General features: G+C 41.9%; 1 protein-coding gene across 1 annotated transcript; it reads right to left on the bottom strand.

The window, feature by feature from the left end:
• Positions 1 to 39,750: 39,750 nt before the first annotated feature.
• Positions 39,751 to 55,623, bottom strand: LOC131140695 (uncharacterized). Its single transcript, XM_058091362.1, has 22 exons — positions 55,542 to 55,623; positions 55,375 to 55,410; positions 53,657 to 54,113; positions 53,487 to 53,546; positions 53,325 to 53,408; positions 53,023 to 53,056; positions 52,745 to 52,848; positions 52,407 to 52,673; positions 52,222 to 52,315; positions 51,996 to 52,063; positions 51,771 to 51,950; positions 50,739 to 50,771; positions 50,522 to 50,668; positions 50,395 to 50,457; positions 50,168 to 50,302; positions 49,980 to 50,042; positions 49,340 to 49,405; positions 49,106 to 49,246; positions 48,840 to 48,986; positions 48,628 to 48,695; positions 40,471 to 40,531; positions 39,751 to 40,377 (listed from the first exon to the last, which is right to left on the bottom strand). Exons 3-21 carry the CDS (start codon positions 53,753 to 53,755, stop codon positions 40,498 to 40,500), a joined length of 1,887 nt encoding a protein of 628 aa, XP_057947345.1. The 5' UTR covers positions 53,756 to 54,113; positions 55,375 to 55,410; positions 55,542 to 55,623; the 3' UTR covers positions 39,751 to 40,377; positions 40,471 to 40,497.
• Between the last annotated feature and the right edge of the window lie 232,735 nt (positions 55,624 to 288,358).

The following is a 288,358-nucleotide window of genomic DNA, read 5'->3' as shown; positions in this document are numbered from 1 at the left end:
AGTAAATTAGCTTAAATGCTAACATGCTAACATGCTAGCAATTAGCATTTAGCCACAGAGAGAGTTCAGAAGTTTATCTAAAAAATGAGCCATCAACCACGTTTCTACGTGGCCGTATGGCTGAGCTACAAGGCTGTGAAAAGTCTGTAAATTCTCGTTTTCTCTGGAATGCGGCTGTTCTAAAAATAGAATGGTGTACCTAATCTAGTGGCCGATTTTTTTTTCTATCGCGAATAACGTCGCCATGGTTACACGAAATGTTCCAAAAAATAAATACCGCTGTAGTCCCGAGCGTCACGATTCCGATGGTGTAACATGTGTGGGGGTCCTTCTTGCGGTTTTGGCCGCATTACGCGCACAAAAAGTGGAAGATTAAGATATAAGAATAATAAAAATTGGTAAACACCACAAGGAATAACAATATGGGCTGGCTCAGTAGCCAGCCCATAGACTGCTACTGCAAGTAGCAGTCTATGGGCTGGCTACTGAGCCAGTCCATAACTAGAAAATTCCCGCGGAAATTTTGATGGACTGGCCACCTGTGCTGTGAACCTCGGGCCCGGTGCGCCAACGGCTACCGCGGTAGCACCTAGCAAGAAAGCCTCAAGTACGGAAAAGGTTGATGCAGTCCCATAGTGTCCCCACATCATGCCAAGTGTGTATTTGCCTTTAAACGTGAGTAAATTAGCTTAAATGCTAACATGCTCACAATCATTATGCTAGCACCTAGCAAGACAGCCTCAAGTTTAGAAAGTACCAAGGTTGTCCTATAACCTCCCTACACCATGCCATATGTGTATTTGCCTGAAGACATGAGTAAATTAGCTTAAATGCTAACATGCTAACGGCTAACATTTTAGCACCTAGCAAGAGAGCATCAAGTTGAGAAAGTGCCAAGGTTGTCCTATAACCTCCCTACATCATGCCATGTGTGTATTTGCCTTTAGACATGAGTAAATTAGCTTAAATGCTAACACGCTAACGGCTACCATGTTAGCACCTAGCAAGAGGGTTTCAAATTTAGAAAGTGCCAAGGTTGTCCTATAACCTCCCTACATCATGCCATGTGTGTATTTGCCTTTAAACGTGAGTAAATTAGCTTAAATGCTAACATGCTAAACGTTATCATGCTAGCACCTAGCAAGAGACCCTCAAGTTTAGAAAGTGCCAAGGTTGTCCTATAACCTCCCTACATCATGCCATGTGTGTATTTGCCTTTAGACATGAGTAAATTAGCTTAAATGCTAACATGCTAACGGCTAACATACTAGCACCTAGCAAGACAGCCTCAAGTTTAGAAACTGCCAAGGATGTCCTATAACGTCCCTGCATCATGCATGTGTTAATTTGCCTTTAAACATGAGCAAATTAGCTTAAATGCTAACATGCTAGCAGTCATCATGCTAGCACCTAGCAAGAGAGTCCCAAGTTTAGAAAGTGCCAAGGTTGTCCTATAACCTCCCTACATCATGCCATGTGTGTATTTGCCTTTAGACATGAGTAAATTAGGTTAAATGCTAACATGCTAACGGCTAATATGCTAGCACCTAGCAAGAGGGTTTCAAGTTTAGAAAGTGTCAAGGTTGTCCTATAACCTCCCTATATCTTGCCATGTGTGTATTTACCTTTAAACGTGAGTAAATTAGCTTAAATGCTAACATGCTAACAATCATTATGCTAGCACCTAGCAAGAGAGCCTCAAGTTTAGAAAGTGCCAAGGTTGTCCTATAACCTCCCTACACCATGCCATATGTGTTTTTGCCTGAAGATATAAGTAAATTAGCTAAAATGCTAACATGCTAACGGCTACCATGCTAGCACCTAGCAAGACAGCATCAAGTTTAGAAAGTGCCAAGGTTGTCCTATAACCTCCCTACATCATGCCATGTGTGTATTTGCCTTTAGACATGAGTAAATTAGCTTAAATGCAAACATGCTAACGGCTACCATGCTAGCACCTAGCAAGAGAGCCTCAAGTTTAGAAAGTGCCAAGGTTGTCCTATAACCTCCCTATATCATGCCATGTGTGTATTTGCCTTTAAACGTGAGTAAATTAGCTTAAATGCTAACATGCTAACAGTTATCATGCTAGCACCTAGCAAGAGAGCCTCAAGTTTAGAAAGTGCCAAGGTTGCCCTATAACCTCCCTACATCATGCCATGTGTGTATTTGCCTTTAGACATGAGTAAATTAGCTTAAATGCTAACATGCTAGCACCTAGCAAGACAGCCTTAAGTTTAGAAACTGCCAAGAATGTCCTATGACGTCCCTGCATCATGCATGTGTGTATTTGCCTTTAAACGTGAGCAAATTAGCTTAAATGCTAACATGCTAACAGTCATCATGCTAGCACCTAGCAAGAGAGTCCCAAGTTTAGAATGTGCCAAGGTTGTCCTATCACCTCCCTACATCATGCCATGTGTGTATTTGCCTTTAAACGTGAGTAAATTAGCTTAAATGCTAACATGCTAACAATCATTATGCTAGCACCTAGCAAGAGAGCCTCAAGTTTAGAAAGTGCCAAGGTTGTCCTATAACCTACCTACATCATGCCATGTGTGTATTTGCCTTTAGACATGAGTAAATTAGCTTAAATGTTAACATGCTAACGGCTACCACGCTAGCACCTAGCAAGAGAGCATCAAGTTGAGAAAGTGCCAAGGTTGTCCTATAGCCTCCCTACATCATGCCATGTGTGTATTTGCCTTTAGACATGAGTAAATTAGCTTAAATGCTAACATGCTAACGGCTACCATGCTAGCACCTAGCAAGAGGGTTTCAAGTTTACAAAGTGCCAAGGTTGTCCTATAACCTCCCTATATCATGCCATGTGTTTATTTGCCTTTAAACGTGAGTAAATTAGCTTAGATGCTAACATGCTAACAGTTATCATGCTAGCAGCTAGCAAGAGAGCCTCAAGTTTAGAAAGCGCCAAGGTTGTCCTATAACCTCCCTACACCATGCCATGTGTGTATTTGTCTGAAGACATGAGTAAATTAGCTTAAATGCTAACATGCTAACGGCTAACATGCTATCACCTAGCAAGAGAGTTTCAAGTTTACAAAGTGCCAAGGTTGTCCTTCAACCTCCCTATATAATGCCATGTGTGTATATGCCTTTAAACGTGAGTAAATTAGCTTAAATGCTAACATGCTAACAGTTATCATGCTAGCACCTAGCAAGAGACCCTCAAGTTTAGAAAGTGCCAAGGTTGTCCTATAACCTCCCTACATCATGCCATGTGTGTATTTGCTTTTAGACATGAGTAAATTAGCTTAAATGCTAACATGCTAACGGCTAACATGCTAGCACCTAGCAAGACAGCCTCAAGTTTAGAAACTGCCAAGGATGTCCTATAACGTCCCTGCATCATGCATATGTGTATTTGCCTTTAAACATGAGCAAATTAGCTTAAATGCTAACAGTCATCATGCTAGCACCTAGCAAGAGAGTCCCAAGTTTAGAAAGTGCCAAGGTTGTCCTATAACCTCCCTACATCATGCCATGTGTGTATTTGCCTTTAGACATGAGTAAATTAGCTTAAATGCTAACATGCTAATGGCTAACATGCTAGCACCTAGCAAGAGAGCATCAAGTTGAGAAAGTGCCAAGGTTGTCCTATAACCTCCCTACATCATGCCATGTGTGTATTTGCCTTTAGACATGAGTAAATTAGCTTAAATGCTAACATGCTAACGGCTACCATGCTAGCACCTAGCAAGAGGGTTTCAAGTTTACAAAGTGCCAAGGTTGTCCTATAACCTCCCTATATCATGCCATGTGTGTATTTGCCTTTAAACGTGAGTAAATTAGCTTAGATGCTAACATGCTAACAGTTATCATGCTAGCACCTAGCAAGAGAGCCTCAAGTTTAGAAAGTGCCAAGGTTGTCCTATAACCTCCCTACATCATGCCATGTGTATATTTGCCTGAAGACATGAGTAAATTAGCTTAAATGCTAACATGCTAACGGCTACCATGCTAGCACCTAGCAAGAGAGCATCAAGTTGAGAAAGTGCCAAGGTTGTCCTATAACCTCCCTACATCATGCCATGTGTGTATTTGCCTTTAGACATGAGTAAATTAGCTTAAATGCTAACATGCTAACGGCTACCATGCTAGCACCTAGCAAGAGGGTTTCAAGTTTACAAAGTGCCAAGGTTGTCCTATAACCTCCCTACATCATGCCATGTGTGTATTTGCCTTTAAACGTGAGTAAATTAGCTTAGATGCTAACATGCTAAAAGTTATCATGCTAGCACCTAGCAAGAGAGCCTCAAGTTTAGAAAGCGCCAAGGTTGTCCTATAACCTCCCGACATCATGCCATGTGTGTATTTGCCTTTAGACATGAGTAAATTAGCTTAAATGCTAAAATGCTAACATGCTAACGGCTGCCATGCTAGCACCTAGCAAGAGGGTTTCAAGTTCAGAAAGTGCCAAGGTTGTCCTCTCACCTCCCTATATCATGCCATGTGTGTATTTGCCTTTAGACATGAATAAATTAGCTTAAATGCTAACATGCTAACGGCTACCATGCTAGCACCTAGCAAGAGGGTTTCAAGTTTACAAAGTGCCAAGGTTGTCCTAAAACCTCCCCATATCATGCCATGTGTGTATTTGCCTTTAAACGTGAGTAAAATAGCTTAAATGCTAACATGCTAACAGTCATCATGCTAGCACCTAGCAAGAGAGTCCCAAGTTTAGAAAGTGCCAAGGTTGTCCTATAACCTCCCTACATCATGCCATGTGTGTATTTGCCTTTAGACATGAGTAAATTAGCTTAAATGCTAACATGCTAATGGCTAACATGCTAGCACCTAGCAAGAGAGCATCAAGTTGAGAAAGTGCCAAGGTTGTCCTATAACCTCCCTACATCATGCCATGTGTGTATTTGCCTTTAAACGTGAGTAAAATAGCTTAAATGCTAACATGCTAACAGTCATCATGCTAGCACCTAGCAAGAGAGTCCCAAGTTTAGAAAGTGCCAAGGTTGTCCTATAACCTCCCTACATCATGCCATGTGTGTATTTGCCTTTAGACATGAGTAAATTAGCTTAAATGCTAACATGCTAATGGCTAACATGCTAGCACCTAGCAAGAGAGCATCAAGTTGAGAAAGTGCCAAGGTTGTCCTATAACCTCCCTACATCATGCCATGTGTGTATTTGCCTTTAGACATGAGTAAATTAGCTTAAATGCTAACATGCTAACGGCTACCATGCTAGCACCTAGCAAGAGGGTTTCAAGTTTACAAAGTGCCAAGGTTGTCCTATAACCTCCCTATATCATGCCATGTGTGTATTTGCCTTTAAACGTGAGTAAATTAGCTTAGATGCTAACATGCTAACAGTTATCATGCTAGCACCTAGCAAGAGAGCCTCAAGTTTAGAAAGTGCCAAGGTTGTCCTATAACCTCCCTACATCATGCCATGTGTATATTTGCCTGAAGACATGAGTAAATTAGCTTAAATGCTAACATGCTAACGGCTACCATGCTAGCACCTAGCAAGAGAGCATCAAGTTGAGAAAGTGCCAAGGTTGTCCTATAACCTCCCTACATCATGCCATGTGTGTATTTGCCTTTAGACATGAGTAAATTAGCTTAAATGCTAACATGCTAACGGCTACCATGCTAGCACCTAGCAAGAGGGTTTCAAGTTTACAAAGTGCCAAGGTTGTCCTATAACCTCCCTACATCATGCCATGTGTGTATTTGCCTTTAAACATGAGCAAATTAGCTTAAATGCTAACATGCTAACAGTCATCATGCTAGCACCTAGCAAGAGAGTCCCAAGTTTAGAAAGTGCCAAGGTTGTCCTATAACCTCCCTACATCATGCCATGTGTGTATTTGCCTTTAGACATGAGTAAATTAGCTTAAATGCTAACATGCTAACGGCTAACATGCTAGCACCTAGCAAGACAGCCTCAAGTTTAGAAACTACCAAGGTTGTACTATAACCTCCCCACATCATGTCATGTGTATATTTACCTTTAAACGTGAGTAAATTAGCTTAAATGCTAACATGCTAACAATCATTATGCTAGCACCTAGCAAGACAGCCTCAAGTTTAGAAAGTGCCAAGGTTGTCCTATAACCTCCCTACACCATGCCATATGTGTATTTGCCTGAAGACATGAGTAAATTAGCTTAAATGCTAACATGCTAACGGCTACCATGTTAGCACCTAGCAAGAGGGTTTCAAGTTTAGAAAGTGCCAAGGTTGTCCTATAACCTCCCTATATCATGCCATGTGTGTATTTGCCTTTAAACGTGAGTAAATTAGCTTAAAGGCTAACATGCTAACAGTTATCATGCTAGCACCTAGCAAGAGAGCCTCAAGTTTAGAAAGTGCCAAGGTTGTCCTATAACCTCCCTACATCATGCCATGTGTGTATTTGCCTTTAGACATGAGTAAATTAGCTTAAATGCTAACATGCTAACATGCTAGCAATTAGCATTTAGCCACAGAGAGAGTTCAGACGTTTATCTCAAAAATGAGCCATCAATCACGTTTCTACGTGGCCGTATGGCTGAGCTACAAGGCTGTGAAAAGTCTGTAAATTCTCGTTTCCTATGTGCTGTTCTAAAAATAGAACAAGAAATTCCCTAATCAAGTGGCCCATTTTTTAACGTTTTCGTTAATAGCGTCGCCATGGTTACACAAAACTTTCCAAAAATTAAATACCGCTGTAGTCCCGAGCGCCACGTTTCCGGCGGTGTAACATGTGTGGGGGTCCTTCTTGCGGTTTTGGCCGCATTACGCGCGCAAAAAGTGGAAGATTAAGATATACGGAATAATAACTAAACAGCAATAACAATATGGGCTGGCTCAGTAGCCAGCCCATAGACTGCTACTGCAAGTAGCAGTCTATGGGCTGGCTACTGGGCCAGTCCATAACTAGAAAATTCCCGCGGAAATTTTGATGGACTGGCCACCTGTGCTGTGAACCTCGGGCCCGGTGGGCCAACGGCTACCGCGGTAGCACCTAGCAAGAAAGCCTCAAGTACGGAAAAAGTTGATGCAGTCCCATAGTGTCCCCACATCATGCCAAGTGTGTAATTGCCTTTAAACTTGAGTAAATTAGCTTAAATGCTAACATGCTAACAATCGTTATGCTAGCACCTAGCAAGAGAGCCTCAAGTTTAGAAAGTGCCAAGGTTGTCCTATAACCTCCCTACATCATGCCATGTGTGTATTTGCCTTTAAATGTGAGTAAATTAGCTTAAATGCTAACATGCTAACAGTTATCATGCTAGCACCTAGCAAGAGAGCCTCAAGTTTAGAAAGTGCCAAGGTTGTCCTATAACCTCCCTATATCATGCCATGTGTGTATTTGCCTTTAGACATGAGTAAATTAGTTTAAATGCTAACATGCTAGCACCTAGCAAGACAGCCTTAAGTTTAGAAACTGCCAAGGATGTCCTATGACGTCCCTGCATCATGCATGTGTGTATTTGCCTTTAAACGTGAGCAAATTAGCTTAAATGCTAACATGCTAACAGTCATCATGCTAGCACCTAGCAAGAGAGTCCCAAGTTTAGAAAGTGCCAAGGTTGTCCTATAACCTCCCCACATCATGTCATGTGTATATTTGCCTTTAAACATGAGTAAATTAGCTTAAATGCTAACATGCTCACAATCATTATGCTAGCACCTAGCAAAAGAGCCTCAAGTTTAGAAAGTGCCAAGGTTGTCCTATAACCTCCCTACACCATGCCATATGTGTATTTGCTGAAGACATGAGTAAATTAGCTTAAATGCTAACATGCTAACGGCTACCATGCTAGCACCTAGCAAGAGAGCATCAAGTTGAGAAAGTGCCAAGGTTGTCCTATAACCTCCCTACATCATACCATGTGTGTATTTGCCTTTAGACATGAGTAAATTAGCTTAAATGCTAACATGCTAACGGCTACCATGCTAGCACCTAGCAAGAGGGTTTCAAGTTTACAAAGTGCCAAGGTTTTCCTATAACCTCCCTATATCATGCCATGTGTGTATTTGCCTTTAAATGTGAGTAAATTAGCTTAGATGCTAACATGCTAACAGTTATCATGCTAGCACCTAGCAAGAGAGCCTCAAGTTTAGAAAGCGCCAGGGTTGTCCTATAACCTCCCTACACCATGCCATGTGTGTATTTGCCTGAAGACATGAGTAAATTAGCTTAAATGCTAACATGCTAACGGCTAACATACTAGCACCTAGCAAGACAGCCTCAAGTTTAGAAACTACCAAGGTTGTCCTATAGCCTCCCCACATCATGTCATGTGTGTATTTGCCTTTAAACGTGAGTAAATTAGCTTAAATGCTAACATGCTAACAATCATTATGCTAGCACCTAGCAAGAGAGCCTCAAGTTTAGAAAGTGCCAAGGTTGTCCTATAACTTCCCTACATCATGCCATGTGTGTATTTGCCTTTAGACATGAGTAAATTAGCTTAAATGCTAACATGCTAACGGCTAACATGCTAGCACCTAGCAAGAGAGCATCAAGTTGAGAAAGTGCCAAGGTTGTCCTATAACCTCCCCACATCATGTCATGTGTATATTTGCCTTCAAACATGAGTAAATTAGCTTAAATGCTAACATGCTAACAATCATTATGCTAGCACCTAGCAAAAGATCCTCAAGTTTAGAAAGTGCCAAGGTTGTCCTATAACCTCCCTACACCATGCCATGTGTGTATTTGCCTTTAGAAATGAGTAAATTAGCTTAAATGCTAACATGCTAACGGCTACCATGTTAGCACCTAGCAAGAGGGTTTCAAGTTTAGAAAGTGCCAAGGTTGTCCTATAACCTCCCTATATCATACCATGTGTGTATTTGCCTTTAAACGTGAGTAAATTAGCTTAAATGCTAACATGCTAACAGGTATCATGCTAGCACCTAGCAAGAGAGCCTCAAGTTTAGAAAGTGCAGAGGTTGTCCTATAACCTCCCTACATCATGCCATGTGTGTATTTGCCTTTAGACATGAGTAAATTAGCTTAAATGCTAACATGCTAACGGCTAACATGCTAGCACCTAGCAAGAGAGCCTCAAGTTTAGAAACTGCCAAGGTTGTCCTATAACCTCCCTACATCATGCCATGTGTGTATTTGCCTTTAAACGTGAGTAAATTAGCTTAGATGCTAACATGCTAACAGTTATCATGCTAGCACCTAGCAAGAGAGCCTCAAGTTTAGAAAGCGCCAAGGTTGTCCTATAACCTCCCGACATCATGCCATGTGTGTATTTGCCTTTAGACATGAGTAAATTAGCTTAATTGCTAACATGCTAACGGCTACCATGCTAGCACCTAGCAAGAGAGCATCAAGTTTAGAAAGTGCCAAGGTTGTCCTATAACCTCCCCACACCATGCCATATGTGTATTTGCCTGAAGACATGAGTAAATTAGCTTAAATGCTAACATGCTAACGGCTACCATGCTAGCACCTAGCAAGAGAGCATCAAGTTGAGAAAGTGCCAAGGTTGTCCTATAACCTCCCTACATCATGCCATGTGTGTATTTGCCTTTAGACATGAGTAAATTAGCTTAAATGCTAACATGCTAACATGCTAGCAATTAGCATTTAGCCACAGAGAGAGTTCAGACGTTTATCTCAAAAATGAGCCATCAATCACGTTTCTACGTTGCCGTATGGCTGAGCTACAAGGCTGTGAAAAGTCTGTAAATTCTCGTTTCCTATGTGCTGTTCTAAAAATAGAACAAGAAATTCCCTAATCAAGTGGCCCATTTTTTAACGTTTTCGTTAATAGCGTCGCCATGGTTACACAAAACTTTCCAAAAATGAAATACCGCTGTAGTCCCGAGCGCCACGTTTCCGGCGGTGTAACATGTGTGGGGGTCCTTCTTGCGGTTTTGGCCGCATTACGCGCGCAAAAAGTGGAAGATTAAGATATAAGAATAAAAAAAATAACTAGAAAATTCCCGCGGAAATTTTGATGGACTGGCCACCTGTGCTGTGAACCTCGGGCCCGGTGGGCCAACGGCTACCGCGGTAGCACCTAGCAAGAAAGCCTCAAGTACGGAAAAAGTTGATGCAGTCCCATAGTGTCCCCACATCATGCCAAGTGTGTAATTGCCTTTAAACTTGAGTAAATTAGCTTAAATGCTAACATGCTAACAATCGTTATGCTAGCACCTAGCAAGACAGCCTCAACTTTAGAAACTGCCAAGGATGTCCTATAACGTCCCTGCATCATGCATATGTGTATTTGCCTTTAAACATGAGCAAATTAGCTTAAATGCTAACATGCTAACGGCTAACATACTAGCACCTAGCAAGACAGCCTCAAGTTTAGAAACTGCCAAGGATGTCCTATAACGTCCCTGCATCATGCATGTGTAAATTTGCCTTTAAACATGAGCAAATTAGCTTAAATGCTAACATGCTAACAGTCATCATGCTAGCACCTAGCAAGAGAGTCCCAAGTTTAGAAAGTGCCAAGGTTGTCCTGTAACCTCCCTACATCATGCCATGTGTGTATTTGCCTTTAGACATGAGTAAATTAGCTTAAATGCTAACATGCTAACGGCTACCATGCTAACACCTAGCAAGAGGGTTTCAAGTTTAGAAAGTGCCAAGGTTGTCCTATAACCTCCCTGCATCATGCCATGTGTGTATTTGCCTTTAAACGTGAGCAAATTAGCTTAAATAATAACATGCTAACAATCATTATGCTAGCACCTAGCAAGAGAGCCTCAAGTTTAGAAAGTGGCAAGGTTGTCCTATAACCTCCCTACATCATGCCATGTGTGTATTTGCCTTTAAATGTGAGTAAATAAGCTTAAATGCTAACATGCTAACAGTTATCATGCTAGCACCTAGCAAGAGAGCCTCAAGTTTAGAAAGTGCCAAGGTTGTCCTATAACCTCCCTACATCATGCCATGTGTGTATTTGCCTTTAAATGTGAGTAAATTAGCATAAATGCTAACATGCTAACAGTTATCATGCTAGCACCTAGCAAGAGAGCCTCAAGTTTAGAAAGTGCCAAGGTTGTCCTATAACCTCCCTATATCATGCCATGTGTGTATTTGCCTTTAGACATGAGTAAATTAGCTTAAATGCTAACATGCTAGCACCTAGCAAGACAGCCTTAAGTTTAGAAACTGCCAAGGATGTCCTATGACGTCCCTGCATCATGCATGTGTGTATTTGCCTTTAAACGTGAGCAAATTAGCTTAAATGCTAACATGCTAACGGCTACCATGCTAGCACCTAGCAAGAGAGCATCAAGTTGAGAAAGTGCCAAGGTTGTCCTACAACATCCCCACATCATGTCATGTGTGTATTTGCCTTTAAACATGAGTAAATTAGCTTAAATGCTAATATGCTAACGGCTACCATGCTAGCACCTAGCAAGAGAGCCTCAAGTTTAGAAAGTGCCAAGGTTGTCCTATAACCTCCCTACATCATGCCATGTGTGTATTTGCCTTTAAATGTGAGTAAATTAGCTTAAATGCTAACATGCTAACAGTCGTCATGCTAGCACTTAGCAAGAGAGCCTCAAGTTTAGAAAGTGCCAAGGTTGTCCTATAACCTCCCTACATCATGCCATGTGTGTATTTGCCTTTAGACATGAGTAAATTAGCTTAAATGCTAACGTGCTAACGGCTACCATGCTAGCACCTAGCAAGAGGGCCTCAAGTTTAGAAAGCGCCAAGGTTGTCCTATAACCTCCCTACACCATGCCATGTGTGTATTTGCCTTTAGACATGAGTAAATTAGCGTAAATGCTAACATGCTAACGGCTACCATGCTAGCACCTAGCAAGAGGGTTTCAAGTTTAGAAAGTGCCAAGGTTGTCCTATAACCTCCCTATATCATGCCATGTGTGTATTTGCCTTTAAACGTGAGTAAATTAGCTTAGATGCTAAAATGCTAACAGTTATCATGCTAGCACCTAGCAAGAGAGCCTCAAGTTTAGAAAGCGCCAAGGTTGTCCTATAACCTCCCTACACCATGCCATGTGTGTATTTGCCTTTAAACATGAGTAAATTAGCTTAAATGCTAACATGCTAACGGCTACCATGCTAGCACCTAGCAAGAGAGCATCAAGTTTAGAAAGTGCCAAGGTTGTCCTATAACCTCCCTACATCATGCCATGTGTGTATTTGCCTTTAGACATGAGTAAATTAGCGTAAATGCTAACATGCTAACAGCTACCATGCTAGCACCTAGCAAGAGTGTTTCAAGTTTACAAAGTGCCAAGGTTGTTCTATAACCTCCCTATATCATGCCGTGTGTGTATTTGCCTTTAAACGTTAGTAAATTAGCTTAGATGCTAACATGCTAACAGTTATCATGCTAGCACCTAGCAAGAGAGCCTCAAGTTTAGAAAGCGCCAAGGTTGTCCTATAACCTCCAGACATCATGCCATGTGTGTATTTGCCTTTAGACATGAGTAAATTAGCTTAAATGCTAACATGCTAACGGCTACCATGCTAGCACCTAGCAAGAGGGTTTCAAGTTCAGAAAGTGCCAAGGTTGTCCTATAACCTCCCTATATCATGCCATGTGTGTATTTGCCTTTAAATGTGAGTAATTTAGCTTAAATGCTAACATGCTAACAGTTATCATGCTAGCACCTAGCAAGAGAGCCTCAAGTTTAGAAAGTGCCAAGGTTGTCCTATAACCTCCCTACATCATGTCATGTGTGCATTTGTCTGTAGACATGAGTATATTAGCTTAAATGCTAACATGCTAACGGCTACCATGCTAGCACCTAGCAAGAGGGCCTTAAGTTTAGAAACTGCCAAGGTTGTCCTATAACCTCCCCACATCATGCCATTTGTGTATTTGCCTTTAAACGTGAGTAAATTAGCTTAAATGCTAACACGCTAACAGTCATTATGCTAGCACCTAGCAAGAGAGCCTCAAGTTTAGAAAGTGCCAAGGAGGTCCTATAACGTCCCTGCATCATGCATGTGTGTATTTGCTTTTAAACATGAGCAAATTAGCTTAAATGCTAACATGCTAACAGTCATCATGCTAGCACCTAGCAAGAGACCCTCAAGTTTAGAAAGTGCCAAGGTTGTGCTATAACCTCCCTACATCATGTCATGTGTGTATTTGCATTTAGACATGAGTAAATTAGCTTAAATGCTAACATGCTAACGGCTAACATGCTAGCACCTAGCAAGAGAGTTTCAAGTTTACAAAGTGCCAAGGTTGTCCTTCAACCTCCCTATATCATGCCATGTGTGTATTTGCCTTTAAACGTGAGTAAATTAGCTTAAATGCTAACATGCTAACAGTTATCATGCTAGCACCTAGCAAGAGACCCTCAAGTTTAGAAAGTGCCAAGGTTGTCCTATAACCTCCCTACATCATGCCATGTGTGTATTTGCCTTTAGACATGAGTAAATTAGCTTAAATGCTAACATGCTAACGGCTAACATGCTAGCACCTAGCAAGACAGCCTCAAGTTTAGAAACTACCAAGGTTGTCCTATAACCTCCCCACATCATGTCATGTGTGTATTTCCCTTTAAACGTGAGTAAATTAGCTTAAATGCTAACATGCTAACAATCATTATGCTAGCACCTAGCAAGAGAGCCTCAAGTTTAGAAAGTGCCAAGATTGTCCTATAACCTCCCTACACCATGCCATATGTGTATTTGCCTTTAGACATGAGTAAATTAGCTTAAATGCTAACATGCTAACGGCTACCATGCTAGCACCTAGCAAGAGAGCCTCAAGTTTAGAAACTGCTAAGGTTGTCCTATAACCTCCCTACATCATGCCATGTGTGCAATTGCCTTTAAACGTGAGAAAATTAGCTTAAATGCTAACATGCTAACGGGTCCATGCTAGCACCTAGCAAGAGAGCCTCAAGTTTAGAAACTGCCAAGGTTGTCCTAGAACCTCCCTGCATCATGCCATGGGTGTATTTGCCTTTAAACATGAGTAAATTAGCTTAAATGCTAACATGCTAACATGCTAACAATTAGCATTTAGCCACAGAGAGAGTTCAGAAGTTTATCTAAAAAATGAGCCATCAACCACGTTTCTACGTGGCCGTATGGCTGAGCTACAAGGCTGTGAAATGTCTGTAAATTCTCGTTTTCTCTGGAATGCGGCTGTTCTAAAAATAGAATTCTGTACCTAATCAACTGGCCCATTTTTGAACGTTTCGGTTAATAGCGTTGCCATGGTTACACAAAACGTTCCAAAAAATAAATACCGCTGTAGTCCCGAGCGTCACGATTCCGACGGTGTAACATGTGTGGGGGTCCTTCTTGCGGTTTTGGCCGCATTACGCGCGCAAAAAGTGGAAGATTAAGATATAATAATAACTAGAAAATTCCCGCGGAAATTTTGATGGACTGGCCACCTGTGCTGTGAACCTCGGGCCCGGTGGGCCAACGGCTACCGCGGTAGCACCTAGCAAGAAAGCCTCAAGTACGGAAAAGGTTGATGCAGTCCCATAGTGTCCCCACATCATGCCAAGTGTGTATTTCCCTTTAAACATGAGAAAATTAGCTAAAATGCTAACATGCTAACGGCTACCGTGCTAACATGTAACAAAACAGCCTCAGGTCCTAAAACGTTTGGGGCAGTCCTACAGTGTCCCCACATCATGCCATGTGTGTATTTTCCTTTAGACATGAGTAAATTAGCTAAAATGCTAACATGCTAACAGTTATCATGCTCGCACCTAGCAAGAGGGCCTCAAGTTTAGAAAGTACCAAGGTTGTCCTATAACCTCCCCACATCATGACATGTGCTTAGTAGCCTTTAGTAATGAGTAAATTAGCTTAAATCTTAACATGCTAACAGTTATCATGCTAGCACCTAGCAAGAGAGCCTCAAGTTTAAAAAGTGCCAAGGTTGTCCTATAACCTCCCTACATCATGCCATGTGTGTATTTGCCTTTAGACATGAGTAAATTAGCTTAAATGCTAACATGCTAACGGCTACCATGCTAGCACCTAGCAAGAGGGTTTCAAGTTTAGAAAGTGCCAAGGTTGTCCTATAACCTCCCTATATCATGCCATGTGTGTACTTGCCTTTAAACGTGAGTAAATTAGCTTAAATGCTAACATGCTAACAGTTATCATGCTAGCATCTAGTCTGAGAGCCTCAAGTTAAGAAAGTGCCTGGGTTGTCCTGTAACCTCCCTAAATCATGCCATGTGTGTATTATCCTTTAAACGTGAGTAAATTAGCTTAAATGCTAACATGCTAACGGCTACCCTGCTAGCACCTAGCAAGAGGGCCTGAAGTTTAGAAACTGCCAAGGTTGTCTTATAACCTCCCTGCATCATGCCATTAGTGTATTTGCCTTTAAACATGAGTAAATTAGCTTAAATGCTAACATGCTAACAGTTATCATGCTAGCACCTAGCAAGAGAGCCTCAAGTTTAGAAAGTGCCAAGGTTGTCCTGTAACCTCCCTACATCATGCCATGTGTGTATTTGCCTTTAGACATGAGTAAATTATCTTAAATGCTAACATGCTAACGGCTACCTTGCTAACACCTAGCAAGACAGCCTCAAGTTTAGAAACTGCCAAGGTTGTCCTATAACCTCCCTACATCATGCCATGTGTGTATTTGCCTTTAGACATGAGTAAATTAGCTTAAATGCTAACACGCTAACAGTCATTATGCTAGCACCTAGCAAGAGAGCCTCAAGTTTAGAAAGTGCCAAGGTTGTCCTATAACCTCCCTACATCATGTCATGTGTGCATTTGCCTGTAGACATGAGTAAATTAGCTTAAATGCTAACATGCTAACGGCTACCATGCTAGCACCTAGCAAGAGGGCCTTAAGTTTAGAAACTGCCAAGGTTGTCCTATAACCTCCCCACATCATGACATTTGTGTATTTGCCTTTAAACGTGAGTAAATTAGCTTATATGCTAACACGCTAACAGTCATTATGCTAGCACCTAGCAAGAGAGCCTCAAGTTTAGAAAGTGCCAAGGATGTCCTATAACGTCCCTGCATCATGCATGTGTGTATTTGCCTTTAAACATGAGCAAATTAGCTTAAATGCTAACATGCTAAAAGTCATCATGCTAGCACCTAGCAAGAGACCCTCAAGTTTAGAAACTGCCAAGGTTGTCCTATAACCTCCCTACATCATGCCATGTGTGTATTTGCCTTTAGACATGAGTAAATTAGCTTAAATGCTAACACGCTAACAGTCATTATGCTAGCACCTAGCAAGAGAGCCTCAAGTTTAGAAAGTGCCAAGGTTGTCCTATAACCTCCCTACATCATGTCATGTGTGCATTTGCCTGTAGACATGAGTAAATTAGCTTAAATGCTAACATGCTAACGGCTACCATGCTAGCACCTAGCAAGAGGGCCTTAAGTTTAGAAACTGCCAAGGTTGTCCTATAACCTCCCCACATCATGACATTTGTGTATTTGCCTTTAAACGTGAGTAAATTAGCTTATATGCTAACACGCTAACAGTCATTATGCTAGCACCTAGCAAGAGAGCCTCAAGTTTAGAAAGTGCCAAGGATGTCCTATAACGTCCCTGCATCATGCATGTGTGTATTTGCCTTTAAACATGAGCAAATTAGCTTAAATGCTAACATGCTAAAAGTCATCATGCTAGCACCTAGCAAGAGACCCTCAAGTTTAGAAAGTGCCAAGGTTGTCCTATAACCTCCCTACATCATGTCATGTGTGTATTTGCATTTAGACATGAGTAAATTAGCTTAAATGCTAACACGCTAACGGCTAACATGCTAGCACCTAGCAAGAGAGTTTCAAGTTTACAAAGTGCCAAGGTTGTCCTTCAACCTCCCTATATCATGCCATGTGTGTATTTGCCTTTAAACGTGAGTAAATTAGCTTAAATGCTAACATGCTAACGGCTAACATGCTAGCACCTAGCAAGACAGCCTCAAGTTTAGAAACTACCAAGGTTGTCCTATAACCTCCCCATATCATGTCATGTGTGTATTTGCCTTTAAACGTGAGTAAATTAGCTTAAATGCTAACATGCTAACAATCATTATGCTAGCACCTAGCAAGAGAGCCTCAAGTTTAGAAAGTGCCAAGGTTGTCCTATAACCTCCCTACACCATTTCATATGTGTATTTGCCTTTAGACATGAGTAAATTAGCTTAAATGCTAACATGCTAACGGCTACCATGCTAGCACCTACCAAGAGAGCCTCAAGTTTAGAAACTGCTAAGGTTGTCCTATAACCTCCCTACATCATGCCATGTGTGCAATTGCCTTTAAACGTGAGAAAATTAGCTTAAATGCTAACATGCTAACGGGTCCATGCTAGCACCTAGCAAGAGAGCCTCAAGTTTAGAAACTGCCAAGGTTGTCCTAGAACCTCCCTGCATCATGCCATGGGTGTATTTGCCTTTAAACATGAGTAAATTAGCTTAAATGCTAACATGCTAACATGCTAACAATTAGCATTTAGCCACAGAGAGAGTTCAGAAGTTTATCTAAAAAATGAGCCATCAACCACGTTTCTACGTGGCCGTATGGCTGAGCTACAAGGCTGTGAAAAGTCTGTAAATTCTCGTTTTCTCTGGAATGCGGCTGTTCTAAAAATAGAATTCTGTACCTAATCAACTGGCCCATTTTTGAACGTTTCGGTTAATAGCGTCGCCATGGTTATACAAAACGTTCCAAAAAATAAATACCGCTGTAGTCCCGAGCGTCACGATTCCGACGGTGTAACATGTGTGCGGGTCCTTCTTGCGGTTTTGGCCGCATTACGCGCGCAAAAAAGGGAAGATTAAGATATAATAATAACTAAACGCACAAGGAATAACAATATGGGCTGGCTCAGTAGCCAGCCCATAGACTGCTACTGCAAGTAGCAGTCTATGGGCTGGCTACTGAGCCAGTCCATAACTAGAAAATTCCCGCGGAAATTTTGATGGACTGGCCACCTGTGCTGTGAACCTCGGGCCCGGTGTGCCAACGGCTAGCGCTGTAGCACCTAGCAAGAAAGCCTCAAGTGCGGAAAAGGTTGATGCAGTCCCATAGTGTCCCCACATCATGCCAAGTGTGTATTTGCCTTTAAACTTGAGTAAATTAGCTAAAATGCTAACATGCTAACGGCTACCGTGCTAACATAGCAAAACAGCCTCAGGTCCTGAAAAGTTTGGGGCAGTCCTACAGTGTCCCCACATCATGCCATGTGTGTATTTTCCTCTAGACATGAGTAAATTAGCTAAAATGCTAACATGCTAACAGTCATCATGCTAGCACCTAGCAAGAGGGCCTCAAGTTTAGAAAGTACCAAGGTTGTCCTATAACCTCCCCACATCATGACATGTGCTTAGTAGCCTTTAGGCATGAGTAAATTAGCTTAAATGCTAACATGCTAACAGTTATCATGCTAGCACCTAGCAAGAGAACCTCAACTTTAGAAAGTGCCAAGGTTGTCCTGTAACATCCCTACACCATGCCATGTGTGTATTTGCCTGTAGACAAGAGTAAATTAGCTTAAATGCTAACATGCTAACAGGCATTATGCTAGCACCTAGCAAGAGAGCCTCAAGTTTAGAAAGTGCCAAGGATGTCCTATAACGTCCCTGCATCATGCATGTGTTAATTTGCCTTTAAACATGAGCAAATTAGCTTAAATGCTAACATGCTAACAGTCATCATGCTAGCACCTAGCAAGAGAGCCTCAAGTTTAGAAAGTGCCAAGGTTGTCCTATAACCTCCCTACATCATGCCATGTGTGTATTTGCCTTTAGACATGAGTAAATTAGCTTAAATGCTAACATGCTAACGGCTAACATGCTAGCAACTAGCAAGAGGGCCTCAAGTTTAGAAAGTGCCAAGGTTGTCCTATAACCTCCCTACATCATGCCATGTGTGAAATTGCCTGTAGACATAAGTAAATTAGCTTAAATGCTAACATGCTAACGGCTACCATGCTAGCAACTAGCAAGAGAGTCCCAAGTTTAGAAAGTGCCAAGGTTGTCCTATAACCTCCCTACATCATGCCATGTGTGTATTTGCCTTTAAACGTGAGTAAATTAGCTTAAATGTTAACATGCTAAAAGTCGTCATGCTAGCACCTAGCAAGAGAGCCTCAAGTTTAGAAAGTGCCAAGGTTGTCCTATAACCTCCCTACATCATGCCATGTGTGTATTTGCCTTTAGACATGAGTCAATTAGCTTAAATGCTAACATGCTAACGGCTAACATGCTAACACCTAGCAAGACAGCCTCAAGTTTAGAAACTGTCAACGGATGTCCTATAACGTCCCTGCATCATGCACGTGTGTATTTGCCTTTAAACAAAAGCAAATTAGCTTAAATGCTAACATGCTAACAGTTATCATGCTAGCACCTAGCAAGAGAGTCCCAAGTTTAGAAAGTGCCAAGGTTGTCCTATAACCTCCCTACATCATGCCATGTGTGTATTTGCCTTTAAATGTGAGTAAACTAGCTTAAATGTTAACATGCTAAAAGTCATCATGCTAGCACCTAGCAAGAGAGCCTCAAGTTTAGAAAGTGCCAAGGTTGTCCTATAACCTCCCTACATCATGCCATGTGTGTATTTGCCTTTAGACATGAGTAAATTTGGTTAAATGCTAACATGCTAACGGCTAACATGCTAGCAACTAGCAAGACAGCCTCAAGTTTAGAAACTACCAAGGTTGTCCTATAACCTCCCCACATCATGTCATGTGTGTATTTGCCTTTAAACATGAGTAAATTAGCTTAAATGCTAGCATGCTAACAATCATTATGCTAGCACCTAGCAAGAGAGCCTCAAGTTTAGACAGTGCCAAGGTTGTCCTATAACCTCCCTACACCATGCCATATGTGTATTTGCCTTTAGACATGAGTAAATTAGCTTAAATGCTAACATGCTAACGGCTACCATGCTAGCACCTAGCAAGAGAGCCTCAAGTTTAGAAACTGCTAAGGTTGTCCTATAACCTCCCTACATCATGCCATGTGTGCAATTGCCTTTAAACGTGAGAAAATTAGCTTAAATGCTAACATGCTAACGGCTAACATGCTAGCACCTAGCAAGAGAGCCTCAAGTTTAGAAAGTGCCAAGGTTGTCCTAGAACCTCCCTGCATCATGCCATGGGTGTATTTGCCTTTAAACATGAGTAAATTAGCTTAAATGCTAACATGCTAACATGCTAACAATTAGCATTTAGCCACAGAGAGAGTTCAGAAGTTTATCTAAAAAATGAGCCATCAACCACGTTTCTACGTGGCCGTATGGCTGAGCTACAAGGCTGTGAAAAGTCTGTAAATTTTCGTTTCTTTCACTGGCATGAGCTGTTCTAAAAATAGAACTGGGGTGTCCCTAATATAGTGGCCGATTTTTTTTTCTATCGCGAATACCGTCGCCATGGTTACACGAAACGTTCCAAAAAATAAATACCGCTGTAGTCCCGAGCGTCACGATTCCGGCGGTGTACCATGTGTGGGGGTCCTTCATGTGGTTTCGGCCGCATTACGCGCGCAAAAAGTGGAAGATTAAGATATAAGAATAAAAATAATTATAACTAAACAGCAATAACAATATGGGCTGGCTCAGTAGCCAGCCCATAGACTGCTACTGCAAGTAGCAGTCTATGGGCTGGCTACTGAGCCAGTCCATAACTAGAAAATTCCCGCGGAAATTTTGATGGACTGGCCACCTGTGCTGTGAACCTCGGGCCCGGTGCGCCAACGGCTACCGCGGTAGCACCTAGCAAGAAAGCCTCAAGTACGGAAAAAGTTGATGCAGTCCCATAGTGTCCCCACATCATGCCAAGTGTGTAATTGCCTTTAAACTTGAGTAAATTAGCTTAAATGCTAACATGCTAACAATCATTATGCTAGCACCTAGCAAGAGAGCCTCAAGTTTAGAAAGTGCCAAGGTTGTCCTATAACCTCCCTACATCATGCCATGTGTGTATTTGCCTTTAAACGTGAGTAAATTAGCTTAAATGCTAACATGCTAACAGTTATCATGCTAGCACCTAGCAAGAGAGCCTCAAGTTTAGAAAGTGCCAAGGTTGTCCTATAACCTCCCTACATCATGCCATGTGTGTATTTGCCTTTAGACATGAGTAAATTAGCTTAAATGCTAACATTCTAGCACCTAGCAAGACAGCCTTAAGTTTAGAAACTGCCAAGGATGTCCTATGACGTCCCTGCATCATGCATGTGTGTATTTGCCTTTAAACGTGAGCAAATTAGCTTAAATGCTAACATGCTAACAGTCATCATGCTAGCACCTAGCAAGAGAGCCTCAAGTTTAGAAAGTGCCAAGGTTGTCCTATAACCTCCCTACATCATGCCATGTGTGTATTTGCCTTTAAACGTGAGTAAATTAGCTTAAATGCTAACATGCTAACAGTTATCATGCTAGCACCTAGCAAGAGAGCCTCAAGTTTAGAAAGTGCCAAGGTTGTCCTATAACCTCCCTACATCATGCCATGTGTGTATTTGCCTTTAGACATGAGTAAATTAGCTTAAATGCTAACATGCTAGCACCTAGCAAGACAGTCTTAAGTTTAGAAACTGCCAAGGATGTCCTATGACGTCCCTGCATCATGCATGTGTGTATTTGCCTTTAAACGTGAGCAAATTAGCTTAAATGCTAACATGCTAACAGTCATCATGCTAGCACCTCGCAAGAGAGTCCCAAGTTTAGAAAGTGCCAAGGTTGTCCTATCACCTCCCTACATCATGCCATGTGTGTATTTGCCTTTAAACGTGAGTAAATTAGCTTAAATGCTAACATGCTAACAATCATTATGCTACCACCTAGCAAGAGAGCCTCAAGTTTAGAAAGTGCCAAGGTTATCCTATAACCTCCCTACATCATGCCATGTGTGTATTTGCCTTTAGACATGAGTAAATTAGCTTAAATGCTAACATGCTAACGGCTACCATGCTAGCACCTAGCAAGAGAGCATCAAGTTGAGAAAGTGCCAAGGTTGTCCTATAACCTCCCCACATCATGTCATGTGTGTATTTGCCTTTAAACGTGAGTAAATTAGCTTAAATGCTAACATGCTAACAATCATTATGCTAGCACCTAGCAAGAGAGCCTCAAGTTTAGAAAGTGCCAAGGTTGTCCTATAACCTCCCTACACCATGCCATATGTGTATTTGCCTTTAAACATAAGCAAATTAGCTTAAATGCTAACATGCTAACGGCTAACATGCTAGCACCTAGCAAGAGAGCATCAAGTTGAGAAAGTGCCAAGGTTGTCCTATAACCTCCCCACATCATGTCATGTGTGTATTTGCCTTTAAACGTGAGTAAATTAGCTTAAATGCTAACATGCTAACAATCATTATGCTAGCACCTAGCAAGAGAGCCTCAAGTTTAGAAAGTGCCAAGGTTGTCCTATAACCTCCCTACACCATGCCATATGTGTATTTGCCTTTAAACATAAGCAAATTAGCTTAAATGCTAACATGCTAACGGCTAACATGCTAGCACCTAGCAAGAGAGCCTCAAGTTTAGAAAGTGCCAAGGTTGTCCTATAACCTACCTACATCATGCCATGTGTGTATTTGCCTTTAAATGTGAGTAAATTAGCTTAAATGCTAAAATGCTAACAGTTATCATGCTAGCACCTAGCAAGTGAGCTTCAAGTTTAGAAAGATCCAAGGTTGTCCTATAACCTCCCAACATCATGCCATGTGTGTATTTGCCTTTAGACATGAGTAATTTAGCTTAAATTCTAACATGCTAACGGCTACCATGCTAGTACCTAGCAAGAGAGCCTCAAGTTTAGAAAGTGCCAAGGTTGTCCTATAGCCTCCCTACATCATGCCATGTGTGTATTTGCCTTTAAATGTGAGTAAATTAGCTTAAATGCTAACATGCTAACAGTCGTCATGCTAGCACCTAGCAAGAGAGCCTCAAGTTTAGAAAGTGCCAAGGTTGTCCTATAACCTCCCTACATCATGCCATGTGTGTATTTGCCTTTAAACATGAGTAAATTAGCTTAAATGCTGACATGCTAACGGCTACCATGCTAGCACCTAGCAAGAGAGCCTCAAGTTTAGAAAGTGCCAAGGTTGTCCTATAACCTCCCTACACCATGCCATATGTGTATTTGCCTTTAAACATAAGCAAATTAGCTTAAATGCTAACATGCTAACGGCTAACATGCTAGCACCTAGCAAGAGAGCATCAAGTTGAGAAAGTGCCAAGGTTGTCCTATAACCTCCCCACATCATGTCATGTGTGTATTTGCCTTTAAACGTGAGTAAATTAGCTTAAATGCTAACATGCTAACAATCATTATGCTAGCACCTAGCAAGAGAGCCTCAAGTTTAGAAAGTGCCAAGGTTGTCCTATAACCTCCCTACACCATGCCATATGTGTATTTGCCTTTAAACATAAGCAAATTAGCTTAAATGCTAACATGCTAACGGCTAACATGCTAGCACCTAGCAAGAGAGCCTCAAGTTTAGAAAGTGCCAAGGTTGTCCTATAACCTACCTACATCATGCCATGTGTGTATTTGCCTTTAAATGTGAGTAAATTAGCTTAAATGCTAACATGCTAACAGTTATCATGCTAGCACCTAGCAAGTGAGCTTCAAGTTTAGAAAGATCCAAGGTTGTCCTATAACCTCCCAACATCATGCCATGTGTGTATTTGCCTTTAGACATGAGTAATTTAGCTTAAATTCTAACATGCTAACGGCTACCATGCTAGTACCTAGCAAGAGAGCCTCAAGTTTAGAAAGTGCCAAGGTTGTCCTATAGCCTCCCTACATCATGCCATGTGTGTATTTGCCTTTAAATGTGAGTAAATTAGCTTAAATGCTAACATGCTAACAGTCGTCATGCTAGCACCTAGCAAGAGAGCCTCAAGTTTAGAAAGTGCCAAGGTTGTCCTATAACCTCCCTACATCATGCCATGTGTGTATTTGCCTTTAAACATGAGTAAATTAGCTTAAATGCTGACATGCTAACGGCTACCATGCTAGCACCTAGCAAGAGAGCCTCAAGTTTAGAAAGTGCCAAGGTTGTCCTATAACCTCCCTACATCATGCCATGTGTGTATTTGCCTTTAAATATTAGTAAATTAGCTTAAATGCTAACATGCTAACAGTCGTCATGCTAGCACCTAGCAAGAGAGCCTCAAGTTTAGAAAGTGTCAAGGTTGTCCTATAACATCCCTACATCATGCCATGTGTGTATTTACCTTTAGACATGAGTAAATTAGCTTAAATGCTAACATGCTAACGGCTACAATGCTAGCACCTAGCAAGAGAGCCTCAAGTTTAGAAACTGCCAAGGTTGTCCTATAACTTCCCTACATCATGCCATGTGTGTATTTGCCTTTAAATGTGAGTAAATTAGCTTAAATGCTAACATGCTAACAATCATTATGCTAGCACCTAGCAAGAGAGCCTCAAGTTTAGAAAGTGCCAAGGTTGTCCTATAACCTCCCTACATCATGCCATGTGTGTATTTGCCTGAAGACATGAGTAAATTAGCTTAAATGGTAAAATGCTAACGGCTACCATGCTAGCACCTAGCAAGAGAGCATCGAGTTGAGAAACAGCCAAGGTTGTCCTATAACCTCCCTACATCATGCCATGTGTGTATTTGCCTTTAAATTTAAGTAAATTAGCTTAAATGCTAACATGCTAACAGTCATCATGCTAGCACCTAGCAAGAGGGCCTCAACTTTAGAAAGTGCCAAGGGTGTCCTATAACCTCCCTACATCATGCCATGTGTGTATTTGCCTTTAGACATGAGTAAATTAGCTTAAATGCTAACATGCTAACATGCTAGCAATTAGCATTTAGCCACAGAGAGAGTTCAGACATTTATCTCAAAAATGAGCCATCAATCACGTTTCTACGTGGCCGTATGGCTGAGCTAAAAGGCTGTGAAAAGTCTGTAAATTCTCGTTTTGTATGTGCTGTTCTAAAAATAGAACAGCGATTCCCTAATCAAGTGGCCCATTTTTTAACGTTTTCGTTAATAGCGTCGCCATGGTTACACAAAACTTTCCAAAAATTAAATACCGCTGTAGTCCCGAGCGCCACGTTTCCGGCGGTGTAACATGTGTGGGGGTCCTTCTTGCGGTTTTGGCCGCATTACGCGCGCAAAAAGTGGAAGATTAAGATATACGGAATAATAATAACTAAACAGCAATAACAATATGGGCTGGCTCAGTAGCCAGCCCATAGACTGCTACTGCAAGTAGCAGTCTATGGGCTGGCTACTGGGCCAGTCCATAACTAGAAAATTCCCGCGGAAATTTTGATGGACTGGCCACCTGTGCTGTGAACCTCGGGCCCGGTGTGCCAACGGCTACCGCGGTAGCACCTAGCAAGAAAGCCTCAAGTACGGAAAAAGTTGATGCAGTCCCATAGTGTCCCCACATCATGCCAAGTGTGTAATTGCCTTTAAACTTGAGTAAATTAGCTTAAATGCTAACATGCTAACAATCATTATGCTAGCACCTAGCAAGAGAGCCTCAAGTTTAGAAAGTGCCAAGGTTGTCCTATAACCTCCCTACATCATGCCATGTGTGTATTTGCTTTTAAACATGAGTAAATTAGCTTAAATGCTAACATGCTAAAAGTTATCATGCTAGCACCTAGCAAGAGAGCCTCAAGTTTAGAAAGTGCCAAGGTTGTCCTATAACCTCCCTACATCATGCCATTTGTGTATTTGCCTTTAGATATGAGTAAATTAGCTTAATTGCTAACATGCTAGCACCTAGCAAGACAGCCTTAAGTTTAGAAACTGCCAAGGATGTCCTATGACGTCCCTGCATCATGCCATGTGTGTATTTGCCTTTAAACGTGAATGAATTAGCTTAAATGCTAACATGCTAACAATCATTATGCTAGCACCTAGCAAGAGAGCCTCAAGTTTAGAAAGTGCCAAGGTTGTCCTATAACCTCCCTACATCATGCCATGTGTGTATTTGCCTTTAAACGTGAATAAATTAGCTTAAATGCTAACATGCTAACAATCATTATGCTAGCACCTAGCAAGAGAGCCTCAAGTTTAGAAAGTGCCAAGGTTGTCCTATAACCTCCCTACATCATGCCATGTGTGTATTTGCCTTTAGACATGAGTAAATTAGCTTAAATGCTAACGTGCTAACGGCTACCATGCTAGCACCTAGCAAGAGGGCCTCAAGTTTAGAAAGTGCCAAGGTTGTCCTATAACCTCCCTACATCATGTCATGTGTGCATTTGCCTGTAGACATGAGTAAAGTAGCTTAAATGCTAACATGCTAACGGCTACCATGCTAGCACCTAGCAAGAGGGCCTTAAGTTTAGAAACTGCCAAGGTTGTCCTATAACCTCCCCACATCATGCCATGTGTGTATTTGCCTTTAAACGTGAGTAAATTAGCTTATATGCTAACACGCTAACAGTCATTATGCTAGCACCTAGCAAGAGAGCCTCAAGTTTAGAAAGTGCCAAGGATGTCCTATAACGTCCCTGCATCATGCATGTGTGTATTTGCCTTTAAACATGAGAAAATTAGCTTAAATGTTAACATGCTAAGAGTCATCATGCTAGCACCTAGCAAGAGAGTCCCAAGTTTAGAAAGTGCCAAGGGTGTCCTATAACCTCCCTACATCATGCCATGTGTGTATTTGCCTTTAGACATGAGTAAATTAGCTTAAATGCTAACATGCTAATGGCTAACATGCTATCACCTAGCAAGAGAGTTTCAAGTTTACAAAGTGCCAAGGTTGTCCTTCAACCTCCCTATATCATGCCATGTGTGTATATGCCTTTAAACGTGAGTAAATTAGCTTAAATGCTAACATGCTAACAGTTATCATGCTAGCACCTAGCAAGAGACCCTCAAGTTTAGAAAGTGCCAAGGTTGTCCTATAACCTCCCTACATCATGCCATGTGTGTATTTGCCTTTAGACATGAGTAAATTAGCTTAAATGCTAACATGCTAACGGCTAACATGCTAGCACCTAGCAAGACAGCCTCAAGTTTAGAAACTGCCAAGGATGTCCTATAACGTCCCTGCATCATGCATATGTGTATTTGCCTTTAAACATGAGCAAATTAGCTTAAATGCTAACATGCTAACAGTCATCATGCTAGCACCTAGCAAGAGAGTCCCAAGTTTAGAAAGTGCCAAGGTTGTCCTATAACATCCCTACATCATGCCATGTGTGTATTTGCCTTTAGACATGAGTAAATTAGCTTAAATGCTAACATGCTAACGGCTAACATGCTAGCACCTAGCAAGACAGCCTCAAGTTTAGAAACTACCAAGGTTGTCCTATAACCTCCCCACATCATGTCATGTGTATATTTGCCTTTAAACGTGAGTAAATTAGCTTAAATGCTAACATGCTAACAATCATTATGCTAGCACCTAGCAAGACAGCCTCAAGTTTAGAAAGTGCCAAGGTTGTCCTATAACCTCCCTACATCATGCCATGTGTGTATTTGCCTTTAGACATGAGTAAATTAGCTTAAATGCTAACATGCTAACGGCTAACATGCTAACACCTAGCAAAACAGCCTCAGGTCCTGAAAAGTTTGGGGCAGTCCTACAGTGTCCCCACATCATGCCAAGTGTGTATTTGCCTTTAAACTTTAGAAAATTAGCGAAAATGCTAACATGCTAACGGCTACCATGCTAACACCTAGCAAAACAGCCTCAGGTCCTGAAAAGTTTGGGGCAGTCCTACAGTGTCCCCACATCATGCCATGTGTGTATTTGCCCTTAGACATGAGTAAATTAGCTAAAATGCTAACATGCTAACAGTCATCATGCTAGCACCTAGCAAGAGAGCCTCAAGTTTAGAAAGTGCCAAGGTTGTCCTATAACCTCCCTACATCATGCCATGTGTGTATTATCCTTTAGACATGAGTAAATTGGCTTAAATGCTAACATGCTAACAGCTACCATGCTAGCACCTAGCAAGAGGGCATCAAGTTTAGAAACTGCCAAGGTTGTCCGATAACCTCCCTGCATCATGCCATGGGTGTATTTGCCTGTAAACATGAGTAAATTAGCTTAAATGCTAACATGCTAACGGCTACCATGCTAGCACCTACCAAGAGAGCCTCAAGTTTAGAAAGTGCCAAGGTTGTCCTATAACCTCCCTACATCATGCCATGTGTGTATTTGCCTTTAGACATGAGTAAATTAGCTTAAATGCTAATATGCTAACGGCTAACATGCTAGCACCTAGCAAGACAGCCTCAAGTTTAGAAACTACCAAGGTTGTCCTATAACCTTTCCACATCATGTCATGTGTGTATTTGCCTTTAAACGTGAGTAAATTAGCTTAAATGCTAACATGCTAATAATCATTATGCTAGCACCTAGCAAGAGAGCCTCAAGTTTAGAAAGTGCCAAGGTTGTCCTATAACCTCCCTACACCATGCCATATGTGTATTCTCCTTTAGACATGAGTAAATTAGCTTAAATGCTAACATGCTAACGGCTACCATGCTAGCACCTAGCAAGAGAGCCTCAAGTTTAGAAACTGCTAAGGTTGTCCTATAACCTCCCTACATCATGCCATGTGTGCAATTGCCTTTAAACGTGAGTAAATTAGCTTAAATGCTAACATGCTAACGGCTACCATGCTAGCACCTAGCAAGAGAGCCTCAAGTTTAGAAACTGCCAAGGTTGTCCTATGACCTCCCTACATCATGCCATGTGTGTATTTGCCTTTAGACATGAGTAAATTAGCTTAAATGCTAACATGCTAACATGCTAGCAATTAGCATTTAGCCACAGAGAGAGTTCAGAAGTTTATCTAAAAAATGAGCCATCAATCACGTTTCTACGTGGCCGTATGGCTGAGCTACAAGGCTGTGAAAAGTCTGTAAATTCTCGTTTTCTCTGGAATGCGGCTGTTCTAAAAATAGAATGGTGTACCTAATCTAGTGGCCGATTTTTTTTTCTATCGCGAATAGCGTCGCCATGGTTACACGAAACGTTCCAAAAAATAAATACCGCTGTAGTCCCGAGCGTCACGATTCCGACGGTGTAACATGTGTGGGGGTCCTTCTTGCGGTTTTGGCCGCATTACGCGCGCAAAAATTGGAAGATTAAGATATAATAAGAAGAAAAATAACTAGAAAATTCCCGCGGAAATTTTGATGGACTGGCCACCTGTGCTGTGAACCTCGGGCCCGGTGGGCCAACGGCTACCGCGGTAGCACCTAGCAAGAAAGCCTCAAGTACGGAAAAAGTTGTCGCAGTCCCATAGTGTCCCCACATCATGCCAAGTGTGTAATTGCCTTTAAACTTGAGTAAATTAGCTTAAATGCTAACATGCTAACAATCATTATGCTAGCACCTAGCAAGAGAGCCTCAAGTTTAGAAAGTGCCAAGGTTGTCCTATAAACACCCTACATCATGCCATGTGTGTATTTGCCTTTAAACGTGAGTAAATTGGCTTAAATGCTAACATGCTAACAGTTATCATGCTAGCACCTAGCAAGAGAGCCTCAAGTTTAGAAAGTGCCAAGGTTGTCCTATAACCTCCCTACATCATGCCATGTGTGTATTTGCCTTTAGACATGAGTAAATTAGCTTTAATGCTAACATGCTAACAATCATTATGCTAGCACCTAGCAAGAAAGCCTCAAGTACGGAAAAAGTTGATGCAGTCCCATAGTGTCCCCACATCATGCCAAGTGTGTAATTGCCTTTAAACTTGAGTAAATTAGCTTAAATGCTAACATGCTAACAATCATTATGCTAGCACCTAGCAAGAGAGCCTCAAGTTTAGAAAGTGCCAAGGTTGTCCTATAACCTCCCTACATCATGCCATGTGTGTATTTGCCTTTAAACGTGAGTAAATTGGCTTAAATGCTAACATGCCAACAGTTATCATGCTAGCACCTAGCAAGAGAGCCTCAAGTTTAGAAAGTGCCAAGGTTGTCCTATAACCTCCCTACATCATGCCATGTGTGTATTTGCCTTTAGACATGAGTAAATTAGCTTTAATGCTAACATGCTAACAATCATTATGCTAGCACCTAGCAAGAGAGCCTCAAGTTTAGAAAGTGCCAAGGTTGTCCTATAACCTCCCTACACCATGCCATATGTGTATTTGCCTGAAGACATGAGTAAATTAGCTTAAATGCTAACATGCTAACGGCTACCATGCTAGCACCTAGCAAGAGAGCATCAAGTTGAGAAAGTGCCAAGGTTGTCCTATAACCTCCCTACATCATGCCATGTGTGTATTTGCCTTTAGACATGAGTAAATTAGCTTAAATGTTAACATGGTAACGACTAACATGCTAGCACCTAGCAAGACAGCCTCAAGTTTAGAAAGTGCCAAGGTTGTCCTATAACCTCCCTACACCATGCCATATGTGTATTTGCCTTTAGACATGAGTAAATTAGCTTAAATGCTCACATGCTAACAGTCATCATGCTAGCACCTAGCAAGAGAGCATCAAGTTGAGAAAGTGCCAAGGTTGTCCTATAACCTCCCTATATCATGCCATGTGTGTATATGCCTTTAAACGTGAGTAAATTAGCTTAAATGCTAACATGCTAACAGTTATCATGCTAGCACCTAGCAAGAGACCCTCAAGTTTAGAAAGTGCCAAGGTTGTCCTATAACCTCCCTACATCATGCCATGTGTGTATTTGCCTTTAGACATGAGTAAATTAGCTTAAATGCTAACATGCTAACGGCTAACATGCTAGCACCTAGCAAGACAGCCTCAAGTTTAGAAACTGCCAAGGATGTCCTATAACGTCCCTGCATCATGCATATGTGTATTTGCCTTTAAACATGAGCAAATTAGCTTAAATGCTAACATGCTAACAGTCATCATGCTAGCACCTAGCAAGAGAGTCCCAAGTTTAGAAAGTGCCAAGGTTGTCCTATAACATCCCTACATCATGCCATGTGTGTATTTGCCTTTAGACATGAGTAAATTAGCTTAAATGCTAACATGCTAACGGCTAACATGCTAGCACCTAGCAAGACAGCCTCAAGTTTAGAAACTACCAAGGTTGTCCTATAACCTCCCCACATCATGTCATGTGTATATTTGCCTTTAAACGTGAGTAAATTAGCTTAAATGCTAACATGCTAACAATCATTATGCTAGCACCTAGCAAGACAGCCTCAAGTTTAGAAAGTGCCAAGGTTGTCCTATAACCTCCCTACATCATGCCATGTGTGTATTTGCCTTTAGACATGAGTAAATTAGCTTAAATGCTAACATGCTAACGGCTAACATGCTAACACCTAGCAAAACAGCCTCAGGTCCTGAAAAGTTTGGGGCAGTCCTACAGTGTCCCCACATCATGCCAAGTGTGTATTTGCCTTTAAACTTTAGAAAATTAGCGAAAATGCTAACATGCTAACGGCTACCATGCTAACACCTAGCAAAACAGCCTCAGGTCCTGAAAAGTTTGGGGCAGTCCTACAGTGTCCCCACATCATGCCATGTGTGTATTTGCCCTTAGACATGAGTAAATTAGCTAAAATGCTAACATGCTAACAGTCATCATGCTAGCACCTAGCAAGAGAGCCTCAAGTTTAGAAAGTGCCAAGGTTGTCCTATAACCTCCCTACATCATGCCATGTGTGTATTATCCTTTAGACATGAGTAAATTGGCTTAAATGCTAACATGCTAACAGCTACCATGCTAGCACCTAGCAAGAGGGCATCAAGTTTAGAAACTGCCAAGGTTGTCCGATAACCTCCCTGCATCATGCCATGGGTGTATTTGCCTGTAAACATGAGTAAATTAGCTTAAATGCTAACATGCTAACGGCTACCATGCTAGCACCTACCAAGAGAGCCTCAAGTTTAGAAAGTGCCAAGGTTGTCCTATAACCTCCCTACATCATGCCATGTGTGTATTTGCCTTTAGACATGAGTAAATTAGCTTAAATGCTAATATGCTAACGGCTAACATGCTAGCACCTAGCAAGACAGCCTCAAGTTTAGAAACTACCAAGGTTGTCCTATAACCTTTCCACATCATGTCATGTGTGTATTTGCCTTTAAACGTGAGTAAATTAGCTTAAATGCTAACATGCTAATAATCATTATGCTAGCACCTAGCAAGAGAGCCTCAAGTTTAGAAAGTGCCAAGGTTGTCCTATAACCTCCCTACACCATGCCATATGTGTATTCTCCTTTAGACATGAGTAAATTAGCTTAAATGCTAACATGCTAACGGCTACCATGCTAGCACCTAGCAAGAGAGCCTCAAGTTTAGAAACTGCTAAGGTTGTCCTATAACCTCCCTACATCATGCCATGTGTGCAATTGCCTTTAAACGTGAGTAAATTAGCTTAAATGCTAACATGCTAACGGCTACCATGCTAGCACCTAGCAAGAGAGCCTCAAGTTTAGAAACTGCCAAGGTTGTCCTATGACCTCCCTACATCATGCCATGTGTGTATTTGCCTTTAGACATGAGTAAATTAGCTTAAATGCTAACATGCTAACATGCTAGCAATTAGCATTTAGCCACAGAGAGAGTTCAGAAGTTTATCTAAAAAATGAGCCATCAATCACGTTTCTACGTGGCCGTATGGCTGAGCTACAAGGCTGTGAAAAGTCTGTAAATTCTCGTTTTCTCTGGAATGCGGCTGTTCTAAAAATAGAATGGTGTACCTAATCTAGTGGCCGATTTTTTTTTCTATCGCGAATAGCGTCGCCATGGTTACACGAAACGTTCCAAAAAATAAATACCGCTGTAGTCCCGAGCGTCACGATTCCGACGGTGTAACATGTGTGGGGGTCCTTCTTGCGGTTTTGGCCGCATTACGCGCGCAAAAATTGGAAGATTAAGATATAATAAGAAGAAAAATAACTAGAAAATTCCCGCGGAAATTTTGATGGACTGGCCACCTGTGCTGTGAACCTCGGGCCTGGTGGGCCAACGGCTACCGCGGTAGCACCTAGCAAGAAAGCCTCAAGTACGGAAAAAGTTGTCGCAGTCCCATAGTGTCCCCACATCATGCCAAGTGTGTAATTGCCTTTAAACTTGAGTAAATTAGCTTAAATGCTAACATGCTAACAATCATTATGCTAGCACCTAGCAAGAGAGCCTCAAGTTTAGAAAGTGCCAAGGTTGTCCTATAAACACCCTACATCATGCCATGTGTGTATTTGCCTTTAAACGTGAGTAAATTGGCTTAAATGCTAACATGCTAACAGTTATCATGCTAGCACCTAGCAAGAGAGCCTCAAGTTTAGAAAGTGCCAAGGTTGTCCTATAACCTCCCTACATCATGCCATGTGTGTATTTGCCTTTAGACATGAGTAAATTAGCTTTAATGCTAACATGCTAACAATCATTATGCTAGCACCTAGCAAGAAAGCCTCAAGTACGGAAAAAGTTGATGCAGTCCCATAGTGTCCCCACATCATGCCAAGTGTGTAATTGCCTTTAAACTTGAGTAAATTAGCTTAAATGCTAACATGCTAACAATCATTATGCTAGCACCTAGCAAGAGAGCCTCAAGTTTAGAAAGTGCCAAGGTTGTCCTATAACCTCCCTACATCATGCCATGTGTGTATTTGCCTTTAAACGTGAGTAAATTGGCTTAAATGCTAACATGCCAACAGTTATCATGCTAGCACCTAGCAAGAGAGCCTCAAGTTTAGAAAGTGCCAAGGTTGTCCTATAACCTCCCTACATCATGCCATGTGTGTATTTGCCTTTAGACATGAGTAAATTAGCTTTAATGCTAACATGCTAACAATCATTATGCTAGCACCTAGCAAGAGAGCCTCAAGTTTAGAAAGTGCCAAGGTTGTCCTATAACCTCCCTACACCATGCCATATGTGTATTTGCCTGAAGACATGAGTAAATTAGCTTAAATGCTAACATGCTAACGGCTACCATGCTAGCACCTAGCAAGAGAGCATCAAGTTGAGAAAGTGCCAAGGTTGTCCTATAACCTCCCTACATCATGCCATGTGTGTATTTGCCTTTAGACATGAGTAAATTAGCTTAAATGCTAACATGCTAACGGCTACCATGTTAGCACCTAGCAAGAGGGTTTCAAGTTTAGAAAGTGCCAAGGTTGTCCTATAACCTCCCTATATCATGCCATGTGTGTATTTGCCTTTAAACTTGAGTAAATTAGCTTAAATGCTAACATGCTAACAATCATTATGCTAGCACCTAGCAAGAGAGCCTCAAGTTTAGAAAGTGCCAAGGTTGTCCTATAACCTCCCTACATCATGCCATGTGTGTATTTGCCTTTAAACGTGAGTAAATTGGCTTAAATGCTAACATGCTAACAGTTATCATGCTAGCACCTAGCAAGACAGCCTCAAGTTTAGAAACTGCCAAGGATGTCCTATAACGTCCCTGCAACATGTCATGTGTGTATTTGCCTTTAAACATGAGCAAATTAGCTTAAATGCTAACATGCTAACAGTCATCATGCTAGCACCTAGCAAGAGAGTCCCAAGTTTAGAAAGTGCCAAGGTTGTCCTATAACCTCCCGACATCATGCCATGTGTGTATTTGCCTTTAGACATGAGTAAATTAGCTTAAATGCTAACATGCTAACGGCTACCATGCTAGCACCTAGCAAGAGGGCCTGAAGTTTAGAAACTGCCAAGGTTGTCCTATAACCTCCCCACATCATGCCATGTGTGTATTTGCCTTTAAACGTGAGTAAATTGGCTTATATGCTAACACGCTAACAGTCATTATGCTAGCACCTAGCAAGAGAGCCTCAAGTTTAGAAAGTGCCAAGGATGTCCTATAACGTCCCTGCATCATGCATGTGTGTATTTGCCTTTAAACATGAGCAAATTAGCTTAAATGCTAACATGCTAACAGTCATCATGCTAGCACCTAGCAAGAGACCCTCAGGTTTAGAAAGTGCCAAGGTTGTCCTATAACCTCCCTACATCATGTCATGTGTGTATTTGACTTTAGACATGAGTAAATTAGCTTAAATGCTAACATGCTAACGGCTAACATGCTAGCACCTAGCAAGAGAGTTTCAAGTTTACAAAGTGCCAAGGTTGTCCTTCAACCTCCCTATATCATGCCATGTGTGTATTTGCCTTTAAACGTGGGTAAATTAGCTTAAATGCTAACATGCTAACAGTTATCATGCTAGCACCTAGCAAGAGACCCTCAAGTTTAAAAAGTGCCAAGGTTGTCCTATAACCTCCCTATATCATGCCGTGTGTATTTGCCTTTAAACGTGAGTAAATTAGCTTAAATGCTAACACGCTAACAGTCATTATGCTAGCACCTAGCAAGACAGCCTCAAGTTTAGAAACTGCCAAGGATGTCCTATAACGTCCCTGCATCATGCATGTGTGTATTTGCCTTTAAACATGAGCAAATTAGCTTAAATGCTAACATGCTAACAGTCATCATGCTAGCACCTAGCAAGAGAGTCCCAAGTTTAGAAAGTGCCAAGGTTGTCCTATAACATCCCTACATCATGCCATGTGTGTATTTGCCTTTAGACATGAGTAAATTACCTTAAATGCTAACATGCTAACGGCTAACATGCTAGCACCGAGCAAGACAGCCTCACGTTTAGAAACTGGCAAGGATGTCCTATAACGTCCCTGCATCATGTCATGTGTGTATTTGCCTTTAAACATGAGCAAATTAGCTTAAATGCTAACATGCTAACAGTCATCATGCTAGCACCTAGCAAGAGAGTCCCAAGTTTAGAAAGTGCCAAGGTTGTCCTATAACCTCCCGACATCATGCCATGTGTGTATTTGCCTTTAGACATGAGTAAATTAGCTTAAATGCTAACATGCTAACGGATAACATGCTAGCACCTAGCAAGACAGCCTCAAGTTTAGAAACTGCCAAGGTTGTCCTATAACCTCTCCACATCATGTCATGTGTGTATTTGCCTTTTAACGTGAGTAAATTAGCTTGAATGCTAACATGCTAACAATCATTATGCTAGCACCTAGCAAGAGAGCCTCAAGTTTAGAAAGTGCCAAGGTTGTCCTATAACCTCCCTACATCATGCCATGTGTGTATTTGCCTTTAGATGTGAGTAAATTAGCTTAAATGCTAACATGCTAACATGCTAACATGCTAGCAATTAGCATTTAGCCACAGAGAGACTTCAGAAGTTTATCTCAAAAATTAGCCATCAATCACGTTTCTACGTGGCCGTATGGCTGAGCTACAAGGCTGTGAAAAGTCTGTAAATTCTCATTCTTTTCACTGGCATGAGCTGTTCTAAAAATAGCCCAAATGTCCCTAATTTTTTGAACCATTGATTTTTGCGTTTTTCAAACGCGAATAGCGTCGCCATGGTTACACAAAACGTTCCAAAAAATAAATACCGCTGTAGTCCCGAGTGCCACGTTTCCGGCGGTGTAACATGTGTGGGGATCCTTCCTGCGGTTTTGGCCGCATTACGCGCACAAAAGTGGGAAGATTAAGATATAAGAATAACTAGAAAATTCCCGCGGAAATTTTGATGGACTGGCCACCTGTGCTGTGAACCTCGGGCCCGGTGGGCCAACGGCTACCGCGGTAGCACCTAGCAAGAAAGCCTCAAGTACGGAAAAAGTTGATGCAGTCCCATAGTGTCCCCACATCATGCCAAGTGTGTAATTGCCTTTAAACTTGAGTAAATTAGCTTAAATGCTAACATGCTAACAATCATTATGCTAGCACCTAGCAAGAGAGCCTCAAGTTTAGAAACTGCCAAGGTTGTCCTATAACCTCCCTACATCATGCCATGTGTGTATTTGCCTTTAGACATGAGTAAATTAGCTTAAATGCTAACATGCTAGCACCTAGCAAGACAGCCTTAAGTTTAGAAACTGCCAAGGATGTCCTATGACGTCCCTGCATCATGCATGTGTGTATTTGCCTTTAAACGTGAGCAAATTAGCTTAAATGCTAACATGCTAACAGTCATCATGCTAGCACCTAGCAAGAGAGTCCCAAGTTTAGAAAGTGTCAAGGTTGTCCTATCACCTCCCTACATCATACCATGTGTGTATTTGCCTTTAAACGTGAGTAAATTAGCTTAAATGCTAACATGCTAACAATCATTACGCTAGCACCTAGCAAGAGAGCCTCAGGTTTAGAAAGTGCCAAGGTTGTCCTATAACCTCCCTACATCATGCCATGTGTGTATTTGCCATTAGACATGAGTAAATTAGCTTAAATGCTAACATGCTAACGGCTACCATGCTAGCACCTAGCAAGAGAGCATCAAGTTGAGAAAGTGCCAAGGTTGTCCTATAACCTCCCCACATCATGTCATGTGTGTATTTGCATTTAAACATGAGTAAATTAGCTTAAAAGCTAACATGCTAACAATCATTATGCTAGCACCTAGCAAGAGAGCCTCAAGTTTAGAAAGTGCCAAGGTTGTCCTATAACCTCCCTACACCATGCCATATGTGTATTTGCCTGAAGACATGAGTAAATTAGCTTAAATGCTAACATGCTAACGGCTACCATGCTAGCACCTAGCAAGAGAGCATCAAGTTGAGAAAGTGCCAAGGTTGTCCTATAACCTCCCTACATCATGCCATGTGTGTATTTGCCTTTAGACATGAGTAAATTAGCTTAAATGCTAACATGCTAACGGCTACCATGCTAGCACCTAGCAAGAGAGCCTCAAGTTTAGAAAGTGCCAAGGTTGTCCTATAACCTCCCTACATCATGCCATGTGTGTATTTGCCTTTAAACGTGAGTAAATTAGCTTAGATGCTAACATGCTAACAGTTATCATGCTAGCACCTAGCAAGAGAGCCTCAAGTTTAGAAAGCGCCAAGGTTGTCCTATAACCTCCCTACACCATGCCATGTGTGTATTTGCCTGAAGACATGAGCAAATTAGCTTAAATGCTAACATGCTAACGGCTACCATGCTAGCACCTAGCAAGAGAGCATCAAGTTTATAAAGTGCCAAGGTTGTCCTATAACCTCCCTACATCATGCCATGTGTGTATTTGCCTTTAGACATGAGTAAATTAGCTTTAATGCTAACATGCTAACAATCATTATGCTAGCACCTAGCAAGAGAGCCTCAAGTTTAGTAAGTGCCAAGGTTGTCCTATAACCTCCCTACATCATGTCATGTGTGTATTTGCATTTAGACATGAGTAAATTAGCTTAAATGCTAACACGCTAACGGCTAACATGCTAGCACCTAGCAAGAGAGTTTCAAGTTTACAAAGTGGAAAGGTTGTCCTTCAACCTCCCTATATCATGCCATGTGTGTATTTGCCTTTAAACGTGAGTAAATTAGCTTAAATGCTAACATGCTAACAGTTATCATGCTAGCACCTAGCAAGAGACCCTCAAGTTTAGAAAGTGCCAAGGTTGTCCTATAACCTCCCTACATCATGCCATGTGTGTATTTTCCTTTAGACATGAGTAAATTAGCTTAAATGCTAACATGCTAACGGCTAACATGCTAGCACCTAGCAAGACAGCCTCAAGTTTAGAAACTACCAAGGTTGTCCTATAACCTCCCCACATCATGTCATGTGTGTATTTGCCTTTAAACGTGAGTAAATTAGCTTAAATGCTAACATGCTAACAATCATTATGCTAGCACCTAGCAAGAGAGCCTCAAGTTTAGAAAGTGCCAAGGTTGTCCTATAACCTCCCTACACCATGCCATATGTGTATTTGCCTTTAGACATGACTAAATTAGCTTAAATGCTAACATGCTAACGGCTACCATGCTAGCACCTAGCAAGAGAGCCTCAAGTTTAGAAACTGCTAAGGTTGTCCTATAACCTCCCTACATCATGCCATGTGTGCAATTGCCTTTAAACGTGAGAAAATTAGCTTAAATGCTAACATGCTAACGGGTCCATGCTAGCACCTAGCAAGAGAGCCTCAAGTTTAGAAACTGCCAAGGTTGTCCTAGAACCTCCCTGCATCATGCCATGGGTGTATTTGCCTTTAAACATGAGTAAATTAGCTTAAATGCTAACATGCTAACATGCTAACAATTAGCATTTAGCCACAGAGAGAGTTCAGAAGTTTATCTAAAAAATGAGCCATCAACCACGTTTCTACGTGGCCGTATGGCTGAGCTACAAGGCTGTGAAATGTCTGTAAATTCTCGTTTTCTCTGGAATGTGGCTGTTCTAAAAATAGAATTCTGTACCTAATCAACTGGCCCATTTTTGAACGTTTCGGTTAATAGCGTCGCCATGGTTACACAAAACGTTCCAAAAAATAAATACCGCTGTAGTCCCGAGCGTCACGATTCCGACGGTGTAACATGTGTGGGGGTCCTTCTTGCGGTTTTGGCCGCATTACGCGCAAAAAAAGTGGAAGATTAAGATATAAGAATAACTAGAAAATTCCCGCGGAAATTTTGATGGACTGGCCACCTGTGCTGTGAACCTCGGGCCCGGTGTCTGCCGTGCCGTGCCGCCGGGCATTATGCATTGCATATTGCAGGAATTATTTTGTACAAAACTATTTGTAAAAGGCATCTAGTGGCATCACATTGAAAGTGAAAGCTTAAATGTGTTCATTCATGTGACCTAACATCAGCAGTTATTTCCAAAGTTGGGGTTTCTCAACTTACTGTCACCTCAAAAGCCAAAATAGAACCAAACAGTAGATTTCAAGGCATGTGCAGCTGGATGAAGGAGCCAGGAGACTGAAGTCGGGGTTTCCCTGCTGAGGCTGCCGCCCTTGACCCAACCTCGGAAAAGCAGTAGATGGGTAGAATGCAGTGGAATATTAGCACATTTTTCAGTTTAAAAAGACCATGGAAGCAAAACCTGTACTTAAGTTCATATATAAAACCAGACAATTTCTGAATAAATCATTTGACAGTTTATTTAAAAAGGAACCACAAGATGCAACAAAGCCTTAAATTCTTGAAGTCAAAATGTCAACAATTACACCAGTTATGAACAGTATTGTGATGTATAATATAGAAAGATAAAACCAATGACCTACACTTCATGTAGCAAGGCAACATGTCCCGTATGTAACTCAACAGTTTAGGTCAGCGGCCCAAGTCACATCAAATAATTCAGAAAAAAAACAGCAGTAATTTTACAAGAAGTGTTCAATGACATTATATCGCACCAACTCACAACAAAACAAGTGATCGAGGCACTTTGGTTCACATTATTATTATCATTAGTTTGGTCTATCAAGTTTGTCATAAATGAACAACAGAAACCCACATGAGCAAGCACCTGGCAACGGAGGCAAGGAAAAACTCCCACTTGGGAAGAAACCTTGGACAGAACCCAGGCTCAGTGGGGCAGCCGTCTGTCTCGACCATTTAGGTTACAATACAAAAATGTTTGGTACAGCATGATTATGCATAATAATGGTCTTTATACATAAAGGTGCAAACGCTTGAGAACAAAAAGGCATAGTGAACATATGTATGTGGTAGGTAACTACGTATTACAACAGGAATGAAGTATTAACACGTCCGGGAAATGTTTCTGTAAAGGATTGTCTTTTCCCTAAACAGACACACACACACACACAAACACAGTAAAAATTGTATCAAGACTGAATTCTTAATTGTCAATTCAGAAAACAAATTGTCAACACACCTTTTCTGTCATGTCCTGCAGTTGGTATCAGAATGCGAGTTGAACCTGTTCTCCTCTGTAGCTGTAAAACACACAAATCACAAATCTGACACTCTATCAGCTTTTTATCCTTAGCATCCTTCTGTTTTGCTAGGCTTAGTCCTCACACAGGAAGTCAGTTGGGATACTCATATGCCGAGCATCCCCAATATATAGACTCCACGTGACATATTGCGGAAAAGTACTGCGACTACTACAAATCTATGAGCTTTGCTTTTCACGCAGCAGTGCCTACTACAGGGGAGAGAAAGAGAGACAAGTTAGTCAAATGTTATCAGTAACTGTCATATACATATACACTTTATACATGTTATATATTGCGTAAAATGTACTGCCACTAATACAAATCTTTGAGCTTTGCTGTTCTCAGCTCTTTGTGCAGCAGTGCCTACTACAGGGGAGAGAAAGAGAGACAAGTTAGTCAAATAAATCAGTCATATACATACTGTATATACACACACACACACCCAAACACACTATATACTTTATCAATATTATATATTGCAGAAAAAAAAAGAGGTCCGATGACTACATATCAGCAACGCTGATACCGATAACCGTTCTCATGTCTTCATGCAGCAGTGCCTACTACAGGGGAGAGAAAGAGAGACAGGTTAGTAACAAGTCAGTAATTGAAAAAGCTGAAAGTAATGCTATGACCGAGTATAACATAACAGCCTCGAACAGGCTATTCATGCAATAGTGCCTACTACAGGGGAGAGAGAGAGAGAGAGAGACAAGTTATTAGAATGTTCCATCATATAAGTGACATGAAGTTTCAGGAATAGGGAGAACATTGAGAACATGGAGAACATGACTATGCCAACACTGCCCGTTCAGAGATGATAATACAGTAATTCTGACTCGAGTATGTATCTACTACATATAATAAAGCGACATCTTCCGGTTGGGGCTAAAGCGTGTGCAGCTGCATTTCTGAAAGGCAGCCCATGAGCAGAGGTACAGCATACCTAGCCTTCAGGTCACAAGCACGGAGTACTGACGTATGTGAGACGGCGTGGATGGATGGAGGGGAAGAAATGGCCACATGGTCATTGCAAGCAAATGTTCATTGGGGACAAGACAGCATGTGTAGACCAGACCAGGGCCTACAAAGATGTTAAGATACAGTACACCGGACTGTGGTAACTGTAGTAAGAATGCAGAACACCTGACTGAATGCAAGACTGCGGTTGAGAAATGTAAATGTGATCAATCAGTGTCTGCTTGCCAGTTGTTGCCTTGCCGATGAGCTGAGTATAGCCTCTGGACTCAAACAACTCCAGTATAGGCTTCTTACGTTTCGAAAGCAGGTCCTCGTTGAAGTCGCCACAAACAACAATGGGGTGGCTTTCCATCATTGCCAAGGTGTCCAAGAGGTTTGTCAAATTAGGTAGAAATGTGCCCAGACTCAAGTTTGGTGGTCGATAAACAGTAGCCACCACAGCCGTGATCGGCACCATGACTTTAACCACCAAGAATTCAAGGTCTGGCACATTCTGGACAAACCGAAGGGGCTGGCCTTGAAGTTCCCTCCGACAGTAGGCTGCAACTCCGCCTCCCTCTTTCGCAGCCATGTCTGGCCTGTTTAAGTAGGAGACACGTCTGTTCCGTACAAAAACAGCGTAGTCCTCCAGCTGCAAGTGTGGCGAGATGGAACCAGACAAATGGGTTTCCGTCAAACAAAGCACATCAGCCAGTCTCAGCTCATGATGAGATTTGATGTCCTCCATGTGACACGCGAGGCCCTCTGTGTTATGGTGGACAATCTTCAAAGTCGGAGAAGGCCCTTGTGCAAAGTGCAACAGCGGTCTGACAGACAAGAAAGAAGCGTGCAACATGCTGTCCATTGCCAAAGCAATGTTGGGATCAGCATATATTTTCTTCTCATCCAAGTCCATGATCTTCAGTCCCTGGAGCGAGGTCGTGCGACTTAGAGCGACGTAGGCCATTCCAGGTTCAAACACGCGCTTCAGAGATACGACCGCAGAAGATAGCGTCATGCCTTGCACTTTGTGCGCCGTGCATCCAAAGGCCAGTTTTGCCGGGAATTGCCGCCTCACCAGTCCTTTGATGCTTAAACTTTCCTCTGACTTTTCTATGTAGGCCAAATCGTCCCCGGATCCCTGAAGTTTCTTCCGAAATTTCAGGCCTGCTCCAGGATTGTCCAAAGAAATGCCAAGAAAAGTAACAGCGGCCTGTGGTCCACGGACAATGTTCATGATGGTCCCGAAGGTGCCGTTCACGAGACCATCCTCAATGTCCAAGTTCCGGATGATCATGACTCGCGCTCCTACAGCGGCTTGCAGGTTGTCGGGCAGATCTCTTTTCCTCCCGGTTATCATGTTGGACACGATGACCAATTGTCCGGTCCGGGGGTCTTTTCTGTAGTTTTCTGCCGGAATGTCGACCACATTCAGTTTCAAAGCTGCCACAGTTGCACGGTTGTGTTCGTCAACCTCCTTATTGGTTGCAAAAATGTGGAGCGTACTGGTGTGACACTGTGATGTTTCGACAGTAGCCTGCTGCAGTAAAGCCCGGTCACTTTCATACAAGGGCTCCTCCTTCCTCTTTTCCCTTACCCTGTTCAAAAGCTGGGCAAAGGTCAGGTCCTCCTTCTGTCGCATGATCTCCGTAAGTCGGACCAACTGAAAGTTGGTCCAGAGGTCAAGGACATTATCCTCATACACACAGAGGGGTTTGGCCCTTCCAAGAGGTGGCAGCTGGTAAAAGTCCCCAACTACAAGCACAGAGATCCCTCCAAAGGTCTTCCGGTTGCCCTTGACTTGCTGGAACCGCCAGTGGACATACGCAAAAAGATCCTTGGAGACCATTGATATTTCATCAATGATTAAAATCTGCACGTTGGAAAGACTCGCCCGCAAGGTGTCCAGCGCGTTGCCGAGTCCTTGATATGGAGGCCTCAAACTTCTTGGGAGCTTCAAGACCGAGTGCAAGGTTTTCCCAGAAATGTTGAACGCAGCTGTGCCGGTAAATGACGTCAACAGAACCGTGGGTTGAGACAAATCCGCATCGGTACGAATGCCAGGAAGCTGCCGAAAAATCTTGGTGGCCTCCTGGTAAATGCACTTGATGACATGTGACTTGCCACATCCAGCTCCCCCTGAGATGAAATAATGAAAGGGCTCAAGGTCGCGATCAGAAACGCGCTGCAAACACCAGTCGCGTACGGCATAGAAGACGGAAGCCTGCATGATGTTAAGACTGCGGTACATCCTCCTCACAAAGTCCGGACTCAACTGGGGTGCTTCAAAGGCCGGCAGTGCTGGGGCGCCAGAAAGGTCAGCCTGATAGGCAGGAACATCATCCTGCTCATCCCGCTCGTCCGCTGCGTTTGGCATCATGGCCTTCAGCGCAGCAAGACATTCCAGGCGCTCTGCTTCCACCTCTGGCGCAAAAGAGTTCCACGCATTAACAGCTGGACCTTCCTGTTGGAGTCGCTCCAAAGCCTTGTCCAGTTTCTTCGCTTGGCCCTCAAACCGCTTCATTTTCTCATCAACGATGGCCTTTGCAGGACCTAGCCTTGACCATCCGTCCAGGTAGAATGACTCATAAGTTGGGTGGGAGTCGCTGGTCAACTCACGGTCCGTCCTGTGGGGCAAGTAGAGTTTGAGAAGGGCCCTGAAATATTTTTCAGGAAACTTTGTCATGGAAAACCGCGTGTATCTTATGACGGCAGGTTTTCCCCTGGTCCTCTTCTGAATGCAACCCATGTCGTTCAAAAGGGGAATGACATTTGGCCCTTCTCTCTCGTAACCGTAGACCACCCTGTAATCAGACGCAAACTCTGCCAGACACATAGACTCAAACGCCTGCGTACGTGGTCTGTTGGCGTACTTTTCCGGCAAACTTGACATCCACACTTCAGCTGAATCTGGGTGCATGGTCATAAGCCGACTCATGGGCAGACTCATTCGGAAACCGTCCTCGTCGGTTTGGAGGAACACCACATTGCGTGAGGACTTCTTCAGGGGCAAACTGCATGTTCGTGCCACTGCTTCCTGAGCACTTACCTCTCTGTGCTTTGAATACGCCTGCATGATCTTTTGCATCTCCTCCTTCTGGTTGGCGTCAGACTTTTGCACGTCCTTGATGACAGATTTGAGGAACTCTGTCATCTCGTGCTCCGGCTTGGAGATGTAAGACATCATGTACATGATGCAGCTGATATCATCCAGAATATACTGGATGTCCATGTTGGCGTTCCACGCACGCAGCAGATGGGGGTTGTAGGCATTAGTCCAACTTTCTTGCGGTGTACGCTTCAAGTGGACAGCCATCCCAGTGCTGAGGTTCTCAACATAGTGCTTATACCGACCCAGGGTCAGCTGGCACGAATTGAGCAGGTCCGTCAAGTCCTCCGGAACCTGTGTGTCCATAAGACGCTCTCTTAGCTGTTTCAGCTTTTCCTTGGACTCCCTCTGTTTCTTCGCCAACTTGGTCCTTTTGGCACGGGCGTCTTCCTCCTTCCGTCTCTTCTTCTTGGGGTCATCGTTTTCCTCTTCGTCATCACTGGTCGGGTCCTCAAAGGGAAAGGTAATTGTGGTGACATCCATGGGCAGTTTAGGGAATCCAAAGCGACAGGAGACATTTCCTTTTCGGCAAGATTTGGTGTGACTGCGGCTGTGAGTTTGAACACTCGTAACCACTTCATGGAGTTCCGGATCCTTGGTTTGATCGGGGATGTGGCAGGTGATATAACGGTCGATGAATTCGACCACTTCGCCACAGTAGATGGGATCTGGTTCCTCGATCACCGGTGCGTCCTTTATCCACACCACCATGTGTATATGAGGACTTCCTCGTGCTTGAAACTCAACACGATAAAAGTAGTCCTCGACTGGGCCGATGGGCTGCGCAGGAGACAGAATAAGCTCTAAGAGAGCATCTACCCTTTTCTCAAACATGCGCATGACCGTGACTGGATTGCTGCGGAGAATCTCGCATTTAGCGTTCCAGTCCAGATCTGAAAAGTGATCCTCCTGTTGGCCTTGCTGCGCTTTTATCACAGCAGTGACTTCAGGCCATCTCATTTCCGCCGCAGAAAAGGTAAGAAAAAATGTTGGCTTCCCCAACTGCCTGGCCATTGCGTGGAGCTCCCGGTGAGCTTTCTCCCAGTATGCTGGTGTTCCTCGGAGTGGCTGCATAAATCTGGTCGCTTCCCTGTTCTGTATGAGCCGCTCCAACGCCGCCTTGTCCTGGATCATCCGGTTCAGAATTTTCCTCCCATCCGCAGTGTGAGGTTTTCCTTTCCGCGACTGAATCGACATGCTGTTATTGGCCATGTAAGTTTCAATAACAAATTGGGCAAAGAAAAGGTAGCCCTGATCTTCAGCAAAGCGTGGATCCACGGAAAACAATCTGGTGTTGAAGTAAGAACTTGGTGATACTTTAACGATCCTCTCCTCATCCATTGTGTTCTTTCCCGTTGGGAACAGAACAGGAAAGGCCATGGCCTCCAGCTGCGGCACAGCAAAAAATCCAACAGGCTTGTTTTGTTGGGCAGGAGCAATGCTGAATATCCCATCCCCAAATGAAAGACTTTCCTGTGCAATGTCAAGCGGCTGCATGCATGTATCGAGCATGAGGCCCGGCCGAAGTTCCTCCTGATCACGTTCAACATGCTGTGCCTGCGTAACTTGGGCGTTGCTGGCCTCTTGCTGCAAGGATGATGACGGCAGGGCGGATGGCTCCTCTTCCCCTTCAAGGACACTTTCAGCTGCTGCACTCTCATTGATGCACACATCCCTGTACTGTGGATGAGTGTGTATCAGCGTCCTGAGCCCAGCTATAACATTCGCCATATTTACTGTATAAAAATGCTGATGTCCTTTATACCGAAGGCGTCTCTTCAGCTTTACCTGCAGCAGTTGAGCTTCACTACGTGGCCTAGGTAGTGAGTTCACTGCTGCTTCCATTTCCGACGGTACGCACACTACTGAGCCATGAACAGCTCGTTGCCGTCCTTTGGGCAATGCTACAATTTTTGCAAAAGGTATAATTTTTGCTATCAGCTGTCTCTCGAGTACATTTAAATCGGACAGTTCTTGGGGAATGGGTGCCAGATCCAACTTATTTGCAACTGCCAGAGGTGGCATTGCACATCTCCTGAGGTGGGAGTCACAGGAGTGACATATCCATTCCTGCTTTCTCTCTTGCGGGGCAGTGCATGGGGCAGAACAACTGTTGTTGCAGACGTGAACATATTTACCTGTCAAGCTGGCGGCCACTATGTCATGGTTGTCGCTATATTTTCCTCGATTGCATTTCTGTACCTGATTTAGGAAAAGAGCACGGTGGCATACAGTACAAACATATGTGGGCCCATGTGCGACTCTTTCGCGGAACGACGATATTGCTGCTTTCATTACAGCGCTTGCTGGATCCTGCACATTGTTGGCTGAATGTTGAGTTCTAGTCATGTATTTAGTCTTTATTTGAAGCGCGCATTGTAATTTGTGCCGAATACGCTGCCCGTTAAGACGGTTCTTTTCACAACGCTGAACATGTAGCCTTACATTAGAATGTCTATTACTATCTCGCACATATTTGTTATTTTGAAAATAAGGATTGTTTCTATACTTCTGCATCCATGTTTTCATGAAAACAGCCCACCTTTGCTTAAAACCTGGATGGTTGCGATATTTATCTCTTAGATACACCCTATATCTCGCCTGAAAAGCTGGATCCCGATGATACCGCTCCCTCAGATATAACCTTTGTCTCGCCTGAAAAGCTGGATCCCCGTGATACCTCTCTCTCACATATAACTTTTGTCTCGCCTGAAAAGCTGGATCCCCGTGATACCTCTCTCTCACATATAACTTTTGTCTCGCCTGAAAAGCTGGATCCCGTTGATACCGCTCCCTCAGATATAACTTTTGTCTCGCCTGAAAAGCTGGATCCCTGTGATACCTCTGTCTCACATATAACTTTTGTCTCGCCTGAAAAGCTGGATCCCGTTGATACCGCTCCCTCTGATATAACTTTTTTCTCACCTGAATATCTGAATCCAGGTGATACCCTTCCCTGAGATTCAGCTTCTGTCGTTCAACAAAAGCCAGATCAGATTGATACCTTCTCCTAACATATGCTGACATTAAAGTCTTTTTGGTCGTCGGACTTCTGTGGTATTTTTCAGCTACGTGCGTCTTCTGTTTATTCTTAAAGGCACTATCACACCTGTATCGCGTGGTAAAGCCGTTTAATTTTTGTTGGCGGTAATTAGTGTCTGATACATACTTGACCTTCATTTGTAGACGTTTTTTTTGACGGGGATCGGGTTTGTTTGAAGCTTCAAACGGTCTACATTGTTGGCACTTTAGTGCCCTTTTCATAGCGGTCCGTCGCCTCGTTTTACTCACTTTGGAAAAATCTATTTGAACATGGACGCATGGTGGTACTATCAGCTCCTCCTGATCTGTCTCAACACATTCTCTTATTGCTGCGTCTGTTTCTTTGGTGGGCTCTGAAGTGATTACGACATCCAACTGTACCTGTCTGTCACTTGCTATCTGTTCTAATCCAAAGGAAACCGGTACCAACTCGTAGTTCGCATCGGGGCTGCGATCCGAAAGGAGCTCATGCACATGGTCGACTAAGTCATCTAAGTGTGAAAATGTCATCATAATCGCAGTTCCGTTTGGGACTGGCAAACCTACTGAAGATCGACTGTGCGAATCAAAAAAACCATAGCATCCTGACCTATCACGAAAAACCGCAAAGCACTCTGGAGCCACAATCAGAAAAGCATGAGTGACATCTTGTGAGAGGCACTCAAGTTGTCTGGCAAGTGGCAACAAATAAGGATCTATTAGGGAATTGCTGCGATCCCTCACCAAACCAAATTTCGGCTCCAACTGTGTAACTGTGTATGCATTGTTGTCGGTGTGAACTATCTTTGGCATTTCCTCTTTGGTTAAATGATTGCTGATTAAACGTAGTCCTAGCCCACATACTGTCCACGCATAGAGTGAGTCTCCATTTTCAAGAACTCTGTCAAGAACGTCTGAATCAAAATGAAACCCCTCAGCATGGTAGGCCAAGAACGTCAGTGCCATACACGTGCACTGATTATTGCGAGTGCAATCGTCATACCTCAAATCCATCTGGGAGTGAGTGGCCCGGACGGTACGAATGCGTCGACCAGCTTCTGTGCCACAATCCTGAAATGTAGTATTTGTCGTGTTAACATACATTTGTGTAATCAGGTTAGTTTTTACCATAGAAAAGCTTACATTAGCCTTGTTTTATCAATGCAACTTTACAGTAGATCTAGTAGGCGTATTCATTTCCTGTGTTAAAATTACCTGGCTGGTCCCATCCATGACAATGTGCAGTAGTGGCATTGAGGACTTTGCACAAATGTCTCTCTGAACCACTGTCTCTGGACTACAAGGCGGTGATGATGGTGTTGACGGCAGCTCTACAGTATGCAGTGTCGCCTTCGCCTCAGTCTAAATGAGAAACACAAAACTAACTTAAAAATGGCACACAAATCCAACAGAATACCACCTTTAACATAGTAACAAATATAGCGTGTGTATATGATAAACATAGAAAATGTTTGTTTTACCCAGCTGGTCCCATCCATGACAATGTGCTGTGGTGGTGTGGAGGATGGCGCACACGTCTCCTCTGTGACGACCACTGGCCCGGGACTGCAAGGTGGCGTTGGGGTGGAAGGCAGCTCCACACGATGTGGTGTTTCCTCCATCTACACACACACACACACATTTCTGTCATGCCATTTTTCTACACCAACAAATGCAGGCTGCATATACTATAAAAAGAAAAAAGTGCATTTTACCCAGCTGGCCTCATCCTGTACAATGTGCTGCAGTGGCGTGGAGGAAGGTGGCGATGTTGCCTCCATCTAAAAATGTACACACACCACTTTACTAACAATGCACACACACACTTTTACAACCAGAACAACATTTTATTTTCCTCCTATGACATATTTTGTTCATTCATTCGTTTTCTATCACTTGTCTTCATGAGGATCGTGGAGGTGCTGGAGCCTATCCCAGCTGTCTTCGGGCGAGAGGCGGGGTAAACCCTGGACTGGTGGCCAGCCAATCACAGGGCACATATAGACAAACAACCATTCACACTCACATTCATACCTAGGGACAATTTGGAGTGGCCAATTAACCTAGCATGTTTTTGGAAGGGGGAAGGAAGAAAAAACCCACACATCCATGGGAAGAACATGCAAACTCCACACAGAGACACACTCACCCATCGTGCAGCCAATATGACATAGTTAAATATGCATATGCATAGTTGCATATGCATAGTTGCATAGCATATGCATAGTTGCATATGCATACTTCTTGCCAAGTTATATTTTCCTAAACAATCTTTGCAGAAAGTTGCTTATCGTGGTCCTGTGTGGAACCAATGAACCAAGATGAAAAAGGGATGACTGTACATGGACTACAAACCTGCAGCTCTCCCACTCTCCTCTTGGAGGCTGGACGACGCGGTTGGCACTCTGCAGTCACCGCCTGACGTGGCACAGGAAAAAAGGAAATATTTCACATGCATAGCTTTTACAAAATAGAAAGTGCTGTACTTACAAGATTTAGATGTATTTGTGAATAACATACTTTCTATGAAGCGGATAAAGTACCTTCTTGCCCTTGGGGATAACTGTGGAGGTCTCAGGGCTTGGAAGATGCGATGGAGCCAGCTTGTCCATTGCAACCAGCATGGGCGGGCTGAACCACACAGGGTTCACAGGGATGTTGCACTGCAACAGGTCCTCCTGTCAAAAAGTACCAAAATACATATACTGAGACTTGAAACTATCACCATCCTAACATCCATGCTCGTCTCCATCAACTGTGACAAACAAACCTGCTGCTTGCACATCCCTTTGCTGGAGTCACGGGGCACCTTGGACTTGACACGTCGACTCCTCTGTTGCGATAAGTCACATTATGGCTACATACATATTCTTGTCCATTTTTCCAATTTTTTTTACCCCCTCTGCGCTGCCAATGAGTGTCCAGTCAAAAGGGTTGGAAGGATGCTGCACGGTGACCTCACCCTTCACGACCACTTTCGGCAGGAACACTCGCATCGGTGGGGACGTCTGAAGAGAAGGTGCTGGTGGTGCAGTCGTCTCCAGCTGATGGGGCACAGAAAAGGCAATCATAACGTGGCATCCATTACACAATGAGATGCCTTTTTTAAAGTACCTTCTGGAACAGGGATGACCAAGGACGATGGGGCTGATGGGGAACACAGGCAAAAATTATTTGTGACACATAGGTTTGATAAACCAACACAATGAGTCACATGCATGTGTTTTAGGGCTGGGACAACGCGTCAACATCAATGACGTCGACACAAAATATAAAAATCATAAATAATAGTTTAAGTAGAACTTTAATCCACGTCTGGTGCGATTTACAATTTAAATGTGCAGTTGTTAAACTATAGGAATAGGCCTCTACGCGGAGGCGTTGAGACTTAACAAAATAAGAGCCGATTCTCAAACAAAATAGCCTACAGTTTGCCTCTTTTAAACAAAATAAATCATATTATTAACTAATAGTATTTAATCAAAGAACAAAGACTTGTAGCTGACCTTTTGTTCCTTTTTGCCAAAAGGCACGGATGAGAGGGAGAGATCCCACATAACAACAACACAAAAGCTTATAGGTTTATATCAAGGCTACGGTGGTAACTGTCCTGGGCTATAGCTTAACCTTATGGTTTTTGTTGAGAAAAATGAGCATGTTGACATGCTCAGGGGTGAATGCAGCCGAGTGACTGCTTTCTCGAAGCATTGCTACATGAACATGTTTAACACTGTCGAAAAAAAATTATCAATAATCGATCATCTATTAATTGTGCCCATCCCTAATTCAGATTGTGTTAAAAACAATAGTTTTATTTATTTAAAGAAAGTTTATTACTTTTGTTGTTTTCGGATTCCATTGTGCACTTTGTTGTATTGTTCAAAACAATTCATTTTTGAACTTGTTAATAAAAATATATTTGTTTGATTCATGATAAATTTGCTTTAATTGCTATATATGTCAAATTATTAAACGATAGTCTAATCAAAATCGAATCAAATCGGTTTTAAAAATGAATTGTTAGATTAATCGATGCATCGAAAAACTATTTTCTAAATTACATAATTACAAAAATAATCATTTAACCCAGCCCTAATGTGTTTGTGATTAAAATGTAGTGTGAATGAAGGTGCAACCCAAAAGTACCTCGCCCGGCGGTGACATAGGAGGAGCTGGTGGCGGAGGTGGAGGGGGTGGGGTGGGTGCGGTACTCTCCAGCTGACGGCGGGCAGCAACCCACAACAACCTGGCAAGCACAGGCATCCCATCGCTGTCACTGAGGTGTACCTGCCACACATAACCCAAAATGATTAGTAAACCTGGAAATATTCTACTTGTACATATCCTTGCTATAGGACATCATCTACTTGCGCCATCCCTACACCACATCTCAAGGCGTGACAGCGGGAAGTGGTCAGCTGAGGATAGGTAGGGAATACCTGCGGTACAGAAAGGAAAAAACAAATCCCTTATTAGTTTCTATAAACTTTTGTTTACCAGGTCAAGTCAATGAAATGACACTGGCATTTCACATCGTTGAGGTTTCCTACTTATGTTAAGCGTTGATAACAGTATGCCTTTATTTCAATTTGCATACCCATGCTAGCTGCCACCCGACGGTACTCCCGGCGCAGACGATCCTGCTGGGCCACCACGACGTTCAGACGTGGAGGAAAGTCCACGACGACGACCTGAATAAATGAACATATCATCATAACAATATAAATTCCACTTCATGTAAATCATTATTTGTAACAAGAATATAGATCACAAGGTATTTACGTTAGGCCAGCGGCTGCAGGTGGCGGTCAGGAGCTGCCCGAAGTCAGTGGCTGCCTCGCCAACGGGACGACCCAAGTTGTTGCTGGGTGCCAAAACACAGACCGCCTCAGGAGAACGAGACAGAACCGCATTCTGCACCTCAGCCCACAACTGAGCCGCCGTGGCACCCGGGGTGGACATCACTCCAAAAGACAAGGGTCCCTCCGGCATCTTCACAAATCCATCTGCAATGGCTCGCAGATGGGAGTCTCCAACGATCAGGACAAACTACAAACATACATGAGGGCATATTCAATGTCGGTCTTCAATGTACTCTTGTATTCAGACGTTCTACATACCCGCTTGCCCTGAGCCACGGCTGGAATGACCAGCTTGTGGTTCTTCCCAGTCACTGCAGAAACTGGCCATTTCCGCACGGTGTGGCGCCGCCCAGTGCCTCGGACTAATCACAATTACAGACACAATTAAAAAGGTAAATCCTCCAACCTTAAACAAATTAGATACCGTGGCAATGTTTTGCACAGTACAAGACTATAGACAATACATTTGACACAGTGAAAGAAAATAGACATTAAAACGATAAAAAAATGTGTATTCAAGTCACAGGAGGGCTGACCGTGTCTCGGAGGCTGGTGTCTGGCCAGAGACTCCTAAGGAAGTAGCACAAACATTTAAAAAACGTGAGTACGAGTAAAACCAACCAGTACCAATATATCTTTGGCAAAATCAGTCAGCAACTACAGTATGTCTATACAGTAACATACACGTCTTACATGTAAACACCAGCAATTTATCTGTTATATTCACATTTCTCATCAAACAGTCACCAGACCAGTCAGTGAATATCTACAAAACTTTAGGTGCAGCACGAATGACAATTATCCCATACATTTTCCAAAAGGCTGACGAAATTCTTACCTGGGCAACCACAGAAGAAGTGGCGGAGCAGGCATCCACCACACGGGGCTGGTCGGCCAGAGGGGAGGTCTGGAACCTGGCTCTCTGATTACACATTAGAGGATGTTAAGTTTATGACAATGAAGACAAATTCATATTCAAAATGAAAAGTGAAACCAATACCTTCTTCGTGGGAGACTGCAGGGTGGTCCCATCGCTGGTCGTCGAGGGTGGGGACCCAGGCTGTGAACAATGTCAATGTAGTACATATTGGTCCCAAAGGAATATTCTCTTTAATCATTTAGTACAGCTACAACACTGTAGTAAGAAATCAGTCATAAGAGGAAAAGTACCTGCTGGGGTGCGCTGGTCTGGCCCGTCTGTGGATCAGCAAGGTCCAGCTTCCTCCATCGGCGCTTCGCTGCTTCGGAACGCTTCCCCTTCCGTGGCATCCTGTTCACAGCAAAGACAAAAGCACAAAAACACTTCCCAACACTTGAATGTTGAAAATACAGCAGTAGTACACTGCAAAGTACTAGGATAGTACTTTTTCCCAGTGTGTGTGTGCGTGGATGGATGTGTGGATGGATGGATGGATGGATGGATGGATGGTGTGTAGTGTTTTCAGTGACTCTAGTTTAGCAATATATGGTGTGTGTTGTTTATGCACTGATGTCTTCTCTGGTGTATAGATATGAATGTAGTGATTAGCTAATGGTGGTAGGGGCTGATGATGATGATGATGCTTTCAGTCGCCTTCAGCTGCCAACAGATTTCCAAATCTCGCAATGTGCAATGCTCAGGGAGATGCTGGAAAGAACAGAAAATATTTTAATTCATTAAACAAATCAGGATTAATATTTGCTAAACAACCCTGAGACCTCTGCTGATTAGAACAATAGCAAATTTGAAATGAGCTAATTTCCCCACTGAGGGATGAATAATTGCATATCTTATCAATATAGCATCAATGTGTTGCGATACAATTGTAAATAGTTCTCAAAACGTCAATTCCACTTTGAACAAACACATCAGTCTGAGCACATGGGACCACAGCACCTGCAGCTAGCATGCTCCATACTCAACCCACACTACATACACATGCAAAGAACCCCTCTCTTTAGTATACGTTTTCTCATTTTTACCTTTAAAAGGCAACAAAAGCAAGCAGTGTGAGCACATGGTACCACCGAGCACATGCACATAACTTATTTTGCATCCATAAGCAATCCAAACTACAAAAACATGTTAGAAAAAACATATTTTAAATATGTTGTATTATAGTAACGTTTAAAGGTAAAGAGAGCATTATTGCTGTCAAAAAGCATCAATCGTCACATTAATCATGCACACATAGGACCATGGACCAAGCTAGCTTAAAACATGCACATAGCTTATTTTGCATCCATAAGCAATCCACACTATTAAAACATGCTAGAAAAACATCTTTTAAATATGTTGTATTATTTTAATGTTTAAAGGTAAAGAGAGCATTATTGCTGGCAAAAAGCATCAATCGTCACAATCATGCACACATAGGACCATGGACCAAGCTAGCTTAAACATGCACATAGCTTATTTTGCATCCATAAGCAATCCACACTATTAAAACATGCTAGAAAAACATCTTTTAAATATGTTGTATTATTTTAATGTTTAAAAGGTAAAGAGAGCATTATTGCTGGCAAAAAGCATCAATCATCACATTAATCATGCACACATAGGACCGCATGGACCAAACTAGCTTAAAACATGCAGACAACAGCTATCAAACAACAGCTAAAAGAACTTTTAAAACATGATAGAAATATTCTTAAAGTAAATGTATGCACTTTTGTACTTTCACCAAGCGTGTATTTTAGCTGTACAACCAACAGGTTGAATCAACCAATTGCAAGTTGGGTGTGGCACTGAACTTTAGCAAAAGAGATCACCAAGGCAAACAAACATACTTTCTACATCTATCAACGTTCATATCTAACTTCATATTTGTCCATAAACTACAATTGACAAGTAACAAAAACAACAGTACTCTTAATATAAAGGAGCATAATTGGATGCGTCTACTTACCTCAGTCGCAAGGAAGGAGTGAACTCGCTGATTGATCTGGTTGCGCATGCGTTGGTTGATCAGCCAACCAGGAGATCCAGATGGCGATATTGTATATGATGATATTTTATGGATCGATACCAAGTCGAAATTGATATCAGATACTGCTAAGGTATAGGTCCAATTACCGGGATCGGCGCTGTTCATACTGGATCGGCAAAATCCACCCCTCCCCCTTGTCTTTGGAAGCCATTAACACCACACACTCAACCTCAACGAAACGTTATGTGATAAATGAATTAAAAATAATATACAACCTGTAAAATGATTGTTAGTTTTATTTTTTTAAACGAGATTGAATTTGTGTTAAATAAAAACAACTACAAATACAATAAATACAACAGAGGCAGTTCTGCTTCAATGATGCATTAAGCAACCCACGCTGTGGCCCCTCCCCCACCCCACCGTCATTTCATTACATAGATTTTCACTATTTAAACTACCAATACTATCAGTGATGTGGTATATGTGATCAGATAATGTACTCATAATAATAATAATAATAGTCCAACACAATTAAATCCAAAACAAATAGAGAAATGACAAAAGTATATTTTATTTTAAAATCTTATTTTAATATTATTTACTAGTATATTGTTATTTTAATATTAATTTGAAATATATATATTTAAAAATATTTTATATTCAGTGTACAACTCCCACCCCCACAACTGTTGTATTTATATCCCTGTTAATACAATTTCAACTGTAAGTCAAGAAAATACGGCAGCGAGTGGTTAGCGCACAGGCCTCACAGCAAGAAGACCCGAGTTCAATTCCACCCTTGGCCATCTCTGTGCATGCGTGCGTGCATGCACGCATGCATTCCGGGTATTCCGGTGTCATCCCACATTTCCCAAAACATGCGTGGTAGCTTCATAGGCTACTCCAAATTGCCCATAGGTATGAATGTGAGTGTGAATGGTTGTTTGTCTATATGTGCCCTGGGATTGGCTGGCCACCAGTCCAGGGTGGACCCCGCCTCTTGCCCTAGACACAACGAGACACAGCATACCCCCATCCGAGTGAAGATAAGCTGCATAGAAAAAGGATGAATGGACGAACAGTTAGCATAGTAGCACCTATAGCATGAACTACCCAATGTGCCAGGGCAGTTCAATAGTAATTTTTTTTACTATTATACTAGTATATACCATGCCATGGGTTTATTTACATTTAAACATGAATCAGCATGCTAGCACCGAATAACATAGCATGAAGTGGTGAAAGTGCCAAGTCACTCCTGTAATGTCTGTACATGATGTCATGCGTGGTTTTACAATTATCCATACAGTAATGACAGGTGTTGATATGATAGGTGTTGATAATGGGAATATGTATTTCATACTCCAGTCATATGAAGTGACTGCAGTCACTGTGCTTACTTTTAAAGAGACAAGTTTTAAAATCTACCAGATACATGAGATATCTAAGATCATGTAAGGAGTTAGCATTGTCGCATCTAGCAAGTAAACACCAAGTCCATAAAGTAGTCAGGCATTCCCATAGTGTCCCTACATCATGCCACATTTGTAATTATATTTAGACATGAGTAAATAACCTAAATGCATATTAACATATTAAAAACATATTAACGGCTACCATGCTAGCACCCAGCAACATAGCATCAAGTCGTGAAAGTTGCCAGGCACTGCTGTGGTGTCTGTACATGTCATGTGTTGTTTTCCAATTGAAAGCAGCACTTGCATTGCCATGGAGTACTAAAGAGCAGAGAGTGTGTGACATGCGGGTCGATACTCAACTATCGATTCCTGACATGATGATAACACTTGATAAGTCATGATAAGTTTATTGCTGTATCATGGATTCTATAAAAATGTTGATATTTTGATACTCTGGTCTTTGAGGTGCCTGGAGTCACTGTGCTTAATTAGAAAAATCTAACTTTTAAAATCTACACACATACAATACATGAGCTGTATGGTATCAGCTGGGAAGGAAATCATTGTAATCACACAATGTCAACAGAAGGTGGTTTTTGAAGGGAGGGGCTGTGAGGAGGAGGAGGTGGCGGCCATGACAGTAAATCGAGGGTCAGGGCTTTGCATAGATCTGCTCGTTTTGCATATCGGTTGAGAAACGACCGCAAGATGACGAGTTGAAAACACAGAAAATTAAAGATTTGGAGAAAGAAAAGACGGCGTCTTTAACATGGGAGTGAATGGGAGTGAATGGGAGACATGTCGGCGCTGTTCTCGCTTCTGAGGGCCCAGAAGGCAATCCGTCCTCAGACGTAAGAGTGACATTTTTGGAAAGGGGACAAGATTTCCTACGTTTTCACCAAATTAAATCGAGCTGGCTAAAACGGTGTGGCCAGGAAGATGAGTTGTTTGCAAATCCAAAAAAGTTATCTTTTCGTCTCCCCTGCCACAGTGGAGTCAGAGTGGGAGACGCTGGAACTGCGCACACCTCCTTCTGACGAAGATAGAGCGAAAACTAAACATCCTACGATCATGATGTCCCCACATCATACCATGTGTGTATTATCCTTTAAACATGAGTAAATTAGCTGAAATGCTAACATGTTAACGGCGACCATGCTAGCACCTAGCAAGACGGCCTCAAGTTTAGAAACTGCCAAGGTTGTCCTATAACCTCCCTGCATCATGACATATGTGTATTTGCCTTTAAACATGAGTAAATTAGCATAAATGCTAACATGCTAACGGCTACCATGCTAACACCTAGCAAAACAGCCTCAGGTCCTGAAAAGTTTGGGGCAGTTCTACAGTGTCACCACAACATGCCATGTGTGTATTTGCCCTTAGACATGAGTAAATTGGCTTAAATGCTAACATGCTAACAGTCATCATGCTAGCACCTAGCAAGAGAACCTCAAGTTTAGAAAGTGCCAAGGTTGTCCTATAACCTCCCTACATCATGCCATGTGTGTATTTGCCTTTAGGCATGAGTAAATTAGCTTAAATGCTAACATGCTAACAGCTACCATGCTAGCACCTAGCAAGAGGGCCTCAAGTTTAGAAACTGCCAAGGTTGTCCTATAACCTCCCTGCATCATGCCATGGGTGTATTTGCCTTTAAACATGAGTATATTAGCTTAAATGCTAACATGCTAACAGTCATCATGCTAGCACCTAGCAAGAGAAACTCAAGTTTAGAAAGTGCCAAGGTTGTCCTATAACCTCCCTACATCATGCCATGTGTGTATTTGCTTTTAGACATGAGTAAATTAGCTTAAATGCTAACATGCTAGCACCTAGCAAGACAGCCTTAAGTTTAGAAACTGCCAAGGATGTCCTATGACGTCCCTGCATCATGCATGTGTGTATTTGCCTTTAAACGTGAGCAAATTTGCTTAAATGCTAACATGCTAACAGTCATCATGCTAGCACCTAGCAAGAGAGTCTCAAGTTTAGAAAGTGCCAAGGTTGTCCTATCACCTCCCTACATCATGCCATGTGTGTATTTGCCTTTAAACGTGAGTAAATTAGCTTAAATGCTAACATGCTAACAATCATTATGCTGGCACCTAGCAAGAGAGCCTCAAGTTTAGAAAGTGCCAAGGTTGTCCTATAACCTCCCTACACCATGCCATATGTGTATTTGCCTGAAGACATGAGTAAATTAGCTTAAATGCTAACATGCTAACGGCTACCATGCTAGCACCTAGCAAGAAAGCATCAAGTTGAGAAAGTGCCAAGGTTGTCCTATAACCTCCCTACATCATGCCATGTGTGTATATACCTTTAGACATGAGTAAATTAGCTTAAATGCTAACATGCTAACGGCTACCATGTTAGCACCTAGCAAGAGGGTTTCAAGTTTACAAAGTGCCAAGGTTGTCCTATAACCTCCCTATATCATGCCATGTGTGTATTTGCCTTTAAACGTGAGTAAATTAGCTTAGATGCTAACATGCTAACAGTTATCATGCTAGCACCTAGCAAGAGAGCCTCAAGTTTAGAAAGTGCCAAGGTTGTCCTATAATCTCCTTACATCATGCCATGTGTGTATTTGCCTTTAGTCATGAGTAAATTAGCTTAAATGCTAACATGCTAACGGGTCCATGCTAGCACCTAGCAAGAGAGCCTCAAGTTTAGAAACTGCCAAGGTTGTCCTAGAACCTCCCTGCATCATGTCATTGGTGTATTTGCCTTTAAACATGAGTAAATTAGCTTAAATGCTAACATGCTAACAGTCATCATGCTAGCACCTAGCAAGAGGGCCTCAACTTTAGAAAGTACCAAGGTTGTCCTAAACCCTCCCCACATCATAACATGTGCTTAGTAGCCTTTAGGCATGAGTAAATTGGCTTTAATGCTAACATGCTAACAGTTATCATGCTAGCACCTAGCAAGAGAACCTCAACTTTAGGAAGTGCCAAGGTTGTCCTGTAACATCCCTACACCATGCCATGTGTGTATTTGCCTGTAGACATGAGTAAATTAGCCTAAATGCTAACATGCTAACGGCTACCATGCTAGCACCTAGCAAGAGGGCCTCAAGTTTAGAAACTGCCAAGGTTGTCCTATAACCTCCCCACATCATGCCATGTTTGTATTTGCCTTTGAACGTGAGCAAATTAGCTTAAATGCTAACATGCTAACGGCTAACATGCTAGCACATAGCAAGAGAGTTTCAAGTTTACAAAGTGCCAAGGTTGTCCTTCAACCTCCCTATATCATGCCATGTGTGTATTTGCCTTTAAACATGATCAAATTAGCTTAAATGCTAACATGCTAACAGTCATCATGCTAGCACCTAGCAAGACAGCCTCAAGTTTAGAAACTACCAAGGTTGTCCTATAGCCTCCCCACATCATGTCATGTGTGTATTTGCCTTTAAACGTGAGTAAATTAGCTTAAATGCTAACATGCTAACAATCATTATGCTAGCACCTAGCAAGAGAGCCTCAAGTTTAGAAAGTGCCAAGGTTGTCCTATAACCTCCCTACACCATGCCATATGCGTATTTGCCTGAAGACATGAGTAAATTAGCTTAAATGCTAACATGCTAACGGCTACCATGCTAGCACCTAGCAAGAGAGCATCAAGTTGAGAAAGTGCCAAGGTTGTCCTATAACCTCCCTACATCATGCCATGTGTGTATTTGCCTTTAGACATGAGTAAATTAGCTTAAATGCTAACATGCTAACGGCTACCACGCTAGCACCTAGCAAGAGAGCATCAAGTTGAGAAAGTGCCAAGGTTGTCCTATAACCTCCCTACATCATGCCATGTGTGTATTTGCCTTTAAACGTGAGTAAATTAGCTTAAATGCTAACATGCTAACAGTTATCATGCTAGCACCTAGGAAGAGAGCCTCAAGTATAGAAAGTGCCAAGGTTGTCCTATAACCTCCCTACATCATGCCATGTGTGTATTTGCCTTTAGACATGAGTAAATTAGCTTAAATGCTAACATGCTAGCACCTAGCAAGACAGCCTTCAGTTTAGAAACTGCCAAGGATGTCCTATGACGTCCCTGCATCATGCATGTGTGTATTTGCCTTTAAACGTGAGCAAATTAGCTTAAATGCTAACATGCTAACAGTCATCATGCTAGCACCTAGCAAGAGAGTCCCAAGTTTAGAAAGTGCCAAGGTTGTCCTATCACCTCCCTACATCATGCCATGTGTGTATTTGCCTTTAAACGTGAGTAAATTAGCTTGAATGCAAACATGCTAACAATCATTATGCTAGCACCTAGCAAGAGAGCCTCAAGTTTAGAAAGTGCCAAGGTTGTCCTATAACCTCCCTACATCATGCGTTGTGTGTATTTGCCTTTAGACATGAGTAAATTAGCTTAAATGCTAACATGCTAACGGCTACCACGCTAGCACCTAGCAAGAGAGCATCAAGTTGAGAAAGTGCCAAGGTTGTCCTATAACCTCCCCACATCATGTCATGTGTGTATTTGCCTTTAAACGTGAGTAAATTAGCTTAAATGCTAACATGCTAACAATCATTGTGCTAGCACCTAGCAAGAGAGCCTCAAGTTTAGAAAGTGCCAAGGTTGTCCTATCACCTCCCTACACCATGCCATATGTGTATTTGCCTGAAGACATGAGTAAATTAGCTTAAATGCTAACATGCTAATGGCTACCATGCTAGCACCTAGCAAGAGAGCATCAAGTTGAGAAAGTGCCAAGGTTGTCCTATAACCTCCCTACATCATGCCATGTGTGTATATACCTTTAGACATGAGTAATTTAGCTTAAATGCTAACATGCTAACGGCTACCATGTTAGCACCTAGCAGGAGGGTTTCAAGTTTACAAAGTGCCAAGGTTGTCCTATAACCTCCCTATATCATGCCATGTGTGTATTTGCCTTTAAACGTGAGTAAATTAGCTTAGATGCTAACATGCTAACAGTTATCATGCTAGCACCTAGCAAGAGAGCCTCAAGTTTAGAAAGTGCCAAGGTTGTCCTATAATCTCTCTACATCATGCCATGTGTGTATTTGCCTTTAGTCATGAGTAAATTAGCTTAAATGCTAACATGCTAACGGCTAACATTCTAGCACCTAGCAAGAGAGCCTCAAGTTTAGAAACTGCCAAGGTTGTCCTATGACCTCCCTCCATCATGCCATGTGTGTATTTGCCTTTAGACATGAGTAAATTAGCTTAAATGCTAACATGCTAACATGCTAGCAATTAGCATTTAGCCACAGAGAGAGTTCAGACGTTTATCTCAAAAATGAGCCATCAATCACGTTTCTACGTGGCCGTATGGCTGAGCTACAAGGCTGTGAAAAGTCTGTAAATTCTCGTTTCCTATGTGCTGTTCTAAAAATAGAACAAGAAATTCCCTAATCAAGTGGCCCATTTTTTAACGTTTTCGTTAATAGCGTCACCATGGTTACACAAAACTTTCCAAAAATTAAATACCGCTGTAGTCCCGAGCGCCACGTTTCCGGCGGTGTAACATGTGTGGGGGTCCTTCTTGCGGTTTTGGCCGCATTACGCGCGCAAAAAGTGGAAGATTAAGATATAAGAATAAAAAAAATAATAATAACTAAACAGCAATAACAATATGGGCTGGCTCAGTAGCCAGCCCATAGACTGCTACTGCAAGTAGCAGTCTATGGGCTGGCTACTGGGCCAGTCCATAATAATAATAGCTAAACAACAATAACAATATGGGCTGGCTCAGTAGCCAGCCCATAGACTGCTACTGCAAGTAGCAGTCTATGGGCTGGCTACTGGGCCAGTCCATAACTAGAAAATTCCCGCGGAAATTTTGATGGACTGGCCACCTGTGCTGTGAACCTCGGGCCCGGTGTGCCAACGGCTACCGCGGTAGCACCTAGCAAGAAAGCCTCAAGTGCGGAAAAGGTTGATGCAGTCCCATAGTGTCCCCACATCATGCCAAGTGTGTATTTGCCTTTAAACTTGAGTAAATTAGCTAAAATGCTAACATGCTAACGGCTACCGTGCTAACACATAGCAAAACAGCCTCAGGTCCTGAAAAGTTTGGGGCAGTCCTACAGTGTCCCCACATCATGCCATGTGTGTATTTTCCTGTAGACATGAGTAAATTAGCTAAAATGCTAACATGCTAACAGTCATCATGCTAGCACCTAGCAAGAGGGCCTCAAGTTTAGAAAGTACCAAGGTTGTCCTATAACCTCCCCACATCATGACATGTGCTTAGTAGCCTTTAGGCATGAGTAAATTAGCTTAAATGCTAACATGCTAACAGTTATCATGCTAGCACCTAGCAAGAGAACCTCAACTTTAGAAAGTGCCAAGGTTGTCCTATAACCTCCCTACATCATGCCATGTGTGTATTTGCCTTTAGACATGAGCAAATTAGCTTAAATGCTAACATGCTACCGGCTAACATGCTAGCACCTAGCAAGAGAGCCTCAAGTTTAGAAACTGCCAAGGTTGTCCTATAACGTCCCTGCATCATGCCATGTGTGTATTTGCCTTTAAACATAAGCAAATTAGCTTAAATGCTAACATGCTAACAGTCATCATGCTAGCACCTAGCAAGAGAGTCCCAAGCTTAGAGAGTGCCAAGGTTGTCCTATAACCTCCCTACATCATGCCATGTGTGTATTTGCCTTTAGACATGAGTAAATTAGCTTAAATTCTAACATGCTAACGGCTAACATGCTAGCACCTAGCAAGACAGCCTCAAGTTTAGAAACTGCCAAGGTTGTCCTATAACCTCCCTACATCATGCCATGTGTGTATTTGCCTTTAGACATGAGTAAATTAGCTTAAATGATAATATGCTAACAGCTACCATGCTAGCACCTAGCAAGAGAGCCTCAAGTTTAGAAAGTGCCAAGGTTGTCCTATAACCTCCCTACATCATGCCATGTGTGTATTTGCCTTTAAATGTGAGTAAATTAGCTTAAATGCTAACATGCTAACAGTCATCATGCTAGCACCTAGCAAGAGAGCCTCAAGTTTAGAAAGTGCCAAGGTTGTCCTATAACCTCCCTATATCATGCCATGTGTGTATTTGCCTTCAATGTGAGTAAATTAGCTTAAATGCTAACATGCTAACAGTCGTCATGCTAGCACCTAGCAAGAGAGCCTCAAGTTTAGAAAGTGCCAAGGTTGTCCTATAACCTCCCTACATCATGCCATGTGTGTATTTGCCTTTAGACATGAGTAAATTAGCTTAAATGCTAACATGCTAACATGCTACCATGCTAGCACCTAGCAAGACAGCCTCAAGTTTAGAAACTGCCAAGGATGCCCTATAACGTCCCAGCATCATGCATGTGTGTATTTACCTTTAAACATGAGCAAAGTAGCTTAAATGCTAACATGCTAACAGTCATCATGCTAGCACCTAGCAAGAGAGTCCCAAGTTTAGAAAGTGCCAAGGTTGTCCTATAACATCCCTACATCATGCCATGTGTGTATTTGCCTTTAGACATGAGTAAATTAGCTTAAATGTTAACATGGTAACGACTAACATGCTAGCACCTAGCAAGACAGCCTCAAGTTTAGAAAGTGCCAAGGTTGTCCTATAACCTCCCTACACCATGCCATATGTGTATTTGCCTTTAGACATGAGTAAATTAGCTTAAATGCTCACATGCTAACAGTCATCATGCTAGCACCTAGCAAGAGAGCATCAAGTTGAGAAAGTGCCAAGGTTGTCCTATAACCTCCCTACATCATGCCATGTGTGTATTTGCCTTTAGACATGAGTAAATTAGCTTCAATGCTAACATGCTAACGGCTACCATGCTAGCACCTAGCAAGAGGGTTTCAAGTTTAGAAAGTTCCAAGGTTGTCCTATAACCTCCCTATATCATGCATGTGTGTATTTGCCTTTAAACGTGAGTAAATTAGCTTAAATGCTAACATGCTAACAGTTATCATGCTAGCACCTAGCAAGAGAGCCTCAAGTTTAGAAAGTGCCAAGGTCGTCCTATAACCTCCCTATATCATGCCATGTGTGTATTTGCCTTTAAACGTGAGTAAATTAGCTTAAATGCTAACATGCTAACATGCTAGCAACTAGCATTTAGCCACAGAGAGAGTTCAGAAGTTTATCTAAAAAATGAGCCATCAATCACGTTTCTACGTGGCCGTATGGCTGAGCTACAAGGCTGTGAAAAGTCTGTAAATTCTCGTTTTCTCTGGAATGCGGCTGTTCTAAAAATAGAATGGTGTACCTAATCTAGTGGCCGATTTTTTTTTCTATCGCGAATAGCGTCGCCATGGTTACACGAAACGTTCCAAAAAATAAATACCGCTGTAGTCCCGAGCGTCACGATTCCGACGGTGTAACATGTGTGGGGGTCCTTCTTGCGGTTTTGGCCGCATTACGCGCGCAAAAATGGGAAGATTAAGATATAATAAGAAGAAAAACTAGAAAATTCCCGCGGAAATTTTGATGGACTGGCCACCTGTGCTGTGAACCTCGGGCCCGGTGGGCCAACGGCTACCGCGGTAGCACCTAGCAAGAAAGCCTCAAGTACGGAAAAAGTTGATGCAGTCCCATAGTGTCCCCACATCATGCCAAGTGTGTAATTGCCTTTAAACTTGAGTAAATTAGCTAAAATGCTAACATGCTAACATGATAACGGCTACCGTGCTAACACGTAGCAAAACAGCCTCAGGTCCTGAAAAGTTTGGGGCAGTCCTACAGTGTCCCCACATCATGCTGTATGTATTTTCCTTTAGACATGAGTAAATTAGGTAAAATGCTAACATGCTAACTGTCATCATGCTAGCACCTAGCAAGAGGCCCTCAAGTTTAGAAAGTACCAAGGTTGTCCTATAACCTCCCTACATCATGCCATGTGTGTATTTGCCTTTAAATGTAATTAAATTAGCTTGAATGCTAACATGCTAACAGTCGTCATGCTAGCACCTAGCAAGAGAGCCTCAAGTTTAGTAAATGCCAAGGTTGTCCTATAACCTCCCTACATCATGCCATGTGTGTATTTGCTTTTAAATGTGAGTAAATTAGCTTAAATGGTAACATGCTAACAGTCGTCATGCTAGCACCTAGCAAGAGAGCCTCAAGTTTAGAAAGTGTCAAGGTTGTCCTATAACATCCCTACATCATGTCATGTGTGTATTTGCCTGAAGACATGAGTAAATTAGCTTAAATGCTAACATGCTAACGGCTACCATGCTAGCACCTAGCAAGAGAGCATCAAGTTGAGAAAGTGCCAAGGTTGTCCTATAACCTCCCTACACCATGCCATGTGTGTATTTGCCTGAAGACATGAGTAAATTAGCTTAGATGCTAACATGCTAACAGTTATCATGCTAGCACCTAGCAAGAGAGTCTCAAGTTTAGAAAGCGCCAAGGTTGTCCTATAACCTCCCTACACCATGCCATGTGTGTATTTGCCTGAAGACATGAGTAAATTAGCTTAAATGCTAACATGCTAACGGCTACCATGCTAGCACCTAGTAAGAAAGCATCAAGTTTAGAAAGTGCCAAGGTTGTCCTATAACCTCCCTACATCATGCCATGTGTGTATTTGCCTTTAGACATGAGTAAATTAGCTTAAATGCTAACATGCTAACGGCTACCATGCTAGCACCTAGCAAGAGAGCATCAAGTTTAGAAAGTGCCAAGGTTGTCCTATAACCTCCCTACATCATGCCATGTGTGTATTTGCCTTTAGACATGAGTAAATTAGCTTAAATGCTAACATGCTAACGGCTAACATGCTAGCACCTAGCAAGAGAGCCTCAAGTTTAGAAACTGCCAAGGTTGTCCTATAACCTCACTATATCATGCCGTGTGTATATGCCTTTAAACGTGAGTAAATTAGCTTAGATGCTAACATGCTAACAGTTATCATGCTAGCACCTAGCAAGAGGGTTTCAAGTTTACAAAGTGCCAAGGTTGTCCAATAACCTCCCTATATCATGCCATGTGTGTATTTGCCTTTAAACGTGAGTAAATTAGCTTAGATGCTAACATGCTAACAGTTATCATGCTAGCACCTAGCAAGAGAGCCTCAAGTTTAGAAAGCGCCAAGGTTGTCCTATAACCTCCCTACATCATGCCATGTGTGTATTTGCCTTTAGACATGAGTAAATTAGCTTAAATGCTAACATGCTAACGGCTACCATGCTAGCACCTAGCAAGAGAGCATCAAGTTTAGAAAGTGCCAAGGTTGTCCTATAACCTCCCTACATCATGCCATGTGTGTATTTGCCTTTAGACATGAGTAAGTTAGCTTAAATGCTAACATGCTAACGGATAACATGCTAGCACCTAGCAAGACAGCCTCAAGTTTAGAAACTGCCAAGGTTGTCCTATAACCTCCCCACATCATGTCATGTGTGTATTTGCCTTTTAACGTGAGTAAATTAGCTTGAATGCTAACATGCTAACAATCATTATGCTAGCACCTAGCAAGAGAGCCTCAAGTTTAGAAAGTGCCAGGGTTGTCCTATAACCTCCCTACATCATGCCATGTGTGTATTTGCCTTTAGACATGAGTAAATTAGCTTAAATGCTAACGTGCTAACGGCTACCATGCTAGCACCTAGCAAGAGGGCCTCAAGTTTAGAAAGTGCCAAGGTTGTCCTATAACCTCCCTACATCATGTCATGTGTGCATTTGCCTGTAGACATGAGTAAAGTAGCTTAAATGCTAACATGCTAACGGCTACCATGCTAGCACCTAGCAAGAGGGCCTTAAGTTTAGAAACTGCCAAGGTTGTCCTATAACCTCCCCACATCATGCCATGTGTGTATTTGCCTTTAAACGTGAGTAAATTAGCTTATATGCTAACACGCTAACAGTCATTATGCTAGCACCTAGCAAGAGAGCCTCAAGTTTAGAAAATGCCAAGGATGTCCTATAACGTCCCTGCATCATGCATGTGTGTATTTGCCTTTAAACATGAGCAAATTAGCTTAAATGCTAACATGCTAACAGTCATCATGCTAGCACCTAGCAAGAGAGTCCCAAGTTTAGAAAGTGCCAAGGGTGTCCTATAACCTCCCTACATCATGCCATGTGTGTATTTGCCTTTAGACATGAGTAAATTAGCTTAAATGCTAACATGCTAACGGCTAACATGCTATCACCTAGCAAGAGAGTTTCAAGTTTACAAAGTGCCAAGGTTGTCCTTCAACCTCCCTATATCATGCCATGTGTGTATATGCCTTTAAACGTGAGTAAATTAGCTGAAATGCTAACATGCTAACAGTTATCATGCTAGCACCTAGCAAGAGACCCTCAAGTTTAGAAAGTGCCAAGGTTGTCCTATAACCTCCCTACATCATGCCATGTGTGTATTTTCCTTTAGACATGAGTAAATTAGCTTAAATGCTAACATGCTAACGGCTAACATGCTAGCACCTAGCAAGACAGCCTCAAGTTTAGAAACTACCAAGGTTGTCCTATAACCTCCCCACATCATGTCATGTGTGTATTTGCCTTTAAACGTGAGTAAATTAGCTTAAATGCTAACATGCTAACAATCATTATGCTAGCACCTAGCAAGAGAGCCTCAAGTTTAGAAAGTGCCAAGGTTGTCCTATAACCTCCCTACACCATGCCATATGTGTATTTGCCTTTAGACATGAGTAAATTAGCTTAAATGCTAACATGCTAACGGCTACCATGCTAGCACCTAGCAAGAGAGCCTCAAGTTTAGAAACTGCTAAGGTTGTCCTATAACCTCCCTACATCATGCCATGTGTGCAATTGCCTTTAAACGTGAGAAAATTAGCTTAAATGCTAACATGCTAACGGGTCCATGCTAGCACCTAGCAAGAGAGCCTCAAGTTTAGAAACTGCCAAGGTTGTCCTAGAACCTCCCTGCATCATGCCATGGGTGTATTTGCCTTTAAACATGAGTAAATTAGCTTAAATGCTAACATGCTAACATGCTAACAATTAGCATTTAGCCACAGAGAGAGTTCAGAAGTTTATCTAAAAAATGAGCCATCAACCACGTTTCTACGTGGCCGTATGGCTGAGCTACAAGGCTGTGAAATGTCTGTAAATTCTCGTTTTCTCTGGAATGCGGCTGTTCTAAAAATAGAATTCTGTACCTAATCAACTGGCCCATTTTTGAACGTTTCGGTTAATAGCGTCGCCATGGTTACACAAAACGTTCCAAAAAATAAATACCGCTGTAGTCCCGAGCGTCACGATTCCGACGGTGTAACATGTGTGGGGGTCCTTCTTGCGGTTTTGGCCGCATTACGCGCAAAAAAAGTGGAAGATTAAGATATAAGAATAACTAGAAAATTCCCGCGGAAATTTTGATGGACTGGCCACCTGTGCTGTGAACCTCGGGCCCGGTGGGCCAACGGCTACCGAGGTAGCACCTAGCAAGAAAGCCTCAAGTACGGAAAAAGTTGATGCAGTCCCATAGTGTCCCCACATCATGCCAAGTGTGTAATTGCCTTTAAACTTGAGTAAATTAGCTTAAATGCTAACATGCTAACAATCATTATGCTAGCACCTAGCAAGAGAGCCTCAAGTTTAGAAAGTGCCAAGGTTATCCTATAACCTCCCTACATCATGCCATGTGTGTATTTGCCTTTAAACGTGAGTAAATTAGCTTAAATGCTAACATGCTAACAGTCATTATGCTAGCACCTAGCAAGAGAGCCTCAAGTTTAGAAAGTGCCAAGGTTGTCCTATAACCTCCCTACATCATGCATTGTGTGTATTTGCCTTTAGACATGAGTAAATTAGCTTAAATGCTAACATGCTAACGGCTACCACGCTACCACCTAGCAAGAGAGCATCAAGTTGAGAAAGTGCCAAGGTTGTCCTATAACCTCCCCACATCATGTCATGTGTGTATTTGCCTTTAAACGTGAGTAAATTAGCTTAAATGCTAACATGCTAACAATCATTATGCTAGTACCTAGCAAGAGAGCCTCAAGTTTAGAAAGTGCCAAGGTTGTCCTATAACCTCCCTACACCATGCCATATGTGCATTTGCCTGAAGACATGAGTAAATTAGCTTAAATGCTAACATGCTAACGGCTACCATGCTAGCACCTAGCAAGAGAGCATCAAGTTGAGAAAGTGCCAAGGTTGTCCTATAACCTCCCTACATCATGCCATGTGTATATTTTCCTTTAGACATGAGTAAATTAGCTTAAATGCTAACATGCTAACGGCTACCATGCTAGCACCTAGCAAGAGGGTTTCAAGTTTACAAAGTGCCAAGGTTGTCCTATAACCTCCCTATATCAAGCCATGTGTGTATTTGCCTTTAAACGTGAGTAAATTAGCTTAGATGCTAACATGCTAACAGTTATCATGCTAGAACCTAGCAAGAGAGCCTCAAGTTTAGAAAGCGCCAAGGTTGTCCTATAACCTCCCTACACCATGCCATGTGTGTATTTGCCTGAAGACATGAGTAAATTAGCTTAAATGCTAACATGCTAACGGCTACCATGCTAGCACCTAGCAAGAGGGTTTCAAGTTTACAAAGTGCCAAGGTTGTCCTATAACCTCCCTATATCATGCCATGTGTGTATTTGCCTTTAAACGTGAGTAAATTAGCTTAGATGCTAACATGCTAACAGTTATCATGCTAGCACCTAGCAAGAGAGCCTCAAGTTTAGAAAGCGCCAATGTTGTCCTATAACCTCCCGACATCATGCCATGTGTGTATTTGCCTTTAGACATGAGTAAATTAGCTTAAATGCTAACATGCTAACGGCTACCATGCTAGCACCTAGCAAGAGAGCATCAAGTTTAGAAAGTGCCAAGGTTGTCCTATAACCTCCCTACATCATGCCATGTGTGTATTTGCCTTTAGACATGAGTAAATTAGCTTAAATGCTAACATGCTAACGGCTACCATGCTAGCACCTAGCAAGAGGGTTTCAAGTTTACAAAGTGCCAAGGTTGTCCTATAACCTCCCTATATCATGCCATGTGTGTATTTGCCTTTAAACGTGAGTAAATTAGCTTAGATGCTAACATGCTAACAGTTATCATGCTAGCACCTAGCAAGAGAGCCTCAAGTTTAGAAAGCGCCAATGTTGTCCTATAACCTCCCGACATCATGCCATGTGTGTATTTGCCTTTAGACATGAGTAAATTAGCTTAAATGCTAAAATGCTAACATGCTAACGGCTGCCATGCTAGCACCTAGCAAGAGGGTTTCAAGTTCAGAAAGTGCCAAGGTTGTCCTATAACCTCCCTATATTATGCCATGTGTGTATTTGCCTTTAAATGTGAGTAATTTAGCTTAAATGCTAACATGCTAACAGTTATCATGCTAGCACCTAGCAAGACAGCCTCAAGTTTAGAAACTGCCAAGGATGTCCTATGACGTCCCTGCATCATGCATGTGTGTATTTGCCTTTAAACGTGAGCAAATTAGCTTAAATGCTAACATGCTAACAGTCATCATGCTAGCACCTAGCAAGAGAGTCCCAAGTTTAGAAAGTGCCAAGGTTGTCCTATCACCTCCTTACATCATGCCATGTGTGTATTTGCCTTTAAACGTGAGTAAATTAGCTTAAATGCAAACATGCTAACAATCATTATGCTAGCACCTAGCAAGAGAGCCTCAAGTTTAGAAAGTGCCAAGGTTGTCCTATAACCTCCCTACATCATGCGTTGTGTGTATTTGCCTTTAGAAATGAGTAAATTAGCTTAAATGTTAACATGCTAACGGCTACCACGCTAGCACCTAGCAAGAGAGCATCAAGTTGAGAAAGTGCCAAGGTTGTCCTATAACCTCCCCACATCATGTCATGTGTGTATTTGCCTTTAAACGTGAGTAAATTAGCTTAAATGCTAACATGCTAACAATCATTATGCTAGCACCTAGCAAGAGAGCCTCAAGTTTAGAAAGTGCCAAGGTTGTCCTATAACCTCCCTACACCATGCCATATGTGTATTTGCCTGAAGACATGAGTAAATTAGCTTAAATGCTAACATGCTAACGGCTACCATGCTAGCACCTAGCAAGAGAGCATCAAGTTGAGAAAGTGCCAAGGTTGTCCCATGACCTCCCTACATCATGCCATGTGTGTATTTGCCTTTAGACATGAGTAAATTAGCTTAAATGCTAACATGCTAACATGCTAGCAATTAGCATTTAGCCACAGAGAGAGTTCAGACGTTTATCTCAAAAATGAGCCATCAATCACGTTTCTACGTGGCCGTATGGCTGAGCTACAAGGCTGTGAAAAGTCTGTAAATTCTCGTTTCCTATGTGCTGTTCTAAAAATAGAACAAGAAATTCCCTAATCAAGTGGCCCATTTTTTAACGTTTTCGTTAATAGCGTCACCATGGTTACACAAAACTTTCCAAAAATTAAATACCGCTGTAGTCCCGAGCGCCACGTTTCCGGCGGTGTAACATGTGTGGGGGTCCTTCTTGCGGTTTTGGCCGCATTACGCGCGCAAAAAGTGGAAGATTAAGATATAAGAATAAAAAAAATAACTAGAAAATTCCCGCGGAAATTTTGATGGACTGGCCACCTGTGCTGTGAACCTCGGGCCCGGTGGGCCAACGGCTACCGCGGTAGCACCTAGCAAGAAAGCCTCAAGTACGGAAAAAGTTGATGCAGTCCCATAGTGTCCCCACATCATGCCAAGTGTGTAATTGCCTTTAAACTTGAGTAAATTAGCTTAAATGCTAACATGCTAACAATCATTATGCTAGCACCTAGCAAGAGAGCCTCAAGTTTAGAAAGTGCCAAGGTTGTCCTATAACCTCCCTACATCATGCCATGTGTGTATTTGCCTTTAAATGTGAGTAAATTAGCTTAAATGCTAACATGCTAACAGTTATCATGCTAGCACCTAGCAAGAGAGCCTCAAGTTTAGAAAGTGCCAAGGTTGTCGTATAACCTCCCTATATCATGCCATGTGTGTATTTGCCTTTAGACATGAGTAAATTAGCTTAAATGCTAACATGCTAGCACCTAGCAAGACAGCCTTAAGTTTAGAAACTGCCAAGGATGTCCTATGACGTCCCTGCATCAAGCATGTGTGTATTTGCCTTTAATCGTGAGCAAATTAGCTTAAATGCTAACATGCTAACAGTCATCATGCTAGCACCTAGCAAGAGAGTCCCAAGTTTAGAAAGTGCCAAGGTTGTCCTATCACCTCCCTACATCATGCCATGTGTGTATTTGCCTTTAAACATGAGTAAATTAGCTTAAATGCTAACATGCTAACAATCATTATGCTAGCACCTAGCAAGAGAGCCTCAAGTTTAGAAAGTGCCATCGTTGTCATATAACCTCCCTACATCATGCCATGTGTGTATTTGCCTTTAAACATGAGTAAATTAGCTTAAATGCTAACATGCTAACAATCATTATGCTAGCACCTAGCAAGAGAGCCTCAAGTTTAGAAAGTGCCAAGGTTGTCCTATAACCTCCCTACATCATGCCATGTGTGTATTTGCCTTTAGACATGATTAAATTAGCTTAAATGTTAACATGCTAACGGCTACCATGCTAGCACCTAGCAAGAGAGCATCAAGTTGAGAAAGTGCCAAGGTTGTCCTACAACCTCCCTATATCATGCCATGTGTGTATTTGCCTTTAAATGTGAGTAAATTAGCTTAAATGTTAACATGCTAACAGTTATCATGCTAGCACCTAGCAAGAGGGCCTCAAGTTTAGAAAGTGCCAAGGTTGTCCTAAAACCTCCCTACATCATGTCATGTGTGCATTTGCCTGTAGACATGAGTAAATTAGCTTAAATGTTAACATGCTAATGACTACCATGCTAGCACCTAGCAAGAGGGCCTGAAGTTTAGAAACTGCCAAGGTTGTCCTATAACCTCCCCACATCATGCCATGTGTGTATTTGCCTTTAAACGTGAGTAAATTAGCTTATATGCTAACACGCTAACAGTCATTATGCTAGCACCTAGCAAGAGAGCCTCAAGTTTAGAAAGTGCCAAGGATGTCCTATAACGTCCCTGCATCATGCATGTGTGTATTTGCCTTTAAACATGAGCAAATTAGCTTAAATGCTAACATGCTAACAGTCATCATGCTAGCACCTAGCAAGAGACCCTCAAGTTTAGAAAGTGCCAAGGTTGTCCTATAACCTCCCTACATCATGTCATGTGTGTATTTGCCTTTAGACATGAGTAAATTAGCTTAAATGCTAACATGCTAACGGCTAACATGCTAGCACCTAGCAAGAGAGTTTCAAGTTTACAAAGTGCCAAGGTTGTCCTTCAACCTCCCTATATCATGCCATGTGTGTATTTGCCTTTAAACGTGGGTAAATTAGCTTAAATGCTAACATGCTAACAGTTATCATGCTAGCACCTAGCAAGAGACCCTCAAGTTTAAAAAGTGCCAAGGTTGTCCTATAACCTCCCTATATCATGCCATGTGTGTATTTGCCTTTAGAAATGAGTAAATTAGCTTAAATGCTAACATGCAAACGGCTAACATGCTAGCACCTAGCAAGACAGCCTCAAGTTTAGAAACTGCCAAGGATGTCCTATAACGTCCCTGCATCATGCATGTGTGTATTTGCCTTTAAACATGAGCAAATTAGCTTAAATGCTAACATGCTAACAGTCATCATGCTAGCACCTAGCAAGAGAGTCCCAAGTTTAGAAAGTGCCAAGGTTGTCCTATAACATCCCTACATCATGCCATGTGTGTATTTGCCTTTAGACATGAGTAAATTACCTTAAATGCTAACATGCTAACGGCTAACATGCTAGCACCTAGCAAGACAGCCTTAAGTTTAGAAACTACCAAGGTTGTCCTATAACCTCCCCACATCATGCCATGTGTGTATTTGCCTTTAAACGTGAGTAAATTAGCTTATATGCTAACACGCTAACAGTCATTATGCTAGCACCTAGCAAGAGAGCCTCAAGTTTAGAAAGTGCCAAGGATGTCCTATAACGTCCCTGCATCATGCATGTGTGTATTTGCCTTTAAACATGAGCAAATTAGCTTAAATGCTAACATGCTAACAGTCATCATGCTAGCACCTAGCAAGACAGCCTCAGGTTTAGAAACTGCCAAGGTTGTCCTATAACCTCCCTACATCATGCCATGTGTGTATTTGCCTTTAGACATGAGTAAATTAGCTTAAATGCTAACATGCTAACGGCTAACATGCTAGCACCGAGCAAGACAGCCTCAAGTTTAGAAACTGCCAAGGATGTCCTATAACGTCCCTGCATCATGTCATGTGTGTATTTGCCTTTAAACGTGAGTGAATTAGCTTAAATGCTAACATGCTAACAATCACTATGCTAGCACCTAGCACGAGAGCCTCAAGTTTAGAAATTGCCAAGGTTGTCCTATAACCTCCCTACACCATGCCATATGTGTATTTGCCTTTAGACATGAGTAAATTAGCTTAAATGCTAACATGCTAACGGCTACCATGCTAGCACCTAGCAAGAGAGCCTCAAGTTTAAAAACTGCTAAGGTTGTCCTATAACCTCCCTGCATCATGCCATGGGTGTATTTGCCTTTAAACATGAGTAAATTAGCTTAAATGCTAACATGCTAACATGCTAGCAATTAGCATTTAGCCACAGAGAGAGTTCAGAAGTTTATCTAAAAAATGAGCCATCAACCACGTTTCTACGTGGCCGTATGGCTGAGCTACAAGGCTGTGAAAAGTCTGTAAATTCTCGTTTTCTCTGGAATGCGGCTGTTCTAAAAATAGAATGGTGTACCTAATCTAGTGGCCGATTTTTTTTTCTATCGCAAATAGCGTCGCCATGGTTACACGAAACGTTCCAAAAAATAAATACCGCTGTAGTCCCGAGCGTCACGATTCCGACGGTGTAACATGTGTGGGGGTCCTTCTTGCGGTTTTGGCCGCATTACGCGCACAAAAAGTGGAAGATTAAGATATAAGAATAACTAGAAAATTCCCGCGGAAATTTTGATGGACTGGCCACCTGTGCTGTGAACCTCGGGCCCGGTGTGCCAACGGCTACCGCGGTAGCACCTAGCAAGAAAGCCTCAAGTACGGAAAAAGTTGATGCAGTCCCATAGTGTCCCCACATCATGCCAAGTGTGTAATTGCCTTTAAACTTGAGTAAATTAGCTTAAATGCTAACATGCTAACAATCGTTATGCTAGCACCTAGCAAGAGAGCCTCAAGTTTAGAAAGTGCCAAGGTTGTCCTATAACCTCCCTACATCATGCCATGTGTGTATTTGCCTTTAAATGTGAGTAAATTAGCTTAAATGCTAACATGCTAACAGTTATCATGCTAGCACCTAGCAAGAGAGCCTCAAGTTTAGAAAGTGCCAAGGTTGTCCTATAACCTCCCTATATCATGCCATGTGTGTATTTGCCTTTAGACATGAGTAAATTAGCTTAAATGCTAACATGCTAGCACCTAGCAAGACAGCCTTAAGTTTAGAAACTGCCAAGGATGTCCTATGACGTCCCTGCATCATGCATGTGTGTATTTGCCTTTAAACGTGAGCAAATTAGCTTAAATGCTAACATGCTAACAGTCATCATGCTAGCACCTAGCAAGAGAGTCCCAAGTTTAGAAAGTGCCAAGGTTGTCCTATCACCTCCCTACATCATGCCATGTGTGTATTTGCCTTTAGACATGATTAAATTAGCTTAAATGCTAACATGCTAACGGCTACCATGCTAGCACCTAGCAAGAGACCCTCAAGTTTAGAAAGTGCCAAGGTTGTCCTATAACCTCCCTAAATCATGCCATGTGTGTATTTGCCTTTAAATTTGAGTAAATTAGCTTAAATGCTAACATGCTAACAGTCGTCATGCTAGCACCTAGCAAGAGAGCCTCAAGTTTAGAAAGTGCCAAGGTTGTCCTATAACATCCCTACATCATGCCATGTGTGTATTTGCCTTTAGACATGAATAAATTAGCTTAAATGCTAACGTGCTAACGGCTACCATGCTAGCACCTAGCAAGAGGGCCTCAAGTTTAGAAAGTGCCAAGGTTGTCCTATAACCTCCCTACAGCATGCCATGTGTGTATTTGCCTTTAAATGTGAGTAAATTAGCTTAAATGCTAACATGCTAACAGTCGTCATGCTAGCACCTAGCAAGAGAGCCTCAAGTTTAGAAAGTGCCAAGGTTGTCCTATAACCTCCCTACATCATGTCATGTGTGCATTTGCCTGTAGACATGAGTAAATTAGCTTAAATGCTAACATGCCAACGGCTACCATGCTAGCACCTAGCAAGAGGGCCTGAAGTTTAGAAACTGCCAAGGTTGTCCTATAACCTCCCCACATCATGCCATGTGTGTATTTGCCTTTAAACGTGAGTAAATTAGCTTATATGCTAACACGCTAACAGTCATTATGCTAGCACCTAGCAAGAGAGCCTCAAGTTTAGAAAGTGCCAAGGATGTCCTATAACGTCCCTGCATCATGCATGTGTGTATTTGCCTTTAAACATGAGTAAATTAGCTTAAATGCTAACATGCTAACGGCTAACATGCTAGCACCTAGCAAGAGAGTTTCAAGTTTACAAAGTGCCAAGGTTGTCCTTCAACCTCCCTATATCATGCCATGTGTGTATTTGCCTTTAAACGTGGGTAAATTAGCTTAAATGCTAACATGCTAACAGTTATCATGCTAGCACCTAGCAAGAGACCCTCAAGTTTAAAAAGTGCCAAGGTTGTCCTATAACCTCCCTACATCATGCCATGTGTGTATTTGCCTTTAGACATGAGTAAATTAGCTTAAATGCTAACGTGCTAACGGCTACCATGCTAGCACCTAGCAAGAGGGCCTCAAGTTTAGAAAGTGCCAAGGTTGTCCTATAACCTCCCTACATCATGCCATGTGTGTATTTGCCTTTAAATGTGAGTAAATTAGCTTAAATGCTAACATGCTAACAGTCGTCATGCTAGCACCTAGCAAGAGAGCCTCAAGTTTAGAAAGTGCCAAGGTTGTCCTATAACCTCCCTACATCATGCCATATGTGTATTTGCCTTTAAACTTGAGTAAATTAGCTTAAATGCTAACATGCTAACGGCTACCCTGCTAGCACCTAGCAAGATGGCCTCAAGTTTAGAAACTACAAAAGTTGTCCTATAACCTCTCTATATCATGCCATGTGTGTATTTGCCTTTAAACGTGAGTAAATTAGCTTAAATGTTAACATGCTAACAGTTATCATGCTAGCACCTAGCAAGAGAGCCTCAAGTTTAGAAAGTGCCAAGGTTGTCCTATAACCTCCCGACATCATGCCATGTGTGTATTTGCCTTTAAATGTGAGTAAATTAGCTTAAATGCTAACATGCTAACAGTCATCATGCTAGCACCTAGCAAGAGAGCCTCAAGTTTAGAAAGTGCCAAGGTTGTCCTATAACCTCCCTATATCATGCCATGTGTGTATTTGCCTTCAAATGTGAGTAAACTAGCTTAAATGCTAACATGCTAACAGTCGTCATGCTAGCACCTAGCAAGAGAGCCTCAAGTTTAGAAAGTGCCAAGGTTGTCCTATAACCTCCCTACATCATGCCATGTGTGTATTTGCCTTTAGACATGAGTAAATTAGCTTAAATGCTAACACGCTAACAGTCATTATGCTAGCACCTAGCAAGAGAGCCTCAAGTTTAGAAAGTGCCAAGGTTGTCCTATAACCTCCCTACATCATGTCATGTGTGCATTTGCCTGTAGACATGAGTAAATTAGCTTAAATGCTAACATGCTAACGGCTACCATGCTAGCACCTAGCAAGAGGGCCTTAAGTTTAGAAACTGCCAAGGTTGTCCTATAACCTCCCCACATCATGCCATTTGTGTATTTGCCTTTAAACGTGAGTAAATTAGCTTATATGCTAAAACGCTAACAGTCATTATGCTAGCACCTAGCAAGAGAGCCTCAAGTTTAGAAAGTGCCAAGGATGTCCTATAACGTCCCTGCATCATGCATGTGTGTATTTGCCTTTAAACATGAGCAAATTAGCTTAAATGCTAACATGCTAAAAGTCATCATGCTAGCACCTAGCAAGAGACCCTCAAGTTTAGAAAGTGCCAAGGTTGTCCTATAACCTCCCTACATCATGTCATGTGTGTATTTGCATTTAGACATGAGTAAATTAGCTTAAATGCTAACACGCTAACGGCGAACATGCTAGCACCTAGCAAGAGAGTTTCAAGTTTACAAAGTGCCAAGGTTGTCCTATAACCTCCCTACACCATGCCATATGTGTATTTGTCTGAAGACATGAGTAAATTAGCTTAAATGCTAACATGCTAACGGCTACCATGTTAGCACCTAGCAAGAGGGTTTCAAGTTTAGAAAGTGCCAAGGTTGTCCTATAACCTCCCTATATCATGCCATGTGTGTATTTGCCTTTAAACGTGAGTAAATTAGCTTAAAGGCTAACATGCTAACAGTTATCATGCTAGCACCTAGCAAGAGAGCCTCAAGTTTAGAAACTGCCAAGGTTGTCCTATGACCTCCCTACATCATGCCATGTGTGTATTTGCCTTTAGACATGAGTAAATTAGCTTAAATGCTAACATGCTAACATGCTAGCAATTAGCATTTAGCCACAGAGAGAGTTCAGACGTTTATCTCAAAAATGAGCCATCAATCACGTTTCTACGTGGCCGTATGGCTGAGCTAAAAGGCTGTGAAAAGTCTGTAAATTCTCGTTTTCTATGTGCTGTTCTAAAAATAGAACAAGAAATTCCCTAATCAAGTGGCCCATTTTTTAACGTTTTCGTTAATAGCGTCACCATGGTTACACAAAACTTTCCAAAAATTAAATACCGCTGTAGTCCCGAGCGCCACGTTTCCGGCGGTGTAACATGTGTTGGGGTCCTTCTTGCGGTTTTGGCCGCATTACGCGCGCAAAAAGTGGAAGATTAAGATATAAGAATAAAAAAAATAATAATAACTAAACAGCAATAACAATATGGGCTGGCTCAGTAGCCAGCCCATAGACTGCTACTGCAAGTAGCAGTCTATGGGCTGGCTACTGGGCCAGTCCATAACTAGAAAATTCCCGCGGAAATTTTGATGGACTGGCCACCTGTGCTGTGAACCTCGGGCCCGGTGGGCCAACGGCTACCGCGGTAGCACCTAGCAAGAAAGCCTCAAGTACGGAAAAAGTTGATGCAGTCGCATAGTGTCCCCACATCATGCCAAGTGTGTAATTGCCTTTAAACTTGAGTAAATTAGCTTAAATGCTAACATGCTAACAATCATTATGCTAGCACCTAGCAAGAGAGCCTCAAGTTTAGAAAGTGCCAATGTTGTCCTATAACCTCCCTACATCATGCGTTGTGTGTATTTGCCTTTAGACATGAGTAAATTAGCTTAAATGCTAACATGCTAACGGCTACCACGCTAGCACCTAGCAAGAGAGCATCAAGTTGAGAAAGTGCCAAGGTTGTCCTATAACCTCCCCACATCATGTCATGTGTGTATTTGCCTTTAAACGTGAGTAAATTAGCTTAAATGCTAACATGCTTACAATCATTATGCTAGCACCTAGCAAGAGAGCCTCAAGTTTAGAAAGTGCCAAGGTTGTCCTATAACCTCCCTACACCATGCCATATGTGTATTTGACTGAAGACATGAGTAAATTAGCTTAAATGCTAACATGCTAACGGCTACCATGCTAACACCTAGCAAAACAACCTCAGGTCCTGAAAAGTTTGGGGCAATCCTACAGTGTCCCCACATCATGCCAAGTGTGTATTTGCCTTTAAATGTGATTAAATTAGTTAACATGCCAACGGCTACCATGCTAACACCTAGCAAAACAGCCTCAGGTCCTGAAAAGTTTGGGGCAGTCCTACAGTGTCCCCACATCATGCCAAGTGTGTATTTGCCTTTAAACTTTAGAAAATTAGCGAAAATGCTAACATGCTAACGGCTACCATGCTAACACCTAGCAAAACAGCCTCAGGTCCTGAAAAGTTTGGGGCAGTCCTACAGTGTCCCCACATCATGCCATGTGTGTATTTGCCCTTAGACATGAGTAAATTAGCTAAAATGCTAACATGCTAACAGTCATCATGCTAGCACCTAGCAAGAGAGCCTCAAGTTTAGAAAGTGCCAAGGTTGTCCTATAACCTCCCTACATCATGCCATGTGTGTATTTGCCTTTAGACATGAGTAAATTAGCTCAAATGCTAACATGCTAGCACCTAGCGAGACAGCCTTAAGTTTAGAAACTGCCAAGGATGTCCTATGACGTCCCTGCATCATGCATGTGTGTATTTGCCTTTAAACGTGAGCAAATTAGCTTAAATGCTAACATGCTAACAGTCATCATGCTAGCACCTAGCAAGAGAGTCCCAAGTTTAGAAAGTGCCAAGGTTGTCCTATCACCTCCCTACATCATGCCATGTGTGTATTTGCCTTTAAACGTGAGCAAATTAGCTTAAATGCTAACATGCTAACAGTCATCATGCTAGCACCTAGCAAGAGGGTTTCAAGTTTACAAAGTGCCAAGGTTGTCCTATAACCTCCCTACATCATGTCATGTGTATATTTTCCTTTAGACATGAGTAAATTAGCTTAAATGCTAACATGCTAACGGCTACCATGCTAGCACCTAGCAAGAGGACCTGAAGTTTAGAAAGTGCCAAGGTTGTCCTATAACCTCCCTACATCATGCCATGTGTGTATTTGCCTTTAGACATGAGTAAATTAGCTTAAATGCTAACATGCTAATGGCTACCATGCTAGCACCTAGCAAGAGGGCCTAGCAACATAGCATCAAGTCTTGAAAGTTGCCAGGCACTGCTGTGGTGTCTCTACATGTCATGTGTTGTTTTCCAATTGACAGCAGCACTTGCATTGCCATGGAGGACTAAAGAGCAGAGAGTTTATGGCATGCGGGTCGATACTGAACTATCGATTCCTGACATGATGATAACACAGCTTATTGCTGTATCATGGATTCTATAAAGATGTTGATATTTTGATACTTTGGTCTTTGAGGTGCCTGGAGTCACTGTGCTTAATTAGAAAAATCTAACTTTTAAAATCTACACAATAAATGAGCTGTATGGTATCAGCTGGGAAGGGAATCATTGGAATCGCACATGTCAAGAAAAGGGGGTTTTTGAAGGGAGGGGCTGTGAGGAGGAGGAGGTGGTGGCCATGGCAGTGAATGAGCTCAGAGGGCTGAATCGCTCATGTCGAACAGAAGCTTCTTACGGCCAAACGATTCGAGATATCGACACCACGAGACGACCGTGACCGGCCCGAGGGTCGGGGCTTCGCATAGATCTGCTCGTTTTGCATATCGGTTGAGAAACGACCGCAAGATGACGAGTTGAAAACACAGAAAATTAAAGGTTTGGAGAAAGAAAAGACGGCGTCTTTAACATGGGAGTGAATGGGAGACATGCCGGCGCTCTTCTCGCTTCTGAGGGCCCAGAAGGCAATCCGTACATCTCTCAGACATAAGAGTGACATTTTTGGAAAGGGGACAAGATTTCCTACGTTTTCACCAAATTAAATCGAGCTGGCTAAAACGGTATGGCCAGGAAGAGCAGTTGTTTGCAAAGCCAAAAAGTTTTCTCTTCGTCTCCCCTGCCACAGTGGAGTCAGAGTGGGAGACGCTGCAACTGCGCACACCTCCTTCTGACGAAGATAGAGGGAAAACTAAACATCCTACGACAAAACTAATTAGCCACAGAGAGAGTAGAGAAGTTTATCTCAAAAATGAGCCGTCAATCACGTTTCTACGTGGCCGTATGGCTGAGCTACAAGGCTGTGAAAAAGTCTGTAAATTCTCGCTTTTTCACTGGCATGAGCTGTTCTAAAAATAGAACAAGAATTTCCCTAATCAAGTGGCCCATTTTTTAACGTTTTCGTTATTAGCGTCGCCATGGTTACACAAAACTTTCCAAAAATTAAATACCGCTGTAGTCCCGAGCGCCACGTTTCCGGCGGTGTAACATGTGTGGGGGTCCTTCTTGCGGTTTTGGCCGCATTACGCGCGCAAAAAGTGGAAGATTAAGATATAAGAATAAAAAAAATAATAATAACTAAACAGCAATAACAATATGGGCTGGCTCAGTAGCCAGCCCATAGACTGCTACTGCAAGTAGCAGTCTATGGGCTGGCTACTGGGCCAGTCCATAATAAAAATTGGTAAACACCACAAGGAATAACAATATGGGCTGGCTCAGTAGCCAGCCCATAGACTGCTACTGCAAGTAGCAGTCTATGGGCTGGCTACTGAGCCAGTCCATAATAAAAATTGGTAAACACCACAAGGAATAACAATATGGGCTGGCTCAGTAGCCAGCCCATAGACTGCTACTGCAAGTAGCAGTCTATGGGCTGGCTACTGGGCCAGTCCATAATAACTAAACACCACAAGCAATAACAATATGGGCTGGCTCAGTAGCCAGCCCATAGACTGCTACTGCAAGTAGCAGTCTATGGGCTGGCTACTGAGCCAGTCCATAACTAGAAAATTCCCGCGGAAATTTTGATGGACTGGCCACCTGTGCTGTGAACCTCGGGCCCGGTGCGCCAACGGCTACCGCGGTAGCACCTAGCAAAAAAGCCTCAAGTACGGAAAAAGTTGATGCAGTCCCATAGTGTCCCCACATCATGCCAAGTGTGTAATTGCCTTTAAACTTGAGTAAATTAGCTTAAATGCTAACATGCTAACAATCGTTATGCTAGCACCTAGCAAGAGAGCCTCAAGTTTAGAAAGTGCCAAGGTTGTCCTATAACCTCCCTACATCATGCCATGTGTGTATTTGCCTTTAAATGTGAGTAAATTAGCTTAAATGCTAACATGCTAACAGTTATCATGCTAGCACCTAGCAAGAGAGCCTCAAGTTTAGAAAGCGCCAAGGTTGTCCTATAACCTCCAGACATCATGCCATGTGTGTATTTGCCTTTAGACATGAGTAAATTAGCTTAAATGCTAAAATGCTAACGGCTACCATGCTAGCACCTAGCAAGAGGGTTTCAAGTTCAGAAAGTGCCAAGGTTGTCCTATAACCTCCCTATATCATGCCATGTGTGTATTTGCCTTTATATGTGAGTAATTTAGCTTAAATGCTAACATGCTAACAGTTATCATGCTAGCACCGAGCAAGAGAGCCTCAAGTTTAGAAAGTGCCAAGGTTGTCCTATAACCTCCCTACATCATGTCATGTGTGCATTTGCCTGTAGACATGAGTAAATTAGCTTAAATGCTAACATGCTAACGGCTACCATGCTAGCACCTAGCAAGAGGGCCTTAAGTTTAGAAACTGCCAAGGTTGTCCTATAACCTCCCCACATCATGCCATTTGTGTATTTGCCTTTAAACGTGAGTAAATTAGCTTAAATGCTAACACGCTAACAGTCATTATGCTAGCACCTAGCAAGAGAGCCTCAAGTTTAGAAAGTGCCAAGGATGTCCTATAACGTCCCTGCATCATGCATGTGTGTATTTGCCTTTAAACATGAGCAAATTAGCTTAAATGCTAACATGCTAACAGTCATCATGCTAGCACCTAGCAAGAGACCCTCAAGTTTAGAAAGTGCCAAGGTTGTCCTATAACCTCCCTACATCATGTCATGTGTGTATTTGCATTCAGACATGAGTAAATTAGCTTAAATGCTAACACGCTAACGGCTAACATGCTAGCACCTAGCAAGAGAGTTTCAAGTTTACAAAGTGCCAAGGTTGTCCTTCAACCTCCCTATATCATGCCATGTGTGTATTTGCCTTTAGACATGAGTAAATTAGCTTAAATGCTAACATGCTAACGGCTAACATGCTAGCACCTAGCAAGACAGCCTCAAGTTTAGAAACTGCCAAGGATGCCCTATAACGTCCCAGCATCATGCATGTGTGTATTTGCCTTTAAACATGAGCAATGTAGCTTAAATGCTAACATGCTAACAGTCATCATGCTAGCACCTAGCAAGAGAGTCCCAAGTTTAGAAAGTGCCAAGGTTGTCCTATAACCTCCCTACATCATGCCATGTGTGTATTTGCCTTTAGACATGAGTAAATTAGCTTAAATGCTAACATGCTAACGGCTAACATGCTAGCACCTAGCAAGACAGCCTCAAGTTTAGAAACTGCCAAGGATGCCCTATAACGTCCCAGCATCATGCATGTGTGTATTTGCCTTTAAACATGAGCAAAGTAGCTTAAATGCTAACATGCTAACAGTTATCATGCTAGCACCTAGCAAGAGAGCCTCAAGTTTAGAAAGTGCCAAGGTTGCCCTATAACCTCCCTACATCATGCCATGTGTGTATTTGCCTTTAGACATGAGTAAATTAGCTTAAATGCTAACATGCTAGCACCTAGCAAGACAGCCTTAAGTTTAGAAACTGCCAAGGATGTCCTATGACGTCCCTGCATCATGCATGTGTGTATTTGCCTTTAAACGTGAGCAAATTAGCTTAAATGCTAACATGCTAACAGTCATCATGCTAGCACCTAGCAAGAGAGTCCCAAGTTTAGAAAGTGCCAAGGTTGTCCTATCACCTCCCTACATCATGCCATGTGTGTATTTGCCTTTAAACGTGAGTAAATTAGCTTAAATGCTAACATGCTAACAATCATTATGCTAGCACCTAGCAAGAGAGCCTCAAGTTGAGAAAGTGCCAAGGTTGTCCTATAGCCTCCCTACATCATGCCATGTGTGTATTTGCCTTTAGACATGAGTAAATTAGCTTAAATGCTAACATGCTAACGGCTACCATGCTAGCACCTAGCAAGAGGGTTTCAAGTTTACAAAGTGCCAAGGTTGTCCTATAACCTCCCTATATCATGCCATGTGTGTATTTGCCTTTAAACGTGAGTAAATTAGCTTAGATGCTAACATGCTAACAGTTATCATGCTAGCACCTAGCAAGAGAGCCTCAAGTTTAGAAAGCGCCAAGGTTGTCCTATAACCTCCCTACACCATGCCATGTGTGTATTTGTCTGAAGACATGAGTAAATTAGCTTAAATGCTAACATGCTAACGGTTAACATGCTATCACCTAGCAAGAGAGTTTCAAGTTTACAAAGTGCCAAGGTTGTCCTTCAACCTCCCTATATCATGCCATGTGTGTATATGCCTTTAAACGTGAGTAAATTAGCTTAAATGCTAACATGCTAACAGTTATCATGCTAGCACCTAGCAAGAGACCCTCAAGTTTAGAAAGTGCCAAGGTTGTCCTATAACCTCCCTACATCATGCCATGTGTGTATTTGCCTTTAGACATGAGTAAATTAGCTTAAATGCTAACATGCTAACGGCTAACATGCTAGCACCTAGCAAGACAGCCTCAAGTTTAGAAACTGCCAAGGATGTCCTATAACGTCCCTGCATCATGCATATGTGTATTTGCCTTTAAACATGAGCAAATTAGCTTAAATGCTAACATGCTAACAGTCATCATGCTAGCACCTAGCAAGAGAGTCCCAAGTTTAGAAAGTGCCAAGGTTGTCCTATAACATCCCTACATCATGCCATGTGTGTATTTGCCTTTAGACATGAGTAAATTAGCTGAAATGCTAACATGCTAACGGCTAACATGCTATCACCTAGCAAGAGAGTTTCAAGTTTACAAAGTGCCAAGGTTGTCCTATAACCTCCCTATATCATGCCATGTGTGTATTTGCCTTTAAACGTGAGTAAATTAGCTTAAAGGCTAACATGCTAACAGTTATCATGCTAGCACCTAGCAAGAGAGCCTCAAGTTTAGAAAGTGCCAAGGTTGTCCTATAACCTCCCTACATCATGCCATGTGTGTATTTGCCTTTAGACATGAGTAAATTAGCTTAAATGCTAACATGCTAACGGCTAACATGCTAGCACCTAGCAAGAGAGCCTCAAGTTTAGAAACTGCCAAGGTTGTCCTATGACCTCCCTACATCATGCCATGTGTGTATTTGCCTTTAGACATGAGTAAATTAGCTTAAATGCTAACATGCTAACATGCTAGCAATTAGCATTTAGCCACAGAGAGAGTTCAGACATTTATCTAAAAAATGAGCCATCAATCACGTTTCTACGTGGCCGTATGGCTGAGCTACAAGGCTGTGAAAAGTCTGTAAATTCTCGTTTTCTATGTGCTGTTCTAAAAATAGAACAGCGATTCCCTAATCAAGTGGCCCATTTTTTAACATTTTGGTTAATAGCGTCGCTATGGTTACACAAAACTTTCCAAAAATTAAATACCGCTGTAGTCCCGAGCGCCACGTTTCCGGCGGTGTAACATGTGTGGGGGTCCTTATTGCGGTTTTGGCCGCATTACGCGCGCAAAAAGTGGAAGATTAAGATATACGGAATAATAACTAAACAGCAATAACAATATGGGCTGGCTCAGTAGCCAGCCCATAGACTGCTACTGCAAGTAGCAGTCTATGGGCTGGCTACTGAGCCAGTCCATAACTAAACGCACAAGGAATAACAATATGGGCTGGCTCAGTAGCCAGCCCATAGACTGCTACTGCAAGTAGCAGTCTATGGGCTGGCTACTGGGCCAGTCCATAATAATAACTAAACAGCAATAACAATATGGGCTGGCTCAGTAGCCAGCCCATAGACTGCTACTGCAAGTAGCAGTCTATGGGCTGGCTACTGGGCCAGTCCATAACTAGAAAATTCCCGCGGAAATTTTGATGGACTGGCCATCTGTGCTGTGAACCTCGGGCCCGGTGGGCCAACGGCTACTGCGGTAGCACCTAGCAAGAACGCCTCAAGTACGGAAAAAGTTGATGCAGTCCCATAGTGTCCCCACATCATGCCAAGTGTGTAATTGCCTTTAAACTTGAGTAAATTAGCTTAAATGCTAACATGCTAACAATCAGTATGCTAGCACCTAGCAAGAGAGCCTCAAGTTTAGAAAGTGCCAAGTTTGTCCTATAACCTCCCTACATCATGCCATGTGTGTATTTGCCTTTAAACATTAGTAAATTAGCTTAAATGCTAACATGCTAGCACCTAGCAAGACAGCCTTAAGTTTAGAAACTGCCAAGGATGTCCTATGACGTCCCTGCATCATGCATGTGTGTATTTGCCTTTAAACGTGAGCAAATTAGCTTAAATGCTAACATGCTAACAGTCATCATGCTAGCACCTAGCAAGAGAGTCCCAAGTTTAGAAAGTGTCAAGGTTGTCCTATCACCTCCCTACATCATACCATGTGTGTATTTGCCTTTAAACGTGAGTAAATTAGCTTAAATGCTAACATGCTAACAATCATTATGCTAGCACCTAGCAAGAGAGCCTCAAGTTTAGAAAGTGCCAAGGTTGTCCTATAACCTCCCTACATCATGCCATGTGTGTATTTGCCTTTAGACATGAGTAAATTAGCTTAAATGCTAACATGCTAACGGCTACCATGCCAGCACCTAGCAAGAGAGCATCAAGTTGAGAAAGTGCCAAGGTTGTCCTATAACCTCCCCACATCATGTCATGTGTGTATTTGCATTTAAACATGAGTAAATTAGCTTAAATGCTAACAGGCTAACAATCATTATGCTAGCACCTAGCAAGAGAGCCTCAAGTTTAGAAAGTGCCAAGGTTGTCCTATAACCTCCCTACACCATGCCATATGTGTATTTGACTGAAGACATGAGTAAATTAGCTTAAATGCTAACATGCTAACGGCTACCATGCTAGCACCTAGCAAGAGAGCATCAAGTTGAGAAAGTGCCAAGGTTGTCCTATAACCTCCCTACATCATGCCATGTGTGTATTTGCCTTTAGACATGAGTAAATTAGCTTAAATGCTAACATGCTAACGGCTACCATGCTAGCACCGAGCAAGAGGGTTTCAAGTTTACAAAGTGCCAAGGTTGTCCTATAACCTCCCTACATCATGCCATGTGTGTATTTGCCTTTAAACGTGAGTAAATTAGCTTAGATGCTAACATGATAACAGTTATCATGCTAGCACCTAGCAAGAGAGCCTCAAGTTTAGAAAGCGCCAAGGTTGTCCTATAACCTCCCTACACCATGCCATGTGTGTATTTGCCTGAAGACATGAGTAAATTAGCTTAAATGCTAACATGCTAACGGCTACCATGCTAGCACCTAGCAAGAGAGCATCAAGTTTAGAAAGTGCCAAGGTTGTCCTATAACCTCCCTACATCATGCCATGTGTGTATTTGCCTTTAGACATGAGTAAATTAGCGTAAATGCTAACATGCTAACGGCTACCATGCTAGCACCTAGCAAGAGGGTTTCAAGTTTACAAAGTGCCAAGGTTGTCCTATAACCTCCCTATATCATGCCGTGTGTGTATTTGCCTTTAAACATGAGTAAATTAGCTTAGATGCTAACATGCTAACAGTTATCATGCTAGCACCTAGCAAGAGAGCCTCAAGTTTAGAAAGCGCCAAGGTTGTCCTATAACCTCCAGACATCATGCCATGTGTGTATTTGCCTTTAGACATGAGTAAATTAGCTTAAATGCTAACATGCTAACGGCTACCATGCTAGCACCTAGCAAGAGGGTTTCAAGTTCAGAAAGTGCCAAGGTTGTCCTATAACCTCCCTACATCATGCCATGTGTGTATTTGCCTTTAAACGTGAGTAAATTAGCTTAAATGCTAACATGCTAATAGTCATCATGCTAGCACCTAGCAAGAGAGCCTCAAGTTTAGAAACTGCCAAGGTTGTCCTATGACCTCCCTACATCATGCCATGTGTGTATTTGCCTTTAGACATGAGTAAATTAGTTTAAATGCTAACATGCTAACATGCTAGCAATTAGCATTTAGCCACAGAGAGAGTTCAGAAGTTTATCTAAAAAATGAGCCATCAATCACGTTTCTACGTGGCCGTATGGCTGAGCTACAAGGCTGTGAAATGTCTGTAAATTCTCGTTTTCTCTGGAATGCGGCTGTTCTAAAAATAGAATGGTGTACCTAATCTAGTGGCCGATTTTTTTTTCTATCGCGAATAGCGTCGCCATGGTTACACGAAACGTTCCCAAAAATAAATACCGCTGTAGTCCCGAGCATCACGATTCCGATGGTGTAACATGTGTGGGGGTCCTTCTTGCGGTTTTGGCCGCATTACGCGCGCAAAAATGGGAAGATTAAGATATAATAAGAAGAAAAATAACTAAACACCACAAGCAATAACAATATGGGCTGGCTCAGTAGCCAGCCCATAGACTGCTACTGCAAGTAGCAGTCTATGGGCTGGCTACTGAGCCAGTCCATAACTAGAAAATTCCCGCGGAAATTTTGATGGACTGGCCACCTGTGCTGTGAACCTCGGGCCCGGTGGGCCAACGGCTACCGCGGTAGCACCTAGCAAGAAAGCCTCAAGTAAGGAAAAAGTTGATGCAGTCCCATAGTGTCCCCACATCATGCCAAGTGTGTAATTGCCTTTAAACTTGAGTAAATTAGCTTAAATGCTAACATGCTAACAATCATTATGCTAGCACCTAGCAAGAGAGCCTCAAGTTTAGAAAGTGCCAAGGTTGTCCTATAACCTCCCTACACCATGCCATATGTGTATTTGCCTGAAGACATAAGTAAATTAGCTTAAATGCTAACATGCTAACGGCTACCATGCTAGCACCTAGCAAGAGAGCATCAAGTTGAGAAAGTGCCAAGGTTGTCCTATAACCTCCCTATATCATGCCATGTGTGTATTTGCCTGAAGACATAAGTAAATTAGCTTAAATGCTAACATGCTAACGGCTACCATGCTAGCACCTAGCAAGAGAGCCTCAAGTTTAGAAAGTGCCAAGGTTGTCCTATAACCTCCCTACATCATGCCATGTGTGTATTTGCCTTTAGACATGAGTAAATTAGCTTAAATGCTAACATGCTAACGGCTACCATGTTAGCACCTAGCAAGAGGGTTTCAAGTTTAGAAAGTGCCAAGGTTGTCCTATAACCTCCCTATATCATGCCATGTGTGTATTTGCCTTTAAACGTGAGTAAATTAGCTTAAAGGCTAACATGCTAACAGCTATCATGCTAGCACCTAGCAAGACAGCCTCAAGTTTAGAAACTACCAAGGTTGTCCTATAACCTCCCCACATCATGTCATGTGTGTATTTGCCTTTAAACGTGAGTAAATTAGCTTAAATGCTAACATGCTAACAATCGTCATGCTAGCACCTAGCAAGAGAGCCTCAAGTTGAGAAAGTGCCAAGGTTGTCCTATAACCTCCCTACATCATGCCATGTGTGTATTTGCCTTTAGACATGAGTAAATTAGCTTAAATGCTAACGTGCTAACGGCTACCATGCTAGCACCTAGCAAGAGGGCCTCAAGTTTAGAAAGTGCCAAGGTTGTCCTATAACCTCCCTACATCATGTCATGTGTGCATTTGCCTGTAGACATGAGTAAATTAGCTTAAATGCTAACATGCTAACGGCTACCATGCTAGCACCTAGCAAGAGGGCCTTAAGTTTAGAAACTGCCAAGGTTGTCCTATAACCTCCCCACATCATGCCATGTGTGTATTTGCCTTTAAACGTGAGTAAATTAGCGTAAATGCTAACATGCTAACAGTCATGCTAGCCCCTAGCAAGAGAGCCTCGAGGTTAGAAAGTGCCAAGGTTGTCCAATAACCTCCCTACACCATGCCATGTGTGTATTATCATTTAGACATGAGTAAATTAGCTTAAATGCTAACATGCTAACAGCTACCATGCTAGCACCTAGAAAGAGGGCCTCAAGTTCAGAAACTGCCAAGGTTGTCCTATAACCTTCCTGCATCATGCCATGTGTGTATTTGCCTTTAGACATGAATAAATTAGCTTAAATGCTAACATGCTAACAGTCATCATAATAGCACCTAGCAAAAGAGTCCCAAGTTTAGAAAGTGCCAAGGTTGTCCTATAACCTCCCTACATCATGCCATGTGTGTATTTGCCTTTAGACATGAGTAAATTAGCTTAAATGCTAACTTGCTAACGGCTAACATGCTAGCACCTAGCAAGACAGCCTCAAGTTTAGAAACCACCAAGGTTGTCCTATAGCCTCCCCACATCATGTCATGTGTGTATTTGCCTTTAAACGTGATTAAATTAGCTTAAATGCTAACATGCTAACAGTTATCATGCTAGCACCTAGCAAGAGAGCCTCAAGTTTAGAAAGCGCCAAGGTTGTCCTATAACCTCCCTACACCATGCCATGTGTGTATTTGCCTGAAGACATGAGTAAATTAGCTTAAATGCTAACATGCTAACGGCTAACATACTAGCACCAAGCAAGACAGCCTCAAGTTTAGAAACTACCAAGGTTGTCCTATAGCCTCCCCACATCATGTCATGTGTGTATTTGCCTTTAAACGTGAGTAAATTAGCTTAAATGCTAACATGCTAACAATCATTATGCTAGCACCTAGCAAGAGAGCCTCAAGTTTAGAAAGTGCCAAGGTTGTCCTATAACTTCCCTACATCATGCCATGTGTGTATTTGCCTTTAGACATGAGTAAATTAGCTTAAATGCTAACATGCTAACGGCTAACATGCTAGCACCTAGCAAGAGAGCATCAAGTTGAGAAAGTGCCAAGGTTGTCCTATAACCTCCCCACATCATGTCATGTGTATATTTGCCTTCAAACATGAGTAAATTTGCTTAAATGCTAACATGCTAACAATCATTATGCTAGCACCTAGCAAAAGAGCCTCAAGTTTAGAAAGTGCCAAGGTTGTCCTATAACCTCCCTACATCATGCCATGTGTGTATTTGCCTTTAGACATGAGTAAATTAGCTTCAATGCTAACATGCTAACGGCTACCATGCTAGCACCTAGCAAGAGGGTTTCAAGTTTAGAAAGTTCCAAGGTTGTCCTATAACCTCCCTATATCATGCATGTGTGTATTTGCCTTTAAACATGAGTAAATTAGCTTAAATGCTAACATGCTAACAGTTATCATGCTAGCACCTAGCAAGAGAGCCTCAAGTTTAGAAAGTGCCAAGGTCGTCCTATAACCTCCCTATATCATGCCATGTGTGTATTTGCCTTTAAACGTGAGTAAATTAGCTTAAATGCTAACATGCTAACATGCTAGCAACTAGCATTTAGCCACAGAGAGAGTTCAGAAGTTTATCTAAAAAATGAGCCATCAATCACGTTTCTACGTGGCCGTATGGCTGAGCTACAAGGCTGTGAAAAGTCTGTAAATTCTCGTTTTCTCTGGAATGCGGCTGTTCTAAAAATAGAATGGTGTACCTAATCTAGTGGCCGATTTTTTTTTCTATCGCGAATAGCGTCGCCATGGTTACACGAAACGTTCCAAAAAATAAATACCGCTGTAGTCCCGAGCGTCACGATTCCGACGGTGTAACATGTGTGGGGGTCCTTCTTGCGGTTTTGGCCGCATTACGCGCGCAAAAATGGGAAGATTAAGATATAATAAGAAGAAAAATAACTAAACACCACAAGCAATAACAATATGGGCTGGCTCAGTAGCCAGCCCATAGACTGCTACTGCAAGTAGCAGTCTATGGGCTGGCTACTGGGCCAGTCCATAACTAGAAAATTCCCGCGGAAATTTTGATGGACTGGCCACCTGTGCTGTGAACCTCGGGCCCGGTGGGCCAACGGCTACCGCGGTAGCACCTAGCAAGAACGCCTCAAGTACGGAAAAAGTTGATGCAGTCCCATAGTGTCCCCACATCATGCCAAGTGTGTAATTGACTTTAAACTTGAGTAAATTAGCTTAAATGCTAACATGCTAACAATCAATATGCTAGCACCTAGCAAGAGAGCCTCAAGTTTAGAAACTGCCAAGGTTGTCCTATAACCTCCCTACATCATGCCATGTGTGTATTTGCCTTTAGACATGAGTAAATTAGCTTAAATGCAAACATGCAAACGGCTACCATGCTAGCACCTAGCAAGAGGGTTTCAAGTTTACAAAGTGCCAAGGTTGTCCTATAACCTCCCTATATCATGCCATGTGTGTATTTGCCTTTAAACGTGAGTAAATTAGCTTAAATGCTAACATGCTAACAGTCATCATGCTAGCACCTAGCAAGAGAGTCCCAAGTTTAGAAAGTGCCAAGGTTGTCCTATCACCTCCCTACATCATGCCATGTGTGTATTTGCCTTTAAACGTGAGTAAATTAGCTTAAATGCTAACATGCTAACGGGTCCATGCTAGCACCTAGCAAGAGAGCCTCAAGTTTAGAAAGTGCCAAGGTTGTCCTATAACCTACCTACATCATGCCATGTGTGTATTTGCCTTTAGACATGAGTAAATTAGCTTAAATGTTAACATGCTAACGGCTACCACGCTAGCACCTAGCAAGAGAGCATCAAGTTGAGAAAGTGCCAAGGTTGTCCTATAGCCTCCCTACATCATGCCATGTGTGTATTTGCCTTTAGACATGAGTAAATTAGCTTAAATGCTAACATGCTAACGGCTACCATGCTAGCACCTAGCAAGAGGGTTTCAAGTTTACAAAGTGCCAAGGTTGTCCTATAACCTCCCTATATCATGCCATGTGTGTATTTGCCTTTAAACGTGAGTAAATTAGCTTAGATGCTAACATGCTAACAGTTATCATGCTAGCACCTAGCAAGAGAGCCTCAAGTTTAGAAAGCGCCAAGGTTGTCCTATAACCTCCCTACACCATGCCATGTGTGTATTTGTCTGAAGACATGAGTAAATTAGCTTAAATGCTAACATGCTAACGGCTAACATGCTATCACCTAGCAAGAGAGTTTCAAGTTTACAAAGTGCCAAGGTTGTCCTTCAACCTCCCTATATCATGCCATGTGTGTATATGCCTTTAAACGTGAGTAAATTAGCTTAAATGCTAACATGCTAACAGTTATCATGCTAGCACCTAGCAAGAGACCCTCAAGTTTAGAAAGTGCCAAGGTTGTCCTATAACCTCCCTACATCATGCCATGTGTGTATTTGCCTTTAGACATGAGTAAATTAGCTTAAATGCTAACATGCTAACGGCTAACATGCTAGCACCTAGCAAGACAGCCTCAAGTTTAGAAACTGCCAAGGATGTCCTATAACGTCCCTGCATCATGCATATGTGTATTTGCCTTTAAACATGAGCAAATTAGCTTAAATGCTAACATGCTAACAGTCATCATGCTAGCACCTAGCAAGAGAGTCCCAAGTTTAGAAAGTGCCAACGTTGTCCTATAACATCCCTACATCATGCCATGTGTGTATTTGCCTGAAGACATGAGTAAATTAGCTTAAATGCTAACATGCTAACGGCTACCATGCTAGCACCTAGCAAGAGAGCATCAAGTTTAGAAAGTGCCAAGGTTGTCCTATAACCTCCCTACATCATGCCATGTGTGTATTTGCCTTTAGACATGAGTAAATTAGCTTAAATGCTAACATGCTAACGGCTACCATGCTAGCACCTAGAAAGAGGGTTTCAAGTTTACAAAGTGCCAAGGTTGTCCTATAACCTCCCTATATCATGCCGTGTGTGTATTTGCCTTTAAACGTGAGTAAATTAGCTTAGATGCTAACATGCTAACAGTTATCATGCTAGCACCTAGCAAGAGAGCCTCAAGTTTAGAAAGCGCCAAGGTTGTCCTATAACCTCCAGACATCATGCCATGTGTGTATTTGCCTTTAGACATGAGTAAATTAGCTTAAATGCTAACATGCTAATGGCTAACATGCTAGCACCTAGCAAGAGAGCCTCAAGTTTAGAAACTGCCAAGGTTGTCCTATGACCTCCCTACATCATGCCATGTGTGTATTTGCCTTTAGAGATGAGTAAATTAGCTTACATGCTAACATGCTAACATGCTAGCAATTAGCATTTAGCCACAGAGAGAGTTCAGAAGTTTATCTAAAAAATGAGCCATCAATCACGTTTCTACGTGGCCGTATGGCTGAGCTACAAGGCTGTGAAAAGTCTGTAAATTCTCGTTTCTTTCACTGGCATGAGCTGTTCTAAAAATAGAATAGGGTGTCCCTAATAAAGTGGCGGATTGTTTTTTCTATCGCGAATACCGTCGCCATGGTTACACAAACCGTTCCAAAAAATAAATACCGCTGTAGTCCCGAGCGCCACGTTTCCGGCGGTGTAACATGTGTGGGGGTCCTTCTTGTGGTTTCAGCCGCATTACGCGCGCAAAAAGTGGAAGATTAAGATATAAGAATAAAAATAATTATAACTAAACAGCAATAACAATATGGGCTGGCTCAGTAGCCAGCCCATAGACTGCTACTGCAAGTAGCAGTCTATGGGCTGGCTACTGGGCCAGTCCATAACTAGAAAATTCCCGCGGAAATTTTGATGGACTGGCCACCTGTGCTGTGAACCTCGGGCCCAGTGGGCCAACGGCTACCGCGGTAGCACCTAGCAAGAAAGCCTCAAGTACGGAAAAGGTTGATGCAGTCCCATAGTGTCCCCACATCATGCCAAGTGTGTAATTGCCTTTAAACTTGAGTAAATTAGCTTAAATGCTAACATGCTAACAATTATTATGCTAGCACCTAGCAAGAGAGCCTCAAGTTTAGAAAGTGCCAAGGTTGTCCGATAACCTCCCTACATCATGCCATGTGTGTATTTGCCTTTAAACGTGAGTAAATTAGCTTAAATGCTAACATGCTAACAGTTATCATGCTAGCACCTAGCAAGAGAGCCTCAAGTTTAGAAAGTGCCAAGGTTGTCCTATAACCTCCCTACATCATGCCATGTGTGTATTTGCCTTTAGACATGAGTAAATTAGCTTAAATGCTAACATGCTAACAATCATTATGCTAGCACCTAGCAAGAGAGCCTCAAGTTTAAAAAGTGCCAAGGTTGTCCTATAACCTCCCTACATCATGCCATGTGTGTATTTGCCTTTAAATATGAGTAAATTAGCTTAAATGTTAACATGCTAACAGTCGTCATGCTAGCACCTAGCAAGAGAGCCTCAAGTTTAGAAAGTGCCAAGGTTGTCCTATAACCTCCCTACAACATGCCATATGTGTATTTGCCTGAAGACATGAGTAAATTAGCTTAAATGCTAACATGCTAACGGCTACCATGCTAGCACCTAGCAAGAGAGCATCAAATTGAGAAAGTGCCAAGGTTGTCCTATAACCTCCCCACATCATGTCATGTGTGTATTTGCCTTTAAACGTGAGTAAATTAGCTTAAATGCTAACATGCTAACAATCATTAAGCTAGCACCTAGCAAGAGAGCCTCAAGTTTAGAAAGTGCCAAGGTTGTCCTATAACCTCCCTACATCATGCCATATGTGTATTTGCCTGAAGACATGAGTAAATTAGCTTAAATGCTAACATGCTAACGGCTACCATGCTAGCACCTAGCAAGATAGCATCAAGATGAGAAAGTGCCAAGGTTGTCCTATAACCTCCCCACATCATGTCATGTGTGTATTTGCCTTTAAACGTGAGTAAATTAGCTTAAATGTTAACATGCTAACAATCATTATGCTAGCACCTAGCAAGAGAGCCTCAAGTTTAGAAAGTGCCAAGGTTGTCCTATAACCTCCCTACACCATGCCATATGTGTATTTGCCTGAAGACATGAGTAAATTAGCTTAAATGCTAACATGCTAACGGCTACCATGCTAGCACCTAGCAAGAGAGCATCAAGTTGAGAAAGTGCCTAGTTTTTTCTTTAACCTCCCTACATCATGCCATGTGTGTATTTGCCTTTAGACATGAGTAAATTAGCTTAAATGCTAACATGCTAACGGCTAACATGCTAGCACCTAGCAAGACAGCCTCAAGTTTAGAAACTGCCAAGGATGTCCTATAACGTCCCTGCATCATGCATATGTGTATTTGCCTTTAAACATGAGCAAATTAGCTTAAATGCTAACATGCTAACAGTCATCATGCTAGTACCTAGCAAGAGAGTCCCAAGTTTAGAAAGTGCCAAGGTTGTCCTATAACATCCCTACATCATGCCATGTGTGTATTTGCCTTTAGACATGAGTAAATTAGCTTAAATGCTAACATGCTAACGGCTAACATGCTAGCACCTAGCAAGACAGCCTCAAGTTTAGAAACTACCAAGGTTGTCCTATAACCTCCCCACATCATGTCATGTGTATATTTGCCTTTAAACGTGAGTAAATTAGCTTAAATGCTAACATGCTAACAATCATTATGCTAGCACCTAGCAAGACAGCCTCAAGTTTAGAAAGTGCCAAGGTTGTCCTATAACCTCCCTACACCATGCCATATGTGTATTTGCCTGAAGACATGAGTAAATTAGCTTAAATGCTAACATGCTAACGGCTACCATGTTAGCACCTAGCAAGAGGGTTTCAAGTTTAGAAAGTGCCAAGGTTGTCCTATAACCTCCCTATATCATGCCATGTGTGTATTTGCCTTTAAACGTGAGTAAATTAGCTTAAAGGCTAACATGCTAACAGTTATCATGCTAGCACCTAGCAAGAGAGCCTCAAGTTTGGAAAGTGCCAAGGTTGTCCTATAACCTCCCTACATCATGCCATGTGTGTATTTGCCTTTAGACATGAGTAAATTAGCTTAAATGCTAACATGCTAACGGCTAACATGCTAGCACCTAGCAAGAGAGCCTCAAGTTTAGAAACTGCCAAGGTTGTCCTATGACCTCCCTACATCATGCCATGTGTGTATTTGCCTTTAGATGTGAGTAAATTAGCTTAAATGCTAACATGCTAACATGCTAGCAATTAGCATTTAGCCACAAAGAGACTTCAGAAGTTTATCTCAAAAATTAGCCATCAATCACGTTTCTACGTGGCCGTATGGCTGAGCTACAAGGCTGTGAAAAGTCTGTAAATTCTCATTCTTTTCACTGGCATGAGCTGTTCTAAAAATAGCCCAAATGTCCCTAATTTTTTGAACCATTGATTTTTGCGTTTTTCAAACGCGAATAGCGTCGCCATGGTTACACAAAACGTTCCAAAAAATAAATACCGCTGTAGTCCCGAGTGCCACGTTTCCGGCGGTGTAACATGTGTGGGGATCCTTCCTGCGGTTTTGGCCGCATTACGCGCACAAAAGTGGGAAGATTAAGATATAAGAATAACTAGAAAATTCCCGCGGAAATTTTGATGGACTGGCCACCTGTGCTGTGAACCTCGGGCCCGGTGGGCCAACGGCTACCGCGGTAGCACCTAGCAAGAAAGCCTCAAGTACGGAAAAAGTTGATGCAGTCCCATAGTGTCCCCACATCATGCCAAGTGTGTAATTGCCTTTAAACTTGAGGAAATTAGCTTAAATGCTAACATGCTAACAATCATTATGCTAGCACCTAGCAAGAGAGCCTCAAGTTTAGAAAGTGCCAAGGTTGTCCTATAACCTCCCTACATCATGCCATGTGTGTATTTGCCTTTAAACATGAGTAAATTAGCTTAAATGCTAACATGCTAACAGTTATCATGCTAGCACCTAGCAAGAGAGCCTCAAGTTTAGAAAGTGGCAAGGGTGTCCTATAACCTCCCTACATCATGCCATGTGTGTATTTGCCTTTAGACATGAGTAAATTAGCTTAATTGCTAACATGCTAGCACCTAGCAAGACAGCCTTAAGTTTAGAAACTCCCAAGGATGTCCTGTGACGTCCCTGCATCATGCATGTGTGTATTTGCCTTTAAACATGAGCAAATTAGCTTAAATGCTAACATGCTAACAGTCATCATGCTAGCACCTAGCAAGAGAGTCCCAAGTTTAGAAAGTGCCAAGGTTGTCCTATCACCTCCCTACATCATGCCATGTGTGTATTTGCCTTTAAACGTGAGTAAATTAGCTTAAATGCTAACATGCTAACGGCTAACATGCTAGCACCTAGCAAGAGAGTTTCAAGTTTACAAAGTGCCAAGGTTGTCCTTCAACCTCCCTATATCATGCCATGTGTGTATTTGCCTTTAAACGTGAGTAAATTAGCTTAAATGCTAACATGCTAACAGTTATCATGCTAGCACCTAGCAAGAGACCCTCAAGTTTAGAAAGTGCCAAGGTTGTCCTATAACCTCCCTACATCATGCCATGTGTGTATTTGCCTTTAGACATGAGTAAATTAGCTTAAATGCTAACATGCTAACGGCTAACATGCTAGCACCTAGCAAGACGGCCTCAAGTTTAGAAACTGCCAAGGTTGTCCTATAACCTCCCTACATCATGCCATGTGTGTATTTGCCTTTAGACCTGAGTAAATTAGCTTAAATGCTAACATGCTAACAGTTATCATGCTAGCACCTAGCAAGAGAGCCTCAAGTTTAGAAAGTGCCAAGGTTGTCCTATAACCTCCCTACATCATGCCATGTGTGTATTTGCCTTTAGACATGAGTAAATTAGCTTAAATGTTAACATGCTAACGGCTAACATGCTAGCACCTAGCAAGAGAGCCTCAAGTTTAGAAACTGCCAAGGATGTCCTATAACGTCCCTGCATCATGCATGTGTGTATTTGCCTTTAAACATGAGCGAATTAGCTTAAATGCTAACATGCTAACAGTCATCATGCTAGCACCTAGCAAGAGAGTCCCAAGTTTAGAAAGTGCCAAGGTTGTCCTATAACATCCCTACATCATGCCATGTGTGTATTTGCCTTTAGACATGAGTAAATTAGCTTAAATGCTAACATGCTAACGGCTAACATGCTAGCACCTAGCAAGACAGCCTCAAGTTTAGAAACTACCAAGGTTGTCCTATAACCTCCCCACATCATGTCATGTGTATATTTGCCTTTAAACGTGAGTAAATTAGCTTAAATGCTAACATGCTAACAATCATTATGCTAGCACCTAGCAAGCCAGCCTCAAGTTTAGAAAGTGCCAAGGTTGTCCTATAACCTCCCTACACCATACCATATGTGTATTTGCCTGAAGACATGAGTAAATTAGCTTAAATGCTAACATGCTAACGGCTACAATGCTAGCACCTAGCAAGAGAGTCCCAAGTTTAGAAAGTGCCAAGGTTGTCCTATAACCTCCTTACATCATGCCATGTGTGTATTTGCCTTTAGACATGAGTAAATTAGCTTAAATGCTAACATGCTAACATGCTAGCAATTAGCATTTAGCCACAGAGAGAGTTCAGACGTTTATCTCAAAAATGAGCCATCAATCACGTTTCTACGTGGCCGTATGGCTGAGCTAAAAGGCTGTGAAAAGTCTGTAAATTCTCGTTTTCTATGTGCTGTTCTAAAAATAGAACAGCGATTCCCTAATCAAGTGGCCCATTTTTTAACGTTTTCGTTAATAGCGTCGCCATGGTTACACAAAACTTTCCAAAAATGAAATACCGCTGTAGTCCCGAGCGCCACGTTTCCGGCGGTGTAACATGTGTGGGGGTCCTTCTTGCGGTTTTGGCCGCATTACGCGCGCAAAAAGTGGAAGATTAAGATATAAGAATAAAAAAAATAATAATAACTAAACAGCAATAACAATATGGGCTGGCTCAGTAGCCAGCCCATAGACTGCTACTGCAAGTAGCAGTCTATGGGCTGGCTACTGAGCCAGTCCATAACTAGAAAATTCCCGCGGAAATTTTGATGGACTGGCCACCTGTGCTGTGAACCTCGGGCCCGGTGCGCCAACGGCTACCGCGGTAGCACCTAGCAAGAAAGCCTCAAGTACGGAAAAAGTTGATGCAGTCCCATAGTGTCCCCACATCATGCCAAGTGTGTAATTGCCTTTAAACTTGAGTAAATTAGCTTAAATGCTAACATGCTAACAATCATTATGCTAGCACCTAGCAAGAGAGCCTCAAGTTTAGAAAGTGCCAAGGTTGTCCTATAACCTCCCTACATCATGCCATGTGTGTATTTGCCTTTAAATGTGAGTAAATTAGCTTAAATGCTAACATGCTAACAGTTATCATGCTAGCACCTAGCAAGAGAGCCTCAAGTTTAGAAAGTGCCAAGGTTGTCCTATAACCTCCCTATATCATGCCATGTGTGTATTTGCCTTTAGACATGCGTAAATTAGCTTAAATGCTAACATGCTAGCACCTAGCAAGACAGCCTTAAGTTTAGAAACTGCCAAGGCTGTCCTATGACGTCCCTGCATCATGCATGTGTGTATTTGCCTTTAAACGTGAGCAAATTAGCTTAAATGCTAACATGCTAACAGTCATCATGCTCGCACCTAGCAAGAGAGTCCCAAGTTTAGAAAGTGCCAAGGTTGTCCTATCACCTCCCTACATCATGCCATGTGTGTATTTGCCTTTAAACGTGAGTAAATTAGCTTAAATGCTAACATGCTAACAATCATTATGCTAGCACCTAGCAAGAGAGCCTAAAGTTTAGAAAGTGCCAAGGTTGTCCTATAACCTCCCTACATCATGCCATGTGTGTATTTGCCTTTAGACATGAGTAAATTAGCTTAAATGCTAACATACTAACGGCTACCATGCTAGCACCTAGCAAGAGAGCATCAAGTTGAGAAAGTGCCAAGGTTGTCCTATAACCTCCCCACATCATGTCATGTGTGTATTTGCCTTTAAACATGAGTAAATTAGCTTAAATGCTAACATGCTAACAATCATTATGCTAGCACCTAGCAAGAGAACCTCAAGTTTAGAAAGAGCCAAGGTTGTCCTATAACCTCCCTATACCATGCCATATGTGTATTTACCTGAAGACATGAGTAAATTAGCTTAAATGCTAACATGCTAACGGCTACCATGCTAGCACCTAGCAAGAGAGCATCAAGTTGAGAAAGTGCCAAGGTTGTCCTATAACCTCCCTACATCATGCCATGTGTGTATTTGCCTTTAGACATGAGTAAATTACCTTAAATGCTAACATGCTAACGGCTACCATGCTAGCACCTAGCAAGAGGGTTTCAAGTTTACAAAGTGCCAAGGTTGTCCTATAACCTCCCTATATCATGCCATGTGTGTATTTGCCTTTAAACGTGAGTAAATTAGCTTAGATGCTAACATGCTAACAGTTATCATGCTAGCACCTAGCAAGAGAGCCTCAAGTTTAGAAAGCGCCAAGGTAGTCCTATAACCTACCTACACCATGCCATGTGTGTATTTGCCTTTAAACTTGAGTAAATTAGCTAAAATGCTAACATGCTAATGGCTACCGTGCTAACACGTAGCAAAACAGCCTCAGGTCCTGAAAAGTTTGGGGCAGTCCTACAGTGTCCCCACATCATGCCATGTGTGTATTTTCCTTTAGACATGACTAAATTAGCTTAAATGCTAACATGCTAACGGCTACCCTGCTAGCACCTAGCAAGATGGTCTCAAGTTTAGAAACTACAAAGGTTGTCCTATAACCTCTCTATATCATGCCATGTGTGTATTTGCCTTTAAACGTGAGTAAATTAGCTTAAATGTTAACATGCTAACAGTTATCATGCTAGCACCTAGCAAGAGAGCCTCAAGTTTAGAAAGTGCCAAGGTTGTCCTATAACCTCCCGACATCATGCCATGTGTGTATTTGCTTTTAATTTGTGAGTAAATTAGCTTAAATGCTAACATGCTAACAGTCATCATGCAAGCACCTAGCAAGAGAGCCTCAAGTTTAGAAAGTGCCAAGGTTGTCCTATAACCTCCCTATATCATGCCATGTGTGTATTTGCCTTCAAATGTGAGTAAATTAGCTTAAATGCTAACATGCTAACAGTCGTCATGCTAGCACCTAGCAAGAGAGCCTCAAGTTTAGAAACTGCCAAGGTTGTCCTATAACCTCCCCACATCATGCCATTTGTGTATTTGCCTTTAAATGTGAGTAAATTAGCTTATATGCTAACACGCTAACAGTCATTATGCTAGCACCTAGCAAAAGAGCCTCAAGTTTAGAAAGTGCCAAGGATGTCCTATAACGTCCCTGCATCATGCATGTGTGTATTTGCCTTTAAACATGAACAAATTAGCTTAAATGCTAACATGCTAACAGTCATCATGCTAGCACCTAGCAAGAGACCCTCAAGTTTAGAAAGTGCCAAGGTTGTCCTATAACCTCCCTACATCATGTCATGTGTGTATTTGCATTTAGACATGAGTAAATTAGCTTAAATGCTAACACGCTAACGGCTAACATGCTAGCACCTAGCAAAAGAGTTTCAAGTTTAGAAAGTGCCAAGGTTGTCCTATAACCTCCCTACATCATGCCATGTGTGTATTTGCCTTTAGACATGAGTAAATTAGCTTAAATGCTAACATGCTAACGGCTAACATGCTAGCACCTAGCAAGACAGCCTCAAGTTTAGAAACTACCAAGGTTGTCCTATAACCTCCCCACATCTTGTCATATGTGTATTTGCCTTTAAACGTGAGTAAATTAGCTTAAATGCTAACATGCTAACAATCATTATGCTAGCACCTAGCAAGAGAGCCTCAAGTTTAGAAAGTGCCAAGGTTGTCCTATAACCTCCCTACACCATGCCATATGTGTTTTTTCCTTTAGACATGAGTAAATTAGCTTAAATGCTAACATGCTAACGGCTACCATGCTAGCACCTAGCAAGAGAGCCTCAAGTTTAGAAAGTGCCAAGGTTGTCCTATAACCTCCCTACATCATGCCATGTGTGCAATTGCCTTTAAACGTGAGAAAATTAGCTTAAATGCTAACATGCTAACGGGTCCATGCTAGCACCTAGCAAGAGAGCCTCAAGTTTAGAAACTGCCAAGGTTGTCCTAGAACCTCCCTGCATCATGCCATGGGTGTATTTGCCTTTAAACATGAGTAAATTAGCTTAAATGCTAACATGCTAACATGCTAACAATTAGCATTTAGCCACAGAGAGAGTTCAGAAGTTTATCTAAAAAATGAGCCATCAATCACGTTTCTACGTGGCCGTATGGCTGAGCTACAAGGCTGTGAAATGTCTGTAAATTCTCGTTTTCTCTGGAATGCGGCTGTTCTAAAAATAGAATTCTGTACCTAATCAACTGGCCCATTTTTGAACGTTTCGGTTAATAGCGTCGCCATGGTTACACAAAACGTTCCAAAAAATAAATACCGCTGTAGTCCCGAGCGTCACGATTCCGACGGTGTAACATGTGTGGGGGTCCTTCTTGCGGTTTTGGCCGCATTACGCGCAAAAAAAGTGGAAGATTAAGATATAAGAATAATAAAAATTGGTAAACACCACAAGGAATAACAATATGGGCTGGCTCAGTAGCCAGCCCATAGACTGCTACTGCAAGTAGCAGTCTATGGGCTGGCTACTGGGCCAGTCCATAACTAGAAAATTCCCGCGGAAATTTTGATGGACTGGCCACCTGTGCTGTGAACCTCGGGCCCGGTGCGCCAACGGCTACTGCGGTAGCACCTAGCAAGAAAGCCTCAAGTACGGAAAAGGTTGATGCAGTCCCACAGTGTCCCCACATCATGCCAAGTGTGTATTTGCCTTTAAACTTGAGTAAATTAGCTAAAATGCTAACGTGCTAACGGCTACCGTGCTAACATGTAGCAAAATAGCCTCAGTTCCTGACAAGTTTGGGGCAGTCCTACAGTGTCCCCATATCATGCCATGTGTGTATTTTCCTTTAGACATGAGTAAATTAGCTAAAATGCTAACATGCTAACAGTTATCATGCTAGCACCTAGCAAGAGGGCCTCAAGTTTAGAAAGTACCAAGGTTGTCCTGTAACATCCCTACACCATGCCATGTGTGTATTTGCCTTTAGACATAAGTAAATTTGCTTAAATGCTAACATGCTAACGGCTACCCTGCTAGCACCTAGCAAGAGGGCCTAAAGTTTAGAAACTTCCAAGGTTGTCTTATAACCTCCCTGCATCATGCCATTAGTGTATTTGCCTTTAAACATGGGTAAATTAGCTTAAATGCTAACATGCTAACAGTTATCATGCTAGCACCTAGCAAGAGAGCCTCAAGTTTAGAAAGTGCCAAGGTTGTCCTATAACCTCCCTACATCATGCCATGTGTGTATTTACCTTTAGACATGAGTAAATTAGCTTAAATGCTAACATGCTAACGGCTACCATGCTAACACCTAGCAAAACAGCCTCAGGTCCTGAAAAGTTTAGGGCAGTCCTACAGTGTCCCCACATCATGCCAAGTGTGTATTTGCCTTTAAACTTTAGAAAATGAGCGAAAATGCTAACATGCTAACGGCTACCATGCTAACACCTAGCAAAACAGCCTCAGGTCCTGAAAAGTTTGGGGCAGTCCTACAGTGTCCCCACATCATGCCATGTGTGTATTTGCCCTTAGACATGAGTAAATTAGCTAAAATGCTAACATGCTAACAGTCATCATGCTAGTACCTAGCAAGAGAGCCTCAAGTTTAGAAAGTGCCAAGGTTGTCCTATAACCTCCCTACATCATGCCATGTGTGTATTATCCTTTAGACATGAGTAAATTAGCTTAAATGCTAACATGCTAACAGCTACCATGCTAGCACCTAGCAAGAGGGCATCAAGTTTAGAAACTGCCAAGGTTGTCCGATAACCTCCCTGCATCATGCCATGGGTGTATTTGCCTTTAAACATGAGTAAATTAGCTTAAATGCTAACATGCTAACAGTTATCATGCTAGCACCTAGCAAGAGAGCCTCAAGTTTAGAAAGTGCCAAGGTTGTCCTGTAACCTTCCTAAATCATGCCATGTGTGTATTATCCTTTAGACATGAGTAAATTAGCTTAAATGCTAACATGCTAACAGTCATCATGCTAGCACCTAGCAAGAGAGCCTCAAGTTAAGAAAGTGCCTGGGTTGTCCTATAACCTCCCTAAATCATGCCATGTGTGTAATTTCCTTTAGACATGAGTAAATTAGCTTAAATCCTAACATGCTAACGGCTACCCTGCTAGCACCTAGCAAGAGGGCCTGAAGTTTAGAAACTTCCAAGGTTGTCTTTTAACCTCCCTGCATCATGCCATTAGTGTATTTGCCTTTAAACATGGGTAAATTAGCTTAAATGCTAACATGCTAACAGTTATCATGCTAGCACCTAGCAAGAGAGCCTCAAGTTTAGAAAGTGCCAAGGTTGTCCTATAACCTCCCTACATCATGCCATGTGTGTATTTGCCTTTAGACATGAGTATATTAGCTTAAATGCTAACATGCTAACGGCTACCATGCTAACACCTAGCAAAACAGCCTCAGGTCCTGAAAAGTTTGGGGCAGTCCTACAGTGTCCCCACATCATGCCAAGTGTGTATTTGCCTTTAAACTTTAGAAAATTAGCGAAAATGCTAACATGCTAACGGCTACCATGCTAACACCTAGCAAAACAGCCTCAGGTCCTGAAAAGTTTGGGGCAGCCCTACAGTGTCCCCACATCATGCCATGTGTGTATTTGCCCTTAGACATGAGTAAATTAGCTAAAATGCTAACATGCTAACAGTCATCATGCTAGCACCTAGCAAGAGAGCCTCAAGTTTAGAAAGTGCCAAGGTTGTCCTATAACCTCACTACATCATGCCATGTGTGTATTATCCTTTAGACATGAGTAAATTGGCTTACATGCTAACATGCTAACAGCTACCATGCTAGCACCTAGCAAGAGGGCATCAAGTTTAGAAACTGCCAAGGTTGTCCGATAACCTCCCTGCATCATGCCATGGGTGTATTTGCCTTTAAACATGAGTAAATTAGCTTAAATGCTAACATGCTAACGGCTACCATGCTAGCACCTAGCAAGAGAGCCTCAAGTTTAGAAAGTGCCAAGGTTGTCCTATAACCTACCTACATCATGCCATGTGTGTATTTGCCTTTAAATGTGAGTAAATTAGCTTAAATGTTAACATGCTAACAGTCGTCATGCTAGCACCTAGCAAGAGAGCCTCAAGTTTAGAAAGTGTCAAGGTTGTCCTATAACATCCATACATCATGCCATGTGTGTATTTACCTTTAGACATGAGTAAATTAGCTTATATGCTAACATGCTAACGGCTACCATGCTAGCACCTAGCAAGAGAGCCTCAAGTTTAGAAACTGCCAAGGTTGTCCTATAACTTCCCTACATCATGCCATGTGTGTATTTGCCTTTAAATGTGAGTAAATTAGCTTAAATGTTAACATGCTAACAGTTATCATGCTAGCACCTAGCAAGTGAGCTTCAAGTTTAGAAAGATCCAAGGTTGTCCTATAACCTCCCAACATCATGCCATGTGTGTATGTGCCTTTAGACATGAGTAATTTAGCTTAAATTCTAACATGCTAACGGCTACCATGCTAGTACCTAGCAAGAGAGCCTCAAGTTTAGAAAGTGCCAAGGTTGTCCTATAGCCTCCCTACATCATGCCATGTGTGTATTTGCCTTTAAATGTGAGTAAATTAGCTTAAATGCTAACATGCTAACAGTCGTCACGCTAGCACCTAGCAAGAGAGCCTCAAGTTTAGAAAGTGCCAAGGTTTTCCTATAACCTCCCTACATCATGCCATGTGTGTATTTGCCTTTAAATGTGAGTAAATTAGCTTGAATGGTAACATGCTAACAGTCGTCATGCTAGCACCTAGCAAGAGAGCCTCAAGTTTAGAAAGTGCCAAGGTTGTCCTATAACCTCCCTACATCATGCCATGTGTGTATTTGCCTTTAAACATGAGTAAATTAGCTTAAATGCTGACATGCTAACGGCTACCATGCTAGCACCTAGCAAGAGAGCCTCAAGTTTAGAAAGTGCCAAGGTTGTCCTATAACCTCCCTACATCATGCCGTGTGTGTTTGCCTTTAAATATTAGTAAATTAGCTTAAATGCTAACATGCTAACAGTCGTCATGCTAGCACCTAGCAAGAGAGCCTCAAGTTTAGAAAGTGTCAAGGTTGTCCTATAACATCCCTACATCATGCCATGTGTGTATTTACCTTTAGACATGAGTAAATTAGCTTAAATGCTAACATGCTAACGGCTACAATGCTAGCACCTAGCAAGAGAGCCTCAAGTTTAGAAACTGCCAAGGTTGTCCTATAACTTCCCTACATCATGCCATGTGTGTATTTGCCTTTAAATGTGAGTAAATTAGCTTAAATGCTAACATGCTAACAATCATTATGCTAGCACCTAGCAAGAGAGCCTCAAGTTTAGAAAGTGCCAAGGTTGTCCTATAACCTCCCTACATCATGCCATGTGTGTATTTGCCTTTAAATGTGAGTAAATTAGCTTAAATGTTAACATGCTAACAGTCGTCATGCTAGCACCTAGCAAGAGAGCCTCAAGTTTAGAAAGTGTCAAGGTTGTCCTATAACATCCATACATCATGCCATGTGTGTATTTACCTTTAGACATGAGTAAATTAGCTTATATGCTAACATGCTAACGGCTACCATGCTAGCACCTAGCAAGAGAGCCTCAAGTTTAGAAACTGCCAAGGTTGTCCTATAACTTCCCTACATCATGCCATGTGTGTATTTGCCTTTAAATGTGAGTAAATTAGCTTAAATGCTAACATGCTAACAGTTATCATGCTAGCACCTAGCAAGTGAGCTTCAAGTTTAGAAAGATCCAAGGTTGTCCTATAACCTCCCAACATCATGCCATGTGTGTATTTGCCTTTAGACATGAGTAATTTAGCTTAAATTCTAACATGCTAACGGCTACCATGCTAGTACCTAGCAAGAGAGCCTCAAGTTTAGAAAGTGCCAAGGTTGTCCTATAGCCTCCCTACATCATGCCATGTGTGTATTTGCCTTTAAATGTGAGTAAATTAGCTTAAATGCAAACATGCTAACAGTCGTCATGCTAGCACCTAGCAAGAGAGCCTCAAGTTTAGAAAGTGCCAAGGTTTTCCTATAACCTCCCTACATCATGCCATGTGTGTATTTGCCTTTAAATGTGAGTAAATTAGCTTGAATGGTAACATGCTAACAGTCGTCATGCTAGCACCTAGCAAGAGAGCCTCAAGTTTAGAAAGTGCCAAGGTTGTCCTATAACCTCCCTACATCATGCCATGTGTGTATTTGCCTTTAAACATGAGTAAATTAGCTTAAATGCTGACATGCTAACGGCTACCATGCTAGCACCTAGCAAGAGAGCCTCAAGTTTAGAAAGTGCCAAGGTTGTCCTATAACCTCCCTACATCATGCCATGTGTGTATTTGCCTTTAAATATTAGTAAATTAGCTTAAATGCTAACATGCTAACAGTCGTCATGCTAGCACCTAGCAAGAGAGCCTCAAGTTTAGAAAGTGTCAAGGTTGTCCTATAACATCCCTACATCATGCCATGTGTGTATTTACCTTTAGACATGAGTAAATTAGCTTAAATGCTAACATGCTAACGGCTACAATGCTAGCACCTAGCAAGAGAGCCTCAAGTTTAGAAACTGCCAAGGTTGTCCTATAACTTCCCTACATCATGCCATGTGTGTATTTGCCTTTAAATGTGAGTAAATTAGCTTAAATGCTAACATGCTAACAATCATTATGCTAGCACCTAGCAAGAGAGCCTCAAGTTTAGAAAGTGCCAAGGTTGTCCTATAACCTCCCTACATCATGCCATGTGTGTATTTGCCTGAAGACATGAGTAAATTAGCTTAAATGGTAAAATGCTAACGGCTACCATGCTAGCACCTAGCAAGAGAGCATCGAGTTGAGAAACAGCCAAGGTTGTCCTATAACCTCCCTACATCATGCCATGTGTGTATTTGCCTTTAAATTTAAGTAAATTAGCTTAAATGCTAACATGCTAACAGTCATCATGCTAGCACCTAGCAAGAGGGCCTCAACTTTAGAAAGTGCCAAGGGTGTCCTATAACCTCCCTACATCATGCCATGTGTGTATTTGCCTTTAGACATGAGTAGATTAGCTTAAATGCTAACATGCTAACATGCTAGCAATTAGCATTTAGCCACAGAGAGAGTTCAGACGTTTATCTCAAAAATGAGCCATCAATCACGTTTCTACGTGGCCGTATGGCTGAGCTAAAAGGCTGTGAAAAGTCTGTAAATTCTCGTTTTCTATGTGCTGTTCTAAAGATAGAACAGCGATTCCCTAATCAAGTGGCCCATTTTTTAACGTTTTCGTTAATAGCGTCGCCATGGTTACACAAAACTTTCCAAAAATTAAATACCGCTGTAGTCCCGAGCGCCACGTTTCCGGCGGTGTAACATGTGTGGGGGTCCTTCTTGCGGTTTTGGCCGCATTACGCGCACAAAAAGTGGAAGATTAAGATATACGGAATAATAACTAAACAGCAATAACAATATGGGCTGGCTCAGTAGCCAGCCCATAGACTGCTACTGCAAGTAGCAGTCTATGGGCTGGCTACTGAGCCAGTCCATAACTAGAAAATTCCCGCGGAAATTTTGATGGACTGGCCACCTGTGCTGTGAACCTCGGGCCCGGTGGGCCAACGGCTACCGCGGTAGCACCTAGCAAGAACGCCTCAAGTACGGAAAAAGTTGATGCAGTCCCATAGTGTCCCCACATCATGCCAAGTGTGTAATTGCCTTTAAACTTGAGTAAATTAGCTTAAATGCTAACATGCTAACAATCATTATGCTAGCACCTAGCAAGAGAGCCTCAAGTTTAGAAACTGCCAAGGTTGTCCTATAACCTCCCTACATCATGCCATGTGTGTATTTGCCTTTAGACATGAGTAAATTAGCTTAAATGCTAACATGCTAGCACCTAGCAAGACAGCCTTAAGTTTAGAAACTGCCAAGGATGTCCTATGACGTCCCTGCATCATGCATGTGTGTATTTGCCTTTAAACGTGAGCAAATTAGCTTAAATGCTAACATGCTAACAGTCATCATGCTAGCACCTAGCAAGAGAGTCCCAAGTTTAGAAAGTGTCAAGGTTGTCCTATCACCTCCCTACATCATACCATGTGTGTATTTGCCTTTAAACGTGAGTAAATTAGCTTAAATGCTAACATGCTAACAATCATTACGCTAGCACCTAGCAAGAGAGCCTCAGGTTTAGAAAGTGCCAAGGTTGTCCTATAACCTCCCTACATCATGCCATGTGTGTATTTGCCATTAGACATGAGTAAATTAGCTTAAATGCTAACATGCTAACGGCTACCATGCTAGCACCTAGCAAGAGAGCATCAAGTTGAGAAAGTGCCAAGGTTGTCCTATAACCTCCCCACATCATGTCATGTGTGTATTTGCATTTAAACATGAGTAAATTAGCTTAAAAGCTAACATGCTAACAATCATTATGCTAGCACCTAGCAAGAGAGCCTCAAGTTTAGAAAGTGCCAAGGTTGTCCTATAACCTCCCTACACCATGCCATATGTGTATTTGCCTGAAGACATGAGTAAATTAGCTTAAATGCTAACATGCTAACGGCTACCATGCTAGCACCTAGCAAGAGAGCATCAAGTTGAGAAAGTGCCAAGGTTGTCCTATAACCTCCCTACATCATGCCATGTGTGTATTTGCCTTTAGACATGAGTAAATTAGCTTAAATGCTAACATGCTAACGGCTACCATGCTAGCACCTAGCAAGAGAGCCTCAAGTTTAGAAAGTGCCAAGGTTGTCCTATAACCTCCCTACATCATGCCATGTGTGTATTTGCCTTTAAACGTGAGTAAATTAGCTTAGATGCTAACATGCTAACAGTTATCATGCTAGCACCTAGCAAGAGAGCCTCAAGTTTAGAAAGCGCCAAGGTTGTCCTATAACCTCCCTACACCATGCCATGTGTGTATTTGCCTGAAGACATGAGCAAATTAGCTTAAATGCTAACATGCTAACGGCTACCATGCTAGCACCTAGCAAGAGAGCATCAAGTTTATAAAGTGCCAAGGTTGTCCTATAACCTCCCTACATCATGCCATGTGTGTATTTGCCTTTAGACATGAGTAAATTAGCTTTAATGCTAACATGCTAACAATCATTATGCTAGCACCTAGCAAGAGAGCCTCAAGTTTAGAAAGTGCCAAGGTTGTCCTATAACCTCCCTACATCATGTCATGTGTGTATTTGCATTTAGACATGAGTAAATTAGCTTAAATGCTAACACGCTAACGGCTAACATGCTAGCACCTAGCAAGAGAGTTTCAAGTTTACAAAGTGGAAAGGTTGTCCTTCAACCTCCCTATATCATGCCATGTGTGTATTTGCCTTTAAACGTGAGTAAATTAGCTTAAATGCTAACATGCTAACAGTTATCATGCTAGCACCTAGCAAGAGACCCTCAAGTTTAGAAAGTGCCAAGGTTGTCCTATAACCTCCCTACATCATGCCATGTGTGTATTTTCCTTTAGACATGAGTAAATTAGCTTAAATGCTAACATGCTAACGGCTAACATGCTAGCACCTAGCAAGACAGCCTCAAGTTTAGAAACTACCAAGGTTGTCCTATAACCTCCCCACATCATGTCATGTGTGTATTTGCCTTTAAACGTGAGTAAATTAGCTTAAATGCTAACATGCTAACAATCATTATGCTAGCACCTAGCAAGAGAGCCTCAAGTTTAGAAAGTGCCAAGGTTGTCCTATAACCTCCCTACACCATGCCATATGTGTATTTGCCTTTAGACATGACTAAATTAGCTTAAATGCTAACATGCTAACGGCTACCATGCTAGCACCTAGCAAGAGAGCCTCAAGTTTAGAAACTGCTAAGGTTGTCCTATAACCTCCTTACATCATGCCATGTGTGCAATTGCCTTTAAACGTGAGAAAATTAGCTTAAATGCTAACATGCTAACGGCTAACATGCTAGCACCTAGCAAGAGAGCCTCAAGTTTAGAAACTGCCAAGGTTGTCCTAGAACCTCCCTGCATCATAACATGGGTGTATTTGCCTTTAAACATGAGTAAATTAGCTTAAATGCTAACATGCTAACATGCTAACATGCTAACAATTAGCATTTAGCCACAGAGAGAGTTCAGAAGTTTATCTAAAAAATGAGCCATCAACCACGTTTCTACGTGGCCGTATGGCTGAGCTACAAGGCTGTGAAATGTCTGTAAATTCTCGTTTTCTCTGGAATGTGGCTGTTCTAAAAATAGAATTCTGTACCTAATCAACTGGCCCATTTTTGAACGTTTCGGTTAATAGCGTCGCCATGGTTACACAAAACGTTCCAAAAAATAAATACCGCTGTAGTCCCGAGCGTCACGATTCCGACGGTGTAACATGTGTGGGGGTCCTTCTTGCGGTTTTGGCCGCATTACGCGCAAAAAAAGTGGAAGATTAAGATATAAGAATAACTAGAAAATTCCCGCGGAAATTTTGATGGACTGGCCACCTGTGCTGTGAACCTCGGGCCCGGTGGGCCAACGGCTACCGCGGTAGCACCTAGCAAGAAAGCCTCAAGTACGGAAAAAGTTGATGCAGTCCCATAGTGTCCCCACATCATGCCAAGTGTGTAATTGCCTTTAAACTTGAGTAAATTAGCTTAAATGCTAACATGCTAACAATCATTATGCTAGCACCTAGCAAGAGAGCCTCAAGTTTAGAAAGTGCCAAGGTTGTCCTATAACCTCCCTACATCATGCCATGTGTGTATTTGCCTTTAAACGTGAGTAAATTAGCTTAAATGCTAACATGCTAACAGTTATCATGCTAGCACCTAGCAAGAGAGCCTCAAGTTTAGAAAGTGCCAAGGTTGTCCTATAACCTCCCTACATCATGCCATGTGTGTATTTGCCTTTAGACATGAGTAAATTAGCTTAAATGCTAACATGCTAGCACCTAGCAAGACAGCCTTAAGTTTAAAAACTGCCAAGGATGTCCTATGACGTCCCTGCATCATGCATGTGTGTATTTGCCTTGAAACGTGAGCAAATTAGCTTAAATACTAACATGCTAACAGTCATCATGCTAGCACCTAGCAAGAGAGTCCCAAGTTTAGAAAGTGCCAAGGTTGTCCTATCACCTCCCTACATCATGCCATGTGTGTATTTGCCTTTAAACGTGAGTAAATTAGCTTAAATGCTAACATGCTAACAATCATTATGCTAGCACCTAGCAAGAGAGCCTAAAGTTTAGAAAGTGCCAAGGTTGTCCTATAACCTCCCTACACCATGCCATATGTGTATTTGCCTGAAGACATGAGTAAATTAGCTTAAATGCTAACATGCTAACGGCTACCATGCTAGCACCTAGCAAGAGAGCATCAAGTTGAGAAAGTGCCAAGGTTGTCCTATAACCTCCCTACATCATGCCATGTGTGTATTTGCCTTTAGACATGAGTAAATTAGCTTAAATGCTAACATGCTAACGGCTACCATGCTAGCACCTAGCAAGAGGGTTTCAAGTTCAGAAAGTGCCAAGGTTGTCCTATAACCTCCCTATATCATGCCATGTGTGTATTTGCCTTTAAATGTGAGTAATTTAGCTTAAATGCTAACATGCCAACAGTCATCATGCTAGCACCTAGCAAGAGAGTCCCAAGTTTAGAAAGTGCCAAGGTTGTCCTATAACACCCCTACATCGTGCCATGTGTGTATTTGCCTTTAGACATGAGTAAATTAGCTTAAATGCTAACATGCTAGCACCTAGCAAGACAGCCTTAAGTTTAGAAACTGCCAAGGATGTCCTATGACGTCCCTGCATCATGCATGTGTGTATTTGCCTTTAAACGTGAGCAAATTAGCTTAAATGTTAACATGCTAACAGTCATCATGCTAGCACCTAGCAAGAGAGTCCCAAGTTTAGAAAGTGCCAAGGTTGTCCTATCACCTCCCTACGTCATGCCATGTGTGTATTTGCCTTTAAACGTGAGTAAATTAGCCTAAATGCTAACATGCTAACAATCATTATGCTAGCACCTAGCAAGAGAGCCTCAAGTTTAGAATGTGCCAAGGTTGTCCTATAACCTCCCTACATCATGCCATTTGTGTATTTTGCCTGAAAACATGAGTAAATTAGCTTAAATGCTAACATGCTAACGGCTACCAAGCTAGCACCTAGCAAGAGAGCATCAAGTTGAGAAAGTGCCAAGGTTGTCCTATAACCTCCCTACACCATGCCATATGTGTATTTTGCCTGAAGACATGAGTAAATTAGTTTAAATGCTAACATGCTAACGGCTTACATGCTAGCACCTAGCAAGAGAGCATCAAGTTGAGAAAGTGCCAAGGTTGTCCTATAACCTCCCTACATCATGCCATGTGTGTATTTGCCTTTAGACATGAGTAAATTAGCTTAAATGCTAACATGCTAACGGCTACCATGCTAGCACCTAGCAAGAGGGTTTCAAGTTTACAAAGTGCCAAGGTTGTCCTATAACCTCCCTATATCATGCCATGTGTGTATTTGCCTTTAAACGTGAGTAAATTAGCTTAGATGCTAACATGCTAACAGTTATCATGCTAGCACCTAGCAAGAGAGCCTCAAGTTTAGAAAGCGCCAAGGTTGTCCTATAACCTCCCGACATCATGCCATGTGTGTATTTGCCTTTAGACATGAGTAAATTAGCTTAATTGCTAACATGCTAACGGCTACCATGCTAGCACCTAGCAAGAGAGCATTAAGTTTAGAAAGTGCCAAGGTTGTCCTGTAACCTCCCTACACCATGCCATATGTGTATTTGCCTGAAGACATGAGTAAATTAGCTTAAATGCTAACATGCTAACGGCTACCATGCTAGCACCTAGCAAGAGAGCATCAAGTTGAGAAAGTGCCAAGGTTGTCCTATGACCTCCCTACATCATGCCATGTGTGTATTTGCCTTTAGACATGAGTAAATTAGCTTAAATGCTAACATGCTAACATGCTAGCAATTAGCATTTAGCCACAGAGAGAGTTCAGACGTTTATCTCAAAGATGAGCCATCAATCACGTTTCTACGTGGCCGTATGGCTGAGCTACAAGGCTGTGAAAAGTCTGTAAATTCTCGTTTCCTATGTGCTGTTCTAAAAATAGAACAAGAAATTCCCTAATCAAGTGGCCCATTTTTTAACGTTTTCGTTAATAGCGTCACCATGGTTACACAAAACTTTCCAAAAACTAAATACCGCTGTAGTCCCGAGCGCCACGTTTCCGGCGGTGTAACATGTGTGGGGGTCCTTCTTGCGGTTTTGGCCGCATTACGCGCGCAAAAAGTGGAAGATTAAGATATAAGAATAAAAAAAATAATAATAACTAAACAGCAATAACAATATGGGCTGGCTCAGTAGCCAGCCCATAGACTGCTACTGCAAGTAGCAGTCTATGGGCTGGCTACTGGGCCAGTCCATAATAAAAATTGGTAAACACCACAAGGAATAACAATATGGGCTGGCTCAGTAGCCAGCCCATAGACTGCTACTGCAAGTAGCAGTCTATGGGCTGGCTACTGGGCCAGTCCATAACTAGAAAATTCCCGCGGAAATTTTGATGGACTGGCCACCTGTGCTGTGAACCTCGGGCCCGGTGGGCCAACGGCTACCGCGGTAGCACCTAGCAAGAAAGCCTCAAGTACGGAAAAAGTTGATGCAGTCGCATAGTGTCCCCACATCATGCCAAGTGTGTAATTGCCTTTAAACTTGAGTAAATTAGCTTAAATGCTAACATGCTAACAATCATTATGCTAGCACCTAGCAAGAGAGCCTCAAGTTTAGAAAGTGCCAATGTTGTCCTATAACCTCCCTACATCATGCGTTGTGTGTATTTGCCTTTAGACATGAGTAAATTAGCTTAAATGCTAACATGCTAACGGCTACCACGCTAGCACCTAGCAAGAGAGCATCAAGTTGAGAAAGTGCCAAGGTTGTCCTATAACCTCCCCACATCATGTCATGTGTGTATTTGCCTTTAAACGTGAGTAAATTAGCTTAAATGCTAACATGCTTACAATCATTATGCTAGCACCTAGCAAGAGAGCCTCAAGTTTAGAAAGTGCCAAGGTTGTCCTATAACCTCCCTACACCATGCCATATGTGTATTTGACTGAAGACATGAGTAAATTAGCTTAAATGCTAACATGCTAACGGCTACCATGCTAACACCTAGCAAAACAACCTCAGGTCCTGAAAAGTTTGGGGCAATCCTACAGTGTCCCCACATCATGCCAAGTGTGTATTTGCCTTTAAATGTGATTAAATTAGTTAACATGCCAACGGCTACCATGCTAACACCTAGCAAAACAGCCTCAGGTCCTGAAAAGTTTGGGGCAGTCCTACAGTGTCCCCACATCATGCCAAGTGTGTATTTGCCTTTAAACTTTAGAAAATTAGCGAAAATGCTAACATGCTAACGGCTACCATGCTAACACCTAGCAAAACAGCCTCAGGTCCTGAAAAGTTTGGGGCAGTCCTACAGTGTCCCCACATCATGCCATGTGTGTATTTGCCCTTAGACATGAGTAAATTAGCTAAAATGCTAACATGCTAACAGTCATCATGCTAGCACCTAGCAAGAGAGCCTCAAGTTTAGAAAGTGCCAAGGTTGTCCTATAACCTCCCTACATCATGCCATGTGTGTATTTGCCTTTAGACATGAGTAAATTAGCTCAAATGCTAACATGCTAGCACCTAGCGAGACAGCCTTAAGTTTAGAAACTGCCAAGGATGTCCTATGACGTCCCTGCATCATGCATGTGTGTATTTGCCTTTAAACGTGAGCAAATTAGCTTAAATGCTAACATGCTAACAGTCATCATGCTAGCACCTAGCAAGAGAGTCCCAAGTTTAGAAAGTGCCAAGGTTGTCCTATCACCTCCCTACATCATGCCATGTGTGTATTTGCCTTTAAACGTGAGCAAATTAGCTTAAATGCTAACATGCTAACAGTCATCATGCTAGCACCTAGCAAGAGGGTTTCAAGTTTACAAAGTGCCAAGGTTGTCCTATAACCTCCCTACATCATGTCATGTGTATATTTTCCTTTAGACATGAGTAAATTAGCTTAAATGCTAACATGCTAACGGCTACCATGCTAGCACCTAGCAAGAGGACCTGAAGTTTAGAAAGTGCCAAGGTTGTCCTATAACCTCCCTACATCATGCCATGTGTGTATTTGCCTTTAGACATGAGTAAATTAGCTTAAATGCTAACATGCTAATGGCTACCATGCTAGCACCTAGCAAGAGGGCCTAGCAACATAGCATCAAGTCTTGAAAGTTGCCAGGCACTGCTGTGGTGTCTCTACATGTCATGTGTTGTTTTCCAATTGACAGCAGCACTTGCATTGCCATGGAGGACTAAAGAGCAGAGAGTTTATGGCATGCGGGTCGATACTGAACTATCGATTCCTGACATGATGATAACACAGCTTATTGCTGTATCATGGATTCTATAAAGATGTTGATATTTTGATACTTTGGTCTTTGAGGTGCCTGGAGTCACTGTGCTTAATTAGAAAAATCTAACTTTTAAAATCTACACAATAAATGAGCTGTATGGTATCAGCTGGGAAGGGAATCATTGGAATCGCACATGTCAAGAAAAGGGGGTTTTTGAAGGGAGGGGCTGTGAGGAGGAGGAGGTGGTGGCCATGGCAGTGAATGAGCTCAGAGGGCTGAATCGCTCATGTCGAACAGAAGCTTCTTACGGCCAAACGATTCGAGATATCGACACCACGAGACGACCGTGACCGGCCCGAGGGTCGGGGCTTCGCATAGATCTGCTCGTTTTGCATATCGGTTGAGAAACGACCGCAAGATGACGAGTTGAAAACACAGAAAATTAAAGGTTTGGAGAAAGAAAAGACGGCGTCTTTAACATGGGAGTGAATGGGAGACATGCCGGCGCTCTTCTCGCTTCTGAGGGCCCAGAAGGCAATCCGTACATCTCTCAGACATAAGAGTGACATTTTTGGAAAGGGGACAAGATTTCCTACGTTTTCACCAAATTAAATCGAGCTGGCTAAAACGGTATGGCCAGGAAGAGCAGTTGTTTGCAAAGCCAAAAAGTTTTCTCTTCGTCTCCCCTGCCACAGTGGAGTCAGAGTGGGAGACGCTGCAACTGCGCACACCTCCTTCTGACGAAGATAGAGGGAAAACTAAACATCCTACGACAAAACTAATTAGCCACAGAGAGAGTAGAGAAGTTTATCTCAAAAATGAGCCGTCAATCACGTTTCTACGTGGCCGTATGGCTGAGCTACAAGGCTGTGAAAAAGTCTGTAAATTCTCGCTTTTTCACTGGCATGAGCTGTTCTAAAAATAGAACAAGAATTTCCCTAATCAAGTGGCCCATTTTTTAACGTTTTCGTTATTAGCGTCGCCATGGTTACACAAAACTTTCCAAAAATTAAATACCGCTGTAGTCCCGAGCGCCACGTTTCCGGCGGTGTAACATGTGTGGGGGTCCTTCTTGCGGTTTTGGCCGCATTACGCGCGCAAAAAGTGGAAGATTAAGATATAAGAATAAAAAAAATAATAATAACTAAACAGCAATAACAATATGGGCTGGCTCAGTAGCCAGCCCATAGACTGCTACTGCAAGTAGCAGTCTATGGGCTGGCTACTGGGCCAGTCCATAACTAGAAAATTCCCGCGGAAATTTTGATGGACTGGCCACCTGTGCTGTGAACCTCGGGCCCGGTGCGCCAACGGCTACCGCGGTAGCACCTAGCAAGAAAGCCTCAAGTACGGAAAAAGTTGATGCAGTCCCATAGTGTCCCCACATCATGCCAAGTGTGTAATTGCCTTTAAACTTGAGTAAATTAGCTTAAATGCTAACATGCTAACAATCATTATGCTAGCACCTAGCAAGAGAGCCTCAAGTTTAGAAAGTGCCAAGGTTGTCCTATAACCTCCCTACATCATGCCATGTGTGTATTTGCCTTTAAACATGAGTAAATTAGCTTAAATGCTAACATGCTAACAGTTATCATGCTAGCACCTAGCAAGAGAGCCTCAAGTTTAGAAAGTGCCAAGGATGTCCTATAACGTCCCTGCATCATGCATGTGTGTATATGCCTTTAAACGTGAGTAAATTAGCTTAAATGCTAACATGCTAACAGTCATCATTTTAGCACCTAGCAAGAGAGTCCCAAGTTTAGAAAGTGCCAAGGTTGTCCTATAACCTCCCTACACCATGCCATATGTGTATTTGCCTGAAGACATGAGTAAATTAGCTTAAATGCTAACATGCTAACGGCTACCATGCTAGCACCTAGCAAGAGAGTTTCAAGTTTACAAAGTGCCAAGGTTGTCCTTCAACCTCCCTTTATCATGCCATGTGTGTATTTGCCTTTAAACGTGAGTAAATTAGCTTCAATGCTAACATGCTAACAGTTATCATGCTAGCACCTAGCAAGAGACCCTCAAGTTTAGAAAGTGCCAAGGTTGTCCTATAACCTCCCTACATCATGCCATGTGTGTATTTGCCTTTAGACATGAGTAAATTAGCTTAAATGCTAACATGCTAACGGCTAACATACTAGCACCTAGCAAGACAGCCTCAAGTTTAGAAACTGCCAAGGATGTCCTATAACGTCCCTGCATCATGCATGTGTAAATTTGCCTTTAAACATGAGCAAATTAGCTTAAATGCTAACATGCTAACAGTCATCATGCTAGCACCTAGCTAGAGAGTCCCAAGTTTAGAAAGTGACAAGGTTGTCCTGTAACCTCCCTACATCATGCCATGTGTGTATTTGCCTTTAGACATGAGTAAATTAGCTTAAATGCTAACATGCTAACGGCTAACATGCTAACACCTAGCAAGACAGCCTCAAGTTTAGAAACTACCAAGGTTGTCCTATAGCCTCCCCACATCATGTCATGTGTGTATTTGCCTTTAAACGTGAGTAAATTAGCTTAAATGCTAACATGCTAACAATCATTATGCTAGCACCTAGCAAGAGAGCCTCAAGTTTAGAAAGTGCCAAGGTTGTCCTATAACCTCCCTACACCATGCCATATGTGTATTTGCCTGAAGACATGAGTAAATTAGCTTAAATGCTAACATGCTAACGGCTACCATGCTAGCACCTAGCAAGAGAGCATCAAGTTGAGAAAGTGCCAAGGTTGTCCTATAACCTCCCTACATCATGCCATGTGTGTATTTGCCTTTAGACATGAGTAAATTAGCTTAAATGCTAACATGCTAACGGCTACCATGTTAGCACCTAGCAAGAGGGTTTCAAGTTTAGAAAGTGCCAAGGTTGTCCTATAACCTCCCTATATCATGCCATGTGTGTATTTGCCTTTAAACGTGAGTAAATTAGCTTAAAGGCTAACATGCTAACAGTTATCATGCTAGCACCTAGCAAGAGAGCCTCAAGTTTAGAAAGTGCCAAGGTTGTCCTATAACCTCCCTACATCATGCCATGTGTGTATTTGCCTTTAAACATGAGTAAATTAGCTTAAATGCTAACATGCTAACAGTTATCATGCTAGCACCTAGCAAGAGAGCCTCAAGTTTAGAAAGTGCCAAGGTTGTCCTATAACCTCCCTACATCATGCCATTTGTGTATTTGCCTTTAGACATGAGTAAATTAGCTTAATTGCTAACATGCTAGCACCTAGCAAGACAGCCTTAAGTTTAGAAACTGCCAAGGATGTCCTATGACGTCCCTGCATCATGCATGTGTGTATTTGCCTTTAAATGTGAATAAATTAGCTTAAATGCTAACATGCTAACAATCATTATGCTAGCACCTAGCAAGAGAGCCTCAAGTTTAGAAAGTGCCAAGGTTGTCCTATAACCTCCCTACATCATGCCATGTTTGTATTTGCCTTTAGACATGAGTAAATTAGCTTAAATGCTAACGTGCTAACGGCTACCATGCTAGCACCTAGCAAGAGGGCCTCAAGTTTAGAAAGTGCCAAGGTTGTCCTATAACCTCCCTACATCATGTCATGTGTGCATTTGCCTGTAGACATGAGTAAAGTAGCTTAAATGCTAACATGCTAACGGCTACCATGCTAGCACCTAGCAAGAGGGCCTTAAGTTTAGAAACTGCCAAGGTTGTCCTATAACCTCCCCACATCATGCCATGTGTGTATTTGCCTTTAAACGTAAGTAAATTAGCTTATATGCTAACACGCTAACAGTCATTATGCTAGCACCTAGCAAGAGAGCCTCAAGTTTAGAAAGTGCCAAGGATGTCCTATAACGTCCCTGCATCATGCATGTGTGTATTTGCCTTTAAACATGAGCAAATTAGCTTAAATGCTAACATGCTAACAGTCATCATGCTAGCACCTAGCAAGAGAGTCCCAAGTTTAGAAAGTGCCAAGGGTGTCCTATAACCTCCCTACATCATGCCATGTGTGTATTTGCCTTTAGACATGAGTAAATTAGCTTAAATGCTAACATGCTAACGGCTAACATGCTATCACCTAGCAAGAGAGTTTCAAGTTAAGAAAGTGCCAAGGTTGTCCTATAACCTCCCTATATCATGCCATGTGTGTATTTGCCTTTAAACGTGAGTAAATTAGCTTAAATGCTAACATGCTAACAAGCTAACAGTCATCATGCTAGCACCTAGCAAGAGAGTCCCAAGTTTAGAAAGTGCCAAGGGTGTCCTATAACCTCCCTACATCATGTCATGTGTGCATTTGCCTGTAGACATGCGTAAAGTAGCTTAAATGCTAACATGCTAACGGCTACCATGCTAGCACCTAGCAAGAGGGCCTTAAGTTTAGAAACTGCCAAGGTTGTCCTATAACCTCCCCACATCATGCCATGTGTGTATTTGCCTTTAAACGTGAGTAAATTAGCTTATATGCTAACACGCTAACAGTCATTATGCTAGCACCTAGCAAGAGAGCCTCAAGTTTAGAAAGTGCCAAGGATGTCCTATAACGTCCCTGCATCATGCATGTGTGTATTTGCCTTTAAACATGAGCAAATTAGCTTAAATGCTAACATGCTAACAGTCATCATGCTAGCACCTAGCAAGAGAGTCCCAAGTTTAGAAAGTGCCAAGGGTGTCCTATAACCTCCCTACATCATGCCATGTGTGTATTTGCCTTTAGACATGAGTAAATTAGCTTAAATGCTAACATGCTAACGGCTAACATGCTATTACCTAGCAAGAGAGTTTCAAGTTAAGAAAGTGCCAAGGTTGTCCTATAACCTCCCTACACCATGCCATATGTGTATTTGCCTGAAGACATGAGTAAATTAGCTTAAATGTTAACATGCTAACGGCTACCACGCTAGCACCTAGCACGAGAGCATCAAGTTGAGAAAGTGCCAAGGTTGTCCTATAGCCTCCCTACATCATGCCATGTGTGTATTTGCCTTTAGACATGAGTAAATTAGCTTAAATGCTAACATGCTAACGGCTACCATGCTAGCACCTAGCAAGAGGGTTTCAAGTTTACAAAGTGCCAAGGTTGTCCTATAACCTCCCTATATCATGCCATGTGTGTATTTGCCTTTAAACGTGAGTAAATTAGCTTAGATGCTAACATGCTAACAGTTATCATGCTAGCACCTAGCAAGAGAGCCTCAAGTTTAGAAAGCGCCAAGGTTGTCCTATAACCTCCCTACACCATGCCATGTGTGTATTTGTCTGAAGACATGAGTAAATTAGCTTAAATGCTAACATGCTAACGGCTAACATGCTATCACCTAGCAAGAGAGTTTCAAGTTTACAAAGTGCCAAGGTTGTCCTTCAACCTCCCTATATCATGCCATGTGTGTATATGCCTTTAAACGTGAGTAAATTAGCTTAAATGCTAACATGCTAACAGTTATCATGCTAGCACCTAGCAAGAGACCCTCAAGTTTAGAAAGTGCCAAGGTTGTCCTATAACCTCCCTACATCATGCCATGTGTGTATTTGCCTTTAGACATGAGTGAATTAGCTTAAATGCTAACATGCTAACGGCTAACATGCTAGCACCTAGCAAGACAGCCTCAAGTTTAGAAACTGCCAAGGATGTCCTATAACGTCCCTGCATCATGCATATGTGTATTTGCCTTTAAACATGAGCAAATTAGCTTAAATGCTAACATGCTAACAGTCATCATGCTAGCACCTAGCAAGAGAGTCCCAAGTTTAGAAAGTGCCAAGGTTGTCCTATAACATCCCTACATCATGCCATGTGTGTATTTGCCTTTAGACATGAGTAAATTAGCTTAAATGCTAACATGCTAACGGCTAACATGCTAGCACCTAGCAAGAGAGCCTCAAGTTTAGAAACTACCAAGGTTGTCCTATAACCTCCCCACATCATGTCATGTGTAAATTTGCCTTTAAACGTGAGTAAATTAGCTTAAATGCTAACATGCTAACAATCATTATGCTAGCACCTAGCAAGACAGCCTCAAGTTTAGAAAGTGCCAAGGTTGTCCTATAACCTCCCTACACCATGCCATATGTGTATTTGCCTGAAGACATGAGTAAATTAGCTTAAATGCTAACATGCTAACGGCTACCATGTTAGCACCTAGCAAGAGGGTTTCAAGTTTAGAAAGTGCCAAGGTTGTCCTACAACCTCCCTATATCATGCCATGTGTGTATTTGCCTTTAAACGTGAGTAAATTAGCTTAAAGGCTAACATGCTAACAGTTATCATGCTAGCACCTAGCAAGAGAGCCTCAAGTTTAGAAAGTGACAAGGTTGTCCTATAACCTCCCTACATCATGCCATGTGTGTATTTGCCTTTAGACATGAGTAAATTAGCTTAAATGCTAACATGCTAACGGCTAACATGCTAGCACCTAGCAAGAGAGCCTCAAGTTTAGAAACTGCCAAGGTTGTCCTATAACCTCCCTACATCATGCCATGTGTGTATTTGCCTTTAGAGATGAGTAAATTAGCTTAAATGCTAACATGCTAACATGCTAGCAATTACCATTTAGCCACAGAGAGAGTTCAGACATTTATCTCAAAAATGAGCCATCAATCACGTTTCTACGTGGCCGTATGGCTGAGCTACAAGGCTGTGAAAAGTCTGTAAATTCTCGTTTCTTTCACTGGCATGAGCTGTTCTAAAAATAGAACAGCGATTCCCTAATCAAGTGGCCCATTTTTTAACGTTTTCGTTAATAGCGTCGCCATGGTTACACAAAACTTTCCAAAAATTAAATACCGCTGTAGTCCCGAGCGCCACGTTTCCGGCGGTGTAACATGTGTGGGGGTCCTTCTTGCGGTTTTGGCCGCATTACGCGCGCAAAAAGTGGAAGATTAAGATATACGGAATAATAATAACTAGAAAATTCCCGCGGAAATTTTGATGGACTGGCCACCTGTGCTGTGAACCTCGGGCCCGGTGAGCCAACGGCTACCGCGGTAGCACCTAGCAAGAAAGCCTCAAGTACGGAAAAGGTTGATGCAGTCCCCTAGTGTCCCCACATCATGCCAAGTGTGTATTTGCCTTTAAACTTGAGTAAATTAGCTAAAATGCTAACATGCTAACGGCTACCCTGCTAGCACCTAGCAAGATGGCCTCAAGTTTAGAAACTACAAAGGTTGTCCTATAACCTCCCTTTATCATGCCATGTGTGTATTTGCCTGTAAACGTGAGTAAATTAGCTTAAATGTTAACATGCTAACAGTTTTCATGCTAGCACCTAGCAAGAGAGCCTCAAGTTTAGAAAGTGCCAAGGTTGTCCTATAACCTCCCTATATCATGCATTGTGTGTATTTGCCTTTAAATGTGAGTAAATTAGCTTAAATGCTAACATGCTAACAGTCGTCATGCTAGCACCTAGCAAGAGAGCCTCAAGTTTAGAAAGTGCCAAGGTTGTCCTATAACCTCCCTACATCATGCCATGTGTGTATTTGCCTTTAGACATGAGTAAATTAGCTTAAATGCTAACGTGCTAACGGCTACCATGCTAGCACCTAGCAAGAGGGCCTCAAGTTTAGAAAGTGCCAAGGTTGTCCTATAACCTCCCTACATCATGTCATGTGTGCATTTGCCTGTAGACATGAGTAAATTAGCTTAAATGCTAACATGCTAACGGCTACCATGCTAGCACCTAGCAAGAGGGCCTTATTTTAGAAACTGGCAAGGTTGTCCTATAACGTCCCTGCATCATGCATGTGGGTATTTGCCTTTAAACATGAGCAAATTAGCTTAAATGCTAACATGCTAACAGTCATCATGCTAGCACCTAGCAAGAGAGTCCCAAGTTTAGAAAGTGCCAAGGTTGTCCTATAACCTCCCTACATCATGCCATGTGTGTATTTGCCTTTAGACATGAGTAAATTAGCTTAAATGCTAACATGCTAACGGCTAACATGCTAGCACCTAGCAAGACAGCCTCAAGTTTAGAAACTACCAAGGTTGTCGTATAGCCTCCCCACATCATGTCATGTGTGTTTTTGCCTTTAAACGTGAGTAAATTAGCTTAAATGTTAACATGCTAACAATCATTATGCTAGCACCTAGCAAGAGAGCCTCAAGTTTAGAAAGTGTCAAGGTTGTCCTATAACCTCCCTACACCATGCCATATGTGTATTTGCCTGAAGACATGAGTAAATTAGCTTAAATGCTAACATGCTAACGGCTACCATGCTAGCTAGTTTCAACTTTAGAAACTGCCAAGGTTGTCCTATAACCTCCCTACATCATGCCATGTGTGAATTTGCCTGTAGACATAAGTAAATTAGCTTAAATGCTAACATGCTAACGGCTACCATGCTAGCAACTAGCAAGAGGCCCTCAAGTTTAGAAAGTGCCAAGGTTGTCGTATAGCCTCCCCACATCATGTCATGTGTGTATTTGCCTTTAAACGTGAGTAAATTAGCTTAAATGCTAACATGCTAACAATCATTATGCTAGCACCTAGCAAGAGAGCCTCAAGTTTAGAAAGTGTCAAGGTTGTCCTATAACCTCCCTACACCATGCCATATGTGTATTTGCCTGAAGACATGAGTAAATTAGCTTAAATGCTAACATGCTAACGGCTACCATGCTAGCTAGTTTCAAGTTTAGAAACTGCCAAGGTTGTCCTATAACCTCCCTACATCATGCCATGTGTGAATTTGCCTGTAGACATAAGTAAATTAGCTTAAATGCTAACATGCTAACGGCTACCATGCTAGCAACTAGCAAGAGGCCCTCGAGTTTAGAAAGTGCCAAGGTTGTCCTATAACCTCCCTACATCATGCCATGAGTCTATTTGCCTGTAGACATAAGTAAATTAGCTTAAATGCTAACATGCTAACGGCTACCATGTTAGCACCTAGCAAGAGGGCCTCAAGTTTAGAAACTGCCAAGGTTGTCCTATAACCTCCCTACATCATGCCATGTGTGTATATACCTTTAGACATGAGTAAATTAGCTTAAATGCTAACATGCTAACGGCTACCATGTTAGCACCTAGCAAGAGCGTTTCAAGTTTAGAAAGTGCCAAGGTTGTCCTATAACCTCCCCACATCATGCCATGTGTGTATTTGCCTTTAAACGTTAGTAAATTAGCTTATATGCTAACACACTAACAGTCATTATGCTAGCACCTAGCAAGAGAGCCTCAAGTTTTGAAAGTGCCAAGGATGTCCTATAACGTCCCTGCATCATGCATGTGTGTATTTGCCTTTAAACATGAGCAAATTAGCTTAAATGCTAACATGCTAACAGTCATCATGCTAGCACCTAGCAAGACAGCCTCAAGTTTAGAAACTGCCAAGGTTGTCCTATAACCTCCCTACATCATGCCATGTGTGTATTTGCCTTTAGACATGAGTAAATTAGCTTAAATGCTAACATGCTAACGGCTAACATGCTAGCACCGAGCAAGACAGCCTCAAGTTTAGAAACTGCCAAGGATGTCCTATAACGTCCCTGCATCATGTCATGTGTGTATTTGCCTTTAAACGTGAATAAATTAGCTTAAATGCTAACATGCTAACAATCATTATGCTAGCACCTAGCAAGAGAGCCTCAAGTTTAGAAAGTGCCAAGGTTGTCCTATAACCTCCCTACATCATGTCATGTGTGCAATTGCCTTTAAACGTGAGTAAATTAGCTTAAATGCTAACATGCTAACGGGTCCATGCTAGCACCTAGCAAGAGAGCCTCAAGTTTAGAAACTGCCAAGGTTGTCCTCGAACCTCCCTGCATCATGCCATGGGTGTATTTGCCTTTAAACATGAGTAAATTAGCTTAAATGCTAACATGCTAACATGCTAGCAATTAGCATTTAGCCACAGAAAGAGTTCAGAAGTTTATCTAAAAAATGAGCCATCAACCACGTTTCTCCGTGGCCGTATGGCTGAGCTACAAGGCTGTGAAAAGTCTGTAAATTCTCGTTTTCTCTGGAATGCGGCTGTTCTAAAAATAGAATGGTGTACCTAATCTAGTGGCCGATTTTTTTTTCTATCGCAAATAGCGTCGTCATGGTTACACGAAACGTTCCTAAAAATAAATACCGCTGTAGTCCCGAGCGTCACGATTCCGACGGTGTAACATGTGTGGGGGTCCTTCTTGCGGTTTTGGCCGCATTACGCGCACAAAAAGTGGAAGATTAAGATATAAGAATAACTAGAAAATTCCCGCGGAAATTTTGATGGACTGGCCACCTGTGCTGTGAACCTCGGGCCCGGTGTGCCAAGGGCTACCGCGGTAGCACCTAGCAAGAAAGCCTCAAGTACGGAAAAGGTTGATGCAGTCCCATGGTGTCCCCACATCATGCCATGTGTGTATTTGCCTTTAGACATGAGTAAATTAGCTTAAATGCTAACATGCTAATGGCTACCATGCTAGCACCTAGCAAGAGGGTTTCAAGTTTACAAAGTGCCAAGGTTTTCCTATAACCTCCCTATATCATGCCATGTGTGTATTTGCCTTTAAACGTGAGTAAATTAGCTTAGATGCTAACATGCTAACAGTTATCATGCTAGCACCTAGCAAGAGAGCCTCAAGTTTAGAAAGCGCCAAAGTTGTCCTATAACTTCCTTACACCATGCTATGTGTGTATTTGCCTGAAGACATGAGTAAATTAGCTTAAATGCTAACATGCTAACGGCTACCATGCTAGCACCTAGCAAGAGAGCATCAAGTTTAGAAAGTGCCAAGGTTGTCCTATAACCTCCCTACATCATGCCATGTGTGAATTTGCCTTTAGACATGAGTAAATTAGCTTAAATGCTAACATGCTAACGGCTACCATGCTAGCACCTAGCAAGAGGGTTTCAAGTTTACAAAGTGCCAAGGTTGTCCTATAACCTCCCTCTATCATGCCATGTGTGTATTTGCCTTTAAACGTGAGTAAATTAGCTTAGATGCTAACATGCTAACAGTTATCATGCTAGCACCTAGCAAGAGAGCCTCAAGTTTAGAAAGCGCCAAGGTTGTCCTATAACCTCCCGACATCATGTCATGTGTGTATTTGCCTTTAGAATGAGTAAATTAGCCTAAATGCTAACATGCTAACGGCTACCATGCTAGCACCTAGCAAGAGAGCATCAAGTTGAGAAAGTGCCAAGGTTGTCCTATAACCTCCCCACATCATGTCATGTGTATATTTGCCTTTAAACATGAGTAAATTAGCTTAAATGCTAACATGCTAACAATCATTATGCTAGCACCTAGCAAAAGAGCCTCAAGTTTAGAAAGTGCCAAGGTTGTCCTATAACCTCCCTACACCATGCCATATGTGTATTTGCTGAAGACATGAGTAAATTAGCTTAAATGCTAACATGCTAACGGCTATCATGCTAGCACCTAGCAAGAGAGCCTCAAGTTTAGAAAGCGCCAAGGTTGTCCTATAACCTCCCGACATCATGTCATGTGTGTATTTGCATTTAGAATGAGTAAATTAGCTTAAATGCTAACATGCTAACGGCTAACATGCTAGCACCTAGCAAGACAGCCTCAAGTTTAGAAACTGCCAAGGATGTCCTATAACGTCCCTGCATCATGTCATGTGTGTATTTGCCTTTAAACGTGAGTAAATTAGCTTAAATGCTAACATGCTAACAATCATTATGCTAGCACCTAGCAAGAGAGCCTCAAGTTTAGAAAGTGCCAAGGTTGTCCTATAACCTCCCTACACCATGCCATATGTGTATTTGCCTTTAGACATGAGTAAATTAGCTTAAATGCTAACATGCTAACGGCTACCATGCTAGCACCTAGCAAGAGAGCCTCAAGTTTAGAAACTGCTAAGGTTGTCCTATAACCTCCCTACATCATGTCATGTGTATAATTTCCTTTAAACGTGAGTAAATTAGCTTAAATGCTAACATGCTAACGGCTACCCTGCTAGCACCTAGCAAGAGGGCCTAAAGTTTAGAAACTTCCAAGGTTGTCTTATAACCTCCCTGCATCATGCCATTAGTGTATTTGCCTTTAAACATGGGTAAATTAGCTTAAATGCTAACATGCTAACAGTTATCATGCTAGCACCTAGCAAGAGAGCCTCAAGTTTAGAAAGTGCCAAGGTTGTCCTATAACCTCCCTACATCATGCCATGTGTGTATTTACCTTTAGACATGAGTAAATTAGCTTAAATGCTAACATGCTAACGGCTACCATGCTAACACCTAGCAAAACAGCCTCAGGTCCTGAAAAGTTTGGGGCAGTCCTACAGTGTCCCCACATCATGCCAAGTGTGTATTTGCCTTTAAACTTTAGAAAATTAGCAAAAATGCTAACATGCTAACGGCTACCATGCTAACACCTAGCAAAACAGCCTCAGGTCCTGAAAAGTTTGGGGCAGTCCTACAGTGTCCCCACATCATGCCATGTGTGTATTTGCCCTTAGACATGAGTAAATTAGCTAAAATGCTAACATGCTAACAGTCATCATGCTAGTACCTAGCAAGAGAGCCTCAAGTTTAGAAAGTGCCAAGGTTGTCCTATAACCTCCCTACATCATGCCATGTGTGTATTATCCTTTAGACATGAGTAAATTAGCTTAAATGCTAACATGCTAACAGCTACCATGCTAGCACCTAGCAAGAGGGCATCAAGTTTAGAAACTGCCAAGGTTGTCCGATAACCTCCCTGCATCATGCCATGGGTGTATTTGCCTTTAAACATGAGTAAATTAGCTTAAATGCTAACATGCTAACAGTTATCATGCTAGCACCTAGCAAGAGAGCCTCAAGTTTAGAAAGTGCCAAGGTTGTCCTGTAACCTTCCTAAATCATGCCATGTGTGTATTATCCTTTAGACATGAGTAAATTAGCTTAAATGCTAACATGCTAACAGTCATCATGCTAGCACCTAGCAAGAGAGTCCCAAGTTTAGAAAGTGCCAAGGTTTCCTATAACCTCCCTACATCATGTCATGTGTGCATTTGCCTGTAGACATGAGTAAATTAGCTTAAATGCTAACATGCTAACGGCTACCATGCTAGCACCTAGCAAGAGGGCCTTAAGTTTAGAAACTGCCAAGGTTGTCCTATAACCTCCCCACATCATGCCATGTGTGTATTTGCCTTTAAACGTGAGTAAATTAGCTTATATGCTAACACGCTAACAGTCATTATGCTAGCACCTAGCAAGAGAGCCTCAAGTTTAGAAAGTGCCAAGGATGTCCTATAACGTCACTGCATCATGCATGTGTGTATTTGCCTTTAAACATGAGCAAATTAGCTTAAATGCTAACATGCTAACAGTCATGATGCTAGCACCTAGCAAGAGAGTCCCAAGTTTAGAAAGTGCCAAGGTTGTCCTATAACCCCCCTACATCATGCCATGTGTGTATTTGCCTTTAAATGTGAGTAAATTAGCTTAAATGCTAACATGCTAACAGTCGTCATGCTAGCACCTAGCAAGAGAGCCTCAAGTTTAGAAAGTGCCAAGGTTGTCCTATAACCTCCCTATATCAAGCCATGTGTGTATTTGCCTTTAGAGATGAGTAAATTAGCTTAAATGCTAACATGCTAACGGCTACCATGCTAGCACCTAGCAAGAGGGCTTCAAGTTTACAAAGTGCCAATGTTGTCCTTCAACCTCCCTATATCATGCCATGTGTGTATTTGCCTTTAGACATGAGTAAATTAGCTTAAATGCTAACATGCTAACAGTTGTCATGCTAGCACCTAGCAAGAGAGCCTCAAGTTTAGAAAGTGCCAAGGTTGTCCTATAACCTCCCTAAATCATGCCATGTGCGTATTATCCCTTAGACATGAGTAAATTAGCTTAAATGCTAACATGCTAACGGCTACCCTGCTAGCACCTAGCAAGAGGGCCTGGAGTTTAGAAACTGCCAAGGTTGTCCTATAACCTCCCTACACCATGCCATATGTGTATTTGCCTGAAGACATGAGTAAATTAGCTTAAATGCTAACATGCTAACGGCTACCATGCTAGCACCTAGCAAGAGAGCATCAAGTTGAGAAACTGCCAAGGATGTCCTATAACGTCCCTGCATCATGCATGTGTGTATTTGCCTTTAAACATGAGCAAATTAGCTCAAATGCTAACATGCTAACAGTCATCATGCTAGCACCTAGCAAGAGAGTCCCAAGTTTAGAAAGTGCCAAGGTTGTCCTATAACCTCCCTACACCATGCCATACGTGTATTTGCCTGAAGACATGAGTATATTAGCTTAAATGCTAACATGCTAACGGCTACCATGCTAGCACCTAGCAAGACAGCATCAAGTTTAGAAAGTGCCAAGGATGTCCTATAACCTCCCCACATCATGTCATGTGTGTATTTGCCTTTTAACGTGAGTAAATTAGCTTGAAAGCTAACATGCTAACAATCATTATGCTAGCACCTAGCAAGAGAGCCTCAAGTTTAGAAAGTGCCAAGGTTGTCCTATAACCTCCCTACATCATGCCATGTGTGTATTTGCCTTTAGATGTGAGTAAATTAGCTTAAATGCTAACATGCTAACATGCTAGCAATTAGCATTTAGCCACAGAGAGACTTCAGAAGTTTATCTCAAAAATTAGCCATCAATCACGTTTCTACGTGGCCGTATGGCTGAGCTACAAGGCTGTGAAAAGTCTGTAAATTCTCATTCTTTTCACTGGCATGAGCTGTTCTAAAAATAGCCCAAATGTCCCTAATTTTTTGAACCATTGATTTTTGCGTTTTTCAAACGCGAATAGCGTCGCCATGGTTACACAAAACGTTCCAAAAAATAAATACCGCTGTAGTCCCGAGTGCCACGTTTCCGACGGTGTAACATGTGTGGGGATCCTTCCTGCGGTTTTGTGCTAGCACCTAGCAAGAGAGCCTCACGTTTAGAAAGTGCCCAAGGTTGTCCTATAACCTCCCTACATCATGCCATATGTGTATTTGCCTGAAGACATGAGTAAATTAGCTTAAATGCTAACATGCTAACGGCTACCATGCTAGCACCTAGCAAGAGAGCATCAAGTTGAGAAAGTGCCAAGGTTGTCCTATAACCTCCCTACATCATGCCATGTGTGTATTTGCCTTTAGACATGAGTAAATTAGCTTAGATGCTAACATGCTAACGGCTACCATGTTAGCACCTAGCAAGAGGGTTTCAAGTTTAGAAAGTGCCAAGGTTGTCCTATAACCTCCCTATATCATGCCATGTGTGTATTTGCCTTTAAACGTGAGTAAATTAGCTTAAATGCTAACATGCTAACAGTTATCATGCTAGCACCTAGCAAGAGAGCCTCAAGTTTAGAAAGTGCCAAGGTTGTCCTATAACCTCCCTACACCATGCCATATGTGTATTTGCCTGAAGACATGAGTAAATTAGCTTAAATGCTAACATGCTAACGGCTACCATGCTAGCACCTAGCAAGAGAGCATCAAGTTGAGAAAGTGCCAAGGTTGTCCTATAACCTCCCTACATCATGCCATGTGTGTATATACCTTTAGACATGAGTAAATTAGCTTAAATGCTAACATGCTAACGGCTACCATGTTTGCACCTAGCAAGAGGGTTTCAAGTTTACAAAGTGCCAAGGTTGTCCTATAACCTCCCTATATCATGCCATGTGTGTATTTGCCTTTAAACGTGAGTAAATTAGCTTAGATGCTAACATGCTAACAGTTATCATGCTAGGACCTAGCAAGAGAGCCTCAAGTTTAGAAAGGGCCAAGGTTGTCCTATAATCTCCCTACATCATGCCATGTGTGTATTTGCCTTTAGTCATGAGTAAATTAGCTTAAATGCTAACATGCTAACGGCTAACATTCTAGCACCTAGCAAGAGAGCCTCAAGTTTAGAAACTGCCAAGGTTGTCCTATGACCTCCCTACATCATGCCATGTGTGTATTTGCCTTTAGACATGAGTAAATTAGCTTAAATGCTAACATGCTAACATGCTAGCAATTAGCATTTAGCCACAGAGAGAGTTCAGACGTTTATCTCAAAAATGAGCCATCAATCACGTTTCTACGTGGCCGTATGGCTGAGCTACAAGGCTGTGAAAAGTCTGTAAATTCTCGTTTCCTATGTGCTGTTCTAAAAATAGAACAAGAAATTCCCTAATCAAGTGGCCCATTTTTTAACGTTTTCGTTAATAGCGTCACCATGGTTACACAAAACTTTCCAAAAATTAAATACCGCTGTAGTCCCGAGCGCCACGTTTCCGGCGGTGTAACATGTGTGGGGGTCCTTCTTGCGGTTTTGGCCGCATTACGCGCGCAAAAAGTGGAAGATTAAGATATAAGAATAAAAAAAAATAACTAGAAAATTCCCGCGGAAATTTTGATGGACTGGCCACCTGTGCTGTGAACCTCGGGCCCGGTGTGCCAACGGCTACCGTGGTAGCACCTAGCAAGAAAGCCTCAAGTACGGAAAAAGTTGATGCAGTCCAATAGTGTCCCCACATCATGCCAAGTGTGTAATTGCCTTTAAACTTGAGTAAATTAGCTTAAATGCTAACATGCTAACAATCATTATGCTAGCACCTAGCAAGAGAGCCTCAAGTTTAGAAAGTGCCAAGGTTGTCCTATAACCTCCCTACATCATGCCATGTGTGTATTTGCCTTTAAATGTGAGTAAATTAGCTTAAATGCTAACATGCTAACAGTTATCATGCTAGCACCTAGCAAGAGAGCCTCAAGTTAAAAAAGTGCCAAGGTTGTCCTATAACCTCCCTATATCATGCCATGTGTGTATTTGCCTTTAGACATGAGTAAATTAGCTTAAATGCTAACATGCTAGCACCTAGCAAGACAGCCTTAAGTTTAGAAACTGCCAAGGATGTCCTATGACGTCCCTGCATCATGCATGTGTGTATTTGCCTTTAAACGTGAGCAAATTAGCTTAAATGCTAACATGCTAACAGTCATCATGCTAGCACCTAGCAAGAGAGTCCCAAGTTTAGAAAGTGCCAAGGTTGTCCTATCACCTCCCTACATCATGCCATGTGTGTATTTGCCTTTAAACATGAGTAAATTAGCTTAAATGCTAACATGCTAACAATCATTATGCTAGCACCTAGCAAGAGAGCCTCAAGTTTAGAAAGTGCCAAGGTTGTCCTATATCCTCCCTACATCATGCCATGTGTGTATTTGCCTTTAGACATGAGTAAATTAGCTTAAATGCTAACATGCTAACGGCTACCATGCTAGCACCTAGCAAGAGAGCATCAAGTTGAGAAAGTGCCAAGGTTGTCCGACAACCTCCCCACATCATGTCATGTGTGTATTTGCCTTTAAACATGAGTAAATTAGCTTAAATGCTAACATGCTAACAATCATTATGCTAGCACCTAGCAAGAGAGCCTCAAGTTTAGAAAGTGCCAAGGTTGTCCTATAACCTCCCTACACCATGCCATATGTGTATTTGCCTGAAGACATGAGTAAATTAGCTTAAATGCTAACATGCTAACGGCTACCATGCTAGCACCTAGCAAGAGAGCATCAAGTTGAGAAAGTGCCAAGGTTGTCCTATAACCTCCCTACATCATGCCATGTGTGTATTTGCCTTTAGACATGAGTAAATTAGCTTAAATGCTAACATGCTAACGGCTACCATGCTAGCACCTAGCAAGAGGGTTTCAAGTTTACAAAGTGCCAAGGTTGTCCTCTAACCTCCCTATATCATGCCATGTGTGTATTTGCCTTTAAACGTGAGTGAATTAGCTTAGATGCTAACATGCTAACAGTTATCATGCTAGCACCTAGCAAGAGAGCCTCAAGTTTAGAAAGCGCCAAGGTTGTCCTATAACCTCCCTACACCATGCCATGTGTGTATTTGCCTGAAGACATGAGTAAATTAGCTCAAATGCTAACATGCTAACGGCTACCATGCTAGCACCTAGCAAGAGAGCATCAAGTTTAGAAAGTGCCAAGGTTGTCCTACAACCTCCCTACATCATGCCATGTGTGTATTTGCCTTTAGACATGAGTAAATTAGCTTAAATGCTAACATGCTAACGGCTACCATGCTAGCACCTAGCAAGAGGGTTTCAAGTTTACAAAGTGCCAAGGTTGTCCTATAACCTCCCTATATCATGCCATGTGTGTATTTGCCTTTAAACGTGAGTAAATTAGCTTAGATGCTAACATGCTAACAGTTATCATGCTAGCACCTAGCAAGAGAGCCTCAAGTTTAGAAAGCGCCAAGGTTGTCCTATAACCTCCCTACACCATGCCATGTGTGTATTTTCATTTAGACATGAGTAAATTAGCTTAAATGCTAACATGCTAACGGGTCCATGCTAGCACCTAGCAAGAGAGCATCAAGTTTAGAAACTGCCAAGGTTGTCCTAGAACCTCCCTGCATCATGCAATGGGTGTATTTGCCTTTAAACATGAGTAAATTAGCTTAAATGCTAACATGCTAACATGCTAACAATTAGCATTTAGCCACAGAGAGAGTTCAGAAGTTTATCTAAAAAATGAGCCATCAACCACGTTTCTACGTGGCCGTATGGCTGAGCTACAAGGCTGTGAAATGTCTGTAAATTCTCGTTTTCTCTGGAATGCGGCTGTTCTAAAAATAGAATTCTGTACCTAATCAACTGGCCCATTTTTGAACGTTTCGGTTAATAGCGTCGCCATGGTTACACAAAACGTTCCAAAAAATAAATACCGCTGTAGTCCCGAGCGTCACGATTCCGACGGTGTAACATGTGTGGGGGTCCTTCTTGCGGTTTTGGCCGCATTACGCGCAAAAAAAGTGGAAGATTAAGATATAAGAATAACTAGAAAATTCCCGCGGAAATTTTGATGGACTGGCCACCTGTGCTGTGAACCTCGGGCCCGGTGCGCCAACGGCTACCGCGGTAGCACCTAGCAAGAAAGCCTCAAGTACGGAAAAAGTTGATGCAGTCCCATAGTGTCCCCACATCATGCCAAGTGTGTAGTTGCCTTTAAACTTGAGTAAATTAGCTTAAATGCTAACATGCTAACAATCGTTATGCTAGCACCTAGCAAGAGAGCCTCAAGTTTAGAAAGTGCCAAGGTTGTCCTATAACCTCCCTACAACATGCCATGTGTGTATTTGCCTTTAAATGTGAGTAAATTAGCTTAAATGCTAACATGCTAACAGTTATCATGCTAGCACCTAGCAAGAGAGCCTCAAGTTTAGAAAGTGCCAAGTTTGTCCTATAACCTCCCTATATCATGCCATGTGTGTATTTGCCTTTAGACATGAGTAAATTAGCTTAAATGCTAACATGCTAGCACCTAGCAAGACAGCCTTAAGTTTAGAAACTGCCAAGGATGTCCTATGACGTCCCAGCATCATGCATGTGTGTATTTGCCTTTAAACGTGAGCAAATTAGCTTAAATGCTAACATGCTAACAGTCATCATGCTAGCACCTAGCAAGAGAGTCCCAAGTTTAGAAAGTGCCAAGGTTGTCCTATCACCTCCCTACATCATGCCATGTGTGTATTTGCCTTTAAACATGAGTAAATTAGCTTAAATGCTAACATGCTAACAATCATTATGCTAGCACCTAGCAAGAGAGCCTCAAGTTTAGAAAGTGCCAAGGTTGTCCTATAACCTCCCTACATCATGCCATGTGTGTATTTGCCTTTAGACATGATTAAATTAGCTTAAATGCTAACATGCTAACGGCTACCATGCTAGCACCTAGCAAGAGAGCATCAAGTTGAGAAAGTGCCAAGGTTGTCCTACAACCTCCCCACATCATGTCATGTGTGTATTTGCCTGAAGACATGAGTAAATTAGCTTCAATGCTAACATGCTAACGGCTACCATGCTAGCACCTAGCAAGAGAGCATCAAGTTGAGAAAGTGCCAAGGTTGTCCTATAACCTCCCTACACCATGCCATATGTGTATTTGCCTGAAGACATGAGTAAATTAGCTTCAATGCTAACATGCTAACGGCTACCATGCTAGCACCTAGCAAGAGAGCATCAAGTTGAGAAAGTGCCAAGGTTGTCCTATAACCTCCCTACATCATGCCATGTGTGTATTTGCCTTTAGACATGAGTAAATTAGTTTAAATGCTAACATGCTAACGGCTACCATGCTAGCACCTAGCAAGAGGGTTTCAAGTTTACAAAGTGCCAAGGTTGTCCTATAACCTCCCTATATCATGCCATGTGTGCATTTGCCTTTAAACGTGAGTAAATTAGCTTAGATGCTAACATGCTAACAGTTATCATGCTAGCACCTAGCAAGAGAGCCTCAAGTTTAGAAAGCGCCAAGGTTGTCCTATAACCTCCCTACACCATGCCATGTGTGTATTTGCCTGAAGACATGAGTAAATTAGCTTAAATGCTAACATGCTAACGGCTACCATGCTAGCACCTAGCAAGAGAGCATCAAGTTTAGAAAGTGCCAAGGTTGTCCTATAACCTCCCTACATCATGCCATGTGTGTATTTGCCTTTAGACATGAGTAAATTACCTTAAATTCTAACATGCTAACGGCTACCATGCTAGCACCTAGCAAGAGGGCCTCAAGTTTAGAAACTGCCAAGGTTGTCCTATAACCTCCCGACATCATGCCATGTGTGTATTTGCCTTTAGACATGAGTAAATTAGCTTAAATGCTAACATGCTAACGGCTAACATGCTAGCACCTAGCAAGACGGCCTCAAGTTTAGAAACTGCCAAGGTTGTCCTATAACCTCCCTACATCATGCCATGTGTGTATTTGCCTTTAGACCTGAGTAAATTAGCTTAAATGCTAACATGCTAACAGTTATCATGCTAGCACCTAGCAAGAGAGCCTCAAGTTTAGAAAGTGCCAAGGTTGTCCTATAACCTCCCTACATCATGCCATGTGTGTATTTGCCTTTAGACATGAGTAAATTAGCTTAAATGCTAACATGCTAACAGTCATCATGCTAGCACCTAGCAAGAGAGTCCCAAGTTTAGGAAGTGCCAAGGTTGCCCTATAACCTCCCGACATCATGCCATGTGTGTATTTGCCTTTAGACATGAGTAAATTAGCTTAAATGCTAACATGCTAACGGATAACATGCTAGCACCTAGCAAGACAGCCTCAAGTTTAGAAACAGCCAAGGTTGTCCTATAACCTCCCCACATCATGTCATGTGTGTATTTGCCTTTTAACGTGAGTAAATTAGCTTGAATGCTAACATGCTAACAATCATTATGCTAGCACCTAGCAAGAGAGCCTCAAGTTTAGAAAGTGCCAAGGTTGTCCTATAACCTCCCTACATCATGCCATGTGTGTATTTGCCTTTAGACATGAGTAAATTAGCTTAAATGCTAACATGCTAATGGCTAACATGCTAGCACCTAGCAAGAGAGCCTCAAGTTTAGAAACTACCAAGGTTGTCCTATGACCTCCCTACATCATGCCATGTGTGTATTTGCCTTTAGAGATGAGTAAATTAGCTTAAATGCTAACATGCTAACATGCTAGCAATTAGCATTTAGCCACAGAGAGAGTTCAGAAGTTTATCTAAAAAATGAGCCATCAATCACGTTTCTACGTGGCCGTATGGCTGAGCTACAAGGCTGTGAAAAGTCTGTAAATTCTCGTTTCTTTCACTGGCATGAGCTGTTCTAAAAATAGAACAGGGGTGTCCCTAATATAGTGGCCGATTGTTTTTTCTATCGCGAATACCGTCGCCATGGTTACACGAAACGTTCCAAAAAATAAATACCGCTGTAGTCCCGAGCGTCACGATTCCGACGGTGTAACATGTGTGAGGGTCCTTCTTGCGGTTTTGGCCGCATTACGCGCGCAAAAAGTGGAAGATTAAGATATAAGAATAAAAACTAGAAAATTCCCGCGGAAATTTTGATGGACTGGCCACCTGTGCTGTGAACCTCGGGCCCGGTGCGCCAACGGCTACCGCGGTAGCACCTAGCAAGAAAGCCTCAAGTACGGAAAAGGTTGATGCAGTCCCATAGTGTCCCCACATCATGCCAAGAGTGTATTTGCCTTTAAACTTGAGTAAATTAGCTAAAATGCTAAAATGCTAAAATGCTAACATGATAACGGCTACCGTGCTAACACGTAGCAAAACAGCCTCAGGTCCTGAAAAGTTTGGGGCAGTCCTACAGTGTCCCCACATCATGCCATGTGTGTATTTTCCTTTAGATATGAGTAAATTAGCTAAAATGCTAACATGCTAACAGTCATCATGCTAGCACCTAGCAAGAGGGCCTCAAGTTTAGAAAGTACCAAGGTTGTCCTATAACCTCCCCACATCATGACATGTGCTTAGTAGCCTTTAATCATGAGTAAATTAGCTTAAATGCTAACATGCTAACAGTTATCATGCTAGCACCTAGCAAGAGAACCTCAACTTTAGAAAGTGCCAAGGTTGTCCTGTAACATCCCTACACCATGCCATATGTGTATTTGCCTGTATACATGAGTAAATTAGCTTAAATGCTAACATGCTAACGGCTACCATGCTAGCACCTAGCAAGCGAGTTTCAAGTTTACAAAGTGCCAAGGTTGTCCTATAACCTCCCTATATCATGCCATGTGTGTATTTGCCTTTAAATGTGAGTAAATTAGCTTAAATGCTAACATGCTAACGGCTACCATGCTAGCACCTAGCAAGAGAGCCTCAAGTTTAGAAAGTGCCAAGGTTGTCCTATAGCCTCCCTACATCATGCCACGTGTGTATTTGCCTTTAAACGTGAGTAAATTAGCTTAAATGCTAACATGCTAACAGTTATCATGCTAGCACCTAGCAAGAGAGCCTCAAGTTTAGAAAGTGCCAAGGTTGCCCTATAACCTCCCTACATCATGCCATGTGTGTATTTGCCTTTAGACATGAGTAAATTAGCTTAAATGCTAACATGCTAGCACCTAGCAAGACAGCCTTAAGTTTAGAAACTGCCAAGGATGTCCTATGACGTCCCTGCATCATGCATGTGTGTATTTGCCTTTAAACGTGAGCAAATTAGCTTAAATGCTAACATGCTAACAGTCATCATGCTAGCACCTAGCAAGAGAGTCCCAAGTTTAGAAAGTGCCAAGGTTGTCCTATCACCTCCCTACATCATGCCATGTGTGTATTTGCCTTTAGACATGAGTAAATTAGCTTAAATGCTAACATGCTAGCGGCTAACATGCTAGCACCTAGCAAGACAGCCTCAAGTTTAGAAACTACCAAGGTTGTCCTATAACCTCCCCATATCATGTCATGTGTATATTTGCCTTTAAACGTGAGTAAATTAGCTTAAATGCTAACATGCTAACAATCATTATGCTAGCACCTAGCAAGACAGCCTCAAGTTTCGAAAGTGCCAAGGTTGTCCTATAACCTCCCTACACCATGCCATATGTGTATTTGCCTGAAGACATGAGTAAATTAGCTTAAATGCTAACATGCTAACGGCTACCATGTTAGCACCTAGCAAGAGGGTTTCAAGTTTAGAAAGTGCCAAGGTTGTCCTATAACCTCCCTATATCATGCCATGTGTGTATTTGCCTTTAAACGTGAGTAAATTAGCTTAAAGGCTAACATGCTAACAGTTATCATGCTAGCACCTAGCAAGAGAGCCTCAAGTTTAGAAAGTGCCAAGGTTGTCCTATAACCTCCCTACATCATGCCATGTGTGTATTTGCCTTTAGACATGAGTAAATTAGCTTAAATGTTAACATGCTAACAGCTACCACGCTAGCACCTAGCAAGAGAGCATCAAGTTGAGAAAGTGCCAAGGTTGTCCTATAGCCTCCCTACATCATGCCATGTGTGCATTTGCCTTTAGACATGAGTAAATTAGCTTAAATGCTAACATGCTAACGGCTACCATGCTAGCACCTAGCAAGAGGGTTTCAAGTTTACAAAGTGCCAAGGTTGTCCTATAACCTCCCTATATCATGCCATGTGTGTATTTGCCTTTAAACGTGAGTAAATTAGCTTAGATGCAAACATGCTAACAGTTATCATGCTAGCACCTAGCAAGAGAGTCCCAAGTTTAGAAAGTGCCAAGGTTGTCCTATAACATCCCTACATCATGCCATGTGTGTATTTGCCTTTAGACATGAGTAAATTAGCTTAAATGCTAACATGCTAACGGCTAACATGCTAGCACCTAGCAAGACAGCCTCAAGTTTAGAAACTACCAAGGTTGTCCTATAACCTCCCCACATCATGTCATGTGTATATTTGCCTTTAAACGTGAGTAAATTAGCTTAAATGCTAACATGCTAACTATCATTATGCTAGCACCTAGCAAGACAGCCTCAAGTTTAGAAAGTGCCAAGGTTGTCCTATAACCTCCCTACACCATGCCATATGTGTATTTGCCTGAAGACATGAGTAAATTAGCTTAAATGCTAAAATGCTAACATGCTAACGGCTACCATGTTAGCACCTAGCAAGAGGGTTTCAAGTTTAGAAAGTGCCAAGGTTGTCCTATAACCTCCCTATATCATGCCATGTGTGTATTTGCCTTTAAACGTGAGTAAATTAGCTTAAAGGCTAACATGCTAACAGTTATCATGCTAGCATCTAGCAAGAGAGCCTCAAGTTTAGAAACTGCCAAGGTTGTCCTATGACCTCCCTACATCATGCCATGTTTGTATTTGCCTTTAGACATGAGTAAATTAGCTTAAATGCTAACATGCTAACGGCTAACATGCTAGCACCTAGCAAGAGAGCCTCAAGTTTAGAAAGTGCCAAGGTTGTCCTATAACCTCCCTACATCATGCCATGTGTGTATTTGCCTTTAGACATGAGTAAATTAGCTTAAATGCTAACATGCTAACGGCTAACATGCTAGCACCTAGCAAGAGAGCCTCAAGTTTAGAAACTGCCAAGGTTGTCCTATGACCTCCCTACATCATGCCATGTGTGTATTTGCCTTTAGACATGAGTAAATTAGCTTAAATGCTAACATGCTAACATGCTAGCAATTAGCATTTAGCCACAGAGAGAGTTCAGACATTTATCTCAAAAATGAGCCATCAACCACGTTTCTACGTGGCCGTATGGCTGAGCTAAAAGGCTGTGAAAAGTCTGTCAATTCTCGTTTTCTATGTGCTGTTCTAAAAATAGAACAGCGATTCCCTAATCAAGTGGCCCATTTTTTAACGTTTTCGTTAATAGCGTCGCCATGGTTATACAAAACTTTCCAAAAATTAAATACCGCTGTAGTCCCGAGCGCCACGTTTCCGGCGGTGTAACATGTGTGGGGGTCCTTCTTGCGGTTTTGGCCGCATTACGCGCGCAAAAAGTGGAAGATTAAGATATAAGAATAAAAAAAATAATAATAACTAAACAGCAATAACAATATGGGCTGGCTCAGTAGCCAGCCCATAGACTGCTACTGCAAGTAGCAGTCTATGGGCTGGCTACTGAGCCAGTCCATAATAATTATAACTAAACAGCAATAACAATATGGGCTGGCTCAGTAGCCAGCCCATAGACTGCTACTGCAAGTAGCAGTCTATGGGCTGGCTACTGGGCCAGTCCATAATAAAAATTGGTAAACACCACAAGGAATAACAATATGGGCTGGCTCAGCAGCCAGCCCATAGACTGCTACTGCAAGTAGCAGTCTATGGGCTGGCTACTGGGCCAGTCCATAACTAGAAAATTCCCGCGGAAATTTTGATGGACTGGCCACCTGTGCTGGGAACCTCGGGCCCGGTGGGCCAACGGCTACCGCGGTAGCACCTAGCAAGAAAGCCTCAAGTACGGAAAAAGTTGATGCAGTCCGATAGTGTCCCCACATCATGCCAAGTGTGTAATTGCCTTTAAACTTGACTAAATTAGCTTAAATGCTAACATGCTAACAATCATTATGCTAGCACCTAGCAAGAGAGCCTCAAGTTTAGAAAGTGCCAAGGTTGTCCTATAACCTCCCTACATCATGCCATGTGTGTATTTGCCTTTAGACATGAGTAAATTAGCTTAAATGCTAACATGCTAACGGCTACCATGCTAGCACCTAGCAAGAGAGCATCAAGTTGAGAAAGTGCCAAGGTTGTCCTATAACCTCCCCACATCATGTCATGTGTGTATTTGCCTTTAAACATGAGTAAATTAGCTTAAATGCTAACATGCTAACAATCATTATGCTAGCACCTAGCAAGAAAGCCTCAAGTTTAGAAACTGCCAAGGTTGTCCTATAACCTCCCTACATCATGCCATGTGTGTATTTGCCTTTAGACATGAGTAAATTAGCTTAAATGCTAACATGCTAACGGCTAACATGCTAGCACCGAGCAAGACAGCTTCAAGTTTAGAAACTGCCAAGGATGTCCTATAACGTCCCTGCATCATGTCATGTGTGTATTTGCCTTTAAACGTGAGTAAATTAGCTTAAATGCAAACATGCTAACAATCATTATGCTAGCACCTAGCAAGAGAGCCTCAAGTTTAGAAAGTGCCAAGGTTGTCCTATAACTTCCCTACATCATGCCATGTGTGTATTTGCCTTTAGACATAAGTAAATTAGCTTAAATGCTAACATGCTAACGGCTAACATGCTAGCACCTAGCAAGAGAGCATCAAGTTGAGAAAGTGCCAAGGTTGTCCTATAACCTCCCCACATCATGTCATGTGTATATTTGCCTTCAAACATGAGTAAATTAGCTTAAATGCTAACATGCTAACAATCATTATGCTAGCACCTAGCAAAAGAGCCTCAAGTTTAGAAAGTGCCAAGGTTGTCCTATAACCTCCCTACACCATGCCATGTGTGTATTTGCCTTTAGAAATGAGTAAATTAGCTTAAATGCTAACATGCTAACGGCTACCATGTTAGCACCTAACAAGAGGGTTTCAAGTTTAGAAAGTGCCAAGGTTGTCCTATAACCTCCCTATATCATACCATGTGTGTATTTGCCTTTAAACGTGAGTAAATTAGCTTAAATGCTAACATGCTAACAGGTATCATGCTAGCACCTAGCAAGAGAGCCTCAAGTTTAGAAAGTGCCAAGGTTGTCCTATAACCTCCCTACATCATGCCATGTGTGTATTTGCCTTTAAACGTGAGTAAATTAGCTTATATGCTAACACGCTAACAGTCATTATGCTAGCACCTAGCAAGAGAGCCTCAAGTTTAGAAAGTGCCAAAAATGTCCTATAACGTCCCTGCATCATGCATGTGTGTATTTGCCTTTAAACATGAGCAAATTAGCTTAAATGCTAACATGCTAACGGCTACCATGCTAGCACCTAGCAAGAGAGCATCAAGTTTAGAAAGTGCAAAGGTTGTCCTATAACCTCCCTACATCATGCCATGTGTGTATTTGCCTTTAGACATGAGTAAATTAGCGTAAATGCTAACATGCTAACGGCTACCATGCTAGCACCTAGCAAGAGGGTTTCAAGTTTACAAAGTGCCAAGGTTGTCCTATAACCTCCCTATATCATGCCGTGTGTGTATTTGCCTTTAAACGTGAGTAAATTAGCTTAGATGCTAACATGCTAACAGTTATCATGCTAGCACCTAGCAAGAGAGCCTCAAGTTTAGAAAGCGCCAAGGTTGTCCTATAACCTCCAGACATCATGCCATGTGTGTATTTGCCATTAGACATGAGTAAATTAGCTTAAATGCTAACATGCTAACGGCTACCATGCTAGCACCTAGCAAGAGGGTTTCAAGTTCAGAAAGTGCCAAGGTTGTCCTATAACCTCCCTACATCATGCCATGTGTGTATTTGCCTTTAGACATGAGTAAATTAGCTTAAATGCTAACATGCTAATAGTCATCATGCTAGCACCTAGCAAGAGAGCCTCAAGTTTAGAAACTGCCAAGGTTGTCCTATGACCTCCCTACATCATGCCATGTGTGTATTTGCCTTTAGACATGAGTAAATTAGCTTAAATGCTAACATGCTAACATGCTAGCAATTAGCATTTAGCCACAGAGAGAGTTCAGAAGTTTATCTAAAAAATGAGCCATCAATCACGTTTCTACGTGGCCGTATGGCTGAGCTACAAGGCTGTGAAATGTCTGTAAATTCTCGTTTTCTCTGGAATGCGGCTGTTCTAAAAATAGAATGGTGTACCTAATCTAGTGGCCGATTTTTTTTTCTATCGCGAATAGCGTCGCCATGGTTACACGAAACGTTCCCAAAAATAAATACCGCTGTAGTCCCGAGCATCACGATTCCGATGGTGTAACATGTGTGGGGGTCCTTCTTGCGGTTTTGGCCGCATTACGCGCGCAAAAATGGGAAGATTAAGATATAATAAGAAGAAAAATAACTAAACACCACAAGCAATAACAATATGGGCTGGCTCAGTAGCCAGCCCATAGACTGCTACTGCAAGTAGCAGTCTATGGGCTGGCTACTGAGCCAGTCCATAACTAGAAAATTCCCGCGGAAATTTTGATGGACTGGCCACCTGTGCTGTGAACCTCGGGCCCGGTGGGCCAACGGCTACCGCGGTAGCACCTAGCAAGAAAGCCTCAAGTACGGAAAAAGTTGATGCAGTCCCATAGTGTCCCCACATCATGCCAAGTGTGTAATTGCCTTTAAACTTGAGTAAATTAGCTTAAATGCTAACATGCTAACAATCATTATGCTAGCACCTAGCAAGAGAGCCTCAAGTTTAGAAAGTGCCAAGGTTGTCCTATAACCTCCCTACATCATGCCATGTGTGTATTTGCCTTTACACATGAGTAAATTAGCTTAAATGCTAACATGCTAACATGCTAGCACCTAGCAAGACAGCCTTAAGTTTAGAAACTGCCAAGGATGTCCTATGACGTCCCTGCATCATGCATGTGTGTATTTGCCTTTAAACGTGAGCAAATTAGCTTAAATGCTAACATGCTAACAGTCATCATGCTAGCACCTAGCAAGAGAGTCCCAAGTTTAGAAAGTGCCAAGGTTGTCCTATCACCTCCCTACATCATGCCATGTGTGTATTTGCCTTTAAACGTGAGTAAATTAGCTTAAATGCTAACATGCTAACAATCATTATGCTAGCACCTAGCAAGAGAGCCTCAAGTTTAGAAAGTGCCAAGGTTGTCCTATAACCTCCCTACACCATGCCATATGTGTATTTGCCTGAAGACATGAGTAAATTAGCTTAAATGCTAACATGCTAACGGCTACCATGCTAGCACCTAGCAAGAGAGCATCAAGTTGAGAAAGTGCCAAGGTTGTCCTATAACCTCCCTACATCATGCCATGTGTGTATTTGCCTTTAGACATGAGTAAATTAGCTTAAATGCTAACATGCTAACGGCTACCATGCTAGCACCTACCAAGAGGGTTTCAAGTTTACAAAGTGCCAAGGTTGTCCTATAACCTCCCTATATCATGCCATGTGTGTATTTGCCTTTAAACGTGAGTAAATTAGCTTAGATGCTAACATGCTAACAGTTACCATGCTAGCACCTAGCAAGAGAGCCTCAAGTTTAGAAAGCGCCAAGGTTGTCCTATAACCTCCCTACACCATGCCATGTGTGTATTTGCCTGAAGACATGAGTAAATTAGTTTAAATGCTAACATGCTAACGGCTACCATGCTAGCACCTAGCAAAAGAGCATCAAGTTTAGAAAGTGCCAAGGTTGTCCTATAACCTCCCTACATCATGCCATGTGTGTATTTGCCTTTAGACATGAGTAAATTAGCTTAAATGCTAACATGCTAACGGCTACCATGCTAGCACCTAGCAAGAGGGTTTCAAGTTTACAAAGTGCCAAGGTTGTCCTATAACCTCCCTATATGATGCCATGTGTGTATTTGCCTTTAAACGTGAGTAAATTAGCTTAAATGCTAACATGCTAAGTTATCATGCTAGCACCTAGCAAGAGAGCCTCAAGTTTAGAAAGCGCCAAGGTTGTCCTATAACCTCCCGACATCATGCCATGTGTGTATTTGCCTTTAGACATGAGTAAATTAGCTTAAATGCTAACATGCTAACGGCTACCATGCTAGCACCTTGCAATAGGGTTTCAAGTTCAGAAAGTGCCAAGGTTGTCCTATAACGTCCCTATATCATGCCATGTGTGTATTTGCCTTTAAATGTGAGTAAATTAGCTTAAATGCTAACATGCTAACAGTTATCATGCTAGCACCTAGCAAGAGAGCCTCAAGTTTAGAAAGTGCCAAGGTTGTCCTATAACCTCCCTACATTATGCCATTTGTGTATTTGCCTTTAGACATGAGTAAATTAGCTTAATTGCTAACATGCTAGCACCTAGCAAGACAGCCTTAAGTTTAGAAACTGCCAAGGATGTCCTATGACGTCCCTGCATCATGCATGTGTGTATTTGCCTTTAAACGTGAATAAATTAGCTTAAATGCTAACATGCTAACAATCATTATGCTAGCACCTAGCAAGAGGGCCTCAAGTTTAGAAAGTGCCAAGGTTGTCCTATAACCTCCCTACATCATGTCATGTGTGCATTTGCCTGTAGACATGAGTAAAGTAGCTTAAATGCTAACATGCTAACGGCTACCATGCTAGCACCTAGCAAGAGGGCCTTAAGTTTAGAAACTGTCAAGGTTGTCCTATAACCTCCCCACATCATGCCATGTGTGTATTTGCCTTTAAACGTGAGTAAATTAGCTTATATGCTAACACGCTAACAGTCATTATGCTAGCACCTAGCAAGAGAGCCTCAAGTTTAGAAAGTGCCAAGGATGTCCTATAACGTCCCTGCATCATGCATGTGTGTATTTGCCTTTAAACATGAGCAAATTAGCTTAAATGCTAACATGCTGACAGTCATCATGCTAGCACCTAGCAAGAGAGTCCCAAGTTTAGAAAGTGCCAAGGATGTCCTATAACGTCCCTGCATCATGCATATGTGTATTTGCCTTTAAACATGAGCAAATTAGCTTAAATGCTAACATGCTAACGGCTAACATGCTAGCACCTAGCAAGAGAGCTTCAAGTTTACAAAGTGCCAAGGTTGTCCTTCAACCTCCCTATATCATGCCATGTGTGTATATGCCTTTAAACGTGAGTAAATTAGCTTAAATGCTAACATGCTAACAGTTATCATGCTAGCACCTAGCAAGAGACCCTCAAGTTTAGAAAGTGCCAAGGTTGTCCTATAACCTCCCTACATCATGCCATGTGTGTATTTGCCTTTAGACATGAGTAAATTAGCTTAAATGTTAACATGCTAACGGCTAACATGCTAGCACCTAGCAAGAGAGCCTCAAGTTTAGAAACTGCCAAGGATGTCCTATAACGTCCCTGCATCATGCATATGTGTATTTGCCTTTTAACATGAGCAAATTAGCTTCAATGCTAACATGCTAACAGTCATCATGCTAGCACCTAGCAAGAGAGTCCCAAGTTTAGAAAGTGCCAAGGTTGTCCTATAACATCCCTACATCATGCCATGTGTGTATTTGCCTTTAGACATGAGTAAATTAGCTTAAATGCTAACATGCTAACGGCTAACATGCTAGCACCTAGCAAGACAGCCTCAAGTTTAGAAACTACCAAGGTTGTCCTATAACCTCCCCACATCATGTCATGTGTATATTTGCCTTTAAACGTGAGTAAATTAGCTTAAATGCTAACATGCTAACAATCATTATGCTAGCACCTAGCAAGACAGCCTCAAGTTTAGAAAGTGCCAAGGTTGTCCTATAACCTCCCTACACCATGCCATATGTGTATTTGCCTGAAGACATGAGTAAATTAGCTTAAATGCTAACATGCTAACGGCTACCATGTTAGCACCTAGCAAGAGGGTTTCAAGTTTAGAAAGTGCCAAGGTTGTCCTATAACCTCCCTATATCATGCCATGTGTGTATTTGCCTTTAAACGTGAGTAAATTAGCTTAAAGGCTAACATGCTAACAGTTATCATGCTAGCACCTAGCAAGAGAGCCTCAAGTTTAGAAAGTGCCAAGGTTGTCCTATAACCTCCCTACATCATGCCATGTGTGTATTTGCCTTTAGACATGAGTAAATTAGCTTAAATGCTAACATGCTAACGGCTAACATGCTAGCACCTAGCAAGACAGCCTCAAGTTTAGAAACTGCCAAGGATGTCCTATAACGTCCCTGCATCATGCATATGTGTATTTGCCTTTAAACATGAGCAAATTAGCTTAAATGCTAACATGCTAACAGTCATCATGCTAGCACCTAGCAAGAGAGCCCCAAGTTTAGAAAGTGCCAAGGTTGTCCTATAACATCCCTACATCATGCCATGTGTGTATTTGCCTTTAGACATGAGTAAATTAGCTTAAATGCTAACATGCTAACGGCTAACATGCTAGCACCTAGCAAGACAGCCTCAAGTTTAGAAACTACCAAGGTTGTCCTATAACCTCCCCACATCATGTCATGTGTATATTTGCCTTTAAACGTGAGTAAATTAGCTTAAATGCTAACATGCTAACAATCATTATGCTAGCACCTAGCAAGACAGCCTCAAGTTTAGAAAGTGCCAAGGTTGTCCTATAACCTCCCTACACCATGCCATATGTGTATTTGCCTGAAGACATGAGTAAATTAGCTTAAAGGCTAACATGTTAACAGTTATCATGCTAGCACCTAGCAAGAGAGCCTCAAGTTTAGAAAGTGCCAAGGTTGTCCTATAACCTCCCTACATCATGCCATGTGTGTATTTGCCTTTAGACATGAGTAAATTAGCTTAAATGCTAACATGCTAACGGCTAACATGCTAGCACCTAGCAAGAGAGCCTCAAGTTTAGAAACTGCCAAGGTTGTCCTATGACCTCCCTACGTCATGCCATGTGTGTATTTGCCTTTAGACATGAGTAAATTAGCTTAAATGCTAACATGCTAACATGCTAGCAATTAGCATTTAGCCACAGAGAGAGTTCAGACATTTATCTCAAAAATGAGCCATCAATCACGTTTCTACGTGGCCGTATGGCTGAGCTAAAAGGCTGTGAAAAGTCTGTAAATTCTCGTTTTCTATGTGCTGTTCTAAAAATAGAACAGCGATTCCCTAATCAAGTGGCCCATTTTTTAACGTTTTCGTTAATAGCGTCGCCATGGTTACACAAAACTTTCCAAAAATTAAATACCGCTGTAGTCCCGAGCGCCACGTTTCCGGCGGTGTAACATGTGTGGGGGTCCTTCTTGCGGTTTTGGCCGCATTACGCGCGCAAAAAGTGGAAGATTAAGATATAAGAATAAAAAAAATAATAATAACTAAACAGCAATAACAATATGGGCTGGCTCAGTAGCCAGCCCATAGACTGCTACTGCAAGTAGCAGTCTATGGGCTGGCTACTGGGCCAGTCCATAACTAGAAAATTCCCGCGGAAATTTTGATGGACTGGCCACCTGTGCTGTGAACCTCGGGCCCGGTGGGCCAACGGCTACCGCGGTAGCACCTAGCAAGAACGCCTCAAGTACGGAAAAAGTTGATGCAGTCCCATAGTGTCCCCACATCATGCCAAGTGTGTAATTGCCTTTAAACTTGAGTAAATTAGCTTAAATGCTAACATGCTAACAATCATTATGCTAGCACCTAGCAAGAGAGCCTCAAGTTTAGAAACTGCCAAGGTTGTCCTATAACCTCCCTACATCATGCCATGTGTGTATTTGCCTTTAGACATGAGTAAATTAGCTTAAATGCTAACATGCTAGCACCTAGCAAGACAGCCTTAAGTTTAGAAACTGCCAAGGATGTCCTATGACGTCCCTGCATCATGCATGTGTGTATTTGCCTTTAAACGTGACCAAATTAGCTTAAATGCTAACATGCTAACAGTCATCATGCTAGCACCTAGCAAGAGAGTCCCAAGTTTAGAAAGTGTCAAGGTTGTCCTATCACCTCCCTACATTATACCATGTGTGTATTTGCCTTTAAACGTGAGTAAATTAGCTTAAATGCTAACATGCTAACAATCATTACGCTAGCACCTAGCAAGAGAGCCTCAGGTTTAGAAAGTGCCAAGGTTGTCCTATAACCTCCCTACATCATGCCACGTGTGTATTTGCCTTTAGACATGAGTAAATTAGCTTAAATGCTAACATGCTAACAGCTACCATGCTAGCACCTAGCAAGAGAGCATCAAGTTGAGAAAGTGCCAAGGTTGTCCGACAACCTCCCCACATCATGTCATGTGTGTATTTGCCTTTAAACATGAGTAAATTAGCTTAAATGCTAACATGCTAACAGTCATCATGCTAGCACCTAGCAAGAGAGTCCCAAGTTTAGAAAGTGCCAAGGTTGTCCTATAACCTCCCTACATCATGTGTTGTGTGTATTTGCCTTTAGACATGAGTAAATTAGCTTAAATGCTAACATGCTAACGGCTACCACGCTAGCACCTAGCAAGAGAGCATCAAGTTGAGAAAGTGCCAAGGTTGTCCTATAACCTCCCCACATCATGTCATGTGTGTATTTGCCTTTAAACGTGAGTAAATTAGCTTAAATGCTAACATGCTTACAATTATTATGCTAGCACCTAGCAAGAGAGCCTCAAGTTTAGAAAGTGCCAAGGTTGTCCTATAACCTCCCTACATCATGCCATGTGTGTATTTGACTGAAGACATGAGTAAATTAGCTTAAATGCTAACATGCTAACGGCTACCATGCTAACACCTAGCAAAACAACCTCAGGTCCTGAAAAGTTTGGGGCAATCCTACAGTGTCCCCACATCATGCCAAGTGTGTATTTGCCTTTAAATGTGATTAAATTAGCTAACATGCCAACGGCTACCATGCTAACACCTAGCAAAACAGCCTCAGGTCCTGAAAAGTTTGGGGCAGTCCTACAGTGTCCCCACATCATGCCAAGTGTGTATTTGCCTTTAAACTTTAGAAAATTAGCGAAAATGCTAACATGCTAACGGCTACCATGCTAACACCTAGCAAAACAGCCTCAGGTCCTGAAAAGTTTGGGGCAGTCCTACAGTGTCCCCACATCATGCCATGTGTGTATTTGCCCTTAGACATGAGTAAATTAGCTAAAATGCTAACATGCTAACAGTCATCATGCTAGCACCTAGCAAGAGAGCCTCAAGTTTAGAAAGTGCCAAGGTTTCCTATAACCTCCCTACATCATGCCATGTGTGTATTTGCCTTTAGACGTGAGTAAATTAGCTTAAATGCTAACATGCTAGCACCTAACGAGACAGCCTTAAGTTTAGAAACTGCCAAGGATGTCCTATGACGTCCCTGCATCATGCATGTGTGTATTTGCCTTTAAACGTGAGCAAATTAGCTTAAATGCTAACATGCTAACAGTCATCATGCTAGCACCTAACAAGAGAGTCCCAAGTTTATAAAGTGCCAAGGGTGTCCTATAACCTCCCTACATCATGCCATGTGTGTATTTGTCTTTAGACATGAGTAAATTAGCTTAAATGTTAACATGCTAACGGCTAACATGCTAGCACCTAGCAAGAGAGTTTCAAGTTTACAAAGTGCCAAGGTTGTCCTTCAACCTCCCTATATCATGCCATGTGTGTATATGCCTTTAAACGTGAGTAAATTAGCTTAAATGCTAACATGCTAACAGTTATCATGCTAGCACCTAGCAAGAGACCCTCAAGTTTAAAAAGTGCCAAGGTTGTCCTATAACCTCCCTACATCATGCCATGTGTGTATTTGCCTTTAGACATGAGTAAATTAGCTTAAATGTTAACATGCTAACGGCTAACATGCTAGCACCTAGCAAGAGAGCCTCAAGTTTAGAAACTGCCAAGGATGTCCTATAACGTCCCTGCATCATGCATGTGTGTATTTGCCTTTAAACATGAGCAAATTAGCTTAAATGCTAACATGCTAACAGTCATCATGCTAGCACCTAGCAACAGAGTCCCAAGTTTAGAAAGTGCCAAGGTTGTCCTATAACATCCCTACATCATGCCATGTGTGTATTTGCCTTCAGACATGAGTAAATTAGCTTAAATGCTAACATGCTAACGGCTAACATACTAGCACCTAGCAAGACAGCCTCAAGTTTAGAAACTACCAAGGTTGTCCTATAACCTCCCCACATCATGTCATGTGTATATTTGCTTTTAAACGTGAGTAAATTAGCTTAAATGCTAACATGCTAACAATCATTATGCTAGCACCTAGCAAGCCAGCCTCATGTTTAGAAAGTGCCAAGGTTGTCCTATAACCTCCTTACATCATGCCATGTGTGTATTTGCCTTTAGACGTGAGTAAATTAGCTTAAATGCTAACATGCTAACGGCTACCATGTTAGCACCTAGCAAGAGGGTTTCAAGTTTAGAAAGTGCCAAGGTTGTCCTATAACCTCCCTACATCATGCCATGTGTGTATTTGCCTTTAGACATGAGTAAATTAGCTTAAATGCTAACATGCTAACATGCTAGCAATTAGCATTTAGCCACAGAGAGAGTTCAGACGTTTATCTCAAAAATGAGCCATCAATCACGTTTCTACCTGGCCGTATGGCTGAGCTAAAAGGCTGTGAAAAGTCTGTAAATTCTCGTTTTCTATGTGCTGTTCTAAAAATAGAACAGCGATTCCCTAATCAAGTGGCCCATTTTTTAACGTTTTCGTTAATAGCGTCGCCATGGTTACACAAAACTTTCCAAAAATGAAATACCGCTGTAGTCCCGAGCGCCACGTTTCCCGCGGTGTAACATGTGTGGGGGTCCTTCTTGCGGTTTTGGCCGCATTACGCGCGCAAAAAGTGGAAGATTAAGATATAAGAATAAAAAAAATAATAATAACTAAACAGCAATAACAATATGGGCTGGCTCAGTAGCCAGCCCATAGACTGCTACTTGCAGTAGCAGTCTATGGGCTGGCTACTGGGCCAGTCCATAACTAGAAAATTCCCGCGGAAATTTTGATGGACTGGCCACCTGTGCTGTGAACCTCGGGCCCGGTGCGCCAACGGCTACCGCGGTAGCACCTAGCAAGAAAGCCTCAAGTACGGAAAAAGTTGATGCAGTCCCATAGTGTCCCCACATCATGCCAAGTGTGTAATTGCCTTTAAACTTGAGTAAATTAGCTTAAATGCTAACATGCTAACAATCATTATGCTAGCACCTAGCAAGAGAGCCTCAAGTTTAGAAAGTGCCAAGGTTGTCCTATAACCTCCCTACATCATGCCATGTGTGTATTTGCCTTTAAACATGAGTAAATTAGCTTAAATGCTAACATGCTAACAGTTATCATGCTAGCACCTAGCAAGAGAGCCTCAAGTTTAGAAAGTGCCAAGGTTGTCCTATAACCTCCCTACATCATGCCATTTGTGTATTTGCCTTTAGACATGAGTAAATTAGCTTAATTGTTAACATGCTAGCACCTAGCAAGACAGCCTTAAGTTTAGAAACTGCCAAGGATGTCCTATGACGTCCCTGCATCATGCATGTGTGTATTTGCCTTTAAACGTGAATAAATTAGCTTAAATGCTAACATGCTAACAATCATTATGCTAGCACCTAGCAAGAGAGCCTCAAGTTTAGAAAGTGCCAAGGTTGTCCTATAACCTCCCTACATCATGCCATGTGTGTATTTGCCTTTAGACATGAGTAAATTAGCTTAAATGCTAACGTGCTAACGGCTACCATGCTAGCACCTAGCAAGAGGGCCTCAAGTTTAGAAAGTGCCAAGGTTGTCCTATAACCTCCCTACATCATGTCATGTGTGCATTTGCCTGTAGACATGAGTAAAGTAGCTTAAATGCTAACATGCTAACGGCTACCATGCTAGCACCTAGCAAGAGGGCCTTAAGTTTAGAAACTGCCAAGGTTGTCCTATAACCTCCCCACATCATGCCATGTGTGTATTTGCCTTTAAACGTGAGTAAATTAGCTTATATGCTAACACGCTAACAGTCATTATGCTAGCACCTAGCAAGAGAGCCTCAAGTTTAGAAAGTGCCAAGGATGTCCTATAACGTCCCTGCATCATGCATGTGTGTATTTGCCTTTAAACATGAGCAAATTAGCTTAAATGCTAACATGCTAACAGTCATCATGCTAGCACCTAGCAAGAGAGTCCCAAGTTTAGAAAGTGCCAAGGGTGTCCTATAACCTCCCTACATCATGCCATGTGTGTATTTGCCTTTAGACATGAGTAAATTAGCTTAAATGCTAACATGCTAACGGCTAACATGCTATCACCTAGCAAGAGAGTTTCAAGTTAAGAAAGTGCCAAGGTTGTCCTATAACCTCCCTATATCATGCCATGTGTGTATTTGCCTTTAAACGTGAGTAAATTAGCTTAAATGCTAACATGCTAACATGCTAACAGTCATCATGCTAGCACCTAGCAAGAGAGTCCCAAGTTTAGAAAGTGCCAAGGGTGTCCTATAACCTCCCTACATCATGTCATGTGTGCATTTGCCTGTAGACATGAGTAAAGTAGCTTAAATGCTAACATGCTAACGGCTACCATGCTAGCACCTAGCAAGAGGGCCTTAAGTTTAGAAACTGCCAAGGTTGTCCTATAACCTCCCCACATCATGCCATGTGTGTATTTGCCTTTAAACGTGAGTAAATTAGCTTATATGCTAACACGCTAACAGTCATTATGCTAGCACCTAGCAAGAGAGCCTCAAGTTTAGAAAGTGCCAAGGATGTCCTATAACGTCCCTGCATCATGCATGTGTGTATTTGCCTTTAAACATGAGCAAATTAGCTTAAATGCTAACATGCTAACAGTCATCATGCTAGCACCTAGCAAGAGAGTCCCAAGTTTAGAAAGTGCCAAGGGTGTCCTATAACCTCCCTACATCATGCCATGTGTGTATTTGCCTTTAGACATGAGTAAATTAGCTTAAATGCTAACATGCTAACGGCTAACATGCTATCACCTAGCAAGAGAGTTTCAAGTTAAGAAAGTGCCAAGGTTGTCCTATAACCTCCCTACACCATGCCATATGTGTATTTGCCTGAAGACATGAGTAAATTAGCTTAAATGTTAACATGCTAACGGCTACCACGCTAGCACCTAGCACGAGAGCATCAAGTTGAGAAAGTGCCAAGGTTGTCCTATAGCCTCCCTACATCATGCCATGTGTGTATTTGCCTTTAGACATGAGTAAATTAGCTTAAATGCTAACATGCTAACGGCTACCATGCTAGCACCTAGCAAGAGGGTTTCAAGTTTACAAAGTGCCAAGGTTGTCCTATAACTTCCCTATATCATGCCATGTGTGTATTTGCCTTTAAACGTGAGTAAATTAGCTTAGATGCTAACATGCTAACAGTTATCATGCTAGCACCTAGCAAGAGAGCCTCAAGTTTAGAAAGCGCCAAGGTTGTCCTATAACCTCCCTACACCATGCCATGTGTGTATTTGTCTGAAGACATGAGTAAATTAGCTTAAATGCTAACATGCTAACGGCTAACATGCTATCACCTAGCAAGAGAGTTTCAAGTTTACAAAGTGCCAAGGTTGTCCTTCAACCTCCCTATATCATGCCATGTGTGTATATGCCTTTAAACGTGAGTAAATTAACTTAAATGCTAACATGCTAACAGTTATCATGCTAGCACCTAGCAAGAAACCCTCAAGTTTAGAAAGTGCCAAGGTTGTCCTATAACCTCCCTACATCATGCCATGTGTGTATTTGCCTTTAGACATGAGTAAATTAGCTTAAATGCTAACATGCTAACGGCTAACATGCTAGCACCTAGCAAGACAGCCTCAAGTTTAGAAACTGCCAAGGATGTCCTATAACGTCCCTGCATCATGCATATGTGTATTTGCCTTTAAACATGAGCAAATTAGCTTAAATGCTAACATGCTAACAGTCATCATGCTAGCACCTAGCAAGAGAGTCCCAAGTTTAGAAAGTGCCAAGGTTGTCCTATAACCTCCCTACACCATGCCATATGTGTATTTGCCTGAAGACATGAGTAAATTAGCTTAAATGCTAACATGGTAACGGCTACCATGTTAGCACCTAGCAAGAGGGTTTCAAGTTTAGAAAGTGCCAAGGTTGTCCTATAACCTCCCTATATCATGCCATGTGTGTATTTGCCTTTAAACGTGAATAAATTAGCTTAAAGGCTAACATGCTAACAGTTATCATGCTAGCACCTAGCAAGAGAGCCTCAAGTTTAGAAAGTGCCAAGGTTGTCCTATAACCTCCCTACATCATGCCATGTGTGTATTTGCCTTTAGACATGAGTAAATTAGCTTAAATGCTAACATGCTAACGGCTAACATGCTAGCACCTAGCAAAAGAGCCTCAAGTTTAGAAACTGCCAAGGTTGTCCTATGACCTCCCTACATCATGCCATGTGTGTATTTGCCTTTAGACATGAGTAAATTAGCTTAAATGCTAACATGCTAACATGCTAGCAATTAGCATTTAGCCACAGAGAGAGTTCAGACATTTATCTCAAAAATGAGCCATCAATCACGTTTCTACGTGGCCGTATGGCTGAGCTAAAAGGCTGTGAAAAGTCTGTAAATTCTCGTTTTCTATGTGCTGTTCTAAAAATAGAACAGCGATTCCCTAATCAAGTGGCCCATTTTTTAACGTTTTCGTTAATAGCGTCGCCATGGTTACACAAAACTTTCCAAAAATTAAATACCGCTGTAGTCCCGAGTGCCACGTTTCCGGCGGTGTAACATGTGTGGGGGTCCTTCTTGCGGTTTTGGCCGCATTACGCGCGCAAAAAGTGGAAGATTAAGATATACGGAATAATAACTAAACAGCAATAACAATATGGGCTGGCTCAGTAGCCAGCCCATAGACTGCTACTGCAAGTAGCAGTCTATGGGCTGGCTACTGAGCCAGTCCATAACTAGAAAATTCCCGCGGAAATTTTGATGGACTGGCCACCTGTGCTGTGAACCTCGGGCCCGGTGGGCCAACGGCTACCGTGGTAGCACCTAGCAAGAAAGCCTCAAGTACGGAAAAAGTTGATGCAGTCCAATAGTGTCCCCACATCATGCCAAGTGTGTAATTGCCTTTAAACTTGAGTAAATTAGCTTAAATGCTAACATGCTAACAATCATTATGCTAGCACCTAGCAAGAGAGCCTCAAGTTTAGAAAGTGCCAAGGTTGTCCTATAACCTCCCTACATCATGCCATGTGTGTATTTGCCTTTAAATGTGAGTAAATTAGCTTAAATGCTAACATGCTAACAGTTATCATGCTAGCACCTAGCAAGAGAGCCTCAAGTTTAGAAAGTGCCAAGGTTGTCCTATAACCTCCCTATATCATGCCATGTGTGTATTTGCCTTTAGACATGAGTAAATTAGCTTAAATGCTAACATGCTAGCACCTAGCAAGACAGCCTTAAGTTTAGAAACTGCCAAGGATGTCCTATGACGTCCCTGCATCATGCATGTGTGTATTTGCCTTTAAACGTGAGCAAATTAGCTTAAATGCTAACATGCTAACAGTCATCATGCTAGCACCTAGCAAGAGAGTCCCAAGTTTAGAAAGTGCCAAGGTTGTCCTATCACCTCCCTACATCATGCCATGTGTGTATTTGCCTTTAGACATGAGTAAATTAGCTTAAATGCTAACATGCTAACGGCTACCATGCTAGCACCTAGCAAGAGAGCATCAAGTTGAGAAAGTGCCAAGGTTGTCCTACAACCTCCCCACATCATGTCATGTGTGTATTTGCCTTTGAACATGAGTAAATTAGCTTAAATGCTAACATGCTAACAATCATTATGCTAGCACCTAGCAAGAGAGCCTCAAGTTTAGAAAGTGCCAAGGTTGTCCTATAACCTCCCTACACCATGCCATATGTGTATTTGCCTGAAGACATGAGTAAATTAGCTTAAATGCTAACATGCTAACGGCTACCATGCTAGCACCTAGCAAGAGAGCATCAAGTTGAGAAAGTGCCAAGGTTGTCCTATAACCTCCCTACATCATGCCATGTGTGTATTTGCCTTTAGACATGAGTAAATTAGCTTAAATGCTAACATGCTAACGGCTACCATGCTAGCACCTAGCAAGAATGTTTCAAGTTTACAAAGTGCCAAGGTTGTCCTATAACCTCCCTATATCATGCCATGTGTGTATTTGCCTTTAAACGTGAGTAAATTAGCTTAGATGCTAACATGCTAACAGTTATCATGCTAGCACCTAGCAAGAGAGCCTCAAGTTTAGAAAGCGCCAAGGTTGTCCTATAACCTCCCTACACCATGCCATGTGTGTATTTGCCTGAATACATGAGTAAATTAGCTTAAATGCTAACATGCTAACGGCTACCATGCTAGCACCTAGCAAGAGAGCATCAAGTTTAGAAAGTGCCAAGGTTGTCCTATAACCTCCCTACATCATGCCATGTGTGTATTTGCCTTTAGACATGAGTAAATTAGCTTAAATGCTAACATGCTAACGGCTACCATGCTAGCACCTAGAAAGAGGGTTTCAAGTTTACAAAGTGCCAAGGTTGTCCTATAACCTCCCTATATCATGCCGTGTGTGTATTTGCCTTTAAACGTGAGTAAATTAGCTTAGATGCTAACATGCTAACAGTTATCATGCTAGCACCTAGCAAGAGAGCCTCAAGTTTAGAAAGCGCCAAAGTTGTCCTATAACCTCCAGACATCATGCCATGTGTGTATTTGCCTTTAGACATGAGTAAATTAGCTTAAATGCTAACATGCTAATGGCAAACATGCTAGCACCTAGCAAGAGAGCCTCAAGTTTAGAAACTGCCAAGGTTGTCCTATGACCTCCCTACATCATGCCATGTGTGTATTTGCCTTTAGAGATGAGTAAATTAGCTTACATGCTAACATGCTAACATGCTAGCAATTAGCATTTAGCCACAGAGAGAGTTCAGAAGTTTATCTAAAAAATGAGCCATCAATCACGTTTCTACGTGGCCGTATGGCTGAGCTACAAGGCTGTGAAAAGTCTGTAAATTCTCGTTTCTTTCACTGGCATGAGCTGTTCTAAAAATAGAATAGGGTGTCCCTAATAAAGTGGCGGATTGTTTTTTCTATCGCGAATACCGTCGCCATGGTTACACAAACCGTTCCAAAAAATAAATACCGCTGTAGTCCCGAGCGCCACGTTTCCGGCGGTGTAACATGTGTGGGGGTCCTTCTTGTGGTTTCGGCCGCATTACGCGCGCAAAAAGTGGAAGATTAAGATATAAGAATAAAAATAATTATAACTAAACAGCAATAACAATATGGGCTGGCTCAGTAGCCAGCCCATAGACTGCTACTGCAAGTAGCAGTCTATGGGCTGGCTACTGGGCCAGTCCATAACTAGAAAATTCCCGCGGAAATTTTGATGGACTGGCCACCTGTGCTGTGAACCTCGGGCCCGGTGGGCCAACGGCTACCGCGGTAGCACCTAGCAAGAAAGCCTCAAGTACGGAAAAAGTTGATGCAGTCCCATAGTGTCCCCACATCATGCCAAGTGTGTAATTGCCTTTAAACTTGAGTAAATTAGCTTAAATGCTAACATGCTAACAATCATTATGCTAGCACCTAGCAAGAGAGCCTCAAGTTTAGAAAGTGCCAAGGTTGTCCTATAACCTCCCTACATCATGCCATGTGTGTATTTGCCTTTAAATGTGAGTAAATTAGCTTAAATGCTAACATGCTAACAGTTATCATGCTAGCAACTAGCAAGAGAGCCTCAAGTTTAGAAAGTGCCAAGGTTGTCCTATAACCTCCCTATATCATGCCATGTGTGTATTTGCCTTTAGACATGAGTAAATTAGCTTAAATGCTAACATGCTAGCACCTAGCAAGACAGCCTTAAGTTTAGAAACTGCCAAGGATGTCCTATGACGTCCCTGCATCATGCATGTGTGTATTTGCCTTTAAACGTGAGCAAATTAGCTTAAATGCTAACATGCTAACAGTCATCATGCTAGCACCTAGCAAGAGAGTCCCAAGTTTAGAAAGTGCCAAGGTTGTCCTATCACCTCCCAACATCATGCCATGTGTGTATTTGCCTTTAAACATGAGTAAATTAGCTTAAATGCTAACACGCTAACAATCATTATGCTAGCACCTAGCAAGAGAGCCTCAAGTTTAGAAAGTGCCAAGGTTGTCCTATAACCTCCCTACATCATGCCATGTGTGTATTTGCCTTTAGACATGAGTAAATTAGCTTAAATGCTAACATGCTAACAGCTACCATGCTAGCACCTAGCAAGAGAGCATCAAGTTGAGAAAGTGCCAAGGTTGTCCTACAACCTCCCCACATCATGTCATGTGTGTATTTGCCTTTAAACATGAGTAAATTAGCTTAAATGCTAACATGCTAACAATCATTATGCTAGCACCTAGCAAGAGAGCCTCAAGTTTAAAAAGTGCCAAGGTTGTCCTATAACCTCCCTATATCATGCCATGTGTGTATTTGCCTTTAGACATGAGTAAATTACCTTAAATGCTAACATGCTAACGGCTAACATGCTAGCACCTAGCAAGACAGCCTTAAGTTTAGAAACTACCAAGGGTGTCCTATAACCTCCCCACATCATGCCATGTGTGTATTTGCCTTTAAACGTGAGTAAATTAGCTTATATGCTAACACGCTAACAGTCATTATGCTAGCACCTAGCAAGAGAGCCTCAAGTTTAGAAAGTGCCAAGGATGTCCTATAACGTCCCTGCATCATGCATGTGTGTATTTGCCTTTAAACATGAGCAAATTAGCTTAAATGCTAACATGCTAACAGTCATCATGCTAGCACCTAGCAAGACAGCCTCAAGTTTAGAAACTGCCAAGGTTGTCCTATAACCTCCCTACATCATGCCATGTGTGTATTTGCCTTTAGACATGAGTAAATTAGCTTAAATGCTAACATGCTAACGGCTACCATGCTAGCACCTAGCAAGAGGGTTTCAAGTTTACAAAGTGCCAAGGTTGTCCTATAACCTCCCTATATCATGCCATGTGTGTATTTGCCTTTAAACGTGAGTAAATTAGCTTAGATGCTAACATGCTAACAGTTATCATGCTAGCACCTAGCAAGAGAGCCTCAAGTTTAGAAAGCGCCAAGGTTGTCCTATAACCTCCCTACACCATGCCATGTGTGTATTTGTCTGAAGACATGAGTAAATTAGCTTAAATGCTAACATGCTAACGGCTAACATGCTATCACCTAGCAAGAGAGTTTCAAGTTTACAAAGTGCCAAGGTTGTCCTATAACCTCCCTACATCATGCCATGTGTGTATTTGCCTTTAGACATGAGTAAATTAGCTTAAATGCTAACATGCTAACGGCTAACATGCTAGCACCTAGCAAGACAGCCTCAAGTTTAGAAACTGCCAAGGATGTCCTATAACGTCCCTGCATCATGCATGTGTGTATTTGCCTTTAAACATTAGCAAATTAGCTTAAATGCTAACATGCTAACAGCCATCATGCTAGCACCTAGAAAGAGAGTCCCAAGTTTAGAAAGTGCCAAGGTTGTCCTATAACCTCCCTACATCATGCCATGTGTGTATTTGCCTTTAGACATGAGCAAATTAGCTTAAATGCTAACATGCTAACGGCTAACATGCTAGCACCTAGCAAGACAGCCTCAAGTTTAGAAACTGCCAAGGTTGTCCTATAACCGCCCTACATCATGCCATGTGTGTATTTGCCTTTAGACATGAGTAAATTAGCTTAAATGCTAACATGCTAACGGCTAACATGCTAGCACCGAGCAAGACAGCCTCAAGTTTAGAAACTGCCAAGGATGTCCTATAACGTCCCTGCATCATGTCATGTGTGTATTTGCCTTTAGACCTGAGTAAATTAGCTTAAATGCTAACATGCTAACAGTTATCATGCTAGCACCTAGCAAGAGAGCCTCAAGTTTAGAAAGTGCCAAGGTTGTCCTATAAACTCCCTACATCATGCCATGTGTGTATTTGCCTTTAGACATGAGTAAATTAGCTTAAATGCTAACATGCTAACAGTCATCATGCTAGCACCTAGCAAGAGAGTCCCAAGTTTAGAAAGTGCCAAGGTTGTCCTATAACCTCCCGACATCATGCCATGTGTGTATTTGCCTTTAGACATGAGTAAATTAGCTTAAATGCTAACATGCTAACGGCTAACATGCTAGCACCTAGCAAGAGAGTTTCAAGTTTACAAAGTGCCAAGGTTGTCCTTCAACCTCCCTATATCATGCCATGTGTGTATATGCCTTTAAACGTGAGTAAATTAGCTTAAATGCTAACATGCTAACAGTTATCATGCTAGCACCTAGCAAGAGACCCTCAAGTTTAGAAAGTGCCAAGGTTGTCCTATAACCTCCCTACATCATGCCATGTGTGTATTTGCCTTTAGACATGAGTAAATTAGCTTAAATGTTAACATGCTAACGGCTAACATGCTAGCACCTAGCAAGAGAGCCTCAAGTTTAGAAACTGCCAAGGATGTCCTATAACGTCCCTGTATCATGCATGTGTGTATTTGCCTTTAAACATGAGCAAATTAGCTTAAATGCTAACATGCTAACAGTCATTATGCTAGCACCTAGCAAGAGAGCCTCAAGGTCAGAAAGTGCCAAGGATGTCCTATAACGTCCCCGCATCATGCATGTGTGTATTTGCCTTTAAACATGAGCAAAGTAGCTTAAATGCTAACATGCTAACAGTCGTCATGCTAGCACCTAGCAAGAGAGCCTCAAGTTTAGAAAGTGCCAAGGATGTCCTATAACGTCCCTGCATCATGCATGTGTTAATTTGCCTTTAAACATGAGCAAAGTAGCTTAAATGCTAACATGCTAACAGTCATCATGCTAGCACCTAGCAAGAGAGCCTCAAGTTTAGAAAGTGCCAAGGTTGTCCTATAACCTCCCTACATCATGCCATGTGTGTATTTGCCTTTAGACATGAGTAAATTAGCTTATATGCTAACACGCTAACAGTCATTATGCTAGCACCTAGCAAGAGAGCCTCAAGTTTAGAAAGTGCCAAGGATGTCCTATAACGTCCCTGCATCATGCATGTGTGTATTTGCCTTTAAACATGAGCAAATTAGCTTAAATGCTAACATGCTAACAGTTATCATGCTAGCACCTAGCAAGAGAGTCCCAAGTTTAGAAAGTGCCAAGGGTGTCCTATAACCTCCCTACATCATGCCATGTGTGTATTTGCCTTTAGACATGAGTAAATTAGCTTAAATGCTAACATGCTAACGGCTAACATGCTATCACCTAGCAAGAGTGTTTCAAGTTTACAAAGTGCCAAGGTTGTCCTTCAACCTCCCTATATCATGCCATGTGTGTATATGCCTTTAAACGTGAGTAAATTAGCTTAAATGCTAACATGCTAACAGTTATCATGCTAGCACCTAGCAAGAGACCCTCAAGTTTAGAAAGTGCCAAGGTTGTCCTATAACCTCCCTACACCATGCCATATGTGTATTTGCCTGAAGACATGAGTAAATTAGCTTAAATTCTAACATGCTAACGGCTACCATGCTAGCACCTAGCAAGAGAGTTTCAAGTTTACAAAGTGCCAAGGTTGTCCTTCAACCTCCCTATATCATGCCATGTGTGTATTTGCCTTTAAACGTGAGTAAATTAGCTTCAATGCTAACATGCTAACAGTTATCATGCTAGCACCTAGCAAGAGACCCTCAAGTTTAGAAAGTGCCAAGGTTGTCCTATAACCTCCCTACATCATGCCATGTGTGTATTTGCCTTTAGACATGAGTAAATTAGCTTAAATGCTAACATGCTAACAGTCATCATGCTAGCACCTAGCAAGAGAGTCCCAAGTTTAGAAAGTGCCAAGGTTGTCCTATAACCTCCCGACATCATGCCATGTGTGTATTTGCCTTTAGACATGAGTAAATTAGCTTAAATGCTAACATGCTAACGGATAACATGCTAGCACCTAGCAAGACAGCCTCAAGTTTAGAAACTGCCAAGGTTGTCCTATAACCTCCCCACATCATGTCATGTGTGTATTTGCCTTTTAACGTGAGTAAATTAGCTTGAATGCTAACATGCTAACAATCATTATGCTAGCACCTAGCAAGAGAGCCTCAAGTTTAGAAAGTGCCAAGGTTGTCCTATAACCTCCCTACATCATGCCATGTGTGTATTTGCCTTTAGATGTGAGTAAATTAGCTTAAATGCTAACATGCTAACATGCTAGCAATTAGCATTTAGCCACAGAGAGACTTCAGAAGTTTATCTAAAAAATTAGCCATCAATCACGTTTCTACGTGGCCGTATGGCTGAGCTACAAGGCTGTGAAAAGTCTGTAAATTCTCATTCTTTTCACTGGCATGAGCTGTTCTAAAAATAGCCCAAATGTCCCTAATTTTTTGAACCATTGATTTTTGCGTTTTTCAAACGCGAATAGCGTCGCCATGGTTACACAAAACGTTCCAAAAAATAAATACCGCTGTAGTCCCGAGTGCCACGTTTCCGGCGGTGTAACATGTGTGGGGATCCTTCCTGCGGTTTTGGCCGCATTACGCGCACAAAAGTGGGAAGATTAAGATATAAGAATAACTAGAAAATTCCCGCGGAAATTTTGATGGACTGGCCACCTGTGCTGTGAACCTCGGGCCCGGTGCGCCAACGGCTACCGCGGTAGCACCTAGCAAGAAAGCCTCAAGTACGGAAAAAGTTGATGCAGTCCCATAGGGTCCCCACATCATGCCAAGTGTGTAATTGCCTTTAAACTTGAGTAAATTAGCTTAAATGCTAACATGCTAACAATCATTATGCTAGCACCTAGCAAGAGAGCCTCAAGTTTAGAAAGTGCCAAGGTTGTCCTATAACCTCCCTACATCATGCCATGTGTGTATTTGCCTTTAAACATGAGTAAATTAGCTTAAATGCTAACATGCTAACAGTTATCATGCTAGCACCTAGCAAGAGAGCCTCAAGTTTAGAAAGTGCCAAGGTTGTCCTATAACCTCCCTACATCATGCCATTTGTGTATTTGCCTTTAGACATGAGTAAATTAGCTTAATTGCTAACATGCTAGCACCTAGCAAGACAGCCTTAAGTTTAGAAACTGCCAAGGATGTCCTATGACGTCCCTGCATCATGCATGTGTGTATTTGCCTTTAAATGTGAATAAATTAGCTTAAATGCTAACATGCTAACAATCATTATGCTAGCACCTAGCAAGAGAGCCTCAAGTTTAGAAAGTGCCAAGGTTGTCCTATAACCTCCCTACACCATGCCATATGTGTATTTGCCTGAAGACATGAGTAAATTAGCTTAAATGCTAACATGCTAACGGCTACCATGCTAGCACCTAGCAAGAGAGCATCAAGTTGAGAAAGTGCCAAGGTTGTCCTATAACCTCCCTACATCATGCCATGTGTGTATTTGCCTTTAGACATGAGTAAATTATCTTAAATGCTAACATGCTAACGGCTACCATGTTAGCACCTAGCAAGAGGGTTTCAAGTTTAGAAAGTGCCAAGGTTGTCCTATAACCTCCCTATATCATGCCATGTGTGTATTTGCCTTTAAACGTGAGTAAATTAGCTTAAATGCTAACATGCTAACAGTCATCATGCTAGCACCTAGCAAGAGAGTCCCAAGTTTAGAAAGTGCCAAGGTTGTCCTATAACCTCCCTACATCATGCCATGTGTGTATTTGCCGTTAGACATGACTAAATTAGCTTAAATGCTAACATGCTAACGGCTACCATGCTAGCACCTAGCAAGAGAGCCTCAAGTTTAGAAAGCGCCAAGGTTGTCCTATAACCTCCCTACACCATGCCATATGTGTATTTGCCTTTAGACATGAGTAAATTAGCTTAAATGCTAACATGCTAACGGCTAACATGCTAGCACCTAGCAAGACAGCCTCAAGTTTAGAAACTACCAAGGTTGTCCTATAACCTCCCCCCATCATGTCATGTGTATATTTGCCTTTAAACGTGAGTAAATTAGCTTAAATGTTAACATGCTAACAATCATTATGCTACCATCTACCAAGACAGCCTCAAGTTTAGAAAGTGCCAAGGTTGTCCTATAACCTCCCTACACCATGCCATATGTGTATTTGCCTGAAGACATGAGTAAATAAGCTTAAATGCTAACATGCTAACGGCTACCATGCTAGCACCTAGCAAGAGAGCATCAAGTTGAAAAAGTGCCAAGGTTGTCCTATAACCTACCTACATCATGCCATGTGTGTATTTGCCTTTAGACATGAGTAAATTAGCTTAAATGCTAACATGCTAACGACTACCTTGCTAGCACCTAGCAAGAGGGTTTCAAGTTTAGAAAGTGCCAAGGTTGTCCTATAACCTCCCTATATCACGCCATGTGTGTATTTGCCTTTAAACGTGAGTAAATTAGCTTAAATGCTAACATGCTAACAGTTATCATGCTAGCACCTAGCAAGAGAGCCTCAAGTTTAGAAAGTGCCAAGGTTGTCCTATAACCTCCCTACATCATGCCATGTGTGTATTTGCCTTTAGACATAAGTAAATTAGCTTAAATGCTAACATACTAACGGCTAACATGCTAGCACCTAGCAAGACAGCCTCAAGTTTAGAAACTGCCAAGGATGTCCTATGACGTCCCTGCATCATGCATGTGTGTATTTGCCTTTAAACATGAGCAAATTAGCTTAAATGTTAACATGCTAACAGTCATCATGCTAGCACCTAGCAAGAGAGTCCCAAGTTTAGAAAGTGCCAAGGTTGTCCTATAACCTCCCTACATCATGCCATGTGTGTATTTGCCTTTAGACATGAGTAAATTAGCTTAAATGGTAAAATGCTAACGGCTACCATGCTAGCACCTAGCAAGAGAGCATCGAGTTGAGAAACAGCCAAGGTTGTCCTATAACCTCCCTACATCATGTCATGTGTGTATTTGCCTTTAAACATGAGCAAATTAGCTTAAATGCTAACATGCTAACAGTCATCATGCTAACACCTAGCAAGAGAGTCCCAAGTTTAGAAATTGCCAAGGTTGTCCTATAACCTCTCTACATCATGCCATGTGTGTATTTGCCTTTAGACATGAGTAAATTAGCTTAAATGCTAACATGCTAACGGCTATCATGCTAGCACCTAGCAAGAGAGCCTCAAGTTTAGAAAGTGCCAAGGTTGTCCTATGACCTCCCTACATCATGCCATGTGTGTATTTGCCTTAAGAAATGAGTAAATTAGCTTAAATGCTAACATGCTAACATGCTAGCAATTAGCATTTAGCCACATAGAGAGTTCAGAAGTGTATCTAAAAAATGAGCCATCAATCACGTTTCTACGTGGCCGTATGGCTGAGCTACAAGGCTGTGAAAAGTCTGTAAATTCTCGTTTTCTCTGGAATGCGGCTGTTCTAAAAATAGAATGGTGTACCTAATCTAGTGGCCGATTTTTTTTTCTATCGCGAATAGCGTCGCCATGGTTACACGAAACGTTCCAAAAAATAAATACCGCTGTAGTCCCGAGCGTCACGATTCCGACGGTGTAACATGTGTGGGGGTCCTTCTTGCGGTTTTGGCCGCATTACGCGCGCAAAAATGGGAAGATTAAGATATAATAAGAAGAAAAATAACTAAACACCACAAGCAATAACAATATGGGCTGGCTCAGTAGCCAGCCCATAGACTGCTACTGCAAGTAGCAGTCTATGGGCTGGCTACTGAGCCAGTCCATAACTAGAAAATTCCCGCGGAAATTTTGATGGACTGGCCACCTGTGCTGTGAACCTCGGGCCCGGTGCGCCAACGGCTACCGCGGTAGCACCTAGCAAGAAAGCCTCAAGTACGGAAAAAGTTGATGCAGTCCCATAGTGTCCCCACATCATGGCAAGTGTGTAATTGCCTTTAAACTTGAGTAAATTAGCTTAAATGCTAACATGCTAACAATCATTATGCTAGCACCTAGCAAGAGAGCCTCAAGTTTAGAAAGTGCCAAGGTTGTCCTATAACCTCCCTACATCATGCCATGTGTGTATTTGCCTTTAAACGTGAGTAAATTGGCTTGAATGCTAACATGCTAACAGTTATCATGCTAGCACCTAGCAAGAGAGCCTCAAGTTTAGAAAGTGCCAAGGTTGTCCTATAACCTCCCTACATCATGCCATGTGTGTATTTGCCTTTAGACATGAGTAAATTAGCTTAAATGCTAACATGCTAACGGCTAACATGCTAGCACCTAGCAAGACAGCCTCAAGTTTAGAAACTACCAAGGTTGTCCTATAACCTCCCCACATCATGTCATGTGTGTATTTGCCTTTAAACGTGAGTAAATTAGCTTAAATGCTAACATGCTAACAATCATTATGCTAGCACCTAGCAAGAGAGCCTCAAGTTTAGAAAGTAACAAGGTTGTCCTATAACCTCCCTACACCATTTCATATGTGTATTTGCCTTTAGACATGAGTAAATTAGCTTAAATGCTAACATGCTAACGGCTACCATGCTAGCACCTAGCAAGAGGGCCTCAAGTTTAGAAAGTGCCAAGGTTGTCCTATAACCTCCCGACATCATGCCATGTGTGTATTTGCCTTTAGACATGAGTAAATTAGCTTAAATGCTAACATGCTAACGGCTAACATGCTAGCACCTAGCAAGACGGCCTCAAGTTTAGAAACTGCCAAGGTTGTCCTATAACCTCCCTACATCATGCCATGTGTGTATTTGCCTTTAGACCTGAGTAAATTAGCTTAAATGCTAACATGCTAACAGTTATCATGCTAGCACCTAGCAAGAGAGCCTCAAGTTTAGAAAGTGCCAAGGTTGTCCTATAACCTCCCTACATCATGCCATGTGTGTATTTGCCTTTAGACATGAGTAAATTAGCTTAAATGCTAACATGCTAACAGTCATCATGCTAGCACCTAGCAAGAGAGTCCCAAGTTTAGAAAGTGCCAAGGTTGTCCTATAACCTCCCCACATCATGCCAAGTGTGTAATTGCCTTTAAACTTGAGTAAATTAGCTTAAATGCTAACATGCTAACAATCATTATGCTAGCACCTAGCAAGAGAGCCTCAAGTTTAGAAAGTGCCAAGGTTGTCCTATAACCTCCCTACATCATGCCATGTGTGTATTTGCCTTTAAACGTGAGTAAATTGGCTTAAATGCTAACATGCTAACAGTTGTCATGCTAGCACCTAGCAAGAGAGCCTCAAGTTTAGAAAGTGCCAAGGTTGTCCTATAACCTCCCTACATCATGCCATGTGTGTATTTGCCTTTAGACATGAGTAAATTAGCTTTAATGCTAACATGCTAACAATCATTATGCTAGCACCTAGCAAGAGAGCCTCAAGTTTAGAAAGTGCCAAGGTTGTCCTATAACCTCCCTACACCATGCCATATGTGTATTTGCCTGAAGACATGAGTAAATTAGCTTAAATGCTAACATGCTAACGGCTACCATGATAGCACCTAGCAAGAGGGTTTCAAGTTTAGAAAGTGCCAAGGTTGTCCTATAACCTCCCTATATCATGCCATGTGTGTATTTGCCTTTAAACGTGAGCAAATTAGCTTAGATGCTAACATGCTAACAGTCATCATGCTAGCACCTAGCAAGAGAGCCTCAAGTTTAGAAAGTGCCAAGGTTGTCCTATCACCTCCCTACATCATGCCATGTGTGTATTTGCCTTTAAACGTGAGTAAATTAGCTTAGATGCTAACATGCTAACAATCATTATGCTAGCACCTAGCAAGAGAGCCTCAAGTTTAGAAAGTGCCAAGGTTGTCCTATAACCTACCTACATCATGCCATGTGTGTATTTGCCTTTAGACATGAGTAAATTAGCTTAAATGTTAACATGCTAACGGCTACCACGCTAGCACCTAGCAAGAGAGCATCAAGTTGAGAAAGTGCCAAGGTTGTCCTATAGCCTCCCTACATCATGCCATGTGTGTATTTGCCTTTAGACATGAGTAAATTAGCTTAAATGCTAACATGCTAACGGCTACCATGCTAGCACCTAGCAAGAGGGTTTCAAGTTTACAAAGTGCCAAGGTTGTCCTATAACCTCCCTATATCATGCCATGTGTGTATTTGCCTTTAAACGTGAGTAAATTAGCTTAGATGCTAACATGCTAACAGTTATCATGCTAGCACCTAGCAAGAGAGCCTCAAGTTTAGAAAGCGCCAAGGTTGTCCTATAACCTCCCTACACCATGCCATGTGTGTATTTGTCTGAAGACATGAGTAAATTAGCTTAAATGCTAACATGCTAACGGCTAACATGCTATCACCTAGCAAGAGAGTTTCAAGTTTACAAAGTGCCAAGGTTGTCCTTCAACCTCCCTATATCATGCCATGTGTGTATATGCCTTTAAACGTGAGTAAATTAGCTTAAATGCTAACATGCTAACAGTTATCATGCTAGCACCTAGAAAGAGACCCTCAAGTTTAGAAAGTGCCAAGGTTGTCCTATAACCTCCCTACATCATGCCATGTGTGTATTTGCCTTTAGACATGAGTAAATTAGCTTAAATGCTAACATGCTAACGGCTAACATGCTAGCACCTAGCAAGACAGCCTCAAGTTTAGAAACTACCAAGGTTGTCCTATAACCTCCCCACATCATGTCATGTGTATATTTGCCTTTAAACGTGAGTAAATTAGCTTAAATGCTAACATGCTAACAATCATTATGCTAGCACCTAGCAAGACAGCCTCAAGTTTAGAAAGTGCCAAGGTTGTCCTATAACCTCCCTACACCATGCCATATGTGTATTTGCCTGAAGACATGAGTAAATTAGCTTAAATGCTAACATGCTAACGGCTACCATGTTAGCACCTAGCAAGAGGGTTTCAAGTTTAGAAAGTGCCAAGGTTGTCCTATAACCTCCCTATATCATGCCATGTGTGTATTTGCCTTTAAACGTGAGTAAATTAGCTTAAAGGCTAACATGCTAACAGTTATCATGCTAGCACCTAGCAAGAGAGCCTCAAGTTTAGAAAGTGCCAAGGTTGTCCTATAACCTCCCTACATCATGCCATGTGTGTATTTGCCTTTAGACATGAGTAAATTAGCTTAAATGCTAACATGCTAACGGCTAACATGCTAGCACCTAGCAAGAGAGCCTCAAGTTTAGAAACTGCCAAGGTTGTCCTATGACCTCCCTACATCATGCCATGTGTGTATTTGCCTTTAGACATGAGTAAATTAGCTTAAATGCTAACATGCTAACATGCTAGCAATTAGCATTTAGCCACAGAGAGAGTTCAGACATTTATCTCAAAAATGAGCCATCAATCACGTTTCTACGTGGCCGTATGGCTGAGCTAAAAGGCTGTGAAAAGTCTGTAAATTCTCGTTTTCTATGTGCTGTTCTAAAAATAGAACAGCGATTCCCTAATCAAGTGGCCCATTTTTTAACGTTTTCGTTAATAGCGTCGCCATGGTTACACAAAACTTTCCAAAAATTAAATACCGCTGTAGTCCCGAGCGCCACGTTTCCGGCGGTGTAACATGTGTGGGGGTCCTTCTTGCGGTTTTGGCCGCATTACGCGCGCAAAAAGTGGAAGATTAAGATATACGGAATAATAATAACTAAACAGCAATAACAATATGGGCTGGCTCAGTAGCCAGCCCATAGACTGCTACTTGCAGTAGCAGTCTATGGGCTGGCTACTGGGCCAGTCCATAATAATAATAGCTAAACAACAATAACAATATGGGCTGGCTCAGTAGCCAGCCCATAGACTGCTACTGCAAGTAGCAGTCTATGGGCTGGCTACTGGGCCAGTCCATAACTAAACAGCAATAACAATATGGGCTGGCTCAGTAGCCAGCCCATAGACTGCTACTGCAAGTAGCAGTCTATGGGCTGGCTACTGGGCCAGTCCATAACTAGAAAATTCCCGCGGAAATTTTGATGGACTGGCCACCTGTGCTGTGAACCTCGGGCCCGGTGCGCCAACGGCTACCGCGGTAGCACCTAGCAAGAAAGCCTCAAGTACGGAAAAGGTTGATGCAGTCCCATAGTGTCCCCACATCATGCCAAGTGTGTATTTGCCTTTAAACTTGAGTAAATTAGCTTAAATGCTAACATGCTAACAGTTATCATGCTAGCACCTAGCAAGAGAGCCTCAAGTTTAGAAACTACAAAGGTTGTCCTATAAACTGTCTATATCATGCCATGTGTGTATTTGCCTTTAAACGTGAGTAAATTAGCTTAAATGTTAACATGCTAACAGTTATCATGCTAGCACCTAGCAAGAGCGCCTCAAGTTTAGAAAGTGCCAAGGTTGTCCTATAACCCCCCGACATCATGCCATGTGTGTATTTGCCTTTAGACATTAGTAAATTAGCTTAAATGATAATATGCTAACGGCTACCATGCTAGCACCTAGCAAGAGAGCCTCAAGTTTAGAAAGTGCCAAGGTTGTCCTATAACCTCCCTACATCATGCCATGTGTGTATTTGCCTTTAAATGCGAGTAAATTAGCTTAAATGCTAACATGCTAACAGTCATCATGCTAGCACCTAGCAAGAGAGCCTCAAGTTTAGAAAGTGCCAAGGTTGTCCTATAACCTCCCTATATCATGCCATGTGTGTATTTGCCTTCAATGTGAGTAAATTAGCTTAAATGCTAACATGCTAACAGTCGTCATGCTAGCACCTAGCAAGAGAGCCTCAAGTTTAGAAAGTGCCAAGGTTGTCCTATAACCTCCCTACATCATGCCATGTGTGTATTTGCCTTTAGACATGAGTAAATTAGCTTAAATGCTAACATGCTAACGGCTACCATGCTAGCACCTAGCAAGAGGGTTTCAAGTTTACAAAGTGCCAAGGTTGTCCTAAAACGTCCCCATATCATGCCATGTGTGTATTTGCCTTTAAACGTGAGTAAATTAGCTTAAATGCTAACATGCTAACAGTCATCATGCTAGCACCTAGCAAGAGAGTCCCAAGTTTAGAAAGTGCCAAGGTTGTCCTATAACCTCCCTACATCATGCCATGTGTGTATTTGCCTTTAGACATGAGTAAATTAGCTTAAATGCTAACATGCTAATGGCTAACATGCTAGCACCTAGCAAGACAGCCTCAAGTTTAGAAACTACCAAGGTTGTCCTATAGCCTCCCCACATCATGTCATGTGTGTATTTGCCTTTAAACGTGAGTAAATTAGCTTAAATGCTAACATGCTAAGAATCATTATGCTAGCACCTAGCAAGAGAGCCTCAAGTTTAGAAAGTGCCAAGGTTGTCCTATAACCTCCCTACAACATGCCATGTGTGTATTTGCCTGAAGACATGAGTAAATTAGCTTAAATGCTAACATGCTAACGGCTACCATGCTAGCACCTAGCAAGAGAGCATCAAGTTGAGAAAGTGCCAAGGTTGTCCTATAACCTCCCTACATCATGCCATGTGTGTATTTGCCTTTAGACATGAGTAAATTAGCTTAAATGCTAACATGCTAACGGCTACCATGTTAGCACCTAGCAAGAGGGTTTCAAGTTTAGAAAGTGCCAAGGTTGTCCTATAACCTCCCTATATCATGCCATGTGTGTATTTGCCTTTAAACGTGAGTAAATTAGCTTAAATGCTAACATGCTAACAGTTATCATGCTAGCACCTAGCAAGAGAGCATCAAGTTGAGAAAGTGCCAAGGTTGTCCTATAACCTCCCTACATCATGCCATGTGTGTATTTGCCTTTAGACATGAGTAAATTAGCTTAAATGCTAACATGCTAACGGCTACCATGTTAGCACCTAGCAAGAGGGTTTCAAGTTAAGAAAGTGCCAAGGTTGTCCTATAACCTCCCTATATCATGCCATGTGTGTATTTGCCTTTAAACGTGAGTAAATTAGCTTAAATGCTAACATGCTAACAGTTATCATGCTAGCACCTAGCAAGAGAGCCTCAAGTTTAGAAAGTGCCAAGGTTGTCCTATAACCTCCCTACATCATGCCATGTGTGTATTTGCCTTTAGACATGAGTAAATTAGCTTAAATGCTAACATGCTAATGGCTAACATGCTAGCACCTAGCAAGAGAGCCTCAAGTTTAGAAACTGCCAAGGTTGTCCTATGACCTCCCTACATCATGCCATGTGTGTATTTGCCTTTAGAGATGAGTAAATTAGCTTACATGCTAACATGCTAATATGCTAGCAATTAGCATTTAGCCACAGAGAGAGTTCAGAAGTTTATCTAAAAAATGAGCCATCAATCACGTTTCTACGTGGCCGTATGGCTGAGCTACAAGGCTGTGAAAAGTCTGTAAATTCTCGTTTCTTTCACTGGCATGAGCTGTTCTAAAAATAGAATAGGGTGTCCCTAATATAGTGGCGGATTGTTTTTTCTATCGCGAATACCGTCGCCATGGTTACACAAACCGTTCCAAAAAATAAATACCGCTGTAGTCCCGAGCGCCACGTTTCCGACGGTGTAACATGTGTGGGGGTCCTTCTTGTGGTTTCGGCCGCATTACGCGCGCAAAAAGTGGAAGATTAAGATATAAGAATAAAAATAACTAGAAAATTCCCGCGGAAATTTTGATGGACTGGCCACCTGCGCTGTGAACCTCGGGCCCGGTGCGCCAACGGCTACCGCGGTAGCACCTAGCAAGAAAGCCTCAAGTACGGAAAAGGTTGATGCAGTCCCATAGTGTCCCCACATCATGCCATGTGTGTATTTGCCTTTAAACGTGAGTAAATTAGCTTAAATGCTAACATGCTAACAGTTATCATGCTAGCACCTAGCAAGAGTGCCTCAAGTTTAGAAAGTGCCAAGGTTGTCCTATAACCTCCCTACATCATGCCATTTGTGTATTTGCCTTTAGACATGAGTAAATTAGCTTAATTGCTAACATGCTAGCACCTAGCAAGACAGCCTTAAGTTTAGAAACTGCCAAGGATGTCCTATGACGTCCCTGCATCATGCATGTGTGTATTTGCCTTTAAATGTGAATAAATTAGCTTAAATGCTAACATGCTAACAGTCGTCATGCTAGCACCTAGCAAGAGAGCCTAAAGTTTAGAAAGTGCCAAGGTTGTCCTATAACCTCCCTACATCATGCCATGTGTGTATTTGCCTTTAGACATGAGTAAATTAGCTTAAATGCTAACACGCTAACAGTCATTATGCTAGCACCTAGCAAGAGAGCCTCAAGTTTAGAAAGTGCCAAGGTTGTCCTATAACCTCCCTACATCATGTCATGTGTGCATTTTCCTGTAGACATGAGTAAATTAGCTTAAATGCTAACATGCTAACGGCTACCATGCTAGCACCTAGCAAGAGGTCCTTAAGTTTAGAAACTGCCAAGGTTGTCCTATAACCTCCCCACATCATGCCATTTGTGTATTTGCCTTTAAACGTGAGTAAATTAGCTTATATGCTAACACGCTAACAGTCATTATGCTAGCACCTAGCAAGAGAGCCTCAAGTTTAGAAAGTGCCAAGGATGTCCTATAACGTCCCTGCATCATGCATGTGTGTATTTGCCTTTAAACATGAGCAAATTAGCTTAAATGCTAACATGCTAACAGTCATCATGCTAGCACCTAGCAAGAGACCCTCAAGTTTAGAAAGTGCCAAGGTTGTCCTATAACCTCCCTACATCATGTCATGTGTGTATTTGCATTTAGACATGAGTAAATTAGCTTAAATGCTAACACGCTAACGGCTAACATGCTAGCACCTAGCAAGAGAGTTTCAAGTTTACAAAGTGCCAAGGTTGTCCTTCAACCTCCCTATATCATGCCATGTGTGTATTTGCCTTTAAACGTGAGTAAATTAGCTTAAATGCTAACATGCTAACAGTTATCATGCTAGCACCTAGCAAGAGACCCTCAAGTTTAGAAAGTGCCAAGGTTGTCCTATAACCTCCCTACATCATGCCATGTGTGTATTTTCCTTTAGACATGAGTAAATTAGCTTAAATGCTAACATGCTAACGGCTAACATGCTAGCACCTAGCAAGACAGCCTCAAGTTTAGAAACTACCAAGGTTGTCCTATAACCTCCCCACATCATGTCATGTGTGTATTTGCCTTTAAACGTGAGTAAATTAGCTTAAATGCTAACATGCTAACAATCATTATGCTAGCACCTAGCAAGAGAGCCTCAAGTTTAGAAAGTGCCAAGGTTGTCCTATAACCTCCCTACACCATGCCATATGTGTATTTGCCTTTAGACATGACTAAATTAGCTTAAATGCTAACATGCTAACGGCTACCATGCTAGCACCTAGCAAGAGAGCCTCAAGTTTAGAAACTGCTAAGGTTGTCCTATAACCTCCCTACATCATGCCATGTGTGCAATTGCCTTTAAACGTGAGAAAATTAGCTTAAATGCTAACATGCTAACGGGTCCATGCTAGCACCTAGCAAGAGAGCCTCAAGTTTAGAAACTGCCAAGGTTGTCCTAGAACCTCCCTGCATCATGCCATGGGTGTATTTGCCTTTAAACATGAGTAAATTAGCTTAAATGCTAACATGCTAACATGCTAACAATTAGCATTTAGCCACAGAGAGAGTTCAGAAGTTTATCTAAAAAATGAGCCATCAACCACGTTTCTACGTGGCCGTATGGCTGAGCTACAAGGCTGTGAAATGTCTGTAAATTCTCGTTTTCTCTGGAATGTGGCTGTTCTAAAAATAGAATTCTGTACCTAATCAACTGGCCCATTTTTGAACGTTTCGGTTAATAGCGTCGCCATGGTTACACAAAACGTTCCAAAAAATAAATACCGCTGTAGTCCCGAGCGTCACGATTCCGACGGTGTAACATGTGTGGGGGTCCTTCTTGCGGTTTTGGCCGCATTACGCGCAAAAAAAGTGGAAGATTAAGATATAAGAATAACTAGAAAATTCCCGCGGAAATTTTGATGGACTGGCCACCTGTGTTGTGAACCTCGGGCCCGGTGGGCCAACGGCTATGGCGTTAGCACCTAGCAAGAAAGCTTCAAGTACGGAAAAAGTTGATGCAGTCCCATAGTGTCCCCACATCATGCCAAGTGTGTAATTGCCTTTAAACTTGAGTAAATTAGCTTAAGTGCTAACATGCTAACAATCATTATGCTAGCACCTAGCAAGAGAGCCTCAAGTTTAGAAAGTGCCAAGGTTGTCCTATAACCTCCCTACATCATGCCACGTGTGTATTTGCCTTTAAACGTGAGTAAATTAGCTTAAATGCTAACATGCTAACAGTTATCATGCTAGCACCTAGGAAGAGAGCCTCAAGTATAGAAAGTGCCAAGGTTGTCCTATAACGTCCCGACATCATGCCATGTGTGTATTTGCCTTTAGACATGAGTAAATTAGCTTAAATGTTAACATGCTAGCACCTAGCAAGACAGCCTTAAGTTTAGAAACTGCCAAGGATGTCCTATGACGTCCCTGCATCATGCATGTGTGTATTTGCCTTTAAACGTGCGCAAATTAGCTTAAATGCTAACATGCTAACAGTCATCATGCTTGCACCTAGAAAGAGAGTCCCAAGTTTAGAAAGTGCCAAGGTTGTCCTATAACCTCCCTACATCATGCCATGTGTGTATTTGCCTTTAGACATGAGTAAATTAGCTTAAATGCTAACATGCTAACGGCTAACATGCTAGCACCTAGCAAGAGAGCCTCAAGTTTAGAAAGTGCCAAGGTTGTCCTATAACCTCCCTACATCATGCCATGTGTGTATTTGCCTTTAGACGTGAGTAAATTAGCTTAAATGCTAACATGCTAACGGCTAACATGCTAGCACCTAGCAAGACAGCCTCAAGTTTAGAAACTACCAAGGTTGTCCTATAACCTCCCCACATCATGTCATGTGTGTATTTGCCTTTAAACGTGAATAAATTAGCTCAAATGCTAACATGCTAACAATCATTATGCTAGCACCTAGCAAGAGAGCCTCAAGTTTAGAAAGTGCCAAGGTTGTCCTATAACTTCCCTACATCATGCCATGTGTGTATTTGCCTTTAGACATGAGTAAATTAGCTTAAATGCTAACATGCTAACGGCTACCATGCTATTACCTAGCAAGAGGGTTTCAAGTTTACAAAGTGCCAAGGTTGTCCTATAACCTCCCTATATCATGCCATGTGTGTATTTGCCTTTAAACGTGAGTAAATTAGCTTAGATGCTAACATGCTAACAGTTATCATGCTAGCACCTAGCAAGAGAGTCTCAAGTTTAGAAAGCGCCAAGGTTGTCCTATAACCTCCCTACACCATGCCATGTGTGTATTTGCCTGAAGACATGAGTAAATTAGCTTAAATGCTAACATGCTAACGGCTACCATGCTAGCACCTAGCAAGAGAGCATCGAGTTTAGAAAGTGCCAAGGTTGTCCTATAACCTCCCTACATCATGCCATGTGTGTATTTGCCTTTAGACATGAGTAAATTAGCTTAAATGCTAACATGCTAACGGCTACCATGCTAGCACCTAGCAAGAGGGTTTCAAGTTTACAAAGTGCCAAGGTTGTCCTATAACCTCCCTATATCATGCCATGTGTGTATTTGCCTTTAAATGTGAGTAAATTAGCTTGGATGCTAACATGCTAACAGTTATCATGCTAGCACCTAGCAAGAGAGCCTCAAGTTTAGAAAGCGCCAAGGTTGTCCTATAACCTCCCTATATCATGCCATGTGTGTATTTGCCTTTAGACATGAGTAAATTAGCTTAAATGCTAACATGCTAACGGCTACCATGCTAGCACCTAGCAAGAGGGTTTCAATTTCGAGAAGTGCCAAGGTTGTCCTATAACCTCCCTATATCATGCCATGTGTGTATTTGCCTTTAAATGTGAGTAATTTAGCTTAAATGCTAACATGCTAACATGCTAACAGTCATCATGCTAGCACCTAGCAAGAGAGTCCCAAGTTTAGAAAGTGCCAAGGTTGTCCTATAACATCCCTACATCATGCCATGTGTGTATTTGCCTTTAGACATGAGTAAATTAGCTTAAATGCTAACATGCTAACGACTAACATGCTAGCACCTAGCAAGACAGCCTCAAGTTTAGAAACTACCAAGGTTGTCCTATAACCTCCCCACATCATGTCATGTGTATATTTGCCTTTAAACGTGAGTAAATTAGCTTAAATGCTAACATGCTAACAATCATTATGCTAGCACCTAGCAAGAGAGCCTCAAGTTTAGAAAGTGCCAAGGTTGTCCTATAACCTCCCTACACCATGCCATATGTGTATTTGCCTGAAGACATGAGTAAATTAGCTTAAATGCTAACATGCTAACGGCTACCATGCTAGCACCTAGCAAGAGAGCATCAAGTTGAGAAAGTGCCAAGGTTGTCCTATAACCTCCCTACATCATGCCATGTGTGTATTTGCCTTTAGACATGAGTAAATTAGCTTAAATGCTAACATGCTAACGGCTACCATGTTAGCACCTAGCAAGAGGGTTTCAAGTTTAGAAAGTGCCAAGGTTGTCCTATAACCTCCCTATATCATGCCATGTGTGTATTTGCCTTTAAACGTGAGTAAATTAACTTAAATGCTAACATGCTAACAGTTATCATGCTAGCACCTAGCAAGAGAGCCTCAAGTTTAGAAAGTGCCAAGGTTGTCCTATAACCTCCCTACATCATGCCATGTGTGTATTTGCCTTTAGACATGAGTAAATTAACTTAAATGCTAACATGCTAACGGCTAACATGCTAGCACCGAGCAAGACAGCCTCAAGTTTAGAAACTGCCAAGGATGTCCTATAACGTCCCTGCATCATGTCATGTGTGTATTTGCCTTTAAACATGAGCAAATTAGCTTAAATGCTAACATGCTAACAGTCATCATGCTAGCACCTAGCAAGAGAGTCCCAAGTTTAGAAAGTGCCAAGGTTGTCCTATAACCTCCCGACATCATGCCATGTGTGTATTTGCCTTTAGACATGAGTAAATTAGCTTAAATGTTAACATGCTAGCACCTAGCAAGACAGCCTTATGTTTAGAAACTGCCAAGGATGTCCTATGACGTCCCTGCATCATGCATGTGTGTATTTGCCTTTAAACGTGAGCAAATTAGCTTAAATGCTAACATGCTAACAGTCATCATGCTAGCACCTAGCAAGAGAGTCCCAAGTTTAGAAAGTGCCAAGGTTGTCCTATAACCTCCCTACATCATGCCATGTGTGTATTTGCCTTTAAACATGAGTAAATTAGCTTAAATGCTAACATGCTAACAATCATTATGCTAGCACCTAGCAAGAGAGCCTCAAGTTTAGAAAGTGCCAAGGTTGACCTATAACCTCCCTACATCATGCCATGTGTGTATTTGCCTTTATACATGATTAAATTATCTTAAATGCTAACATGCTAACGGCTACCATGCTAGCACCTAGCAAGAGAGCATCAAGTTGAGAAAGTGCCAAGGTTGTCCTACAACCTCCCCACATCATGTCATGTGTGTATTTGCCTTTAAACATGAGTAAATTAGCTTAAATGCTAACATGCTAACAATCATTATGCTAGCACCTAGCAAGAGAGCCTCAAGTTTAGAAAGTGCCAAGGTTGTCCTATAACCTCCCTACACCATGCCATATGTGTATTTGCCTGAAGACATGAGTAAATTAGCTTCAATGCTAACATGCTAACGGCTACCATGCTAGCACCTAGCAAGAGAGCATCAAGTTTAGAAAGTGCCAAGGTTGTCCTATAACCTCCCGACATCATGCCATGTGTGTATTTGCCTTTAGACATGAGTAAATTAGCTTAAATGCTAACATGCTAACGGCTAACATGCCAGCACCTAGCAAGACGGCCTCAAGTTTAGAAACTGCCAAGGTTGTCCTATAACCTCCCTACATCATGCCATGTGTGTATTTGCCTTTAGACCTGAGTAAATTAGCTTAAATGCTAACATGCTAACAGTTATCATGCTAGCACCTAGCAAGAGAGCCTCAAGTTTAGAAAGTGCCAAGGTTGTCCTATAACCTCCCTACATCATGCCATGTGTGTATTTGCCTTTAGACATGAGTAAATTAGCTTAAATGCTAACATGCTAACAGTCATCATGCTAGCACCTAGCAAGAGAGTCCCAAGTTTAGAAAGTGCCAAGGTTGTCCTATAACCTCCCGACATCATGCCATGTGTGTATTTGCCTTTAGACATGAGTAAATTAGCTTAAATGCTAACATGCTAACGGATAACATGCTAGCACCTAGCAAGACAGCCTCAAGTTTAGAAACTGCCAAGGTTGTCCTATAACCTCCCCACATCATGTCATGTGTGTATTTGCCTTTTAACGTGAGTAAATTAGCTTGAATGCTAACATGCTAACAATCATTATGCTAGCACCTAGCAAGAGAGCCTCAAGTTTAGAAAGTGCCAAGGTTGTCCTATAACCTCCCTACATCATGCCATGTGTGTATTTGCCTTTAGATGTGAGTAAATTAGCTTAAATGCTAACATGCTAACATGCTAGCAATTAGCATTTAGCCACAGAGAGACTTCAGAAGTTTATCTCAAAAATTAGCCATCAATCACGTTTCTACGTGGCCGTATGGCTGAGCTACAAGGCTGTGAAAAGTCTGTAAATTGTCATTCTTTTCACTGGCATGAGCTGTTCTAAAAATAGCCCAAATGTCCCTAATTTTTTGAACCATTGATTTTTGCGTTTTTCAAACGCGAATAGCGTCGCCATGGTTACACAAAACGTTCCAAAAAATAAATACCGCTGTAGTCCCGAGTGCCACGTTTCCGGCGGTGTAACATGTGTGGGGATCCTTCCTGCGGTTTTGGCCGCATTACGCGCACAAAAGTGGGAAGATTAAGATATAAGAATAACTAGAAAATTCCCGCGGAAATTTTGATGGACTGGCCACCTGTGCTGTGAACCTCGGGCCCGTTGGGCCAACGGCTACCGAGGTAGCACCTAGCAAGAAAGCCTCAAGTACGGAAAAAGTTGATGCAGTCCCATAGTGTCCCCACATCATGCCAAGTGTGTAATTGCCTTTAAACTTGAGTAAATTAGCTTAAATGCTAACATGCTAACAATCATTATGCTAGCACCTAGCAAGAGAGCCTCAAGTTTAGAAAGTGCCAAGGTTGTCCTATAACCTCCCTACATCATGCCATGTGTGTATTTGCCTTTAAACGTGAGTAAATTGGCTTAAATGCTAACATGCTAACGGCTACCGTGCTAACACATAGCAAAACAGCCTCAGGTCCTGAAAAGTTTGGGGCAGTCCTACAGTGTCCCCACATCATGCCATGTGTGTATTTTCCTCTAGACATGAGTAAATTAGCTAAAATGCTAACATGCTAACAGTCATCATGCTAGCACCTAGGAAGAGAGTCTCAAGTATAGAAAGTGCCAAGGTTGTCCTATAACCTCCCTACATCATGCCATGTGTGTATTTGCCTTTAGACATGAGTAAATTAGCTTAAATGCTAACATGCTAGCACCTAGCAAGACAGCCTTATGTTTAGAAACTGCCAAGGATGTCCTATGACGTCCCTGCATCATGCATGTGTGTATTTGCCTTTAAACGTGAGCAAATTAGCTTAAATGCTAACATGCTAACAGTCATCATGCTAGCACCTAGCAAGAAAGTCCCAAGTTTAGAAAGTGCCAAGGTTGTCCTATCACCTCCCTACATCATGCCATGTGTGTATTTGCCTTTAAACATGAGTAAATTAGCTTAAATGCTAACATGCTAACAATCATTATGCTAGCACCTAGCAAGAGAGCCTCAAGTTTAGAAAGTGCCAAGTTTGTCCTATAACCTCCCTACATCATGCCATATGTGTATTTGCCTTTAGACATGAGTAAATTAGCTTAAATGCTAACATGCTAACGGCTAACATGCTAGCACCTAGCATGACAGCCTCAAGTTTAGAAACTGCCATGGATGTCCTATGACGTCCTTGCATCATGCATGTGTGTATTTGCCTTTAAACATGAGCAAATTAGCTTAAATGCTAACATGCTAACAGTCATCATGCTAGCACCTAGCAAGAGAGCCTCAAGTTTAGAAAGTGCCAAGGTTGTCCTATAACCTCCCTACATCATGCCATGTGTGTATTTGCCTTTAGACGTGAGTAAATTAGCTTAAATGCTAACATGCTAACGGCTAACATGCTAGCACTTAGCAAGACAGCCTCAAGTTTAGAAACTACCAAGGTTGTCCTATAACCTCCCCACATCATGTCATGTGTGTATTTGCCTTTAAACGTGAGTAAATTAGCTCAAATGCTAACATGCTAACAATCATTATGCTAGCACCTAGCAAGAGAGCCTCAAGTTTAGAAAGTGCCAAGGTTGTCCTATAACCTCCCTACATCATGCCATGTGTGTATTTGCCTTTAGACGTGAGTAAATTAGCTTAAATGCTAACATGCTAACGGCTACCATGCTAGCACCTAGCAAGAGGGCCTCAAGTTTAGAAAGTGCCAAGGTTGTCCTGTAACATCCCTACACCATGCCATGTGTGTATTTGCCTGTAGACATGAGTAAATTAGCCTAACTGCTAACATGCTAACGGCTACCATGCTAGCACCTAGCAAGAGGGCCTCAAGTTTAGAAACTGCCAAGGTTGTCCTATAACCTCCCCACATCATGCCATGTTTGTATTTGCCTTTAAACGTGAGCAAATTAGCTTAAATGCTAACATGCTAACAGTCATTATGCTAGCACCTAGCAAGAGAGCCTCAAGGTCAGAAAGTGCCAAGGATGTCCTATAACGTCCCCGCATCATGCATGTGTGTATTTGCCTTTAAACATGAGCAAAGTAGCTTAAATGCTAACATGCTAACAGTTGTCATGCTAGCACCTAGCAAGAGAGCCTCACGTTTAGAAAGTGCCAAGGATGTCCTATAACCTCCCTACATCATGCCATATGTGTAGTTGCCTGAAGACATGAGTAAATTAGCTTAAATTATAACATGCTAACGGCTACCATGCTCGCACCTAGCAAGAAAGCATCAAGTTGAGAAAGTGCCAAGGTTGTCCTATAACCTCCCTACATCATGCCATATGTGTATTTGCCTGAAGACATGAGTAAATTAGCTTAAATGCTAACATGCTAACGGCTACCATGCTAGCACCTAGCAAGAGAGCATCAAGTTGAGAAAGTGCCAAGGTTGTCCTATAACCTCCCTACATCATGCCATGTGTGTATTTGCCTTTAGACATGAGTAAATTAGCTTAGATGCTAACATGCTAACGGCTACCATGTTAGCACCTAGCAAGAGGGTTTCAAGTTTAGAAAGTGCCAAGGTTGTCCTATAACCTCCCTATATCATGCCATGTGTGTATTTGCCTTTAAACGTGAGTAAATTAGCTTAAATGCTAACATGCTAACAGTTATCATGCTAGCACCTAGCAAGAGAGCCTCAAGTTTAGAAAGTGCCAAGGTTGTCCTATAACCTCCCTACATCATGCCATGTGTGTATTTGCCTTTAGACATGAGTAAATTAGCTTAAATGCTAACATGCTAACGGCTAACATGCTAGCACCTAGCAAGAGAGCCTCAAGTTTAGAAACTGCCAAGGTTGTCCTATGACCTCCCTGCATCATGCCATGTGTGTATTTGCCTTTAGACATGAGTAAATTAGCTTCAATGCTAACATGCTAACATGCTAGCAATTAGCATTTAGCCACAGAGAGAGTTTAGAAGTTTATCTAAAAAATGAGCCATCAATCACGTTTCTACGTGGCCGTATGGCTGAGCTACAAGGCTGTGAAAAGTCTGTAAATTTTCGTTTCTTTCACTGGCATGAGCTGTTCTAAAAATAGAACTGGGGTGTCCCTAATATAGTGGCCGATTTTTTTTTCTATCGCGAATACCGTCGCCATGGTTACACGAAACGTTCCAAAAAATAAATACCGCTGTAGTCCCGAGCGTCACGATTCCGGCGGTGTACCATGTGTGGGGGTCCTTCATGTGGTTTCGGCCGCATTACGCGCGCAAAAAGTGGAAGATTAAGATATAAGAATAAAAATAATTATAACTAAACAGCAATAACAATATGGGCTGGCTCAGTAGCCAGCCCATAGACTGCTACTGCAAGTAGCAGTCTATGGGCTGGCTACTGGGCCAGTCCATAATAATAATAGCTAAACAACAATAACAATATGGGCTGGCTCAGTAGCCAGCCCATAGACTGCTACTGCAAGTAGCAGTCTATGGGCTGGCTACTGGGCCAGTCCATAATAATAACTAAACAGCAATAACAATATGGGCTGGCTCAGTAGCCAGCCCATAGACTGCTACTGCAAGTAGCAGTCTATGGGCTGGCTACTGGGCCAGTCCATAACTAGAAAATTCCCGCGGAAATTTTGATGGACTGGCCACCTGTGCTGTGAACCTCGGGCCCGGTGGGCCAACGGCTACCGCGGTAGCACCTAGCAAGAAAGCCTCAAGTACGGAAAAAGTTGATGCAGTCCCATAGTGTCCCCACATCATGCCAAGTGTGTAATTGCCTTTAAACTTGAGTAAATTAGCTTAAGTGCTAACATGCTAACAATCATTATGCTAGCACCTAGCAAGAAAGCCTCAAGTTTAGAAAGTGCCAAGGTTGTCCTATAACCTCCCTACATCATGCCATGTGTGTATTTGCCTTTAAACGTGAGTAAATTAGCTTAAATGCCAACATGCTAACAGTTATCATGCTAGCACCTAGGAAGAGAGCCTCAAGTATAGAAAGTGCCAAGGTTGTCCTATAACCTCCCTACATCATGCCATGTGTGTATTTGCCTTTAGACATGAGTAAATTAGCTTAAATGCTAACATGCTAGCACCTAGCAAGACAGCCTTAAGTTTAGAAACTGCCAAGGATGTCCTATGACGTCCCTGCATCATGCATGTGTGTATTTGCCTTTAAACGTGAGCAAATTAGCTTAAATGCTAACATGCTAACAGTCATCATGCTAGCACCTAGCAAGAGAGTCCCAAGTTTAGAAAGTGCCAAGGTTGTCCTATCACCTCCCTACATCATGCCATGTGTGTATTAGCCTTTAAATGTGAGTAAATTAGCTTAAATGCTAACATGCTAACAATCATTATGCTAGCACCTAGCAAGAGAGCCTCAAGTTTAGAAAGTGCCAAGGTTGTCCTATAACCTCCCTACATCATGCGTTGTGTGTATTTGCCTTTAGACATGAGTAAATTAGCTTAAATGCTAACATGCTAACGGCTACCACGCTAGCACCTAGCAAGAGAGCATCAAGTTGAGAAAGTGCCAAGGTTGTCATATAACCTCCCCACATCATGTCATGTGTGTATTTGCCTTTAAATGTGAGTAAATTAGCTTAAATGCTAAAATGCTAACAATCATTATGCTAGCACCTAGCAAGAGAGCCTCAAGTTTAGAAAGTGCCAAGGTTGTCCTATAACCTCCCTACACCATGCCATATGTGTATTTGCCTGAAGACATGAGTAAATTAGCTTCAATGCTAACATGCTAACGGCTACCATGCTAGCACCTAGCAAGAGAGCATCAAGTTGAGAAAGTGCCAAGGTTGTCCTATAACCTCCCTACATCATGCCATGTGTGTATTTGCCTTTAGACATGAGTAAATTAGTTTAAATGCTAACATGCTAACGGCTACCATGCTAGCACCTAGCAAGAGGGTTTCAAGTTTACAAAGTGCCAAGGTTGTCCTATAACCTCCCTATATCATGCCATGTGTGCATTTGCCTTTAAACGTGAGTAAATTAGCTTAGATGCTAACATGCTAACAGTTATCATGTTAGCACCTAGCAAGAGAGCCTCAAGTTGAGAAAGTGCCAAGGTTGTCCTATAGCCTCCCTACATCATGCCATGTGTGTATTTGCCTTTAGACATGAGTAAATTAGCTTAAATGCTAACATGCTAACGGCTACCATGCTAGCACCTAGCAAGAGGGTTTCAAGTTTACAAAGTGCCAAGGTTGTCCTATAACCTCCCTATATCATGCCATGTGTGTATTTGCCTTTAAACGTGAGTAAATTAGCTTAAATGCTAACATGCTAACGGCTAACATGCGAGCACCTAGCAAGACAGCCTCAAGTTTAGAAACTGCCAAGGATGTCCTATAACGTCCCTGCATCATGCATATGTGTATTTGCCTTTAAACATGAGCAAATTAGCTTAAATGCTAACATGCTAACAGTCATCATGCTAGCACCTAGCAAGAGAGCCTCAAGTTTAGAAAGTGCCAAGGTTGTGCTATAACCTCCCTACATCATGCCATGTGTGTATTTGCCTTTAGACATGAGTAAATTACCTTAAATGCTAACGTGCTAACGGCTACCATGCTAGCACCTAGCAAGAGGGCCTCAAGTTTAGAAAGTGCCAAGGTTGTCCTATAACCTCCCTACATCATGTCATGTGTGCATTTGCCTGTAGACATGAGTAAATTAGCTTAAATGCTAACATGCTAACGGCTACCATGCTAGCACCTAGAAAGACAGACTCAAGTTTAGAAACTGCCAAGGATGTCCTATAACGTCCCTGCATCATGCATGTGTGTATTTGCCTTTAAACATGAGCAAATTAGCTTAAATGCTAACATGCTAACAGTCATTATGCTAGCACCTAGCAAGAGAGCCTCAAGTTTAGAAAGTGCCAAGGTTGTCCTATAACCTCCCTACATCATGCCATGTGTGTATTTGCCTTTAGACATGACTAAATTAGCTTAAATGCTAACATGCTAACGGCTACCATGCTAGCACCTAGCAAGAGGGTTTCAAGTTAAGAAAGTGCCAAGGTTGACCTATAACCTCCCTATATCATGCCATGTGTGTATTTGCCTTTAAACATGAGTAAATTAGCTTAAATGCTAACGTGCTAACGGCTACCATGCTAGCACCTAGCAAGAGGGCCTCAAGTTTAGAAAGTGCCAAGGTTGTCCTATAACCTCCCTACATCATGTCATGTGTGCATTTGCCTGTAGACATGAGTAAAGTAGCTTAAATGCTAACATGCTAACGGCTACCATGCTAGCACCTAGCAAGAGGGCCTTAAGTTTAGAAACTGCCAAGGTTGTCCTATAACCTCCCCACATCATGCCATGTGTGTATTTGCCTTTAAACGTGAGTAAATTAGCTTATATGCTAACACGCTAACAGTCATTATGCTAGCACCTAGCAAGAGAGCCTCAAGTTTAGAAAGTGCCAAGGATGTCCTATAACGTCCCTGCATCATGCATGTGTGTATTTGCCTTTAAACATGAGCAAATTAGCTTAAATGCTAACATGCTAACAGTCATCATGCTAGCACCTAGCAAGAGAGTCCCAAGTTTAGAAAGTGCCAAGGGTGTCCTATAACCTCCCTACATCATGCCATGTGTGTATTTGCCTTTAGACATGAGTAAATTAGCTTAAATGCTAACATGCTAACGCTAACATGCTAGCACCTAGCAAGAGACCCTCAAGTTTAGAAAGTGCCAAGGTTGTCCTATAACCTCCCTACATCATGCCATGTGTGTATTTGCCTTTAGACATGAGTAAATTAGCTTAAATGCTAACATGCTAACGCTAACATGCTAGCACCTAGCAAGAGACCCTCAAGTTTAGAAAGTGCCAAGGTTGTCCTATAACCTCCCTACATCATGCCATGTGTGTATTTGCCTTTAGACATGAGTAAATTAGCTTAAATGCTAACATGCTAACGGCTAACATGCTAGCACCTAGCAAGACAGCCTCAAGTTTAGAAACTGCCAAGGATGTCCTATAACGTCCCTGCATCATGCATATGTGTGCATTTGCCTGTAGACATGAGCAAATTAGCTTAAATGCTAACATGCTAACAGTCATTATGCTAGCACCTAGCAAGAGAGTCCCAAGTTTAGAAAGTGCCAAGGTTGTCCTATAACCTCCCTACACCATGCCATATGTGTATTTGCCTGAAGACATGAGTAAATTAGCTTAAATGCTAACATGCTAACGGCTACCATGCTAGCACCTAGCAAGAGAGTTTCAAGTTTACAAAGTGCCAAGGTTGTCCTTCAACCTCCCTATATCATGCCATGTGTGTATTTGCCTTTAAACGTGAGTAAATTAGCTTCAATGCTAACATGCTAACAGTTATCATGCTAGCACCTAGCAAGAGACCCTCAAGTTTAGAAAGTGCCAAGGTTGTCCTATAACCTCCCTACATCATGCCATGTGTGTATTTGCCTTTAGACATGAGTAAATTAGCTTAAATGCTAACATGCTAACGGCTAACATACTAGCACCTAGCAAGACAGCCTCAAGTTTAGAAACTGCCAAGGATGTCCTATAACGTCCCTGCATCATGCATGTGTAAATTTGCCTTTAAACATGAGCAAATTAGCTTAAATGCTAACATGCTAACAGTCATCATGCTAGCACCTAGCAAGAGAGTCCCAAGTTTACAAAGTGCCAAGGTTGTCCTATAACCTCCCGACATCATGCCGTATGTGTATTTGCCTTTAGACATGAGTAAATTAGCTTAAATGCTAATATGCTAACGGCTACCATGCTAGCACCTAGCCAGAGAGCCTCAAGTTTAGAAATTGCCAAGGTTGTCCTATAACCTCCCTACATCATGCCATGTGTGTATTTGCCTTTAAATGTGAGTACATTAGCCTAAATGCTAACATGCTAACAGTCGTCATGCTAGCTTCTAGCAAGAGAGCCTCAAGTTTAGAAAGTGCCAAGGTTGTCCTATAACCTCCCTACATCATGCCATGTGTGTATTTGCCTTTAGACATGAGCAAATTAGCTTAAATGCTAACGTGCTAACAGCTACCATGCTAGCACCTAGCAAGAGGGCCTCAAGTTTAGAAAGTGCCAAGGTTGTCCTATAACCTCCCTACATCATGTCATGTGTGCATTTGCCTGTAGACATGAGTAAATTAGCTTAAATGCTAACATGCTAACAGCTACCATGCTATCACCTAGCAAGAGGGCCTTAAGTTTAGATACTGCCAAGGTTGTCCTATAACCTCCCCACATCATGCCATGTGTGTATTTGCCTTTAAATGTGAGTTAATTAGCTTAAATGCTAACACGCTAACAGTCATTATGCTAGCACCTAGCAAGAGACCCTCAAGTTTAGAAAGTGCCAAGGTTGTCCTATAACCTCCCTACATCATGCCATGTGTGTATTTGCCTTTAGACATGAGTAAATTAGCTTATATGCTAACATGCTAATGGCTAACATACTAGCACCTAGCAAGACAGCCTCAAGTTTAGAAACTGCCAAGGATGTCCTATAACGTCCCTGCATCATGCATGTGTAAATTTGCCTTTAAACATGAGCAAATTAGCTTAAATGCTAACATGCTAACAGTCATCATGCTAGCACCTAGCAAGAGAGTCCCAAGTTTAGAAAGTGCCAAGGTTGTCCTGTAACCTCCCTACATCATGCCATGTGTGTATTAGCCTTTAGACATGAGTAAATTAGCTTAAATGCTAACATGCTAACGGCTACCATGCTAGCACCTAGCAAGAGAGCATCAAGTTGAGAAAGTGCCAAGGTTGTCCTATAACCTCCCTACATCATGCCATGTGTGTATTTGCCTTTAGACATGAGTAAATTAGTTTAAATGTTAACATGCTAACAGTCATCATGCTAGCACCTAGCAAGAGAGTCCCAAGTTTAGAAAGTGCCAAGGTTGTCCTATAACCTCCATACATCATGCCATGTGTGTATTTGCCTTTAGACGTGAGTAAATTAGCTTAAATGCTAACATGCTAACGGATAACATGCTAGCACCTAGCAAGACAGCCCCAAGTTTATAAACTACCAAGGTTGTCCTATAACCTCCCCACATCATGTCATGTGTGTATTTGCCTTTAAACATGAATAAATTAGCTTAAATGTTAACATGCTAACAGTCATCATGCTAGCACCTAGCAAGAGAGTCCCAAGTTTAGAAAGTGCCAAGGTTGTCCTATAACATCCCTACATCATGCCATGTGTGTATTTGCCTTTAGACATGAGTAAATTAGCTTAAATGCTAACATGCTAACGGCTACCATGTTAGCACCTAGCAAGAGGGTTTCAAGTTTAGAAAGTGCCAAGGTTGTCCTATAACCTCCCTATATCATGCCATGTGTGTATTTGCCTTTAAACGTGAGTAAATTAGCTTAAAGGCTAACATGCTAACAGTTATCATGCTAGCACCTAGCAAGAGAGCCTCAAGTTTAGAAAGTGCCAAGGCTGTCCTATAACCTCCCTACATCATGCCATGTGTGTATTTGCCTTTAGACATGAGTAAATTAGCTTAAATGCTAACATGCTAACGGCTAACATGCTAGCACCTAGCAAGAGAGCCTCAAGTTTAGAAACTGCCAAGGTTGTCCTATGACCTCCCTACATCATGCCATGTGTGTATTTGCCTTTAGACATGAGTAAATTAGCTTAAATGCTAACATGCTAACATGCTAGCAATTAGCATTTAGCCACAGAGAGAGTTCAGACGTTTATCTCAAAAATGAGCCATCAATCACGTTTCTACGTGGCCGTATGGCTGAGCTACAAGGCTGTGAAAAGTCTGTAAATTCTCGTTTTCTATGTGCTGTTCTAAAAATAGAACAGCGATTCCCTAATCAAGTGGCCCATTTTTTAACGTTTTCGTTAATAGCGTCGCCATGGTTACACAAAACTTTCCAAAAATTAAATACCGCTGTAGTCCCGAGCGCCACGTTTCCGGCGGTGTAACATGTGTGGGGGTCCTTCTTGCGGTTTTGGCCGCATTACGCGCGCAAAAAGTGGAAGATTAAGATATACGGAATAATAACTAAACAGCAATAACAATATGGGCTGGCTCAGTAGCCAGCCCATAGACTGCTACTGCAAGTAGCAGTCTATGGGCTGGCTACTGAGCCAGTCCATAACTAGAAAATTCCCGCGGAAATTTTGATGGACTGGCCACCTGTGCTGTGAACCTCGGGCCCGGTGCACCAACGGCTACCGCGGTAGCACCTAGCAAGAAAGCCTCAAGTACGGAAAAGGTTGATGCAGTCCCATAGTGTCCCCACATCATGCCAAGAGTGTATTTGCCTTTAAACTTGAGTAAATTAGCTAAAATGCTAAAATGCTAAAATGCTAACATGATAACGGCTACCGTGCTAACACGTAGCAAAACAGCCTCAGGTCCTGAAAAGTTTGGGGCAGTCCTACAGTGTCCCCACATCATGCCATGTGTGTATTTTCCTTTAGATATGAGTAAATTAGCTAAAATGCTAACATGCTAACAGTCATCATGCTAGCACCTAGCAAGAGGGCCTCAAGTTTAGAAAGTACCAAGGTTGTCCTATAACCTCCCCACATCATGCCATGTGTGTATTTGCCTGTATACATGAGTAAATTAGCTTAAATGCTAACATGCTAACGGCTACCATGCTAGCACCTAGCAAGAGGGTTTCAAGTTTACAAAGTGCCAAGGTTGTCCTATAACCTCCCTATATCATGCCATGTGTGTATTTGCCTTTAAACGTGGGTAAATTAGCTTAAATGCTAACATGCTAACAGTTATCATGCTAGCACCTAGCAAGAGAGCCTCAAGTTTAGAAAGCGCCAAGGTTGTCCTATAACCTCCCTACACCATGCCATGTGTGTATTTGTCTGAAGACATGAGTAAATTAGCTTAAATGCTAACATGCTAACGGCTAACATGCTATCACCTAGCAAGAGAGTTTCAAGTTTACAAAGTGCCAAGGTTGTCCTTCAACCTCCCTATATCATGCCATGTGTGTATATGCCTTTAAACGTGAGTAAATTAGCTTAAATGCTAACATGCTAACAGTTATCATGCTAGCACCTAGCAAGAGACCCTCAAGTTTAGAAAGTGCCAAGGTTGTCCTATAACCTCCCTACATCATGCCATGTGTGTATTTGCCTTTAGACATGAGTAAATTAGCTTAAATGCTAACATGCTAACGGCTAACATGCTAGCACCTAGCAAGACAGCCTCAAGTTTAGAAACTGCCAAGGATGTCCTATAACGTCCCTGCATCATGCATATGTGTATTTGCCTTTAAACATGAGCAAATTAGCTTAAATGCTAACATGCTAACAGTCATCATGCTAGCACCTAGCAAGAGAGTCCCAAGTTTAGAAAGTGCCAAGGTTGTCCTATAACATCCCTACATCATGCCATGTGTGTATTTGCCTTTAGACATGAGTAAATTAGCTTAAATGCTAACATGCTAACGGCTAACATGCTAGCACCTAGCAAGAGAGCCTCAAGTTTAGAAACTACCAAGGTTGTCCTATAACCTCCCCACATCATGTCATGTGTATATTTGCCTTTAAACGTGAGTAAATTAGCTTAAATGTTAACATGCTAACAATCATTATGCTAGCACCTAGCAAGACAACCTCAAGTTTAGAAAGTGCCAAGGTTGTCCTATAACCTCCCTACACCATGCCATATGTGTATTTGCCTGAAGACATGAGTAAATTAGCTTAAATGCTAACATGCTAACGGCTACCATGTTAGCACCTAGCAAGAGGGTTTCAAGTTTAGAAAGTGCCAAGGTTGTCCTATAACCTCCCTATATCATGCCATGTGTGTATTTGCCTTTAAACGTGAGTAAATTAGCTTAAAGGCTAACATGCTAACAGTTATCATGCTAGCACCTAGCAAGAGAGCCTCAAGTTTAGAAAGTGCCAAGGTTGTCCTATAACCTCCCTACATCATGCCATGTGTGTATTTGCCTTTAGACATGAGTAAATTAGCTTAAATGCTAACATGCTAACGGCTAACATGCTAGCACCTAGCAAGAGAGCCTCAAGTTTAGAAACTGCCAAGGTTGTCCTATAACCTCCCTACATCATGCCATGTGTGTATTTGCCTTTAGAGATGAGTAAATTAGCTTAAATGCTAACATGCTAACATGCTAGCAATTAGCATTTAGCCACAGAGAGAGTTCAGACATTTATCTCAAAAATGAGCCATCAATCACGTTTCTACGTGGCCGTATGGCTGAGCTACAAGGCTGTGAAAAGTCTGTAAATTCTCGTTTCTTTCACTGGCATGAGCTGTTCTAAAAATAGAACAGCGATTCCCTAATCAAGTGGCCCATTTTTTAACGTTTTCGTTAATAGCGTCGCCATGGTTACACAAAACTTTCCAAAAATTAAATACCGCTGTAGTCCCGAGTGCCACGTTTCCGGCGGTGTAACATGTGTGGGGGTCCTTCTTCCGGTTTTGGCCGCATTACGCGCGCAAAAAGTGGAAGATTAAGATATACGGAATAATAATAACTAAACAGCAATAACAATATGGGCTGGCTCAGTAGCCAGCCCATAGACTGCTACTGCAAGTAGCAGTCTATGGGCTGGCTACTGAGCCAGTCCATAATAAAAATTGGTAAACACCACAAGGAATAACAATATGGGCTGGCTCAGTAGCCAGCCCATAGACTGCTACTGCAGTCTATGGGCTACCATGCTAGCAGACGGCTACCATGCTAGCATTTAAGCTAATTGACTCATGTCTAAAGGCAAATACACACATGCATGATGCAGGGACGTTATAGGACATCCTTGGCAGTTTCGAAACTTGAGGCTGTCTTGCTAGGGGCTAGCATGGTAGCCGTTAGCATGTTAGCATTTAAGCTAATTTACTCATGTCTAAAGGCAAATACACACATGGCATGATGTAGGGAGGTTACAGGACAACCTTGGCACTTTCTAAACTTGAGGCTCTCTTGCTAGGTGCTAGCATAATGACTGTTAGCGTGTTAGCATTTAAGCTAATTTACTCATGTCTAAAGGCAAATACACACATGGCATGATATAGGGAGGTTATAGGACAACCTTGGCACTTTCTAAACTTGAAACCCTCTTGCTAGGTGCTAACATGGTAGCCGTTAGCATGTTAGCATTTAAGCTAATTTACTCATGTCTTCAGGCAAATACACATATGGCATGGTGTAGGGAGGTTATAGGACAACCTTGGCACTTTCTAAACTTGAGGCTGTCTTGCTAGGTGCTAGCATAATGATTGTTAGCATGTTAGCATTTAAGCTAATTTACTCACGTTTAAAGGCAAATATACACATGACATGATGTGGGGAGGTTATAGGACAACCTTGGTAGTTTCTAAACTTGAGGCTCTCTTGCTAGGTGCTAGCATGTTAGCCGTTAGCATGTTAGCATTTAAGCTAATTTACTCATGTCTAAAGGCAAATACACACATGGCATGATGTAGGGATGTTATAGGACAACCTTGGCACTTTCTAAACTTGGGACTCTCTTGCTAGGTGCTAGCATGATGACTGTTAGCATGTTAGCATTTAAGCTAATTTGCTCATGTTTAAAGGCAAATACACATATGCATGATGCAGGGACGTTATAGGACATCCTTGGCAGTTTCTAAACTTGAGGCTGTCTTGCTAGGTGCTAGCATGTTAGCCGTTAGCATGTTAGCATTTAAGCTAATTTACTCATGTCTAAAGGCAAATACACACATGGCATGATGTAGGGAGGTTATAGGACAACCTTGGCACTTTCTAAACTTGAGGGTCCCTTGCTAGGTGCTAGCATGATAACTGTTAGCATGTTAGCATTTAAGCTAATTTACTCACGTTTAAAGGCATATACACACATGGCATGATATAGGGAGGTTGAAGGACAACCTTGGCACTTTGTAAACTTGAAACTCTCTTGCTAGGTGATAGCATGTTAGCCGTTAGCATGTTAGCATTTAAGCTAATTTACTCATGTCTTCAGACAAATACACACATGGCATGGTGTAGGGAGGTTATAGGACAACCTTGGCGCTTTCTAAACTTGAGGCTCTCTTGCTAGGTGCTAGCATGATAACTGTTAGCATGTTAGCATCTAAGCTAATTTACTCACGTTTAAAGGCAAATACACACATGGCATGATATAGGGAGGTTATAGGACAACCTTGGCACTTTGTAAACTTGAAACCCTCTTGCTAGGTGCTAGCATGGTAGCCGTTAGCATGTTAGCATTTAAGCTAATTTACTCATGTCTAAAGGCAAATACACACATGGCATGATGTAGGTAGGTTATAGGACAACCTTGGCACTTTCTAAACTTGAGGCTCTCTTGCTAGGTGCTAGCATAATGATTGTTAGCATGTTAGCATTTAAGCTAATTTACTCACGTTTAAAGGCAAATACACACATGGCATGATGTAGGGAGATGATAGGACAACCTTGGCACTTTCTAAACTTGGGACTCTCTTGCTAGGTGCTAGCATGATGACTGTTAGCATGTTAGCATTTAAGCTAATTTGCTCACGTTTAAAGGCAAATACACACATGCATGATGCAGGGACGTCATAGGACATCCTTGGCAGTTTCTAAACTTAAGGCTGTCTTGCTAGGTGCTAGCATGTTAGCATTTAAGCTAATTTACTCATGTCTAAAGGCAAATACACACATGGCATGATGTAGGGAGGTTATAGGACAACCTTGGCACTTTCTAAACTTGAGGCTCTCTTGCTAGGTGCTAGCATAATGATTGTTAGCATGTTAGCATTTAAGCTAATTTACTCACGTTTAAAGGCAAATACACACATGACATGATGTGGGGAGGTTATAGGACAACCTTGGTAGTTTCTAAACTTGAGGCTGTCTTGCTAGGTGCTAGCATGTTAGCCGTTAGCATGTTAGCATTTAAGCTAATTTACTCACATTTAAAGGCAAATACACACATGGCATGATGTAGGGAGGTCATAGGACAACCTTGGCACTTTCTAAACTTGGGACTCTCTTGCTAGGTGCTAGCATGATGACTGTTAGCATGTTAGCATTTAAGCTAATTTGCTCATGTTTAAAGGCAAATACACACATGGCATGATGTAGGGATGTTATAGGACAACCTTGGCACTTTCTAAACTTGGGACTCTCTTGCTAGGTGCTAGCATGATGACTGTTAGCATGTTAGCATTTAAGCTAATTTGCTCATGTTTAAAGGCAAATACACATATGCATGATGCAGGGACGTTATAGGACATCCTTGGCAGTTTCTAAACTTGAGGCTGTCTTGCTAGGTGCTAGCATGTTAGCCGTTAGCATGTTAGCATTTAAGCTAATTTACTCATGTCTAAAGGCAAATACACACATGGCATGATGTAGGGAGGTTATAGGACAACCTTGGCACTTTCTAAACTTGAGGGTCTCTTGCTAGGTGCTAGCATGATAACTGTTAGCATGTTAGCATTTAAGCTAATTGACTCACGTTTAAAGGCATATACACACATGGCATGATATAGGGAGGTTGAAGGACAACCTTGGCACTTTGTAAACTTGAAACTCTCTTGCTAGGTGATAGCATGTTAGCCGTTAGCATGTTAGCATTTAAGCTAATTTACTCATGTCTTCAGGCAAATAAACATATGGCACGGTGTAGGGAGGTTATAGGACAACCTTGGCACTTTCTAAACTTGAGGCTGTCTTGCTAGGTGCTAGCATAATGATTGTTAGCATGTTAGCATTTAAGCTAATTTACTCACGTTTAAAGGCAAATATACACATGACATGATGCAGGGACGTTATAGGACATCCTTGGCAGTTTCTAAACTTGAGGCTCTCTTGCTAGGTGCTAGCATGTTAGCCGTTAGCATGTTAACATTTAAGCTAATTTACTCATGTCTAAAGGCAAATACACACATGGCATGATGTAGGGATGTTATAGAACAACCTTGGCACTTTCTCAACTTGATGCTCTCTTGCTAGGTGCTAGCGTGGTAGCCGGTAGCATGTTAGCATTTAAGCTAATTTACTCATGTCTAAAGGCAAATACACACAACGCATGATGTAGGGAGGTTATAGGACAACCTTGGCACTTTCTAAACTTGAGGCTCTCTTGCTAGGTGCTAGCATAATGATTGTTAGCATGTTAGCATTTAAGCTAATTTACTCACGTTTAAAGGCAAATACACACATGGCATGATGTAGGGAGGTTATAGGACAACCTTGGCACTTTCTAAACTTGAGGCTCTCTTGCTAGGTGCTAGCATGATGACTGTTAGCATGTTAGCATTTAAGCTAATTTACTCATGTCTAAAGGATAATACACACATGGCATGATTTAGGAAGGTTACAGGACAACCTTGGCACTTTCTAAACTTGAGGCTCTCTTGCTAGGTGCTAGCATGATAACTGTTAGCATGTTAGCATTTAAGCTAATTTACTCATGTTTAAAGGCAAATACACCCATGGCATGATGCAGGGAGGTTATCGGACAACCTTGGCAGTTTCTAAACTTGATGCCCTCTTGCTAGGTGCTAGCATGGTAGCTGTTAGCATGTTAGCATTTAAGCTAATTTACTCATGTCTAAAGGATAATACACACATGGCATGATGTAGGGAGGTTATAGGACAACCTTGGCACTTTCTAAACTTGAGGCTCTCTTGCTAGGTGCTAGCATGATGACTGTTAGCATGTTAGCATTTTAGCTAATTTACTCATGTCTAAGGGCAAATACACACATGGCATGATGTGGGGACACTGTAGGACTGCCCCAAACTTTTCAGGACCTGAGGCTGTTTTGCTAGGTGTTAGCATGGTAGCCGTTAGCATGTTAGCATTTAAGCTAATTTACTCATGTCTAAAGGTAAATACACACATGGCATGATGTAGGGAGGTTATAGGACAACCTTGGCTCTTTCTAAACTTGAGGCTCTCTTGCTAGATGCTAGCAAGATAACTGTTAGCATGTTAGCATTTAAGCTAATTTACTCACGTTTAAAGGCAAATACACTAATGGCATGATGCAGGGAGGTTATAGGACAACCTTGGCACTTTCGAAACTTGAGGCTCTCTTGCTAGGTGCTAGCATAATGATTGTTAGCATGTTAGCATTTAAGCTACTTTACTCAAGTTTAAAGGCAATTACACACTGGGCATGATGTGGGGACACTATGGGACTGCATCAACTTTTTCCGTACTTGAGGCTTTCTTGCTAGGGGCTACCGCGGTAGCCGTTGGCCCACCGGGCCCGAGGTTCACAGCACAGGTGGCCAGTCCATCAAAATTTCCGCGGGAATTTTCTAGTTATGGACTGGCCCAGTAGCCAGCCCATAGACTGCTACTTGCAGTAGCAGTCTATGGGCTGGCTACTGAGCCAGCCCATATTGTTATTGTTGTTTAGCTATTATTATTATGGACTGGCCAAGTAGCCAGCCCATAGACTGCTACTTGCAGTAGCAGTCTATGGGCTGGCTACTGAGCCAGCCCATATTGTTATTCCTTGTGCGTTTAGTTATTATTATATCTTAATCTTCCCTTTTTTGCGCACGTAATGCGGCCAAAACCGCAAGAAGGACCCCCACACATGTTACACCGTCGGAATCGTGACGCTCGGGACTACAGCGGTATTTATTTTTTGGAACGTTTTGTGTAACCATGGCGACGCTATTAACCGAAACGTTCAAAAATGGGCCAATTGATTAGGTACAGAATTCTATTTTTAGAACAGCCGCATTCCAGAGAAAACGAGAATTTACAGACATTTCACAGCCTTGTAGCTCAGCCATACGGCCACGTAGAAACGTGGTTGATGGCTCATTTTTTAGATAAACTTCTGACCTCTCTCTGTGGCTAAATGCTAATTGTTAGCATGTTAGCATGTTAGCATTTAAGCTAATTTACTCATGTTTAAAGGCAAATACACCCATGGCATGATGCAGGGAGGTTCTAGGACAACCTTGGCAGTTTCTAAACTTGAGGCTCTCTTGCTAGGTGCTAGCATGGACCCGTTAGCATGTTAGCATTTAAGCTAATTTTCTCACGTTTAAAGGCAATTGCACACATGGCATGATGTAGGGAGGTTATAGGACAACCTTAGCAGTTTCTAAACTTGAGGCTCTCTTGCTAGGTGCTAGCATGGTAGCCGTTAGCATGTTAGCATTTAAGCTAATTTACTCATGTCTAAAGGCAAATACACATATGGCATGGTATAGGGAGGTTATAGGACAACCTTGGCACTTTCTAAACTTGAGGCTCTCTTGCTAGGTGCTAGCATAATGATTGTTAGCATGTTAGCATTTAAGCTAATTTACTCACGTTTAAAGGCAAATACACACATGACATGATGTGGGGAGGTTATAGGACCACCTTGGTAGTTTCTAAACTTGAGGCTGTCTTGCTAGGTGCTAGCATGTTAGCCGTTAGCATGTTAGCATTTAAGCTAATTTACTCATGTCTAAAGGCAAATACACACATGGCATGATGTAGGGAGGTTATAGGACAACCTTGGCACTTTCTAAACTTGAGGGTCTCTTGCTAGGTGCTAGCATGATGACTGTTAGCATGTTAGCATTTAAGCTAATTTGCTCATGTTTAAAGGCAAATACACACATGCATGATGCAGGGACGTTATAGGACATCCTTGGCACTTTCTAAACTTGAGGCTCTCTTGCTAGGTGCTAGCATAATGACTGTTAGCATGTTAGCATATAAGCTAATTTACTCACGTTTAAACCAAATACACAAATGGCATGATGTAGGGAGGTTATAGGACAACCTTGGCAGTTTCTAAACTTAAGGCCCTCTTGCTAGGTGCTAGCATGGTAGCCGTTAGCATGTTAGCATTTAAGCTAATTTACTCATGTCTACAGGCAAATGCACACATGACATGATGTAGGGAGGTTATAGGACAACCTTGGCACTTTCTAAACTTGAGGCTCTCTTGCTAGGCGCTAGCATAATGACTGTTAGCGTGTTAGCATTTAAGCTAATTTACTCATGTCTAAAGGCAAATACACACATGGCATGATGTAGGGAGGTTATAGGACAACCTTGGCACTTTCTAAACTTGAGGCTCTCTTGCTAGGTGCTAGCATGACGACTGTTAGCATGTTAGCATTTAAGCTAATTTACTCACATTTGAAGGCAAATACACACATGACATGATATAGGGAGGTTATAGGACAACCTTGGCACTTTCTAAACTTGAGGCTCTCTTGCTAGGTGCTAGCATGATGACTGTTAGCATGTTAGCATTTAAGCTAATTTACTCACATTTAAAGGCAAATACACACATGGCATGATGTCGGGAGGTTATAGGACAACCTTGGCACTTTCTATACTTGAGGCTCTCTTGCTAGGTGCTAGCATGATAACTGTTAGCATGTTAACATTTAAGCTAATTTACTCACGTTTAAAGGCAAATACACACATGGCATGATATAGAGAGGTTATAGGACAACCTTTGTAGTTTCTAAATTTGAGGCCATCTTGCTAGGTGCTAGCAGGGTAGCCGTTAGCATGTTAGCATTTAAGCTAATTTACTCAAGTTTAAAGGCAAATACACACTTGGCATGATGTGGGGACACTATGGGACTGCATCAACTTTTTCCGTACTTGAGGCTTTCTTGCTAGGTGCTACCGCGGTAGCCGTTGGCCCACCGGGCCCGAGGTTCACAGCACATGTGGCCAGTCCATCAAAATTTCCGCGGGAATTTTCTAGTTATGGACTGGCTCAGTAGCCAGCCCATAGACTGCTACTTGCAGTAGCAGTCTATGGGCTGGCTACTGAGCCAGCCCATATTGTTATTGCTGTTTAGTTATAATTATTTTTATTCTTATATCTTAATCTTCCACTTTTTGCGCGCGTAATGCGGCCGAAACCACATGAAGGACCCCCACACATGGTACACCGCCGGAATCGTGACGCTCGGGACTACAGCGGTATTTATTTTTTGGAACGTTTCGTGTAACCATGGCGACGGTATTCGCGATAGAAAAAAAAATCGGCCACTATATTAGGGACACCCCAGTTCTATTTTTAGAACAGCTCATGCCAGTGAAAGAAACGAAAATTTACAGACTTTTCACAGCCTTGTAGCTCAGCCATACAGCCACGTAGAAACGTGATTGATGGCACATTTTTTAGATAAACTTCTGAACTCTCTCTGTGGCTAAATGCTAATTGCTAGCATGTTAGCATGTTAGCATGTTAGCATTGAAGCTAATTTACTCATGTCTAAAGGCAAATACACACATGGCATGATGCAGGGAGGTCATAGGACAACCTTGGCAGTTTCTAAACTTGAGGCTCTCTTGCTAGGTGCTAGCATGTTAGCCGTTAGCATGTTAGCATTTAAGCTAATTTACTCATGTCTAAAGGCAAATACACACATGGCATGATGTCGGGAGGTTATAGGACAACCTTGGCACTTTCTAAACTTGATGCTCTCTTGCTAGGTGCTAGCATGGTAGCCGTTAGCATGTTAGCATTTAAGCTAATTTACTCATGTCTTCAGGCAAATACACACATGGCATGATGTAGGGAGGTTATAGGACAACCTTGGCACTTTCTCAACTTGAGGCTCTCTTGCTAGGTGCTAGCATGAAGATTGTTAGCATGTTAGCATTTAAGCTAATTTACTCACGTTTAAAGGCAAATACACACATGACATGAATTGGGGAGGTTATAGGACAACCTTGGTAGTTTCTAAACTTGAGGCTGTCTTGCTAGGTGCTAGCATGTTAGCCGTTAGCATGTTAGCATTTAAGCTAATTTACTCATGTCTAAAGGCAAATCCACACATGGCATGGTGTAGGGAGGTTATAGGACAACCTTGGCACTTTCTAAACTTGAGGCTCTCTTGCTAGGTGCTAGCATAATGATTGTTAGCATGTTAGCATTTAAGCTAATTTACTCACGTTTAAAGGCAAATACACACATGACATGATGTAAGGAGGTTATAGGACAACCTTGGCACTTTCTAAACTTGAGGCCCTCTTGCTAGGTGCTAGCATGGTAGCCGTTAGCATGTTAGCATTTAAGCTAATTTACTCATGTCTAAAGGCAAATACACACATGGCATGATGTAGGGAGGTTATAGGACAACCTTGGCACTTTCTAAACTTGAGGCTCTCTTGCTAGAAGCTAGCATAATGATTGTTAGCATGTTAGCATTTAAGCTAATTTACTCAAGTTTAAAGGCAATTACACACTTGGCATGATGTGGGGACACTATGGGACTGCATCAACTTTTTCCGTACTTGAGGCTTTCTTGCTAGGTGCTACCGCGGTAGCCGTTGGCCCACCGGGCCCGAGGTTCACAGCACAGGTGGCCAGTCCATCAAAATTTCCGCGGGAATTTTCTAGTTATGGACTGGCTCAGTAGCCAGCCCATAGACTGCTACTTGCAGTAGCAGTCTATGGGCTGGCTACTGAGCCAGCCCATATTGTTATTGCTGTTTAGTTATTATTATTTTTTTTATTCTTATATCTTAATCTTCCACTTTTTGCGCGCGTAATGCGGCCAAAACCGCAAGAAGGACCCCCACACATGTTACACCGCCGGAAACGTGGCGCTCGGGACTACAGCGGTATTTAGTTTTTGGAAAGTTTTGTGTAACCATGGCGACGCTATTAACGAAAACGTTAAAAAATGGGCCACTTGATTAGGGAATCGCTGTTCTATTTTTAGAACAGCACATAGAAAACGAGAATTTACAGACTTTTCACAGTCTTTTAGCTCAGCCATACGGCCACGTAGAAACGTGATTGATGGCTCATTTTTGAGATAAACGTCTGAACTCTCTCTGTGGCTAAATGCTAATTGCTAGCATGTTAGCATTTAAGCTAATTTACTCATGTCTAAAGGCAAATACACACATGGCATGATGTAGGGAGGTCATAGGACAACCTTGGCAGTTTCTAAACTTGAGGCTCTCTTGCTAGGTGCTAACATGGTAGCCGTTAGCATGTTAGCATTTAAGCTAATTTACTTATGTCTACAGGCAAATTCACACATGGCATGATGTAGGGAGGTTATAGGACAACCTTGGCACTTTCTAAACTTGAGGCCCTCTTGCTAGGTGCTAGCATGTTAGCCGTTAGCATGTTAGCATTTAAGCTAATTTACTCATGTCTATAGGTAAATACACACATGGCATGATGTAGGGAGGTTATAGAACAACCTTGGCACTTTCTAAACTTGATGCTCTCTTGCTAGGTGCTAGCATGGTATCCGTTAGCATGTTAGCATTTAAGCTAATTTACTCATGTCTTCAGGCAAATACACATATGGCATGGTGTAGGGAGGTTATAGGACAACCTTGGCACTTTCTAAACTTGAGGCTGTCTTGCTAGGTGCTAGCATAATGATTGTTAGCATGTTTGCATTTAAGCTAATTTACTCACGTTTAAAGGCAAATATACACATGACTTGATGTGGGGAGGTTATAGGACAACCTTGGTAGTTTCTAAACTTGAGGCTGTCTTGCTAGGTGCTAGCATGTTAGCCGTTAGCATGTTAGCATTTAAGCTAATTTACTCATGTCTAAAGGCAAATACACACATGGCATGATGTAGGGAGGTTATAGGACAACCTTGGCACTTTCTAAACTTGGGACTCTCTTGCTAGGTGCTAGCATGATGACTGTTAGCATGTTAGCATTAAAGCTAATTTGCTCATGTTTAAAGGCAAATACACACATGCATGATGCAGGGACGTTATAGGACATCCTTGGCAGTTTCTAAACTTGAGGCTGTCTTGCTAGGTGCTAGCATGTTAGCCGTTAGCATGTTAGCATTTAAGCTAATTTACTCATGTCTAAAGGCAAATACACACATGGCATGATGTAGGGAGGTTATAGGACAACCTTGGCACTTTCTAAACTTGAGGGTCTCTTGCTAGGTGCTAGCATGATAACTGTTAGCATGTTAGCATTTAAGCTAATTTACTCACGTTCAAAGGCAAATACACACATGGTATGATATAGGGAGGTTGAAGGACAACCTTGGCACTTTGTAAACTTGAAACCCTCTTGCTAGGTGCTAGCATGGTAGCCGTTAGCATTTTAGCATTTAAGCTAATTTACTCATGTCTAAAGGCAAATACACACATGGCATGATGTAGGGAGGTTATAGGACAACCTTGGCACTTTCTAAAGTTGAGGCCCTCTTGCTAGGTGCTAGCATGACGACTGTTAGCATGTTAGCATTTAAGCTAATTTACTCACATTTAAAGGCAAATACACACATGGCATTATGTAGGGAGGTTATAGGACAACCTTGGCACATTCTAAACTTGGGACTCTCTTGCTAGGTGCTAGCATGATGACTGTTAGCATGTTAGTATTTAAGCTAATTTGCTCATGTTTAAAGGCAAATACACACATGCATGATGCAGGGACGTTATAGGACATCCTTGGCAGTTTCTAAACTTGAGGCTGTCTTGCTAGGTGCTAGCATGTTAGGCGTTAGCATGTTAGCATTTAAGCTAATTTACTCATGTCTAAAGGCAAATACACACATGGCATGATGTAGGGAGGTTATAGGACAACCTTGGCACTTTCTAAACTTGAGGGTCTCTTGCTAGGTGCTAGCATGATAACTGTTAGCATTTTAGCATTTAAGCTAATTTACTCATGTCTATAGGCAAATACACACATGGCATGATGTAGGGAGGTTATAGGACAACCTTGGCACTTTCTAAACTTGAGGCTCTCTTGCTAGGTGCTAGCATGGTAGCCGTTAGCATGTTACCATTTAAGCTAAATTACTCACATTTAAAGGCAAATACACACATGGCATGATATAGGGAGGTTATAGGACAACATTGGCACTTTCTGAACTTGAAACCCTCTTGCTAGGTGCTAGCATGGTAGCCGTTAGCATGTTAGCATTTAAGCTAATTTACTAATGTCTAAAGGCAAATACACACATGGCATGATGTAGGGAGGTTATAGGACAACCTTGGCACTCTCTAAACTTGAGGCTCTCTTGCTAGGTGCTAGCATGATGACTGTTAGCATGTTAGCATTTAAGCTACTTTGCTCATGTTTAAAGGCAAATTAACACATGCATGATGCAGGGACGTTATAGGACATCCTTGGCACTTTCTAAACTTGAGGCTCTCTTGCTAGGTGCTAGCATAATGCCTGTTAGCATGTTAGCATTTAAGCTAATTTCCTCATGTCTACAGGCAAATACACACATGGCATGGTGTAGGGATGTTACAGGACAACCTTGGCACTTTCTAAAGTTGAGGTTCTCTTGCTAGGTGCTAGCATGATAACTGTTAGCATGCTAGCATTTAAGCTAATTTACTCATGCCTAAAGGCTACTAAGCACATGTCATGATGTGGGGAGGTTATAGGACAACCTTGGTACTTTCTAAACTTGAGGCCCTCTTGCTAGGTGCTAGCATGATGACTGTTAGCATGTTAGCATTTTAGCTAATTTACTCATGTCTAGAGGAAAATACACACATGGCATGATGTGGGGACACTGTAGGACTGCCCCAAACTTTTCAGGACCTGAGGCTGTTTTGCTACGTGTTAGCACGGTAGCCGTTAGCATGTTAGCATTTTAGCTAATTTACTCAAGTTTAAAGGCAAATACACACTTGGCATGATGTGGGGACACTATGGGACTGCATCAACCTTTTCCGCACTTGAGGCTTTCTTGCTAGGTGCTACCGCGGTAGCCGTTGGCCCACCGGGCCCGAGGTTCACAGCACAGGTGGCCAGTCCATCAAAATTTCCGCGGGAATTTTCTAGTTATTCTTATATCTTAATCTTCCCACTTTTGTGCGCGTAATGCGGCCAAAACCGCAGGAAGGATCCCCACACATGTTACACCGCCGGAAACGTGGCACTCGGGACTACAGCGGTATTTATTTTTTGGAACGTTTTGTGTAACCATGGCGACGCTATTCGCGTTTGAAAAACGCAAAAATCAATGGTTCAAAAAATTAGGGACATTTGGGCTATTTTTAGAACAGCTCATGCCAGTGAAAAGAATGAGAATTTACAGACTTTTCACAGCCTCTTAGCTCAGCCATACGGCCACGTAGAAACGTGATTGATGGCTAATTTTTGAGATAAACTTCTGAAGTCTCTCTGTGGCTAAATGCTAATTGCTAGCATGTTAGCATGTTAGCATTTAAGCTAATTTACTCACATCTAAAGGCAAATACACACATGGCATGATGTAGGGAGGTTATAGGACAACCTTGGCACTTTCTAAACTTGAGGCTCTCTTGCTAGGTGCTAGCATAATGACTGTTAGCATGTTAGCATTTAAGCTAATTTGCTCATGTTTAAAGGCAAATACACACATGCATGATGCAGGGACGTTATAGGACATCCTTGGCAGTTTCTAAACTTGAGTCTGTCTTTCTAGGTGCTAGCATGTTAGCCGTTAGCATGTTAGCATTTAAGCTAATTTACTCATGTCTCAAGGCAATACACACTTGGCATGATGCAGGGAGGTTATAGGACAACCTTGGCACTTTCTCAACTTGATGCTCTCTTGCTAGGTGCTAGCATGGTAGCCGTTAGCATGTTAGCATTTAAGCTAATTTACTCATGTCTTCAGGCAAATACACATATGGCATGGTGTAGGGAGGTTATAGGACAACCTTGGCACTTTATAAACTTGAGGCTCTCTTGCTAGGTGCTAGCATAATGATTGTTAGCATGTTAGCATTTGAGCTAATTTACTCACGTTTAAAGGCAAATACACACATGACATGATGTGGGGAGGTTATAGGACAACCTTGGTAGTTTCTAAACTTGAGGCTGTCTTGCTAGGTGCTAGCATGTTAGCCGTTAGCATGTTAGCATTTAAGCTAATTTACTCATGTCTTCAGGCAAATACATATATGGCATGGTGTAGGGAGGTTATAGGACAACCTTGGCACTTTCTAAACTTGAGGCTCTCTTGCTAGGTGCTAGCATAATGATTGTTAGCATGTTAACATTTAAGCTAATTTGCTCACGTTTAAAGGCAAATACACACATGACATGATGTGGGGAGGTTATAGGACAACCTTGGCACTTTCTCATCTTGATGCTATCTTGCTAGGTGCTAGCATGGTAGCCGTTAGCATGTTAGCATTTAAGCTAATTTACTCAAGTCTTCAGGCAAATACACATATGGCATGGTGTAGGGAGGTTATAGGACAACCTTGGCACTTTCTAAACTTGAGGCTCTCTTGCTAGGTGCTAGCTTAATGATTGTTAGCATGTTAGCATTTAAGCTAATTTACTCACGTTTAAAGGCAAATACACACATGACATGATGTGGGGAGGTTATAGGACAACCTTGGCACTTTCTCAATTTGATGCTCTCTTGCTAGGTGCTAGCATGGTAGCCGTTAGCATGTTAGCATTTAAGCTAATTTACTCATGTCTTCAGTCAAATACACATATGGCATGGTGTAGGGAGGTTATAGGACAACCTTGGCACTTTATAAACTTGAGGCTCTCTTGCTAGGTGCTAGCATGACGACTGTTAGCATGTTAACATTTAAGCTAATTTACTCATATTTAAAGGCAAATACACACATGGCATGATGTAGGGAGGTTATAGGACAACCTTGGCACTTTCTAAACTTGAGGCTCTCTTGCTAGGTGCTAGCATAATGATTGTTAGCATGTTAGCATTTAAGCTAATTTACTCATGTCTAAAGGCAAATACACACATGGCATGATGTAGGGAGGTTATAGGACAACCTTGGCACTTTCTAAACTTGAGGCTCTCTTGCTAGGTGCTAGCATGATAACTGTTAGCATGTTAGCATTTAAGCTAATTTACTCACGTTTAAAGGCAAATACACACATGGCATGATGTAGGGAGGTTATCGGACAACCTTGGCACTTTCTAAACTTGAGGCTCTCTTGCTAGGTGCTAGCATAATGATTGTTAGCATGTTAGCATTTAAGCTAATTTACTCAAGTTTAAAGGCAATTACACACCTGGCATGATGTGGGGACACTATGGGACTGCATCAACTTTTTCCGTACTTGAGGCTTTCTTGCTAGGTGCTACCGCGGTAGCCGTTGGCCCACCGGGCCCGAGGTTCACAGCACAGGTGGCCAGTCCATCAAAATTTCCGCGGGAATTTTCTAGTTATGGACTGGCCCAGTAGCCAGCCCATAGACTGCTACTTGCAGTAGCAGTCTATGGGCTGGCTACTGAGCCAGCCCATATTGTTATTGTTGTTTAGCTATTATTATTATGGACTGGCTCAGTAGCCAGCCCATAGACTGCTACTTGCAGTAGCAGTCTATGGGCTGGCTACTGAGCCAGCCCATATTGTTATTGCTGTTTAGTTATTATTCCGTATATCTTAATCTTCCACTTTTTGCGCGCGTAATGCGGCCAAAACCGCAAGAAGGACCCCCACACATGTTACACCGCCGGAAACGTGGCGCTCGGGACTACAGCGGTATTTAATTTTTGGAAAGTTTTGTGTAACCATGGCGAAGCTATTGACGAAAACGTTAAAAAATGGGCCACTTGATTAGGGAATTTCTTGTTCTATTTTTAGAACAGCACATAGGAAACGAGAATTTACAGACTTTTCACAGCCTTTTAGCTCAGCCATACGGCCACGTTGAGACGTGATTGATGGCTCATTTTTGAGATAAACGTCTGAACTCTCTCTGTGGCTAAATGCTAATTGCTAGCATGTTAGCATGTTAGCATTTAAGCTAATTTACTCATGTCTAAAGGCAAATACACACATGGCATGATGTAGGGAGGTCATAGGACAACCTTGGCAGTTTCTAAACTTGAGGCTCTCTTGCTAGGTGCTAGCATGTTAGCCGTTAGCATGTTAGCATTTTAGCTAATTTACTCATGTCTAAAGGCAAATACACACATGGCATGATGTAGGGAGGTTATAGGACAACCTTGGCACTTTCTAAACTTGAGGCTCTCTTGCTAGGTGCTAGCATGATAACTGTTAGCATGTTAGCCTTTAAGCTAATTTACTCACGTTTAAAGGGAAATACACACATGGCATGATATAGGGAGGTTATAGGACAACCTTGGCACTTTCTAAACTTGAAACCCTCTTGCTAGGTGCTAACCTGGTAGCCGTTAGCATGTTAGCATTTAAGCTAATTTACTCATGTCTTCAGGCAAATACACATATGGCATGGTGTAGGGAGGTTATAGGACAACCTTGGCACTTTCTAAACTTGAGGCTGTCTTGCTAGGTGCTAGCATAATGATTGTTAGCATGTTAGCATTTAAGCTAATTTACTCACGTTTAAAGGCAAATATACACATGACATGATGTGGGGAGGTTATAGGACAACCTTGGTAGTTTCTAAACTTGAGGCTGTCTTGCTAGGTGCTAGCATGTTAGCCGTTAGCATGTTAGCATTTAAGCTAATTTACTCATGTCTAAAGGCAAATACACACATGGCATGATGTAGGGATGTTATAGGACAACCTTGGCACTTTCTAAACTTGGGACTCTCTTGCTAGGTGCTAGCATGATGACTGTTAGCATGTTAGCATTTAAGCTAATTTGCTCATGTTTAAAGGCAAATACACATATGCATGATGCAGGGACGTTATAGGACATCCTTGGCAGTTTCTAAACTTGAGGCTGTCTTGCTAGGTGCTAGCATGTTAGCCGTTAGCATGTTAGCATTTAAGCTAATTTACTCATGTCTAAAGGCAAATACACACATGGCATGATGTAGGGAGGTTATAGGACAACCTTGGCACTTTCTAAACTTGAGGGTCTCTTGCTAGGTGCTAGCATGATAACTGTTAGCATGTTAGCATTTAAGCTAATTTACTCACGTTTAAAGGCATATACACACATGGCATGATATAGGGAGGTTGAAGGACAACCTTGGCACTTTGTAAACTTGAAACTCTCTTGCTAGGTGATAGCATGTTAGCCGTTAGCATGTTAGCATTTAAGCTAATTTACTCATGTCTAAAGGCAAATACACACATGGCATGATGTAGGGAGGTTATAGGACACCCTTGGCACTTTCTAAACTTGGGACTCTCTTGCTAGGTGCTAGCATGATGACTGTTAGCATGTTAGCATTTAAGCTAATTTGCTCATGTTTAAAGGCAAATACACACATGCATGATGCAGGGACGTTATAGGACATCCTTGGCACTTTCTAAACTTGAGGCTCTCTTGCTAGGTGCTAGCATAATGACTGTTAGCGTGTTAGCATATAAGCTAATTTACTCACGTTTAAAGGCAAATACACACATGGCATGATGTGGGGAGGTTATAGGACAACCTTGGCAGTTTCTAAACTTAAGGCCCTATTGCTAGGTGCTAGCATGGTAGCCGTTAGCATGTTAGCATTTAAGCTACTTTACTCATGTCTACAGGCAAATGCACACATGACATGATGTAGGGAGGTTATAGGACAACCTTGGCACTTTCTAAACTTGAGGCCCTCTTGCTAGGTGCTAGCATGGTAGCCGTTAGCACGTTAGCATTTAAGCTAATTTACTCATGTCTAAAGGCAAATACACACATGGCATGATGTAGGGAGGTTATAGGACAACCTTGGCACTTTCTAAACTTGAGGCTCTCTTGCTAGGTGCTAGCATGTTAGCCGTTAGCATGTTAGCATTTAAGCTAATTTACTCATGTCTAAATGCAAATACACACATGACATGATGTAGGGAGGTTATAGGACAACCTTGGCACTTTCTAAACTTGAGGGTCTCTTGCTAGGTGCTAGCATGATGACTGTTAGCATGTTAGCATTTAAGCTAATTTGCTCATGTTTAAAGGCAAATACACACATGCATGATGCAGGGACGTTATAGGACATCCTTGGCACTTTCTAAACTTGAGGCTCTCTTGCTAGGTGCTAGCATAATGACTGTTAGCGTGTTAGCATATAAGCTAATTTACTCACGTTTAAAGGCAAATACACACATGGCATGATGTGGGGAGGTTATAGGACAACCTTGGCAGTTTCTAAACTTCAGGCCCTCTTGCTAGGTGCTAGCATGGTAGCCGTTAGCATGTTAGCATTTAAGCTAATTTACTCACATTTAAAGGCAAATACACACATGACATGATATAGGGAGGTTATAGGACAACCTTGGCACTTTCTAAACTTGAAACCCTCTTGCTAGGTGCTAGCATGGTAGCCGTTAGCATGTTAGCATTTAAGCTAATTTACTCATGTCTTCAGGCAAATACACATATGGCATGGTGTAGGGAGGTTATAGGACAACCTTGGCACTTTCTAAACTTGAGGCTCTCTTGTTAGGTGCTAGCATAATGATTGTTAGCATGTTAGCATTAAAGTTAATTTACTCATGTCTAAAGGCAAATACACACATGGCATGATGTAGGGAGGTTATAGGACAACCTTGGCACTTTCTAAACTTGAGGCTCTCTTGCTAGGTGCTAGCATGATAACTGTTAGCATGTTAGCATTTAAGCCAATTTACTCACGTTTAAAGGCAAATACACACATGGCATGATGTAGGGAGGTTATAGGACAACCTTGGCACTTTCTAAACCTGAGGCTCTCTTGCTAGGTGCTAGCATAATGATTGTTAGCATGTTAGCATTTAAGCTAATTTACTCAAGTTTAAAGGCAATTACACACTTGGCATGATGTGGGGACGCTATGGGACTGCTACAACTTTTTCCGTACTTGAGGCTTTCTTGCTAGGTGCTACCGCGGTAGCCGTTGGCCCACCGGGCCCGAGGTTCACAGCACAGGTGGCCAGTCCATCAAAATTTCCGCGGGAATTTTCTAGTTATGGACTGGCCCAGTAGCCAGCCCATAGACTGCTACTTGCAGTAGCAGTCTATGGGCTGGCTACTGAGCCAGCCCATATTGTTATTGTTGTTTAGCTATTATTATTATGGACTGGCTCAGTAGCCAGCCCATAGACTGCTACTTGCAGTAGCAGTCTATGGGCTGGCTAATGAGCCAGCCCATATTGTTATTCCTTGTGGTGTTTACCAATTTTTATTATTCTTATATCTTAATCTTCCACTTTTTGTGCGCGTAATGCGGCCAAAACCGCAAGAAGGACCCCCACACATGTTACACCGTCGGAATCGTGACGCTCGGGACTACAGCGGTATTTATTTTTTGGAACGTTTCGTGTAACCATGGCGACGCTATTTGCGATAGAAAAAAAAATCGGCCACTAGATTAGGTACACCATTCTATTTTTAGAACAGCCGCATTCCAGAGAAAACGAGAATTTACAGACTTTTCACAGCCTTGTAGCTCAGCCATACGGCCACGTAGAAACGTGGTTGATGGCTCATTTTTTAGATAAACTTCTGAACTCTCTCTGTGGCTAAATGCTAATTGCTAGCATGTTAGCATGTTAGCATTTAAGCTAATTTACTCATGTTTAAAGGCAAATACACCAATGGCATGATGCAGGGAGGTTCTAGGACAACCTTGGCAGTTTCTAAACTTGAGGCTCTCTTGCTAGGTGCTAGCATGGACCCGTTAGCATGTTAGCATTTAAGCTAATTTACTCACGTTTAAAGGCAATTGCACACATGACATGATGTAGGGAGGTTATAGGACAACCTTAGCAGTTTCTAAACTTGAGGCTCTCTTGCTAGGTGCTAGCATGGTAGCCGTTAGCATGTTAGCATTTAAGCTAATTTACTCATGTCTAAAGGCAAATACACATATGGCATGGTGTAGGGAGGTTATAGGACATCCTTGGCAGTTTCTAAACTTGAGGCTCTCTTGCTAGGTGCTAGCTTAATGGTTGTTAGCATGTTAGCATTTAAGCTAATTTACTCACGTTTAAAGGCAAATACACACATGACATGATGTGGGGAGGTTATAGGACAACCTTGGCACTTTCTCAATTTGATGCTCTCTTGCTAGGTGCTAGCATGGTAGCCGTTAGCATGTTAGCATTTAAGCTAATTTACTCATGTCTTCAGGCAAATACACATATGGCATGGTGTAGGGAGGTTATAGGACAACCTTGGCACTTTCTAAACTTGAGGCCCTCTTGCTAGGTGCTAGCATGGTAGCCGTTAGCACGTTAGCATTTAAGCTAATTTACTCATGTCTAAAGGCAAATACACACATGGCATGATGTAGGGAGGTTATAGGACAACCTTGGCACTTTCTAAACTTGAGGCTCTCTTGCTAGGTGCTAGCATAATGATTGTTAGCATGTTCGCATTTGAGCTAATTTACTCACGTTTAAAGGCAAATACACACATGACATGATGTGGGGAGGTTATAGGACAACCTTGGTAGTTTCTAAACTTGAGGCTGTCTTGCTAAGTGCTAGCATGTTAGCCGTTAGCATGTTAGCATTTAAGCTAATTTACTCACGTCTAAAGGCAAATACACACATGGCATGATGTAGGGAGGTTATAGGACAACCTTGGCACTTTCTAAACTTGAGGCTCTCTTGCTAGGTGCTAGCATGATGACTGTTAGCATGTTAGCATTTAAGCTAATTTGCTCATGTTTAAAGGCAAATACACACATGCATGATGCAGGGACGTCATAGAACATCCATGGCAGTTTCTAAACTTGAGGCTGTCATGCTAGGTGCTAGCATGTTAGCCGTTAGCATGTTAGCATTTAAGCTAATTTACTCATGTCTAAAGGCAAATACACATATGGCATGATGTAGGGAGGTTATAGGACAAACTTGGCACTTTCTAAACTTGAGGCTCTCTTGCTAGGTGCTAGCATAATGATTGTTAGCATGTTAGCATTTAAGCTAATTTACTCACGTTTAAAGGCAAATACACACATGGCATGATGTAGGGAGGTGATAGGACAACCTTGGCACTTTCTAAACTTGGGACTTTCTTGCTAGGTGCTAGCATGATGACTGTTAGCATGTTAGCATTTAAGCTAATTTGCTCACGTTTAAAGGCAAATACACACATGCATGATGCAGGGACGTCATAGGACATCCTTGGCAGTTTCTAAACTTAAGGCTGTCTTGCTAGGTGCTAGCATGTTAGCATTTAAGCTAATTTACTCATGTCTAAAGGCAAATACACACATGGCATGATGTAGGGAGGTTATAGGACAACCTTGGCACTTTCTATACTTGAGGCTCTCTTCCTAGGTGCTAGCATGATAACTGTTAGCATGTTAGCATTTAAGCTAATTTACTCACGTTTAAAGGCAAATACACACATGGCATGATGTAGGGAGGTTATAGGACAACCTTGGCACTTTCTAAACTTGAGGCTCTCTTGCTAGGTGCTAGCATGACGACTGTTAGCATGTTAGCATTTAAGCTAATTTACTCACATTTGAAGGCAAATACACACATGGCATGATGTCGGGAGGTTATAGGACAACCTTGGCACTTTCTAAACTTGAGGCTCTCTTGCTAGGTGCTAGCATGATAACTGTTAGCATGTTAACATTTAAGCTAATTTACTCACGTTTAAAGGCAAATACACACATGGCATGATATAGAGAGGTTATAGGACAACCTTTGTAGTTTCTAAACTTGAGGCCATCTTGCTAGGTGCTAGCAGGGTAGCCGTTAGCATGTTAGCATTTAAGCTAATTTACTCAAGTTTAAAGGCAAATACACACTTGGCATGATGTGGGGACACTATGGGACTGCATCAACCTTTTCCGCACTTGAGGCTTTCTTGCTAGGTGCTACCGCGGTAGCCGTTTGCCCACCGGGCCCGAGGTTCACAGCACAGGTGGCCAGTCCATCAAAATTTCCGCGGGAATTTTCTAGTTATGGACTGGCTCAGTAGCCAGCCCATAGACTGCTACTTGCAGTAGCAGTCTATGGGCTGGCTACTGAGCCAGCCCATATTGTTATTGCTGTTTAGTTATTATTCCGTATATCTTAATCTTCCACTTTTTGTGCGCGTAATGCGGCCAAAACCGCAAGAAGGACCCCCACACATGTTACACCGCCGGAAACGTGGCGCTCGGGACTACAGCGGTATTTAATTTTTGGAAAGTTTTGTGTAACCATGGCGACGCTATTAACGAAAACGTTAAAAAATGGGCCACTTGATTAGGGAATCGCTGTTCTATCTTTAGAACAGCACATAGAAAACGAGAATTTACAGACTTTTCACAGCCTTTTAGCTCAGCCATACGGCCACGTAGAAACGTGATTGATGGCTCATTTTTGAGATAAACGTCTGAACTCTCTCTGTGGCTAAATGCTAATTGCTAGCATGTTAGCATGTTAGCATTTAAGCTAATCTACTCATGTCTAAAGGCAAATACACACATGGCATGATGTAGGGAGGTTATAGGACACCCTTGGCACTTTCTAAAGTTGAGGCCCTCTTGCTAGGTGCTAGCATGATGACTGTTAGCATGTTAGCATTTAAGCTAATTTACTTAAATTTAAAGGCAAATACACACATGGCATGATGTAGGGAGGTTATAGGACAACCTTGGCTGTTTCTCAACTCGATGCTCTCTTGCTAGGTGCTAGCATGGTAGCCGTTAGCATTTTACCATTTAAGCTAATTTACTCATGTCTTCAGGCAAATACACACATGGCATGATGTAGGGAGGTTATAGGACAACCTTGGCACTTTCTAAACTTGAGGCTCTCTTGCTAGGTGCTAGCATAATGATTGTTAGCATGTTAGCATTTAAGCTAATTTACTCACATTTAAAGGCAAATACACACATGGCATGATGTAGGGAAGTTATAGGACAACCTTGGCAGTTTCTAAACTTGAGGCTCTCTTGCTAGGTGCTAGCATTGTAGCCGTTAGCATGTTAGCATTTAAGCTAATTTACTCATGTCTAAAGGTAAATACACACATGGCATGATGTAGGGATGTTATAGGACAACCTTGACACTTTCTAAACTTGAGGCTCTCTTGCTAGGTGCTAGCATGACGACTGTTAGCATGTTAGCATTTAAGCTAATTTACTAATATTTAAAGGCAAATACACACATGGCATGATGTAGGGAGGTTATAGGACAACCTTGGCACTTTCTAAACTTGAGGCTCTCTTGCTAGGTGCTAGCATGGTAGCCGTTAGCATGTCAGCATTTAAGCTAATTTACTCATGTTTAAAGGCAAATACACACATGGCATGATGTAGGGAGGTTATAGGACAACCTTGGCACTTTCTAAACTTGAGGCTCTCTTGCTAGGTGCTAGCATGACGACTGTTAGCATGTTACCATTCAAGCTAATTTACTCACATTTAAAGGCAAATACACACATGGCATGATGTAGGGAGGTTATAGGAAAACCTTGGCACTTTCTAAACTTGAGGCTCTCTTGCTAGGTGCTAGCATGACGACTGTTAGCATGTTTGCATTTAAGCTAATTTACTCACATTTAAAGGCAAATACACACATGGCATGATGTAGGGAGGCTATAGGACAACCTTGGCACTTTCTAAACTTGAGGCTCTCTTGCTAGGTACTAGCATGGTAGCCGTTAGCATGTTAGAATTTAAGCTAAATTACTCATGTCTAAAGGCAAATACACACATGGCATGATGTAGGGAGGTTATAGGACAACCTTGACACTTTCTCAACTTGATGCTCTCTTGCTAGGTGCTAGCATGCTAGCCGTTAGCATGTTAGCATTTAAGCTAATTTACTCATGTCTTCAGGCAAATACACATATGGCATGGTGTAAGGAGGTTATAGGACAACCTTGGCACTTTCTCAACTTGATGCTCTCTTGCTAGGTGCTAGCATGGTAGCCGTTAGCATGTTAACATTTAAGCTAATTTACTCATGTCTAAAGGCAAATACACACATGGCATGATGTAGGGAGGTTATAGGACAACCTTGGCACTTTCTAAACCTGAGGCTCTCTTGCTAGGTGCTAGCGTAATGATTGTTAGCATGTTAGCATTTAAGCTAATTTACTCACGTTTAAAGGCAAATACACACATGGTATGATGTAGGGAGGTGATAGGACAACCTTGACACTTTCTAAACTTGGGACTCTCTTGCTAGGTGCTAGCATGATGACTGTTAGCATGTTAGCATTTAAGCTAATTTGCTCACGTTTAAAGGCAAATACACACATGCATGATGCAGGGACGTCATAGGACATCCTTGGCAGTTTCTAAACTTAAGGCTGTCTTGCTAGGTGCTAGCATGTTAGCATTTAAGCTAATTTACTCATGTCTAAAGGCAAATACACACATGGCATGATGTAGGGAGGTTATAGGACAACCTTGGCAGTTTCTAAACTTGAGGCTCTCTTGCTAGGTGCTAGCATAATGATTGTTAGCATGTTAGCATTTAAGCTAATTTACTCAAGTTTAAAGGCAATTACACACTTGGCATGATGTGGGGACACTATGGGACTGCATCAACTTTTTCCGTACTTGAGGCGTTCTTGCTAGGTGCTACCGCGGTAGCCGTTGGCCCACCGGGCCCGAGGTTCACAGCACAGGTGGCCAGTCCATCAAAATTTCCGCGGGAATTTTCTAGTTATTCTTATATCTTAATCTTCCCACTTTTGTGCGCGTAATGCGGCCAAAACCGCAGGAAAGATCCCCACACATGTTACACCGCCGGAAACGTGGCACTCGGGACTACAGCGGTATTTATTTTTTGGAACGTTTTGTGTAACCATGGCGACGCTATTCGCGTTTGAAAAACGCAAAAATCAATGGTTCAAAAAATTAGGGACATTTGGGCTATTTTTAGAACAGCTCATGCCAGTGAAAAGAATGAGAATTTACAGACTTTTCACAGCCTTGTAGCTCAGCCATACGGCCACGTAGAAACGTGATTGATGGCTAATTTTTGAGATAAACTTCTGAAGTCTCTCTGTGGCTAAATGCTAATTGCTAGCATGTTAGCATGTTAGCATTTAAGCTAATTTACTCACATCTAAAGGCAAATACACACATGGCATGATGTAGGGAGGTTATAGGACAACCTTGGCACTTTCTAAACTTGAGGCTCTCTTGCTAGGTGCTAGCATGTTATCCGTTAGCATGTTAGCATTTAAGCTAATTTACTCATGTCTAAAGGCAAATACACACATGGCATGATGTCGGGAGGTTATAGGACAACCTTGGCACTTTCTAAACTTGGGACTCTCTTGCTAGGTGCTAGCATGATGACTGTTAGCATGTTAGCATTTAAGCTAATTTACTCATGTCTAAAGGCAAATACACACATGGCATGATGTAGGGAGGTTATAGGACAACGTTGGCACTTTCTAAACTTGAGGCTCTCTTGCTAGGTGCTAGCATGATAACTGTTAGCATGTTAGCATTTAAGCTAATTTACTCAGGTCTAAAGGCAAATACACACATGGCATGATGTAGGGAGGTTATAGGACAACCTTGGCAGTTTCTAAACTTGAGGCCGTCTTGCTAGGTGCTAGCATGTTAGCCGTTAGCATGTTAGCATTTAAGCTAATTTACTCATGTCTAAAGGCAAATACACACATGGCATGATGTCGGGAGGTTATAGGACAACCTTGGCAGTTTCTAAACTTGAGGCTGTCTTGCTAGGTGCTAGCATGTTAGCCGTTAGCATGTTAGCATTTAAGCTAATTTACTCATGTCTAAAGGCAAATATACACATGGCATGATGTAGGGAGGTTATAGGACAACCTTGGCACTTTCTAAACTTGAGGGTCTCTTGCTAGGTGCTAGCATGATAACTGTTAGCATGTTAGCATTTAAGCTAATTTACTCACGTTTAAAGGCATATACACACATGGCATGATATAGGGAGGTTGAAGGACAACCTTGGCACTTTGTAAACTTGAAACTCTCTTGCTAGGTGATAGCATGTTAGCCGTTAGCATGTTAGCATTTAAGCTAATTTACTCATGTCTAAAGGCAAATACACACATGGCATGATGTAGGGAGGTTATAGGACACCCTTTGCACTTTCTAAACTTGGGACTCTCTTGCTAGGTGCTAGCATGATGACTGTTAGCATGTTAGCATTTAAGCTAATTTGCTCATGTTTAAAGGCAAATACACACATGAGTGATGCAGGGACGTTATAGGACATCCTTGGTACTTTCTAAACTTGAGGCTCTCTTGCTAGGTTCTAGCATAATGACTGTTAGCGTGTTAGCATATAAGCTAATTTACTCACGTTTAAAGGCAAATACACACATGGCATGATGTGGGGAGGTTATAGGACAACCTTGGCAGTTTCTAAACTTAAGGCCCTCTTGCTAGGTGCTAGCATGGTAGCCGTTAGCATGTTAGCATTTAAGCTAATTTACTCATGTCTACAGGCAAATGCACACATGACATGATGTAGGGAGGTTATAGGACAACCTTGGCACTTTCTCAACTTGAGGCCCTCTTGCTAGGTGCTAGCATGGTAGCCGTTAGCACGTTAGCATTTAAGCTAATTTACTTATGTCTAAAGGCAAATACACACATGGCATGATGTAGGGAGGTTATAGGACAACCTTGGCACTTTCTCAACTTGAGGCTCTCTTGCTAGGTGCTAGCATGACGATTGTTAGCATGTTAGCATTTAAGCTAATTTACTCACGTTTAAAGGCAAATACACACATGACATGATGTGGGGAGGTTATAGGACAACCTTGGTAGTTTCTAAACTTGAGGCTGTCTTGCTAGGTGCTAGCATGATAACTGTTAGCATGTTAGCCTTTAAGCTAATTTACTCACGTTTAAAGGCAAATACACACATGGCATGATATGGGGAGGTTATAGGACAACCTTGGCACTTTCTAAACTTGAAACCCTCTTGCTAGGTGCTAACATGGTAGCCGTTAGCATGTTAGCATTTAAGCTAATTTACTCATGTCTAAAGGCAAATACACACATGGCATGATGTAGGGAGGTTATAGGACAACCTTGGCACTTTCTCAACTTGATGCTCTCTTGCTAGGTGCTAGCATGGTAGCCGTTAGCATGTTAGCATTTTAGCTAATTTACTTATGTCTTCAGGCAAAAACACATATGGCATGGTGTAGGGAGGTTATAGGACAACCTTGGCACTTTCTAAACTTGAGGCTCTGTTGCTAGGTGCTAGCATAATGATTGTTAGCATGTTAGCATTTAAGCTAATTTACTCACGTTTAAAGGCAAATACACACATGACATGATGTGGGGAGGCTATAGGACAACCTTGGTAGTTTCTAAACTTGAGGCTGTCTTGCTAGGTGCTAGCATATTAGCCGTTAGCATGTTTGCATTTAACCTAATTTACTCATGTCTAAAGGCAAATACACACATGGCATGATGTAGGGAGGTTATAGGACAACCTTGGCACTTTCTAAACTTGGGACTCTCTTGCTAGGTGCTAGCATGATGACTGTTAGCATGTTAGCATTTAAGCTAATTTGCTCATGTTTAAAGGCAAATTACAACATGCATGATGCAGGGACGTTATAGGACATCCTTGGCAGTTTCTAAACTTGAGGGTCTCTTGCTAGGTGCTAGCATGATAACTGTTAGCATGTTAGCATTTAAGCTAATTTACTCACGTTTAAAGGCAAATACACACATAGCATGATGTAGGGAGGTTATAGGACAACCTTGGCACTTTCTAAACTTGAAACCCTCTTGCTAGGTGCTAACATGGTAGCCGTTAGCGTGTTAGCATTTAAGCTAATTTACTCATGTCTAAAGGCAAATACACACATGGCATGATGTAGGGAGGTTATAGGACAACCTTGGCACTTTCTCAACTTGATGCTCTCTTGCTAGGTGCTAAAATGTTAGCCATTAGCTTGTTAGCATTTAAGCTAATTTACTCATGTCTTCAGGCAAATACACATATGGCATGGTGTAGGGAGGTTATAGGACAACCTTGGCACTTTCTAAACTTGAGGCTGTCTTGCTAGGTGCTAGCATAATGATTGTTAGCATGTTAGCATTTTAGCTAATTTACTCACGTTTAAAGGCAAATACACACTTGGCATGATGTGGGGACACTATGGGACTGCATCAACCTTTTCCGTACTTGAGGCTTTCTTGCTAGGTGCTACCGCGGTAGCCGTTGGCGCACCGGGCCCGAGGTTCACAGCACAGGTGGCCAGTCCATCAAAATTTCCGCGGGAATTTTCTAGTTATGGACTGGCTCAGTAGCCAGCCCATAGACTGCTACTTGCAGTAGCAGTCTATGGGCTGGCTACTGAGCCAGCCCATATTGTTATTCCTTGTGGTGTTTACCAATTTTTATTATTCTTATATCTTAATCTTCCACTTTTTGTGCGCGTAATGCGGCCAAAACCGCAAGAAGGACCCCCACACATGTTACACCGTCGGAATCGTGACGCTCGGGACTACAGCGGTATTTATTTTTTGGAACGTTTCGTGTAACCATGGCGACGCTATTCGCGATAGAAAAAAAAATCGGCCACTAGATTAGGTACACCATTCTATTTTTAGAACAGCCGCATTCCAGAGAAAACGAGAATTTACAGACTTTTCACAGCCTTGTAGCTCAGCCATACGGCCACGTAGAAACGTGGTTGATGGCTCATTTTTTAGATAAACTTCTGAACTCTCTCTGTGGCTAAATGCTAATTGCTAGCATGTTAGCATGTTAGCATTTAAGCTAATTTACTCATGTTTAAAGGCAAATACACCCATGGCATGATGCGGGGAGGTTCTAGGACAACCTTGGCAGTTTCTAAACTTGAGGCTCTCTTGCTAGGTGCTAGCATGGACCCGTTAGCATGTTAGCATTTAAGCTAATTTACTCATGTCTAAAGGCAAATACACACATGGCATGATGTAGGGAGGTTATAGGACAACCTTGGCACTTTCTAAACTTGAGGCTCTCTTGCTAGGTGCTAGCATGATAACTGTTAGCATGTTAGCATTTAAGCTAATTTACTCACGTTTAAAGGCAAATACACACATGGCATGATGTAGGGAGGTTATAGGACAACCTTGGCACTTTCTAAACTTGAGGCTGTCTTGCTAGGTGCTAGCATAATGATTGTTAGCATGTTAGCATTTAAGCTAATTTACTCACGTTTAAAGGCAAATATACACATGACATGATGTGGGGAGGTTATAGGACAACCTTGGTAGTTTCTAAACTTGAGGCTGTCTTGCTAGGTGCTAGCATGTTAGCCGTTAGCATGTTAGCATTTAAGCTAATTTACTCATGTCTAAAGGCAAATACACACATGGCATGATGTAGGGAGGTTATAGGACAACCTTGGCACTTTCTAAACTTGAGGGTCTCTTGCTAGGTGCTAGCATGATAACTGTTAGCATGTTAGCATTTAAGCTAATTTACTCACGTTTAAAGGCAAATACACACATGGCATGATATAGGGAGGTTGAAGGACAACCTTGGCACTTTGTAAACTTGATACTCTCTTGCTAGGTGCTAGCATTTTGCCGTTAGCGTGTTAGCATTTAAGCTAATTTACTCATGTCTAAAGGCAAATACACACATGCATGATGCAGGGACGTTATAGGACATCCTTGGCACTTTCTAAACTTGAGGCTCTCTTGCTAGGTGCTAGCATAATGACTGTTAGCGTGTTAGCATATAAGCTAATTTACTCACGTTTAAAGGCAAATACACACATGGCATGATGTGGGGAGGTTATAGGACAACCTTGGCAGTTTCTAAACTTAAGGCCCTCTTGCTAGGTGCTAGCATGACGACTGTTGGCATGTTAGCATTTTAGCTAATTTACTCCTGTCTAAAGGCAAATACACACATGGCATGATGTAGGGAGGTTATAGGACAACCTTGGCACTTTCTCAACTTGATGCTCTCTTTCTAGGTGCTAGCATGGTAGCCGTTAGCATGTTAGCATTTAAGCTAATTTACTCATGTCTTCAGGCAAATACACACATGGCATGATGTAGGGAGGTTATAGGACAACCTTGGTAGTTTCTAAACTTGAGGCTGTCTTGCTAGGTGCTAGCATGTTAGCCGTTAGCATGTTAGCATTTAAGCTAATTTACTCATGTCTAAAGGCAAATACACACATGGCATGATGTAGGGATATTATAGGACAACGTTGGCACTTTCTAAACTTGGGACTCTCTTGCTAGGTGCTAGCATGATGACTGTTAGCATGTTAGCATTTAAGCTAATTTGCTCATGTTTAAAGGCAAATACACACATGCATGATGCAGGGACGTTATAGGACATCCTTGGCAGTTTCTAAACTTGAGGCTCTCTTGCTAGGTGCTAGCATGTTAGCCGTTAGCATGTTAACATTTAAGCTAATTTACTCATGTCTAAAGGCAAATACACACATGGCATGATGTAGGGAGGTTATAGGACAACCTTGGCACTTTCTAAACTTGAGGGTGTCTTGCTAGGTTCTAGCATGATAACTGTTAGCATGTTAGCATTTAAGCTAATTTACTCACGTTTAAAGGCATATACACACATGGCATGATATAGGGAGATTGAAGGACAACCTTGGCACTTTGTAAACTTGAAACTCTCTTGCTAGGTGCTAGCATGTTAGCCGTTAGCATGTTAGCATTTAAGCTAATTTACTCATGTCTACAGGCAAATGCACACATGACATGATGTAGGGAGGTTATAGGACAACCTTGGCACTTTCTAAACTTGAGGCCCTCTTGCTAGGTGCTAGCATGGTAGCCGTTAGCACGTTAGCATTTAAGCTAATTTACTCATGTCTAAAGGCAAATACACACATGGCATGATGTAGGGAGGTTATAGGACAACCTTGGCACTTTCTAAACTTGAGGCTCTCTTGCTAGGTGCTAGCATAATGATTGTTAGCATGTTAGCATTTAAGCTAATTTACTCATGTCTAAAGGCAAATACACACATGGCATGATGCAGGGACGTTATAGGACATCCTTGGCAGTTTCTCAACTTGATGCTCTCTTGCTAGGTGCTAGCATGGTAGCCGTTAGCATGTTAGCATTTAAGCTAATTTACTCATGTCTTCAGGCAAATACACACATGGCATGGTGTAGGGAGGTTATAGGACAACCTTGGCACTTTCTAAACTTGAGGCTCTCTTGCTAGGTGCTAGCATAATGATTGTTAGCATGTTAGCATTTAAGCTAATTTACTCAAGTTTAAAGGCAATTACACACTTGGCATGATGTGGGGACACTATGGGACTGCATTAACTTTTTCCGTACTTGAGGCTTTCTTGCTAGGTGCTACCGCGGTAGCCGTTGGCGCACCGGGCCCGAGGTTCACAGCACAGGTGGCCAGTCCATCAAAATTTCCGCGGGAATTTTCTAGTTATTTTTTTTATTCTTATATCTTAATCTTCCACTTTTTGCGCGCGTAATGCGGCCAAAACCGCAAGAAGGACCCCCACACATGTTACACCGCCGGAAACGTGGCGCTCGGGACTACAGCGGTATTTCATTTTTGGATAGTTTTGTGTAACCATGGCGACGCTATTAACGAAAACGTTAAAAAATGGGCCACTTGATTAGGGAATTTCTTGTTCTATTTTTAGAACAGCACATAGGAAACGAGAATTTACAGACTTTTCACAGCCTTGTAGCTCAGCCATACGGCAACGTAGAAACGTGATTGATGGCTCATTTTTGAGATAAACGTCTGAACTCTCTCTGTGGCTAAATGCTAATTGCTAGCATGTTAGCATGTTAGCATTTAAGCTAATTTACTCATGTCTAAAGGCAAATACACACATGGCATGATGTAGGGAGGTTATAGGACAACCTTGGCACTTTCTCAACTTGATGCTCTCTTGCTAGGTGCTAGCATGGTAGCCGTTAGCATGTTAGCATTTAAGCTAATTTACTCATGTCTTCAGGCAAATACACATATGGCATGGTGTGGGGAGGTTATAGGACAACCTTGGCACTTTCTAAACTTGATGCTCTCTTGCTAGGTGCTCGCATGGTAGCCGTTAGCATGTTAGCAATTAAGCTAATTTACTCATGTCTAAAGGCAAATACACACATGGCATGATGTCGGGAGGTTATAGGACAACCTTGGCGCTTTCTAAACTTGAGGCTCTCTTGCTAGGTGCTAGCATGATAACTGTTAGCATGTTAGCATCTAAGCTAATTTACTCACGTTTAAAGGCAAATACACACATGGCATGATGTAGGGAGGTTATAGGACAACCTTGGCAGTTTCTAAACTTGAGGCTCTCTTGCTAGGTGCTAGCATGTTAGCCGTTAGCATGTTAGCATTTAAGCTAATTTACTCATGTCTAAAGGCAAATACACACATGGCATGATGTAGGGAGGTTATAGGACAACCTTGGCACTTTCTAAACTTGAGGCTCTCTTGCTAGGTGCTAGCATGATACCTGTTAGCATGTTAGCATTTAAGCTAATTTACTCACGTTTAAAGGCAAATACACACATGGTATGATATAGGGAGGTTATAGGACAACCTTGGCACTTTCTAAACTTGAAACCCTCTTGCAAGGTGCTAACATGGTAGCCGTTAGCATGTTAGCATTTAAGCTAATTTACTCATTTCTAAAGGCAAATACACACATGGCATGGTGTAGGGAGGTTATAGGACAACCTTGGCACTTTCTAAACTTGAGGCTCTTTTGCTAGGTGCTAGCATAATGATTGTTAGCATGTTAGCATTTAAGCTAATTTACTCATGTTTGAAGGCAAATATACACATGACATGATGTGGGGAGGTTATAGGACAACCTTGGCACTTTCTCAACTTGATGCTCTCTTGCTAGGTGCTAGCATGGTAGCCGTTAGCATGTTAGCATTGAAGCTAATTTACTCATGTCTTCAGGCAAATACACATATGGCATGGTGTAGGGAGGTTATAGGACAACCTTGGCACTTTCTAAACTTGAGGCTGTCTTGCTAGGTGCTAGCATAATGATTGTTAGCATGTTAGCATTTAAGCTAATTTACTCATGTTTAAAGGCAAATACACACATGACATGATGTGGGGAGGTTGTAGGACAACCTTGGCACTTTCTCAACTTGATGCTCTCTTGCTAGGTGCTAGCATGGTAGCCGTTAGCATGTTAGCATTTAAGCTAATTTAATCATGTCTAAAGGCAAATACACACATGGCATGATGTAGGGAGGTTATAGGACAACCTTGGCACTTTCTAAACTTGAGGCTCTCTTGCTAGGTGCTAGCATAATGATTGTTAGCATGTTAGCATTTAAGCTAATTTACTCATGTTTAAAGGCAAATACACACATGGCATGATGTAGGGAGGTGATAGGACAACCTTGGCACTTTCTAAACTTGGGACTCTCTTGCTAGGTGCTAGCATGATGACTGTTAGCATGTTAGCATTTAAGCTAATTTGCTCACGTTTAAAGGCAAATACACACATGCATGATGCAGGGACGTCATAGGACATCCTTGGCAGTTTCTAAACTTAAGGCTGTCTTGCTAGGTGCTAGCATGTTAGCATTTAAGCTAATTTATTCATGTCTAAAGGCAAATACACACATGGCATGATATAGGGAGGTTATAGGACAACCTTGGCACTTTCTAAACTTGAGGCTCTCTTGCTAGGTGCTAGCATGATAACTGTTAGCATGTTAGCATTTAAGCTAATTTACTCACATTTAAAGGCAAATACACACATGGCATGATGTAGGGAGGTTATAGGACAACCTTGGCACTTTCTAAACTTGAGGCTCTCTTGCTAGGTGCTAGCATAACGATTGTTAGCATGTTAGCATTTAAGCTAATTTACTCAAATTTAAAGGCAATTACACACTTGGCATGATGTGGGGACACTATGGGACTGCATCAACTTTTTCCGTACTTGAGGCTTTCTTGCTAGGTGCTAGCGCGGTAGCCGTTGGCCCACCGGGCCCGAGGTTCACAGCACAGGTGGCCAGTCCATCAAAATTTCCGCGGGAATTTTCTAGTTATGGACTGGCTCAGTAGCCAGCCCATAGACTGCTACTTGCAGTAGCAGTCTATGGGCTGGCTACTGAGCCAGCCCATATTGTTATTGCTTGTGGTGTTTAGTTATTTTTCTTCTTATTATATCTTAATCTTCCAATTTTTGCGCGCGTAATGCGGCCAAAACCGCAAGAAGGACCCCCACACATGTTACACCGTCGGAATCGTGACGCTCGGGACTACAGCGGTATTTATTTTTTGGAACGTTTCGTGTAACCATGGCGACGCTATCCGCGATAGAAAAAAAAATCGGCCACTAGATTAGGTACACCATTCTATTTTTAGAACAGCCGCATTCCAGAGAAAACGAGAATTTACAGACTTTTCACAGCCTTGTAGCTCAGCCATACGGCCACGTAGAAACGTGGTTGATGGCTCATTTTTTAGCTAAACTTCTGAACTCTCTCTGTGGCTAAATGCTAATTGCTAGCATGTTAGCATGTTAGCATTTAAGCGAATTTACTCATGTTTAAAGGCAAATACACCCATGGCATGATGCAGGGAGGTTCTAGGACAACCTTGGCAGTTTCTAAACTTGAGGCTCTCTTGCTAGGTGCTAGCATGGAGCCGTTAGCATGTTAGCATTTAAGCTAATTTACTCACGTTTAAAGGCAATTGCACACATGGCATGATGTAGGGAGGTTATAGGACAACCTTAGCAGTTTCTAAACTTGAGGCTCTCTTGCTAGGTGCTAGCATGGTAGCCGTTAGCATGTTAGCATTTAAGCTAATTTACTCATGTCTAAAGGCAAATACACATATGGCATGGTGTAGGGAGGTTATAGGACAACCTTGGCACTTTCTAAACTTGAGGCTCTCTTGCTAGGTGCTAGCATAATGATTGTTAGCATGTTAGCATTTAAGCTAATTTACTCACGTTTAAAGGCAAATACACACATGAAATGATGCAGGGACGTTATAGGACATCCTTGGCAGTTTCTAAACTTGAGGCTGTCTTGCTAGGTGCTAGCATGTTAGCCGTTAGCATGTTAGCATTTAAGCTAATTTACTAATGTCTAAAGGCAAATACACACATGGTATGATGTAGGGAGGTTATAGGACAACCTTGGCACTTTCTAAACTTGGGACTCTCTTGCCAGGTGCTAGCATGATGACTGTTAGCATGTTAGTATTTAAGCTAATTTGCTCATGTTTAAAGGCAAATACACACATGCATGATGCAGGGGCGTTATTGGACATCCTTGGCAGTTTCTAAACTTGAGGCTGTCTTGCTATGTGCTAGCATGTTAGCCGTTAGCATGTTAGCATTTAAGCTAATTTACTCATGTCTAAAGGCAAATACACACATGGCATGATGTAGGGAGGTTATAGGACAACCTTGGCACTTTTTAAATTTGAGGCTCTCTTGCTAGGTGCTAGCATGAAAACTGTTAGCATGTTAAGATTTAAGCTAATTTACTCATGCCTAAAGGCTACTAAGCACATGTCATGATGTGGGGAGGTTATAGGACAACCTTGGCACTTTCTAAACTTGGGACTCTCTTGCTAGGTGATAGCATCATGACTGTTAGCGTGTTAGCATTTAAGCTAATTTGCTCATGTCTAAAGGCAAATACACACATGGCATTATGTGGGGAGGTTATAGGACAACCTCGGCACTTTCTAAACTTGAGGCTCTCTTGCTAGGTGCTAACATGATGACTGTTAGCATGTTAGCATTTAAGCTAATTTACTCATGTCTAAAGGATAATACACACATGACATGACTTAGGAAGGTTATAGGACAACCTTGGCACTTTCTAAACTTGAGGCTCTCTTTCTAGGTGCTAGCATGATAACTGTTAGCATGTTAGCATTTAAGCTAATTTACTCACGTTTAAAGGCAAATACACACATGGCATGATATTGGGAGGTTATAGGACAACCTTGGCACTTTTTAAACTTGAGGCTCTCTTGCTAGGTGCTAGCACGACAACTGTTAGCATGTTAGCATTTAAGCTAATTTACTCACGTTTAAAGGCAAATGCACACATGACATGATGTCGGGAGGTTATAGGACAACCTTGGCAGTTTCTAAACTTGAGGCTGTCTTGCTAGGTGCTAGCATGTTATCCGTTAGCATGTTAGCATTTAAGCTAATTTACTCATGTCTAAAGGCAAATACACACATGGCATGATGTCGGGAGGTTATAGGACAACCTTGGCACTTTCTAAACTTGGGACTCTCTTGCTAGGTGCTAGCATGATGACTGTTAGCATGTTAGCATTTAAGCTAATTTACTCACATTTAAAGGCAAATACACACATGGCATGATGTAGGGAGGTTATAGGACAACCTTGGCACTTTCTAAACTTGAGGCTCTCTTGCTAGGTGCTAGTACAACGATTGTTAGCATGTTAGCATTTAAGCTAATTTACTCAAGTTTAAAGGCAATTACACACTTGGCATGATGTGGGGACACTATGGGACTGCATCAACTTTTTCCGTACTTGAGGCTTTCTTGCTAGGTGCTACCTCGGTAGCCGTTGGCCCACCGGGCCCGAGGTTCACAGCACAGGTGGCCAGTCCATCAAAATTTCCGCGGGAATTTTCTAGTTATGGACTGGCCCAGTAGCCAGCCCATAGACTGCTACTTGCAGTAGCAGTCTATGGGCTGGCTACTGAGCCAGCCCATATTGTTATTGTTGTTTAGCTATTATTATTATGGACTGGCTCAGTAGCCAGCCCATAGACTGCTACTTGCAGTAGCAGTCTATGGGCTGGCTACTGAGCCAGCCCATATTGTTATTGCTTGTGGTGTTTAGTTATTTTTCTTCTTATTATATCTTAATCTTCCCATTTTTGCGCGCGTAATGCAGCCAAAACCGCAAGAAGGACCCCCACACATGTTACACCGTCGGAATCGTGACGCTCGGGACTACAGCGGTATTTATTTTTTGGAACGTTTCGTGTAACCATGGCGACGCTATTCGCGATAGAAAAAAAAATCGGCCACTAGATTAGGTACACCATTCTATTTTTAGAACAGCCGCATTCCAGAGAAAACGAGAATTTACAGACTTTTCACAGCCTTGTAGCTCAGCCATACGGCCACGTAGAAACGTGATTGATGGCTCATTTTTTAGATAAAGTTCTGAACTCTCTCTGTGGCTAAATGCTAGTTGCTAGCATGTTAGCATGTTAGCATTTAAGCTAATTTACTCACGTTTAAAGGCAAATACACACATGGCATGATATAGGGAGGTTATAGGACGACCTTGGCACTTTCTAAACTTGAGGCTCTCTTGCTAGGTGCTAGCATGATAACTGTTAGCATGTTAGCATTTAAGCTAATTTACTCACGTTTAAAGGCAAATACACACATGCATGATATAGGGAGGTTATAGGACAACCTTGGAACTTTCTAAACTTGAAACCCTCTTGCTAGGTGCTAGCATGGTAGCCGTTAGCATGTTAGCATTGAAGCTAATTTACTCATGTCTAAAGGCAAATACACACATGGCATGATGTAGGGAGGTTATAGGACAACCTTGGCACTTTCTCAACTTGATGCTCTCTTGCTAGGTGCTAGCATGATGACTGTTAGCATGTGAGCATTTAAGCTAATTTACTCATGTCTAAAGGCAAATACACATATGGCATGGTGTAGGGAGGTTATAGGACAACCTTGGCACTTTCTAAACTTGAGGCTGTCTTGCTAGGTGCTAGCATAATGATTGTTAGCATGTTAGCATTTAAGCTAATTTACTCACGTTTAAAGGCAAATATACACATGACATGATGTGGGGAGGTTATAGGACAACCTTGGTAGTTTCTAAACTTGAGGCTGTCTTGCTAGGTGCTAGCATGTTAGTCGTTAGCATGTTAACATTTAAGCTAATTTACTCATGTCTAAAGGCAAATACACACATGGCATGATGTAGGGATGTTATAGGACAACCTTGGCACTTTCTAAACTTGGGACTCTCTTGCTAGGTGCTAGCATGATGACTGTTAGCATGTTAGCATTTAAGCTACTTTGCTCATGTTTAAAGGCAAATACACACATGCATGATGCTGGGACGTTATAGGGCATCCTTGGCAGTTTCTAAACTTGAGGCTGTCTTGCTAGGTGCTAGCATGTTAGCCGTTAGCATGTTAGCATTTAAGCTAATTTACTCATGTCTAAAGGCAAATACACACATGGCATGATGTAGAGAGGTTATAGGACAACCTTGGCACTTTCTAAACTTGAGGCTCTCTTGCTAGGTGCTAGCATGACGACTGTTAGCATGTTAGCATTTAAGCTAATTTACTCACATTGAAGGCAAATACACACATGGCATGATATAGGGAGGTTATAGGACAACCTTGGCACTTTCTAAACTTGAGGCTCTCTTGCTAGGTGCTAGCATGATGACTGTTAGCATGTTAGCATTTAAGCTAATTTACTCACATTTAAAGGCAAATACACACATGGCATGATGTAGGGAGGTTATAGGACAACCTTGGCACTTTCTAAACTTGAGGCTCTCTTGCTAGGTGCTAGCATGGTAGCCGTTAGCATATTATCATTTAAGCTAATTTACTCATGTCTAAAGGCAAATACACACATGGCATGATGTAGGGAGGTTATAGGACAACCTTGGCAGTTTCTAAACTTGAGGCTGTCTTGCTAGGTGCTAGCATGTTAGCCGTTAGCGTGTTAGCATTTAAGCTAATTTACTAATGTCTAAAGGCAAATACACACATGGCATGATGTAGGGAGGTTATAGGACAACCTTGGCACTCTCTAAACTTGGGACTCTCTTGCTAGGTGCTAGCATGATGACTGTTAGCATGTTAGCATTTAAGCTAATTTGCTTATGTTTAAAGGCAAATACACACATGGCATGATGCAGGGACGTTATAGGACAACCTTGGCAGTTTCTAAACTTGAGGCTCTCTTGCTAGGTGCTAGCATGTTAGCCGGTAGCATTTTAGCATTTAAGCTAATTTGCTCATGTCTAAAGGCAAATACACACATGGCATGATGTAGGGAGGTTATAGGACAACCTTGGCACTTTCTAAACTTGGGACTCTCTTGCTAGGTGCTAGCATGATGGCTGTTAGCATGTTAGCATTTAAGCTAATTTGCTAATGTTTAAAGGCAAATACACACATATATGATGCAGGGACGTTATAGGACATCCTTGGCAGTCTCTAAACTTGAGGCTGTCTTGCTAGGTGCTAGCATGTTAGCCGTTAGCATGTTAGCATTTAAGCTAATTTACTCATGTCTAAAGGCAAATACACACAAGGCATGATGTAGGGAGTTTATAGGACAACCTTGGCACTTTCTAAACTTGAGGCCCTCTTGCTAGTTGCTAGCATGGTAGCCGTTAGCATGTTAGCATTTAAGCCAATTTACTTATGTCTACAGGCAAATTCACACATCGCATGATGTAGGGAGGTTATAGGACAACCTTGGCACTTTCTAAACTTGAGGCCCTCTTGCTAGTTGCTAGCATGTTAGCCGTTAGCATGTTAGCATTTAAGCTAATTTACTCATGTCTAAAGGCAAATTCACACATGGCATGATGTAGGGAGGTTATAGGACAACCTTGGCACTTTCTAAACTTGAGGCTCTCTTGCTAGGTGCTAGCATGATGACTGTTAGCATGTTAGCATTTAAGCTACTTTGCTCATGTTTAAAGGCAAATTAACACATGCATGATGCAGGGACGTTATAGGACATCCTTGGCACTTTCTAAACTTGAGGCTCTCTTGCTAGGTGCTAGCATAATGCCTGTTAGCATGTTAGCATTTAAGCTAATTTACTCATGTCTACAGGCAAATACACACATGGCATGGTGTAGGGATGTTACAGGACAACCTTGGCACTTTCTAAAGTTGAGGTTCTCTTGCTAGGTGCTAGCATGATAACTGTTAGCATGTTAGCATTTAAGCTAATTTACTCATGCCTAAAGGCTACTAAGCACATGTCATGATGTGGGGAGGTTATAGGACAACCTTGGTACTTTCTAAACTTGAGGCCCTCTTGCTAGGTGCTAGCATGATGACTGTTAGCATGTTAGCATTTTAGCTAATTTACTCATGTCTACAGGAAAATACACATATGGCATGATGTGGGGACACTGTAGGACTGCCCCAAACTTTTCAGGACCTGAGGCTGTTTTGCTATGTGTTAGCACGGTAGCCGTTAGCATGTTAGCATTTTAGCTAATTTACTCAAGTTTAAAGGCAAATACACACTTGGCATGATGTGGGGACACTATGGGACTGCATCAACCTTTTCCGCACTTGAGGCTTTCTTGCTAGGTGCTACCGCGGTAGCCGTTGGCACACCGGGCCCGAGGTTCACAGCACAGGTGGCCAGTCCATCAAAATTTCCGCGGGAATTTTCTAGTTATTCTTATATCTTAATCTTCCACTTTTTTTGCGCGTAATGCGGCCAAAACCGCAAGAAGGACCCCCACACATGTTACACCGTCGGAATCGTGACGCTCGGGACTACAGCGGTATTTATTTTTTGGAACGTTTTGTGTAACCATGGCGACGCTATTAACCGAAACGTTCAAAAATGGGCCAGTTGATTAGGTACAGAATTCTATTTTTAGAACAGCCGCATTCCAGAGAAAACGAGAATTTACAGACATTTCACAGCCTTGTAGCTCAGCCATACGGCCACGTAGAAACGTGGTTGATGGCTCATTTTTTAGATAAACTTCTGAACTCTCTCTGTGGCTAAATGCTAATTGTTAGCATGTTAGCATGTTAGCATTTAAGCTAATTTACTCATGTTTAAAGGCAAATACACCCATGGCATGATGCAGGGAGGTTCTAGGACATCCTTGGCAGTTTCTAAACTTGAGGCTCTCTTGCTAGGTGCTAGCATGGTAGCCGTTAGCATGTTAGCATTTAAGCTAATTTAGTCATGTCTAAAGGCAAATACACATATGGCATGGTGTAGGGAGGTTATAGGACAACCTTGGCACTTTCTAAACTTGAGGCTCTCTTGCTAGGTGCTAGCATAATGATTGTTAGCATGTTAGCATTTAAGCTAATTTACTCACGTTTAAAGGCAAATACACACATGACATGATGTGGGGAGGTTATAGGACAACCTTGGTAGTTTCTAAACTTGAGGCTGTCTTGCTAGGTGCTAGCATGTTAGCCGTTAGCATGTTAGCATTTAAGCTAATTTACTCATGTCTAAAGGAAAATACACACATGGCATGATGTAGGGAGGTTATAGGACAACCTTGGCACTTTCTAAACTTGAGGGTCTCTTGCTAGGTGCTAGCATGATAACTGTTAGCATGTTAGCATTTAAGCTAATTTACTCACGTTTAAAGGCAAATACACACATGGCATGATATAGGGAGGTTGAAGGACAACCTTTCCACTTTGTAAACTTGAAACTCTCTTGCTAGGTGCTAGCATGTTAGCCGTTAGCGTGTTAGCATTTAAGCTAATTTACTCATGTCTAAATGCAAATACACACATGACATGATGTAGGGAGGTTATAGGACAACCTTGGCACTTTCTAAACTTGAGGCTCTCTTGCTAGGTGCTAGCATAATGATTGTTAGCATGTTAGCATTAAAGCTAATTTACTCATGTCTAAAGGCAAATACACACATGGCATGATGTAGGGAGGTTATAGGACAACCTTGGCACTTTATAAACTTGATGCTCTCTTGCTAGGTGCTAGCATGGTAGCCGTTAGCATGTTAGCATTTAAGCTAATTTGCTCATGTCTTCAGGCAAATACACACATGGCATGGTGTAGGGAGGTTATAGGACAACCTTGGCGCTTTCTAAACTTGAGGCTCTCTTGCTAGGTGCTAGCATGATAACTGTTAGCATGTTAGCATCTAAGCTAATTTACTCACGTTTAAAGGCAAATACACACATGGCATGATGTAGGGAGGTTATAGGACAACCTTGGCACTTTCTAAACTTGAGGCTCTCTTGCTAGGTGCTAGCATGGTAGCCGTTAGCATGTTAGCATTTAAGCTAATTTACTCATGTCTAAAGGCAAATACACACATGGCATGATGTAGGGAGGTTATAGGACAACCTTGGCACTTTCTCAACTTGAAGCTCTCTTGCTAGGTGCTAGCATGGTAGCCGTTAGCATGTTAGCATTTAAGCTAATTTACTCATGTCTTCAGGCAAATACACATATGGCATGGTGTAGGGAGGTTATAGGACAACCTTGGCACTTTCTAAACTTGAGGCTCTCTTGCTAGGTGCTAGCATAATGATTGTTAGCATGTTAGCTTTTAAGCTAATTTACTCATGTTTAAATGCAAATACACACATGACATGATGTGGGGAGGTTATAGGACAACCTTGGCACTTTCTCAACTTGATGCTCTCTTGCTAGGTGCTAGCATGGTAGCCGTTAGCATGTTAGCATTTAAGCTAATTTACTCATGTCTAATGGCAAATACACACATGGCATGATGTAGGGAGGTTATAGGACAACCTTGGCACTTTCTAAACCTGTGGCTCTCTTGCTAGGTGCTAGCGTAATGATTGTTAGCATGTTAGCATTTAAGCTAATTTACTCACGTTTAAAGGCAAATACACACATGGTATGATGTAGGGAGGTGATAGGACAACCTTGACACTTTCTAAACTTGGGACTCTCTTGCTAGGTGCTAGCATGATGACTGTTAGCATGTTAGCATTTAAGCTAATTTGCTCACGTTTAAAGGCAAATACACACATGCATGATGCAGGGACGTCATAGGACATCCTTGGCAGTTTCTAAACTTAAGGCTGTCTTGCTAGGTGCTAGCATGTTAGCATTTAAGCTAATTTACTCATGTCTAAAGGCAAATACACACATGGCATGATGTAGGGAGGTTATAGGACAACCTTGGCAGTTTCTAAACTTGAGGCTCTCTTGCTAGGTGCTAGCATAATGATTGTTAGCATGTTAGCATTTAAGCTAATTTACTCAAGTTTAAAGGCAATTACACACTTGGCATGATGTGGGGACACTATGGGACTGCATCAACTTTTTCCGTACTTGAGGCGTTCTTGCTAGGTGCTACCGCGGTAGCCGTTGGCCCACCGGGCCCGAGGTTCACAGCACAGGTGGCCAGTCCATCAAAATTTCCGCGGGAATTTTCTAGTTATGGACTGGCTCAGTAGCCAGCCCATAGACTGCTACTTGCAGTAGCAGTCTATGGGCTGGCTACTGAGCCAGCCCATATTGTTATTGCTTGTGGTGTTTAGTTATTTTTATGGACTGGCTCAGTAGCCAGCCCATAGACTGCTACTTGCAGTAGCAGTCTATGGGCTGGCTACTGAGCCAGCCCATATTGTTATTCCTTGTGGTGTTTACCAATTTTTATTATTCTTATATCTTAATCTTCCACTTTTTGTGCGCGTAATGCGGCCAAAACCGCAAGAAGGACCCCCACACATGTTACACCGTCGGAATCGTGACGCTCGGGACTACAGCGGTATTTATTTTTTGGAACGTTTCGTGTAACCATGGCGACGCTATTCGCGATAGAAAAAAAAATCGGCCACTAGATTAGGTACACCATTCTATTTTTAGAACAGCCGCATTCCAGAGAAAATGAGAATTTACAGACTTTTCACAGCCTTGTAGCTCAGCCATACGACCACGTAGAAACGTGGTTGATGGCTCATTTTTTAGATAAACTTCTGAACTCTCTCTGTGGCTAAATGCTAATTGCTAGCATGTTAGCATGTTAGCATTTAAGCTAATTTACTCATGTGTAAAGGCAAATACACCCATGGCATGATGCAGGGAGGTTCTAGGACAACCTTGGCAGTTTCTAAACTTGAGGCTCTCTTGCTAGGTGCTAGCATGGACCCGTTAGCATGTTAGCATTTAAGCTAATTTACTCATGTCTAAAGGCAAATACACACATGGCATGATGTAGGGAGGTTATAGGACAACCTTGGCACTTTCTAAACTTGAGGCTCTCTTGCTAGGTGCTAGCATGATAACTGTTAGCATGTTAGCATTTAAGCTAATTTACTCACGTTTAAAGGCAAATACACACATGGCATGATGTAGGGAGGTTATAGGACAACCTTGGCACTTTCTAAACTTGAGGGTCTCTTGCTAGGTGCTAGCATGATAACTGTTAGCATGTTAGCATTTAAGCTAATTTACTGACGTTTAAAGGCAAATACACACATGGCATGATATAGGGAGGTTGAAGGACAACCTTGGCACTTTGTAAACTTGAAACTCTCTTGCTAGGTGCTAGCATGTTAGCCGTTAGCGTGTTAGCATTTAAGCTAATTTACTCATGTCTAAATGCAAATACACACATGACATGATGTAGGGAGGTTATAGGACAACCTTGGCACTTTCTAAACTTGAGGGTCTCTTGCTAGGTGCTAGCATGATGACTGTTAGCATGTTAGCATTTAAGCTAATTTGCTCATGTTTAAAGGCAAATACACACATGCATGATGCAGGGACGTTATAGGACATCCTTGGCACTTTCTAAACTTGAGGCTCTCTTGCTAGGTGCTAGCATAATGACTGTTAGCGTGTTAGCATATAAGCTAATTTACTCACGTTTAAAGGCAAATACACACATGGCATGATGTGGGGAGGTTATAGGACAACCTTGGCAGTTTCTAAACTTAAGGCCCTCTTGCTAGGTGCTAGCATGTTAGCCGTTAGCATGTTAGCATTTAAGCTAATTTACTCACGTCTAAAGGCAAATACACACTTGGCATGATGTAGGGAGGTTATAGGACAACCTTGGCACTTTCTAAACTTGAGGGTCTCTTGCTAGGTGCTAGCATGATAACTGTTAGCATGTTAGCATTTAAGCTAATTTACTCACGTTTAAAGGCAAATACACACATGGCATGATATAGGGAGGTTGAAGGACAACCTTGGCACTTTGTAAACTTGAAACTCTCTTGCTAGGTGCTAGCATGTTAGCCGTTAGCGTGTTAGCATTTAAGCTAATTTACTCATGTCTAAATGCAAATACACACATGACATGATGTAGGGAGGTTATAGGACAACCTTGGCACTTTCTAAACTTGAGGGTCTCTTGCTAGGTGCTAGCATGATGACTGTTAGCATGTTAGCATTTAAGCTAATTTGCTCATGTTTAAAGGCAAATACACACATGCATGATGCAGGGACGTTATAGGACATCCTTGGCACTTTCTAAACTTGAGGCTCTCTTGCTAGGTGCTAGCATAATGACTGTTAGCGTGTTAGCATATAAGCTAATTTACTCACTTTTAAAGGCAAATACACACATGGCATGATGTGGGGAGGTTATAGGACAATCTTGGCAGTTTCTAAACTTAAGGCCCTCTTGCTAGGTGCTAGCATGGTAGCCGTTAGCATGTTAGCATTTAAGCTAATTTACTCATGTCTACAGGCAAATGCACACATGACATGATGTAGGGAGGTTATAGGAAACCTTGGCACTTTATAAACTTGGGACTCTCTTGCTAGGTGCTAGCATGATGACTGTTAGCATGTTAGCATTTAAGCTAATTTGCTCATGTTTAAAGGCAAATATACACATGACATGATGTGGGGAGGTTATAGGACAACCTTGGTAGTTTCTAAACTTGAGGCTGTCTTGCTAGGTGCTAGCATGTTAGCCGTTAGCATGTTAGCATTTAAGCTAATTTACTCATGTCTAAAGGCAAATACACACATGGCATGATGTAGGGAGGTTATAGGACAACCTTGGCACTTTCTCAACTTGATGCTCTCTTGCTAGGTGCTAGCATGGTAGCCGTTAGCATGTTAGCATTTAAGCTAATTTACTCATGTCTTCAGGCAAATACACATATGGCATGGTGTAGGGAGGTTATAGGACAACCTTGGCACTTTCTAAACTTGAGGCTCTCTTGCTAGGTGCTAGCATAATGATTGTTAGCATGTTAACATTTAAGCTAATTTACTCACGTTTAAAGGCAAATACACACATGACATGATGTGGGGAGGTTATAGGACAACCTTGGCACTTTCTCATCTTGATGCTATCTTGCTAGGTGCTAGCATGGTAGCCGTTAGCATGTTAGCATTTAAGCTAATTTACTCATGTCTTCAGGCAAATACACATATGGCATGGTGTAGGGAGGTTATAGGACAACCTTGGCACTTTCTAGACTTGAGGCTCTCTTGCTAGGTGCTAGCTTAATGGTTGTTAGCATGTTAGCATTTAAGCTAATTTACTCACGTTTAAAGGCAAATACACACATGACATGATGTGGGGAGGTTATAGGACAACCTTGGCACTTTCTCAATTTGATGCTCTCTTGCTAGGTGCTAGCATGGTAGCCGTTAGCATGTTAGCATTTAAGCTAATTTACTCATGTCTTCAGGCAAATACACATATGGCATGGTGTAGGGAGGTTATAGGACAACCTTGGCACTTTCTAAACTTGAGGCTCTCTTGCTAGGTGCTAGCATGATGACTGTTAGCATGTTAACATTTAAGCTAATTTACTCATATTTAAAGGCAAATACACACATGGCATGATGTAGGGAGGTTATAGGACAACCTTGGCACTTTCTAAACTTGAGGCTCTCTTGCTAGGTGCTAGCATAATGATTGTTAGCATGTTAGCATTTAAGCTAATTTACTCATGTCTAAAGGCAAATACACACATGGCATTATGTAGGGAGGTTATAGGACAACCTTGGCACTTTCTAAACTTGAGGCTCTCTTGCTAGGTGCTAGCATGATAACTGTTAGCATGTTAGCATTTAAGCTAATTTACTCACGTTTAAAGGCAAATACACACATGGGGTTATCGGACAACCTTGGCACTTTCTAAACTTGAGGCTCTCTTGCTAGGTGCTAGCATAATGATTGTTAGCATGTTAGCATTTAAGCTAATTTACTCAAGTTTAAAGGCAATTACACACTTGGCATGATGTGGGGACACTATGGGACTGCATCAACTTTTTCCGCACTTGAGGCTTTCTTGCTAGGTGCTATCGCGGTAGCCGTTGGCCCACCGGGCCCGAGGTTCACAGCACAGGTGGCCAGTCCATCAAAATTTCCGCGGGAATTTTCTAGTTATGGACTGGCTCAGTAGCCAGCCCATAGACTGCTACTTGCAGTAGCAGTCTATGGGCTGGCTACTGAGCCAGCCCATATTGTTATTCCTTGTGGTGTTTACCAATTTTTATTATGGACTGGCCCAGTAGCCAGCCCATAGACTGCTACTTGCAGTAGCAGTCTATGGGCTGGCTACTGAGCCAGCCCATATTGTTATTGCTGTTTAGTTATTATTATGGACTGGCCCAGTAGCCAGCCCATAGACTGCTACTTGCAGTAGCAGTCTATGGGCTGGCTACTGAGCCAGCCCATATTGTTATTCCTTGTGGTGTTTACCAATTTTTATTATTCTTATATCTTAATCTTCCACTTTTTTTGCGCGTAATGCGGCCAAAACCGCAAGAAGGACCCCCACACATGTTACACCGTCGGAATCGTGACGCTCGGGACTACAGCGGTATTTATTTTTTGGAACGTTTTGTGTAACCATGGCGACGCTATTAACCGAAACGTTCAAAAATGGGCCAGTTGATTAGGTACAGAATTCTATTTTTAGAACAGCCGCATTCCAGAGAAAACGAGAATTTACAGACATTTCACAGCCTTGTAGCTCAGCCATACAGCCACGTAGAAACGTGGTTGATGGCTCATTTTTTAGATAAACTTCTGAACTCTCTCTGTGGCTAAATGCTAATTGTTAGCATGTTAGCATGTTAGCATTTAAGCTAATTTACTCATGTTTAAAGGCAAATACACCCATTGCATGATGCAGGGAGGTTCTAGGACAACCTTGGCAGTTTCTAAACTTGATGCTCTCTTGCTAGGTGCTAGCATGGACCCGTTAGCATGTTAGCATTTAAGCTAATTTACTCATGTCTAAATGAAAATACACACATGGCATGGTGTAGGGAGGTTATAGGACAACCTTGGCGCTTTCTAAACTTGAGGCTCTCTTGCTAGGTGCTAGCATGATAACTGTTAGCATGTTAGCATCTAAGCTAATTTACTCACGTTTAAAGGCAAATACACACATGGCATGATATAGGGAGGTTATAGGACAACCTTGGCACTTTGTAAACTTGAAACCCTCTTGCTAGGTGCTAGCATGGTAGCCGTTAGCATGTTAGCATTTAAGCTAATTTACTCATGTCTTCAGGCAAATACACACATGGCATGGTGTAGGGAGGTTATAGGACAACCTTGGCGCTTTCTAAACTTGAGGCTCTCTTGCTAGGTGCTAGCATGATAACTGTTAGCATGTTAGCATCTAAGCTAATTCACTCACGTTTAAAGGCAAATACACACATGGCATGATATAGGGAGGTTATAGGACAACCTTGGCACTTTGTAAACTTGAAACTCTCTTGCTAGGTGCTAGCATGGTAGCCGTTAGCATGTTAGCATTTAAGCTAATTTACTCATGTCTAAAGGCAAATACACACATGGCATGATGTAGGGAGGTTATAGGACAACCTTGGCACTTTCTCAACTTGATGCTCTCTTGCTAGGTGCTAGCATGGTAGCCGTTAGCATGTTAGCATTTAAGCTAATTTACTCATGTCTTCAGGCAAATACACATATGGCATGGTGTAGGGAGGTTATAGGACAACCTTGGCACTTTCTAAACTTGAGGCTCTCTTGCTAGGTGCTAGCATAATGATTGTTAGCATGTTAGCATTTAAGCTAATTTACTCATGTTTAAAGGCAAATACACACATGACATGATGTGGGGAGGTTGTCGGACAACCTTGGCACTTTCTCAACTTGATGCTCTCTTGCTAGGTGCTAGCATGGTAGCCGTTAGCATGTTAGCATTTAAGCTAATTTACTCATGTCTAAAGGCAAATACACACATGGCATGATGTAGGGAGGATATAGGACAACCTTGGCACTTTCTAAACTTGAGGCTCTCTTGCTAGGTGCTAGCATAATGATTGTTAGCATGTTAGCATTTAAGCTAATTTACTCATGTTTAAAGGCAAATACACACATGGCATGATGTAGGGAGGTGATAGGACAACCTTGGCACTTTCTAAACTTGGGACTCTCTTGCTAGGTGCTAGCATGATGACTGTTAGCATGTTAGCATTTAAGCTAATTTGCTCACGTTTAAAGGCAAATACACACATGCATGATGCAGGGACGTCATAGGACATCCTTGGCAGTTTCTAAACTTAAGGCTGTCTTGCTAGGTGCTAGCATGTTAGCATTTAAGCTAATTTACTCATGTCTAAAGGCAAATACACACATGGCATGATATAGGGAGGTTATAGGACAACCTTGGCACTTTTTTAACTTGAGGCTCTCTTGCTAGGTGCTAGCATGATAACTGTTAGCATGTTAGCATTTAAGCTAATTTACTCACATTTAAAGGCAAATACACACATGGCATGATGTAGGGAGGTTATAGGACAACCTTGGCACTTTCTAAACTTGAGGCTCTCTTGCTAGGTGCTAGCATAATGATTGTTAGCATGTTAGCATTTAAGCTAATTTACTCAAGTTTAAAGGCAATTACACACTTGGCATGATGTGGGGACACTATTGGACTGCATCAACTTTTTCCGTACTTGAGGCTTTCTTGCTAGGTGCTACCACGGTAGCCGTTGGCACACCGGGCCCGAGGTTCACAGCACAGGTGGCCAGTCCATCAAAATTTCCGCGGGAATTTTCTAGTTATTTTTTTTATTCTTATATCTTAATCTTCCACTTTTTGCGCGCGTAATGCGGCCAAAACCGCAAGAAGGACCCCCACACATGTTACACCGCCGGAAACGTGGCGCTCGGGACTACAGCGGTATTTAATTTTTGGAAAGTTTTGTGTAACCATGGCGACGCTATTAACGAAAACCTTAAAAAATGGGCCACTTGATTAGGGAATCGCTGTTCTATTTTTAGAACAGCACATAGAAAACGAGAATTTACAGACTTTTCACAGCCTTTTAGCTCAGCCATACGGCCACGTAGAAACGTGATTGATGGCTCATTTTTGAGATAAACGTCTGAACTCTCTCTGTGGCTAAATGCTAATTGCTAGCATGTTAGCATGTTAGCATTTAAGCTAATTTACTCATGTCTAAAGGCAAATACACACATGGCATGATGTAGGGAGGTCATAGGACAACCTTGGCAGTTTCTAAACTTGAGGCTCTCTTGCTAGGTGCTAGCCGTTAGCATGTTAGCATGTTAGCATTTAAGCTAATTTACTCATGTCTAAAGGCAAATACACACATGGCATGATGTAGGGAGGTTATAGGACAACCTTGGCACTTTCTAAACTTGAGGCTCTCTTGCTAGGTGCTAGCATGATAACTGTTAGCATGTTAGCCTTTAAGCTAATTTACTCATGTCTAAAGGCAAATACACACATGGCATGATGTAGGGATGTTATAGGACAACCTTGGCACTTTCTAAACTTGGGACTCTCTTGCTAGGTGCTAGCATGATGACTGTTAGCATGTTAGCATTTAAGATAATTTGGTCATGTTTAAAGGCAAATACACACATGCATGACGCAGGGACGTTATAGGATATCCTTGGCACTTTCTAAACTTGAGGCTCTCTTGCTAGCTGCTAGCATAATGACTGTTAGCGTGTTAGCATATAAGCAAATTTACTCACGTTTAAAGGCAAATACACACATGGCATGATGTGGGGAGGTTATAGGACAACCTTGGCAGTTTCTAAACTCAAGGCCCTCTTGCTAGGTGCTAGCATGGTAGCCGTTAGCATGTTAGCATTTAAGCTAATTTACTCATGTCTACAGGCAAATGCACACATGGCATGATGTAGGGAGGTTATAGGACAACCTTGGCAGTTTCTGAACTTGAGGCCCTCTTGCTAGGTGCTAGCATGATATTTGTTAGCATGTTAGCATGTAAGCTAATTTACTCACATTTAAAGGCAAATACACACATGGCATGATGTAGGGAGGTTATTGGACAACCTTGGCACTTTCTAAACTTGAGGCTCTCTTGCTAGGTGCTAGAATGACGACTGTTAGCATGTTAGCATTTAAGCTAATTTATTCATGTTTAAAGGCAAATACACACATGACATGATGTGGGGAGGTTATAGGACAACCTTGGTAGTTTATAAACTTGGGGCTGTCTTGCTAGTTGCTAGCATGTTATCCGTTAGCATGTTAGCATTTAAGCTAATTTACTCACGTCTAAAGGCAAATACACACATGGCATGATGTAGGGAGGTTATAGGACAACCTTGGCACTTTCTAAACTTGGGACTCTCTTGCTAGGTGCTAGCATGATGACTGTTAGCATGTTAGCATTTAAGCTAATTTACTCACGTTTAAAGGCAAATACACACATGGCATGATATAGGGAGGTTATAGGACAACCTTGGCACTTTCTAAACTTGAGGCTCTCTTGCTAGGTGCTAACATGGTAGCCGTTAGCATGTTAGCATTTAAGCTAATTTACTCATGTCTAAAGGCAAATACACACATGGCATGATGTAGGGAGGTTATAGGACAACCTTGGCACTTTCTCAACTTGATGCTCTCTTGCTAGGTGCTAGCATGGTAGCCGTTAGCATGTTAGCATTTAAGCTAATTTACTCATGTCTTCAGGCAAATACACATATGGCATGGTGTAGGGAGTTTATAGGACAACCTTGGCACTTTCTAAACTTGAGGCTCTCTTGCTAGGTGCTAGCATAATGATTGTTAGCATGTTAGCATTTAAGCTAATCTACTCACGTTTAAAAGCAAATACACACATGACATGATGTGGGGAGGCTATAGGACAACCTTGGTAGTTTCTAAACTTGAGGCTGTCTTGCTAGGTGCTAGCATGTTAGCCGTTAGCATGTTAACATTTAAGCTAATTTACTCATGTCTAAAGGCAAATACACACATGGCATGATGTAGGGAGGTTACAGGACAACCTTGGCACTTTCTAAACTTGGGACTCTCTTGCTAGGTGCTAGCATGATGACTGTTAGCATGTTAGCATTTAAGCTAATTTGCTCATGTTTAAAGGCAAATTTACACATGCATGATGCAGGGACGTTATAGGACATCCTTGGCAGTTTCTAAACTTGAGGCTGTCTTGCTAGGTGCTAGTATGTTAGCCGTTAGCATGTTAGCATTTAAGCTAATTTACTCATGTCTAAAGGCAAATACACACATGGCATGATGTAGGGAGGTTATAGGACAACCTTGGCACTTTCTAAACTTGAGGGTCTCTTGCTAGGTGCTAGCATGATAACTGTTAGCATGTTAGCATTGAAGCTAATTTACTCACGTTTAAAGGCAAATACACACATGGCATGATATAGGGAGGTTGAAGGACAACCTTGGCACTTTGTAAACTTGAAACTCTCTTGCTAGGTGCTAGCGTGGTAGCCGTTAGCATGTTAGCATTTAAGCTAATTTACTCACGTTTAAAGGCAATTGCACACATGGCATGATGTAGGGAGGTTATAGGACAACCTTAGCAGTTTCTAAACTTGAGGCTCTCTTGCTAGGTGCTAGCATGGTAGCCGTTAGCATGTTAGCATTTAAGCTAATTTACTCATGTCTAAAGGAGAATACACATATGGCATGGTGTAGGGAGGTTATAGGACAACCTTGGCACTTTCTAAACTTGAGGCTCTCTTGCTAGGTGCTAGCATAATGATTATTAGCATGTTAGCATTTAAGCTAATTTACTCACGTTTAAAGGCAAATACACACATGACATGATGTGGAAAGGTTATAGGACAACCTTGGTAGTTTCTAAACTTGAGGCTGTCTTGCTAGGTGCTAGCATGTTAGCCGTTAGCATGTTAGCATTTAAGCTAATTTACTCATGTCTAAAGGCAAATACACACATGGCATGATGTAGGGAGGTTATAGGACAACCTTGGCACTTTCTAAACTTGAGGCTCTCTTGCTAGGTGCTAGCATGATAACTGTTAGCATGTTAGCATGTTAGCATTTAAGCTAAATTACTCACATTCAAAGGCAAATACACACATGGCATGATGTAGGGAGGTTATAGGACAACCTTGGCACTTTCTCAACTTGATGCTCTCTTGCTAGGTGCTAGCATGGTAGCCGTTAGCATGTTAGCATTTAAGCTAATTTACTCATGTCTTCAGGCAAATACACATATGGCATGGTGTAGGGAGGTTATAGGACAACCTTAGCAGTTTCTAAACTCCAGGCCCTCTTGCTAGGTGCTAGCAGGGTAGCCGTTAGCATGTTAGCATTTAAGCTAATTTACTCATGTCTAAGGGATAATACGCACATGGCATGATTTAGGGAGGTTACAGGACAACCCAGGCACTTTCTTAACTTGAGGCTCTCTTGCTAGGTGCTAGCATGATGACTGTTAGCATGTTAGCATTTAAGCTAATTTACTCATGTCTAAAGAATAATACACACATGGCATGATTTAGGAAGGTTATAGGACAACCTTGGCACTTTCTCAACTTGGGACTCTCTTGCTAGGTGCTGGCATGATGACTGTTAGCATGTTAGCATTTAAGCTAATTTACTCACGTTTAAAGGCAAATACACACATGGCATGATGTAGGGAGGTAATAGGACAACCTTGGCACTTTCTCAACTTGATGCTCTCTTGCTAGGTGCTAGCATGGTAGCCGTTAGCATGTTAGCATTTAAGCTAATTTACTCATGTCTTCAGGCAAATACACATATGGCATGGTGTAGGGAGGTTATAGGACAACCATGGCACTTTCTAAACTTGAGGCGCTCTTGCTAGGTGTTAGCATAATGATTGTTAGCATGTTAGCATTTAAGCTAATTTACTCACGTTTAAAGGCAAATACACACATGACATGATGTGGGGAGGTTATAGGACAACCTTGGCACTTTCTCAACTTGATGCTCTCTTGCTAGGTGCTAGCATGGTAGCCGTTAGCATGTTAGCATTAAGGCTAATTTACTCATGTCTAAAGGCAAATACGCACATGCATGATGCATGGACGTCATAGGACATCCTTGGCAGTTTCTAAACTTAAGGCTGTCTTGCTAGGTGCTAGCATGTTAGCATTTAAGCTAATTTACTCATGTCTAAAGGCAAATACACACATGGCATGATGTAGGGAGGTTATAGGACAACCTTGGCACTTTCTAAACTTGAGGCTCTCTTGCTAGGTGCTAGCATGATAACTGTTAGCATGTTAGCATTTAAGCTAATTTACTCACGTTTAAAGGCAAATACACACATGGCATGATGTAGGGAGGTTATAGGACAACCTTGGCACTTTCTAAACTTGAGGCTCTCTTGCTAGGTGCTAGCATAATGATTGTTAGCATGTTAGCATTTAAGCTAATTTACTCAAGTTTAAAGGCAATTACACACTTGGCATGATGTGGGGACACTATGGGACTGCATCAACTTTTTCCGTACTTGAGGCTTTCTTGCTAGGTGCTACCGCGGTAGCCGTTGGCCCACCGGGCCCGAGGTTCACAGCACAGGTGGCCAGTCCATCAAAATTTCCGCGGGAATTTTCTAGTTCTTCTTATTATATCTTAATCTTCCCATTTTTGCGCGCGTAATGCGGCCAAAACCGCAAGAAGGACCCCCACACATGTTACACCGTCGGAATCGTGACGCTCGGGACTACAGCGGTATTTATTTTTTGGAACGTTTCGTGTAACCATGGCGACGCTATTCGCGATAGAAAAAAAAATCGGCCACTAGATTAGGTACACCATTCTATTTTTAGAACAGCCGCATTCCAGAGAAAACGAGAATTTACACACTTTTCACAGCCTTGTAGCTCAGCCATACGGCCACGTAGAAACGTGATTGATGGCTCATTTTTTAGATAAACTTCTGAACTCTCTCTGTGGCTAAATGCTAGTTGCTAGCATGTTAGCATGTTAGCATTTAAGCTAATTTACTCACGTTTAAAGGCAAATACACACATGGCATGATATAGGGAGGTTATAGGACAACCTTGGCACTTTCTCAACTTGATGCTCTCTTGCTAGGTGCTAGCATGATGACTGTTAGCATGTGAGCATTTAAGCTAATTTACTCATGTCTAAAGGCAAATACACATATGGGATGGTGTAGGGAGGTTATAGGACAACCTTGGCACTTTCTAAACTTGAGGCTGTCTTGCTAGGTGCTAGCATAATGATTGTTAGCATGTTAGCATTTAAGCTAATTTACGCACGTTTAAAGGCAAATATACACATGACATGATGTGGGGAGGTTATAGGACAACCTTGGTAGTTTCTAAACTTGAGGCTGTCTTGCTAGGTGCTAGCATGTTAGTCGTTAGCATGTTAGCATTTAAGCTAATTTACTCATGTCTAAAGGCAAATACACACATGGCATGATGTAGGGATGTTATAGGACAACCTTGGCACTTTCTAAACTTGGGACTCTCTTGCTAGGTGCTAGCATGATGACTGTTAGCATGTTAGAATTTAAGCTACTTTGCTCATGTTTAAAGGCAAATACACACATGCATGATGCTGGGACGTTATAGGGCATCCTTGGCAGTTTCTAAACTTGAGGCTGTCTTGCTAGGTGCTAGCATGTTAGCTGTTAGCATGTTAGCATTTAAGCTAATTTACTCATGTCTAAAGGCAAATACACACATGGCATGATGTAGGGAGGTTATAGGACAACCTTGGCACTTTCTAAACTTGAGGCTCTCTTGCTAGGTGCTAGCATGACGACTGTTAGCATGTTAGCATTTAAGCTAATTTACTCACATTGAAGGCAAATACACACATGGCATGATGTAGGGAGGTTATAGGACAACCTTGGCACTTTCTAAACTTGAGGGCCTCTTGCTAGTTGCTAGCATGGTAGCCGTTAGCATGTTAGCATTTAAGCTAATTTACTCATGTCTTAAGGCAAATACACACATGGCATGATGTAGGGAGGTTATAGGACAACCTTGGCACTTTCTAAACTTGATGCTCTCTTGCTAGGTGCTAGCATGGTAGCCGTTAGCATGTTAGCATTTAAGCTAATTTACTCATGTCTAAAGGCAAATACACACATGGCATGATGTAGGGAGGTTATAGGACAACCTTGGCGCTTTCTAAACTTGAGGCTCTCTTGCTAGGTGCTAGCATGATAACTGTTAGCATGTTAGCATCTAAGCTAATTTACTCATGTTTAAAGGCAAATACACACATGGCATGATATAGGGAGGTTATAGGACAACCTTGGCACTTTGTTAACTTGAGGCTCTCTTGCTAGGTGCTAGCATGATAACTGTTAGCATGTTAGCATCTAAGTTAATTTACTCACGTTTAAAGGCATATACACACATGGCATGATATAGGGAGGTTATAGGACAACCTTGGCAGTTTCTAAACTTGATGCTCTCTTGCTAGGTGCTAGCATGTTAGCCGTTAGCATGTTAGCATTTAAGCTAATTTACTCATGTCTAAAGGCAAATACACACATGGCATGATGTAGGGAGGTAATAGGACAACCTTGGCACTTTCTAAACTTGATGCTCTCTTGCTAGGTGCTAGCATGGTAGCCGTTAGCATGTTAGCATTTAAGCTAATTTACTCATGTCTAAAGGCAAATACACACATGGCATGATGTAGGGAGGTTATAGGACAACCTTGGCACTTTCTAAACTTGATGCTCTCTTACTAGGTGCTAGCATGGTAGCCGTTAGCATGTTAGCATTTAAGCTAATTTACTCATGTTTAAAGGCATATACACACATGGCATGATATAGGGAGGTTATAGGACAACCTTGGCAGTTTCTAAACTTGAGGCTCTCTTGCTAGGTGCTAGCATGTTAGCCGTTAGCATGTTAGCATTTAAGCTAATTTACTCATGTCTAAAGGCAAATACACACATGGCATGATGTAGGGAGGTTATAGGACAACCTTGGCACTTTCTCAACTTGATGCTCTCTTGCTAGGTGCTAGCATGGTAGCCGTTAGCATGATAGCATTTAAGCTAATTTACTCATGTCTTAAGGCAAATACACACATGGCATGATGTAGGGATGTTATAGGACAACCTTGACACTTTCTAAACTTGAGGCTCTCTTGCTAGGTGCTAGCATGACGACTGTTAGCATGTTAGCATTTAAGCTAATTTACTCACATTTAAAAGCAAATACACACATGGCATGATGTAGGGAGGTTATAGGACAACCTTGGCACTTACTAAACTTGAGGCTCTCTTGCTAGGTGCTAGCATGACGACTGTTAGCATGTTAGCATTCAAGCTAATTTAATTACATTTAAAGGCAAATACACACATGGCATGATGTAGGGCGGTTATAGGACAACCTTGGTACTTTCTAAACTTGATGCTCTCTTGCTAGGTGCTAGCATGGTAGCCGTTAGCATGATAGCATTTAAGCTAATTTACTCATGTCTTCAGGCAAATACACACATGGCATGATGTAGGGCGGTTATAGGACAACCTTGGTACTTTCTAAACTTGAGGGCCTCTTGCTAGGTGCTAGCATGATGACAGTTAGCATGTTAGCATGTTAGCATTTAAGCGAAATTACTCACATTTAAAGGCAAATACACACATGGCATGATATAGGGAGGTTATAGGACAACCTTGGCGCTTTCTAAACTTGAGGCTCTCTTGCTAGGTGCTAGCATGATAACTGTTAGCATGTTAGCATCCAAGCTAATTTACTCACATTTAAAGGCAAATACACACATGGCATGATATAGGGAGGTTATAGGACAACCTTGGCACTTTGTAAACTTGAAACCCTCTTGCTAGGTGCTAGCATGGTAGCCGTTAGCATGTTAGCATTTAAGCTAATTTACTCATGTCTAAAGGCAAATACACACATGGCATGATGTAGGGAGGTTATACGACAACCTTGACACTTTCTAAACTTGATGCTCTCTTGCTAGGTGCTAGCATGGTAGCCGTTAGCATGTTAGCATTTAAGCTAATTTACTCATGTCTTCAGGCAAATACACACATGGCATGGTGTAGGGAGGTTATAGGACAACCTTGGCGCTTTCTAAACTTGAGACTCTCTTGCTAGGTGCTAGCATGATAACTGTTAGCATGTTAGCATCTAAGCTAATTTACTCACGTTTAAAGGCAAATACACACATGGCATGATATAGGGAGGTTATAGGACAACCTTGGCACTTTGTAAACTTGAAACCCTCTTGCTAGGTGCTAGCATGATGACTGTTAGCATGTTAGCATTTAAGCTAATTTGCTCACGTTTAAAGGCAAATACACACATGGCATGATGTAGGGAGGTGATAGGACAACCTTGGCACTTTCTAATTTTGGGACTCTCTTGCTAGGTGCTAGCATGATGACTGTTAGCATGTTAGCATTTAAGCTAATTTGCTCACGTTTAAAGGCAAATACACACATGCATGATGCAGGGACGTCATAGGACATCCTTGGATGTTTCTAAACTTAAGGCTGTCTCGCTAGGTGCTAGCATGTTAGCATTTAAGCTAATTTACTCATGTCTAAAGGCAAATACACACATGGCATGATGTAGGGAGGTTATAGGACAACCTTGGCACTTTCTAAACTTGAGGCTCTCTTGCTAGGTGCTAGCATGACGACTGTTAGCATGTTAGCATTTAAGCTACTTTGCTCATGTTTAAAGGCAAATAAACACATGCATGATGCGGGGATGTTATAGGACATCCTTGGCACTTTCTGACCTTGAGGCTCTCTTGCTAGGTGCTAGCATAATGACTGTTAGCATGTTAGCATTTAAACTAATTTGCTCACGTTTAAAGGCAAATACAAACATGGCATGATGTGGGGAGGTTATAGGACAACCTTGGCAGTTTCTAAACTTGTGGCCCTCTTGCTAGGTGCTAGCATGGTAGCCGTTAGCATGTTAGCATTTAGGCTAATTTACTCATGTCTACATGCAAATACACACATGGCATGGTGTAGGGATGTTACAGAACAACCTTGGCACTTTCTAAACTTGAGGCCCTCTTGCTAGGTGCTAGCATGGTAGCCGTTAGCACGTTAGCATTTAAGCTAATTTACTCATGTCTAAAGGCAAATACACATATGGCATGATGTAGGGAGGTTATAGGACAACCTTGGCACTTTCTAAACTTGAGGCTCTCTTGCTAGGTGCTAGCATAATGATTGTTAGCATGTTCGCATTTGAGCTAATTTACTCACGTTTAAAGGCAAATACACACATGACATGATGTGGGGAGGTTATAGGACAACCTTGGTAGTTTCTAAACTTGAGGCTGTCTTGCTAAGTGCTAGCATGTTAGCCGTTAGCATGTTAGCATTTAAGCTAATTTACTCACGTCTAAAGGCAAATACACACATGGCATGATGTAGGGAGGTTATAGGACAACCTTGGCACTTTCTAAACTTGAGGCTCTCTTGCTAGGTGCTAGCATGATGACTGTTAGCATGTTAGCATTTAAGCTAATTTGCTCATGTTTAAAGGCAAATACACACATGCATGATGCAGGGACGTCATAGGACATCCATGGCAGTTTCTAAACTTGAGGCTGTCATGCTAGGTGCTAGCATGTTAGCCGTTAGCATGTTAGCATTTAAGCTAATTTACTCATGTCTAAAGGCAAATACACATATGGCATGATGTCGGGAGGTTACAGGACAAACTTGGCACTTTCTAAACTTGAGGCTCTCTTGCTAGGTGCTAGCATAATGATTGTTAGCATGTTAGCATTTAAGCTAATTTACTCACGTTTAAAGGCAAATACACACATTGCATGATGTAGGGAGGTGATAGGACAACCTTGGCACTTTCTAAACTTGGGACTTTCTTGCTAGGTGCTAGCATGATGACTGTTAGCATGTTAGCATTTAAGCTAATTTGCTCACGTTTAAAGGCAAATACACACATGCATGATGCAGGGACGTCATAGGACATCCTTGGCAGTTTCTAAACTTAAGGCTGTCTTGCTAGGTGCTAGCATGTTAGCATTTAAGCTAATTTACTCATGTCTAAAGGCAAATACACACATGGCATGATGTAGGGAGGTTATAGGACAACCTTGGCACTTTCTATACTTGAGGCTCTCTTCCTAGGTGCTAGCATGATAACTGTTAGCATGTTAGCATTTAAGCTAATTTACTCACGTTTAAAGGCAAATACACACATGGCATGATGTAGGGAGGTTATAGGACAACCTTGGCACTTTCTAAACTTGAGGCTCTCTTGCTAGGTGCTAGCATAATGATTGTTAGCATGTTAGCACTTAAGCTAATTTACTCAAGTTTAAAGGCAATTACACACTTGGCATGATGTGGGGACACTATGGGACTGCATCAACTTTTTCCGTACTTGAGGCTTTCTTGCTAGGTGCTACCGCGATAGCCGTTGGCCCACCGGGCTCGAGGTTCACAGCACAGGTGGCCAGTCCATCAAAATTTCCGCGGGAATTTTCTAGTTATGGACTGGCTCAGTAGCCAGCCCATAGACTGCTACTTGCAGTAGCAGTCTATGGGCTGGCTACTGAGCCAGCCCATATTGTTATTCCTTGTGGTGTTTACCAATTTTTATTATGGACTGGCTCAGTAGCCAGCCCATAGACTGCTACTTGCAGTAGCAGTCTATGGGCTGGCTACTGAGCCAGCCCATATTGTTATTGCTGTTTAGTTATTATTATGGACTGGCTCAGTAGCCAGCCCATAGACTGCTACTTGCAGTAGCAGTCTATGGGCTGGCTACTGAGCCAGCCCATATTGTTATTGCTGTTTAGTTATTATTATGGACTGGCCCAGTAGCCAGCCCATAGACTGCTACTTGCAGTAGCAGTCTATGGGCTGGCTACTGAGCCAGCCCATATTGTTATTCCTTGTGGTGTTTACCAATTTTTATTATTCTTATATCTTAATCTTCCACTTTTTTTGCGCGTAATGCGGCCAAAACCGCAAGAAGGACCCCCACACATGTTACACCGTCGGAATCGTGACGCTCGGGACTACAGCGGTATTTATTTTTTGGAACGTTTTGTGTAACCATGGCGACGCTATTAACCGAAACGTTCAAAAATGGGCCAGTTGATTAGGTACAGAATTCTATTTTTAGAACAGCCGCATTCCAGAGAAAACGAGAATTTACAGACATTTCACAGCCTTGTAGCTCAGCCATACGGCCACGTAGAAACGTGGTTGATGGCTCATTTTTTAGATAAACTTCTGACCTCTCTCTGTGGCTAAATGCTAATTGTTAGCATGTTAGCATGTTAGCATTTAAGCTAATTTACTCATGTTTAAAGGCAAATACACCCATGGCATGATGCAGGGAGGTTCTAGGACAACCTTGGCAGTTTCTAAACTTGAGGCTCTCTTGCTAGGTGCTAGCATGGACCCGTTAGCATGTTAGCATTTAAGCTAATTTTCTCACGTTTAAAGGCAATTGCACACATGGCATGATGTAGGGAGGTTATAGGACAACCTTAGCAGTTTCTAAACTTGAGGCTCTCTTGCTAGGTGCTAGCATGGTAGCCGTTAGCATGTTAGCATTTAAGCTAATTTAGTCATGTCTAAAGGCAAATACACATATGGCATGGTGTAGGGAGGTTATAGGACAACCTTGGCACTTTCTAAACTTGAGGCTCTCTTGCTAGGTGCTAGCATAATGATTGTTAGCATGTTAGCATTTAAGCTAATTTACTCACGTTTAAAGGCAAATACACACATGACATGATGTGGGGAGGTTATAGGACAACCTTGGTAGTTTCTAAACTTGAGGCTGTCTTGCTAGGTGCTAGCATGTTAGCCGTTAGCATGTTAGCATTTAAGCTAATTTACTCATGTCTAAAGGAAAATACACACATGGCATGATGTAGGGAGGTTATAGGACAACCTTGGCACTTTCTAAACTTGAGGGTCTCTTGCTAGGTGCTAGCATGATAACTGTTAGCATGTTAGCATTTAAGCTAATTTACTCACGTTTAAAGGCAAATACACACATGGCATGATATAGGGAGGTTGAAGGACAACCTTTCCACTTTGTAAACTTGAAACTCTCTTGCTAGGTGCTAGCATGTTAGCCGTTAGCGTGTTAGCATTTAAGCTAATTTACTCATGTCTAAATGCAAATACACACATGACATGATGTAGGGAGGTTATAGGACAACCTTGGCACTTTCTAAACTTGAGGCTCTCTTGCTAGGTGCTAGCATAATGATTGTTAGCATGTTAGCATTAAAGCTAATTTACTCATGTCTAAAGGCAAATACACACATGGCATGATGTAGGGAGGTTATAGGACAACCTTGGCACTTTATAAACTTGATGCTCTCTTGCTAGGTGCTAGCATGGTAGCCGTTAGCATGTTAGCATTTAAGCTAATTTGCTCATGTCTTCAGGCAAATACACACATGGCATGGTGTAGGGAGGTTATAGGACAACCTTGGCGCTTTCTAAACTTGAGGCTCTCTTGCTAGGTGCTAGCATGATAACTGTTAGCATGTTAGCATCTAAGCTAATTTACTCACGTTTAAAGGCAAATACACACATGGCATGATGTAGGGAGGTTATAGGACAACCTTGGCACTTTCTAAACTTGAGGCTCTCTTGCTAGGTGCTAGCATGGTAGCCGTTAGCATGTTAGCATTTAAGCTAATTTACTCATGTCTAAAGGCAAATACACACATGGCATGATGTAGGGAGGTTATAGGACAACCTTGGCACTTTCTCAACTTGATGCTCTCTTGCTAGGTGCTAGCATGGTAGCCGTTAGCATGTTAGCATTTAAGCTAATTTACTCATGTCTTCAGGCAAATACACATATGGCATGGTGTAGGGAGGTTATAGGACAACCTTGGCACTTTCTAAACTTGAGGCTCTCTTGCTAGGTGCTAGCATAATGATTGTTAGCATGTTAGCTTTTAAGCTAATTTACTCATGTTTAAATGCAAATACACACATGACATGATGTGGGGAGGTTATAGGACAACCTTGGCACTTTCTCAACTTGATGCTCTCTTGCTAGGTGCTAGCATGGTAGCCGTTAGCATGTTAGCATTTAAGCTAATTTACTCATGTCTAATGGCAAATACACACATGGCATGATGTAGGGAGGTTATAGGACAACCTTGACACTTTCTAAACTTGGGACTCTCTTGCTAGGTGCTAGCATGATGACTGTTAGCATGTTAGCATTTAAGCTAATTTGCTCACGTTTAAAGGCAAATACACACATGCATGATGCAGGGACGTCATAGGACATCCTTGGCAGTTTTTAAACTTAAGGCTGTCTTGCCAGGTGCTAGCATGTTAGCATTTAAGCTAATTTACTCATGTCTAAAGGCAAATACACACATGGCATGATGTAGGGAGATTATAGGACAACCTTGGCACTTTCTAAACTTGAGGCTCTCTTGCTAGGTGCTAGCATAATGATTGTTAGCATGTTAGCATTTAAGCTAATTTACTCAAGTTTAAAGGCAATTACACACTTGGCATTATGTGGGGACACTATGGGACTGCATCAACTTTTTCCGTACTTGAGGCTTTCTTGCTAGGTGCTACCGCGGTAGCCGTTGGCCCACCGGGCCCGAGGTTCACAGCACAGGTGGCCAGTCCATCAAAATTTCCGCGGGAATTTTCTAGTTATTCCGTATATCTTAATCTTCCACTTTTTGCGCGCGTAATGCGGCCAAAACCGCAAGAAGGACCCCCACACATGTTACACCGCCGGAAACGTGGCGCTCGGGACTACAGCGGTATTTAATTTTTGGAAAGTTTTGTGTAACCATGGCGACGCTATTAACGAAAACGTTAAAAAATGGGCCACTTGATTAGGGAATCGCTGTTCTATTTTTAGAACAGCACATAGAAAACGAGAATTTACAGACTTTTCACAGCCTTTTAGCTCAGCCATACGGCCACGTAGAAACGTGATTGATGGCTCATTTTTGAGATAAATGTCTGAACTCTCTCTGTGGCTAAATGCTAATTGCTGGCATGTTAGCATGTTAGCATTTAAGCTAATTTACTCATGTCTAAAGGCAAATACACACATGGCATGATGTAGGGAGGTCATAGGACAACCTTGGCAGTTTCTAAACTTGAGGCTCTCTTGCTAGGTGCTAGCATGTTAGCCGTTAACATGTTAGCATTTAAGCTAATTTACTCATGTCTAAAGGCAAATACACACATGGCATGATGTAGGGAGGTTATAGGACAACCTTGGCACTTTCTAAACTTGAGGCTCTCTTGCTAGGTGCTAGCATGATAACTGTTAGCATGTTAGCCTTTAAGCTAATTTACTCACGTTTAAAGGCAAATACACACATGGCATGATATAGGGAGGTTATAGGACAACCTTGGCACTTTCTAAACTTGAAACCCTCTTGCTAGGTGCTAACATGGTAGCCGTTAGCATGTTAGCATTTAAGCTAATTTACTCACGTTTAAAGGCAAATATACACATGACATGATGTGGGGAGGTTATAGGACAACCTTGGTAGTTTCTAAACTTGAGGCTGTCTTGCTAGGTGCTAGCATGTTAGCCGTTAGCATGTTAGCATTTAAGCTAATTTACTCATGTCTAAAGGCAAATACACACATGGCATGATGTAGGGATGTTATAGGACAACCTTGGCACTTTCTAAACTTGGGACTCTCTTGCTAGGTGCTAGCATGATGACTGTTAGCATGTTAGCATTTAAGCTAATTTGCTCATGTTTAAAGGCAAATACACATATGCATGATGCAGGGACGTTATAGGACATCCTTGGCAGTTTCTAAACTTGAGGCTGTCTTGCTAGGTGCTAGCATGTTAGCCGTTAGCATGTTAGCATTTAAGCTAATTTACTCATGTCTAAAGGCAAATACACACATGGCATGATGTAGGGAGGTTATAGGACAACCTTGGCACTTTCTAAACTTGAGGGTGTCTTGCTAGGTGCTAGCATGATAACTGTTAGCATGTTAGCATTTAAGCTAATTTACTCACGTTTAAAGGCATATACACACATGGCATGATATAGGGAGGTTGAAGGACAACCTTGGCACTTTGTAAACTTGAAACTCTCTTGCTAGGTGATAGCATGTTAGCCGTTAGCATGTTAGCATTTAAGCTAATTTACTCATGTCTAAAGGCAAATACACACATGGCATGATGTAGGGAGGTTATAGGACACCCTTGGCACTTTCTAAACTTGGGACTCTCTTGCTAGGTGCTAGCATGATGACTGTTAGCATGTTAGCATTTAAGCTAATTTGCTCATGTTTAAAGGCAAATACACACATGAGTGATGCAGGGACGTTATAGGACATCCTTGGCACTTTCTAAACTTGAGGCTCTCTTGCTAGGTTCTAGCATAATGACTGTTAGCGTGTTAGCATATAAGCTAATTTACTCACGTTTAAAGGCAAATACACACATGGCATGATGTGGGGAGGTTATAGGACAACCTTGGCAGTTTCTAAACTTAAGGCCCTCTTGCTAGGTGCTAGCATGGTAGCCGTTAGCATGTTAGCATTTAAGCTAATTTACTCATGTCTACAGGCAAATGCACACATGACATGATGTAGGGAGGTGATAGGACAACCTTGGCACTTTCTCAACTTGAGGCCCTCTTGCTAGGTGCTAGCATGGTAGCCGTTAGCACGTTAGCATTTAAGCTAATTTACTTATGTCTAAAGGCAAATACACACATGGCATGATGTAGGGAGGTTATAGGACAACCTTGGCACTTTCTCAACTTGAGGCTCTCTTGCTAGGTGCTAGCATGACGATTGTTAGCATGTTAGCATTTAAGCTAATTTACTCACGTTTAAAGGCAAATACACACATGACATGATGTGGGGAGGTTATAGGACAACCTTGGTAGTTTCTAAACTTGAGGCTGTCTTGCTAGGTGCTAGCATGATAACTGTTAGCATGTTAGCCTTTAAGCTAATTTACTCACGTTTAAAGGCAAATACACACATGGCATGATATGGGGAGGTTATAGGACAACCTTGGCACTTTCTAAACTTGAAACCCTCTTGCTAGGTGCTAACATGGTAGCCGTTAGCATGTTAGCATTTAAGCTAATTTACTCATGTCTAAAGGCAAATACACACATGGCATGATGTAGGGAGGTTATAGGACAACCTTGGCACTTTCTCAACTTGATGCTCTCTTGCTAGGTGCTAGCATGGTAGCCGTTAGCATGTTAGCATTTTAGCTAATTTACTTATGTCTTCAGGCAAAAACACATATGGCATGGTGTAGGGAGGTTATAGGACAACCTTGGCACTTTCTAAACTTGAGGCTCTGTTGCTAGGTGCTAGCATAATGATTGTTAGCATGTTAGCATTTAAGCTAATTTACTCACGTTTAAAGGCAAATACACACATGGCATGATATAGGGAGGTTATAGGACAACCTTGGCACTTTCTCAACTTGATGCTCTCTTGCTAGGTGCTAGCATGGTAGCCGTTAGCATGTTAGCATTTTAGCTAATTTACTTATGTCTTCAGGCAAAAACACATATGGCATGGTGTAGGGAGGTTATAGGACAACCTTGGCACTTTCTAAACTTGAGGCTGTCTTGCTAGGTGCTAGCATATTAGCCGTTAGCATGTTAGCATTTAACCTAATTTACTCATGTCTAAAGGCAAATACACACATGGCATGATGTAGGGAGGTTATAGGACAACCTTGGCACTTTCTAAACTTGGGACTCTCTTGCTAGGTGCTAGCATGATGACTGTTAGCATGTTAGCATTTAAGCTAATTTGCTCATGTTTAAAGGCAAATTAACACATGCATGATGCAGGGACGTTATAGGACATCCTTGGCAGTTTCTAAACTTGAGGCTGTCTTGCTAGGTGCTAGTATGTTAGCCGTTAGCATGTTAGCATTTAAGCTAATTTACTCATGTCTAAAGGCAAATACACACATGGCATGATGTAGGGAGGTTATAGGACAACCTTGGCACTTTCTAAACTTGAGGGTCTCTTGCTAGGTGCTAGCATGATAACTGTTAGCATGTTAGCATTTAAGCTAATTTACTCACATTTAAAGGCAAATACACACATGGCATGATGTAGGGAGGTTATAGGACAACCTTGGCACTTTCTAAACTTGAAACCCTCTTGCTAGGTGCTAACATGGTAGCCGTTAGCGTGTTAGCATTTAAGCTAATTTACTCATGTCTAAAGGCAAATACACACATGGCATGATGTAGGGAGGTTATAGGACAACCTTGGCACTTTCTCAACTTGATGCTCTCTTGCTAGGTGCTAAAATGTTAGCCGTTAGCATGTTAGCATTTAAGCTAATTTACTCATGTCTTCAGGCAAATACACATATGGCATGGTGTAGGGAGGTTTTAGGACAACCTTGGCACTTTCTAAACTTGAGGCTGTCTTGCTAGGTGCTAGCATAATGATTGTTAGCATGTTAGCATTTAAGCTAATTTACTCACGTTTAAAGGCAAATACACACTTGGCATGATGTGGGGACACTATGGGACTGCATCAACCTTTTCCGTACTTGAGGCTTTCTTGCTAGGTGCTACCGCGGTAGCCGTTGGCGCACCGGGCCCGAGGTTCACAGCACAGGTGGCCAGTCCATCAAAATTTCCGCGGGAATTTTCTAGTTATTCCGTATATCTTAATCTTCCACTTTTTGCGCGCGTAATGCGGCCAAAACCGCAAGAAGGACCCCCACACATGTTACACCGCCGGAAACGTGGCGCTCGGGACTACAGCGGTATTTAATTTTTGGAAAGTTTTGTGTAACCATGGCGACGCTATTAACGAAAACGTTAAAAAATGGGCCACTTGATTAGGGAATCGCTGTTCTATTTTTAGAACAGCTCATGCCAGTGAAAGAAACGAGAATTTACAGACTTTTCACAGCCTTGTAGCTCAGCCATACGGCCACGTAGAAACGTGATTGATGGCTCATTTTTGAGATAAATGTCTGAACTCTCTCTGTGGCTAAATGCTAATTGCTAGCATGTTAGCATGTTAGCATTTAAGCTAATTTACTCATCTCTAAAGGCAAATACACACATGGCATGATGTAGGGAGGTTATAGGACAACCTTGGCAGTTTCTAAACTTGAGGCTCTCTTGCTAGGTGCTAGCATGTTAGCCGTTAGCATGTTAGCATTTAAGCTAATTTACTCATGTCTAAAGGCAAATACACACATGGCATGATGTAGGGAGGTTATAGGACAACCTTGGCACTTTCTAAACTTGAGGCTCTCTTGCTAGGTGCTAGCATGATAACTGTTAGCATGTTAGCCTTTAAGCTAATTTACTCACGTTTAAAGGCAAATACACACATGGCATGATATAGGGAGGTTATAGGACAACCTTGGCACTTTCTAAACTTGAAACCCTCTTGCTAGGTGCTAACATGGTAGCCGTTAGCATGTTAGCATTTAAGCTAATTTACTCATGTCTTCAGGCAAATACACATATGGCATGGTGTAGGGAGGTTATAGGACAACCTTGGCACTTTCTAAACTTGAGGCTGTCTTGCTAGGTGCTAGCATAATGATTGTTAGCATGTTAGCATTTAAGCTAATTTACTCACGTTTAAAGGCAAATATACACATGACATGATGTGGGGAGGTTATAGGACAACCTTGGTAGTTTCTAAACTTGAGGCTCTCTTGCTAGGTGCTAGCATGTTAGCCGTTAGCATGTTAGCATTTAAGCTAATTTACTCATGTCTAAAGGCAAATACACACATGGCATGATGTAGGGATGTTATAGGACAACCTTGGCACTTTCTAAACTTGGGACTCTCTTGCTAGGTGCTAGCATGATGACTGTTAGCATGTTAGCATTTAAGCTAATTTGCTCATGTTTAAAGGCAAATACACATATGCATGATGCAGGGACGTTATAGGACATCCTTGGCAGTTTCTAAACTTGAGGCTGTCTTGCTAGGTGCTAGCATGTTAGCCGTTAGCATGTTAGCATTTAAGCTAATTTACTCATGTCTAAAGGCAAATACACACATGGCATGATGTAGGGAGGTTATAGGACAACCTTGGCACTTTCTAAACTTGAGGGTCTCTTGCTAGGTGCTAGCATGATAACTGTTAGCATGTTAGCATTTAAGCTAATTTACTCACGTTTAAAGGCATATACACACATGGCATGATATAGGGAGGTTGAAGGACAACCTTGGCACTTTGTAAACTTGAAACTCTCTTGCTAGGTGATAGCATGTTAGCCGTTAGCATGTTAGCATTTAAGCTAATTTACTCATGTCTTCAGACAAATACACACATGGCATGGTGTAGGGAGGTTATAGGACAACCTTGGCGCTTTCTAAACTTGAGGCTCTCTTGCTAGGTGCTAGCATGATAACTGTTAGCATGTTAGCATCTAAGCTAATTTACTCACGTTTAAAGGCAAATACACACATGGCATGATATAGGGAGGTTATAGGACAACCTTGGCACTTTGTAAACTTGAAACCCTCTTGCTAGGTGCTAGCATGGTAGCCGTTAGCATGTTAGCATTTAAGCTAATTTACTCATGTCTAAAGGCAAATACACACATGGCATGATGTAGGGAGGCGATAGGACAACCTTGGCACTTTCTCAACTTGATGCTCTCTTGCTAGGTGCTAGCGTGGTAGCCGTTAGCATGTTAACATTTAAGCTAATTTACTCATGTCTAAAGGCAAATACACACATGGCATGATGTAGGTAGGTTATAGGACAACCTTGGCACTTTCTAAACTTGAGGCTCTCTTGCTAGGTGCTAGCATAATGATTGTTAGCATGTTAGCATTTAAGCTAATTTACTCACGTTTAAAGGCAAATACACACATGGCATGATGTAGGGAGGTGATAGGACAACCTTGGCACTTTCTAAACTTGGGACTCTCTTGCTAGGTGCTAGCATGATGACTGTTAGCATGTTAGCATTTAAGCTAATTTGCTCACGTTTAAAGGCAAATACACACATGCATGATGCAGGGACGTCATAGGACATCCTTGGCAGTTTCTAAACTTAAGGCTGTCTTGCTAGGTGCTAGCATGTTAGCATTTAAGCTAATTTACTCATGTCTAAAGGCAAATACACACATGGCATGATGTAGGGAGGTTATAGGGCAACCTTGGCACTTTCTAAACTTGAGGCTCTCTTGCTAGGTGCTAGCATGATAACTGTTAGCATGTTAGCATTTAAGCTAATTTACTCACGTTTAAAGGCAAATACACACATGGCATGATATAGGGAGGTTATAGGACAACCTTGGCACTTTGTAAACTTGAAACCCTCTTGCTAGGTGCTAGCATGGTAGCCGTTAGCATGTTAGCATTTAAGCTAATTTACTCATGTATACAGGCAAATACACACATGGCATGGTGTAGGGATGTTACAGGACAACCATGGCACTTTCTAAAGTTGAGGTTCTCTTGCTAGGTGCTAGCATGATAACTGTTAGCATGTTAGCATTTAAGCTAATTTACTCATGATTAAAGGCTACTAAGCACATGTCATGATGTGGGGAGGTTATAGGACAACCTTGGTACTTTCTAAACTTGAGGCCCTCTTGCTAGGTGCTAGCATGATGACTGTTAGCATGTTAGCATTTTAGCTAATTTACTCATATCTAAAGGAAAATACACACATGGCATGATGTGGGGACACTGTAGGACTGCCCCAAACTTTTCAGGACCTGAGGCTGTTTTGCTACGTGTTAGCACGGTAGCCGTTATCATGTTAGAATTTTAGCATTTTAGCATTTTAGCTAATTTACTCAAGTTTAAAGGCAAATACACTCTTGGCATGATGTGGGGACACTATGGGACTGCATCAACCTTTTCCGTACTTGAGGCTTTCTTGCTAGGTGCTACCGCGGTAGCCGTTGGCGCACCGGGCCCGAGGTTCACAGCACAGGTGGCCAGTCCATCAAAATTTCCGCGGGAATTTTCTAGTTATTATTATGGACTGGCTCAGTAGCCAGCCCATAGACTGCTACTTGCAGTAGCAGTCTATGGGCTGGCTACTGAGCCAGCCCATATTGTTATTGCTGTTTAGTTATTATTCCGTATATCTTAATCTTCCACTTTTTGCGCGCGTAATGCGGCCAAAACCGCAAGAAGGACCCCCACACATGTTACACCGCCGGAAACGTGGCGCTCGGGACTACAGCGGTATTTAATTTTTGGAAAGTTTTGTGTAACCATGGCGACGCTATTAACGAAAACGTTAAAAAATGGGCCACTTGATTAGGGAATCGCTGTTCTATTTTTAGAACAGCACATAGAAAACGAGAATTTACAGACTTTTCACAGCCTTTTAGCTCAGCCATACGGCCACGTAGAAACGTGATTGATGGCTCATTTTTGAGATAAACGTCTGAACTCTCTCTGTGGCTAAATGCTAATTGCTAGCATGTTAGCATGTTAGCATTTAAGCTAATTTACTCATGTCTAAAGGCAAATACACACATGGCATGATGTAGGGAGGTCATAGGACAACCTTGGCAGTTTCTAAACTTGAGGCTCTCTTGCTAGGTGCTAGCATGTTAGCCGTTAGCATGTTAGCATTTAAGCTAATTTACTCATGTCTAAAGGCAAATACACACATGGCATGATGTAGGGAGGTTATAGGACAACCTTGGCACTTTCTAAACTTGAGGCTCTCTTGCTAGGTGCTAGCATGATAACTGTTAGCATGTTAGCCTTTAAGCTAATTTACTCACGTTTAAAGGCAAATACACACATGGCATGATATAGGGAGGTTATAGGACAACCTTGGCACTTTCTAAACTTGAAACCCTCTTGCTAGGTGCTAACATGGTAGCCGTTAGCATGTTAGCATTTAAGCTAATTTACTCATGTCTAAAGGCAAATACACACATGGCATGATGTAGGGAGGTTATAGGACAACCTTGGCACTTTCTCAACTTGATGCTCTCTTGCTAGGTGCTAGCATGGTAGCCGTTAGCATGTTAGCATTTAAGCTAATTTACTCATGTCTTCAGGCAAATACACATATGGCATGGTGTAGGGAGGTTATAGGACAACCTTGGCACTTTCTAAACTTGAGGCTCTCTTGCTAGGTGCTAGCATAATGATTGTTAGCATGTTAGCATTTAAGCTAATTTACTCACGTTTAAAGGCAAATACACACATGACATGATGTGGGGAGGCTATAGGACAACCTTGGTAGTTTCTAAACTTGAGGCTGTCTTGCTAGGTGTTAGCATGTTAGCCGTTAGCATGTTAGCATTTAAGCTAATTTACTCATGTCTAAAGGCAAATACACACATGGCATGATGTAGGGAGGTTACAGGACAACCTTGTCACTTTCTAAACTTGGGACTCTCTAGCTAGGTGCTAGCATGATGACTGTTAGCATGTTAGCATTTAAGCTAATTTGCTCATGTTTAAAGGCAAATTTACACATGCATGATGCAGGGACGTTATAGGACATCCTTGGCAGTTTCTAAACTTGAGGCTGTCTTGCTAGGTGCTAGTATGTTAGCCGTTAGCATGTTAGCATTTAAGCTAATTTACTCATGTCTAAAGGCAAATACACACATGGCATGATGTAGGGAGGTTATAGGACAACCTTGGCACTTTCTAAACTTGAGGGTCTCTTGCTAGGTGCTAGCATGATAACTGTTAGCATGTTAGCATTGAAGCTAATTTACTCACGTTTAAAGGCAAATACACACATGGCATGATAAAGGGAGGTTGAAGGACAACCTTGGCACTTTGTAAACTTGAAACTCTCTTGCTAGGTGCTAGCATGGTAGCCGTTAGCATGTTAGCATTTAAGCTAATTTACTCATGTCTTCAGGCAAATACACATATGGCATGGTGTAGGGAGGTTATAGGACAACCTTGGCACTTTCTAAACTTGGGACTCTCTTGCTAGGTGCTAAAATGATGACTGTTAGCATGTTAGCATTTAAGCTAATTTACTCACGTTTAAAGGCATATACACACATGCATGATGCAGGGACGTTATAGGACATCCTTGGCACTTTCTAAACTTGAGGCTCTCTTGCTAGGTGCTAGCATGATAACTGTTAGCATGTTAGCATTTAAGCTAATTTACTCATGTTTAAAGGCAAATACACACATGGCATGATGTAGGGAGGTTATAGGACAACCTTGGCACTTTCTAAACTTGAGGCTCTCTTGCTAGGTGCTAGCATAATGATTGTTAGCATGTTAGCATTTAAGCTAATTTACTCAAGTTTAAAGGCAATTACACACTTGGCATGATGTGGGGACACTATGGGACTGCATCAACTTTTTCCGTACTTGAGGCTTTCTTGCTAGGTGCTACCGCGGTAGCCGTTGGCGCACCGGGCCCGAGGTTCACAGCACAGGTGGCCAGTCCATCAAAATTTCCGCGGGAATTTTCTAGTTATTATTATATCTTAATCTTCCACTTTTTGCGCGCGTAATGCGGCCAAAACCGCAAGAAGGACCCCCACACATGTTACACCGTCGGAATCGTGACGCTCGGGACTACAGCGGTATTTATTTTTTGGAACGTTTTGTGTAACCATGGCGACGCTATTAACCGAAACGTTCAAAAATGGGCCAGTTGATTAGGTACAGAATTCTATTTTTAGAACAGCCGCATTCCAGAGAAAACGAGAATTTACAGACATTTCACAGCCTTGTAGCTCAGCCATACGGCCACGTAGAAACGTGGTTGATGGCTCATTTTTTAGATAAACTTCTGAACTCTCTCTGTGGCTAAATGCTAATTGTTAGCATGTTAGCATGTTAGCATTTAAGCTAATTTACTCATGTTTAAAGGCAAATACACCCATGGCATAATGCAGGGAGGTTCTAGGACAACCTTGGCAGTTTCTAAACTTGAGGCTCTCTTGCTAGGTGCTAGCATGGACCCGTTAGCATGTTAGCATTTAAGCTAATTTACTCACGTTTAAAGGCAATTGCACACATGGCATGATGTAGGGAGGTTATAGGACAACCTTAGCAGTTTCTAAACTTGAGGCTCTCTTGCTAGGTGCTAGCATGGTAGCCGTTAGCATGTTAGCATTTAAGCTAATTTACTCATGTCTAAGGCAAATACACATATGGCATGGTGTAGGGAGGTTATAGGACAACCTTGGCACTTTCTAAACTTGAGCCTCTCTTGCTAGGTGCTAGCATAATGATTGTTAGCATGTTAGCATTTAAGCTAATTTACTCACGTTTAAAGGCAAATACACAAATGGCATGATGTAGGGAGGTGATAGGACAACCTTGGCACTTTCTAAACTTGGGAGTCTCTTGCTAGGTGCTAGCATGATGACTGTTAGCATGTTAGCATTTAAGCTAATTTGCTCACGTTTAAAGGCAAATACACACATGCATGATGCAGGGACGTCATAGGACATCCTTGGCAGTTTCTAAACCTAAGGCTGTCTTGCTAGGTGCTAGCATGTTAGCATTTAAGCTAATTTACTCATGTCTAAAGGCAAATACACACATGGCATGATGTAGGGAGTTTATAGGACAACCTTGGCACTTTCTAAACTTGAGGCTCTCTTGCTAGGTGCTAGCATGATAACTGTTAGCATGTTAGCATTTAAGCTAATTTACTCACGTTTAAAGGCAAATACACACATGGCATGATGTAGGGAGGTGATAGGACAACCTTGGCACTTTCTAAACTTGAGGCTCTCTTGCTAGGTGCTAGCATAATGATTGTTAGCATGTTAGCATTTAAGCTAATTTACTCATGTTTAAAGGCAAATACACACATGGCATGATGTAGGGAGGTGATAGGACAACATTGGCACTTTCTAAACTTGGGACTCTCTTGCTAGGTGCTAGCATGATGACTGTTAGCATGTTAGCATTTAAGCTAATTTGCTCACGTTTAAAGGCAAATACACACATGCATGATGCAGGGACGTCATAGGACATCCTTGGCAGTTTCTAAACTTAAGGCTGTCTTGCTAGGTGCTAGCATGTTAACATTTAAGCTAATTTACTCATGTCTAAAGGCAAATACACACATGGCATGATATAGGGAGGTTATAGGACAACCTTGGCACTTTCTAAACTTGAGGCTCTCTTGCTAGGTGCTAGCATGATAACTGTTAGCATGTTAGCATTTAAGCTAATTTACTCACATTTAAAGGCAAATACACACATGGCATGATGTAGGGAGGTTATAGGACAACCTTGGCACTTTCTAAACTTGAGGCTCTCTTGCTAGGTGCTAGCATAACGATTGTTAGCATTTTAGCATTTTAGCTAATTTACTCAAGTTTAAAGGCAAATACACACTTGGCATGATGTGGGGACACTATGGGACTGCATCAACCTTTTCCGTACTTGAGGCTTTCTTGCTAGGTGCTACCGCGGTAGCCGTTGGCCCACCGGGCCCGAGGTTCACAGCACAGGTGGCCAGTCCATCAAAATTTCCGCGGGAATTTTCTAGTTATGGACTGGCCCAGTAGCCAGCCCATAGACTGCTACTTGCAGTAGCAGTCTATGGGCTGGCTACTGAGCCAGCCCATATTGTTATTGCTGTTTAGTTATTATTATTCCGTATATCTTAATCTTCCACTTTTTGCGCGCGTAATGCGGCCAAAACCGCAAGAAGGACCCCCACACATGTTACACCGCCGGAAACGTGGCGCTCGGGACTACAGCGGTATTTAATTTTTGGAAAGTTTTGTGTAACCATGGCGAAGCTATTAACGAAAACGTTAAAAAATGGGCCACTTGATTAGGGAATCGCTGTTCTATTTTTAGAACAGCTCATGCCAGTGAAAGAAACGAGAATTTACAGACTTTTCACAGCCTTGTAGCTCAGCCATACGGCCACGTAGAAACGTGATTGATGGCTCATTTTTGAGATAAATGTCTGAACTCTCTCTGTGGCTAAATGCTAATTGCTAGCATGTTAGCATGTTAGCATTTAAGCTAATTTACTCATCTCTAAAGGCAAATACACACATGGCATGATGTAGGGAGGTTATAGGACAACCTTGGCAGTTTCTAAACTTGAGGCTCTCTTGCTAGGTGCTAGCATGTTAGCCGTTAGCATGTTAGCATTTAAGCTAATTTACTCATGTCTAAAGGCAAATACACACATGGCATGATGTAGGGAGGTTATAGGACAACCTTGGCATTTTCTAAACTTGAGGTTCTCTTGCTAGGTGCTAGCATAATGATTGTTAGCATGTTAGCATTTAAGCTAATTTACTCATGTTTAAAGGCAAATACACACATGGCATGATATAGGGAGGTTATAGGACAACCTTGGCACTTTTTAAACTTGAAACCCTCTTGCTGGGTGCTAACATGGTAGCCGTTAGCATGTTAGCATTTAAGCTAATTTACGCATGTCTTCAGGCAAATACACATATGGCATGGTGTAGGGAGGTTATAGGACAACCTTGGCACTTTCTCAACTTGATGCTCTCTTGCTAGGTGCTAGCATGGTAGCAGTTAGCATGTTAGCATTTAAGCTAATTTACGCATGTCTTCAGGCAAATACACATATGGCATGGTGTAGGGAGGTTATAGTACAACCTTGGCACTTTCTAAACTTGGGACTCTCTTGCTAGGTGCTAGCATGTTAGCCGTTAGCATGTTAGCATGTTAACATTTAAGCTAATTTACTCACGTTTAAAGGCAAATACACACATGACATTATGTGGGGAGGCTATAGGACAACCTTGGTAGTTTCTAAACTTGAGGCTGTCTTGCTAGGTGCTAGCATGTTAGCCGTTAGCATGTTAGCATTTAAGCTAATTTACTCATGTCTTCAGGCAAATACACACATGGCATGGTGTAGGGAGGTTATAGGACAACCCTGGCGCTTTCTAAACTTGAGGCTCTCTTGCTAGGTGCTAGCATGATAACTGTTAGCATGTTAGCATCTAAGCTAATTTACTCACGTTTAAAGGCAAATACACACATGGCATGATATAGGGAGGTTATAGGAAAACCTTGGCACTTTGTAAACTTGAAACCCTCTTGCTAGGTGCTAGCATGGTAGCCGTTAGCATGTTAGCATTTAAGCTAATTTACTCATGTCTAAAGGCAAATACACACATGGCATGATGTAGGGAGGTTATAGGACAACCTTGGCACTTTCTCAACTTGATGCTCTCTTGCTAGGTGCTAGCATGGTAGCCGTTAGCATGTTAGCATTTAAGCTAATTTACTCATGTCTTCAGCAAATACACATATGGCATGGTGTAGGGAGGTTATAGGACAACCTTGGCATTTTCTAAACTTGAGGCTCTCTTGCTAGGTGCTAGCATAATGATTGTTAGCATGTTAGCATTTAAGCTAATTTACTCATGTTTAAAGGCAAATACACACATGGCATGATATAGGGAGGTTATAGGACAACCTTGGCACTTTGTAAACTTGAAACCCTCTTGCTAGGTGCTAGCATGGACCCGTTAGCATGTTAGCATTTAAGCTAATTTACTCACGTTTAAAGGCAATTGCACACATGGCATGATGTAGGGAGGTTATAGGACAACCTTGGCACTTTCTAAACTTGAGGCTCTCTTGCTAGGTGCTAGCATAATGATTGTTAGCATGTTAGCATTTAAGCTAATTTACTCACGTTTAAAGGCAAATACACAAATGGCATGATGTAGGGAGGTGATAGGACAACCTTGGCACTTTCTAAACTTGGGACTCTCTTGCTAGGTGCTAGCATGATGACTGTTAGCATGTTAGCATTTTAGCTAATTTGCTCATGTTTAAAGGCAAATACACACATGCATGATGCAGGGACGTTATAGAACATCCTTGGCACTTTCTAAACTTGAGGCTCTCTTGCTAGGTGCTAGCATAATAACTGTTAGCGTGTTAGCATATAAGCTAATTTGCTCACGTTTAAAGGCAAATACACACATGGCATGATGTGGGGAGGTTATAGGACAACCTTGGCAGTTTCTAAACTTAAGGCCCTCTGGCTGGGTGCTAGCATGGTAGCCGTTAGCATGTTAGCATTTAAGCTAATTTACTCATGTCTACAGGCAAATGCACACATGACATGATGTAGGGAGGTTATAGGACAACCTTGACACTTTCTAAACTTGAGGCCCTCTTGCTAGGTGCTAGCATGGTAGCCGTTAGCACGTTAGCATTTAAGCTAATTTACTCATGTCTAAAGGCAAATACACACATGGCATGATGTAGGGAGGTTATAGGACAACCTTGGCACTTTCTAAACTTGAGGCTCTCTTGCTAGATGCTAGCATGACGACTGTTAGCATGTTAGCATTTAAGCTAATTTACTCACATTTGAAGGCAAATACACACATGGCATGATGTAGGGAGGTTATAGGACAGCCTTGCCACTTTCTAAATTTGAGGCTCTCTTGCTAGGTGCTAGCATGATAACTGTTAGCATGTTAACATTTAAGCTAATTTACTCACGTTTAAAGGCAAATACACACATGGCATGATATAGAGAGGTTATAGGACAACCTTTGTAGTTTCTAAACTTGAGGCCATCTTGCTAGGTGCTAGCAGGGTAGCCGTTAGCATGTTAGCATTGAAGCTAATTTACTCATGTCTAAAGGCAAATACACACATGGCATGATGTAGGGAGGTCATAGGACAACCTTGGCAGTTTCTAAACTTGAGGCTCTCTTGCTAGGTGCTAGCATGATGACTATTAGCATGTTAGCATTTAAGCTAATTTACTCACGTTTAAAGGCAAATACACACATGGCATGATGTAGGGAGGTTATAGGACAACCTTGGCACTTTCTGAACTTGAAACCCTCTTGCTAGGTGTTAGCATGGTAGCCGTTAGCATGTTAGCATTTAAGCTAATTTACTCATGTCTAAAGGCAAATACACACATGGCATGATGTCTGGAGGTTATAGGACAACCTTGGCGCTTTCTAAACTTGAGGCTCTCTTGCTAGGTGCTAGCATGATAACTGTTAGCATGTTAGCATCTAAGCTAATTTACGCACGTTTAAAGGCAAATACACACACGGCATGATATAGGGAGGTTATAGGACAACCTTGGCACTTTGTAAACTTGAAACTCTCTTGCTAGGTGCTAGCATGTTAGCCGTTAGCATGTTAGCATTTAAGCTAATTTACTCATGTCTAAAGGCAAATACACACATGCATGATGCAGGGACGTTATAGGACAACCTTGCCAGTTTCTAAAATAAGGCCCTCTTGCTAGGTGCTAGCATGGTAGCCGTTAGCATGTTAGCATTTAAGCTAATTTACTCATGTCTACAGGCAAATGCACACATGACATGATGTAGGGAGGTTATAGGACAACCTTGGCACTTTCTAAACTTGAGGCCCTCTTGCTAGGTGCTAGCATGGTAGCCGTTAGCACGTTAGCATTTAAGCTAATTTACTCATGTCTAAAGGCAAATACACACATGGCATGATGTAGGGAGGTTATAGGACAACCTTGGCACTTTCTAAACTTGAGGCTCTCTTGCTAGGTGCTAGCATGACGACTGTTAGCATGTTAGCATTTAAGCTAATTTACTCACATTTAAAGGCAAATACACACATGGCATGATGTAGGGAGGTTATAGGACAACCTTGGCACTTTTTAAACTTGAGGCGCTCTTGCTAGGTGCTAGCATGATAACTGTTAGCATGTTAGCATTTAAGCTAATTTACTCACGTTTAAAGGCAAATACACACATGGCATGATGTAGGGAGGTTATCGGACAACCTTGGCACTTTCTAAACTTGAGGCTCTCTTGCAAGGTGCTAGCATAATGATTGTTAGCATGTTAGCATTTTAGCTAATTTACTCAAGTTTAAAGGCAAATACACACTTGGCATGATGTGGGGACACTATGGGACTGCATCAACCTTTTCCGCACTTGAGGCTTTCTTGCTAGGTGCTACCGCGGTAGCCGTTGGCACACCGGGCCCGAGGTTCACAGCGCAGGTGGCCAGTCCATCAAAATTTCCGCGGGAATTTTCTAGTTATTATGGACTGGCTCAGTAGCCAGCCCATAGACTGCTACTTGCAGTAGCAGTCTATGGGCTGGCTACTGAGCCAGCCCATATTGTTATTGCTGTTTAGTTATTATTATTCCGTATATCTTAATCTTCCACTTTTTGCGCGCGTAATGCGGCCAAAACCGCAAGAAGGACCCCCACACATGTTACACCGCCGGAAACGTGGCGCTCGGGACTACAGCGGTATTTAATTTTTGGAAAGATTTGTGTAACCATGGCGACGCTAATAACGAAAACGTTAAAAAATGGGCCACTTGATTAGGGAATCGCTGTTCTATTTTTAGAACAGCTCATGCCAGTGAAAGAAACGAGAATTTACAGACTTTTCACAGCCTTGTAGCTCAGCCATACGGCCACGTAGAAACGTGATTGATGGCTCATTTTTGAGATAAATGTCTGAACTCTCTCTGTGGCTAAATGCTAATTGCTAGCATGTTAGCATGTTAGCATTTAAGCTAATTTACTCATCTCTAAAGGCAAATACACACATGGCATGATGTAGGGAGGTTATAGGACAACCTTGGCAGTTTCTAAACTTGAGGCTCTCTTGCTAGGTGCTAGCATGTTAGCCGTTAGCATGTTAGCATTTAAGCTAATTTACTCATGTCTAAAGGCAAATACACACATGGCATGATGTAGGGAGGTTATAGGACAACCTTGGCAATTTCTAAACTTGAGGCTCTCTTGCTAGGTGCTAGCATGATAACTGTTAGCATGTTAGCCTTTAAGCTAATTTACTCACGTTTAAAGGCAAATACACTCATGGCATGATATAGGGAGGTTATAGGGCAACCTTGGCACTTTCTAAACTTGAAACCCTCTTGCTAGGTGCTAACATGGTAGCCGTTAGCATGTTAGCATTTAAGCTAATTTACACATTTCTAAAGGCAAATACACATATGGCATGGTGTAGGGAGGTTATAGGACAATCTTGGCACTTTCTAAACTTGAGGCTCTCTTGCTAGGTGCTAGCATAATGATTGTTAGCATGTTAGCATTTAAGCTAATTCACTCACGTTTAAAGGGAAATACACACATGACATGATGTGGGGAGGTTATAGGACAACCTTGGTAGTTTCTAAACTTGAGGCTGTCTTGCTAGGTGCTAGCATGTTAGCCGTTAGCATGTTAGCATTTAAGCTAATTTACTCATGTCTAAAGGCAAATACACACATGGCATGATGTAGGGAGGTTATAGGACAACCTTGGCACTTTCTAAACTTGAGGGTCTCTTGCTAGGTGCTAGCATGATAACTGTTAGCATGTTAACATTTAAGCTAATTTACTCACGTTTAAAGGCAAATACACACATGGCATGATATAGGGAGGTTGAAGGACAACCTTGGCACTTTGTAAACTTGAAACTCTCTTGCTAGGTGCTAGCATGTTAGCCGTTAGCGTGTTAGCATTTAAGCTAATTTACTCATGTCTAAATGCAAATACACACATGACATGATGTAGGGAGGTTATAGGACAACCTTGGCACTTTCTAAACTTGAGGGTCTCTTGCTAGGTGCTAGCATGATGACTGTTAGCATGTTAGCATTTAAGCTAATTTGCTCATGTTTAAAGGCAAATACACACATGCATGATGCAGGGACGTTATAGGACATCCTTGGCACTTTCTAAACTTGAGGCTCTCTTGCTAGGTGCTAGCATAATGACTGTTAGCGTGTTAGCATTTAAGCTAATTTACTCACGTTTAAAGGCAAATACACAAATGGCATGATGTGGGGAGGTTATAGGACAACCTTGGCAGTTTCTAAACTTAAGGCCCTCTTGCTAGGTGCTAGCATGGTAGCCGTTAGCATGTTAGCATTTAAGCTAATTTACTCATGTCTACAGGCAAATGCACACATGACATGATGTAGGGAGGTTATAGGACAACCTTGGCACTTTCTAAACTTGAGGCTCTCTTGCTAGGTGCTAGCATGATAACTGTTAGCATGTTAGCATTTAAGCTAAATTACTCACATTTAAAGGCAAATACACACATGGCATGATATAGGGAGGTTATAGGACAACCTTGGCACTTTCTGAAATTGAAACCCTCTTGCTAGGTGCTAGCATGGTAGCCGTTAGCATGTTAGCATTTAAGCTAATTTACTCATGTCTAAAGGCAAATACACACATGGCATGATGTCTGGAGGTTATAGGACAACCTTGGCGCTTTCTGAACTTGAGGCTCTCTTGCTAGGTGCTAGCATGATAACTGTTAGCATGTTAGCATCTAAGCTAATTTACTCACGTTTAAAGGCAAATACACACACGGCATGATATAGGGAGGTTATAGGACAACCTTGGCACTTTGTAAACTTGAAACACTCTTGCTAGGTGCTAGCATGGTAGCTGTTAGCATGTTAGCATTTACGATAATTTACTCATGTCTAAAGGCAAATACACACATGGCATGATGTAGGGAGGTTATAGGACAACCTTGGCACTTTCTAAACTTGATGCTCTCTTGCTAGGTGCTAGCATGGTAGCCGTTAGCATGTTAGCATTTAAGCTAATTTACTCATGTCTTCAGGCAAATACACACATGGCATGGTGTAGGGAGGTTATAGGACAACCTTGGCGCTTTCTAAACTTGAGGCTCTCTTGCTAGGTGCTAGCATGATAACTGTTAGCATGTTAGCATCTAAGCTAATTTACTCACGTTTAAAGGCAAATACACACATGGCATGATATAGGGAGGTTATAGGACAACCTTGGCACTTTCTAAACTTGAGGCTCTCTTGCTAGGTGCTAGCATGGTAGCCGTTAGCATGTTAGCATTTAAGCTAATTTAGTCATGTCTAAAGGCAAATACACATATGGCATGGTGTAGGGAGGTTATAGGACAACCTTGGCACTTTCTAAACTTGAGGCTCTCTTGCTAGGTGCTAGCATAATGATTGTTAGCATGTTAGCATTTAAGCTAATTTACTCACGTTTAAAGGCAAATACACACATGACATGATGTGGGGAGGTTATAGGACAACCTTGGTAGTTTCTAAACTTGAGGCTGTCTTGCTAGGTGCTAGCATGTTAGCCGTTAGCATGTTAGCATTTAAGCTAATTTACTCATGTCTAAAGGAAAATACACACATGGCATGATGTAGGGAGGTTATAGGACAACCTTGGCACTTTCTAAACTTGAGGGTCTCTTGCTAGGTGCTAGCATGATAACTGTTAGCATGTTTGCATTTAAGCTAATTTACTCACGTTTAAAGGCAAATACACACATGGCATGATATAGGGAGGTTGAAGGACAACCTTTCCACTTTGTAAACTTGAAACTCTCTTGCTAGGTGCTAGCATGTTAGCCGTTAGCGTGTTAGCATTTAAGCTAATTTACTCATGTCTAAATGCAAATACACACATGACATGATGTAGGGAGGTTATAGGACAACCTTGGCACTTTCTAAACTTGAGGCTCTCTTGCTAGGTGCTAGCATAATGATTGTTAGCATGTTAGCATTAAAGCTAATTTACTCATGTCTAAAGGCAAATACACACATGGCATGATGTAGGGAGGTTATAGGACAACCTTGGCACTTTATAAACTTGATGCTCTCTTGCTAGGTGCTAGCATGGTAGCCGTTAGCATGTTAGCATTTAAGCTAATTTGCTCATGTCTTCAGGCAAATACACACATGGCATGGTGTAGGGAGGTTATAGGACAACCTTGGCGCTTTCTAAACTTGAGGCTCTCTTGCTAGGTGCTAGCATGATAACTGTTAGCATGTTAGCATCTAAGCTAATTTACTCACGTTTAAAGGCAAATACACACATGGCATGATGTAGGGAGGTTATAGGACAACCTTGGCACTTTCTAAACTTGAGGCTCTCTTGCTAGGTGCTAGCATGGTAGCCGTTAGCATGTTAGCATTTAAGCTAATTTACTCATGTCTAAAGGCAAATACACACATGGCATGATGTAGGGAGGTTATAGGACAACCTTGGCACTTTCTCAACTTGATGCTCTCTTGCTAGGTGCTAGCATGGTAGCCGTTAGCATGTTAGCATTTAAGCTAATTTACTCATGTCTTCAGGCAAATACACATATGGCATGGTGTAGGGAGGTTATAGGACAACCTTGGCACTTTCTAAACTTGAGGCTCTCTTGCTAGGTGCTAGCATAATGATTGTTAGCATGTTAGCTTTTAAGCTAATTTACTCATGTTTAAATGCAAATACACACATGACATGATGTGGGGAGGTTATAGGACAACCTTGGCACTTTCTCAACTTGATGCTCTCTTGCTAGGTGCTAGCATGGTAGCCGTTAGCATGTTAGCATTTAAGCTAATTTACTCATGTCTAAAGGCAAATACACACATGGCATGATGTAGGGAGGTTATAGGACAACCTTGGCACTTTCTAAACCTGAGGCTCTCTTGCTAGGTGCTAGCGTAATGATTGTTAGCATGTTAGCATTTAAGCTAATTTACTCACGTTTAAAGGCAAATACACACATGGTATGATGTAGGGAGGTGATAGGACAACCTTGACACTTTCTAAACTTGGGACTCTCTTGCTAGGTGCTAGCATGATGACTGTTAGCATGTTAGCATTTAAGCTAATTTGCTCACGTTTAAAGGCAAATACACACATGCATGATGCAGGGACGTCATAGGACATCCTTGGCAGTTTCTAAACTTAAGGCTGTCTTGCTAGGTGCTAGCATGTTAGCATTTAAGCTAATTTACTCATGTCTAAAGGCAAATACACACATGGCATGATGTAGGGAGGTTATAGGACAACCTTGGCAGTTTCTAAACTTGAGGCTCTCTTGCTAGGTGCTAGCATAATGATTGTTAGCATGTTAGCATTTAAGCTAATTTACTCAAGTTTAAAGGCAATTACACACTTGGCATGATGTGGGGACACTATGGGACTGCATCAACTTTTTCCGTACTTGAGGCGTTCTTGCTAGGTGCTACCGCGGTAGCCGTTGGCCCACCGGGCCCGAGGTTCACAGCACAGGTGGCCAGTCCATCAAAATTTCCGCGGGAATTTTCTAGTTATATCTTAATCTTCCACTTTTTGCGCGCGTAATGCGGCCAAAACCGCAAGAAGGACCCCCACACATGTTACACCGTCGGAATCGTGACGCTCGGGACTACAGCGGTATTTATTTTTTGGAACGTTTTGTGTAACCATGGCGACGCTATTAACCGAAACGTTCAAAAATGGGCCAGTTGATTAGGTACAGAATTCTATTTTTAGAACAGCCGCATTCCAGAGAAAACGAGAATTTACAGACATTTCACAGCCTTGTAGCTCAGCCATACGGCCACGTAGAAACGTGGTTGATGGCTCATTTTTTAGATAAACTTCTGAACTCTCTCTGTGGCTAAATGCTAATTGTTAGCATGTTAGCATGTTAGCATTTAAGCTAATTTACTCATGTTTAAAGGCAAATACACCCATGGCATGATGCAGGGAGGTTCTAGGACAACCTTGGCAGTTTCTAAACTTGAGGCTCTCTTGCTAGGTGCTAGCATGGACCCGTTAGCATGTTAGCATTTAAGCTAATTTACTCACGTTTAAAGGCAATTGCACACATGGCATGATGTAGGGAGGTTATAGGACAACCTTAGCAGTTTCTAAACTTGAGGCTCTCTTGCTAGGTGCTAGCATGGTAGCCGTTAGCATGTTAGCATTTAAGCTAATTTACTCATGTCTAAGGCAAATACACATATGGCATGGTGTAGGGAGGTTATAGGACAACCTTGGCACTTTCTAAACTTGAGCCTCTCTTGCTAGGTGCTAGCATAATGATTGTTAGCATGTTAGCATTTAAGCTAATTTACTCACGTTTAAAGGCAAATACACAAATGGCATGATGTAGGGAGGTGATAGGACAACCTTGGCACTTTCTAAACTTGGGAGTCTCTTGCTAGGTGCTAGCATGATGACTGTTAGCATGTTAGCATTTAAGCTAATTTGCTCACGTTTAAAGGCAAATACACACATGCATGATGCAGGGACGTCATAGGACATCCTTGGCAGTTTCTAAACCTAAGGCTGTCTTGCTAGGTGCTAGCATGTTAGCATTTAAGCTAATTTACTCATGTCTAAAGGCAAATACACACATGGCATGATGTAGGGAGTTTATAGGACAACCTTGGCACTTTCTAAACTTGAGGCTCTCTTGCTAGGTGCTAGCATGATAACTGTTAGCATGTTAGCATTTAAGCTAATTTACTCACGTTTAAAGGCAAATACACACATGGCATGATGTAGGGAGGTGATAGGACAACCTTGGCACTTTCTAAACTTGAGGCTCTCTTGCTAGGTGCTAGCATAATGATTGTTAGCATGTTAGCATTTAAGCTAATTTACTCATGTTTAAAGGCAAATACACACATGGCATGATGTAGGGAGGTGATAGGACAACCTTGGCACTTTCTAAACTTGGGACTCTCTTGCTAGGTGCTAGCATGATGACTGTTAGCATGTTAGCATTTAAGCTAATTTGCTCACGTTTAAAGGCAAATACACACATGCATGATGCAGGGACGTCATAGGACATCCTTGGCAGTTTCTAAACTTAAGGCTGTCTTGCTAGGTGCTAGCATGTTAGCATTTAAGCTAATTTACTCATGTATACAGGCAAATACACACATGGCATGGTGTAGGGATGTTACAGGACAACCATGGCACTTTCTAAAGTTGAGGTTCTCTTGCTAGGTGCTAGCATGATAACTGTTAGCATGTTAGCATTTAAGCTAATTTACTCATGATTAAAGGCTACTAAGCACATGTCATGATGTGGGGAGGTTATAGGACAACCTTGGTACTTTCTAAACTTGAGGCCCTCTTGCTAGGTGCTAGCATGATGACTGTTAGCATGTTAGCATTTTAGCTAATTTACTTATATCTAAAGGAAAATACACACATGGCATGATGTGGGGACACTGTAGGACTGCCCCAAACTTTTCAGGACCTGAGGCTGTTTTGCTACGTGTTAGCACGGTAGCCGTTATCATTTTAGCATTTTAGCATTTTAGCTAATTTACTCAAGTTTAAAGGCAAATACACTCTTGGCATGATGTGGGGACACTATGGGACTGCATCAACCTTTTCCGTACTTGAGGCTTTCTTGCTAGGTGCTACCGCGGTAGCCGTTGGTGCACCGGGCCCGAGGTTCACAGCACAGGTGGCCAGTCCATCAAAATTTCCGCGGGAATTTTCTAGTTATGGACTGGCCCAGTAGCCAGCCCATAGACTGCTACTTGCAGTAGCAGTCTATGGGCTGGCTACTGAGCCAGCCCATATTGTTATTGCTGTTTAGTTATAATTATTATGGACTGGCCCAGTAGCCAGCCCATAGACTGCTACTTGCAGTAGCAGTCTATGGGCTGGCTACTGAGCCAGCCCATATTGTTATTCCTTGTGGTGTTTACCAATTTTTATTATTCTTATATCTTAATCTTCCACTTTTTTTGCGCGTAATGCGGCCAAAACCGCAAGAAGGACCCCCACACATGTTACACCGTCGGAATCGTGACGCTCGGGACTACAGCGGTATTTATTTTTTGGAACGTTTTGTGTAACCATGGCGACGCTATTAACCGAAACGTTCAAAAATGGGCCAGTTGATTAGGTACAGAATTCTATTTTTAGAACAGCCGCATTCCAGAGAAAACGAGAATTTACAGACATTTCACAGCCTTGTAGCTCAGCCATACGGCCACGTAGAAACGTGGTTGATGGCTCATTTTTTAGATAAACTTCTGACCTCTCTCTGTGGCTAAATGCTAATTGTTAGCATGTTAGCATGTTAGCATTTAAGCTAATTTACTCATGTTTAAAGGCAAATACACCCATGGCATGATGCAGGGAGGTTCTAGGACAACCTTGGCAGTTTCTAAACTTGAGGCTCTCTTGCTAGGTGCTAGCATGGACCCGTTAGCATGTTAGCATTTAAGCTAATTTTCTCACGTTTAAAGGCAATTGCACACATGGCATGATGTAGGGAGGTTATAGGACAACCTTAGCAGTTTCTAAACTTGAGGCTCTCTTGCTAGGTGCTAGCATGGTAGCCGTTAGCATGTTAGCATTTAAGCTAATTTAGTCATGTCTAAAGGCAAATACACATATGGCATGGTGTAGGGAGGTTATAGGACAACCTTGGCACTTTCTAAACTTGAGGCTCTCTTGCTAGGTGCTAGCATAATGATTGTTAGCATGTTAGCATTTAAGCTAATTTACTCACGTTTAAAGGCAAATACACACATGACATGATGTGGGGAGGTTATAGGACAACCTTGGTAGTTTCTAAACTTGAGGCTGTCTTGCTAGGTGCTAGCATGTTAGCCGTTAGCATGTTAGCATTTAAGCTAATTTACTCATGTCTAAAGGAAAATACACACATGGCATGATGTAGGGAGGTTATAGGACAACCTTGGCACTTTCTAAACTTGAGGGTCTCTTGCTAGGTGCTAGCATGATAACTGTTAGCATGTTAGCATTTAAGCTAATTTACTCACGTTTAAAGGCAAATACACACATGGCATGATATAGGGAGGTTGAAGGACAACCTTTCCACTTTGTAAACTTGAAACTCTCTTGCTAGGTGCTAGCATGTTAGCCGTTAGCGTGTTAGCATTTAAGCTAATTTACTCATGTCTAAATGCAAATACACACATGACATGATGTAGGGAGGTTATAGGACAACCTTGGCACTTTCTAAACTTGAGGCTCTCTTGCTAGGTGCTAGCATAATGATTGTTAGCATGTTAGCATTAAAGCTAATTTACTCATGTCTAAAGGCAAATACACACATGGCATGATGTAGGGAGGTTATAGGACAACCTTGGCACTTTATAAACTTGATGCTCTCTTGCTAGGTGCTAGCATGGTAGCCGTTAGCATGTTAGCATTTAAGCTAATTTGCTCATGTCTTCAGGCAAATACACACATGGCATGGTGTAGGGAGGTTATAGGACAACCTTGGCGCTTTCTAAACTTGAGGCTCTCTTGCTAGGTGCTAGCATGATAACTGTTAGCATGTTAGCATCTAAGCTAATTTACTCACGTTTAAAGGCAAATACACACATGGCATGATGTAGGGAGGTTATAGGACAACCTTGGCACTTTCTAAACTTGAGGCTCTCTTGCTAGGTGCTAGCATGGTAGCCGTTAGCATGTTAGCATTTAAGCTAATTTACTCATGTCTAAAGGCAAATACACACATGGCATGATGTAGGGAGGTTATAGGACAACCTTGGCACTTTCTCAACTTGATGCTCTCTTGCTAGGTGCTAGCATGGTAGCCGTTAGCATGTTAGCATTTAAGCTAATTTACTCATGTCTTCAGGCAAATACACATATGGCATGGTGTAGGGAGGTTATAGGACAACCTTGGCACTTTCTAAACTTGAGGCTCTCTTGCTAGGTGCTAGCATAATGATTGTTAGCATGTTAGCTTTTAAGCTAATTTACTCATGTTTAAATGCAAATACACACATGACATGATGTGGGGAGGTTATAGGACAACCTTGGCACTTTCTCAACTTGATGCTCTCTTGCTAGGTGCTAGCATGGTAGCCGTTAGCATGTTAGCATTTAAGCTAATTTACTCATGTCTAATGGCAAATACACACATGGCATGATGTAGGGAGGTTATAGGACAACCTTGACACTTTCTAAACTTGGGACTCTCTTGCTAGGTGCTAGCATGATGACTGTTAGCATGTTAGCATTTAAGCTAATTTGCTCACGTTTAAAGGCAAATACACACATGCATGATGCAGGGACGTCATAGGACATCCTTGGCAGTTTTTAAACTTAAGGCTGTCTTGCCAGGTGCTAGCATGTTAGCATTTAAGCTAATTTACTCATGTCTAAAGGCAAATACACACATGGCATGATGTAGGGAGATTATAGGACAACCTTGGCACTTTCTAAACTTGAGGCTCTCTTGCTAGGTGCTAGCATAATGATTGTTAGCATGTTAGCATTTAAGCTAATTTACTCAAGTTTAAAGGCAATTACACACTTGGCATTATGTGGGGACACTATGGGACTGCATCAACTTTTTCCGTACTTGAGGCTTTCTTGCTAGGTGCTACCGCGGTAGCCGTTGGCCCACCGGGCCCGAGGTTCACAGCACAGGTGGCCAGTCCATCAAAATTTCCGCGGGAATTTTCTAGTTTTTATTCTTATATCTTAATCTTCCACTTTTTGCGCGCGTAATGCGGCCGAAACCACATGAAGGACCCCCACACATGGTACACCGCCGGAATCGTGACGCTCGGGACTACAGCGGTATTTATTTTTTGGAACGTTTCGTGTAACCATGGCGACGGTATTCGCGATAGAAAAAAAAATCGGCCACTATATTAGGGACACCCCAGTTCTATTTTTAGAACAGCTCATGCCAGTGAAAGAAACGAAAATTTACAGACTTTTCACAGCCTTGTAGCTCAGCCATACGGCCACGTAGAAACGTGATTGATGGCTCATTTTTTAGATAAACTTCTGAACTCTCTCTGTGGCTAAATGCTAATTGCTAGCATGTTAGCATGTTAGCATTGAAGCTAATTTACTCATGTCTAAAGGCAAATACACACATGGCATGATGCAGGGAGGTCATAGGACAACCTTGGCAGTTTCTAAACTTGAGGCTCTCTTGCTAGGTGCTAGCATGTTAGCCGTTAGCATGTTAGCATTTAAGCTAATTTACTCATGTCTAAAGGCAAATACACACATGGCATGATGTAGGGAGGTTATAGGACAACCTTGGCACTTTCTAAACTTGAGGCTCTCTTGCTAGGTGCTAGCATGATAACTGTTAGCATGTTAGCATTTAAGCTAATTTACTCACGTTTAAAGGCAAATACACACATGGCATGATATAGGGAGGTTATAGGACAACCTTGGCACTTTCTAAACTTGAAACCCTCTTGCTAGGTGCTAACATGGTAGCCGTTAGCATGTTAGCATCTAAGCTAATTTACTCATGTCTAAAGGCAAATACACACATGGCATGATGTAGGGAGGTTATAGGACAACCTTGGCACTTTCTCAACTTGATGCTCTCTTGCTAGGTGCTAGCATGGTAGCCGTTAGCATGTTAGCATTTAAGCTAATTTACTCATGTCTTCAGGCAAATACACATATGGCATGATGTAGGGAGGTTATAGGACAACCTTGGCACTTTCTAAACTTGAGGCTCTCTTGCTAGGTGCTAGCATGACGACTGTTAGCATGTTAGCATTTAAGCTACTTTGCTCATGTTTAAAGGCAAATACACACATGCATGATGCGGGGACGTTATAGGACATCCTTGGCACTTTCTGACCTTGAGGCTCTCTTGCTAGGTGCTAGCATAATGACTGTTAGCATGTTAGCATTTAAGCTAATTTGCTCACGTTTAAAGGCAAATACAAACATGGCATGATGTGGGGAGGATATAGGACAACCTTGGCAGTTTCTAAACTTGAGGCCCTCTTGCTAGGTGCTAGCATGGTAGCCGTTAGCATGTTAGCATTTAGGCTAATTAACTCATGTCTACAGGCAAATACACAAATGGCATGGTGTAGGGATGTTACAGGACAACCTTGGCACTTTCTAAACTTGAGGCCCTCTTGCTAGGTGCTAGCATGGTAGCCGTTAGCACGTTAGCATTTAAGCTAATTTACTCATGTCTAAAGGCAAATACACACATGGCATGATGTAGGGAGGTTATAGGACAACCTTGGCACTTTCTAAACTTGAGGCTCTCTTGCTAGGTGCTAGCATAATGATTGTTAGCATGTTAGCATTTGAGCTAATTTACTCACGTTTAAAGGCAAATACACACATGACATGATGTGGGGAGGTTATAGGACAACCTTGGTAGTTTCTAAACTTGAGGCTGTCTTGCTAAGTGCTAGCATGTTAGCCGTTAGCATGTTAGCATTTAAGCTAATTTACTCACGTCTAAAGGCAAATACACACATGGCATGATGTAGGGAGGTTATAGGACAACCTTGGCACTTTCTAAACTTGAGGCTCTCTTGCTAGGTGCTAGCATGATGACTGTTAGCATGTTAGCATTTAAGCTAATTTGCTCATGTTTAAAGGCAAATACACACATGCATGATGCAGGGACGTCATAGGACATCCATGGCAGTTTCTAAACTTGAGGCTGTCATGCTAGGTGCTAGCATGTTAGCCGTTAGCATGTTAGCATTTAAGCTAATTTACTCATGTCTAAAGGCAAATACACATATGGCATGATGTAGGGAGGTTATAGGACAAACTTGGCACTTTCTAAACTTGAGGCTCTCTTGCTAGGTGCTAGCATAATGATTGTTAGCATGTTAGCATTTAAGCTAATTTACTCACGTTTAAAGGCAAATACACACATGGCATGATGTAGGGAGGTGATAGGACAACCTTGGCACTTTCTAAACTTGGGACTTTCTTGCTAGGTGCTAGCATGATGATTGTTAGCATGTTAGCATTTAAGCTAATTTGCTCACATTTAAAGGCAAATACACACATGCATGATGCAGGGACGTCATAGGACATCCTTGGCAGTTTCTAAACTTAAGGCTGTCTTGCTAGGTGCTAGCATGTTAGCATTTAAGCTAATTTACTCATGTCTAAAGGCAAATACACACATGGCATGATGTAGGGAGGTTATAGGACAACCTTGGCACTTTCTATACTTGAGGCTCTCTTCCTAGGTGCTAGCATGATAACTGTTAGCATGTTAGCATTTAAG

The sequence above is a fragment of the Doryrhamphus excisus genome, chromosome 13, assembly GCF_030265055.1.
Source record: "Doryrhamphus excisus isolate RoL2022-K1 chromosome 13, RoL_Dexc_1.0, whole genome shotgun sequence".
NCBI lineage: Eukaryota > Metazoa > Chordata > Actinopteri > Syngnathiformes > Syngnathidae > Doryrhamphus > Doryrhamphus excisus.
This window is presented reverse-complemented; position numbering and strand designations above follow the sequence as displayed.

Bases quoted from the DNA above. Each gene is read 5' to 3' on its own strand.
- LOC131140695 (XM_058091362.1), bottom strand. From the start codon at position 53,755: ATGCCACGGAAGGGGAAGCGTTCCGAAGCAGCGAAGCGCCGATGGAGG. The intron at 49,247-49,339 runs GTAAAATGCACT...GTGTGTGTGTAG, and splicing joins TACAGGATGAGGCCAGCTGG to ATGGAGGAAACACCACATCG. The intron at 48,987-49,105 runs GTAAAACAAACA...TTTCTCATTTAG, and splicing joins TCATGGATGGGACCAGCTGG to ACTGAGGCGAAGGCGACACT.